Source organism: Macrosteles quadrilineatus, unplaced genomic scaffold (genome assembly GCF_028750875.1).
Source record: "Macrosteles quadrilineatus isolate MER2022 unplaced genomic scaffold, UCM_ALF_1.0 Scaffold_1__1_contigs__length_201487025, whole genome shotgun sequence".
NCBI classification, from domain to species: Eukaryota; Metazoa; Arthropoda; class Insecta; order Hemiptera; family Cicadellidae; genus Macrosteles; species Macrosteles quadrilineatus.
Window position 1 is genome coordinate 15,425,990 of NW_026542594.1, and position 234,012 is coordinate 15,660,001.

Genomic DNA, 234,012 nt, shown 5'->3' on the forward strand with positions numbered 1-234,012 from the left:
ATATAGATGCACTTTATATCGACTTATTCAGCAACCATCCATATCAAAAAAGTGAGGCAACAAGACCACTGGTGAATATAAATGTACTTTATATCGACTTATTCAGCAACCATCCATATCAAAAAAGTGAGGCAGGAAGACCACTGGTGAATATAAATGCACTTTATATCGACTTATTCAGCAACCATACATATCAAAAAAGTGAGGCGGGAAGACCACTGGTGAATATAGATGCACTTTATATCGACTTATTCAGCAACCATACATATCAAAAAAGTGAGGCAGGAAGACCACTGGTGAATATAAATGCACTTTATATCGACTTATTCAGCAACCATACATATCAAAAAAGTGAGGCAGGAAGACCACTGGTGAATATAAATACACTTTATATCGACTTATTCAGCAACCATACATATCAAATAAGCTAGGCAGGTACACCATAGGTGAATATAGATGCACTTTATATCGACTTATTCAGCAACCATACATATCAAAAATGTGAGGCGAGAAGACCACTGGTGAATATAAATGCACTTTATATTGCCTTGGATTCAGCAACCATACATATCAAAAAAGTGAGCCGGGAAGACCACTGGTGAATATAGATGCACTTTATATCGACTTATTCAGCAACCATACATATCAAAAAAGTGAGGCGGAAAGACCACTGGTGAATATAAATGCACTTTATATCGACTTATTCAGTAACCATACATATCAAATAAGCTAGGCAGGTACACCACTGGTGAATATAGATGCACTTTATATCGACTTATTCAGCAACCATACATATCAAAAAAGTGAGGCGGAAAGACCACTGGTGAATATAAATGCACTTTATATTGCCTTGGATTCAGCAACCATACATATCAAAAAAGTGAGGCGGGAAGACCACTGGTGAATATAGATGCACTTTATATCGCCTTGGATTCGGTAACCATCCAATCCATATCAATTAAACGAGACGGGAAGACCACTGGCGAATATAGATGCACTTTATATCGCCTTGGTTTCCGTAACCATCCATATCAAATAAGCGAGGTGGGTACACCCCAAGTGAATGAATATAGATACACATTATTTTGCCTTGGATTCAGCAACCATCTATATCAAATAAGCGAGGCGGGTACATATAGGCTACAGGTGGATTTTCAAACACAACCCAAAATAAAAGTACCAAAAGAAACTGTTTTAGGACAAAATAAGCTCACAAGGTGGAAGCCCTGTATCTTTTACCACAATTTGCATCGATTCATAGACAGTTTAGGAATTAAACTCAGCGTGTTTTCGCAGGCTTCTTGGGTTTGGATTGTAGGCTTACGGGTTTTTGTTTTTTTTTTACAGATTCGGTTTCCTTAAATGTTTAACAAGTCTATATAATTTATATATAGACTTCCAGTATATTATACTGGAATACAAATGGAAGCTTTATTTCAAACCTTTCTTGTTATAAAACGAATGATTTTTTTTTCAATGTGTCACTCAACAATACATACTCTTTGGGCTTGCGAAAACACCATGTTGAGTCTTATTCATAATAAATTCCCAATAACACTAATCCTTGTAGACATCAATGCATATTGCAGCTGCTCAGCAATTAAGTAAAGAAAACACAGGCATTAAATATGGGCTACTTTTACCCTTATAAAAAGTGTCTCTCGGTACATGTAATTTGGTTTGCGTTAAAAATATTCTCACAATCGACAATGTTTAAATATTGTAAATTGGTAATTTTATTATTCTAATAGTATAGTTCTAGGTAGTCTATAGTATTTCATATGATTATGTTTTTTATTTCATTTTTTCTGCTAAGGTAATCTTTGAGAGGTGAAAGAGTACACCGTTATGCTTTGGAGACGAAAATGCGCAGTTTGCGCATTGGGTCTCTTCGTTTTCTTCAAAATGCTAGATAGTTACTGTTAATTGCTGTAAGTTCCGACTGGGTTTCAACTATATACAAAGGGTCCTTATGAACAAGACTAGCAGGCCCTGTATTTTCCATAAAGTCCACTGGGACTGCACTCCGTGGAAGTAAAAAGTCACCATTTGGAACTTGGTATTCTCAAACACGCGTCAACGCCACTAAAAAGTGCATTATGCAGTCTACAGATTTTCACCCCTATAAATATATTTAAATGCCCCTCCTGTTAAGTTTTCTTTCGAAACCCAAAAACGGGTTGTAACTATTTTCAACAGTATATTTAAAGTACTACTCACAAAGTATTATTCACATTTATTAACAAACCTTATCTATAATATTAAAACGAAACAGTGTTTTTTTATTTCACGATTCTGAATCAACCACTCGACGGATTTTCATGATTTTTGTGTTGAAAGAAAGATAATTTTGAGAACTAGGGAATGTCGAAGCCATAATTTTAGTTTAGGGTCCCGGTTTTTTAGAAATTAAGTTTGAATTTTTAAAAAGTCTAGCAGCCGACGCTAAGATTCTAAACTAGCTTTTGGCATAAAATAATTTGCTTAACATAACAGCTGTAAACATTCAGCTTTTGTGTCACAAATTCAGCATTTGGATAAAAATGTAAAGCCATACTTAGGGTTGACTTATTTATACTATGTGTAATGCTAATCATTGATACGTTCAATTCTTCTGTAAGAGGATGACAGATTAATTAAATAAACATAGTAAAATACTAGGATGTTCAAATTATTTTTTAAAGCAATCTTTGTAATCTTCGATTTGTTTTAGAGAAATATAATTTGTTTTCACTAACAGCTGGTTAAATATAAACTATGGAACTATGAGGTTATTTTATTTACTCTTATTTTGTCATTGATTATAGGAAATAAGTAAGATTAGTAGAGATAATTAGACCACAGTTTAAACCACAGTTTTAACCAAAATTAATTAAACCACAGTACAAATCGAGGCTCTGTACACGAGTCTTAATAAAAAAGGATAAATGCAAATTATTTTACTGCTCCACTTTTCAAGGAAAGATTAGAAAAATAACAATGTTTACATTTAATGGTAGCTTTTTGTTTACAATTAATGTTTGTCTGCTTTAACTTTGTTTGGATTAGGCCCGAAAATATTGATGTCATAAAAAGAAGATCAAGAATAATCAGGAATCACGATTTTAAATTACCATCACAACCTCAGCCGGGTTTTATACAAAGATAAACAGATGGATGACATAGATTGAACACAACGTCAACATTGACCTATGATAGGCCTACTGCAATTAGACAAACCATCCTTTTATGAAATCGTGTTCAGTTGTGGTTACGTTTGGGGGTGCCTATATCAGCGCCCCCAAATGTGAAAATATCACTTTTATTTCAAGTATGAATATATTGTAGTTTAAATTAACTAATATGGGAAATTACGATGTACATTTATTCAATGAGTGCGGGTAATTATCAAGGATAGAACTGATAACGGTATGGATAATAAACATTGACAATTACGTCATTAGCTTTACTAACGTGTTTACTTTTTATATTCCTGCTATATGTGACCAGTTATTTTTTTCAAATGAATGTTATTTGAACCAAACAGCTGTTTCAAAACAATCTGTTATTGTTTTAACTTTTCTTTGCTTACACCTACTTATTTAGCAATTAATGCAGTGAAATTGATATAAAGGACAATTAGTTTTGATGTTAGGACACCAAAGTTAAATTATGTGTACTATGTGTACTGTGAATTCTATTGGATATTATCGTTTTATTTTAGGTCGTTTCTATCCAGACCTACTGGAAATTGTGTATAGTAGTTGTATTTTGGTGATAATAACTATGGAAGAGGCAGGTATGCTATCGAAGGTGGTATCGTTGACTAGGTCTATACACTTCTCAATTGACTATAACGCTCACTACTGTAGGCTACTTCAGTGTGCGTCTGTGCGAATCGGCTGCAAATCTCACTTCAACGCTTTTCACATCGTAAAAATTGCAGAATTGCTGTTTTATTGTAAAATTGTCGGATTTAAAATGCATATCGTATAGGCCTATGATGGAATAAAAACATATTTGGTCACACAACATTTGTTTACAAGAGGATTTTTCACATGAAAACTGCAAGAAACTTTGTCTTTATATGTGTAAACTAGCTGATCTGAATTGTACACGGTTTTAACTGACCACTCAATTCCCGTACGTAGGACGGGCTAACACCTCGTATTATAAGAACTATAATAAATTATACAATATAATATTTTTATATGTGTTATACTATAAAACTAACTACTATATTAATAACATAATGCATTTGTTTACATTAATTTACGCTTCTTTTGATAAAATAACACCCTAGGTAAAAAAGAATTAGAATTAGGGCCTACTATTAGATTTTCCTAAGGCTACTTGAATTAGACGTCGAAAACTTTTGCTTTTTGTACTCACACCAACCTCTTTGTAGTAGTTTCATTATAATCTGGTTGGCTTTTTTTATTTATTTCTGCTGTGTACTGGCTGGGTAGCTGAGTGGTTAAAATACGTGCCTAGGTGGCGTTCCCATCCCAGCCAAAGCTTATTATCATTACTATGATTATTTGACTGTGGTGTCGTCCTGTAATCCAGCTACTAGGAGAGGAGGTCACGAATTGTGGATATTTATAGGCATGCACTGTGGATGCGATACTCCCCGGTGTAGATTAACGTCCACAGTGAGTACTACGACTATCCACAGTACTATCCTGATAATTAGGCCACTATTCCTACACTCATCTCGATTCATACTTGGCTTAAAATACCTACTTTGTATGGTTGCCATTTTAATGAAAATTAAAGTAAAAGATTTGATTTTCATTTCATTTTTTATTTCCACGGCAATGCCATTTACACAATACAATCAGTTAAGATTATAATAAGATTATATAAATACAAAACATTAAATTATAACAAAACAACATTTCATCAGCAATAACATCAATACAGTCGATCAACAATAACAGCTATAAACTATGACATAACAATAACAATGCAGAATGACCATGAATAACAAAAACAAGGCATAAGAATAATAATAACAATAACAATGAAAATAGAATGTATGTCTGAATCGTATGGTAGGATGTCTGAGTTACTACAACCAAAGATTAAAATTAAGACTATTAAGATTGAGATGGTGAGTATTAAAGTATTACTACAATGTTTCTTGTTAAACGCACTTCTTATAACACATCAATTAATTTCGATTTGTAACTCGGGTACATGGTACACAAGGGTGTGTGTGGTGTGCCCATATGTCAGACAGTTAGATCCATATTCATAGCTTGTTAGCACACAGGGCCTGGGCATATGATTGAGGAGTATTGCTTGTTCATTGTTCATTCGTAGTAGAACAATTGGGATTGTTGTCAGTTATGCTATAAGGTTAATTAAACAGCAATACAATGACTATGTGTTGAGACAATTGCAGTTAAACGCATCATATAGTAGTTGTACAAAAGGTATTTAATACCTTTAGATGATTATATTTAACCACACAAATTTAACAACGTCTATTTGTTCTGATTCAACTGGAAATAATCTCACGTTTAAACAACATTCAATGTCTCAATGAGCTGTGGCAATTAAAAATTGAAGTTTACCTGTTTCACCATTTAAGAACACAAGCTAAAATAGTAAGAGCTATTTCAATTTGAATAATAAAAACTTCACCAATATTTTTTTGGATTTTTAATTTCATGAGGCCTTTCGCCACATCATATCACAGTTTTTGTGATGTGTCTGATGATGCCATAGCTGGCGAAAGGCCTCGTGAAATTAAAAATTCTAAAAATTATTGTGAAGTTTTTATTTCAAATTTATATTAATTAAAATATTACAAGTTCTTCTTGAAGAATAAGAGCTATAGTTCAACACGAAATCCAAAAATGATCTTTAACATATTTATTTATCTGACAATTAGTAAATTGAAAATAAGGTGGTATGTAACCAATTAGACTAATGTGTAATACCAACCTTTGACTATTAATACAATTTCAATATCAAATAGTCAATGGTAATACTATTAAATTAATTTGTTTATTACAATCTGTACTGCTTTACCGACACGACGAGGTCTGGAGATAGTGTAGGCTAGCGGACTAAGATTGAACTATCTGGACGCTAACCTTTGTACGAGTACAGTATTATCTTCTTTGAGAAATGAGTTATTGACAGAAACTTGGTTAGAAGTCTATCAGGCGCCTGTAGATAAGAAATGATGTTTTTTCCCTAAGACTTTAACAGCGATAAATTGTTTCAAAAAAAGTAATTGGATTACTGAAGAAATAATATGCAAAAAAGGCAGATTAAAGAATTAGAAATGTTATTTAGATTAAGTAAGAATGAAAGTCTTAAGGTAACCATTCAAAAGTTGAAACCAGAACTAAAGCAATGCATTGACAAGGAAAAAACATTTTTGATAGAAAAGTAAATAATGAAAAGAATAAAGCAAAACAAACTTGGGAATTAATTAACTCAGAGGTAAACAACAAAAAGGTTTCAAAATGTAACAACATTGATATTTTGAGAGTAAGGTCAGTAATAGTTTCAATAATTTCTTTGTGTCTGTGGTTGATAATTCTGTTCTTCCTAAAATTCTTCAAGGAAAAGATAGTGTGGTGCATTCTCAGCATTTAATTTCCATTAATAAATTCAAATTCAAGCAAATTGATGAGAAAGATCTTGAAAAATTAATCTTATCTTTTGAAAACAAATAATCTACCGGCTATGATGATGTTTCAATTATTACTGTTAAAAAAGTTCTTCCTGCTATTTTAAAACCTCTTCTACATATAGTAAATTCTTCTCTCATTTCAGGCATTTTTCCTAATAGACTCGAAATAGCCAAAATTATTCCAGTTTACAAAAAAGTCGGTAACAGGAAACATCGTTTGGTTCCCAACGATGTTTCCTGTTACCGACCAATTTCACTTCTCCCAGTGTTTTTCAAAAATCTTAAAAAAGTTGTTTTTATACAATTGATGGATTTTTTAAATGAAAATAACTTACCTAATGGATTCAGAACAACATGGATTTCAAGCAGGCAAATCGACAGTCACTGCAGTTTTTGAATTTATTGAAAGTGTAATAAATGCAGTGGATAAAGGAGAAAAATTAATTGGCATTTTTGTTGATTTAACAAGGGCATTTGATAGTGTATCGCATGAAAATCTTATCGACACTTTATCAAAATTAGGTATTCATGACAAAGAATTAAATTGGTTTAGATCCTACCTCTTTCTTAGGCAACAATATGTTGAGATAAATCAGATTTCTCAAGTAAATATAATTACATCCAAAAGTTTAATTCACAGATGCAGACTAATTAAATCCGCCAATGGAGTTCCGCAGGGGTCGGTGTTGGGGCCCCTCTTGTTCCTAATATACTTGAGGGGTCTGCCGGACTTGATGCCTGTGGGCGGGGCGGCCTGTTTGTATGCTGATGATACTAATATTACCATTCGTGGAAATTCGAAAGAGAATATTGAAGCATCATCATTGGTCAGTCTCTACATCATAAAAAAAAATTCTTACATAGCAAAGACCTTCTTTTAAATCCTGAAAAATCTAATTTTGTATCATTTTCTACAAAACAAAACAAAAACTAATTAAATCCAGGCATAATCTTAGAAGATTATAAATTACAGCAGGAAGAACATACAAAATTTCTTGGTTTAATAATTGATAAAAATCTAACCTGGGACAAACATGTTGATCATGTTATCAAAAAAATGTCTTCAGGAGTATCTGCTTTAAGACAAATGTATAAAGTTTGCAGCTTAAAAACATTAATATCAATATTATGCCTTAGTTCATTCTAATTTAGCTTATGGAATCAGTATATATGGAGCAACTACGTCAAAAAACTTAAAACGGATTTTATCGTACCAGAAAAGGGCAATTAGGGCAATGTTTAATTTGAAAAGGAAAGTTTCGGTAAAACATATTTTTACCGATCTTGGAATACTAACTGTTCATGGACTATATATCTTGGAAACTATTATTTATGCGAAAAATATTACAAAAACTCAGGTATCAAACAAAATTAGTCATAATTATAACACTCGTTCTCAATCTCAAATTGATAGACACAATCTAGAATTTTATAAAAAGAAAACGAAATTCACAGGAAATAAATTTATGTCCCATCTTCCAAAGGCACTTCTAACTGAAAATGATACAAAAAAGTATAAAAATTGTCTGAAACAGTATTTTATTAAAATTTCCCCTTATTCTCTTAAAGAGTTTTGGGAGAACAAATAAAATAAATATTCTGTCTAATTTTTAGTTCAATGTAAAACATTTTATTTTGTAAGATCTGACTCTATTCCTGTACAATTGTACTTAAATGAATAAATGATATTTTGATTTGATTTGATTGATCTTTAAAAAATACTATGTCAGCTTAATCTGCAGCTAAAATGACATTTGCTGCTAGCTTACTCCCCTAACTAAAGCCTTAATTTTCCAACTATAGCCAAAATAGCCATGGAGTAATATTATCATTACATGACGTTGTACCCGCCGACACCACGTGTATATCCCGAATTGATTTTCTAAACATCAATACGTAATTTACTTTAGTCAAATAGATTTATATTTACTCCTTGGCTATCCGTGTCTTCTTACGTTCGTAATGATGCTTATTGATGTATACCTATTTGTAATTTTTTTTATAGGCCAGGGTCTTCACTTAATAATCTGACATTTTGAAAACTTGTACCCTTTTCTGATTTTATTTCATTTGCCGGGGCTGCTGACTATATGAACGCGAAGTAGACATGATACTCACAAACTGTTATCAATATTACGAATATCAATACTTAACTAGAAAACCCTTGGTCAACTGAGAGTGATGGTAAGATATAAGTGGTCAATTCCGTGACTTGAAATAAGGCTTCCAAAAATAAAACCGTTGCTAGCTACTAATATTTTTGCTATGTTGTTTTCCAAATGAAAACACATGTTATAAATAATATTGTGCATCCAACCAACCTATATCATTTATTGACAAGTTTCATACTGTAGTTAACTATAGTGTCGAAGGATAATACTATGAGTTAAATATTTTAATTCACTCGTAATAGTATGGTAATCCTAGAGTTATCACACGATAGTAGATGTCATGTAATAAATAGTAAATAATAAATCATATCAGTAAGACTAAAACTTGTTTACTGCCCTGTGAATTGAGCCATGAACTATATACCATATATAGTTACCATTTATAGTCAATGATTGAGCTAAAATGTGAGGTTTTGTTTTTGGATAACTGTCAAACTATTAGCTGTTCCACCATTAGCTCTACAATAATTGTATGTTGTTAATACTTGGGACAGTAGTTATTACAATCCTACTGCTTTTCACGATGTAAATCAAACATATTTTGTAAAAACGTAAAAGTTATTTTAATTTGTTAAAGATAAAGACTTTACAGAGCCTTGAATGTTACATCAGTAAAGCATGTTTCATAACAGTATTCGCCTATTTAGGAGGCCGCATATTGTACCTCCAATAACATTCAATGACTTTGCTAAAAATCTTTGGTAAACTCATTTACATAGTTAAAGGAAAATATAACTTAAGTTTAGTATACAGTGTGTAAATTAAGTATGGAAACAAATCTGTATTTTTTAAACCAAAATATATAGAAATATTTGGTTTGTGGCATTGACTGTTAACCAAGGTTCCGCAATTTTTTGCATCAGAAAACATTTTTCACCCCCTCAGGGGGGGTAGGGGTAGGGGGTAACTTAATTTTTTTAAATAGCAACCCCTATTGAGTGACCTCTCATTTTGAAGGGTTTGTCAAAAGAAATACAATGCCGTAAACCCGAGGTCGATATCTTACCCCTAACCAGAATGGCGGCCATTTTAAATTTCGAGATGGGCAAACGAAATCCAGTGTGGATACCCATAATTTACCTTTTAAATGGGTTACATTGGGTAAGCCGAACTCCAGATACCATTATTAGATTGAAAAGTGGATGTTTTTATCGTATTCAAAATTTTGCCCCAGCCCCCAAAATAGGGGATTTTGGGGGCAGATGCTCTAGATTATTTATTTCCTGTCTTATCTGTACTTCAAACAATTCGTTTGTGACAGGTTTAGCGGTACAAAAGCTATAAAATGACTGATCACTCAATAGGGGCTACTATAACAGGCATTCAACATTTTTAATTGGTGAAATGGGCGCTTTTTTACCCAATCAAGTTTTTGAATGCCTGCCATTTCGTCTAGGGATGACATATCGACCTAAGATTTGTGCCACTGCTTTTGTCTTAACAAACCCTTCAAAACGAGGGGTCACTCAATAGGGGTTTGCGTTTAAAAATTTGGGGCTGCCTCCAAAATCCCCTATTTTGGGGGCTGGGGCAAAATTTTGAATACGATAAAAACATCCACTTTTCAATCTAATAATGGTATCTGGAGTTCGGCTTACCCAATGTAACCCATTTAAAAGGTAAATTATGGGTATCCACACTGGATTTCGTTTGCCCATCTCGAAATTTAAAATGGCCGCCATTCTGGTTAGGGGTAAGATATCGACCTCGGGTTTACGGCATTGTATTTCTTTTGACAAACCCTTCAAAATGAGAGGTCACTCAATAGGGGTTGCTATTTAAAAAAATTAAGTTACCCCCTACCCCTACCCCCCCTGAGGGGGTGAAACATTTTTTCTGATGCAAAAAATTGCGGAACCTTGGTTAACAGTCAATGCCACAAACCCAATATTTCTATCTATTTTGGTTTAAAAAATACAGATTTGTTTCCATACTTAATTTACACACTGTATAAGTTATTATTTATATGTGTACCTCGGTACAGATCCGATAATAGGGTCCATCAAGACTTTGATTTTACTTAACTTAACTGATGTTTCAATACAATTATTTTCATCCTAAAGTTCATCCAATTTAAGAACAATTCTTTAAAGCCTTTTGTGAAAATCGACAAACCCACAGACCGTTTCACTACCAAGGACTTCAGCGGACAAACAAAAGAATGGGCTAGCATTCAATCTGTTATATTGTTGAGGTATCCAATTTCGTGTGGCAATTTCAATTTACCACGAAACACCACCTGCTATTTCGTTCCCGGATGGATCTTTCAATAATTCCCCAAATTGAAACCATACGTGTTTTGCAATGGTAAGTTTTCAATGTTTTCACATCGTAATTTCAACGTACTCTTTTCATTCTACGTGATTCACTCGAATGTTGCAGATAACCGATTCCTTTGACATTAACATTTAAAAAAAAGTATTTCTTATAATTTGTAAAAACTAAGCTAACATGTAAACTGTTACTGTTGATCTCTTTCCAGCTGCATTTCGGTTGTTAGGTTGCAGTTTGGCGAATGTCATTAACGAATTCTACAATGTTAGAAAACTTGTGGGCACTCAAAACTTATAGGAAGTCTTCAGGCTTGAGAAAACACGTTTGAATTTAGTTTACTAAGGAGAACGCAGGTTTACTTTGGTTTGGCCTCTTACTAGGCCTATAATCTCGCTGATTAAGATAAATATAAATAAAATGACCTTGACGCACCAAACCTGCAGGCTAAGTGAATTTTATATTTGCCAGATTGGATTACCGTATCACAAAAAATCTCCTTAAAATGTCATATTTATTCCCTATTTAAATTAAATAACATTTGTTTAACGATTACTTTTGCTTGCTGCTACTGGGAAGGTAATAAAGTATTTTTATAGTTACAGGTTAAAAGTAAAGTATAAAATAAATACATTTCACAAATTAGATCAAAATATGTTTAAAAACAAGCAAACTACAAAAGTTTACTGATTATCCTTAAGATAAACAGGGGATTCTCAAATTTAAATATTTTCCCCTTAACCATTAAGCGCATGACAATGCTTCAATGTAATAAATATTTGTTTTTTAAGCTATAAAAAATGGTCTGGTAAGAAATTGCAAAATGTTTTGTTTTTAGGATTAAAAATGAGAAACCCCCATTTTTTACCCCATAAAACTCCCCTTACACCCTCGTCTCCATAGTATGTTCCAATTATTCTCATTTGCGAACACGTTCGAATAAATGTAGGTTTATACGTTTATACAGAATTTCATAAAATTCAAGTCATCTTCGCTCAAGTTATCGTGCTAACGGACATGATATGTATATGAATTTGAACGGGTGGTGTTTTTGGCTTCTGGGGACCATAAAGCATTAAAGTAAATCGGTGCCGGGTCCAGGGTTTACCATGAGACCTACGGTAATAGCTATGATGTGGGGATTTCGCAAAACTGCTAAACACCTTGCCATTTTTCCCAAAACAAGGTTAGACTCTCACTATTATTTTTTTATGAAAAATATAACAACAAATTGTTTCTTGTAAAATATTTTAGGATCAATATGTCTTAATATTACCAATTATGAAATGTTGGATTTATGCATTGATGCGTATGAATGATTGTATTGACTAATTGTGTTACCCGTTTGTTAGGGGGTTATAGATTGCTAAGCTAGGTTTATGATAAGAGCTTTAAAAACTTAATTGTTTCCAAATTAAAGCTCAATACCTTAAACATTCTAGCATTTTTTGGGTACGTCCGTTAATCTCTTTAAAGTGTTATCCAACAAATCAATCCAATATGGATCCAATGCATGAAAAAGTCAAATTATGATGTGCCAAAATGCATCGAAACATTTCCTGATGTCATTCAATAAATCATATTACACACGATATAACTCTTTAACCACATCATTGTGGCCTGGATCACTGATTGCAATAACATGCTAAGTGCTGATTTGACTTTAAGATTACTTGCAATCAGATCTATTGTAGGCTTAACTCAACGATTTATTCAAAAGGAATTACGACTTCGGCCAAGGGAAAGTCTTTGATTCAGCTTAGTATTGTATCATAACGCCTCTTGCTCGACATTGGACGTAATAAGACTGCGTTTGACGATAGCACCTCCACAGAACATTATATAGACGTGTGAAGCGTTGTTAATGTATAAACAGAGTGGTTTTATAATACTTTTTATTTGTATTAATATAAACGGTTTTATTAATACAGTTTTATTTATTCAGGCGATGGAAACCTCTCCCACGATCTAAACCGATCTTATACCCGATGAGTAATTTTAGTTAAGAAATGGTTCATTAAAAGTTACTATACACTGCCATTCATAATCTTGATTCAATTTATGTTAGTTAAATCCTAGAGATATCTCAAGCATATTTTTGAAGTGGGTCCAAACTAGGTTTAGCTTTTTTTGTTTTAATTATTCAATATAAATAGTAAAGTCTTACCTTAGCAATCCTTATTATGGTGGTCCGATATTAATTTCAAACCCGTAGGTTCATCATCAGTCGGAAGTTTAGGTAGACCAAATTTTTGTTATAAAATCCACCCGATGGGTTTCGTAGAAATGTTGACAAACCCATCTACCATGTCTACGAAACCCATCGGGTGGATTTTATAACAAAAATTTGGTCTACCTAAACTTCCGACTGATGATGAACCTACGGGTTTGAAATTAATATCGGACCACCATAATAAGGATTGCTAAGGTAAGACTTTACTATTTATTTATTTGATTATAAGCAATCCAGAGGCTGAAATGATAGAATATAAATAGTTTCAAAAAAGATTTTTTAACGGATTTTAACTCATCAAATTACTTCAAAAAGCTTTAATCATTGCTGTTTAAAGAAATATTGCTCATAAGTAAAACACAAATGTTGCCACGTTTCAAAGTTAGGACTCTGATCAGAAGGACGTGGTGGAAGAGCTCAGAATGAAGACAGAGACACTCTTCAATTCTTGTTAAAATATCAATCAAACCGCTGTCAGGAAATTAGAATAGCTTGAGTCGACAAAATATTTAAAGTAGCAACAAGAAATATTTTGGAAATCGTAAAAATATCATTCCACAGTCCACCCCTAGAAGTCGAGCTACAGGCTAGTATTAACGATTTATTATCTTAAGATTTCAGATTTTGTAAATAGCGAGAATTGAAGAAGATGTTATAGTGGACTACTGACAAAATGACTTTCAGATAATCGAAGACTCAGTTTTGCAACCAATACATTCAACCAATACTAGTCAAGCAATGCAATACATTTCACCAATATTCATAGAGTGTTAAAACTACAGTACAGTAGTATTAACTGGTTGAACTAATTACAAATCTGTATTAGTAACAGTATAGACTGATGTTTACAGCCACATTTATTCAGCATGAAATTTTCATTTACACATACATCGCCACATATTAACTATTCCAAATATGTAGCATTCATAAATTACTCAACAAGGAAGACATTTCACAAATTAATTTCATAACGATTACCATATCACAGGAGATACGTGTGTAATGTAGTGTGCACTGTGCAGTCACATCCGGGAGTCGGTCATTAGCTGTGAACAACTCCGAGAGTCGTTCATGCGTGAACAACAGATACTAGCTGAACAACATTGGAAATGCAGTTGGAAAGTAGGCAATAACTTTATCTTATTCACGAAATTGACCCTTCGAAGCACGTGTTATTCTCTTGTAGGTTGGTACTTGCAATATAAACGGCTATGATTGCACCAATTTTGCAAACTCTAGTAGGAATCCAAGATCCATATTAGAAAAGGAAATTAAACAATAGAAACCAAACAAACACGACATTTAAAGTAAAAAATAAAAGTACTGATGCAAATATTATAGAATTAACAAAAATAAGTTGTAATGTCAGGTGGAAGTAATAAAAAGCGTAGTGTAGCCATGAGTTTAGCCAAACACGCAACACTTTAGAACTTTATGGTTTTATATACGGTAACATCTTAACCTAGAATATTATTGATCTTGATAAAAAAAAAAGCAAACATTTTAAAACAGGATGTTATAAATAAAAAATGTTCTAAAAACTGAATGCCTATTAGAATAACATTGGAACTTTGAGAGCTTGTGGGGCGCTTCCCTTTAGTAAAATATTAATGAAAACTATTTAAATTTTCCTATTTTTGACCTGAATGATGAGTATACCAAATTTAAGCCTTCTAGCTAGTCTGGAAGTTGGAGAATTAGTGATGAATCAGTCAGCCAGTAAGGGGTTTTAATTTGATATGTTCAGATACTGTAAGTCTAAACTCCAGAAGCACATACGTACAATAGTCAATATGTCCACTATGCTACATCTGCAGAGCTGTTGCTTTAGAACTAAAAAAATAGCTATATTGGGATATTTTTAATGTTCTGTAAGAAAATACCACTGTATTTTAATTCTTTTTCACAAAACGTTGTTCTGTAAAACTTAAAGGGCAACTTATAACAACTATTGCATCTTTCATTATCAACAATCGTAGGGTGTTTGATAGTATTGACAATATTGAGAAATGCGTAGTATTACTTTAATTATAGTAGTAAAATTAAATTGTGACAGGCTCGTTTAACCTCTATGAGTTTAGCTATTATGAAGACTGATTACAGTTGGAATGGAACTGCCCACAGTTGGTCAATAAAGATTGGATGTTAACTTTAGTGTACAAAAGAAATACTTCAGTAAATTCAATGCTAAAAGCATGCATTTTCTAATGTTTTTATAATGAATCATATAATTACAATCCTAGAATGAGTTGATAAATTTGTGGGTGCCTACCATTTGATCGTGAAATTACTTTGTCGGCGCCTCGGCGGGCAACATGACGTCTTTACCTGGTGGCCAATAGCATTGTGGTGATGAATTAATCGTGCAACGGTGAAACAGAAGAAAAGTATTCATATTGACACCCAGACACAATGTTTTTTTCTTACAACTGTTAAAGCATCTACATCAGTTAAACACGACAGTTTCTCCTCCACCAGATGATTTGTTAATGCTAAATGTAGGGACTGACTACATAAATAACCCTTACTTATCTTCGTTGTGCCAAGGGAGTTGTTAAGCAAAGGCAGGAGCAAGATTATCTTATCACAATGCTAACTTCATCATTTTGTTTTGGTGATGTTCACATATAAATAGAAGGACCGACCAAAAAAAATGTTTCACTGTTCATTAGTTAACTTTAAACTTTAATTTGTGGTCTATTAACACTATTTACTCATTTAACTCATTTTCTTGTTCCGTACATCTTACATAACATAAAAGTTATCTGCTAGAAACTAATTGTTATCTACACTTGTCTTCATTTGTGTTCTAAGTCTATATTGATATCGGTCGAGTTTAACGGGTTTGAGGAGATTTAGATTTTCAAATATCTCTAACCAAATATTTAGCCAAAATACTCAAATAACCACAGCAAATCAAATACTTAAATAGTCACAGCAAACCTGCAGACTAAGTTAATTTCCATTTGTCAGATAGGATTTTCACTCAAATATTTCCATAATCAAGTCATATTTATTCTTTTAAAAAGTATTTAAGTTTGCTGCTATGAGGAAGGGAAAAGTGTTTAAAATAAAATGTTAATAGTATAATAATTTATTACAACACATACTAATTTGCCAAATTTGATGAAAATATATCCATGAACAAGTAAACTAGGTACAATAGTTGAATTTGTTCTTCTTGTTCTAATTGTATACATTAGAACTTTAAATGTACAGTTTTTCTGGAATTTTCTCCGTAACCTTTAATTGTTCACATTTTAACAAAATCGGCCAAAAATTGCCCAAGTTGTAGTGATCATCATGGACGCCACAACAAAAGTTAGAACAAATTGTGTTTTTGATCTCTGGGCACATCAGAATTTTAAAAAATCGGTCACGGGTCCATGGTTTTTGCCCATGGTTATAAAACTATTTCGTCACAAGAGATTTTTATTTCTGCACATAAAATGTGCAAGTTTGAGATTTGAATTGGCATTTTTGTGTCTTCCTGAACTTTGTTTGAGCTTTGCTTCTACCTTAAAATTATTTGAAGTGCCTGATATGCTTTTACGTTCAGTAAAATTACAAAGGACGCGGGTGTATACATATTACTACTAATTAACTAATATAACTACAATTAGTTAAGTTTGATTTTTACGAACGTTCGCCAGTCTTTATGAAAAGTAAGGTGAGTAGGGTATTTTATTCCACCAAAACCGTTGTAGTATCTCCATGTTATAGCATATCAATATAAGGTGATCGTATAGACCAAGAATACCGTCTTTGGTGCTTTCATCTGAATTTTTCGTAGATTACAAATACTTTATATCAAGTAGTTTATGTGAAGTAAATGAGAAATAGCAAATGTTGTGGAACAATGAGGCGCTCGTATGACGGACTGGGCCACGTTTTGTTTGTTTCCAGCATTAGATTTCCTAAAACACGAGTTGATGAAATAATAATCTATATAATGACTGACTAAACGGTGACACAGAATACAGATATTTAGCGTAAAGATAAAGACCGTATTAAAAAATAATGATAAATAAAGGAATGTACATATATTAAGGACAATTCTTTGTCTCTATTCTGTAGTGATAACTAAACAAACTAAGTCTGACTAAATTACAAATATACTCAACAAACATACTGTTTCATTACAATAGTTGTCATAATATTTTATATATATATGCATATTTTTGAACATTTTTAAATTGCAAAAAAGAATCATTAGAAGCATGTATTATATCAAAGCTAGGGATTCTTGTAAAAATACATTTAAAAGCAACAATATTCTTACCTTTCCTAGTCTGTACATCTGTAATTTGTTAATATTTATAAAACAAAATATTTTCTGTTAATTCGGACAATCATAATTATAACACCCGAAACAAAAGCTGCCTTTTATACCCTAATCACAAATCTTCAACTTTAGAATCTTCTCCCCATTATTCAGGTGTTAAGTTTTTATAATAACCTGCCTGGTTCTATTAAATCTGCAGCTTCCCTCAAATCCTTAAAAACAATTATTTAAGTATTTTTGCAATAAATGCTGAACTACAGTATTATTGTTTTGTCACGATTATTGTATTGACACTATTCATGTATATTGTATACAAAATGAATAAAGTATACTTTGATTTGATTTGCTATTCCAAGAAAACATCGAGATTATCTTTAATTATTTTTAAGCTCGTTATAATATATATATTCACTTATTATAGGTGTAGCAATAATATGGCTAAGCACGTACATAACCCTTTCATTAGGATAGTTATATCAGTCACATGTTTACATGGTAAGCCCACCATGCTGCGTCTTTTACCAGTTTATTGCTAATTAAATGTTTTTTTATTGTAAAGAATAATTTTTAAATAACTTTAAATCATAGAAAACATAGGCTTAATTATAATTTTCACTGATAATGCTCACCAAAACTAACTCATTATAACTACCTGGATGTTAAAACCTCGTGTACATGACGTAGCCAATCTAAAACCACAGTGATAAAGTGTGATGTATTAGATGAGAATTACTGGACAAATAATTACGATGACAGTACAATTACCGATGCTGATCCTGGATGCTCCCAAGGTTAATGACACAGGTGACTGGTGAGGCGATGAACAGCTGATCGTACAGCCACTGTCAGCTAACAGCTGTTCCTCAGTTCTCAGTTGTGTGGTGGCTGTCGTGCGCGCGCGTGCTCTGTCGACATGGCGCCAAATGGAAAACTTAACCTCAACGATGATCAGCTGTTTGCTCTTATGAAGGTAATTTATTTAACTTGTACTGTACAAAATTTAGTATTTTTACTTTAGGTTTTGTGATTTTTGTATTGATTTATGGTTATTTTAATTAGGTTACACTCATTATGTATTACGAATGTTGTCATAGTTTTTATATATCATCATAAAAAGACAAGTGTTTTAGTATATTTTTAAATAACAGATAATTATTATTTATTGACTTGTTATGCATAATCTAATGAATAATGCTCGAGTAAAAATAGCAATTTCAGTTTTATAATTAAATGTATAATACCATTTGTAAACCGTTACGATTTCTAACACTTAAATTAACTTAATTAACTATTACTTTATATTTAATGTTAGCTCTGATAAAGCTGAAAATGATAATCATGAAATTAAAACCATCAACAATTTTCATAAGGCTAATATTGTTAATTCATTTCAGCTAATCCAAATCTATTCGTTTACATCTAGTCATTTAATTATTCCAAAGAAAACTAGAAACAGTTTATTTTATAAAAATAATTCGTTTTGTACATTACGCAAGTAATTTTATCTCGGAATTGCATATTGAACGAATAAATTAATCAGCTTTAAAACTAGATTGTGATTCATGAATGAAATATGTTATCTACGCGTTAAGTTCAGTTACTACAATCACCGATGGAACTGTTGATTATTGATCTAATTTTATCTTGATTAGCATTCCTGTTGATACTGTTAAACGTATAAATGAAATGTTGTAACAAATAAATATAAATAACTTCTTGATCAGCATTATACGTGTTATTAAATTTACGCAAAGTAAATAAAGATACGTCTTATAACACTTAAAATAACGTTTAAATAAATATAGTAATTTTCTCAAGGGGGCTTGTAAAATGTGTAGACACTCCAATGACATAATATGATGTCGATATTTCGTCTTTCTATCCCTCCCGTCGAACTCTAGTGAATCGTCACATAAAGTAAATGTTATAAGATATTAAATCTCATACATACGTCATCTTCCTGTATTTTTGTCCTTAAGTAATTAAATGCCATTCAATCACGGTGATTTTTTTATTGATTTATATTTTAAATCTGTATTAGTTTTTTGTATCACTCACAAATTTAATAGGCAGCCCTTTTGATTGTTTTTTCTCCCGAGCTATTACCATGTTAGGCTAATAAGAAAAATATTTTGATCGATGAATATGAAAAGGGTTAGAAAATAAAATTTCACGTCCCTTTGTTTTGAACGCTTATTAGTTTGCACCACTAACTAGCTTAAATAAACAAAAAACTGCCTATAGTTTTGTTGAAATGTGAGCTGAGTTAATTTTTTCTACGGATATTCAATTACATAAAAAAACAGACAAGTTCTATGATAGGTATCCGTGACATTACTATCTGAATTCAAGCAGATTCAATTACTTCTTTCTACGACCATGCCCCAACGCAAACCACAAGTATAAAGCTACGAGTTTAAAATACAAATAATCTTTAAATATTTTAACAGTATTCACAATGGTTTGTGTCATTTCTACTTAATTGTGTAACCATATACGTAGTTTCATACTACTTTTTCAGATAATTGCCTCAAGTGGGATATAGCCTACAACTCAAAGACACGATATTAGTTCAGAGTCCACTATTCCAGTATTTGCTTACCTTGCTACATTTGACCTACACATCCTGTTGTAGTAGAATAGATGTTGATGCCAACAGAAACCACATCTCCAACTCCTCAACCTCAGGAGTTACTGTCTATATTTTAACGGAGGATATTCGCTTGTACCATTATGGATACTATCCATAGGAACCAGCTGCAGCTAATCCTTTAATCTAATCAAATATGGTTGCATGATCCAATCACGGTGTGCTCTACTGTAAAAATCATACTCTGTCCTTTAGTGTGATAACTTGACAGTTTTTGTGAGTTTATAATAAGTCATCCTTTCTGTTTGTCTTGGTTGCGAGTTTACTTATCGTCAGAAATCGGGAATTGCTTTATTTTTGCCATATAATAGGTTTTTTAATCAACATCAGCAAACTCTGACAGCGGTTCAAATCACGTTCATTTTTAATTAACGCTAATATTACCTATGAAAAAGATTATACCCTCAATAAATAGACGAGGTAAAATAAATAATAGGATATAAATAATAAAGTAAATAACTGCGCATTGTGAAGGAAAACGTGTTGTCAGATACTACAAACTATATACAGCTATACAGCTTGTATACATACTTCGTTGGACATGAAACAGATAGTGGGGAGACAAACTACGGGGGGAGTTTAGTAACACAACATACCATTTTACAGAGAAATGTTGAACTGGATGATTCTTAGAAAATGAAAGCCGAAAATGGCAACGCTAAAGGAATTCCTAGTTTCGACATCTCTGACGGCAGTTGGGGAACTCTCCAGACACACAGACGACAGACATACTAACCATGGGCCGGCATTTGCGTGCGGGAAAGAGCGGCTCTAACAAGAATATCGACATATATACTTCTAATTATGACTATTAATGAGCAGGTGCCTTGTTCTAATATAATGGAAACTTATTAAACTTATTAAAGCTTATTAAAACAACAACCCACACAATCTTCATGTTGGCTGTTTTTAAAGGTTAAACAATAAGTAAAAATGATTATTACCGTATCTATACAAATCCAAATCACTTCGACACAGAATATGACCTGCTTATACAGGATGATTAAACTCAAGCGAGTCAACGTTTGAAACTCAAAATGTGTCAATTGTATTAAAACTTGAAGTGGAACATTTAATCCTAGTTTTCTACTTTTGCAGTTTAGTTTTTAAAAATTTCAAATATTTGAATTAACCATTGAAGTTTCTTATTGAGCCTCGAATTTCTTAATGACGGATTTATATTCTACATGCACGTTTAATACTCCAATCTTCGTTATTTTGTTAAAATTTAAATCATATTCGGATAGACTAGCTGTGAAAAATTAATCTTTTGTCTATGAGAAATATTCGAGCGAAAATTGTGCGCCTGTATTTCGCTATATCAAAATCTATATAAAAATGGTTTAAGCTATTTTGAATTTAATTTTAAATTCGTTCAGCCATTAAATAAATAATATTTTGCAGAATGCTATACAGTATATACGTAATTAATAATATTTTCATCACACTATTCTGTTTTAATGAGCTTTCCACGCATGGATTTAGTACGCACAAAACTGTTTGCTGCCTGCTTAATCAAATTTGATATAATACATACTACTAATTCACATTACAATATGTACGGTAATGAATTTTGCCAGACACCAGCTGTTTATGATTAGCTTATCCATCTACACTCAGTCCCGTATGATGATTTATGATTATTTATAATGTGACTCAAAAGAAAAAATCAGAAGTGCTTGCTAAGTTCAATCACTTCCATCCCTAGGCTAATAAAAATGGCACAATGAATCATGCAATTTCAGATGTGTATGTCGCTTTACAATCCCAGTTCACGTTTTTGGTGGATTAAGTAAAAGTTATTTTAGCTTTTTTAGTTTTTTTTTTGTCGTTTTTCTTTTTTAGAGAAATGTATGCATAATATTAAGTGTTAATAATTCATTTTACTGGATAGGGGAAAAATCCACTTTTAAGTGAGTACATTCCGCTTGGTGAAAACATCATAGACACTGTAAACATGCACAGCTATGTCACAATCATGTAAACCCAAGTGAAAGGATATACAGTGGGAATTGTTTTCTGGCCAAAAATATTATGTAGGTGGTTTCACAGTGAGCAGTCCGAAGCTCCTGGTAGAGGGTTCCACCCGCCGGATGACCGCGTAAACATGGTCCTACAAAAATAACCTCCTGGCATCATTAAATTCTTTATCAAGTTGAAATGAACTGTAACATATTCACAAAGATCCAAACTATGCACTGGCTGAACTGAAATTTCGTATTCGTTTCTTGTATTTACACAATCATTTTGAAAATCTGTAAATTAGTCTTTTTTATATGCAATTTTAACTTCTAAATAATAATTAAAAATTATTTTTGCTCCACCCACTGCAAGCTCTGAAATGTTAATAGCACAAATAATACACAATTATTGGAAACAAATTAGTTTTAGAACGTTGAGAGCTTGTACCGCAGATGCATGTTTAGGAACGTTAGCGTGTTTAGACGCCATCTTGAATTGACCTGTTAGAACCCTCTTAATGTTCTAAAAGAATAAGTTCTCTCTTAGTTTAATTTAAGTAGTCACATATGTTTAACTTCAATCTTCGTGAGCATAACCACGATGGGGTAAGCTAGTGTAGTTATAAAACACATAATTATCAACGTAACAGAATTTGACGAATCAATTCAAATAAACTCAACTTTATTTTTGAACAGAAATAATTTTATAATAGCATCAAAATTTCCAAACCTAAAAAACCCTCTTCTGTACAATATACTTACTTGCTTACTTAAATGCCTATGCATTTTTTCTCAGTCATCTTTATCTTTCAACAACTAGTTAATCTTTAACTTGTTTCTAAGGCCAAAATTACAAACAAAGTTTGGTACTCAGTATTTAATATTCTAATGTCAGTGATTGGCTACAAACTTATATCATTACCTCTCAGAGATGAGTATGGTGATTAAGGTAGTAATGGAGAAAAATATATTACGTCACTCGTCCAAAATGTGTATACCATACTCGTATGGCAATCCCCTATTTTACCGAACTGGTAACTTAATATAATATTTGCGCGTTCTGATACATAGTTCAATGCAGCTTATATATATGCAGCTTATACATAGCTCTGAGCTATAACTATAGATACGCTGATACGATATGTGTTTTACAAGTAGCAAGAAGACGAGCAAGTTTGAAGATAAGATATGCCTCGGGTAAGTCTGCAATCTAGTTTCAAAATAGTAGTTTAACGGCTGATCTAGTACTTATAATAGGAATCAGGTTGATAACTACAACCTACAAAACCTACAAACCTACAGCAAGTTAAATATTATGTTAAATTTGTACAACGGAATGTATTTACATCATTATTTTAAATTTATAATCCTTATTTGTAAATTATTTATTTTAGATCGTCACTCTGATATAGGAGCCTTTGGAAATTTTAGTTAAATTGCTTCAATCAACTACATGTTTCTCATGTACACACTATATGCTGTTTTATTATTATTGCTAGTGGTCGTCCAGCGGCTGAAAACCATCTTGAAAACTTGACCAAAAATATGTAATGTACAGACTTCTTTATTTTCACTCCTAGCTGTAAATAATACAAGTGATTAAAATCTCTTCCGTTTTTATTTTCTGTTTATATTTTGTTGTTATTTTGTCACCCAGCATAGCAACCCATAAGGCCTATGTTAATTTAAAAAAAAAATTAAATTCATTTTTTGTGCTTATTTTTTAGCCTGGTTTAATTTATAAAGGTTGTCTGCACATCTACAGGAAAATATATTTCTAACAGTATGCGTAGATTTTTCTTGCAATGCACACGAGCTGAGAAAAAAGTCTTTAAAGAAATATGCTTGCCTATTAATAGATTTTGCTATTAGTAAAAGAAACTTAAATTCTTATTTTATATTGGACAAAAGTATTAAAACAAATCCCTTAGTCGATTTTAAATTATTGATCCTGGTGTCACGCATTTTACTTGTATCCAATGATGTCTGGAAGTGAAATTAATAAATGGAGTACGATAATCAACATTTTCTTACATTTATTTAGTTTTATTATAAACCTGCAATGTGTATTTGTGTATTGCAATGTGTGTATTTGGGAACGGTTTTATTTTTTGTATCTAGCATGGTTCAAGTAGCTAATAGTGGATCACGATAAAAACTGTGTCCAGAGTACGAACACGAACGATTGTCTTTAAAATTACTGCTCAGCTTCCGTATGTACTTTCCTACTTTATTAAAACTCTATTTCGTACAGACAATAAGTGAACAAGGAGCGAGTACCCTTTGCAAGCTTCCTAGGAACCCCTCACCAGTATCAGCCCCTATGTCATTATTTATTAATAATCATATAGTTACTTATTAACAGTAATTAACTACCCACACAATTACTACGCCTCGGAGACCAGGATAATAACTGCAATCTTTGCTTTCAAGTGCAGTTTAATAATTGTATACTTAGTGATTATTATACAGATAGAAAGTAGCAGGGATATTATTATGTAACTGAAAACAAGTTAACTTTAAATAAAGCTGATTGTTTTTTTTTTATTTCTTACAAGACATATATTTTTTATATAATTTAACCTGTATTTTATATCTAACCCACAGACCTTAGGGAAAGTTAAAAGTTGTTTATCTAAAGGTCCAACATTTTTTTCTCCACTTCCAATGTTTTCTTTACTCTTGTGTATGGTAGATCTAAACATTTTTGCAATTTGCAATAATTTGCATAATTTGTTCTCATTTCACTCCAAGAGGGATAGCATGAGTATTAAGTTGGTTGGCTAAACTACTTGTTCTTGTACATTTATTTTCACAAACATATCGGTTTTAACTTACCTTTTTTATTGTTTGTCAAGAAGATAATCAATATTTATATTTCAAGCTGAATAAGTGATGGAAAACATTCAGGGCTTAGATTAAGTAGATAACGTGACGTGCAAACGACCCGAATTCGAGTGGTTATTATCTACTTGGAAGAAAGGAATAATGAAAAGTGTAAATGAGAGTTGTTAAAAAAACAATAAGATAGCAGGAAAAGTTTACGACAACTTTCGGACAACACTGCTTAAACATTATTTAGCTCAAGAATCAGGAACAGGGCCTACTCTTTACAGTTATCAATTGGTTAAAATTAACACGAATGGGGAGAATGACATTTGTTTTAAATTTGCAAGCTGGTAAAAATACATTTGCCATCATGCATTCCACATTAATATGTCATCATTCATTTATTATACGGCTAAGATGCTTCGCCATTTATTATCTTGTAAAATACAGGCGATTTTGCTGAAACATAATATTCAAGAAATGTTGATCACAACACTATCTGACGTCACAGGGACCACGTCCTATCTACTTGCTCATGTCAGATATAAGCGTTGATCACAACACTATCTGTCGTCACAGGGAACACGTCCTATCTACTTGTTCATGTCAGATTTAAGCGTTTATCACAACACCCTCTGACGTCACAGGAACCACGTCCTATTTAGTTGTTCATGTCAGATATAAGCGTTGATCAGAACACCCTCTGACGTCACAGGAACCACGTCCTATTTACTTGTCCATGTCAGATATAAGCGTTGATCAGAACACCCTCTGACGTCACAGGAACCACGTCCTATTTAGTTGTTCATGTCAGATTTAAGCGTTGATCACAACACCCTCTGACGTCACAGGGACAACGTCCTATTCACTTGTTCATGTCAGATAAAAGCGTTGATCAGAACACCCTCTGACGTCACAGGAACCACGCCCTATTTACTTGTTCATGTCAGATTTAAGCATTGATCACAACACCCTCTGACGTCACAGGGACAACGTCCTATCTACTTGTTCATGTCAGATTTAAGCGTTGATCACAACACCCTCTGACGTCACAGGGACAACGTCCTATTTACTTGTTCATGTCAGATTTAAGCGTTGATCACAACACCCTCTGACGTCACAGGAACCACGCCCTATTTACTTGTTCATGTCAGATTTAAGCATTGATCACAACACCCTCTGACGTCACAGGGACAACGTCCTATTTACTTGTTCATGTCAGATTTAAGCGTTGATCACAACACCCTCTGACGTCACAGGGACCACGTCCTATCTACTTGTTCATGTCAGACAAAAGCGTTGATCACAACACCCTCTGACGTCACAGGGGCCACGTCCTATCTCCTTGCTCATTTCACCCTGACGTCACTGGGGTCTCGTCCCAGGTTTGCTCACGTGTTACGCCACAGCGTGATTTATCGTGTACTGTGGCTGTGCAGATGTAACAAAGGTTATTGCAACATGTGCAAATGTCAAACTAATCACTTTTTGACTGTCTGCAGTTGCGACACGGTCTTTTGTCGCTCCCTAATCTGTCAGTTTACAGCCTCAGGCTCCCTACTGCGCTAACGTGCTTAAAGCGCGATGAACTTTTCGTTATGAGTCAATAAAACAAAATACCAACGAGTCTGGAAGTGTTAGATCACGAGATAAAGAGTAGTTTGCTTATGTAAATTTTGGTTGTTAGTATTTCGTTTTCACCAGGTAGCACTTAATCAAAATAAGCATATCATCATTGTAATCGAACGATTATTTCATAGAATGTGTGTCAATATATTACTGTATAAATATTATTAAGTGCTATACATCATGTGTATACATCATGTAAGGTTTTATCGGATTATTTTATTTGAGTTTTGAACCCGACTACATACCAATCGGTTCAAGTGCAAATAGTAAATTGATAGTTGACCCCTGGTGATACAGTATTTTTTAGTAGGTAGATCTTAGGCCCATAGCCGTTCTAAAACTGGGATGGGTATTTTTTGTGCTGTTAATGTGTTTGTGTTTTTTTCACGAAATTGCTTTCTCTGGTTGGTTCTTAAAAACATAAAGACGTTGTTGTATTATTGGATTGTCATAAAATTGTATAATGACTACCACGTTTCAAACAAAAATGTTTTATGCGCTCTTTCACCAAATCAGTTTTTAACATTCCTTAATTTATGAATTTCCTCAGTGATTACTATTTTCATGAAGGTAAATAAAACTGTTCAAAATGCCTTCCTCCTTTATTATTCCGAACAGCGATGACGATTATTGTTATTAACCTTTTTATGTCTGTTTCATAAGGGAGTTAAAACTTTAAGGTGAAATGAAGTACTATTTGACTATATTAAACTTTGTCGAGTAGCCTACTTGATATTTTTTACTGGCCGTACGTTGTCCAGCGGGAATGTTGGCCAGCCTGTTATGTCATGTGGCAACTCCGGAGGAACTGGTCAGCTGTTTCAAGGTCGTCGTCTGACCTTGACCCACAGCTGACTACAGCTCTCCCTTTCTGTCCACTCGTCTCTCTTCCAATTAACGATATATTGGTAATTCTACTGTGAGGTCTAATGTCTATATTTGTTTGGTTGACTTGAAAAGTGATGCATTGAAAGGTTCCACGGTCAACCACGGTTTTTTTCTACAGTATCGTAGTTCCTTACGTTGAGTTAATTAGCAAAATGTTCCTAAATAAGTAATAGGACTTACAATAACTAATCAAATATTCACCGTTATGGAGTTTCAATGTAGGATATTTTTACCTTTATATATTTTATTTTCAGTAAATAGATTACCAATGTTTGATTGATACACACGTATAGACTACATAAACTACTATAAACTACAGCATGTAAAGTTTTATCGGATGATATGAAACTTAAGTTTTAAACCCGAGTAAATACCAATTGGTTGTGTATTAGAGTGCATATAGGAAATTAATAGTTTTTTTTAACCCCCGGGCAAAAAAAATGTGTAAACAAAGATCAATACAATATAACGGTCCTAAATCGTTTGCACTGCTCGAAATGTGCCAAACAAAATTGTCATGACGTAAAACATTGTATACATAAATACTACGAAGAGCAGTAGCAGTAGTAGTTTACACAAACTTTTAATTGCTCAATAAGACAGGCATATTGATAGATTTCGCATTTATATTAGTTACCTACAAAAATTCTGCTTCCTTCACTATAAAATCCAGTTAACTATATAAAAAGTCTTTTCTCCGGATCGGACCGAAGTCCTTCTAACCAATCACCAACCAGCTAGAACGAAAAATACCATAGTTGCATTTGACGATAAGACAGTGAAGCTGACAGGTTAATAGGAGATAAATTTCTTCATAGCTACAACTTTTGTAATAGTGAAGTGATGTAAAACTGGGTAAATCCTGCAATGACAGTCCGTTGGGTCGTTAAAGTAATCGCTTGTAACCGTTCAAATTAAAATGAAATGCCAACCGCGCGATCATTTCCCTCGTTACTGTTGCACTTTTGCCGCAGAATGTTGCAGTCGCAGCACAGTGGTGGACACAGGCCTCAGTTGAGCGACAGTTGCACAAGAGCGGGTCGCCTGTGGCACTCTTGGAGTTTTTTTTGCAGCTTTCACGTCTCAAGACCTCTGGGCATCCCGGGATATGTCAACATCCTTCATTTCCAGTTTCACGATAACTGTCGTTCCCGCAGTTCTTGTACATGGAAGTGGGTAATGGAGTCCTTACCAATACCATGAGGGTTTACAATTCAGATGGGAGTTTAAATTTGGATAAGAAATCTGGATTTGACTTTTTAATATAAGGATTTAATATTTTCTATAATTCTCACAGACCGCTTGGCAAACACTTTTTACGTTGGGTATGGTTGATAAGTAGTGCAACAAATATACTTGGTTATCAACAGTTCGACATTTCTACCTTGCTTCGATTTCTACCGTGCTTTAAAAGTTCAAGGGATAATTAGGAAGGAAGACTGTTTTAATTTTAATCTCTGGAAACTCCCCCCGTTTTCAAGTGACTACTTAATCTACATTAATTACACTATGCAGTGTGTTTCCAAATTGTCTGGACATATTTTTTGGACTTGTTTCTTGGGCTAAGACAAACATAAAATGACATATAAGTAGGCTATGGGTCTAAAATTCTTAGATTTCTGTTTGTCGGTCTGTTTGTGATTTTTAATAATTATTTTATATCTTGGGCATTTTTCAAGATAGATGTTTAAAAATTAGTATAAATGTGTAGTTAAGGAGGTAAAAAGATCTTAAAAATATTCGTTCTAATATCTCAAGCTGTTTCAATATGGCGGCAATTTAAAATCTTTAATGCACAATTTCATTAAAACCATAAATATTAAAAACATTTTTTATAGGTTAAAAAGGATAGAAAATTTAAATCCAAATCAAATGAGGAATTGTTTGTTAAAATCGGATGACAAACATCCTAGTTATCAATTTTTTCCTACATCTCTTTGATCGTAAAAACAATTTTCTCAATAACTACGGTTTTCATGAAATTTTGCATTAAAGATTTTAATTGGCCGCCACATTGAAACGGCTTGAGATATTAGAACGAGCATTTTTAAGCTCTTTTTACCTCCAAAACTACACATTTATACCAATTTTAAATATATATCTTGAAAAATGCCCAAGATATAAAATAATTATTAAAAAACACAAGCAGACCGACAAACAGAAATCTAGGCACTTTAGACTCATAGCCTACTTATATGGCATTTTATGTTTGTCTTAGCCCAAGAAACAAGTCCACTAAATATGCCCAGACAATTTGGAAACACCCTGTATAACCTAACCTACATAGTTTTTTTTCACATATTTACTTTATTACTTAAGTGAATTACCCATATAGGAACCAGACCCGGGGCCACTTTCCTCATTCGCTTAGGTATCCTCAAAGACCAAAAACACCTTCCGTTCAAAATCATATAAATCTCCGTTATCACGATGAAAGACTCAATCAAAGATCGTTCAATTTTGATGAAATTCGATTATGGCGAAAACAGCACAATTGGACAATGGAAACGGGAAACCGCTTTTTCGCTGTCAAATTACAAATTTTCGCAGCGTCTTTACAAACAATTTTGTAAAGATCAAACAACAACATTTATAACTATACATTAGACGCCAATTGTTAAACGTTTAATGGTTACGGAGAAAATTCCAAAAAGTTATACATTTAAAAAATCCTATGTTGATGTTATGGAGAATAAGTAAACTGATGTAGTTTGCTTGTTTACGGACATAATTATTTTGATAATCTTTTTTTAATTTATTCATTTCATACCAAGGTACAGTATTAACATTTATAGTACACTTGTGTCATTTCTTGTAGCAGCAAATCTAAGTACTTACTAAACCTAATATTTTACCTAAATTGCGAATAAATATAAATATAACATGTTTAAGGGAATATTTCAGTCAGGCAAATGGAAATTCGCTAAGTTAGTAGGTTGGATGCGGCATATTTTTTAAGCAAGTGTAATGTGTATGTTGAATGTTCGTGTCATTAATAGATTGCAGATCCCATAATGTCATGAAACTGTTTTTTTACTAATTATAATAGAAAAAGTCCGCAACGATCCAGGTATGTAAAAATAAGTATGTAACTATATAAATTTAGGCCTATATTTCGGGTTTGTTTTGAAGGCTGATTGGCCCAATTCCACGCGTTTCGTTGGTTTCATAAATCCAGTGTTCCGATCCACCAGTCCACCTTCCAAGGTTCCAAAGTCAAGGACGCCGCACTGCAGCACGTGTGAGATGACGAGGCCAGTGTCCTGGCTCAGTGTGTAATCATCGAAAGTACGCTATAAATATGGATATGGAAATAGTGTAGGCGTACACTTTGGTTCCATAAACATCGGAGTTTTGTCATATGTCTGGACTGTCTAAAGACAGCGACGCAACGTGTAGCAAATAGTTGATGTAGCTAATGTTGCTGCCACACTGTGCGGATACTATTAAACAGTTTGAGTTTTATTTTGTGAAGTTTTATTTCTACACTTGTAAAGTACTATTGCAAATAAGTATATGCCAAGTAATTACAAGTAAGTAGTAGTATGTTGATGTTCAAGTAATTTGTGGGCTACGTGTATATTCCCACACCCTCTACAACGTCACAGGCCTTATGACTCATGATGTTAAAACATTAAACAAGTACGTTATCGTATACAATCATAACACAAGTAGTGGAAGAATATTATGAAAATCGACCTAACAAATTCGGACTAAGTGGAAACTTTGCACAGTTGTTTAGTAAGCCTTAATAAATAAAATTTCAAAAGTCCCCATAAATCTCTGCTGTGCTTCAGCCGCCATCTTGGAAAATGGCGGCCAATTTTCACTTTTTTGACAATATTTCACAAACTATTGGTATTAGAGAATTTTCGTTAATACAAAAGTTAAAGAACGTCTAAAAATACATCTTTTTTATATTACAAGGTTTGCTCTATCTCTAATGGTTATTGAGATAAATAATAAAAGTTAGTATTAAATAAACAATTCCCATGTTATTCTTATGGAGGGAAATAAAATTGTTGCAGTTTGCTTATTTATGGATACATTTTTATCAAACTTGGCAAATTTATTTATTTTATACTAAGCTATTAATATTTAACATAAATATACACTTTAGTACCCTCCCTATAGCAGTAAACCTAGTACTCGTTAAATTTAAAGTTATTTAAATAGGGAATCCATCTTAAATTTTTAGGATGTATTTTTAGTAAAAATCCAGTCAGGCAAATGGATATTCATTTTTCAATCATATTAACAATAATTTTTCTTATTAGTATTATGATTTAAAGCCCACTTACTATTTTGTCACTGCCATGTAACTACTAAAAACTTAAGTGGTACCTACGTTATTACTCCCGGTATAATTTTTTGTCGGTAAATATTAGGAAATTGAACCTTAAAATCCGGACTAAATTGAAATTTTGCACAGTTAAGCACAGTGAGACTAGTTGATGAAAATGGCAAAAGTTCGCAAAAATAATGGCTGTGCCTCAGCCGCATTAAGTCCGGATTTTAAGGTTGAATTTGCCGGACTGGATCATTACTAAAATATATCCTAAAAATGTAAGATGGATTCCCTATTTAAATAACTTTAAATTTAACGAGTACTAGGTTTACTGCTATAGGGAGGGTACTAAAGTGTATATTTATGTTAAATATTAATAGCTTAGTATGAAATAAATAAATTTGCCAAGTTTGATAAAAATGTATCCATAAATAAGCAAACTGCAACAATGTTATTTTCCTCCATAAGAATAACATGGGAATTTTTTATTTAATACTAACGTTTATTATTTATCTCAATAACCATTAGAGATAGAGCAAACATTGTAGTATAAAAAAGATGTATTTTTAGACGTTCTTTAATTTTTGTATTAACAAAAATTCTCTAATACCAATAGTTTGTGAAATATTGTCAAAAAAGTGAAAATTGGCCGCCATTTTCCAAGATGGCGGCTGAAGCACAGCAGAGATTTATGGGGACTTTTGAAATTTTATTTATTAAGGCTTACTAAACAACTGTGCAAAGTTTCCACTTAGTCCGAATTTGTTAGGTCGAATGGCTTTATTATTCCTAAAATTCTTGGACTAAAGGTACCGTAGCCTACTTTATGTAATGCAGGAAAGCAGTAACTGAACGTACATCACAGTTAAGAATTGTATTACAAATCTTTTATCTTTATCAGCTAAATTAGGTACAAGTTAAACGTTCCATTATATAGATTCACAGATTTAAATCCAGCTCTATGAGTGCTGACTGTAGCTTTTTGTTGTTGTTTTTTTAAATATTGCTCGTTATCATGTATCTCTCTTTAAATATATTTCTTTTATGTTTTACTACGTACTTTAGAGCATTTTGTTTTAATACTTTTTTTTATTTTCCTGGTTCAGATGAAAGGCTAGACTGAAAAAGCACTGTCAGTACTGTAGCAGAGGATTTAGATAAGGTACCATATCTATGGTATTTTGTACAGTACTCGATCAAGATTGTGTAAACTCCGCATTATAACAAATATTCATCCATGCAGTGTGGTAAATGTTCTCAATTATTTATCATTATGTTAAATCATTGGTTCCAAGTGCTACACCATTTATTGAAAGCCTAATTATAAAGGTCAGTTGAATTTATAAATCGAACAATCAAAGAGCTTATTTACATTTCTCAGAATTAAACCTTCAACCCTCTGATTTCAACGTAAGGACTAATATATAACTTAACCATAACTCAGCTACATTAGGGCCATTAGGCCTACTTAGCCATATAACAGAGACCAACCTGAGTTTCTCAACAATATCCTCCCATAGTCGTCAAAATTGGGACAGATCTGATCAAATGCTTGAGAAACTCGAGAATAAGTAGTGATTTCCTACTATGTAATTAACCGTCGTAAAGGAGGGCTATTATTTGGGACGCTGTGCCAAAACTGAATTTAATTACTTCCTGGGCCAGTTGCTGAATGTTTGATGTAGATGTGGCCGATCACATTAAAGCACATTACGACACTAAAGGGAAATTATATGTTTCAAGCTGTCCAACCAACGATTAGCAATGCCCGATCTGCTTGCCAACGCTAAATGTTTCAGCTAAATTAAATCTATAATTATTGAAATGGAAAGGGAAATGCGGAGTGTCTAGTGCAATTTATTGCTCGTTTTGCAATAGACTTCTTGCGCATAACCGAGGTATATATAGGGCATTTACTAACTGCAAATTGGTTCGTTCAATTGCCTTACTTGAACACAGATCACACTTTTACAGAGTTTTATTTGCATTCTATTTTATATGTTAAAACGTAGCTTGCATACTAAATCAAATATTCCCATTTTTAGGTTAAATTAATTTAATTGTTTTGTTTTTTCCCTAAATAATACCATTAAATATATTTGATATTATTTACCAACTACTGCGAATGATGTGAAAATTTGATTTTAAAGTTGGCAAGTTTTAGAACAAAAACATACTTCAATTTGACCACCGACGGAGTGTGCTGTTCCAAAATACTTCCTCTTTCCGGATCATGCCAAACTCAAAGTGTATCGGATTTATAGTAAATTATTATATGTTCATTCGTGCCTGCATCTGCTAAAAGAGAAAATATGGCTCCAATAGTAACACACTGTGTGTTTAGACATGTTTAACCACGTTTAAACCGTAGTATATATGGCATGTATACTTATCCATACATATTTATATCCATATCCGTACACATATCCAAAGAGCTTTTTATCACGGACACGAGTCATGGATGGATCACTCTCAAGCAATCGGGTGGCAAGGTGGGAGGCCACGATGATTAACCCTCCCATACCAGCCAGGGAGGAACTGGCTCCTGGTGGAGGCCTGCATTACACGATGTGGAAGACCCTAAATCGAATCACGGTCGAGGTACCAAAATGCAAGTCAAACATGCAGAAATGGGGTCTCTTACCAGACGAAGAAAACACCTTGTGTGCTTGTGCTGCTGTTCAGGATCCTGGTCATCTGCTGATCTGTCCACGTCTCGACCGGTCTTGCACATTAGATGATCTTTTACAAGCGAATGACAATGCCATATCGGTAGCTAATTTTTTGAAAAGCGAAGTCTGATTTCAGGACACGGAAAGTAAGTACATATCCATGAACACGGGTTTAAACGTTTTTTTTTCAGAGATTATATGAGTTTAAAGAAACATAATGCCACAATTCTATAATGGGACTGGTTTAACATGATTAAAGTACGATGTTATCAACCACGATTGGGGGTTTGGATCTATGTGCCATCATAATAAGATACTCCTATCTTCATCTTACATCAGTACAAGATCTAGGATATTATGTACTATTAGCTGAGAATTGTACAAGCAAGAACAAAGTCTAACGATTTAGTAGCCTTTCCCAACCAACAGATGAGGGTGTCAAATTGAATTATATATATTTAAACTGTATTTAATTGTATTGGTCAGAATAAAATGCACTATACTCGCAGTTTTACTCCCTCTCTCTCTCTCTCCGGTAATACTTCTCACATGTAATAGTGGCCTCAATTGCTCAGTTATGAGTGCTCGGATGTGCTCTAGATACCTTGGACTTCGTTAGATCTTCATCATGAAGTCTTCACGACATGCGATGGCTCATTATTGCGACTGACTTCCTGTCAGATCAAGATCTACTGAAGAAACCCTGATGTGTTGCTTAACGCAGACACCCAGGTGATGGATAAGAGGGTCAAATAATTTACGGTTCTCGAATAGTGATGAGATTGTGGAAATCATTATATACAAATTTTATAATTTTTAATAATTACCTCAGGCTGTATGGAATTGTATTTAAATACCAGATTCGCCTTATTGAATTAAGATAAAATAAAAAAATCCCTACATTTCCCAGAAACTCGCTTTTTTGCTTTTTTAACCTTAGAGCGGGCCAAATACGGGTTAGGAACGTCGGCCGATTTTCAAATGATTGTATCTACTTCCCATGCTTTAGCTAATGGGTAGTTAATTAAAAAATCATCATCGACATTTTAACCTACAATAGATACGGAGCTGTTTTATACCATCAAAATATCAGTTGTTTATTATCTTTATATTTTCATATTGTTATTTAATTTTTGGTTTTATGGACAACGCAACATCCCGTTGTTTAGTTTTCAATCTTGACAATAAAAGTTAGTAAAACAGAACTCATACTAAAACAAACGAAAGTATTGAAGTTACATTTAAATCATAATGTTTTCTACTTGACCATCAACTCATTTCCTCCATGATGAAAAATTCCAAGAAAATGTTAGACAATTTACCTTTAGGAATATTCCATGTTATAACACAACCGCAAACCCATGTGTAATGCAAAGTGCATCTTACCTAATCAATTACATTACTTTACTACGCAATTGCCTCTTGACGTATTGTACTTAAGAGCGTATTATGTTATTATGAAATAGAAGTAATCGCAACAATTACGTTTGATTGTGGTAGTTGTGTAGTAGCAAGCTCATGGTGTTACGCTTGGACGGTGATGACAGGGTTTTCCGCAGCCTGAGTGTTTATTTTGGGTTTAGCTGTTAAGGACTGTAATTTTGATGAGATCACGCTATGGCATAATTTTATGCTTAGGCAGGGTTTTTTAGCTCAAAATCACCCTCAGGGTCGCTACCAAGCGAGTATTTTCATTCCAAAATCAATCAAAGGACGAATTAACATACACACCTCTTCGGCTATAGAGTGCATGGGTCTAAGATACTTAGGAAACACTGAGGCATAATCTAACAAAATTCTAGGAAACACCATTTAAATGGCGGCCCTCGTACCTTCTAGAACTGACTATCGCAGTATGCAGAGTGGACATCGTCTTCTCTATATTCTGTGACTAACGTCTTCATCTACTTTACGTTATGAGTGGTCAATTCTTTAAGCCTGAGTTAAGATCTGAATCTTATCTGAATTAGTATATTTTGGTTATTTATACAGTTTAGACTTTGGTTCGGATTAAACTTAGTCATACATAAAGAATTTATGTTGGAGTTTCCATTAAGACGGTTTAAAGTTTAGTACAATATAACAACTATCTTCTTTTGCATTTTAACATCCATGTCTACTCTTTGTTCTGTGTTCCTACCATTAGACCTCAAAGAGACCTTTTCCTTTATTTGGAAATTCGCTAACAGACAAATCGTTATGCCCCCCCCCCCCGCGTCATGTTAATTGGTTCAGAAAAGAGTACATTTTTTAAATGTCACCTTGTTAGACATTATCATAAACTAATCTCATTTAACCTCACCACCTCAGTGGGCTATAAAAGAGCGGCGGTCCTCTTCTTGAAATGCCCCAAATTATATCAACGGTGCACAACACCGAATAACCTTCATCCACGTAATGCGTTGATACTCCCTACTACAGTACCACTACTTCACACTCACCGTGAGTAGTGTTAGCGCGGCAATAGTGGCCTCTGATGATAACGACCCTAGCGTGCTACGATGACACGCTGATGATCCCTTGGTCATCAGATTCGCAACATAACGCCAGCAGTGTTGCCACATCACCAACAATTAATTAATGAACATTCAACGTTGCGTGATGGCTCTTGCTAATTGAGATTATTTTTACCTTGTCCTGTTTGCATTAGCAGTCCCATAATCTTTGATATTACCATTGTGTTTGTAACGGTTTGGGTTAGTTTTTAATCATGCATTTTTATATTTTAAATTTATAAGTAGGCTAGTAACTTTTTTTAATAAAAGGATTTTGAGGGATTTTGTTCTGATCTTATTCTATGTAAAATTAATATTATGTGTACTTTTGAATGTTTGCATTTAATAGGTAGAATTATTTAGATTAGGCCTTTAACAAGAATAGTTTTGCAACAAACTTCACGCTTGTGAGTTGATTATAATCTTCTTAAAAGCTACTTAGTCACTTTTGTCGTATTTGCCTTTCGTGAAGCGTCTTCATGAAGGGTTTAGCTTAGACTGTAAATTAAAAAAAAACTCGACCACAATATAGCATATTTGATGACTAAAAACTTTGGTTACTATATACATGTTTTAACTTTGGCATACATGTTTACTGCCATACATAATTCATAACATATTCGTAATATACTTTTAACTTTTTTACTTTCCTCTTTCATCTCACAAATTACTCCGATTTCAGTTCAAAGTTTTACAGCAATCAGCTTTAAATAAATTTACATGCTTAACACTCACTTTCATTTACTAATTTTATTTTATCTAATATTTCCTTTAAGCGCAGCTAACAAGTTGTAGTTTAGTTATAGTCTTCAGCGTTTGTTTAGTTTCCGTCAAATTCTCCTCAAATCCGCTTGATAATTGAAGAACTGCTAAAAGTAGGAATTACATCCTGGAAACACAACGTGAAAATATTTCAGCTGAAAAAATACATTAGTCTGTTCACACAATTAGTATCGTGCTTTTCGTGCTAAGCGTGGGATTCATGTGTGGAAATAGTGACAAATTATTCTAGAGAGATAGTGTTTGTTTCGTGTTTTAGATGCCTTAAACAACTTGTTTAGATTAATGTGTTCCAGTCGTTGTAAATCAAATCTGATAATCGATAACTATTGCAACAGGAAAACTGGCTAATGGTAGCTTGTATGAGATATGTAAACCAGCGCATACGGAATCAGTTTTCGTATGATCTTGTTGCGTACTCATGTATTCAATCATGGAATGGCTGTAAAAACCTAGTTTAAAAAGATTGCTCAATAACAAAAGATTCAAGGCATAACAATAAGAGCAAGTCATTGCATTATTTCTTGTATTCAACATTAGTGCTATTGACAAATATTTATTTTATTTTATTTATTTGTAATGTTAACATGCTCATCATTACATTTATTAATTTCAAACCATGCACGTCATTGTAGTTTAGGTTAACGGAATTATACTTTGGATTTTATTATTTTCGTTGTTTTATGTCTATTGGTTGATTAAAAGATGAATACAATGTGATATTAGCCAACCAGAATATCATATTCTTCTGAAGAATATGAAGAAGAGTATGGTTTTAGCCAGAGGAAGTAAAATACGCGATACGTTTCCAAAGTTATATTTAAAAAAATAATACATTCAATCTGCGGACGTGCATTTATAATTGAACTCTTATTTATTTCGAGATCAAGTGTTTTGTGTTTTTTTTTTCTAACAGCCTGCAATGTTTGGAAATTCGAAAAGTTTGCAATTCATTCATCACAATGTACAGTGTTTATTCATTGTTTTGACGAGCAATATATTTTTATTCATATTTTTCTGTTAATAGTAGTTCAATAACCTAACGCAGAACCTAGTAGCTAATAAGTATAGAAGAACCGACACATAATAACTGATTACCAATCCTTATGTAATAAAAAACTGATGGAGTTAAACATCAAAGACGTTAAACTCTTACAACACAGCTTGTTAGGGGTATTTTGTTCTAGAAGATGGCCAAGCATTACTAGCGGTTCAGTTTGAATTATAGATAGCCTAACTTAGACCTCGTGTCAATCATTATCCTACTTCATGTAGCCTTGTTACCAACTGACGCGAGAACATGTGTTTCCCTGGTCATTAATCAACGAGGAGAGATCATTAATCAGCTACCCAATATGATTCATCACTGTTGATGTGGACTTGGGTTTAATGTCAAATCCCGCAAATTCCAACTAACTATTAACCGTTGCCAGTGCCTGGACTATAAATCTCGAACGTTACAAAGGAGACAATAAAACAATTTTGTTAGAATATACTTAATTTTGAATGGCTAATAGAGTATCCATTCGTCCTTCAACATTTGAAGTGCTCGCGAGATTGCTAATTCTGATATTGACATTTTTTTAAATTAACTTTTCAAATTAAGGAGAATAAAACTCAACTGTTGATTATTAGATGGTTTTCAAAATGATAATTTTATAGGTCTTTTATTAATCATATAATATAGATAGCGAATTAGTATACAACTTATTAACAAAGAACCACTGTTTATATGTTGGCAACCTATTTTCACCCTGTGTCTAGCTATCTTTCGGTCTGCACTTTTTAGGTTCAACCATTGAATTCTGCTCGTGCAAATAGGATTCTTTTGTAATTTAAAAAATACCCCCGCCACAGCAAACCTGCAGACTAAGCAAATTTCCGTTTGCCTGATTAGATTTTCACTCAAATATCCCCTTACAAATGTCATACGAATACCCTATTTCAATAACATTAGTTTAACGAGTACTTAGGCTTTCTTCTACAGGGAAGGTAATAAGGTGTTTTCTTTTTTATTAAAATGTTGACAGCTAAGTATAAAATTACAAATTTGCCAAATTTGATCAAAATTCGTACATAAACAAGCAAACCAGAGGTTTACACTTCTGTACAGTACCAAATTGGATCAATATCGTATCATTATTGCTCGATTTTTCGTGCTAACGGACACACAAATGTATATGAATCCAAACGGATTGTGTTTTTGACCTCTTGGGACCTCAAAACGAAAAAGTAAATCGGTCGCGTGTCTAGGTCTTGCCATAAGACCTACGGTAATAGCTTATGGGAAATTCGCTAAAAGACTACTGATATCATAGCTTGAACGCTAAGTATGACAATTTTGTTAAACACAGAACTTCGCATGGACAGTTTTGTCGTGAATACGCTCGCTAAAAGAGTTGTCATAAACGTAAACCTAGATTGCTCACTTAGACCATTTTTTAGCAAATGTCAAATCACTAAGGACATATCAATATCTTCATATTGATGGGACGTCTCCAATATTGAGAGGTAGGAGGCGCCGAAGTGGTTCACACCTCGGTGAAAGCGCTAGTCACAATGCGTCACGCTGATGATTGTTGCGTCACTCGGGTGTAACTCAGAGATTCGGCGCGTCACTGCCACACTGTCATACTATCACATTGGCCGTCCGTCACACACTTCGATCATACTCTATGCAGAACATGCGGATAGGGAAGTAACGTTGAAAATGTATTGTTAAGTTGAACTGTACTGTGTAATAGAAGTAAAAGTTTTCTGCTAATGACATCGTAAGTTTACAGCCGATGATGTACAATTGTTGTATTTGTGCTAATGTCTTAATTGCAGCCTCTATTAGCTAGTTACAGTTAGTCGAGCAATATCATTTTAATTTTACAACTGCCAACCATTCAACGATTTTTACGTTTATTCTTAAGTTTATTCAACGTTTTTCTTTAGCTGTTTCTAAACAGCGTCGTTGTTTTACTAACAATATTTCAACTACGCTAGCGATTTATTTTACATTTCTTAAAATTGTCCTAAATCTGTTAGCCATTTCATGTTATAAACATGCATTTGACCTTAGAAAAAGTATATTTGACTCGCTATATTTTGAACTTAGACCTGATCGTCTGAAGTAGTTAGATAAAATAATAAAACTCAAATTAAAAATCATAATTAATTCATAATTAATAAAAAAATCATTATGATACTTTCTCGTCAGCAGATCCATCCCAAATATGTAATAAACTACTTTGAAAGCTTTATTTTTATCTCGATATATTTTGGGTATCGTCCTCTTCATGTCTACAATCCCGTTATGAACAAGACATTACTTGCACAGATTTCTAAGACTTGGTGGCCTACCAACATCGATGTCCCCTTTGCTACACGGTTTCACAGGTAGTATTGCGTCACAGCCACCGGAAGTCAACCAATCCCAAAATTAACACCATTTTTGGCTTCGATCTCATCATGCGCAATTGACCATTTCTGTTCCTCATAGTTTTCCCCGTAGCTCTATTCCCTCTCACTGTGTCATAATCCCCACGTGTAATAGTTTTCCCCATTTCCCCCATTACGAGTGACGGCATACGGTATCGTTGCACAAATGTATGTCGCATAGTCCAACCGTTGGAGTCTGTCATTATATGACATTATCGTAAAACTGAACGCTTTAGAAATTGGCTTTTAATTGGCACAGCGGAAAACTATCTCTCTCACTCCATATATCTTTCTCCATGTGTGAATAACCCGCATGTCTCGCTATTTCTTGCTAGCAAGTCCCTGTACTGTAGCGACAAGGCATTATTCATTTCCCAGAACTCAATACTGTACTAGTGTAGCCTAACTAAATAGTTGTGTGGTTTAAACAGGTTTTAGTTCAATGTTTCAACCAATGTCTGGACCATTTTCTTGATGTTACATTACACTGGATATTCAGAGTAAGACTGAAATATGTAGCTCAAATGCTCAATATTCATAAATTATGAGTACCGGTAAATGAAACCTGTGAAACTACTAAGCTTTCCCCTGACGAAGTAAGCAATATTATAGCGCAGGTTAATGAATAAAGTTTTAAACTGTAACATAACAAATGGCTATTTCAAGTGGGCACGTTGTAAACTTGAACCCACTTCCAAGCAACAATATAATCACATCCTCGTGTTGCAAACAACCTGTGCTGTTGCGTCACATTCCGTGAGTGGGAGCGGGGCTTGAACCCGTGACCTCCTGGTCAGACTACCAATGTTGACCGGTGTCTGGGACCTGGGACCGGTTACCAAGCTCAAGGTTGACGAGGGCTGAGCGCCCCTGGGTCTAGACCGGGTCTGGTGTCGTCTAGGCTGTAGACAAGAATTGGAGGTGTATTTTTTAGTATTATCATAAATGTTGCTGGTTATGATGACAAATTATAATATGACTAGTGGCTTGTAGGGACATAAGTCCCTAAAAAGCTCAAATGTAAAACAACTTTTTGCAATACCGGTATTTAAACAAACTCAGAATAACATTATCTATGTGTCCGAATAGGCATCCCTACACCATATCTTTTGTGTAAAAACCAGTTTGTTGTTCTTCTTTGTTTGCTTTTGTTGATGTCATTTTCAATAAATAATTTGAATCACTCCAGTGGTTTAACATGAAAAGACAGCAAACATATCATTGTTTGTGAATAAATACTGGTTTACTAAGGTAGCTTTGGTCTTGTGGTTAATGAGGATAAATAAAAGCTTCCCTGTTTGGAATTTTAAAAATTCATTGGAGGTTCGCCTTCAGATGAATTGAAGACGCCTGCAATTTCATCTGCAGTAGGCTTATTATACCTACGACGATCCATATTTATCCTGTCTACAAACCTAAGTTCTAATTCACTGTCACCTTGTACAACCATTTCTTCCAAAGCTCTTTTGTAAATTTGTGCAAATGGATTTTCTAATAGAATTTCAGCTAACGGAGGAATGCAAATACACCATTTTATAACCAATAACATTTATAGGTTATTTTAGTTGTATATATTTACACAACCTTAACCTTAAAATGTGTAGAAATATAAAGAAAACAACATCATTTAAAATAAACTTGAACATATGATTTAAAAATAAAAACAAAACAGAAGTTAGATTTAATTTCGACTCTTTGATTATTTATACAGAATATTTATTCTATGTCGTTTATTCCTTTAACACGACAATAACATAAAAGCATGAAAAAATGAAACTTGGGTATATGATTTAAATATAAACAAATAATGCAGACGTTTTTCCGACTAATCTTCAATATTTCAGTTTTATTATAGTATACATTTCATAGTTGACTGGCTAAAAGTAAACCAAATGCGTGTATTGATCACTGTTTTCAAATCTGTGGCACAGCTGTTTTAATTTCAAAAGATGTAAACAAATTAAACCCCATGTTGTTTTAATGGGAAAAGTTTTATTCTGTTGCGAATTTATAGTAAAAAAATAAGAAAAATGAATAGTTTTCCCTCAAAATTCACGTCAAGACCTTTAAAATAAGACCCCTCCCATCCTTCTACGACCATCCAGTCACTCACAATTTCTTTACAAAAATTTGACTTACTGAATTATATATATAGATTACATAAAGTTCATCTAACCATATGTTATCGTTGAAAAATAACAAAATCTGTTTAGGGAATGGCGATCACGTGGAAATGAACAATAAACAAATATATATGTGCTCCGTTCCATATATTTTGGTCAAATATATTAATAACATCGATGTATTATACTACTGAAACTCTGTGTTAGAGTATGATTCTGCCTAAGTTCGTATTAGAGTAAGCGTTGATTACTGTTTATTTACTGTTTTCACTTAAATATTATGCGAACGAAAAATTCGTGATTGTTTAATAGTACTTGGCTCCTTGCACTATAGCCAAAGAGATAACGCACATTGTAAATATTTGCCTTGTGAAATTGTGATATGTTTACTCTTTTTATGTGTAGAAGACTTGACTTGTGATAGAATTAATTATATCGCCAGTTTTATTGTTTTTTTTTTTCTATTAAAATGGACTTACAGTAGTTGAATTGATCTACAGAGCGCGCTAAAGTAAACTGCTGATGTCCTGTCGAATACTCAAACATCTGTTTGAACGGTACTTTTATTACAAGCTATAGAATAGTATATGCCACATCAACGTTTTGGTAGCAAAAACTAAGGTAGGAAATTTTAATTTTAGTATACAGTATAAGTTAAGATTTACGTTCTGATTTTTATGAAACTCTTTGATCGGATCTTATTTAACAAACTACACTATTCCTTTATAAATGTTTATACAACCACCAAGTGAAAATATAATTCTAAAAGTTTTATAGAACATATATGAAAAAAATGTTTTGGTAGAACGTCTGCTACCTAGAGTATGAAAAAAGTGCATTTCGTTAGTTATTTTACCATTTATATATATTTTGTGTATCATAGAATATTCGTTTTAAATATAACTTGCTTGGTACTTCGAAATGAACACTGATTTTACTGCGTTGAATTTCCATTTCTTTTCTTCATTAGCAGAACTACAATTTGAGTCCAGTTTTACTATAAAACTATAATATCATAGACTTGAGAATTATAGATTGGGCAGCAAAACGCAATTGAAACCTTCGGGATCCAGTGTAGGAAGCAAGTAGGCTAACTATGACCGCAGCAAACATCCTGAAGGCTATGTAAGAGCACCGAGCCTTTATTTGAACACAGCTTTCTCCCGAAGATGAAGGAAAACAAAGGCACATTGTTCGATATCATCTTAATGTTATATTGCTGAAGGAGCTACTAGCGTGATGAAATTATTGCGTACAACGCCATTCATAGAATTACACGAGTTGTTAAACAAACCGATAGCGAGACCTATTGGGTGTGAATGACGACATCGGCTGAGGTTCGTCTGTTTTATTCATTCGTGCCTAAACAGCTCTAAGCTTCTTTTCGCACCTAGAGTACAAAGAATAATTTTATGGGTTCAATGGTTGGTTTGCTGTATATTCATTGTATTTGCAGTATAATATGACACAAACTACGCAGTGCATAGTCAATGAGTTCCGTATTACTGATTTGCCTGGAGAATCGTTGGATCTGCAGATTACGAGGTAGTTCTGAGCCTCAATCGAGTAGCGCCTTGTATTTGGATGTGGAATGGTTAATATTTTTTACATCTACAATAATGACATATATGTTATCTATTTATCGTACTATCATTTATGTTTTTTCTAGACTTTTTCACACTTAGTTTTCCGGGTTTTTGTATACTTTACCATTGCTACTTACTATGAAACCCTTGACATTGGTCGTGAATAAAAACTTAAATCAAAATGGAACTGGTTTTGCATGCTAAATTTATTTGCTTTGACTGTAACAGGCTGCAATACTTATTTACCTCTGATAGATCAGCTGATAACAACACTATACGACATGATGTGATCATCGATCTGTATTATTACTTGGGATTGATGTGTTACAGCAACACCCCGACAGAGTGTGATGCTTTTAAAAATGTAACGTAAATATTCTCTTTTGAAATGCAAAGAAACTCTTTTGAAACGTGAGTTTACATGAAGGTGGGTGTGCCTAAAGGTGTGACCAGTCAACACTTGGGTTTTCTCAAATTCTGTCACTAGCTGTATAGAAGAAACCACATTATGCCAACGTTCTTCCTTGAATTCCCGTTTGATCCCTCTCCATACAGATGTCGAGTGAACACAAAAGTATAGTAGGTATTGCATTAGTACTGGTATTGTACTAAAATCAACCGCCATAGCAAGTCTGGAAAACTGCCATAATAACAATGTAACAGCATCCATTTATAGAAATGTTAACTTATTTAAAGATATAAGAAAAAATATACCTCTCTAAGCAATTGTAAATGCGTGTAAATGTGAGGTTAAATTTTTGCTTCACCGGTGATTCGCTACAGAGTATGAATCCAGATTGTTTTGAAGCTACTGGGAACGCGTGGTATCACAGTTGGTTGTAGAAAACCTCTTTGGAACTACAGTAAAAACACTTAATAATAGTATCGCCACTCAAAACCACCTCTAAAACTGTATTAGGCTTATGGCTTTCCCCGATATATGTGTTTGTGTTAAATTTCCTCTTACATGTTTTTTTTTAGTGGTTTTTGCATCGTAGACTGCTTTTGTTTTGGTCTGACTTATGTTCTGACAGGTTCCTCATTTATATAAGTATATTTTATAAAATCTCACAAGCCTATTTAAATAGTATTCCAATTGTAATTCAAATCACGTCTGTGCCCCCCGAACAGCTATGATATCCCATTTAGTCAACACAATCCCCAACGTGTCTCACAATTTACGAAGACTATCCTCAGTGACGGCGTTACACAAGGTGGTTGTTCAGTTACTCTGCTATTATTCTGCTTTCTAAAGACTTCAGCGCATAAAATGTTTATGAACCGTGCAAAACATCGACACTGCAGTCAGATTTTGCAACTACTTTTGTCCCACTGCCTTTCTGAAGGATACGTCATATACCTGCAGTGTACCATAAACTTACGTAATGGATCGTGAACTGATTTGGTGTTCTGATCTCCGAACGTTTGGGAATACATGTTTCGTCAATCTGAATGACGTTTGGATACGTTTTTATTTTACTTGTCATACACCCCAGTATTAATAAATTTCGCCTCCTTCGTTTGATACATTCTTAATAAACATATTTGAAGGTATGTTTGTATTTGATTTATATTTGTTAATCAGTGTCCATGACAAAAAGGCCCAAAACAAACTTAACTCATATGAAAACAATGTTAAGAGCGCAGTCTAACTTTGCAGTATAAAATATTTAACTCGTACTGAGGCAAGCTATTGCTCTAAATTTAGTATAACATTCTTTTAGCTTACTATTTATCTTCCAACGTGTGTTGACCCTGAATGATTACACAACGCTGTCAGACGTCGTATATTCCTTACATCGCGTCACTCTTCCTTGCATTTTATTCCTCTCCTTTGTCCATGCAATAAATAACGTTTACACAATGGTGTCCTATACCATGATAGCGCTACTGTAAGTACCCCCTCCTTTCACCTTATATTTTTGCCCTTGCTATTGTAATGCTATCCATATGTTCCGGGTAGCTTCATATTCAATCCTCGTACATTGTAACACAAGAAGGGAAGTATAAGCCAAACAGTGGCGCCCATATTGTCTTTCTTTGAATTTTACTCTCCATTGTTTTTATATATTTATTTTATGTAGAAACTTTAATAAAACCAGCCATAATAATTTCGTTGTTGGCTATTCTAAGCAGCTTAAATAGGCATGTAAGAGCTAAATTAAAATCTTTGTGTATGGATATTCCATTAAAGGATTTTGTTTAATATAATGGAAAATAATGTTTTATTTTATTTACTAAGCAATTAGACCAGATTGACAGTGCTCCCCATCAACTTTCATAATATGAAAACCTAGAAGAACCATAAAATGTTATAACAGGATTCTCCCTATTCTTACTACATAATATATATTAATTGTGCATGAAATGTATTTTACTGTATAATAAACTGACATAAATATGAAATGTAGGAACTGGGTGACTGTGGCTTTGACGGCCCCTGGTTTTAGCCCCCGGAGCTACAAAAGCCCGACCCATAATCTTGTGAGTTTGTGTGTGTGTTGCTCAATCACGCATAAACTACTGGACGGATTGGGCTGAAATTTGGCATGATGATAGCTCACATTCCCGATTCACATTAAGGCATATTTTTATCAAAGAAATCCTTTTGGGCTCCGCCCCAGTGGCTATGTAGTTCCCATGTTAACCTTATGAGTATTCATATTTAAAGGGAATTAAAAAATTTAGTCAGCTGTTTCAGCTTTACAAGTTGGTTCTATAATATTCAATAGCATTTAAAAGTTATAAGGTTTCCCAACAGTGTGCAGCACTATTATTATTTTGTTTTTGCATATATGACAAAAGCTAATTTTCAGCAACAAAAAGCTGTGATACACAATGAGAACTGTCAAAGTAAGATTGTTTACAGTTAGGTTTGAGTTTTTAATTTAATGAATAATTTGTGATATTGTGCGAATGTTTGATAATTTGTTTATTTATTCTATTGTTTAGGTGCAGTGGTAGAACATTATGGCAATGGTAGATGTGTTATACTATATCAAACCGTAAATTTATGTACCAAATTTTATCAAACTGTGTACTCCCCCCCATTGCAAACGCAAAGCTTGAGTATAACTGCAATAAGCATTTTATACTTATATGCCAACCCCATACGAAGGACGGGTGCTCTGCTAGTAACTATATACATCCATAATAATACACTAATATTACCATCAATATTACTTACATTAATAAAACAATATTAACATAACAAGTATTTAAAAAAAATATCTCTGATCAAATATTATTGTTTAGGAATATATTATTCCTACATTATTTGAAAACCACCAACAAAATGTATTAAAATTATGTAATTGTAAATGATATTGTATTCTTGTAATTGAATTAAGTTTTCCTCCCAAATAGCTTGAAGCTAGAGAGGTAAATAAGGCACTGCAGTGTACAACAAAAATTTTGCATGCAAGAAATAAATAAATTGAAAAATTGAGGATGAAAAGTAGTGCAATTGCAATACCTAATATCAATGTTTTAAATATTGGTGGATGGATAAGAATTTACTAAGCATCACAAAGAAAGATGGATCAAACCCGTTGTCAGATCAGAAAAATAATAATACGTTTAAGGTTCCAATTCAGAAAGCTAAAATAATACGTGAAGGTCTGTATGAATGCAATGGAAGTAATCATTGAAGGCTGAGCTGAATTAAAAGTAAACTTGTATCATCCAAAGCCAATGCTGTAGTTGTAAAGCCCCCCATACACTATCCAACATGTTGGACGGACATGTCGGGATCCGACGTCTTGTCGAACATATTGGACAGTGTGTGGGTTCCGACCCGACATGCTCGACGGATATGTCAGGTCGGATGCTCGGTCCGGTAGCACCACCCGACTCGAGCCGTCCGCCTGACATGTTGGCCACAGTTTCCAGTTAACTTGTACTTAGCGAGTTGTGCGTGATAACCGTCCCATTTTTCCATAATGTCATTTAATAATAATAAACAGTTCTGGTCAGAATTTTTTAACTCTACAGAGACCAGAAGGCGTTGTGGGCTGTCAAAAGTAAACTCTATTGCAACAAACATGCACATAGGGGCAGGATATCCTGATGGAAAAGTGCAAGGAACTGTATCAAGAGTGTGATTTAAAGTTCGTTAAAAATAAAATTGAAAATTTAAGAGCCTAGTTCCATAGGCTCTAAAAATCCCTAAAATCATCGCTGAAAATCCCCCTGAAACAGCTAACAGTCGTCTCAAAATCCATCTCAGAACTAATATTTCACCTGACTTGTTGGGTAACATGCTCGATAGTGTGTGGGAAACACCCGACATAAGTCAGGTTGGATGATGGGTCCGTCGTCAGGTCAGGTTGTCAGGTCGGGTGGCATGTTCGATAGTGTATGGGGGGCTTTAACTCTGTGCCCACTGAGGTACAACGTTGTATGTGCCCTACGTTATGGATGTTGGCTGATTGGCATTTCTCTGTTCACAGCTGCGTCGTAACGTTGCAGACGTTTGCACGCAGTCTTACCATGACGACCAGTTTCTTCTGCGATGGCTTAGAGGTAATATACAAACTTAGTAAAAACTGTCTTCTTTAAATACGACCTATATGCAAACTATACAGAAAAATCTCAATCAATCTTAAGGCTTATTTTAATGAAAATCTCTTGTGAATTTGTAAAACTGTGACAGAATCGAAACTTTATCGTAATGTAAACATCTATGATGAGAATCAAAAGATTAACAAAGTAAAACAAACAAACTATAAATTTAAAAAAAATCTTATAGCTGCATCTTCAATATTTTAAATGTGAATATATATAGCCCTTAAATTATTGAGGTGTGTGCCCTTAGGAGATAGTTTATCGCAAAACTGATATTTTTCGGGAAGTTTCACGCGAAGAGCTTTTAGCTTTACCCCTTAGTTGACCTTTTGAAACTTAATGATTGTCTACGTTTACATTATGATAAATGTAATAGTTTTTATTCTGCCACACATAAAAGCTTGATAATATGCCAACATAAGAGACCTTCATTTAAGTAATAAGTAAGATTGAGCTTTTCGTCTAGGATTTCTGGTAAGTGGGTTGTAATTGTTTATGTATACAGTAGTAGAATCTAAAGAAAAAACGCATTATTCTCTTCTGAATTCTCAACCCGTAGCGAAGCACGGCAGAGCAACTAGTATTATAATATAAAGCTAATAAGTATCTCGAACTTTTGAGAGATCTGTACTCTACTGTCAAGAGAGATGAGTAGCGATACAAAATCAAAATGTTTTGTAAAGATCGGAACACATACAGGGTGATTGATATAAGTGTGCCAGACGTTTTATTCGAAAACCATAAGAGATATCAAAAAAAGTTAAATGGTAAGTGCCTTGGACTTTTTATTAAAAAAAATTGTAGTAAAGTCGAAAAAATTATTTTAGCCGCCATTTTTCCAATATGGCCGCCAACTTTGATTTTTCTTATGGAACACCCTGTATTTTATGATGTATTCTGGTAGAAAATGTAATTTTAAGACGATTTTATTCTTGTGATTTTTTTCATAAACCTTACCGTTTTAAAGATAATAATGGTTTAAGTTGTGAAATTTTGAATGGGTTTTCGGTGGTTTTCGAATAAAACAGCTGGCATGCTTGCTTAGGCCTTTATCGAAGCTCTTTCTCATGCAGAAATTTCAAAACTTTAACCATTATTATCTTTGAAACGGTTAGGTTTATGAAAAAAATCACAAGAATAAAATCGTCTTAAAATTACATTTTCTACCAGAATACATCATAAAATACAGGGTGTTTTATAAGAAAAATCAAAGTTGGCGGCCATATTGGAAAAATGGCTGCTAAAATAATTTTTTTGACCTGACTACAATTTTTTAAATACAAAATCCAAGGCACTTACCATTGAACTTTTTTTGATATCTCTTATGGTTTTCGAATAAAACGGCTGGCACACTTATATCAATCACCCTGTATAATTTATTTCACTGTGTTTTTATTTCCTACGGCAAAAGAAAGAGTAATTAAATATCCTATATTATGAATATTAATTAAAATTTACATAAATTTTAAATGAACAGACTGATTTACTAAATTTCCTAAAAGTTCCTAAATTTTACGATTACTCATTACATTTTCTGTAATAAAAAATCATCAACTCTCATCAGTAGTTTTGAGATTTTTGGATAAACACTGATTTCTTTTGATTTTCTACGACGTTTTGCAAATAATGCAACATTATACAACAATTATCATTCTGGGAAACTAGCTGTTACCCACGGGCTTCTTGGCTTCACCCCATTGGACTTCACAAGTATTAATAAAACTATTGATATGGTTAAAAGCTTAAATAAACAACACAGAATACAGTAATACAAACAAAAATTAAAAGAATAAACAAATAAGTACAGCTGAGGCATTTTTTTTTACATAAGTATGGAAAGTTCCCTTCAGAATGTAGTTACGACCTTAAAGCAATTCATGAAATAATGGATACTTTTGTGCAACGTGTCTCGTCATGACGAACATTTTAAGTATATTGTTTATAGAGGTGTGACTCATAGTTTTCTCAAAAGTTCATGGGTACTTTGGGATTTATATATGGATTGTACTACCTTTCATTTTATAGAATCCTTGTATTGAAATTTGAAGGTACACAATTAGTCTACTATATTTTAAGAAGAAATTTGGACCACTCCAATTTTGGAAGCCAACTTTAAGACATGGGCTTTCACCATTTGAACGTGTAAGTGAAGGCATTTGTTCTTATACTCTAAATTTATTGGAAGTTGATGTGTAAACTGTATAACTCTAAACAGATATTATTTGTTACTTATGTCATTTTGACTGATGATATGCCTAGAACTTTAGCAATCCTTAAACAAAAACCTAATTATTTATAAATTATTTTTATACAATTTTCCATTTTATATTCAGCAAACTTTTTTAGTTGTTCAAACTGACTTTCAAATGACTATTTTCTACGGTTGTTTAATATCCATGGGTAACCTTTGCCTTGGTCAGGTAGATTAAGTAAAAATGTTATTGCAGTTCAGGATATTGTGCGTCAAATACGACAGTAGACAAATACGACAAGAGACTAGGCGACGAGGCGAAGAAAGACTGTGGTGTCAAACAGTAATTTTAGTCATATTTTCAGTTGAAATTGAATATTAAAAGTACATTTTATGTAGGTAGCCATCAATCCCACCAGCCTGGTAAGCGTCTCGGACTCTAGCGTGATAGTGACGAGTTCACACACCGACAAAACTACTAAAGCGTCTGCGGTTTGAACATTTCCTTAAACACTTTCAATGCCCTTTATCGTAAGTGACAATAGCATTATTCAAACTCGTATCCTATTGAATAAGTTGATGTACAGATTGTTACCGTAATTCGTGATGACATTGTTCAAAGCGGCGTGGCACGACTTCATAGTGGGTTTCCTCGAGCGTCATCAGGTCACTTTATAGTCCATGCTGGTCACGTGACTCAAGGACTACTGACAGCCTTGGCTCCTTCCACAGCGTTCTTTAGTTAAACGCATATGTTAATTAGGACACGTGATGTTTACAGCTACACCTGGCAAATCTTGCGTAAACATTTACAAGCAATGATTTTTTTTTACCCCTTTAAAAGTCAAAGTAGGACATCCACCTCTTGTGAATTCTCATCAAGAAAGAGCTTTGTCGGGAAAGATCTAGTGAAGTTTTGATAACTGATGAGAAACAATCAGCGAAGGATTCACACTTGTCTCTGTCATTCTCAAGCATGAGCCCATTGTTGGTCATAGTCGAGGTAATGCTAGATCTACTCCCTCGGTAAAAAGATTTAAAAAAAACTCCACAAAATGTTTGGATTGTGAGGAAGGACTTCTTGGATGTGATCGGCTTTGATTGTGTTGATCATAGCCTAGTCTCTTGCTTTGTAAATTGGAGCACTGCGGTATTCGTTGTTGTCCCCTCCAATTTTTTAAGTCTTATTTAAGCGGTCATGCACAGTTTGTTGATGCAAAGGGTGTGCATTCCAGGTGCATTGAAGTTAAAACTGGGGTTTTTGTTACTTCAGAAAAAGGCACTTAGAATAGTAACCAGATCAGCTCTCAAAGCCCATTGTAGACGCTTGTTTATCAGAACTAGGATTTTGATTGTCATTCATTTAACTGTACGTATATGTGTACTTGATGTTAAATTATAATTAGGAGACTTGGCTGTTATAAAATATTTCCATTCTCATTGCACTATATCCAACTCTCTACTTGAAATTACGTCCCATAGACTAAGTAAATGTGCCAGTAACCATTCCATCATGACAAGATTAAAAGTTGTTCAATGTATTGTACTATGAGTCAAGAGTGTTGCCCGAGTCTGTTTTTAAAGATAGGCTATATTTGGCTAGTTGAACATCCTTTTATGTGATTATAAAGAGTTTTTTGTATGTAAAACATGTTGAGTTCTCATGTTTTAATTGTTTTATCTAGTATATTCAACCCTTCTATTTAGCCAACTTTTTACTTTTATATTTTTACCTGTTATTGTCTGTGATAACGTTATTAATCTAGTCTGATTGGGTTACTGTGTAACTCTATGTTACCGTATTATGTCACCATATCTATTGCATGAAAATTATTGTTTTCTGATTACCCACCCTCCCTGTAGCAACAAACTCATTAAACTTAAATTTACTGAAATAGATTTCATTGAAAATCAAATCAGGCAAATGAAAATTCGCTTAGTCTGCAGGTTTAAGCCAAGTATGAATGGAGATGAGTGTAGGATGAGTGGCGTGATCTTGTAGTCTTGTTAGTGACTAAGGATGACTTATTCCTTAGACACAGCTGTTTATTAATTAATCAATGGACGACTACTGTCTGTGAAGTTTATGGCGCTAGTAACCGGAATGGAGTAAAAACCGATGAACATTGAACACCTCAAAGAGGATAGAGGTTAGGAAAACTTTTGAACATTCTGTATAATTTAAGTAAAAGTGTTTAAACTCACACACACCAGCTGGGTTGAAGGAAAGGAGTTTTCATCACTCCTCACCGAAAGTAACTATTTTTGATAACAGCTGACATCAATGAAAGTAGCCGTTTCCCAAGCTCTAATTTAGGGCGAGGGAAAATCGATCAGCTGATTTTCCCTCGCACTAAATTTACTTTCCCTCGCTCTCAATTAGTTTTCCATTTATTCACTACGCGCGCTAGTGTTTTGTTAAGGTTTAACTAAATGATTTAAATCAGCTGTATGTATTGTTCAAAATCGTTTTATTCTTTTATTTTGATGTTTGAAGTATTGAGAAATGTACGAAGGTTTCCTTTAGAATATTTTATTTTATTTTTATGTTTTAAAAATCAAACAAAAACGAACATAGGTTTACTTTTAGAAGATTTTATTTTATTTTTATGTTTAAACTAATTGTTTGATAGATAATTATTGTAATCCTAGCCACAGTGCCCGTTGTGGTTAAATACAACGGTCTCTAGTAAAATAATGGTTATGAAATCCATACACCACTTTACTCACTAATATTAATGGTACAGTTTAAGCACATTACATTAGAATCACACATTTAACATAAGGAACACACTTGAAACATAAATGCAAATTGTTAACAACAACATTTAATCAAAGAAAAATTAATTAGATAACAATATAACAATAAGCTGTTGAATTATTAACACATGTTTCGTATGATTATATTGTGCATACTGGTAAACCAATTAGTGCCATCTATAAAAATAATTGGTTTTTCTTTTCCGAGTCGAGTTAGCTCTTCTACCCGACTGATTTTCATAATGTTTGCCTTAAACTAAAGGTATGGACGTACCGCAGATTTGCCATCAAGCATCGGCATTTATTTTGACGTATATTTCGAGTTATGCACAAACTGCCTCCCTGTACATTTCTTATGGGAGTTAAACTTAGTTTTTTTCGAGTTCAATGTTTCGCAGGCCTGCGATGGTTAGGAGGGCTCTTCTACCTAACCGAATTTCATAATTTTGGTCTTAAAATAAAGCTATGCAAGCACATATTTGTTATCAAGCATCATCATTAATTTATCTAATGTATTATTCGACAAAAGATTTTTTTTCTCTTCAATTAAAGATGTATTCCAGCAGTTCTAATTACACTATACATTTTGGTCTAAAAACCTTAAGTGAAATACCAGCTTTCATTTGAGCTATTGATTATTAAGATCGGACTACCTAAAGCACACTGCTGAATCACGAATCAACAATAAATACAATCGTTTTAGTACCTATCTGCAATCAATGATACGTAACTCTATTTTTATTTAAGTTATTTTATATGTCTTGGTCTTAAAATACTCCAAAGGCTTTCACTTGAGATATTGATAGTTTTAATCAGTTAAGTTCAAGATACTGTATCGCTCAATCAGAAAATATAAATTTGATTATATCTTGGATGTGGAATTTAGTTTTAGATACATTTACTTAATTCTAATTACGTTATTTTATTTGTTTTGACCTAAGAACCTTCATTGAAATATCGGCTTCCATTTCATTAAAGCACGCAGCTAAATCACGACCAACACAAATTGTTTAAAAAAATGGAGTTATTGATCATCGATTTATAGCCAAACAACCTTGCTTGCAAACTCAACAGTACTTTCATAATTATTTGCAAATCTTCACAAATTAGGCTATCCAATGACCTATTAATTAATAAAATCGGTTCAGTAGAGCTGTAGATTTAATTGTACAAAGTTTAACAACAACATATTTAATTCAGTATTTTCTCACTACCATAAACCTGGAGGTTGCTTAACGTTTTTGCAAATAACTTTGAAACGGTGAGGAAATTGACCAAAGTGGATGGTGATATTCTGAAAGAGAAATAAAAAGGAAATAAAATTTCCTACAAATTACTATTAAAAATTTCTTGAATATACTCAATAAAGGCAGCCTAAAGTTGGCTACAAATATAAAATTGAAAATATAAACCTAGAAAAAAGGAGTTTTAAATGTATTATTTTTATTTATTATTTTTTTACCTTAAATATCTAATAAAATCAAACTTTCATAATTATTTGCAAAACTACACAAATTAGGCTTTCCAACGACCCATTAAGTAACAAAATCGGTCCGGTAGAAGTCCAGATTTAGTTGTACAAAGTTTAACAAAAATATATCTAATTCAGTATTTTCTCACCACTATAAATTTGGAGATCACTTAGGTTATTGCCAATATCTTTTAAATGGAGGGGAAATCAACCAAAGTGAATGAGATATTCTAAAAGAGAATAAAATTTACTACAAATAACTACGATGCAATTCTTGAAAATACTTAATAAAGACAGCCAAAAGCTGGCTACAAATAGAATCTTGAAAACAGAAACTTGAAAACCCCAGTTTTTTTATGTATTTTTGTTAATTTTAATTTTTCACCACAAATATTTAATAAAATCACAATTTTATAACTATTTGCAAATCTACATGGGTTAGGCTTTCTAATGACCCATTAATTAACAAAATCGGTCCAGTAGAAGTCTAGATTTAGTTGTACAAAGTTTAACAAAAATATCCCAAACTCAATATTTTCTCATTACTATAAATTCGGAGGCTGCTTAGCTTTTTTGCAAACAACTTTTAAATGGTGAGAAAATCGACCAAAGTGGAAGGTGATATTCTGAAAGAGAATAAAATTTCCTACAAATTGATCCCATGCACTTCTTGGAAATATTCAAAAATGGCAGCTAAAAGTCGCACACGAATAAAAAGTGTGAAAAACATTGTTTTCAATGTATTTCTTATGGAAAACACGTTTTTTTGAATTTTTCACTATAAATCATGTCAAAAGCAAACTTTCATAATTATTTGCAAATCTACTCAACTTAAGCTTTCCAACGACCCATTAATTAATAAAATCGGTCCAGTAGAACTCTAGATTTAGTTGTACAAAGATTTTTAAAACTGAATTATATATAGAACTAGCTGTAACCCGCGGGCTTTGCCCCGTTTAACTTCTTAATTTTCAAGATTATCTCGTTCGCATGGCTCAATCACGTCCTGGTTGAAGTTTGTTCGCTACGCTCACTCACCTTTAGGTTGGAGCTCGTTCGCTACGCTCACTCACCTTTGGGTTGGAGCTCGTTCGCTGCGCTCACTTGCCTTCAGGTTAGCTCGTTCCCTACGCTAACTCGCCTCCAGGTTGAAGTTCGTTCGCTACGCTCACTCACCTTTTGGTTGCAAATTAGCTGTTGTCATAAATGTAAAAGAAATAATAGTGCTGCACCCTGTTGGTAATCCTTGTAACTTTAATGATATTGAACATCATAGAACAGAACCATCTTGTTTAATTGAAACAGCTGTTAAGATTCAATAATTCCATTTCTCATAAGGTTAACATGGGAAACTCCAGAGCCACTGGGGCGGAGCCCGAAAGGATTTTTGAAATAAGAATATGCCTATATGTTAATCGGGAATGTGAGCTATCATCATGCCAAATTTCAGCCCAATCCGACCAGCATTTTTCGCGTTCACTTGTCACAAACATACATCCAAACTTTCTCATCTGTACTATTACAAAAAAGAGGTGGTTGCTGTATGTGTGTATGTGTGTATGGGAAAAGTAAACTCGAAAAATACTGGTCGGATTGGGCTGAAATTTGGGATGATGATAGCTCACATTCCCGATTAACATATAGGCATATTCTTATTTCAAAAATCCTTTCGGGCTCCGCCCCAGTGGCTCTGGAGTTTCCCATGTTAACCTTATGAGAAATGGAATTATTGAATCTTAACAGCTGTTTCAATTAAACAAGTTGGTTCTGTTCTATGATGTTCAATAGCATTAAAGTTACAAGGATTACCAACAGGGTGCAGCACTATTATTTCTTTTACATTTATGACAACAGCTAATTTGCAACCAAAAGGTGAGTGAGCGTAGCGAACGAACTTCAACCTGGAGGCGAGTTAGCGTAGCGAACGAGCTAACCTGAAGGCAAGTGAGCGCAGCGAACGAGCTCCAACCTAAAGGTGAGTGAGCGTAGCGAACGAGCTCCAACCTAAAGGTGAGTGAGCGTAGCGAACAAACTTCAACCAGGACGTGATTGAGCCATGCGAACGAGATAATCTTGAAAATTAAGAAGTTAAACGGGGCAAAGCCCGCGGGTTACAGCTAGTTTATAATATTAGTAGGATAGATGTGAAAATTTGTGTTTTTTTGTTTGTTTGAAGTTCAATCACACATTAACTACTGGACGGACTGGGCTGAAATTTGGCATGATGATAGCTCACATTCCCGATTAACATATAGGCATATTCATTCTTATCTCAAAAATCCTTTGGGGCTCTGCCCCAGTGGCTCTGTAGTTCCCCATGTTAACCTTACGGAGTATTCATATATTTAAATGGAATTAAATAATTTAGTCAGCTGTTTCAACTAAAAAGTTAGTTCTATGATATGCAAAAGCATTAAAATGCCATAAGATTTACCAACAGGGTGCAGCACTATTATTTTTTTGCATTTACGAAAACAGGTAATTTGAACTAAGCAGCAACAAAAACTGTGATACAAAATGAGAACTGTTAAAGTATGATTGTTTACAGTTATGTTTAATGTTTTTAATTTAATGAATAATTTATGATATTTTGGACATTTTTAATATATTTTTTTATTGTTTAGGTGAAGTGGTAGAACATTATGGCTCTATGGTAGATGTGTAATACTATAGTATACCGTACATAAATAAAGAAGCAAATGTTATCAAACTGTGTCCTCCCCCATTACAAACACAAAGCTTGAGTACAACTGCAATAAGCATTTTGTACTTATATGCCAACCCCGTGGGTACACTGCTAGTCCTCCATAAGGAATAACATGGGGGTTTAAAATTCACATTTTTTTTAATTCCTCTCCTAACTATTAGGTGCATAATCATGCTTCAATATACTAAATAATTTAATTGGTTTTTTATGCTCTACAAAATGGTTTGGAAAGAAATTGTAAACTTTTATGTTATTAGGGTCAAAAATGGGAAAACGCAATTTTTACCATGCTGGTTAGCAAATTCGTTCTAATAAATGTACGTTGACATTTTTATACCAAATTTTATCAAAATTGGACCATTTTTGCTTGAGTTATCTCGAGTGATATATATAACAGTATATATACAGTATATGAATTCAAACGGATGATGGTGTTTTTGGCCTCCAGGGATTTCAAAACGAATAAGTAATTCAGTCCCGGGGGAAAGGTTTTATCTTGAGTACTATGGTAATAACTTATTCCCTATTTGGAAAATTCGTTAAAAGGGGCTCAAACAACAAGCTCATGAGAAATAGCATAGCCTATATTTTCTTACAGAACTAACAAAAAGTATTCTTGTTTCAGCAAGAAATTTCGATCCGGCTGCAGCGGAAAAAATGTTGCGAGATGTAAGTATGTAAAAATTCAAGTATGCAACCAGTACATTTAAGTAAAATAATCTTATTGTATCAACCACATAATTTTAAACATAGTTACATGACGGTTACAATTATACAAAAATAGAATACATTTCACATATCTTTAATAAAAATGTATCTTAGCAGTAATAATTACTATCTATATGGTGGAAAGGTATTTTGATAAGATTTTCCTAAATGCATATCACAGAGATACTACTGAACAAATAGCAATACAATTTGGAACTCAGCTTCTGTTTGGGTCCCAGATACATACAGTACGATGCTAAGCATGCAAAAATGTTGTGAAGTTATCTAAACAAAATAACTACTGTACCTCACAGTCTTAGTCTTAAACAGCACCAAGCAAATATTTAGAAATAAAAAGAGGAATAACTTACAACAAAATTGAGTAATTATTTATTTATTTATGGACTTGACCTTTATTATTTACTTGGAAACTGTTTGTAGTTGTGATCATAAAAATGTTCATTCATGGCTGATTCCTCACAGGTTATACAATTGCATAGATCTAATTATAGGACCATCTTTAGAAAAACAGAAATATTTATATTAACTTATTTTATATAATTATTACAATTATTTCACCAATATAACTTTGTGGTTGGAGGATAATTTTGTGAAGAGAACTGATTTTTCTCACTTTCTCCTAATTGAAAGGTGCCTCATATGGGGTCAAATACCCCATCTAGCTTTATTGACTAATTTATGCTGGGAAGACATAAAGCTGGATGGGCTTCACCTGATTGCCATGATGAAACTGTGGCTTCGGGTAGTTTATGTCATATCCCTTGGTTTGTTGTGTCATGTTGGTCCATAGTGATTGCCTATTACTGAACACAAAAGCCAATAGTTTTGATTACTTTTGAGTTAATGCAATGTTATTGCTTCAGGAAGACCAAATAGAATGACTATTTCACCATAGCAATAAGATTTCCTGATATTATGCATCTAACTTTCCATCCTACAGTAAATGTTGTTCTAAACTTTGTAAAATGTTATTGGAGTTTAAACGTCTAATTATGATGTATGTAACGTTTGAATTTTATGATATTAAAAACCTATTAAACAAGCTCTTCTTTTACTGTATCCACACTTTAAACACCGATATTTAAGCATAGATAAAGCATACTCCCTTAGTAGAATTCTCATCCTTATGGAACAGTTGAAGCCAATTTTATTGTTAGTTCTATAGCTGCACTGTATAGGTCGTGTTTTGTTTACAATTTGTTTCTTGGTATTTCAGTCATTTAAAACCAAGTAATACAATCTAATAATAAACAATAACTCGTCCCCTTAGTTATTCAACCAAACAGTAATGTACAAATCATGAAATTAACCCTAAAATAATAGAAACAAAATTTCGTTGACACTAGCGATCATTGTCGACTACAACTAGACACGAAAAACGAGATTCAAAATTTACAATTGGATGAGAAGTCTACTTGTGTTTTGGTTTGTCTAATGATTTAACCGACAACTACTGTTGAATACTGAAACTTCTCATCTATGTGGGCCAGCTGTAACCAACAGTTGTTTTCTTTAAGAATTTTTACTTTATTCCTCTATATGGAGAAAGTATATTGCTTTCATAAAAATTTTCGAGTTTGAGTGAATATATTGGATTTTGAAAGCCCCTGACCACAAAAAAATGGGTTTTGAAGTGATGTCTGTCTGTCTGTGTGTGTTGTTACTAATGTTGTGTTTACATCAGTCTCTATTTATGGATGTGTACAGAGCTATAGACTATAGCCTACCTGTGGTCCAATTTTGATGACATTTGGTGGTATGTGTTTAATACTAATCCGGTAATTTTTGTTTTTTTATTTTTAATGGTAAATTTTCTTATAAAAACCCCTATCAAATAACAGAAATAATGAATTTTTTCAAAAACGACCCGAACGATTTGGATAAAAATTTTAGTATGTTACATTTCTTTTAACTCTAAACAAAATTATATATCCCTATTGCTTATGGTTGTGGTGATGTGAATATTTGATAATATTTATTATTTGATTTGTTTGTAAATATTGTATTCGTTCTTAACTAAAACATGGTTGTAATTTTGAATGAATAAAAGCCATACTTTTGGTTTACTAATTCTTTCTTACAACAATTTTATTCATTTATTGATAAACTCAGTTAGTGCTACATTTCAATGGAGAAACTTCTTTGACCAGACAAATTGGAAATTGACCCGGAATCTCCAACTGCCTCAGAGGAATGGACACAACGGATAGTTACAAACATTCGAAAATTTTCTAACCATATGACAGAATTCATTGAAGACAAGGACAAACTGAAACTACTAACTATAATCGATTATCTTTTACGACTTATAGATTTATCAAGGAATCTGAATCTTACAAAGACGCTTTGAGAGTTCTTAACTCAATTTACATCAAACAAAAGAATGAAATATTCTCAAGATATTTAGTAATGACTAGAAAACAGCAACAAGGTGAGACTATTGACAAATATGTGTCGGAACTGAAACTTTTGAGCCAAGATTGCGTTTTTGAAGCTGTAAATGCGATTCAATACAGGGATCACTACATTCGTGATGCTTTTATCAATGGCTTAGCCTCGTCATACATACGTCAGAGACTATTTGAAAATAAAACTTTAGACCTAGCTGAAGCAGTGAAACAGTCTAGAGCTCTTGAAATGGCTCAAGCTCAAGTCGAGAGCTATTCAAAATCTATGTACGGAATGCAAACTTGTGCATCAAATGAATTGGCAAAGCAAGCTTGTCAGTACGAATTCCAACTACAACAAAAGGAAGAAGCGACTGTGTCCGCTATTAAAAATGTTAATGCCAAGTTTTATTTTTGTGGGCATGACAGGCACTCTAGAGATCGCTGTCCAGTCAGAGAAGCAACTTGTGGGAAATGTAACAAGACAGGACATTATGCAAGAGTCTGTAAAAGTAATCCTACTCAACATTTTAAAGTAAAACAGAAGACATTCTAGCGCAGAGACTCGGTATAAGAAACTCTGCGCTAGAATGGTTCAAAAGCTACCTAACGGGACGTTCACAAGTCGTGGAACTGGAAAACTCATCAAATGAAGTCACAGAAAGTTTCAAATCTTCAAAAAGCAAGCTGACGAGAGGAGTTCCACAAGGTTCTGTATTAGGCCCGATTCTATTCATCTTATTGACTAATGACTTCCCCAAACAAATTGAGAGTGAAAATGCTGTTGCAATTATGTATGCAGATGACACAACCATTTTGATCAAGGACAACACAGCCCAAAGCCTTTACCTTAATTCAAAATCGATCTTAAATAAAGCTATCCTCTACTCAAAGAACAATGACTTAACAATAAACCCCACAAAAACTACAACTCTGAATTTCAGTAAGAAAAAAGATATAGTCCCTCAATTTGACAAGAGGATGTAACAATAGAAAACCACACAAAATTTCTCGGTGTTATCGTTGATAACAAACTAACATGGAAAGAGCACATCAACCACCTAAGCAAAAAAATCAGTATTGAATATATGTCGTCAGAAGAATAAACTACATAGGCGGACTCTCTGTGGCCAAAACAGCTTACTTCGCACTGGTAGAGTCGCATCTTAGATATGGCTTGACAGTGTGCGGAGGAACTTCAACAAAAAATATGAATCGAATTCTTGTCCTTCAAAAGAAAGCCATAAGAGCCCTCGCCAACCTTGTCCCACCACAGACTTGCAGACTAGCATTCGCAAACCTAGGAATCCTCACAGTGGTGTCTCTCTACATACTTGAAACCATAAAGTATGTGAATGAAATAAACCCCCCAAGAAACCAAGACGTGCACCACTACAACACCCGTCATGGCTCCAAATTTGCACTACCAGTTCACCGAACAACTCTTTGGGAGAAAAAAACCTTTTTACACTGGCTGCAAGCTGAGGAACCATCTACCTGACTACCTGAGAGACCTGACTGGCAACAAGCTACACCAGGAGTTGAAGAAGTGGCTAGTCGCAAGACCCTTCTACTCAATAAAGGATTTTACGAAAACTATGGAAATTAACATGTACTATTGTAGTGACACTATTGTAATTCTTAACGAATTAACAATAAAGAATATTGTATTGTATTGTAAGACGTCTAGTACATCAGCTGCACTAATAGCAACAACACATAATACTTCTGTATTGAAGGACTCTACAGTTGAAGCTAGAGTGAATGGCCTGAAAGCAAATTGCTTAATAGACACCGGGAGTACATCAAGCTTTGTAAACTTGAATTTTGTTCAGTTAAACAAAATTAAAATGCATGATGAAAGTGGACAAGTATCGCTAGCTGCTTCCAATATGAAATCAAACGTCCACGGGTTTGTTAAAATCAACCTAAATCTGTTGAATCACAATTACAACAATTTTAAGTTGACTGTTCTTGAAGATCTTTGTACCGACGTGCTTATCGGACATGATATCATGAAACTCCACTCTAATATACAGGTTTGGTTTGGAGGTGAGAAACCTCCTCTGTTGGTGTGCTCCTGTGCCAAAGTTGAACCACCCAAACTATTCTGCAATTTAACTCCAGATTGTAAGCCGATAGCCACAAAATCACGACGTTACTCAGATGAAGACATGCAATTTATAAAACAAGAAATGGAAAGACTACAGACTGAGGAGATCATTGAATCTAGTTCGTCACCTTGGTGTGCACAAGTGTTGGTTGTTACAAATGACAAAGGGAAGAAGCGACTGTGTGCGGACTATTCGCAAACCATAAACAAATTTACTCTTTTAGACGCCTATACCTTACCAAACATAGATGATCTAGCATCCACTGTAGCGACGAATAAGGTTTTTAGTGCCATTGATCTAAAGCAAGCATACTATCAAATACCAATTTCTGACGAAGAGAAGAAGTACACTGCTTTTGAGGCTGCTGGTCGTCTTTTTCAATTCATCAGAAGAATCACTTTTGGTGTAACCAACGGGTGGCTTGTTTCAAAAAGACCATGGACCATATCATTAGAAAAGAAAAACTGAATGGAGTGTATGCCTATCTGGATGATTTGACCGTATGTGGAAAGTATCAAAAGGATCATGATGAGAATCTAAGAACATTTTTAGATGCTATATATAAGTATGGACTTGTAATCAACAATGAAAAGAGCAAGTTCAACCAGTCTTCAATAACTTTGTTGGGACATTTAGTATCCCATAACTCTACTCGCCCTGATCCAGATCGGCTAGAATCTCTACTGTCACTTCCTGTGCCCAAAGACCAAGTTTCACTAAAGCGAGTCCTAGGATTTTTCACTCACTATTCAAAATGGATACATCGGTTTTCTGACAAAATAAAAAACCTGACACAAGTCAATTCTTTTCCATTGTCACAGGAAGCGGTTGTAGATTTTGAAGCCCTCAAACTTGACATTGCAAAATTCAGTGATTACTCATAGGAATGGGCAAGAGCCACTGGTAGTGGAGACGGACGCATCTGACATAGCCGTGACAGCAGAAGAACTACCAATGGAGACTCATCCTTACCATCTTGGCTATCTGCTCCTGGTCCTGTCCTGCTTAGAAAGTTTGTAAAATCTAATAAATATGATGACCTTTTGGAACCAGTTCAACTTTTGGAATCAAATCCACAGTAGCCTACGCTCTCATCAGAAGAAGAGATGGGTCAGAATCACAAGTATCCCTGAGACATCCTGCACCCGCTGGCCTACCTCCTGGTGGTCAACCTCCTGAAGACAACACTACTGAGAGAGAGAATGTTGAAAATATAAATTCAGACATTGACCACAATGAAGTTCAAAATTAAACTCAACAAACGGCATCTCAGACCCCAACTTCGGAGACAGCTTTGGGGGAACTACGTCCAAAGAGGAATGTCAAGCCTCCGTCATATCTAAAGGATTACATATGCTATACCTACCTTGAAAAAAAATGGGGGAGAATGTGGTGATGTGAATATTATCACCTGATAATATTTATTATTTGATTTGTTTGTAAATATTGTATTTGTTCTTAACTAAAACCATAAAACATGGTTGTAATTTTGAATGAATAAAAGCCATACTTTTGGTTTACTAAGTCTTTCTTACAACAATGGTTCAAAAGTGATTGTCAACTAGCCTACTTGTGATTTTTGTTATTAAAAAACCCATAAAAATACAGAAGAATTGGGTTTTAAAACAAAGCTCGAGTGATTTTGGTTAATTTTAGTACTTACTTTATGGCACTTATCATTCTAAATAAAATGGTACAACCCCCCCCCCTGCTGCAAAAAGTAATGGTTCAAGAGTTATTGCAAATTTTGTGAAAATACCATACTTTCTCCGCCCATGCCCATGATAAGGGTTGTTGACAAGCTAATGGGAGAAAGTACGTGTCATATGATATTTTCAGTGCACCTTGGTTGTGAATAAATTTAACTATTCTGAAGCTGTTCAGACTTCATTCTAGTGGTTCTTTATTCACTCTACTCAATTGTAGTGTATCTGTTGTCAAAGGCCAAAGGTAATTAACACTCTTATCTTCTTGTGCTTGTTTCAGTCATTCAAGTGGAGGGAGGAGTGGGGGGTGGATGCTCTGGAGGAGTGGCAGGCTCCAGCAGTGTTTGACCGCTACTTCCCCAGCGGCCTCAGCGGGTATGACAAGGAGGGCTCTCCTGTCGTGGTCCTCCCCTTTGCAGGTGGGTGGAGGAGAATAACATAAGCAACTGATAGGGAGGAATTTTGAACGATTTCTATAGGTACAGATCTAATAATCTTGAAAAACACATGTTACCAACCAAATCTTCAGAGAGGTAGTGAATTTCATCTGTGATGTTTGGTCAGTGATTGACCAACAGAGAACTGTTTGATATATTAATGTACATCAAAGTTTTTTCTCGCGTTTCTGAGTGCCCTTTAAGTAAATTACCCAGACAAGCCATAATCATATTTGTCAATGTCTTAGACTGGGACGGGGGAGTCGTCCTGTAATCCAGCTACTAGGAGGTCACTAATTATGGATATTTATAGGCATGCACTGTGGATGCGATACTCCCTGGTTTGGACTAACGTCCGCACTAGTGAGTACTATGACTATCCGCACTACTACCTGATAATTAGACCAATTCGTTAATACCAAGGCAACAATGTGGTTCGGATTCCACTATAAACTGTAGGTCCCTTAGTTGCCATTAGCTGTATGGGCTATTAATTAAAAGCTGTGTCTAAGGAATATGTCGGCCTTAGTCACCAACAAAGACTACAAGATCTCATACTACACTCATCTCCATTCATACTTGGCTTAAAATACCTTCATTGTATAGTCGCCATTTCAATAAAAAGTATTAAAGTATTAAAAAAGAATAATCCATCTTGTGATGTCATCAAGCGAATCTGGAGGACATAAAAACAGGAATAAAATCAGTGGCGTAACAGAAGGGCCCGCAGGGCCCGCGATGCGGGGGGGCCCGGGAGCTGAGGGGGCCCGCGAACCGGTGAGCGGGAAACGGTGAGCAGAGAGGCCCGTGAGGCGAGTGGGGCCGAAAAGTTGGAGTCCATTCTTATTTAAATGTATTATCAATCATTCAGTAATTGTATTGAACAAGTAATAACATTGATGTTATTAATAATATGTTGTTATCAGTTATCGTTTAATTTTGTTAGGCCTCTTCAGTGATAACGAACTAGGGTGACAAATTTAACGTGTTATAACGTGGGTCTTTGATTATTATGCAATCTTACTTTTGTCACCGAGAAATATTTTACTTCTCGGTGATTTCGTACACTGCTTATGTCGTCTGCAAACATTTTGTTATTTTGGAGCCTGGAGTCATGAACGTTGGCTGGGGCTTTTAATATTGTATTATTTTACATTTTAGTTTTGTCCTAATATTGATTGTATTTTGTTAAATACAATATACTGCTACTCTACTGACTTTGTTTGTTAACCCATATCTTATTTTACCTCACAATTAACCAATACCACAGAAAACATACTACTAAAGACATTTGTTGTAAGAAAAACGCTTACAACGTAATAAGACGCTTGAAATCCATACAAAGATAAAATAAAAATGCAATGGGCTATTTTAGCCTGTGATAAAAGTACGTCAATATATTAAATTAACCAGCTTTTAGTGTATGAGTTAATTATAACCAAAGATTAAACTAACCTAATAAATTAATACTTTCCCATCCTTCAGTCATATTTGAATACGCACATAGTGGCGCCCCATCTTAAATAATTGATTGTTTTACTTTAATACTTTACTTTGAAATGGCGACCATACCAATGTAGGTATTGTATTTTAAGCCAAGAATTAATGGAGATGAGTGTAGGATGAGTAGCCCAACCTTTTAGTTTTGAAAGGGACTAAGTCCGACATTTATAGACACAGATGTTAATTAATAGCCTAGACAATACAGCAAAAGGCACCTAAGGGGGTTAATAGGGGAATTCGAACCACATTTTTGCCTTGTAATTAACGAATTAGTCCAATTATCAGGGTAATAAAAATTGATAACATGTGTGATAAATTAAATGTAAAATTTTTAACCTCCTTGATTTAAACATTCTGATAGACGGATGGAAAATAAGGTTTTTTATTTGATTTCAAAACTATATACAAACACTAGTATTGATATAGTTAATGATGTAGTGATGTAACACTTTCATCAAACCAAGACTGAAATACTTAACACATTCCTTTATGGACATGACATAACCCATAATTTAATATTTTAATTTTTAATTTAATATTTTTTCATAATTTATTTACCACTCTTTTTATGATTAATCTGTTTGATCATTGTATCGGTGGTCCAAAAATAACCCTGGGGGGAGGGGGACTGCATTTAATTATGTTGTATCGGTGGTCTAAAAATAACTCATGAGAGGGGGCCCAAAAAATAAGTTTGCAGGGGGGCCCGTAACAGTTTGTTACGCCACTGCCGTTTTCAAATGTGAGACAAACTGTCATTGAGCTGAGGGCTGCGGTTTGCATGTGATGCGCTGTGAGCCCAGGAGTTAATCACACCCCTTTCCACCTACCTTGAGGGTAAATTTGTCTTCTCCTTGCTTCCACAACAAACCCAAAACCCTGGACCGGGGTCCACACAGAGCCGGTTTATAAAAACGTATTCCATAGACCTTGGCATAAGTAACTTAAAAGTATTTGCAGCTTAGCATAGTTTTTTATATAGGCCTAGAGGTTGAATTGCCCATCCACATAGGCTTTGGACCTGATCGTGGAACGTATCCAGTAAAGCAAGGGGTGATTCAGGACAGTACAATGGTGAACTGTACTGATAAAAATTAGTGGCCAGGTACCAGATCCAAACCCATGACATATAGCTGCCTAGGCCCGTTCCTACCGAATGAGACACCAACTATCACTCCAAAGAATAAATTAGGGGGAGGGGTAGTTTAAATAGAGGTTGGGTCATTGCATGTTTTTTTGGTGAATTTAACAACAAACCACAGCAAACCTGTAGACCAAGAAAATTTCCATTCGCTGGATTGGATTTTCTATATTCTATTATCTCTATTTATAACATTGGGGTTAACAAGAACCTAGGTTTCTATACAGGTATCTATACAGGTAGGGTAATAATAAAGTTTATTCTTAAGTAAAATAATAATATCTTAGTACAAAAAAATAAATTTGCAAAGTTTGAACAAAAATATATTTAAACAAGCAAACTACAACAGATTTATTTATTCTCCATAAGAATAACCGTAAAAATACACTTCAATATAAAAAATAATTTGTTTAAAAACTCTTTAAAATGGTTTAAAGAGATATTGGGAAATTATGTGTTTCGAGGGTCAAAAATGAGAAATCCTAAATTTCACTCCATAAAACCTCCCACGAAACCCCATTCCCATGGTCTGATCATTCTGGTTCGCAAACTCATTCAAGTTTATTCCACTCCACGTCTTCAAGCGATTATATCAAGATCGTGAAAAAATACTGAAGTTTATCACGTTTGTACCTGTATATCTACAAAAATTTTAACGAATAGTGTTTTTGGGCTTTAGGAACAACAAAATGAAAAAGTATAATATATCATTCCCGGGTGTATTGGTAATAGCTACTTCTCCTATAAAGAAATTTGCTAATACTTCCCTATAGGGAAATCCGCTACAGTTAATTAATTCTCTTCTTAGAAAAGTAAACTGATGTAATAATCAGTGGTGGATTTAGGGGGGGGGGGGCTTAAAGGGCTGCATCCCAGGACGGCAAATTTTCTAAGTAGGTTTTTTTTTAATTTGAAATCTCAAAAGTATGTTGAGTTTAATTTAAAAATAAACTACATAACTAGAAAGAGTAGAGGGTTGAAAATGAAACAGAAAAGTAACTACTTAGTCAGACGTATTGTTAATGATCAAATCTTTGCACATTCAGTTGTATCGTTTACTTATCGTTCAGTTGTGTATTTAAATTGTGTATGTTTTGAATTTATTTGCTCCCAGTATTGTCAAATAGTAGGGCGGTGAGGCTATCAAACTTTTTATTTTAAATCAATAAAATTGCATTTGCATAACAAATAATTAATAACCTCAAATCAAACTACGTTTGGTATTCCTGATCTTTCTGGACTTTTCTTTTAAACCTTCCTAAACCATTCCTGTAATCATGTTAATAAATAACAATAAACTACCTTACAAAAGTTTTTCTTTAAGGCACGGGAACCCCGACCACTTTCGGAAGTATGCGGAACTACTTTCTTAAGACGCGGAGCACATCGCACACCAAGAAACAAGACTTGATACGGATCTGGATCCTGGATCTTTTGAAACAATAATGTTATTGAGGCATGTGAGGAAGATATATCGTGGTTTTTGCGGTTTTCAGGCTGCATTAAGTGTTTTGAAGTTAGGGTAGATTAGGAAAGATAAAGTGTAGGTTATAGGTAATCGGACGTTTACACCCATATTATTTTTATCTTTTGGAATAAACTGTTACTTACCGGTAACAAGACAATTTCTGAAATTCTTGCATTTTTGAAATTGTCTTGTCACACGGTTGGGGGGGGGGGGGCAATTGTGGATAGCCCAAATCCTCAAATCCGCCTCTGGTGATAATTATTAGTAAGTATACTTCACTCTGACAAAATTTGTTCCTTTATTTCCCATTCTCTTTATCGTTGTTTTCGGCTTTGAAGTTTGAACTATACTTTTTTAATCCAAATTATAAAGTAACTGTGTTCTATAGGTATGGATATCTGGGGTATGCTGCACACTGTCACTAAGACAGACATAATCAAGGCCACAGCCAGACAGTTGGAGAGATTCCTGGCTGAGGGACGTAAGCAAGCCAAGATCCACGGACCTCAGGCGGCTCAGCTGGTGGGGGTCATAGACATGACAGACTTCAACCTGAGGCAGTATGCTTGGCGACCAGGTCAGTAGTCAGTACCAATGATAGAATTTGTCTGAAATGCACTGCATAGTAGAACCTCCATCAACCGTCACCCCGCAACAGACCTAGAATTTGTTTAAATGTGAATTTATTTCACTCTACGAACATTGAACAAGTACAACATTTAAAATAACAGTTCTGTATTATACTTATGTAAGTAATATAAATAAACATATGTATTATATTCACTTGTACAGGGTTCAATTTCTTCAAAATCCTTTTAAATAAACTTTCTGTGCAAGTTTATATAACAGGATTTCAGTTATCCGTCTATTCGCTTAACCCTTCGTTAGTGTTTTTTATTATAAAACATGATCGGTGACACACAGAGTTTTTTCACAGGTGTTGACACATTAGACAAACAATGTTTGTCATACAAAAATTAATTTTAAAACCTATTAAAACCATGTATAATCAATAAAACTGTACATGAAATTAATAACAACTCCTACTTAACACATTTACACATAGAAAAAAAACAACAACACCATCGGTGACTCACGGAGCCGAGGCGACTCTTCGGGCTTCGACCAATTGATAGGGGTTTTGCAGCGGAGGTGTGAGATCAAAATAATGTTCTAAATCGGTTTCTAGAAAGGTACACGTGAGGTGTACTGTTACTCCTAAAGCTGCCCGGTGATGATATCACATATTTTTCTATAAAAACAAATTCGCCCTGAGTGAAATTCCGTGGTGTCACGGATGAGGGTTCACTGTCACGCTCCCAGTCGCAAGGGTGAAGAAGTTAATAGAGGTTCTACTGTACACGTATATACCGTATGTACAAAACATTTTTAGAAGGTTGTTTTTAAGACTCCATTAATCCCCAGTCAAAGCTGTCACTTAACAAGCTTGATTTAGTGAAACACTAGTGCTGTGATGTTGTGTTCTTTATTACTTCCCAGACTAATATTCTAGCCGCTTACCAGGTTGGGCGTCCTGGTAATCCGAATCAAAATGGGCAACCCCAATATAAGACCTTTATCAACCAATTGTTTACAAATTTTTAAAATTACACAAAAAAACCATAAATTTACATTACGTAAAGTAAATGTATTAACCAAAATTTGTTAAATCAACGATTTCGTATAAACATTTTTCACATTTTCCGGAGAAAGACCCCTGAACTCTCTTTTTTACTAGGTTATGCCGTACCCTCAAGTTCCCCATCCCCCTTTATGGAACAGTTAGATGGGTACCATGCTTACCAGCCCTACGTGACAAACAGTTTGTTTGAGTAGTTGATAACAATGTGAGGGAAAGTCAACAATCATGATAAGTATAAAGCCACAGGGAAGAGAGTAAGCCTACTTAAAGCTTATGATGTAGAAAATGGTCCATATTCCAGGCTTAAGTGGCAAAACCCTTACAAAAATTCATAATACAACAGTGTTTAGTGGTAAGAAGGTAGTTAGATCTTTTTTATTGGTAATGTTAAATACCAAAACGGAATTGGAATGTAAGAAACAATAAAAATAAATGTAATAAATAAATTTACAGAAACATTGACTATGAATATCCTCTCACACCATTCTACACCTATCATTCACTCATATTTGGGTTAAAATACGCACCTAGGTGGCGTCCCCATCTTAATGTATGTGCCATTAGCTGTATGGGCTATTGATTAACAGCTGTGTTTAAGGAATATGTCGGCCTTAGTCACTAACAAGACTACAAGATCGCGCCACTCATCCTATACACTCATCTCCATTCATATTTGGCTTAAAATACCTACTTTGTATGGTCACCCATTTCAATAAAAAGTATTAATTAATCGATAATTGAAACGATAGTTTTTTTTTTACTATAATCAATCATAATCAATATCTAAATATATAAAAGGCAAAGCCCTCACTGACTCACTGACTGACTGACTGATTCACTCACTCACTCATCACTAATTCTCCCACATCCCATTTACCTAGGAGGCTGAAATTCGGTACACTGATTCTTTGGGCATTAAATAGGAAAACTAAGTAGTTTTTATTCTGATCGGACTCTCGGGCTCCGCCCCAGAGGCTCTGGAGTTTCCCATGTTAACCTTATGATTTTTCATATTTGAAAGGAATTAATGAATCCAGGACGTGATTGTGGCATGCAAATACGAATATGAAGTTAAACAGGGCAAAGCCCGGGGGTACAGCTAGTTATAGATAAATGAAATGCATCCAGTACCAGTATTGATGTTGAATGGAGAATTGTTTGGCTTAAGTGATGATTTGTGATTGTTGTTTTTGTTACAACTATGTATTTTTCTCTATAATAAAAATAGTCAACCATAAGTTGTTGAAAAAACAACAGAAAATAGAACATCTTGGCTTCGTTTCTACAGCCAAAGTTCAGGGCATCTGTCAATAGTAAAACAGTAATGTAAAACATTTGTTTAAGATAAATAATGTTATTTTGTTTCTATTAAAACGTGTCTTTGGCAGCTGGAGAGCTAGTAGTCAGCATGCTCCAAATGTATGAAGCCAACTACCCTGAAATCCTCAAGGCCTGTTTCATTGTCAATGGTAAGTTGATATTATTATCCACCTTCCTGTCCATTATGTTGGGAGGGAACCTGAAAGCCGTGTTTACACAAAGCCAGTTGGCGGGCAGGTTGCTTGCCTCAGGTATAACTGTTAGACGACACCTGCCCCATAACCTGCCCGGCCTCATGTAAACGCGGCGTAGAGATTTTTGTAACCAAACATTGAAAAAACAAAGATATGTAAAGGGTGATCCAGTTAGAGGTTACAATTTAAAAATTAAATAATACGTATTGTAGTTTACTTACAAGGTATTTTTTTATTTATACACATTTATTGAAGATTGACATTACACATGGAAAATAATATCCGTCAAATGACCGCCCTGCAGTGTGAATCCCTGCAGACTACAGCCCTTTTGATGAAATTTTCCATCACTTTCTCGATAATTTGTTGTGGAATTTGATGGATTACTCTGCGAATCTCGTCCTTCAGCTCCAGAATCGAGTTGGGATTGTTTGCGAAAACCTTCTACTTCAAATATCCCCAAAGGAAATAGTCCATTGGTGTGAGGTCACATGGTCTTGCTGGCCAATGCTGATCACCGAAACGAGAGATTAAACGGCCGGGAAACTTTGTGTGCAACAACTGCACTGTTTCTCGTGCTGAATGACAAGTGGCCCCATCTTGTTGAAACCACAAGTCGTTCAACTCGTTATTGACAACCAATTATTCCAACTGCTGCCAAAAATAATCGCTTATCATCTCCCGATAACGTTCTCCATTGACTGTAACTGCATCGCCATGGTCATTTTCAAAAAAGTATGGGCCAATCACGCCGCCAACCCACAATCCACACCAAACAGTTACCTTTTTTGGATGCATTTCTTTCGGGTGAATAGCATAAGGATTTTCAGTTCCCCAAATGCGGCAGTTTTGTTTGTTAACATAGCCGTTGATATACAAATGAGCTTCATCAGAACAGATAATTTTGTTCACAAAATTTTCATCACGTTGATTATTCTCCAACACCCAGTTAACAAATTCAAGCCTCTGTTGGTGATCTCCCGGTTTCAATTCTTGTGTCAATTGGATCTTGTACGCATGCAAATGTAGATCTTTAGTCAAAATGCGCTGAGTTGTACCGTAGGAAAGGCCTAATTGCTGGGAACGATGACGAATTGAGGTTGACGGATTTTCTCGAACACTGGCACTTGTTGCAGCGATATTTTCCACTGATCGGCCACTCCGAGGGTGTACTGGTCTTTTAACATCTAATCTAACACTGAACCCGTCACATTAAATTTATCAATCAGTTTTCTAATCGCCGCACGTGATGGACGGTTATGGTTACCAAAATCATTTCGCAGTGCTCGAATCGTGTTAGTAAAGTTTTTCCCATTTTTAAAAAAGGTTTTTACAATTAAAACACGTTCTTCATTCCAATAACGCTCCATAACAACAAATGTATCTTGCATACGGAACCAGTGCTACCAACTTAAAATTGTAACCTCTAACTGGATCACCCAGTAGTTGACATTTTCTTGGGAACGTAAGTATAGTTTTAATTAAACTCAAAGAGAACATGTTTTTATATTTTTGTTTACTTAGCTATCTAAACTTATTCTGATAGTGCATGGGTTTTTTTTGTTTTACTTACATTGTTGTATATTATACCTCCATTAGTGGCTATGTCTATAGAAATGTAGTAAGAGGGGTGGTAAACATGGAGATTAGGAAAACTAATTCTTGTTAGATAGCTGATATCTTGCTTAAATTCTAGTAATCAACCACCACTATGATTACTAATAACACCATTAATTAACCTGTGATTGGTTTGAAAACTATTTGTATAATTTATTTTTGTAAAAAAATACAACCGACTTCAAACGCTCTAAAAAGAATGAAATAATTTCAATAAAGTAAACTTTTGTATTAGGCAAGCTCATGTATTTTAAGTAGGTGCGGCTCTATGATGATTTTTGATACAAAATTGAAAGAGGGTGTCCATATTGCAGGTGACTATCTATAACTAAAGTTGTTAATCTGCATGTCTTTTTCATAGTTATGCGTTAAGTGTTATTTTATTACCGTAATCAGAGATCGTCATTATAGTGGTATTAACGAGCATCTTTAAAAAGATTATAACGCATTTAAATGTTTCTAACATGGAAAAGTAACGTTTTAATACCAAACTAGCTTCTTTTCCCTATCATAATATCAAACTAAATTATTTTCCTATTCATATAGAACATTTGTGTGTATGCATTTATTCTGAAGTAAACATAAAATACAAGAAAATATTTCCTTTAATATATAAACAAAACAGTTCAGTATGTTTTATATATATTTATGTTATCCAGCTGCAATTTATTGATTTTCAAAATACACACACAATATTTAATTTCAATCATATTTGCAGTTTGAGCCGCGCCGACTTGAAATACGTGATCTTGCCTAATACATAAGTTTACTTTATTGAAATTATTTCATTCTTTTTAGAGCGTTTGAAGTCGGTTGTATTTTTTTACAAAAATAAATTATTTCATGATTTTTAGTGACTGTATAATTTTTTATATATTAATTACTTGAGGTTTTTGACAAGCAAAACTATTTGAAACAATCAAAAGTTCCACAGAACAATCATTATTTTAAAACTGCTTGAGTCACCTGTTCAGGTTACAATCAATGGGTATGAAAATGAACATTTTTAGATATTCCTTAAGAAATAAAGTGTTGTCCATTACATTAGGCCTAATGAAAAACTAATTGTCTTTTCTTGATACATTGAAATGTCAGACATCATCAATTCCTGAAATCGGTGTGCTTCTACATTATAAAAAGAAATACAGTAACGTCTCAAGCGTTTTGGAACAATATGAAAGTTATTCCTCAGCTACCAGCACTAAAAAATCACTCAAAAGTGGAAAATTGGTTGATAACACGTATAGTACCTTTGGAAAATATTATATGAAAGATTGGTTCAGCTAAAAGTGGTGTAAGTCATGTAGGGGGTTTTGTTTGCTCAAGATATAGCCTAGTCGAAATTGCAAATCATCTTCCTCTAGGACTTTCCGAAGCAGGCATAATATTATTGATATGTTATAGTAACTGGGTAGAGAATATATTACTAATATTATCAGAAAAACATAAATATATAAATATAAATATATAAATAAATAAATAAATAAAAATATAAATAATATTATCAGATCAAACGTTAAAATACATTTTTTATAGTAACCAAAACAAAATGCATGGCAAGAAATAGTTTATTGATCAATATGAAGCAACTGTTTCATGAGGAATTGTCTCTAGCTTCATTTAAATGGTTTCAACTAACAGCTGTAGGAATGTTATCATTATTTATTGCCTTCTCTGCACAAATGTAAAAAATCTGCACAAATGTAAACAAAATAAATGTTGAATATTTAAGGTTTTCAGAATTTTTCACCGAAACAAATATTATACTTAAACATAATATATAAAAAAGGTACCAAATAGAAACTCTCCTGGTTATTTTGGTGGTGAAACCACACTGATCGGTAAAAGAATCACAGAGAAATTGGTGAACATACATAGAAAAAAAAACATCGCCACAAACAAATTGAGAACCTCCTCTTTTTGTTGGTAGTGGGGAAGTCGGTTAAAAATATAAGCACTCTCATTCTATAAGTTCATTTTAATTTATTATTAATACGCTTTTTACTATTATATACATTTTACCAGTGCTTGATTTGCAGGGAACGCGGTGAATTGGAGTCTGATATTATCTTTTGAAAAGATAAAAATATTTACATAATTAAATAGGTTTTTATCTAATTAGGCCTAATAGGCCTGGTATTTATCTAATTAAATAGGTTACAGTTCTGGTACCTCATATTTTACAAATCGAGCACTGTTTACTTTGTGCGATAATCACTTTTTATCTATGTTTCCTGGCACATATATCTATTGACTTTAGTTTCACTTTCCTTTGACAAAAAAACTATAAAATAACAACTTACCTTTTGCAGTCCCAAAGGTGTTTGCATTGGCATTCTCAATTGTCAAGAACTTCCTCAACGACATCACTCTCAGCAAAATCCAGATTTACAAGACAGACCCCAACAAGTGGAAGCCTGTATTGCTCAATCAGATCCCTGCTGAACACTTGCCTCGTCACTTTGGTGGTGATCTAGTGGACCCAGACGGTGACCCCAAGTGTCCTTCTAAGGTACAGTCATTCAGAAAACTTGTTTGATTACAAATAACATAACATTTGTATATACAGTACCACCACCAAATATAAAGTTGACATAAAAAGTTAGTCCTGGAAATCACCATTGCAAAAAATGCTTCTAACTTAAAAAAAAATGTTTAACTCTCAGCAGTCTCAAAGTGATCGATCTTCCTCCTAGGAGACTTCCCAGGGTATACATAGCTTATGTGTGACCTGACAACATGGGTAGGACTAAAATTTGGCGCAGTGAGTGACGCAGAGTGCCAAACCATGAATCAATTCAATGATTGCTTTCTGTGAATGCCCGGTCTGCATAGTAAGAGTACAAACTAGAGTAGCTGTGTAAAAATTCAGCAGGACTATGCTTGCCTAGTGACTTAGACTTAGGTGCTTTGTGAAGGGGAAATGTGAAGTTATTATATCAACAGCATTTTTGGACCAGCTTTGTTTGTTTTAGCCAGAATATGATATCAACGGTGAGACCCCCAATGAGATCATTAAGTTGAAGGCTATTAGAGTACCTGAGGTTTGCAACAAGGCATTTTCGAATGCAGATGTTTGTAAAGACTATTCTGAAACCTTGTTAAAACTAGGTTTAAGAGAACATTAAGTAGATATGGTTTCTAAAGGTGTATGAACAATTTTACTGTGTTGTTATATTAATTGAAGATTGGTTTTTGTTGTAATCTGTACAGAGGAAAAAATGAAAAATAGAGCTACAGAATCATTTGCTATATTTTTTCAAAAATTGCAAGGCATAAACACATTTTTGTTTTAGATCAACCAGGGAGGAAAGATACCCAAGTCTATGTATGTACGCAAGAGTGATCGTCTAGCTTCAGAAGGTAAAGAGAGTTACTGCATCGTCACTGTCAAGAAAGGCGAGAAGCTGCGACTCAACTATCTAGCGGCAGAAGAGGGTTCTCAACTCAAGTGAGTCATAAGCTTACAGATTTCTAGACATTTAAATTTTTACCACTGTCAATGCGAATGAAAATGTTCCTTGTTGGTCTCTTTTGATTGTTGAATATCTAATTTGGTCAATTATTCACTCAACTGTTCATGCCAGATGGGGTTTCTACAGCGACGGCCATGACATAAAGTTTGGAGTGTCCAGCAGAGATGAGGAAGGTAAAGAGACGATGCTGGTTCCAATACATCGCGTGGCATGCCATCAGACTGAGGAGACTGGCACTCTGACCTGTCCGGCACCTGCCACCTTGTGTGAGTACCCCTTGTAGTTATGACTTCTCAAAGGAAAAACTAAATTAAATTCAAACACCCCCCAAAACTCTACGACAGTCCATCTTTGGAACAAAGTACAGAACAATTTGAATATAGAAAAATCCTTAAAAAACAGTCCAATAAAATGTTGCTAAGATTGGAATATGGAGAATAATACAAACATTTTACTGCAGCCTACTTTTGGCCAACGATGTGATTTGTATATTTTAATGATCCAAACCATTGTTTGTTCTTATATCTACTGTAATTGTTTTCCGTATGTTGTAACAGATATATGTTGTTCTTATATTGAGCAGAGATAAAAATGGTTCACTGTTACCGGTACCCAATTTGACAGAACTAAACTGGTTAAATAGATACTTCACTATATTTGAGCCAATTGATTAGCTTTCTTGATAAGAGGTAGTCGATTAGAGCAGCGCTCGGCTTGATGAGAGGAAGTATAATATTGGATCATTCCAAAACCAATATGTGATTTCCCCAAAACATATACCGGGTGTCCCACAATAGTCCCCTGCTTAACTTTTGAACGGCGCTGCATATATTCAAACGAGCTTCGATACACGTGACTAGGGTAATGTAAAGTACTTTTTGGTGGTATTTTGAAATTCACCCCCCACCACCTAAATAGGGTTTGCTGAGGGTAAGTTAAAACTTTTAAATGACAACCCCTATTTCAAAGAATCTTGAGTACACGTGACCAGGGTGATGTCTCACACTTTTTACATGATTTTGAATTCACCCACCCCCTACTCTCAAATAGGTGTTGGTATTAAAAACTAAAAACCCCATCAGCAACCCCTTAGTTTGACCCAGGTGATGACATTCAAAATCATGTTAAAAAAGGGTTTTAAGTGGGCCAATGTCAGACTTTTTGATCTACAATGTTTACAAATAAATATAACTAGTGTACCTGTTGCTCAAATTCGAGCAATTGCGAAGCATTACAGACGTGTTTTAAAACGAATTACGGTCATAATTTCCGATGACTTTATAAAAGTCGACTCTAAGATTGTGGAAATACTCACGATGTACACAACAGTTAGATATAATCAAAATTGTTCGTAAATATCTTATCTTTTTTCAAAAGCTAATCTTGTTTTTTAGAGTTTTCTACAAATGTTTCCCACTCATAGCCGCATTAGGTTCTCTATAATAACGATTACAAAATGAAGAAAAAACATTATTTCTATATTTATTCTACTTGGTTGTGTTCTATGACTTTCTTATGTTTCCATTGTTTACAAATCGTCTCTTTCAATGATTGCTCAAGAAATGTAGCACAGTGTTAATTCAGTTTTATTTTTAGTAGGCCTATATCAAATTGTCCAGGATTTCTCGCTTTTTTCCATTGTAATAATTACACCAACCCAAGTATCGTCTACAGATGCAATATGCCAAAGAATATCATCTACGTGCAACACGCCTACGTACAATCTCCAAGAAGTGGTAAAAAAAAGGCAAAAACCAACCCATACAATAGACATAAGTTAACTCCATAAGAAATAATTTTAAGAGTTATTGTGATACAGTACAGTATTAGGATTTTTCCACTGATTTGGCAATAGAACATTATAGTGTAAAACATGACACGACGCAGAAGAAAATTGATTTTAAAATCAGAAAAAACCATTGCAAATACTTCATTTTGACGAATTCAGTAAATCACAATTTAAATATTAACAGCTATTTTATTAAAAAGTAGTGTAAAATTATACACATGGTCATAATGTAAACAAATCTGCTGAGGGGACTTTAAAGGCCTCTGGGGCAGAGCCCCAAGGGAATTTACTTCATTTCTCTTTTGATGGCTCATCTACAGACCAAGACCTTTCTTTAGAGACCCCTACCAAGTTTCTACGCTCAGCCGTTCTCTCAAATTAGCTGTGACAAAAACCCGTTCCCCCCCCTTAAAGAATAATATGGGATGGGAATTTAAAGGCATGGTGTCTACTCTCTGGGAAATTCGGGAAAACCGGGAAAACTCCGGGAATTTTTCCTTACCTTGAACCCAGACCTCCGGGAATCTGGAGCCCGGTCATCGGAATCGTCTGCTAACAGAAACACTACCGCTTTTGTTGCCAAAATTGAAACGAGCATTGGAAGCATCGGAAACGATTATCGGTGTCACCGAAACCGCAAGATATGCTGACGGGTAATGCCGCGATCGCGGGAGACTATTATCGGTGTCTCCCAAATCGCGAAATATGCACACGGGTGTTGCCGCGATCGCGGGAGACGATTATCGGTGTCGCCGAAACCACAGGATATGCTTACGGGTATTGCCGCGATCGCGGGAGACGATTATCGGTGTCGCCGAAACCGCGAGATATGCTTACGGGTGTTGCTGCGATCGCGGGAGACGATTACAGCTCGTGACACCTAAGCTGGCACTTGGCCTAGCGCGGGCAGTGTAGGCGGGAGGAGGGTGGAGGTAGGGAAAAGACCGGACTGCAAACATTTCCGCTGCCTCACGGGGTTGACTCCCCTTGTATTATGTACTTGAGCGCCTTCATATGGGTCGCGAGGACAGTTTATGCAACCCGCATGACGAGACATAATGTTTTTGAAAAAGGTACTATTAGCGATCGGCCAAGTGCCAGCTTAGATGTCACGAGCTGTACCGGTGTCGCCCAAACCGCAAAATATGCACACGGGTGTTGCCGCGATCGCGGGAGACGATTATCGGTGTCGCCGAAACCGCGAGATATGCCTACGAGTGTTGCTGCGATCGCGGGAGACGATTACCGGTGTCGCCCAAACCGCAAAATATGCACACGGGTGTTGCCGCGATCGCGGGAGACGATTATCGGTGTCGCCGAAACCGCGAGATATGCCTACGAGTGTTGCTGCGATCGCGGGAGACGATTACCGGTGTCGCCCAAACCGCAAAATATGCACACGGGTGTTGCCACGATCGGGGGAAACGATTCTTCGTGTCGCTGAAATCATAAAATATGCGAACCTGTTTTGCCGCGATCGGTTGCAGGTTTTGACGAGACTGTAAGATGTGCTCACTGGTATTCCCACGATCGCGGGAGATGATAACTGGTGTCGCCTTACCTACCAGTTATACTGTTTTACTATGTTGTATAAAATATTATTCTTTGGAAAAGTTTTTCTTCAAATAAAAATAATTAATAATTATTACCGGGCTGCGATTAGTTGAGCGGGTTCCGATAATAGTTAAGAGCTATTATCGGAACCCGCTCAACTAATCGGTCGAATTTGTCTTGAATTCTCCTGGAAAACTCCTTGAATTTTTCAAAACCAGGTTTAGTAGACACCATGAAAGGCCATTGGGCAGAGCCCCAAGGGAATTGACCACGTTTCTCTTTTGATGGCTCATCTACAGACCAAGCCCTTTCTTTAGACACCTCTACCGAGTTTCTACGCCCAGCCGTTCTCTCAAATTAGCTGTCACAAAGTAGTCCAGTCAATGAATGCTCAAAAGGGGCGTGTAGAGGACATGGAGAGGGGGAAATTTTTTTTCTGCGGGAATGTGTTCGGGGTAGTTAGAAGATAAAAATACCAAAAGTCCCCGCCCCTGGCCCTGCTGCTTCAGCGGGGGGAGGGGGGGAAAGACCCCATTTTTTTGTTTTTTACTTCTACACTGAAAACCGTGCATTGTACGGAAAAAATGTAAATTATAAAAAGAAAGATGATGAAATTCTCTACAAGAATGGTCGTATTCATTTTTCCGTATATGCATTGGTTTAAAAGATATTCTCAAAATAATATAAAAATTCTTAAATTAATTGATTTTTCAAGCATTTTTTGTCAAATAAGTTTATATAATCCATTAGCCTGTTGTTGTTTCACATCAATCAGGATAGAAAACAGGTTTTTGAACACTAACCTATATAATATAATATATCAATCGTATAAATTGTGTTAAAAATAGTTTATATAAATTTAAATAAGTTATATATATTTGTCATGGAAACAAGTAATTTTGGCATAATTATTACATTAAAAATTAAAAAGATTATGTTTGTAGCTATATTTGTCCAGGTTTATTTATAACAATTACCAAAACCAAGACTTAATATTATTGTTCATGGTCTGGCTCACTTGGGACGAGAGGGTCCGACTTCTGTCCCAAAAACTGGTGCCATCTGGAACTGAAAACCACCATCTAGGACATCTCCATCATTCAATTCTTGTTGATTAGACTCAATATTGGCTATCAAAGTGAGAATTCGGTGTAGGCCTGTATATTCTTCATCTTCCTCATTCATCAGAATGGGAATTTCATGTAAAAAGATCCCTTAGCAGTTCTGGCATAACGGAGAACACTTATTGGACATTTTCTCGCATGCACAAATTGCACATCAGGCACTGTTATAATCTTAAGTACATTTGCAAAAAACTTGGTTAAGGGATTAACTGTTCCTGGTTACTATAATTTTGGTGTCTCTGTTCAAGTGAATATCTACTGACTAGTGGCGGTCCCTTGGGGGGGGGGGAGTTCCGATTAGAAACTATCTTTGTATATGATATAGTATAGTTTAAATTTATTAGTCCAGTGCAATTAGGTTATGACCCGGACAAAATTGATAACAGGCTGAAAATTGGTGGAAATGTTCAAAACAATGTCCTGAGTGGCCCACACAAAGTCCCAAGAAATCCCAGTTGGGGAACGGCCGCCATTTTGAAAAAACTGCCGCCATCTTGGAAATTTAGATTTCTTGCTGTATCTTTTGAAGTAATTGTCCGAAAGACCTTATTTATGTCTCAAATTAAACGTTTTGGGCTCATGTATGAGGGTATATATATGTCCCCCCCTTTTATACGAATTGTGGATATTTATAGGCATGCAAGGTGGATGCGATACTCCCTGGTGTGGATTAACGTCCACACGGGTGAGTACTACGACTATCCGCAGTCAGTACTATCCTGATAATTAGACCAATTCGTATATACCAAGGCAAAAATGTGGTTCGGATTCCACTATAAACTGTAGGTCCCTTAGTTGCCATTAGCTGTATGGGCTATTAATTAACAGCTGTGTCTACGGAATAAGTCGGCCTTAGTCACTAACAAGACTACAAGATCGCGCCACTCATCCTACACTCATCTCCATTCACACTTGGTTTAAAATACCTACTTTGTATTGTTGCCATTTCATAGAACAGCTAACAGTATAGATATTTGAGTCTAATGAACAAGAATTGGATTATGGAGAGATCATGAACAATAGTATTAAGTCTTGGTTTCGGTGATTGATATAAATAAACCTGGACAAATATAGCTACAAACATAAACTTTTTAATTTTTTGTGTAATAATTATGCCAAAATTACTTGTTTCCATGACAAATATACATAATTTATTTAAATATATATAAACTATTTTTAACACAATATATGCGATTGATATATTATATTATATAGGTTAGTGTTCAAAAACCTGTTTTCTATCCTGATTGATGTGAAACAACAACAGGCTAATGGATTATATAAACTTATTTGACAAAAAATGCGTGAAAAATCAATTTATTTAAGAATTTTTATATTATTTTGAGAATATCTTTTAAACCAATGCATATACGGAAAAATGAATATGACCATTCTTGTAGAGAATTTCATCATCTTTCTTTTTATAATTTACAATATATTTGTCATGGAAACAAGTAATTTTGGTAAAAACGATGCACGGTTTTTAGTGTAGAAGTAAAAAACTAAAAAATGGGGTCTTTCCCCCTCTCCCCCCGCTGAAGCAGCAGGGCCAGGGGCGGGGACTTTTGGTATTTTTATCTTCTAACTACCCCGAACACATTCCCGCAGAAAAAAAATTTCCCCCTCTCCATATCCTCTACAATCCCTTTGTTGACTAGACTAAAGAAAAACAGTTTCAAATTAATATACAGGGTGATTGATATAAGTGTGCCAGCCGTTTTATTCGAAAACCATAAGAGGTATCAAAAAAAGTTAAATGGTAAGTGCCTTGGACTTTTCAATAAAAAATTTGTAGTAAAGTCGAAAAAATTATTTTAGCCGCCATTTTTTCAATATGACCACCAACTTTGATTTTTCTTATGGAACACCCTGTATTTTGTGAAGTATTCTGGTAGAAAATGTAATTTTAAGACGATTTTATTCTTGTGATTTTTTTCATAAACCTAACCGTTTCAAAGATAATAATGGTTTAAAGTTGTGAAATTTTGAATGGTTTTCGAATAAAACAGGGCATGCTTGCTTAGGCTTTTATCGAAACTCTTTCTCATGCAGAAATTTCAAAACTTTAACCATTATTATCTTTGAAACGGTTAGGTTTATGAAAAAAATCACAAGAATAAAATCGTCTTAAAATTACATTTTCTACCAGAATACTTCATAAAATACAGGGTGTTTCATAAGAAAAAACAAAGTTGGCGGCCATATTGGAAAAATGGCGGCAAAAATTTTTTTTTTTACTTGACTACAATTTTTTAAATAAAAAATCCAAGGCACTTACCATTTAACTTTTTTTGATATCTCTTATAGTTTTCGAATAAAACGGCTGGCACACTTATATCAATCACCTATAGACTTAAAAACATGTTTACTTTCACCAACTGTTTAGTAGCATTTAGTCATGATTTGAAATAGTGCCACAGTGTTTCTACAGAGTGCAGCACAGAAAACTATTTTACTTTTAAATAAGTCCAAATGTATTAAACCCCAATCGCAGCACACCTGTGCACTCAACAACGTTTAAATACTCCAATATTAAAAATTTAAAACATAAAAACCTTTATCAAAGTATTATAAACAATAAACGGGATGACAATGCCTTAATATTTTTATCTTTCGTTCTATACCCACACAATCTAACATAAATTATTAAGTGAATATCAATCAATCAAATATTCTTTATTCAAGTTTAGACAATATTTTATACTTATAGATGTCTTAAATAGCGTCATTAAACTAACATAAAAAAATTATAAACTAAATAATTAAAGTCATTCATTACAAAGGATCTATATAATAGTAAAACTAAAAATGAGTGTTATTACTTAAACAAATCACAAAATCAATTACATCAGGGTAAAACTAGGTAGTATCTGGAATTCAAATGAACGTTTCGAAATTACAATTTAAAAATTCTTTGATAGAATAAAATGGGTTTCTTATCAATAAGTCTTTTAGTTTGGCTTTTGAATATGTTTATATTTTCTTTTTTAAGTGAAATAGGTAATTTCTGAAGAAATTTTAATCCTGTATATGAAGGTTTTTTGGTGTAGAATTCTAAATTATGTCTAGGAAGGTTAATTTGAAAGTGTGTGTTATATTTACTTAAAGCGGATAATAAATGAAATTGTTTTGCGAAAATAATTGTCTCATAAATATACAAACTGTAAACTGTTAACACACCCAATTCAGGAAAGATATTTTTAACTGAATCTGTTCTTTTTAATTTCATGATCACTCTAATAGCTTTTTCTTGTTTTATAAGTATTCTATCCAAATTTTCCTTAGTTGTTGCTCCATAAATGGCGATTCCATAAAGATATGTGGGAATGAAATAAAGAATACCTAATAGATTATCATAAGAGTTTCCAAGTTGCAAAACTTAGACATCAGCCGCAAGGCATGAACGCCAGAAGATAATTTATTTACTATATAGTTTATGTGATTATCCCAAGATAGATTTTCATCAATGACCAGTCCCAGAAACTTTGTTTGGCTTACCTGATCAATTTTGTCTGTTTTTATAAAAATATTACGTTCAAATGCTGTTTTTGACTGTTTAGTTGAAAAGGATATTAGATTTGATTTTGTTGTGCTGATAAGCAGATTTCTTTAATTCCAAAATTTTTTTATAGAGAGAAGACTCCTGTTTGAGGATTTTTCAATAGTTGAATTGGATTTTCCTGAAATCAAAACATTAGAGTCATCGGAATACAGAAACATAGATCCATCACTGACAGGGATCATCTCTTGCAACCCCTTAATGTAACAGAGGCCCCAAGATCGATCCCTGGGGTACTCCATATCGCAGTGTCTGCCGCTGAGATCTAAACTTTTAAATATATTTAGTATTTTTTTGCTCTATAATGTTGTTTACTTCAACAAACTGTTCTCTGTTTTCTAAATATGAAAGTGAACCACCGTAATTCTTTTCCAACTATTCCTAATTCATTTAAGATATTTAATAGTTTACAATGTGAAACACTGTCAAAAGCCCTACTAAGGTCTATAAATATTCCAACTACTTTATCACCATTATATACTGAATTTATTATTGATTCAATAAAATCTATTCCAGCTGTTATTGTAGATTTTCCTGGTCTAAAACCGTGTTGCTCCTTATCAAACACTCGTTTCAAGGTAATTAAAGAGCTGAATATAAACAACTTGTTCAAAAATTTTTGAAAAAACCTGTAAAACCTTGGCTAATTTTAATTTGGAGGGAAAAATTCCTGAAATCAGAGAAGAATTTATTACATGTGTTAATGGTTTTAAGATATATGGTAAGGATCTTTTAATTATTGAGATAGGTATTTCATCATACCCCGTTGAATATTTATTTTCAAAACAAAGAATTAATTTTCTAAGATTGTCTTCAGTTATGGATTCAAACTTAAAATTTTTAATAGTGCAAGATTTTGAGGGTTTCTGTGTTACTGTATCTATTGCTGTTATTAATGGTTGTGAAACATATGGCAAGACAAGCATTTCAACTGCAGTTGTAAAAAAGTTATTAAATGTATTAATCACTGTCAATGGGTGTGTTACTGTTTGACCATTTTGAACAATGGTTTAATTTGAAGTTAGATTTACTGCTTTCGACTTAAGTTTTATTTCATTTTTTATAATTTTCCATGTTATTACTTTAGTTTTATTGACGGCATTTTTTATCTTTTTACAGTAAAATGTTTGTTTGGCTTTGTTAATTGATTCTTTAAATTCCTTTTTCTTTACTTTAATCATTTTGCTCATTGCATTATCTTTCCTTCTCTTAGATAAATTCTCAAGTTCTGTTATTTCAAACTTTTTCTCAACTATTTCACCTGAATTCCATTTACAGTACCATCATTGTACTTTTTTTCCATACTAATTACTTTTGGAAAATTTACATCAAAATAATAACTAAAAATAGAAATAAAAACATCATATTTTACATCTACAGAAGATTGAAAAACATCAAACCACGATTCATTACTTAAATAACTTAAAAACATCATAACGTCATTTTCCTTAAATTTTCTACATTTTTTCTTAACTGACTTTTTTTCTTGCTTTTTAAACTTACTAGCTCCAAAAGCTGACCATCATGATCAGATACAAGTGTTATTATTCCTGTTACATTTGTCTGAATTGTGTGTATATTAGTAATGAAATTATCTATTGCTGTTTCGGAGTTATTGGTAACCCTTGTAGGAAAATTAACTTTATAAAACATATTGTACATAGTTATAGTATTTAAAAATCTATAATACAATGCATCATGTTTCAGTACATTTATGTTTATGTCACCTGCTAAAATTATATTTTCATACTTCTTAGTTAAAACATCCAATGTAGCTTCAAGTTTAGTTAAAAAACAATCATTATACTTATACTCAGGAGTTCTGTATACACCTACACTACTAAAAAGGAAAAATCATCAATATTTATCTCAGCTAAGCAACACTCAAATTCCTTCTCTGCAATAATTTCTTGAATCTCTTTCTTGAAAACCTTTTTACATTTTACAAATCTATTGGTTAAGATTAATACACCACCACCGGTGGTGGTTTTCCTTGCCAAAGTAAAGATATTTTATAATTTTTAATATTTACATTTATTAATTCCTCCTCATAAATGTTTATTTCAGTTAAAACAACAACATCTGGGTTAATTTCATCCAAATCTATTATTCTAATTCCGTAAGGAATTTCTTGTGCACACCAAAACTCTTTTATTTATGAACTGATTTTGATGATTAAGGTGTCAAATTAAAGGGGATTCTCTGTAGAAGTCATGGAATAACTTTTGCCACGCTCAGTTCAATGTGCTTTGCTCCATTGGACTTTAAAGTGTTCATGTATTTTTAATATACAAGTCAAAATTTGTTAAGATTACATATGATTCATTTCTTAAAATAATACATCTGTCTTCATAAAAATATCCTGTTTCCCTTCTGTCATTTTAATATTTACTTTTTCTGTTTACCTATCAGTTTACTTTCAAATACAATGATAACTTATGAGATGGGATAGTTTATTTATGCAGTTTCATTCATAGGGAGTAAAAACCAGTCTATTTCATTATGTGATTGTATTTTATTTTCAGATAATGGTGTGTTTAACGTTTTCATAGATATTTTTATGTGTTGTGTTTTCCAATTTTTTATTTTGATTATCATAAAATTCTACCTAGAAGAAACAATCCAGTGTTTGTGATTCGGCGACGTATTAACAACAGAGATGGTATGATAATAAATTGTGAAAAGTTATCTATGCTGGTTTTTGAAGTTCAAAGAAATGTTATGAGACTGCTTGACTTTTTTTATGTTGCACGGGCAGATGCTGTCACAAAACAGACTATTTTGACTTGGAGATCTTAGCGTACTGTACAAAACAGATTTAAATTGGCAATAAAATTAAATGAGTCAGTCTCAGTCTCCGGAATAAAATCCAATAGCAACGAAGCTAAATATATGTAAAATAATATTATAGGATGAAGCTTCTATGTCCAATAAGTATGCTTTATCGTCTGTAGAATGATTACTGCGAGATATCGCCAGAAGAGAAGGCCAAGCAAAGCCTTTTGGTGGAAAGGTTTTGGAGGTAATTCCTGGCAATGAGCTACCATAGTCTCTGGTGTGAGTCGCTGTGAAATGGTAGAAAATTCAATAATTATATCACCTTTATGGTCAATGTTTAAAAATGTTTCACTTGCTAAAAACATGAGAGCAAATCCAAGGTAATCAATATTTCTGAATATCTTTTACGAATAAGGAATGGCCAAGAGAGCTACCTTAATGGTCTTTGTGAGACATTGATAAGTCTTCCACCACAATGTATTGCGAATAAAAATATCATTGACGAAATCTTCAGTGAAGGATTCTCCCAAAATGCTTAAAAAAAAGACAAAAATCATGCACTAATTTAACCAAAGAATGAACATGGTGACCAAATTAATTATAAAATAGCTAAGCAACTAAATAAATAATGACAGTAGAGTTTACTACTCAGTGGACACTTTGATTCAAGAAGAGGAAGACCGGTTACATGTCCCTGATGAATTTCTCCACACTTAAGCACCAAGTGGTTATGTCTCACAAGTTATGTTTGTAAAAAGGTGGAATTGTAATTTTACTAAGAAATTTAAATCCATAAAAAGGACTGGTTAATGGAACCAGAATAATGGTGAAAGAGATTAATGACAAAGTCTTAAATATGAAAATGATTACTGCAAGTTTGGCTGGAAAACGAGTATTATTATTCCAATAAGCTTAGAATCGTCAGAAGGAAATTTTTTTCCTGAAATTCAAACATCTGCAGTTCCAATGCCAAATTGCTTTTGCCATGACCATCACAAAAATTCAAGGACAGACACTTGAACAAGTTGGTCTTATCTGCCATGACGCTTTTGATTAACTAAAAATAATGGTGAAAAAACAACGAAACCAAGGTCTTCTGGTTAAAGATGTTATTAGAGTATTTGCGAAAAAAATTGTATGGAAAGAGTTTCACCTTTAACATGTCAAAAGTAAGATGTAAATGTTAACTGTTCTGTCAGGCAGTATTGTGTACTCTGTTAAAACCTTTATTAAAACAGTAGCCTATTGAGTATTGACTTTTGATTTATTATGTAATCACAAGATAAAATTGTATTTAAATTATTAAAATGACATTGAAATGTAGTTAATATTATTAACTGGAAACATTGAAATGTAGTTAATATTATTAACTGGAAACAACTAGTTTATCTCTAAAATGCCTAATCTTGTTGATAAATTTTGAACATTTTGGTGAAATGTTGAAAAATGTTGAGTGCTGCCATTACTAATTACTTTATGTGTATGACAATTTGTCCGTTTCAATTTGTTATGATCTTTACTGTTATTAAAGCATATTGGAGTAGAAGTAGTATGGTTGCCAATAGAATCAGTATTTGTTTACATCAGGATTTTACAAACTTGCAGAAGTTTTAATTGTCATAACAATTTAGTTTAAATGTAGGGTTAAAGAAGAAGAAGAGCATGGTAAATCACTGACACTATATTGCCCATTTGTATCACTCACACACACACTTTACGATATTTCTTCTTGAGGTTGCTCAGCTACCTCCTGGTCTCCAGGTACGATATCTTGCTTGTCAAGTTCCTGAGCTGCTGAGCTGCAGGCAGTGATAGCGAGAAGATCTTCTGTTGCATAGCGGGAACAGGGCCGGTTTAACCCATACGCGAAGTACGCGGCCGCATATGGCGCCACGAAAAAGTGGCGCTGTGGCGCCAACGGAACATTTTTTTTACGTGAACAACGTAATTTTGTTTATTTTTGCTCAGAGTTCAAGTATTCAAAGCACCACAATAAAGGCAATTCTGTTTGTTCTCTGTTTGTTTTTTCTGTTTGTTCTGTTTATTCTGTTTGTACCAACAGCACTTGAAAATTTTGTATATTTGTAGAGCACTACAACTCAAGGACTCAATGCCATTTGCAGTTCGATTTGAACTGAGCTGACGCTCGGCAGTCGGCAGCGTCAGCGCCAGCGCGGCACCTATGGGTTTCATTTCACGAATCACTCATGCTCGAGATAAGCAAGCGCGCAGCGCCACTTGTCACAACAAGAAACTTCCCCTTTCTTTCACTCCTTTCTGTTTCTGCCTGCTTCTGGTCCTAGAGCAGAGCACTACGTTGTATTGCACTCTTTTAGTTGTATACGTATAGGCCCACGTTTACTAGAAAAATACCTGTATGGATCATAAACATAAACAAATGATGTTGTTGGCCCGAATCCTATACTAATAGCATTGAACATATGTTTTGGCAGTTCCATTTAAACAATGTTAAATAATGTCTATTTTCGGGCCAAAAACGTCATTTGTTTATGTTTATGATCCATACCGGTATTTTTCTAGTAATCGTGCGTAGGCCTATACCGTATCGGTACCGTATTGGCATTGTTTTGATGATTCATGATTGTTGATAAGCGAATTATTACGAGTGTTTTAAGTTTAATTTATAATTAGCGCATTAAATAAAAAGAAAGTATAAACTGAATGAATGAGTAAAACATATTGCGAGCCGAAACTATGAAAACAATGGCAGAAAAAAAGAAACCGTCTGGCACTTATCATAGAAAGCGTAAGGCGAATTTGGAAGAGAAAAAAAGCCAAATCAATGAGTAGACTTTTGTAGAAATCATCTGGGGCCCATTTCATAATTTTTTTTTTTTTAAGGGTGAGGAGGGAAAATGTTTTTACGCACACAGGTAGCCAGCCTGTAGTGTGAGACTCCTGAGTTTATCACAGACTACTCACTAAAAAACCCCCTCTACTCTGTTGGACACAGACCTGGAATTGTTTGTCACATTACTTCAAGTCAGGCCAACATGTGACCTAAGCCCACAGGGCTCGCACCCTTTCTGGCATTATTTATTTTTTGACCTACACCGCATCCCGGTCGAGGTCAAGCTTCTTGGCGCGGAGAACACCCTGGATGTAAAGTGACACACAGGTCCAATTGTCCTCACCCTCCATCATCATCGGTATGACCGTGTCCACCTGTTGAGCCTCTAGGCGGGGCCTTTCCCAATGCTGGCAGTGGAAGAAAGTGTGTTCCACGTCATCGGGAATGCCTGGGCAGTATATGCAATCGGGTGACACGGCTTTGCCCATCCTGAACAAGTACGACCGGAAAAAGCCGTGACCCGTCAGAAATTGGGTGAGGTAGAAGTTCACCTCTCCGCACCGCCGATTAACCCAAGGTTGGACCTGTTTTATCAGTCGCCTGGTCCAGAGCCCCCTTGTCTCCTGTTCCCAGCACTCCTGCCACAGCTGGAAGGTCCGGGTGCGTTCCTCAATTCTTGCCTGGTCCTCCCCATGGCGCTGATAAATTGCCTTCCTCTCCGCCACCAAAAGTTTGACGGGGATGACTCCAGCAACCACCAGGATGGCGGGTTCGGACACTGTGCGATAGGCAGATGCTACCCTTAGTGCTGCCTGACGCTGCACTCGGGCGAGCCGCATCCTATATATCTCCTTATTGAGAGCATCTGCCCAGACTTCCGCACCGTACAGGAGCACGGACTGGACCGCAGACATCAACAGCCTTCTGCAGCTGGACCGCGGACCTCCGACATTGGCCATTAACCGACTAAGGGAAGAAACCATTTTAGTGGCCTTGTCCGCCGTACGGGTGATCTGGTCTCGCCAGCTGAGCTTGCTGTCCACCATGACCCCAAGGTACTTTGCGGCACGAGTGGTTTGGACTTCCACGTTCCCCACCATCAAAGGCACGATGGTGTCAATCCTCTTTTTAGTCAGAATCACAATCTCAGTTTTGCTCAGAGCGAGCGAGAGACCATGTTCTGCCATCCATGCGTTAATGGTTCGCATGACTCGATTTAGTTTCAGCTGGGCAAGCTCAATGCTACGTGCAGCTATTAAAGCCGCAACGTCATCTGCATACCCAACTAGGACAGTTTCCTCATGCATCTCGGATCTCAAGAGGCTGTCGTAGGCGACGTTCCAGAGGTCCGGGCCCAGTATGGATCCTTGAGCAGCACCAGAAGTTACATCCATCGTCCTGGAGCCTTCTGTAGTGTCGTAAATGATGAGGCGGTACCGGAGGTAGTCTTCCCCATTTCATAATAAAGTACAAACTAATATTATTAGTAAATCAGATGATCGCCCAATGCAAATCTATGTAACTTGTAGTTTATTATGAAGGTGGCGAGTCCAGTCAGCCCAAAGAAGTCACGATAGAAGACAGCAATGACGTAGGTATTTATTTATTTATTTTCCAAGGAAAGATTAAAACAAGCAGCTGATCACAAACGGCAAACATTACGTCATTGCCGTCTTCTATCGTGACGTCATGCTTGACGAGCATTACATAACGGCCTGTTTTTTTAGTGTGTCCTTGGTTTTGCTATAGTTTATATGATGAGTAAAAGTGTATAAATGTCACATTTCTGCGAATAATAAACAGCCTTTTATTGCAAGTTAGTATTCTTCTACCTAAACTTATAAAAAAAATTCTTCCCAAAATTATTGGGAAAAAATTCACAAATACGGTTAAGTTATGTTCATGGGTTTGGGGGGGGGGGATTCTAAGTGGCGCTGATTCGGGTGTTCGCTTAACTCTGAAAAATTCCTAGAACCGGCCCTGAGCGGGAAGGTCCTGTGTTGATGACTTCACTTGCAGATGTTGCAGCAGAATATGATGTCTTAAGCTGGTATTAAAATCTTCATATGTAAGACCATTCCACAATGATCTTGAAGACCACCATTGGTTGTAGGATATATAGCTTCTACAGGGGTTCCGGTGAGTTGCTGAAACTTAAATATATTTCTTGCAAATAGCTCTACAGGTATCTCATCACGGACACATCCCATGGCAGAACAAATCAGCTTAATAAATCTTGCTTTATTGAAATTTTTATCAGGTCATCGAAAGCTTTGTTGTAGTCCGCTTCTATTGGTTTGCCATTGTATTTATGTTTTGTCAATAGGGCATAAAAACCAGCACCGTTAGGGATTTCTTGGTAGGTTAGGTGGTCTGTTAAACAGTCAGATTCTTGTGGTTTTCCAATAACTTTTTTGAAACTCACTGCTACCCCAGCGGACATTTGTCTGTCAGCCCTAAAATCATTAGAAATACAATGTGCGAAAGCAGTGTTTTCACTATGTTTGTATTCCATAATTTTGTCTTCCATGTTGGTTTCTATTAAGCTTACTAGAGGCTGATGGAGCTGTAACTTGTAATGTAGCTCATGAGATTTCCACCAACATAGGGCTTTTATAAAAATACGGGCCAGTTTTGTTGTGCCTGCAGTATTTAGATGTAGACCTACAGTGTAATGCTGTCTCTTCATGTGGTTGAGATTAATTAGAATGACTTTTGTCTTGTCGTATCGCCACTTCCTTTATATAACTGTTTACTCTTCTTATTTCATAGTTTTCTTTGCTATTTTGAGGCCTGTCATATCTGTTAGGTACTGTGCACAGGAAAACAGGTCTAGTCTGGGTTAATGTTTTTAGCTCACTTTTAAGGTTGTTATATTTCTAAAATCTTCATCCAGGCTATTGTTTGTTACTCCAAGAATAAGTAGAGGATTATTTTTGTTGTCAATCTTGGCTGTAGAAATTACTTGAAGAAGGGTTGTGTTTGGTCTCACTTAGCCAAAAGTGTTAACTTTTCTTTCACTAAGCTCTTCAATTTTTTTAGCTTAATTTTTCCCTTGACTGTCAGAGCATACAGTATTATTCAAGTCTTTTATAGATATAGATATTTTGGGGTTGTCATGACACCCTTGACCCCCCCCCCCCCTAGGACCACCCTTGATTTATTTGAAGAAACTCAGATTCTTTACACATGGATTACTTCAGTAACTACATTTTTTGTCAAGTTTAATATTTTTATGGGGCCTCTGGGTTGTAGACATTTGACTTAAGAAAATCGTTTTTGTTTTTATTTTTATGACATTTTTTATTGTAAACTTGTTTTCTGTCATCCATTTTTATTCAGTCCTTGAGCCAAGAGGTTTGGTTTTGATTGATGCTGCCAGATGTATTGTTCAAGTTTTCATGAAACCTGTTTATGCACTCAAATCTATTGGTTAGTTGTAGGTCATATTTTTTTGAATAAAATACTTTAGTTTTATAGCTTTGATTACTTCTACTATTAGTTGATTTCTGCTTCCATCCATCCATGACAAATTTTTGGCTAGCAGTATGTTTTTTATGTTCCACGGTCTGGTCATCTGATGTAGAGTCATCTGGTGATCTGATGAGAGAGGGGGAAGACCCTGTAGCTGCAAACACTGTGTCATTTGTGCTCTTCGATTTTTATAAGTTTTTAAGTAGTAAATTAAACTTTTACATGAAGAAATTTATACCTAAATATTCAGTAAGTTTTTATCTGTGAAAGTGTATAATCGGTTTTCTCATTCATGTAACCAGTTTATATAAATTATAGTTTTTCTGATAAACTGCAGGATTATTTCAATGGTAATAGATAAGATGGGACCATAGATAAGCTGGGCAAGGAAAACTGAGTGAGTGATCTGACCTTTGTACTGGCAACTGATAGAGATAACTCCAAACATGAATATCTGAAACCTGAATATATCTTTACTTCAGATACTGATTACTTTAGAGACTTTTAACTTTTTGATTTTATTTACTTAAAAACATATTTTTAATTTTGATTACTATCCTTTAATTTTCCCCTGGTGGAATATACATATAGCATAAAGACTGTCAATTTATTTAAAGTACTTATTATTAATTTTATTTCCTTAATCTATTGCTGTAAATAATTAAATTGATGATCATTATCTAAACATGGGAAAAGGCAGTAAATTTCCATGTGCAGAATGTGGAAAAAATGCTAATTTCGGAGCAATATTGTGTAATGGGGGGTGCAAACAATGGCATCATTTTAAGTGTGTCAACCTGTCTTACAAGGATGTTAAAAATACACCAATCTCAGAACAAAAATTATGGCAATGTCCTAAATGTTCTATAAAAGAAAACGATAAGAGTGAAGTCATTGATTTGTGTCAAGACATAGCCACAACTGATGATCCTAACGACTTTGAGGATTCTCTTTCTCTAGCTACAGAACTAGGCAGTGCTATTCTTCGAGAGAACGAGGAACTAAAACAAGCTCTACACGAATCAAGAATTGCAAAATCATGTTACGAATCGGAACTAGAAGATAAATTAATGATAAAAGAAGAACAGATTAGAATGATGATAGCTACACAAAATCAAAAAGAAATTAAGTTAAATTCAATAATAAAATCATTGGAAAATAAACTGCATAGAGAAAAACAATTAAACTCAGAACTAACAACAAATGGGACAAGAGAAGAAGTAAGTCTACAAGAAAAACAGCAAAGTTTACAGTGTCATAACTGTGAAATCTATAAACAGGAAACAAAACATATGATAGATTCGATGAGATCTCTTGAAGCAGTGATTAGTAAGGAATGAAAATGAAATGTTTAGTAAAAAAACACAAGCTAATATACAAAAACAATATGATTTAAAATGTTCAAACTGTTTCCCTGGTATAGGTAAACCCTCACTTGCTTCTCAGTCAACCATATGGCAGCAACCTAAACATAAATCTAAATTTTGTAGAGAGAAGGTCATGTCTACAGTTGAATGTAAAAACAAATTCATGGTTCTTTCAACAGACGAAGATACACAGACCAATTTCAACACAATTAGTGCTTCAACTCCTATTATTCCTCTGCAACGACCGCAACACATTAGGAATACAACAAAGAATCACAAACATGCAAAAAAAGCCAACAACGGCAACCATCAAAATCATACAAAGTCTAGACTACTAATCTTGTCTGATAGTCATGGACGAAACTTAAGTAATATGGTCCAGCAAAAAACTGATATCAATGTAACAGCTGTCGTGCGTCCTGGAGCATTGTTAAGTGGGGTGATTGGAGAAGTAAACCAATTAACACTTGGCTATGATCAAAACGACTTTGTCTTTGTCATTGGCGGGACAAATAATGTTGAGAACACCTGCATTGAAGATGTTTTGAGCGACTTTGACAACTTGCTTGAGGCTACAAAAGACACCAACCTTATCATTTCCACAGTACCTATGCGACATGATAAACCAGAGTTGGATAATAGAATTAGTAACTTTAATGAGCAAATAATTGAAAAAATTAAAAGAGCAAATACTAATGTGAAACTTCTGGAGCTTCATTTATTGCCTCGGGACTTTTACACTAATCACGGCATGCATTTCAATCGGAAAGGCACAAGGAAAATTGTGGAAGATTTATTGAGGATACTTAGAGACTGCTGTTTTAACCATTCTTCAGTAACCAAGAATAGGATCAACCAACCAACTCAGGAAGAGCCTGTAATCCTTGTTGAAGCAGATATGAATGTAATTATACACAAGTTCAAAGACCAACCAACCACTGGGTTTGCCCATTGTATCTCTGCGGACTTTCATAGTGATAGACATATGAGTGCAGGAGTGGCAACCTCATTTAAAAAGCATTTCAATAAACCCCTTGCTACAGATTTTGCTGATGAAAAACTAACACACCAAACAATAAACGGCACAATAGTCTACGGACTAGTCACCAAACCTAATTACTTTTCAAAACCAGCACATAAAGACTACGACACTGCTTTTGAGAACCTAACACGGCACATTGAAAGTAGAAAAGAGTTGAAACTACTGATCTGTCCACCTATGGGATGTGTTAGGGATAACATTCCCCTGGATAAGTTCATCTTCAACCTTCACCAACTCCATCGTAGAACTGGGACCAAAATCATGGTGGTTGTAAATGATGAATGCTCGTCAAGAGTTCTCCGTAACGGTGTGACCTACTTGGACTTTGTCAAAAGGTTGAAATCACAGCTTAAAATACAGAACAACTCCTCCGAATCAACAACACATATTCGCAGGAAAGAAGACTCCAACGTAGCTGAGCTTCAGAGCACTTCAACGACAACCTTCGAGGCAGAGCAGACAATCACAGAGCAGACAATCACAGATCAGTCCCCAACAACTCCAAGAGAAGCTAACAACCAGATTGGAAAAGAAAACACCTTGTGTTGTGGGGAGGGTGAAAGGCAATATGGTGTAAATCAAAGTTTGGGTGTAGAAGAAAGTGAAAGTGTAGAGGGGGGTGAAGAAGATGTGCTAAAGGGTTAAATTTCATCTGTAAATATTGGTAGAAAAATAGATAGGCCTAATGTAAATAGTTGTATAAATAATGTTTTTTTAGGGAAACAGAAATACTAAGTGAAGTTTGTACCAAACAGTTAAAAAGTCAGGCTAGCAGTAAATCTAATAGGCCTAATACCATCAATATCTTGCATTTTAATATTCAGGGGTTTTTAAATAATTATGTGGATTTTATTTTATTTCTTGAAAATCAAAAAGAGAAAGTTAATATTATTTCTTTAAATGAACACTGGCTTGATGTCAATAACATAAGTTGTCTTAATCAATTTAACGATTTTAAAATTGCTGATTTTTATGCGAGAGAGGATCAATTAAGGGTGGATCTTGTATTTTTATTGAAAAAAATGTATACATACTTTTTTATTTTTAGCTTTACTATTTTTAGCTTATAAGCTTTAAAATAAGGGAAGATTTAAAATTTTTAAATGAACCTTTAAGTTTTGAAGGGTCTTTTATAGAAGTTAAGGAGTGGAACTCTGTATATGCCTCCATTTACAGAATACCAGGGGATAACACTGACAAATTATTTTTACATAAATTTGAAATTTTATTAGATAAACTATCTAAAGAAGCAAGGACAAAAAATGTATTCATTTCCTCGGATACAAATATAGATATTCTTAAGGAAAAATCTAATTCTCAGAATCTTTTAGAAATTTGCACCTGCTTTGGGTTTACTCCTAACGTTTTTATTTCCACTCGAGTTAACAACTTTTCAAGCACATGAATTGATAATATTTTTTCTAATGTTCGAGCTAAAAATGTTAGTAGCATAGTCTTAGACATAGGAGTTTCTGACCATAGTCTCTTGCTTCTATCTTTTAATAAACCTTGTACGTCTTCTCCAGTAAGACAGATAAAACATAAAAAGCTCACCCGAAAGTTTAGCAAGGAAAACCTTAACAAATTTGAAATGGCACTTAAGTCTGCAAATTGGTATTTCAATGAGATTGCTAACCCAGATAAAAATTATGATGATTTTCTCTTGAATTTCTTAAACTCATTTAATGAGGCTTTTCCAAAAACATCTCAATTGGGAGGGACTAAAGAAAAAATAAATAAGAATTGGATTACAAAAGGGATAAAAACTTCAGCAGAAAGAAAAAAAACATCTTCACCAGGTAAATTTAACAGAAATCCTCAGTTTTTGAACTATTACAAAACTTATAAGACAGTGTTCAAAAAAGTTGTTGCATTAGCAAAACTAAAATCAAATGATGATTTCATTAAAAAATCTAAAAATAAATCTAAAGCATCATGGGCTGTTGTAAAAAAAGAACTAGGATTAAAAAAGCAATCGTCAGAAACACCTATTGAAGTTACAAACAGTGAAAATGCCAAAATGAGTAATATTGTATCAATTGCAAACAATTTTAATAATTTTTTTTGTAAATGCCTCATATCCCTCAAATCAATATTCAAATAAAACCAAAGCCATTAACTTTTTTGAGAAGAATAGTAAACACATTTCTCAACTTAATAATGCAAGATTTAACTTTAGGACAGTCTGTGTTGCAGAAGTTAAGAAAGTTTTGAATAGGTACCATAAGTAAAACAAGATCATCAGGGTGGGATGAAATCCCTCTTTTTGTGATAAAACGTGTTTTTTATGTCTTTGAGGACTTATTCTGCAGAATAGTAAACCAGTCCCTGGAGAAGGGTGTATTTCCAGACAAACTCAAATATGCAGAAGTAAAACCTTTATTTAAGAAAGGTGATGTTAATAATTCCTCTAATTATCGTCCCGTTGCGTTGCTACCTTGCTTTTCAAAAATTTTTGAAAAAATTGTCAAAAACCAACTAGTACAATATTTGGAAAACAATAATCTAATCAACCCCTCTCAATTTGGATTCCGGCCTAACCTTAACACTCAAAAAGCAGTAACCGACATGATCAACAATATTGCTGGGGCCTTGGATGGAGCACAGCAGACTGTGGGAGTGTTGTGTGACTTGTTTAAGGCCTTTGACTGTGTGGACATGGAATACTTCTTGAAAAATTAAGTAGACATGGAATAAAAAATATAGCATTACAATGGTTTGCATCTTATCTCAATAACCGTAAACAAAGGATAATAATAAACAAATTTCAAAATAATTACATGTCAGATTGGGAGGATGTTCCATTTGGAGTGCCTCAAGGATCAATTCTTGGACCATGTCTATTCATTTTCTAGGAAGTGTATCAAAAATGCCAATATTTCAGTATGCAGATGATACAGCAATCATTTGCAAAGAGCAAAAAGGTGTCGACATTATTCACACAATCACCAGAGAGCTCCATTCTCTTGAGGACTGGTTTGCTGTCAACGGCCTCTCCATGAATGTATCCAAAACACAGCTGATACAATTCTCTGCCTCCAATATAAAAGATGAGATCACCCTAAATTCAAACTCAAATTTGATAGTTTCTCAAGATTCAGTTGATTATTTAGGAATAAAAATAGACTCACATTTAAATTGGCAAACTCACATTAAAAATTTATCAAAAAGACTTAATTCAGCTGTATTTGTATTACAAGTAATTAGAGATACAACAAATTTTGACACACAAATTGCAGTATATCATGCTTATTTTGCTTCAATTATGAATTACGGACTTATTTTATGGGGATCGTATTGTGAAAGCAAAAAAGTCTTTATTCTTCAAAAAAGGGCGATTAGACATATATCCAAGGTTCCTCCAGATACACATTGCCAAGAATATTTCAGTCGATTCAAAATTCTCACTTTATACAGCTCTTATATTTATTATATTTCTATGATGGTCAAGAGTAACTTGGATACACTTATGGAGAGTCAGCCCTCTCACAAACATGATACAAGATACAAAAAAATAATAAAACCAATGCAACATAGACTAAAATTATTTCATTTATCCCCACAATATATGGGACCCAAAATTTATAATAAGCTGCCTTCAACAATAAAAGAAATTGATTGCATATTGAAATTTAAAAAAACACTTAAGATATGGCTTCTGGAGAAGGCATTTTTTTCACTGGAAGATTTCCTAACAAATGTATAATTATTTTTAATATTATGATTGTTGTTTTGTTACAATAGATTTTAGTTTGATGACAAATCACCTGTCAATCATTGATGTAATGTGATGATAATAAATAAATAAATAAATAAATAAATAGGCTTCATCTGAGATTGACGAGGTGTGAAATCAACTTGCACTGCTTCATCTTTCCCGGTGGGTTTATTTTGTTCAGCTGCGCCATTTTGAACTGAGTCTAACATTTGTTGTATTAACCTCACTCTTGAAGTTATGTATCTGTGAGGGGTTATACATAATTGAAGCTAGTTGTGCTCGTTTTGTCCACACACTACTGTAAACTCACTGAAAGTAGCAGGATTTATTATGAGATCCTGAGGTAATGCTAATGATTTTTCATTCATTATGTGTGCAATTAAAATGTCAACCATTATAATCATAAATATTCCACAGTCAGAGCCATTGTTTTGCTGCGGTATTTAGCAAGAGTTAATTTTGACTGGCTCCTTTGAGTAGTAGTCAAAGTAAGCATTCAATTTTTCTGCAATTGTTACAGCTGACTTGTAATTTTGTTTGAATTGTTTATGGAGTCAAAATACATGAATGACTTCATTGTTCTGGAGTAGAGAAGTAGGCTCCAGTGTGATCCGCTAACTTCTTCCTGAATAGATTTTGAGTCATTAACCAGAATTATTATGTAATGATTATATTGTATATTAAACACTAACTTTAAGAACAGTTATTTATTAACAAGCTTAACAAGGTTCATAATGTAAAGATGTAGTAACTCTAACTGAAGTCTTATTTTGTTTTTTTTTTGCATTCATAATAAACAAAGAACATTTAATTTAATATTATCAGCTGATTGTATGTATGTACAGGATATAATAATCTTCCCTGGAAAAGAATCAGCTTATTGCCTCTTCAGTATTCAAATCAAATCAAAACAAATCAAATCAAATCAAATCATCTTTATTCAAACTGTACATACATACATGAATAGAGTCACAGAAATAAGAACTAACAAGTACATTATGTTTCTTATTTTAACATTATTTTATTTACATACATTGCTAAATCTATGCAATACAATCCTTTATTAATGCTGTGTATATATGAATGAAGTTAAAACATTTTTTACTCTTTTGGTTAGTTAGTCCTACATAACAAAAGGCTAAAGACAAATTTATTAAATTCGCTCACCAGTCACTAGATCTTGCAATTTGTATTTTTTTCTTCTTTATCATTGAAATCGTTTTTGTAAATATATACCTACAATAAAGTTATATTCTCTGAGATCTTCTTATTACAGATGATGGATAAAAATTCTTTGTCCTGTGTGATGCTTGAGGAGAGTCATTTGGTTTGTTTACCACTTGTGCATGTTTCTGTGACTCAGACTCTGAGGCTTCATCGGACTGTTCATTTAAAGATACTAGTGTAGAGCGCATTTGATCAACATGGCATTTAACCATTAAACCTTCAACTTCAACTTCATAATGGCAGTTTCCTAATATTTTTACCACCTTACCAAATTTCCATTTAGGATGATTACTTCTGTAGTCTCGAACTTGAACGTTATCGCCGGTGCTAAAACATCTTAAGGTACCAACGCCTTCTGTGTCAGAGATCCTTTTTGCCTTTAGCAGATCAATTCTCGTACGTATACTCCGTTTGAACATCATCTCCGCAGGGCTTCTTCCTGTACTTATGTTCATAACTTTACGGGTTTGTAGAAGGAATCTACATAGGTTTGTATGGATGTCTCCAGATTCTTCAGCCATTGCACTTAGTTTCCTTTTTAGAGTTTGTACATAACGTTCCCCTTGTCCATTTGAAGCTGGGTGATATGGTGCCATCAGTTTATGTTGAATACCATTGGATTCCATAAAATGTTTAAATTCATGTGAAATGAAAGCAGGACCATTATCACTAACAATTGTACTTGGAATGCCGAATCTTGCAAACATTTTTCTTAAGATTCTTATAGAAGAGAAACTAGATATGCTTTTTGTTTCCTTTACCTCCAACCACTTTGTATATGAATCTACTGCTATGAAAAAGTATGTACCTCTGAATGGTCCTGCATGATCTATGTGCACCCTTTCCCAAGGAATATTGGAGTTTGGCCATGGTTCATGGTACTTTGGAGGATCGTTTTTATTGAATGCACATGGTTTACATGAATTTTCATAGTTTTCTATGTCAGAATTCACTGTAGGCCACCAACAATACTGCCTGGCTAGTTCTTTCATTTTTGTTATGCCTGTGTGAGCTTCATGTAGTTCTTTCAGAATAGTTTTTCGTAAAGCACATGGAATTACAACTCGAACTCCTCTAAATAAACATCCGTTTTCAATTGACAGTTCTCCCTCTAAACCTTTGTATTGTTCAGGCTTCGTAATGTAAGAGGATGTCATTAGTGCATTGTATACCAACTTTATATAATGGATGTATCTTAGTTGCGAGGTTGGGTAGAAACCTGTGATAATAGTTTACAAGCCCAAGAAACTGCTTCAATTCAGTAACGTTAGTGGGTATGGGACATTTCAAAACAGCTTCTATCTTATCATGGCTCTTATGCAATCCTTTTCCATCAATTTTGTATCCTAAGTAGTTCACAGACTCTTGAAAAAATTTACTTTTATTCTTGTTTATGTGCAAGTTGTTTTCCTTCAAACATTCCAAAACCTTGATCGTGCGTAGTTTTGTTTCTTCAATACTCCTTCCTTGAACTATTATATCATCAAAGAAAACAGCAGTACCTTCCAGTCCAGTTAAAACTGAGTCCATGTAGCGTTGCCATATGTTTGGAGCTGTTTTTATTCCAAACATAAGTCTATTTACCTTAAAAACTCCCATATGGGTACTTATGGCTTGAAGGTTGGCACTATCATCCATTTGGTGTAAATACGCCTTATGTAAGTCCAAGGTTGTAAAGTATTGTCCTCCATTTAACTTGTCAAATATCTCTTCAATCCTGGGAATAGGATAGTGATCATTTTGCAGTTGGGAATTTACAGTTACTTTATAATCAGCACATATTCTTACTGTTCCATCTTCTTTCAATATAATGGGTGTTCCCCATTCTGAATTGGTTACCTTTGAAATGATGCCCTTTTCTTCCAGTAAGCACAATTCGTCTTCTATTTTAGTTTTTAATGCAACAGGAGGGACACGGTATTTAATAAAAATGGGTCTTGAATCAGGCTTTAATGGAAGATTGACTTGTTTATCTGGTGCAATTCCTACTTCTTTTGAAAATAGGGATTCATATGTGTCAAAAATGTCTTGTTTTATATTATTTTCCTTTATGGTGTTTTGCTTGTAAGAACTAGGACTCGCCATGTGATTTACGTCATGAATAGATATGTCAAAGTTACGAATCCATTCGCGCCCAAATATATTATCAACATTATTTTGTACAACAAAAATTCTACCTTTCATTGTTTTTGAACCTAACTTCACTTTAACTTCACTTGTTCCAGTTAGCCTAACTTAATCGATTCCCCTGAGTAGGTTTTTAGCTTAACATTTGGGACTTCTGTAATTTTCTTGTGTGGGAATAATCGTTTGAAGGTATTTAATGACATAGATGATACAGCAGCTCCCGTATCATACTCCATTGAGCATTGTACTCCATCTAGAAGCGGTGTTACTAAGTATTTGTCATTGAATTTGGATGACAAAGAATTGAGTTGTAGGTAGCTCTTCAGTGATAGTGAAAGAATTACTTGTACCATATGTTTCTTCATTTTCACTGGAATAATCTTTATCCGTAGAGTCAATTTGTTTTTGAAATGCCTTACCTTTGTTCATTTTACTCGCCTTCAAACAAACAGCAGCAGTATGACCCTTACCATTGCATGTAAAACAAGTGGCATTGCGTAGCTTGCATTCATTTGCTTTATGGTTAGATTTACCACACCTAAAACACTTGCCTTTCAAATCATCTATTGATACAAAGCTGTTGGATTTTGATGGTTTTTTTATGGTTTTACTGATTTTATTTACAATAGCTGGTGATGTCATATCATTGTTACCTTGTTTCGATATCTCGAAAGATAGCTAACTCATACGCTCTTTGTAAAGTCAAGGAATCTTCTTGTAGAAGCCTTTCTCCTATCTCTTTGCTGTACAAACCTCTAATGAACTGGGTGCGTAAGTGGGTGTCAATCGTACTGGATTTGCACTTTGAACAGGAAAAATTACAGTGTAGAGTCATGCTACGAAGTTCTTTCATGTATGTGGAAATAGATTCACCCGATTGTTGTGAACGCATGTAAAACTTATGTTGTTCAGCAACTTCATTTGGTGTTGGACAAAGGTAATCTTTGAGTAGCTTGACCAGTTCATTATACGATTTAGTATTTGGTAAGTCTGGGGCGCATAAATCATTTAAGAGTTGAAAATTCTTTGGACTAAGGCAGCTAATTAACACCTGCACGCGTGTTTTGTCATCATCCTCCCCCCCTAATCCATTCAATTCAAGATAGTTAGTGAGCCTAAGTAAGTAGGTTGTAAATGTTTCATTACATTCATCATAAGGCTCCAACTTTTGAAGTGGGGGACGAATCTTTTGTTCCTTTTCTTCACTAAACTTCTCTTGTAGAAATAACAGTAATGCTTGATTTATTTCTCTTTGAGTCGTCGCCATTATTGTATATTAAACACCAACTTTAAGAACAGTTATTTATTAACAAGCTTAACAAGGTTCATAATGTAAAGATGTAGGAACTCTAACTGAAGTCTTATTTTGTTTGTTTTGCATTCATAATAAACAAAGAACATTTAATTTAATATTATCAGCTGATTGTATGTACAGGATATAATAGATTATTCTTTGGATCTAATGGTGTTAAAAGTGTTTTATAGTCAGCTAAACATTTGATTGCCTGACTAATTACAGGGTTCATCAACAATACTGTCTGATGTTTACTGCTAACTATGGTATCCATCATCTCAAAATAGTATCGAATTGAGTCATCTGTTACCCAATTTCCTCCTAACAACGAGCAAGCTAACCTAATATTATGTTCTTTGGAAGTGTCTGGTATTTTGACATTTTGAATATTTTGAATTGTTTCATTTGTCTTTTCTGTTGGTAAATCAAAGTTACTAATCAATGAATCAGGGAAAATTGACAAACTTGACTCAGGACCTAAGCTGTGTGGAGAATCATGATATTCTATGCTGCAAACCTCTGTATTTCCTGCTTGACTGCTTTTTGATGTAGGAAAGTTAAAATTGTCAATAGTCAGGGATAACTTGTTCTCAGAAATGTATTTCTGTAGCTCCATTTTAGATCTAAAAACTTTTCCCTTTGGCGATGTAATGTACACATCAATTTTTCCTGCACTTAAACCTTTTTTTTTCTAATGACTTCTTTCCTTCCCCATACGGGAAGGTACTAAATTATTTACATCTATGATTTGATTTAAACACAATAGAAAACAGACAATTTTATCTACATTATATATACAAATACAAATAAATATTGCGAAACAGTCAACCCTACAACTATTTGATTAAAATAAGGGCATCAATAATAATATCCTAGTGACTGTAGTATAGAGATAACAATGTTATGGCATTAACAATGCTGCTTAATCAGTTTGTTTGTAAACAGAAGGTTGACAGGTGGTTTGACAAGCAGCCAATGTGGGTACATAGTTCACTGATGGAGCTTGAGTTTTCAGCGATGGGTGGGGGTGGGGTGGGAGCTCTACATGATAATTTGTTGAAACATGAAGTAGTCACATCCAGAGTCAAACCAGTTCTATTTCCTGTCTCTCAGTTAACAAAAAGTAAAATTTGTATTTCAGTGAGTGTGATTAAACTTTGTAGTAATATAATTATTGAAGAGAGACCTAACGTTTTAAATTAGTTTTTATTACTGTAGTGTATCAAATAAAGTGTTATGGTTATAAACTTTCAGCACTGAAACATGTGGTTTCCAGCAATAAAAAGTGTGAGTTTTAGTTTTCCACTTTTGATAAATATTTTTGATAATAGGGCCATATTTAGTCTTTTATAGATATATTCAAATACATTACCAAACATCTTTTACATAGATTTTAAACACTTTCAAAAGGTCTAAACCACCAAAATGAAACTTTAAAAACTTCACAAATCCTGACTGCAATACAAAGTAGCAGACGACTTACTCAGTTACTATAATAATCGTGCTTGCTATCTCGGGTATTCAAATGCCTCTCAATTTGTCATTAACCCACCACATTACTGTCTTTAAAAGAAAGAACTCCAATGATAATGCGAAACTTAAATCCACTGAATCTGTGCAACGTTACCAGACTAACGATAAAAAAAATGACGTCAAAATTGATTAAAGCAAAAATTATCAGTTGTAGGTTTAAAGGAGAAATAGTCTTAATCCCAAGAATACTGATTTCATCCGAATTGCCCTCTGAATTTAAGCAAATACAATTTCCTTAGTGTCTTGCTTTTGCAATCACCATTATAAGGCTCTAGGGCAATCCCTGACTATCGTCGGTTTAAATGTAGAAAAAACAAGCTTTTCACACAGACAGATGTATTTTGTTAGCACAGCAACGCGCGCTGGGTAACTGCTAGTTATATTTATTTGTAAACATTGTAGCTCAAAAAGTCTGACATTGGCCCACTTAAAACCCTCTGGGGCGGAGCCCTTTTGACGGATCAGTTGAAGAGTCAGTTAGTTAATCTCAGTCAGTAACAAAGCTGTCATCTCATTAATTCAACGCTCATAATTCTTATTCACTGATTTTGCATGGTACTGTAGTTAACCTAACCTTTATAATAGCATAGGGTCTAATCTTGTTTTTATTGTTTCAGACACAGTCATCTTTGACAACTCGTACAGTTACCTCCGCAACAAGAAAGTCCATTACTCTATTTCTGTGATACCTCCGGGGGATCCAGAAGATGATACGGCAGAAGAATAGCATTTACCTACAGTTAGATTCTACGTTTTCACCCATTCCTCATCGTACAACAGCACAAATCCGTCTGTGTCTTCTTACCACCAGCATTTAGAGGCAGTCTTAGAATTGTGGTGAAGCCTATAAGAGGTTCATACACTCAAGTGTCCATTTTTTTCCAAAAAAAGACTACAATATTATGACCTATTTGCCAAGGCAGAATTAAATGTGTTACCCCTTATTTTAGCAACCCATTGCTATAATTACATTTCAATTTAAAAAGCAATTATTTATTTTAAATGTGTTTTCCTCAAAATTGTGTAGGCTGTCCTATTTGAAACAAGTCTGAAATACTTATAAAATCAAATAGTGTGTGTTTTTTATAATGCAACCCAAATTACGAGTACTGTGAGATACTATTTAACGACAAAACCAGCTCATATATTGGTATCCTTGTCTCCTTTACTTCATTTCTAATCAAATAATGTGCATTTCATACTTATTTATACATTTTGTAAATAAGTATACTTCATTCACAATATTTAGGCGGTTTAAGGGGAAGAAATCTATTCCCTCCACTTGACCCTTACCTTCAAAATAATAGCTCAACATACATTGAATACAAAACACCTCCGCCGCAGCAAACTTGCTGACTAAGCGAATTTCCATTTGTCTGAATTGATTTTCAATTAAATTTATTTAAATTACATTAGGTTTAACGAGTACCTAGGATTGCTGCATACATGTTTATCCGCCTTACACCTTTAAACCAAATTTCATCAAAATCGGACAAAAATTACTCAAGTTTATCACGTTCAAGGAAACATATACATATAAATTTGAACGAATGGTGTTTTTGGCCTCTGGGGACATCAAAACTATAAAGTAAATCAGTCCCGGGCCTAGGTCTTACCGTGCCACCTACGGTAATAGCTACTTCCCTATAGGGAAATTCGCTAAAAAGGTGGTGGAGGAACTTCCTCTCAAACCGCCTAAATATTGTGAAGGGAGTGTAAGAGGGAAGGAGTATAAGAAAGGAGGTTTAGTGTTATTGTAAGTAAGACAAAACTTTGTGTTTTCTCAAGCTCAAATAAAATATGTGTTGTAGGTAATTTTTTTGTTTTTTCCTACCGATCCGGTTTCCTTATATGTTTGACAAGTCTATTAACAGTTTATTTATATAGTACTAAAATTACACCTGGATACTTTCAACCAATTTCAAACCTTTCTTGGGAAAAAACCAATGATTTACTTTTAACCTAATCTTCTACAACACATAACTCATTTACAATAAATTCGTAATACAGTTAAGTCTTGATTATCCGACCTAAACCGGCCGTGGCAAGGTCGGATAAGCAAAAATGTCGGAAAACACGAACATTTATAAAAATGACGATTACACTAACGTTGTGACTGCGGAAAGACTTGACATGGTGATGATCCCAAAGATCGCAGATGTTGAAAATTGTGTTGTGATCGCAGGAGATGTTGAAGATGGCGCCGTGAGTACAAGGAGTGTTGAAGATAGTGCGTAAATGGGAAATATGTTGACGATCACACCCCGAGTGTGGAATATGATGACAATAGTGCCATGATCGGGGGATTCATTCAAGATGGCACCGTGACTGCGAAACATGTTGACGATGGTGTCACGACAATGAGACATGATGACTATGGCGCCGCGATCATGGGAGATCTTCACGCTGGCGTTGTAACCGCGAGATGTGTTGACGATCGCGCCACGGAGGAAGGTCGAATAACCGAAACTCTACAGTAACACTAAACCTCATATAACTAAACAACAATGCAAATCAGCTGGAGCTTATTGGCAATGAAGTAAAGAAAACAGATACCAATATATGAGCTTGTTTTGTTGACAGTACTTGTAATTTTGGTTGCGTTAAAAAAAACCCTATATTTTATAATAAAATGAATTAACTAGGTATTCAAATGTAGGTATGTTGGGTATGTCACAATAGATATGTTACAAAATGACAATTTTATCTAAAAAAAAGTCGCTAAATTTGTCATACAAAAAATTTATTAAGTACCTGTAATCATTGACTATTGGAATAGTCAAAGCTATAATTAAATGGTCTCAGTTAATAATAGGAAATTTATAAAAGGCAGCCAAGATAATGAAATCTGAGATAGTAAATTATCACTGTAATGCTGCCTCCTAACCATCCACACTTTTTAACAGATTTCTCTTGTAAATTTAATTCAAGGACTAAAGTTGTTTGTTTTCTACAAAACGTTAAAGTTTTACGATGATACATACCATCAACTTTGGACAGTAAAATTTCAATCATTTGGCTGGGCCAAATTTAATACACAGAAACATCTTAAGCTGGGTTTTCCTAGGCGCGGAAGTGGAGAGCGGAGAGAGGAACGCGGAGAGCGGACTCCACTTGTCTTAGGTAATTTAATGTTACCGTTTTCCTAGAAGCGGAGCGGAACACCAAATTAATCTCTTTTCCGCTCTCTGCGTTCCTCTCTCCGCGCCTAGGAAAACCCAGCTTAAGATATAATATGACAAGATTCTAAGAGGCAATAAATAATCAATAAACCATAGGCATAGGCTGATTTTCATCAATATAATGCCTACATTAGATTTAGCTCTCGAAATACCTCATAACCATGCTTAATGATACAATAAAAAAACAATCACATGAAATTGAAAACATTCTCTATAGAAATACAAAAGTAGAATATTTTGCAAATAAATGTTATACTGTATTATGTAAGGTTTCCGTTGTGCTCAAGTAGAGTAGTTATAAAGTAAGAACATAGCACCAAATATATTAATTATTTAATTATGTATAATATATATTAAGTTTAACATGTACTGTACAGTTATTACAAAGAAATACACAATTCAGATTGATTTTTGTTAAGATTAATTTCCTACCTCCATATTCAATATATTAATCGTAATGTAATCTACACTTAAAGACGAGTGAAGTTTGCTAGAAGGCCTCCTCCAAAACAAGGCTGTAGCGAGACAAAAGTGGCAAACACAACTATCCCTGCCTTGCCTACCAAAACAGCTTTTGCACTAGTTCATAAGGCCGCACACTATGCAGCATTTCACCAAGCAAGTGTTGAAAGGCAAAATGTTTCGCTGGGTACGAGCTCCCCATGTATTTCAATGGGACGCCGCACACTGATCAAGCAAATGTTGCGAGGCGCCTTGAAACATTTGAGCAGTTGCTCAACGAATGGATCCCATACAGCACGATCTTGGATGTTTCAAGGAGCAAAACATTCTGCGCATGCGCCAAATCCCTTCTAGCTAGAAAAGCTTAGTGGCTTTCAAAATTCAATTGACCGTTTGTTGTTAAAAAATAACTCTTCTTTGAAAAATGACTTTTTAAGTTTTTGTTAAAAATTAACAATCATATTTTGAATTGAAAAATATTGTTGTTTAATTTTTCTTTGTTAGTACAGTCCATGCAAATTAGTAAAATAATTAAGAAATTTGCAAGGTTACTAAATTAATAAATAGTTGTAAAATCTCAGAATACAAACTCAGTTAAATCTGTATTGATGCCTACTCTATCCCTATGTAAATATTACATTATCAACTACTAAAGATAACATTCAAGGGCAACAGTAATACCTTATCTCAGACATAACATTATGTTAAATGTTTGGTTTATTTTGGAACGAATCAAAGAAGCTATACAGATCATCTCACACCATTCTACACTTATTCTTCACTCATATTTCAATTAAAATACGCACCTAGGTCCCCATCTCAATTAATTGATATTTGAATGAAAATAAACAGATTTTAGGATATTCATTTAATTATGCAATATCACTAATGAGCTAATAGCTTAGTTTAAATAATACCTTTATACCCAAAATAACACTTTTGTCAACCAGAAAGGCCTTCTCTTCGTAAGTTGTAATCCCAATTTAATGAAAACAATATTATTGAAAAGGCCCCGACAAAATGTTCTATTATCAATCACTGTTCTGTCTTACACCTCAACCTTTAAATCCTACCAAACTATAAAGACTATCTACCTGGCTGTTATGAGTAAGCTTTAGAGAGCATCACATGAAATAACTAACAGAGAAAATAGGTTCTTGATAGTAATGCAATTGACTTACGAGAAATTGTTAAACTTTGGTTATCTTCAATAGAAACTATAGTAGATACTGGTGGGTAATCCAGGTATTCAAACCTATCTGATACTCGTTGAAAGATTATTGCTACGGTACCTATTTGAGCGAAAACTACTGTAGTACTACTGAGTACTGCAGCAGGTTTATCATATTGTTATATCATCTCTTTGATTTTTAAACATGACTACTGTTAAGGTTCAAACAAATAAATCGATGACAAATAACTTCATTTTTGGAGGATTTGGGTTTTTGTGATTCAGCAGCGTGCTTTAAGTACGTCTGATCTTAAATACCATAATCAATAACTCAAATTAAAGCTGGTATTTCACGGAAGGTTCTTAGATCAAAACATATAGGATAACGGTAGATAGAATTCAGTAATAAATATATCTAAAATAATATTCCATATCCAAGAAATAATCAAATTTATGTTTTTCAATTGAGTAATACAGTATCTTGAACTTATCTGGTTCATACTATCAGACCAAAATTATGACAATCGGTCGGGTAGAAGAGCCAAGCCGACTTGGAAAAGAAAATCCAATAATCTTCAATATATAGATTTGCTTAAACCTGTTGCTTTAACAATGCCTTGATTTTCTACACACTGATTGGTTAACTTTACTGTGAATATTTTACATTGAATTTGGAAATCCTGTAATGAAATATGAAAAAATACTTTTAACAGCTAAAAATATATATTTATTTGGAATGATCACATGGCAAAAGTCTTGTCGTTAGTCGTCTTCAAACGCCATACTGATAACATCGGGGTTTTCTAAATCTGCCCCTTCCAGACGTTGCGGCCCTCCCCATCTGATGACAGTTGGTATTGAGCTCACATGGGCCTTCTTGTCCTTACGAAAGGGGCAGTTTTGGTCCTTCCAGCTGAAATATAACACAAAAATGTTTAAATGTCAAATATAAATGGAGTAACACTCAACTTGACACAATATCTTACAAAAATCACTCATAAAAATTGGACTTAGGATTTATAGCTAGATGTCTGCCACTCAGGCAAAATCCAAGTATTACAGTAGACCCTCTCTAATCCGGCACTGCACCACTCTCGCACTTCAGTAATCCGACGTCTTTTGACGGGTGAGGTCTTCTGCGATCACGGCAAAATTCTTATTATGTCCCGCGGCCGTGTAGACATTATCATCCACTCCCGCGGTCATGGAAACGTCATCATGCGCGATCGTGGCAAAATCATTAACATCTCCCGCGGACGTTTAGACGTTATCAACAACTCCCAAGATTACGGAAACATCATTGTCGTCGTGCCCGATCGCGGCATTAGCGGTTTCCGATCTCGCGATCTTCGGAGAAGTGTTTTAAGAGTTTTGATTGATAACATTCCAGTAATCAGGCGGTCCTATAACTGCCGGATTATTGAGAGTCTACTGTATACTTAATACAATAAGTGTTTTCCCTGTAACAACCCTTTTTCAGCCATCCTACTTTTAACCAATTCTTACAATTATTGAGGTACTATCATTTTAAAGTTTACTAGAGGTCGTCCAGTGGTTGAAAACTCAACCAAAAATATCTACAGTAATGTGACTTCTTTATTTTCCCCCCACGCTGTAAATAAAACATGTAATTGGAATTTCTTCCATTTGTTTTGATTTTATATTTATATTTTGTTGTTATATTGTCACCAGCATGGCAACCCATAAGACCAATGTACATTTTTTTTATTTCAAATTTATTTTTTGTGCTTATTTCTGAGCCTATTTTAGTTTATAAAGGGATTCTGCACACCTACAGGAAAATATCTTTTTAGCAGTATGTGCAGATTTTCCCTAAGATGCACACGAGCTGAGAAAAATGGTTTTAAAGAAACATGCTAGCATATTAATATATAGATGATCTAGCAAAGGGACGAATGGTGACAAAAACTGTTAATTCCTTTAGAGCCTCACTCCTCTTATGTTTCATTCATTTCAATTAGAGAGTTAATTTTCAAAGATCCAGTGATACTGATCAACTTCTTTAATGACAATTAAAGTAATAGCTGATCCTTGAGTTGTGAATGTTTAACCACAGTTAGAATGTGAACAAGCAACCTATCTATTACTAATTGTATGTTATCTATTTTATTTATTTTGCATGTTAACAATGACACTGTCTATTGCATGTATGTAATGCTGAAGGACAATAAATGATTATGATTCTGATTCAAGGGCGGTCCCGGGGTGGGGGGGGGTTAAGAGGGTCGTGACCCCCCAAAATCTTTTTTTTACAGATAAACTATTATATATTAAAGGGGAACTCGAGTAATTTTAATTGTAAAAGGTTCAACCAAATTCATTGTAATCTATACACTTGTGGCAAACAATATTAATTAATTTAATTAAAATTTAATTTATTTATTAATTTTACAAACTCTAACATAAATAAATAAAGCAAAGTCGGGTTTTGCTGCTAGTATAATTTACTGTCCAATTTTTGTTCATTGATCGAGGTTTTTTTTTATCATCCAAATCAAAAATTCACACATTATTTCTCATCTGTGTCAACGCCAAAGCCACTATGCAGACGTCGCCCTGTGGCCACCGCGTCGTCTGCCACAAGTGCTTCGTCAAGACCATCCAGATGTCTTAAAATCTCGGGATTGTTCAGACTATTTTTTTGGTACGTTGTGAACTAAGTAGGGAAGATTGGCAGACGACGCATGCTTTCAGGCATATACGACAGTGTCCTATGCTGGCGTTCAGCCGCATTCTTCTTATTTAATTCTTCCGCATTTAATATTATCATTCATTTTAACCTAGATGATTGAAAACTTGAAAGTATTGACAATTGGATAAAGAGGAGTACAAAGATAATAGGGTAGAAGGGGGGAATTGGGTACTAGGTTTTGTAAAATGTACTTTGTATGCTAAAACAAATTGCATCACTTTACAACTTTTACGCCTTCATTTAAAGGCTTCCAATAGACATCTTTTCACTTATTTTCAGACCTGCAAGTTGTTTTGTTCTATTAAAAATATATATATATATATTTCATACCCAATTACCCCAAAGGGGGGAATTGGGTACTACACCTATTATACATTAAAATGACCTATTAAAAATTCTGGGAAAATGGGTGTTATTAAGAAAACACAAATAAGCATTTTAAGACAAGTTTTAGTCTCTTATCATTATTTTTGACAATTTTATAAAGCGTTAAAGTTATTTTTTGAAAACTTTACAGTTTTTCAAAGATATTTCTTTGTAATAAATCCTTATAACCTAGGGTTATAAAAATTGTATTAATTGTAGCTTCTTAGACATACTTAAACATAAAACAAGTTGGATTATTCTAACTTATTACAAAAAAAAGTTATAAGAAGACAAAACTTTGAAAAACTCTTATGGTCTTCTGCCTCTAAGCCGATGTGACGGGGGAATTGGGTACTAAGCCATAATTTCTTTAATATTCAATGCACAGAAGTCATACCAACCTAAAGCAATTCTTAACTACCCCCTAAAAGCATATTTTAACTAAAAAAACACAGATGTATTGTTATCAGGCAAAAAAAAATATAGTACCCATTTTCCCATGAGGGGGCAATTGGGTACTAACATTTTCAACCCCTAAAAAATACACTTAAAAGTCAATTTAAAAATTCCTAAACTTCAGAAAATTACTATTAGTATGTATACTTTGCTCTTATGAGATAAAAGTAAATATTTTGCAGTAACTGAAATTTTTATATTGTTTCCAAGGTTACTCGGACCAAGTTTGATAGGCACTTTAAAAATTGAAAAACGTAAGGGGTGAACAAATTATTTTTTAACTCGTTTCAATTTCAATATAACAACCTAAAATAAATTTGAGGTTTATAAAACATAACTAGCTATCACTACAGATTTTTTAATTCTTTCTAATAAAAGACATGTATTTTTTAAAAAATTTCAAAAAAGTTCATACCCAATTACCCCTAATACCCAATTCCCCCCTTCTACCCTAATATAAAGAATAAATAAGTTGTATCAATAGTCAACAATTTTAAGGTGGTAGAATATTAATTTATACGAGTTAAACATTATGAATTTGTAATTATAGAATGTAATTCAATGATTACCGTGGTCAATTTTAAAACATTCAATATTTAAATAGTATTCATATTTTCTTAATTAAATGACCTGATATCATATTTAAGAATAGCGCAAACCAATATGAGAACACTGATTCCTAACCAATTAAATCTGCAGGCCAAACCTACATGGTCACGGTGGCAGTGACGGTGACGGGCAACGCTAGTTGGGTAGTTAGTGTACTTTGTGTATGTTAACTCCTGCTTCTTCGATAAAAAAAGTTGTGGTTTGAAATCTTGGTTTGATTTTGGAATACATTTTCTGTTTGCCATGCATATCGGCACCAGTTGAAAGGGTATTTTCGCACTTCAATAATGCTTGGGGGAAAGGTAGAACCTTGATGCAAGAGTCCATTACAAAAACATAAATTTTATTATTTTTTTATTTTTTTACTGAATGTGTTGTATTTTTGCGGTACCGGTATTGCTTCGTTGTTAAAACCACATGTTAATAAAATTCCACAAGTCTCAATAATGCCAAAACTTCACGTTGCATGTTTACTTTTTTATAATTTTTTGCACTTTGAAATAAGACGGGAAAGCTTGTACACATTAAGTTATAATTTACTTTTTTATGTATCAATGGCTTAAAAATCACTCAGTTACGAACATCTTCTGGATTTTAACCCAAATAGGAATTCAGTCTTGTAAGGTAAGGTATTATACTATAATATATTTAAAGACAGCTTATTTCATGTAGTTTAAGAAAATATACAATGTTTAAGTATAACTTCAGTTAAAGTTTGTATCTGGATGTTTAGATAAAACTCGGCAAAAGTGCCTAAATAATCGTGACTTTGGGAGGTTGTCAATGCGACACCTTAGAGGGTTAAAGAATAAAGACAGCTTTCTCAAATAGAAGGCTCATTGATGATTTGATAATAAGACTCTCATAACATTCTAACATCACAGACTAATGTGCTCATTTGCCATTGAGTAATAAATTAAATTTGGAATTTTTATAAATCTGTCCATGTTTCATTGCCCTAGATTATTTAGGAATGGTAGCTTTTGTATGAAAGTTCATTTGATAAACTCCATTTTACTTTTACAGAATCAAACATTAGCTTCAAATAAAACTCACTATTCTGGCTGACCCACATGAACCACCACAAAATGGATGGAATCTGGTAACTTGTTGATAACTTCATCAATCAAAGGTTCAGCTGAAAAAAAAATCATCTTTAAAACTTGATAAAAATAGAATATTTTGGATAGTGCTCTATTTCTATAAAATTGGTGCCGGAACTGTAGGTAATCTATTTAATGTGATTAGTAACTATATATGCCAATATTTTAATCTTTCCGAAAAAGAGATACCAGCACTCCATTCCGTCATGTTCCCTCACAAATCTAGTACTGATTATGGATATTTTTAGTTATTGACATGTTGCTAATAAATTTCATTCAGCGATATTTATTACCGCATACCCATATTAGTTATATGGGGCTTAAAAATTTTCTAAAACAAAAAAGTATAGAGAGTAAGACTGATTCAACCCCCAACAATTTTCAACCAAAGTTTTATTTACAATACATATTCAATACAATATCAAATATTTTTTGTATATGTTAATCATAACTTTTTCTTTTCAATATTGACCTATATGTACTTTGAAGGTCTTGTATTCTTATTCTTTTCCCCAATATGCCTAATTTAAGAATAATTCATATCACACTTAAGTGTAAGCTTGAGGACATGTTGCAAAGTAGGATGATGTAGACCTATTTCCTATGAATTATATGAAAGAAGTTCAGAAAATTTTGTCTGAAATTAACAGACTACTGGCATAGGCCATGGCAGACAGATGGTGTCAGAAAGGCCATATTTACCGACATACAGACCAGCCTGTGGAGAGCCATCTTCAAACTTTATTGCCGAGATCCATTCAAGAACGATCCCTTTCCCAGTAATACTCTCGCACAGACAGGTGAACTCCTCATGTGTTGCACACTTGACCTAACCGAAGCACCCTCAATTTATTGCACTACCTGCTCCCAAGACACAGTCGCTCCTGCCATGGTCTGCTTGCATGTAATATCACTCAAGTAGTCTACTGATTGATTTAGATACGTCTCTCAAATTTTATTAGGGGGGTTAGTTTTAATAATTATTTTTAGGCCGTGAAGGTTTGAGCGCGCTCGACAACAATGTCAAACATGTCCACGGCAAGTCAAGTCTCCTAGTTCGTGACTTGGCCGCTGCGACCTCGGGGCGCTGACGTAGACGTGGTTGGGAGAAGCCGAGACCAGCGGACAGTGGACATTTCTTGAGACAGTCGATGGCGAGCGCTTGTTCGCCAAACAACCTCCCTCAAGAGCGGGCAGTCGACGGCGAGCGCATGTTCGCTACACACCCTCTCCTGAGATATATAGCGGACCTGCTGCGAGAATAAGTTGTGGATGCGATACGCAACGAGCGCAAAAATAAAGGCGATAATATTAAGCGAAATAAGTATTGACATGCGTAAGTACTGCATTGTATCCTTACATTATTAGTATTATTTTCCCGTTTTACTTTGGCGAGTAGAAGTTAATATTCTTTACGATCACCTTAGTTGTAAGAGATTAGCGTATTGTATTTCTCAGGCTGGCACTGAAGTGCCACAGTAGCCTACACTTTTTAGTTTATTTATCTAAAGTGGTTTTATTTTATTTTATCCAAAAGTATTTCATTTCATTATTTTGTTATTGCGCAAAGACGACATTTTATTTCACTACGAGAGTTTTATTTTTAGTTTTCATTTGAGAAGCGATACCTTTTTGTTAGTACTAGAAGCTGGTCACGTATTTTAGTTCACATAGAAGTATCGTATTTAGTGCCGATATATTCCTAGTCAGTGCGTCGTTGTGCATACAACCATAGTATACTCGTGCGTGTAGGACGACGAAGGTACCATCTACGAAGATCGAGAAGCGGTTAGCGAGCGACGGAGACTGTTAGCGAGAACCCTGGACTACTCGAGTTGTCCGAGCAAATCGGAGGTAAGATTAGGATAGGTTGAACCTACCCGAAATAAACACCTCACAAAGTGGCGCCCGAACAAGGACCTTGAATTTCCGTTATTATCGTAATATTCGAACGTACTTCACGTATTGGCGCCCGAACGGTAGAATCGATTATTGTAGTGATTTTTCTTTGGAAAATAAGAAAAAGCGAAAATGGTAGGTTCGAGTGTTAGCGCGAACACTACGCCTAAAATGGTCAGAGCGGTGACTGAAACGACCGCGAAAACTACGACTACGACTGCCGGGTCTTCACAAGCTCAAGTAGCACAAACTATTTCACAACCAACTGTGCGAACACAAGTGGGAACATCGACTTTAAATTTTCCCACTACGACAGCAGAGGCTACTCAGCCTCAAGTAGCTACAACTACGTCACAGTTAATGGTACCAACGACTTTAAATTTATTTACTACGACTGATCGTACATTGACGTCTAAGAGTCCCTCAGAGGATGACCCGCGAATTGGGTGGATTCACACGTTAACCAAGGATGAACTTCGTTACGAAATGAGTCGATACGGTTTGGCTAATATGGGGACAGTTGACGAACTTCGAAAGTCATTTTGTAAATTTTGGAAACATGGCATTCCCCGAGCAGTGTACGGTAATGACGTGAATGTTAGCGTGGACGGTGCATCTGCACTTCCACTCGGCTACGACACGGGATATGTCGACTCGCAAACGGGTGACAGTGACATACGAAGTACGGAACTTGACAGAGTACGGGAGATAGTTGGTTTGCCTCCAGGAACCAACTTTGAGGACATTTGTCGTTCGTTATCAAGCCTAACAATGCGCGCTGATAACAATCAGGCCAACAAACAGGCTAGTAGTTATCCAGTTGATATAACACAATCAGATCGTTTTAAAAATTCCGAGGGGTTAGTGTATAGTACACTAACCAGACCATGTGTTAACTATGCTTTCGACACTTCCCACTCTACCGATTCGATTCATCGACCTACGGTGTCCGGTACTGGTCAGCGACCGTACGGTGGGTTCGCGAGCGAACAACTAGGTATTCCTACACAGGCAAGCGTGAATCACGGATTCAGTAGTGGTTTGCCTTTGTGTCACGAAAATCCTAACGTAGTTCGTAAGGTTGGTGTTGACGTCTCTGCGTTGTGTAATCTAGTTTGAAAGTGGAACGTTCGTTTTTACGGCTCTAAAGACCCCATTCCTTTCTTGGAACGCCTTCATCTGAACCAGCAAGAAATCCATCATCAACAAATATAGCAAGATGAATACTGCCATTTGTAAAAACACAACGGTCAGACTGAGTTTGTTTTAAGCCATATTTTAGTAAGCAGTTTGTAAACAACTGGTTCCATTTAAGTGGAGCTTGTTTAAGTCCATATAAAGTCTTTCTTAATTTCAAAACTTTATCTTTATGATCAAACCCTTCAGGTACACACATATAAATTTCTTCATCTAAATTTCCATAGAGAAAAGCAGTTTTAACATCAAATTGCATTAGTTTGAGATTTTGTTTGGCAGCTAATGAAAATAACAAACGTAAAGTTGAATTACTTACAACTGGGCTGTAGGTTTCTTCATAGTCTATACCTTTTTCTTGGGCAAAACCTCTTACATCTAGTCTCGCTTTGTATTTTCCGTTATCCTTTCTTGTTAATACCCACTTGTTACTTAGGATCTTCTTGTTTAATGTTTGCTTTATGTCAACCACTTCCCACGTTTCATTCTCAATAAGGGAGCTTTTCTCATCCTCAATTGCTTGTAGCCAATTTTTTTTATCTGGTCCTTTGATTGCTTCTTCATATGTCAACAACACAAACTCTTTATATCTTTCAGGTAGTTTAGTTTTTCTTCTTAGTTTGATGCTTTGTGTAGTATCAGTATTACTTAAACTTGGCTGTTCTTCATTGATTTCATTTTTGTCTGAAACCAACTCAAACTCTACTTCATTATTACTTATCTCACTTAGATTATCTGCACTCTCAATATCTTCATTTTCATTTTCGTCTTCTTTCTGGTCATTTTCATTTTTGTCTTCTTTCTTATCATTTTCATTTTTGTCTCCTTTCTGGTCATTCTCTGTTGTATTTTCAGAGAAAGTAACCTCACCACCATTATTAGTTATTGCAGAAACAGACAACAAGTTTTCACTGAGTTCAGGAACATATAGCACATTATTCAGGATACATTCTTTGGATTTTACAGTTCCACTCGTTGAAGCTAACATGGTTTGATTTTTCTTAGCAACATATATTTCAGAAGAAATATTTTGTTTATTACTTAACAAATCTGCACAATTTTTTATAATGTGAAGATGTGCCTGAATCAACAACCCATTCAGATACAAAGTTTACAGTCCCACTATTACCCCGAACATTTTGTCCATCATCATACGACAAAAATGACACAGTTTTACTAGCGACATTTAGGTTCTGGCTTTTTCTAAAGTAACAATTTTTTTCATTATGATTTGACTTTTTACATATATTACAAAATAAATTTGGCTTTACATTTCTTTTTTCAAACTTGTTAACAAAATTTTTTACATTTCCACAGGTGTTTGCTAGATGACCAACAGCATTGCATTTAAAACATCGCCTTTCATTATCAGAGTTAGCCCAATTGTGTGTAGGTTTCTTGCAGTATTTTGCTTTATGGCCTGGAATTTTACAGTTGTGACAAACAACTTGGAATGCAAGATTTTTCTCTAGGCTTACCTCATTTAACTCACTTCTTGACTCTTCTGCTAACAGTCTCGCGTTGGATTTGCCAATGTCTTTTCTTCATTGGGCATTGATTCCCAGGCAGTTACAAAATACTTAAATCTATCTGGCAGACTGACAAGAATTTTTGATATTATCATTTTTTCATCAATATCTTGTTTTAAAGTTTTTAGTCTGTGTGCTATGTTTTCAATTCTACTTATGTGAGAACTTATATCAGAATTAGGCTCATACCTGAGGTTAAAGAATTCTTGGAATAACGAGTACTTCTGCTGCTCTGAGTCTCTTTCATAAATATTACACAGCTTCAAAAACATTTCTCTTGAGTTTTCACAGTTAATGATATGTAACATCGGTCCCTTCTCAATAGAACTAACTATACACTTCTGAGCCTTGGCATCTCTTTTAATCCAATCAGCCTTCTTCTTTCCATCGCCCATATCTTCAAGTTTCTCAGAACCATCAACAATACTCATCAAATCACTGGATTGAAATATTATTTTAATCTGAAATTTCCACAATGGAAAAGTTTCAACTCCTTTGAGTTTTTCTACGAAATCATCTTCTTTTACTGATGCCATTGTTAGTCTTACTTTTACTTTTTCACTCACCTTCACTACACTTTAACTCTTAGGGTTTTACTAGAAGATTACTTCTTGTTTTTACAGTTATGGTTGAATTAATGGATTTTTCTGGGCCCGTAACCTGTTGACTTAAGAGAAAGTAAATTACTAACACCTAAGGTTTTACTGTTACAATAATTATCTTTCATTTTACTGAAGTACACACACACAACATTTTTACTCAAACATAACTTATTCAAGAATTCTCATGTTACAATAAAAACAATCCTAACTATTTACACATGATCAGCTGTTACCAACATAAATTAAATTAAATACAGGACAAGTAACAGCAAACATATTATATACAAATAAAATTACATTCAACACTGACAAATACAGATTGTAGGAGTAGAACACACTTGCATGGCATGTTCCATGCATATACTCAATTCATTATAAAAAATATAAACTAAACAGCACCATTGCAATAAAACACCAGTTCAAACCACACACCTGTGCTGACGACGTACAGATATACGCCATCAGCGCCAGTGGTTGACTGGACTATGGTGTCTGGGCGTCCGCGTTTTGGCTCACGTAGATCCATTGTGTTACATATCGATGGGAGTGACATGCTGTCACTTTAGCAGCCTCTCACACACTGCCATTGCCATAGCGGTCGACACGACGTAGACTTACTACGGAAAGAATCTATTTCAGCGCTCCAAGCGCCCGGTGTCTGGAACTATCCGAGGCAAGATACACCAATGAGGAAAGAGGAGGTAAACTGAGGCAAGATACACCATCGAGGAAAGAGAGAGGCATCTGAGGCAAGATACACCAATGGATCATGGTGGATATCCACCAATGTGATATCCACATATCACATTGGATATCTACATATCACATTGGATATCTACATATCACATTGGATATCTACATATCACACATATCAGTGACAGCTAGAAAAAATAATCCATCCGAACAGATGTTCGTTATTTCATAGATGTCGTATTCTCCAAACAGATGATTAGTATTTGATAAAGACGTATGTGGTAGACATAAGGAGAAAACTTGACAAAAATCCACAAAATTGGGTTTTGAACGTCATCAGTCAGGTTATTTCAAAAGTAGCGATGCATGTTTTAATGGCTAAATACACTCTCGCCAATTCAGTGAACACAAAAAACTATTTGAATCCCTATCGTAAAGCTCGACGTAATGCATACATTAGCAGAGTACCCATCCTTTGTACAGGGTTGGCATCCTATTTCGTATTCGTATTTCAGAAGACGACTTGTTCATTTTTACATGCAAAGACTACTTAAAATGCCTTCTGGGCCATGACAGAGAGAAAGTGAGATAACACATTAAAAGCTTTTTAAAGTATAAACGCAAACATAACCGAAAAATACATTATTTTGAACAATGCACAGACAAAACTCTAATTTTATTTATAGATATTTTATTTACACAACCTTCCGATTAAGAGTATTTTTTCACTTCTATAAAAGATTTTCTTTCTCATAACGCTTGATGAACGACTTATGCACCTAATAAAAACTTTCTTAAATAGACTTACCTACAATCCTAACAAACTACTGTTGCAGTAAACTAAACAACCATGGGCGAATATTTCTTACTTTACTGTTACACATGTTTGAAATTTACATATTGCATAAACACTACTTTGTGCCTGTTGGCTACTATGAATCGTTCGGATTAATTTCAGATATTAAACTTTGTTGATATACACGAGGTAAATTGACCTCCATGATACCCATTAATTATACACAGGTACCATATTACCACACTACAAATTAAATTCTACAATACACAGTACGATACACAGTTTTATCCAAACTAACGATCAAAAACCCCAAATAAAATTGTTATTTGACTCAACAGATCAATGCATATAAGCGAATCTCAACTTCCGATGCAGTTAAATAATACAATGGCAGAGGAATGCGCGAGACCGAGGACAAGGTCACGGCACGGTTGCTATAGAAACTTACAATCGCGTGCAAATATCAACTACAGTACAACTAACTGTCTTCGGATGGCAGATTGCATAACAAACACCCCGCGTGTGTACTGCTCGACGGAGATAGTACTTTCGGTTGGCAACACTGGCTTTTAGCCTCGAGCGACGTGGTTCGACCATGGGACGCGCCTCAAACTCCTTCCTTCCCATAGCCTTTTAGTATTGCAGATGCATTATTCTAACTGCCACCAATGGTTCCCACACTCCACACCTTGACTACTTCCTTCACCACTTCCTTCATCGTGGACCTGTTTCCCTTCCTTCCCATAGCATTTTTAGAATTGCAGATACATTATTCTAACTGCAAAGGCTTCCCACACTCCAGACTGCTTGCCTTGACTACTTCCTTCACCACTTCTTACGTCGTGGACCTATTTCCCTCCCTTCCCAAAGCATTTAAGAATTGCAGATAGATTAATCTAACTGTCACAAAGGGTTCCCACAATCCGGACTGCTCGCCTTGACTACTTTCTTTACTACGTCCTATGTCATGGACCTGTTTACCTTCCTTCTCATAGCATTTTATTATTGCCGATACATTAATCTAACTGTCACAAAGGGTTCCCACACTCCGGACTGCTCGCCTTGACTACTTCCTCCACCACTTCTTACGTCGTAGTCCTGTTTCCCTGACTTTCCATCGCATTTTAGTATTGCAAATACATTAATCTAACTGTTACCAACGGTTCCCACACTCTGAAATGCTCACATTTAACACTTCCTTCACCACTTCCTATGTCCTGGACCGGTTTCCCTCCCTTCTCATAGCATTTTTTTATTGCAGATTTATTAATCTAACTGTCACAAAGGGTTTCCACACTCCGCACTGCTCACCTTTACCACTTCCTTCACCACTCCCTACGTCGTGGACCTGTTTCCCCCCCCTTTGCATAGCGTTTTAGTATGAAAAAAGACTAACATCTTTGACTATTTAATAGTCAATGCCAACATTAAATTGAATAATGTAAAAAGCTGCTTGGTTCTAAATATATATATATATATATATTATATATTTGTAATGTAAAGGTGAATTTTAATACTGAACATAAACAGGGCCGGTTCTAGGAATTTTTCAGAGTTAAGCGAACACCCGAATTAGCGCCACTTAGGATTCTCCCCACCACAAACCATTAAAATAACTTTACCGTATTTGTGAATTTTCTCCCAATAATTTTGAGAAGAACTTTTCTATAAGTTTAGGTTAGAAGAATACTTGCAATATAAGACTGTTTATTATTCGCAGAAATTTAACATTTTTACACTTTTACTCATCATATAAACTTTAGCAAAACCAAAGGCCGTAATGCTAGTCAAGCATGACGTCACGATAGAAGACGGCAATGATGTAATGTTTGCCGTTTGTGATCAGCTGTTTGTTTTAATCTTTCCTTGGAAAATAAATAAATAAATACCTACGTCATTGCCGTCTTCTATCGTGACTTCTTTGGGCTGACTGGACTCGCCACCAGATGATTTCAACAAAAATCTACTCATTGTTTTGGCTTGTTTTTTATCTTCCTCTTCCAAATTCGCCGTACGCTTTCGATAAAAAGTGCCACACGTTTTCTTTTTTTCTGCCATTGTTTTCTTAGTATCGGCTCGCAAGATGTTTGACTCATTTTCAGTTTTTACTTTCTTCTTATTTAATGTGCTAATTATAAATTAAACTTAAAACACTCGTAATCATTCGCTTATCAACAATCATGAATCATCAAAACAACGCCAATACGATACCGATACGGTATACGTATAAAACCAAAAGAGTGCTAATACAACGTAATGCTCTGCTCTATGGATAAAACACAGAAGGGAGGGAAGGGAGGGGGACGTTTCTTGTTGTGATAAGTGGCGCTGCGCGCTTGCTTATCTCGAGCACGAGCATGAGCGAGTCGTGAAATGAAACCCACAGGCGCCGCACCGTACGCTGCCGAGCGTCAGCTCATCGAAAGATGAGCTATATTATATTATATGATTATATTATATAATCATTATATACAAATCGAAACTGCAAATGGCATTGAGTCCTTGAGTTGTAGTGATGTAAAAATATACACATTTTTCAAATGCTGTTGGTACAAACAGAATAAATGCCTCTATTGTGGTATATTTGAACTCTGAGCGAAAATAAACAAAATTACGTTGTTCACGCAAAAAAAATTGTTCCGTTGGCGCCACGGCGCCACTTTTTCGTGGCGCCATATGCGGCCGCGTAGTTTGCGTATGGGTTAAACCGGCCCTGAACATAAACTGTATATAACTGCCGACTAATATTGTAAAGTGTACAGTACGTCGACATCGTACTGTACGTCTAGGGTCAGGGATGGGGTGTTGTAAGTAAATACACTGGTTACATTTTGAAAGGCTCAGAGGGCCGCAAAGGGTATATGATGTTGAAGGGTCTAAGACATGGTGTGGACTGATGTGAGGAGAGGGGATTTAGGCTGTGTTCGGAAAGGTGGTGTGATAGTGGCGTGATATGACGTCATGGGAAATAGCCATGAGCTGCTTTATTAGGAATATCACCTGATTTTACAAATTGCCAACCTAAACAGAGATTGTGGTAACATGATGGTACGAGTGTCAAACTATTGTAACATTATGGTACGAATTATCAGAATATGGTACATAAAGTTCAATTTATTATTCTGAAAGTTGTGAAATTATAATGATATATATTCATACACGCCAAACTGTTTACTCCATGCATGAAAGAGCTTAGAGTAAAAGTCGTTCTCTCTGTCTTAAGTAGACAACAAAATTGTTGGTCGCAAAACGTAAACAAATAAAAAGAAGAAGAAGGTAGCTCCTAATGTTATTCTTATGGGACAAATTTAAAAACGTATTTTTAGGTTTTTATAATTACTACTGAATGGAATCGTCTAGAATTTTAATGGTGCCTTCCCACTGGTGTCATAATTGTGCAAAATTTGAACTCTATAAGTGCAATGTTTCTTGAGTTTTGATGCGAACACACTCACTCACAGACAAGCGGATAACTTTTCTCCGACTCCGCTATACATGATACATAGATTCGTTCACTTCGTTCGATCATCTGTGTTTTTGTTATTTGTTTTTTTTTAGACTCTTTAAAATGTCCAAGAGATAAAATAGTAAATTTTGTGTTTTCAGGGTAAAAAAAGAGAAAACCCATTTTTTACCCCATAAACCCCCACCCCCCCCCCCCCCCCCCCGTCACCATGGTCCGATCATGCTGGTTCGCGAACTCATTCAAGTTTATCTACAGTGGTGGCAATAGCGGGCCCGCAAGCTAGGGGGGCCCGTGAGCCTTGACCGGGATTTTCGGTAAATTTTACCGGCACACGATTAGTCGAGGCGCTGAGGGGGTTTGAGCATGCATAAAAGTGTAACGAAATTTGACTTTTGATTGTTGCTATGGGTACCTAGTAGATAAAGAAAATCGATGTTGTCGCATTTCTAGGTGGATAATAACATGGGTGGGAGGGGGTGAAGTTGGGGGGCCGCCCGGGGGGCCGCCGCGCACAAAATAGCTTATATCTCGAGAACCAAAAGTCATATGAATACGTTAGACATGTCAAACTGTGCAGAGAAATGCATTCTACAAATAGATTATGTAGTAGTTTCACGGAAATTGACAAGAAGTTACTAAAAATTATATTTTTTAAATTTACGATAAGTATAATCAGGAGTATAATGGTTTTTGTTGTTGTTTAGAACCATTAATTTTTTAATTGACAACTTTTGAGAGTAGTACACTATAGGTAAATAGTACTTCTGTATAATGAAACTATTGCGGTACATAACTTAACAGCTATACAATCCTCAGATCCAATAAACATAACACAAACAAAGGCGCAAAACGCGTCGCGGTCATTGTTCCTGCTGCCGTAACTATTAATGGCGAGTACAGTTCAAGCTGAGACTTATATTATACTTTTAGAAAGATGGAGATTCTTAGGATTCATTTTCATATATATAAAATAGTATTGAGGGACTATTATGTAGCGAGAAATATAGTTTGTAAAAGAAGAGAGTTTAAAAAAATGTTGGTAGTTGAACGTTTCCATTACCTGACCAGGCTGCACAATTGGTGTAACAGCTGTTTCGGCGATCGCGTAAAGGTAGTGTAAACGATACGAGTAGAAAATGTTAAATGCAAGCCTAAGCGAGTGCCTTAAAAACTTCTACGAGTGTCGTTAACACTATTTACGTGAGTTGTGTGCATTAATTAACCTGCGACAGTATTTTAATTACCAAAAACCACTACTCAAAACTTAAAAAGAGAGGTAATTTTTTCTTTACCCCTCATTGTCTCTGAAAGTAATGCAACGAATCATCGCACCGATCGTTAACAATTAAATTGACCTGATCAGCTGAAGTTATAGTTGAATCTCGAAGCATTATAATTTTACTTCTTCTCTCTGAATCCTTGACCCTATCTGGGTACCAGTGGTGGTTATATTTTGGCCCTTTTGTAGTGGTACCATATGATTCACCAGAGAACAGTTACATGCCCATATAAGTAGATATCTATTATTTATTATGTTTCAGTGATAAATGTAGAATATAATAATATAAAAATATATATTTTTCAGCAATGCTTTTAGGCGTAGTAGCAAGAGGTTTGCAAATTTTTGGATTATTCAAATTAGAAATGTCTAAATCAACCCGCAAAAATCATAAAAATAATGTTTTTATCCATATTATCCAAACGTTAAGGTTGTGTAAAATATGATTCCTTACGTAGAAATATCAATGTTTTTTTTTATACGCATAAAAATAAAATTATAAAAAAACTAACAAACTATTTTAATTACCAAATCTATATAATTAATACGCTACATGAAACTTTGTCGGTTGAACTCCTCCGCCATTTCTTAACAGATTTTATCCATTGACGTCTCATTGGAAAGAGCGTGTCGCGTAGATTTGCAAACTGGCCTTACATTTTTGAAAAAGTCCCTTGGGCTCTGCCCCAGTGGCTTTGAAAGTTCCCATGTAATCCTTATGGAGAACATATAATTGTTTACATTTTGATCAGCTGTATAATTTAATTGCTGTTATTTTTCAATTCAATGAAACGCATTGAGTACATTTATTTACTATTTGAGTTTGTGTAAACATAACCCCCAAGACGGATCGTGTTAGTATGGTTGTATCTTAAAGTTGTGTATTTATCGTTGTTTTGCGTCGCTATGAAGGATCGTGTTAGTATGATTGTAACTTAAATTTGTGCATTTATCGTTGTTTTGTGTAGCTATAATTTGTTTATTTGTTGTTTTTTTTCTTTTAAATGCCTCCGACGTGACGACAACGAAACATAGACAGGAGGCGTAATCGTGATAACAACCGCAGCTACAGAACAGTGGCGCGTAATAGGCTTAACTCATCACAGTCAGCACCTGACCCTGGACAATCTCAACTATTAGGTTACAAATGCGCCCTAACACTACCCCAAAACGACTTTTCGTTCTCAATTGGCCCTCTATCAATGACCTGTGTTGCCTGTACAGCGAGGCATTTTGAGAAGGAGAAAACCGGCAGGAATGCTTTAGGTTTATCAATAATGAAGACAAAAATGGTCTGAGCTACACACCGGTAATCTTGAGTTGACTCTTTTAAATTAATGGTAAGTATGACTGTTATTCGTTTTAAAATAACTCCTGTAATACTTTGAAATTGCTCGAATTCGAGCAACATGTACACTAGTTGTATTTAATTGTTGTATGAGAAAAAAAAATTATTGCATCAACAGTAAACTTAATATTATACTGCTGTAACAATTTAGTATTTTCACAAAAATTTTCAATAGAATAATTTAATTTTTACCATATGTTTTTATTTTTATCAATATGTCAATCCATCCCTCTTTATCAAACCTTGTATAATATATGGCCAAACAGACCAATAGGTAATTGATTCAATACATTATAATATAGAACATTCTAAAATAACCTTATTTCATGTAAATATATAATAACCTATAACTTTTTGTAACAAAGTTGCTTCAAATTCAATATAATTTTACTTAAATAACTTGTCAAAATTCAAATTTAGCTCTATGGCAAATGAAAATTGTTATTAGGCTATATATGTGTGTGAACAGTGGCCTACAATTTTCCGTGATTAAGTCAGCATTGACATATGTGAATGCAACAATGCATCAAACCTTCCTCACTTCTAAGAGTGCTGAGCTAGTATGAAGATATAACTGTATATTTTAATATAAAAATTTATAAAAAAAGTGCATATATTTGGAATAAATTAGTGAAATTTGATTAAAGAAGATCCGTCCTTGTTACAAACATTAATAACTACACAACATCAAGAAATTTAACTGTGAAGAAGACATCAATTTTGGTGAGATCACTCCAGTAGACATTTTCTTTCCTTGGATCGAAGCCATTACAACATTTTTAAGCCTAACTTTTGAACTTTTGTACCAGAATTTAAAAGTCAAGAAACTAGTAGAAGCTTATTCAGAACATAAATTAATTCAACCTTTCAGAAAATAATTCGAACATAATTTATATTTCAAAACAAAATTTAATTAGGCTATATATAATCACAAGATTAAATTCAAACGCCGCTCGATCACCCCACCTGGGATAAAGATCCATGCAATATAACCCCTCAACCTAAATTAGAACTATTGTAATAGGCCTAGCCTAAAGCTTAAATTATTAAATTCATTTGCCACCCTTTGTAAACTTTTATTGTGAACCCTTAGTTTCTTTTCTTTTAACATCAATTTTGTATTGTAATGAAATAAATTTAAGTTTAGAAACTGTACATGGAGTTTCCATTGTATTCCTAGCTTGTATTTGTAGCCTTGTTACACTGCATAATTAAAGAGTAAAAGCTCTTTCTAAAAATGTATAGTTAAATGTAGTTGAAATCGAAATTTCCTGAGTAATTTACGTCAGAATGTGAAATGTTAACATTTTTTTACGAAAACATAATTTTTATGACCTTTTCATAACTACATAAAATTGTTATAACCAACCTCAGTTTTGGAGATATATAAATTGTAGGGAATTAATTGCAATTTCAGATGGCGATGGAAACGATCCACCACCAAAATATATTTTGAACTCTCTTCTTTTACAAACTATATTTCCCGCTACATAATAGTCGCTCAATACTATTTTATACATATGAAAATGAATCCTCAGAATCTCCATCTTTCTAAAAGTATAATATAAGTCTCAGCTTGAACTGTACTCGCCATTAACCTTTACCTTTACCTTTACCGGTTCTTCATCGTTGCCCAGCCATAGCTGGATAGATTGCGTTAAATGAAAAAATTAAAACTTTAAAACTCTGTCTATATACACTATATACACTATACAAGGCGGTGGATCATGATGTCCAAACTGAGTCAGGGGTTTCAAAAAATTCCCTGATGGAGTAAAGGGGCCTAGTCTTCAACTCCTTAGACATGTGCGCTACGAACGCTTTCACTGGCAGGCCTCTGATCTCAACACTGAGGCTATTATACAGCTTTATGGCCATAGTGGGGAAACTGTTTGCAGTCTTACTGAGCCGATGGGATGGAAGGTCAAGTTGGCCACGGTTGCGAGTATTGCAACTATGAAGGTCACCCCTTGAGCTAAAATCATTCAAGTTTTTCTTTATGTGTACAACACTGTTTAAGACGTACTGGCTGAACAATGTCATAACTCCCAGACGCATGAAAAGAGGTCTACAGTGGGCGTCAGCTTTGCTAGAAGTTAGAATTCTGATTGCCTTCTTCTGGAGTAGAATAGTTAATAGGACTGGAGTTAATAGTTACGGCAGCGGCAGCAGGAACAATGACCGCGACGCGTTTTGTGCCTTTGTTTGTGTTATGTTTATTGGATCTGAGGATTGTATAGCTGTTAAGTTATGTACAATAGTTTCATTATACAGAAGTACTATTTACCTATAGTGTACTACTCTCAAAAGTTTTCAATTAAAAAATTAGTGGTTCTAAACAACAACAAAAACCATTATACTCCTGATTATACTTATCGTAAATTTAAAAAATATAATTTTTAGTAACTTCTTGTCAATTTCCGTGAAACTACTACATAATCTATTTGTAGAATGCATTTTTCTGCACAGTTTGACATGTCTAACGTATTCATATGACTTTTGGTTCTCGAGATATACGCTATTTTGTGCGCGGCGGCCCCCCGGGCGGCCCCCCAACTTCACCCCCTCCCCCCCATGTTATTAACCACCTAGAAATGCGACAACATCGATTTTCTTTATCTACTAGGTACCCATAGCAACAATCAAAAGTCAAATTTCGTTACACTTTTATGCATGCTCAAACCCCCTCAGCGCCTGGACTAGATAGTGTGACAGGCTCAGCCACACTGGTCCCCTATCATAACAATATTCATATGAGAATTAAAATATGTTTTTTATGATAAAAGTTTGTTCAAACCTATAGTTCAAGTAGTTTACAACAGCTAAACTAAACACTATTACTTGACCGATCGATATAAATTATCTACCAACCTAAGTAAAAGAATTGTCATCAGTCATGCGGGTTGCATTAACTGTCCTCGTGGATTGTGTGAAAGCGCAGTCAAAATTGGTTGCATAATAATAGGGCCGTATTTATAACCAATGTGGCCTCTGGCCTAGGAAGATAAAATATTAATGTCAATCAATCAATCAAAATAACTTATTCATATTGCACATTTTGTACAGAATGGAGTCAGTTATAAAAACACAATATTAAACTTAAGACTACTTACAAAGAATATTGTTATTATAAAAAAAATCAAATTTCAGGAAGTTGGAAAAAATCTTCTAATTTATACAAGGGTCTGTCGGTTAGAAATAATTTCAAACGTTTTTTAAATGAATTAAAATTACTTATATTTTTTATATTGTCAGGTAAGCTATTGAAATATTTAGGGTAACACCACTATAAAGTGGAATTTTTTCATAAACCGATAAATTATGACTGTTGAACGCCAATTCATTACCTTTTCTGGTTGAATATGTATGAAAAGAGTTCAAATTTGGCAATCTTTGATGTCAAAATTCATGTTTTCGGCCCCTGGACTATATTGTTAAGACAATAATAGGTTTTTTACATACCTCAGTCAAATAGTCCAAAAATGTTATTGCTCAACAGCTTACATGTTTTGTTGCGAAGACAACATTATCAAAGCTTGCAACTCGTCAAAAACACATTTAAAACACGAACACGAACACAGAAGACATTAATACGGTACGAATACACAATTGACATTTAGATAGCGCTATCATAATACTGATTTGGTCCGGCGCGGCGCGGGGCTGGTAGCAGACTGGAGTGTCTCCTCTACTGTTATCACTGATGTTATCAGATCTTCGATCAGCTGTTCCTGAGTTTAATATTGTATTAAAAATCGAGTGAGACTGGAACTGTAATTTTTCGTTAAGGATGTGGTCCTTACACTGTTCGTCATAATAAATTTTATAAATCTCGAACTCCTCCAAGGTGTCAAGTTTGCTACCTTTCCCACAGACATGTAGAATTTTTAAACCATCGTCAATGCTACTCATTGAGTGATTTGAATCAACCAGGTGTTGTGCGAAGGCTGATTTTTGTTTGACCATTTTTGGAGTTGGCCTATGTTCTCTGTAGCGGGTTTCAAATGCCCGACCCGTCTGGCCTATATATTTGCATGGGCAATCTGGGCAACTGATCTGGTAAACACCGGTGTTATTTAATTTGTTGCTAGACCCTTTATTATGCAAGATGTTCCTAGTGCGGTTGGTGGTTCGGAACGTTAAGTCGATGCCTTGCCTATTTAGTTCTTTTTTAAGGCTGTTTTCTACAGAGTGGCTGTACTCCACGCAAACATATTTTCTCTCACTCTTATCTGGTTTAATATCTTGTTTTCTTTTGTTCTTTATACAGTTTTGTACAGTTTTAGCAAATTTCCCTATAGGGAAGTAGCTATTACCGTAGGTGGCACGGTAAGACCTAGACCCGGGACCGATTTACTTTTTTATTTTGATGTCCCCAGAGGCCAAAAACACCATTCTTTCAAATTTTTATATATGTATATATATATAGACTTATATATATATATATATATATATATATATACGTCCGTGAACGCGATAACTTGAGTAATTTTTGTCCGATTTTGATTAAATTTGGTTTAAAGGTGTAAAGCGGGATAAACTTGAATGAGTTCGCGAACCAGCACGATCGGACCATGGGAACGGGGCTTTACGGGGGGTTTTATGGGGTAAAAATTGGTTTTTCTCACTTTTGACCCTCAAAACACAAAATTTCCCGATTTCTCTTTAGACCTTTTTAAAGAGCTTAAAAAACAAATTTTTTAGTATATAAAAGTATTTTTGTTCGATTATTAGTAACGGAGAAAATTAAAAAAATTATAAATTTAAAATTCCCATGTTATTCTTATGGAGAATATAGTCAAATGTTGTAGTTTGTTTGTTTATGGATATATTTTGATCAAACTTGGCAAATTTATTTATTTTGTACTAAGCTATCAATATTTTACTCAAAAACACACTTTATTAGTTTCCTTGTAGCAGCAAACCTAGGTACTCGTTAAACCTAATGTTATTAAAATATATTTAACTGAAAATCAATTCAGACAAATGGAAATTCGCTTAGTCGGCAGGTTTGCTGCGGCGGGGGTATTTTATGATAAGCAGACCGCTGTCGCATTCGACTTTGAATTCTTTCCTAATACGGTAAACCAAACAGAGATCACATTTGACAGTGATGAAATGGCGCTGCTTGACAAAGGCCTAAAACATAACTTTCCCTCACAGGGTAAGAAAAAAATGTTTTCTGAATTAATAAATGCTGAAATTGCCATAAAATCTATTGGAAACGAAGAATGTAGGAATGAAGCTAGGATGATAATCTCACGTAGACTAAACAATAAATATAAGAACAAAAATTGCACTACTTTACTCCCGTCTCAGAAACAGTACAGGAGTACAGCCACTCTGTAGAAAACAGCCTTAAAAAAGAACTAAATAGGCAAGGCATCGACTTAACGTTCCGAACCACCAACCGCACTAGGAACATCTTGCATAATAAAGGGTCTAGCAACAAATTAAATAACACCGGTGTTTACCAGATCAGTTGCCCAGATTGCCCATGCAAATATATAGGCCAGACGGGTCGGACATTTGAAACCCGCTACAGAGAACATAGGCCAACTCCAAAAATGGTCAAACAAAAATCAGCCTTCGCACAACACCTGGTTGATTCAAATCACTCAATGAGTAGCATTGACGATGGTTTAAAAATTCTACATGTCTGTGGGAAAGGTAGCAAACTTGACACCTTGGAGGAGTTCGAGATTTATAAAATTTATAATGACGAACAGTGTAAGGACCACATCCTTAACGAAAAATTACAGTTCCAGTCTCACTCGATTTTTAATACAATATTAAACTCAGGAACAGCTGATCGAAGATCTGATAACATCAGTGATAACAGTAGAGGAGACACTCCAGTCTGCTACCAGCCCCGCGCCGCGCCGGACCAAATCAGTATTATGATAGCGCTATCTAAATGTCAATTGTGTATTCGTACCGTATTAATGTCTTCTGTGTTCGTGTTCGTATTTTAAATGTGTTTTTGACGAGTTGCAAGCTTTGATAATGTTGTCTTCGCAACAAAACATGTAAGCTGTTGAGCAATAACATTTTTGGACTATTTGACTGAGGTATGTAAAAAACCTATTATTGTCTTAACAATATATTCCAGGGGCCGAAAACATGAATTTTGACATGAAAGATTGCCAAATTTGAACTCTTTTCATACATATTCAACCAGAAAAGGTAATGAATTGGCGTTCAACAGTCATAATTTATCGGTTTATGAAAAAATTCCACTTTATAGTGGTGTTACCCTAAATATTTCAATAGCTTACCTGACAATATAAAAAATATAAGTAATTTTAATTCATTTAAAAAACGTTTGAAATTATTTCTAACCGACAGACCCTTGTATAAATTGGAAGATTTTTTCCAACTTCCTGAAATTTGATTTTTTTTATAATAACAATATTCTTTGTAAGTAGTCTTAAGTTTAATATTGTGTTTTTATAACTGACTCCATTCTGTACAAAATGTGCAATATGAATAAGTTATTTTGATTGATTGATTGACATTAATATTTTATCTTCCTAGGCCAGAGGCCACATTGGTTATAAATACGGCCCTATTATTATGCAACCAATTTTGACTGCGCTTTCACACAATCCACGAGGACAGTTAATGCAACCCGCATGACTGATGACAATTCTTTTACTTAGGTTGGTAGATAATTTATATCGATCGGTCAAGTAATAGTGTTTAGTTTAGCTGTTGTAAACTACTTGAACTATAGGTTTGAACAAACTTTTATCATAAAAAACATATTTTAATTCTCATATGAATATTGTTATGATAGGGGACCAGTGTGGCTGAGCCTGTCACACTATCGTGTGCCGGTAAAATTTACCGAAAATCCCGGTCAAGGCTCCCGGGCCCCCCTGTATTATTGCCACCACTGTAGATAAACTTGAATGAGTTCGCGAACCAAACCAGCATGATCGGACCATGGGAACGGGGGGGGGGGGGGGGGGGGGGTTTATGGGGTAAAAAATGGGTTTTCTCTTTTTTTACCCTGAAAACACAAAATTTCCTATTTTATCTCTTGGACATTTTAAAGAGTCTAAAAAAAAACAAATAACAAAAAAACAGATGATCGAACGAAGTGAACGAATCTATGTATCATGTATAGCGGAGTCGGAGAAAAGTTATCCGCTTGTCTGTGAGTGAGTGTGTTCGCATCAAAACTCAAGAAACATTGCACTTATAGAGTTCAAATTTTGCACAATTATGACACCAGTGGGAAGGCACCATTAAAATTCTAGACGATTCCATTCAGTAGTAATCATAAAAACCTAAAAATACGTTTTTAAATTTGTCCCATAAGAATAACATTAGGAGCTACCTTCTTCTTCTTTTTATTTGTTTACGTTTTGCGACCAACAATTTTGTTGTCTACTTAAGACAGAGAGAACGACCTCCAGTCTGCTACCAGCCCCGCGCCGCGCCGGACCAAATCAGTATTATGATAGCGCTATCTAAATGTCAATTGTGTATTCGTACCGTATTAATGTCTTCTGTGTTCGTGTTCGTGTTTTAAATGTGTTTTTGACTAGTTGCAAGCTTTGATAATGTTGTCTTCGCAACGAAACATGTAAGCTGTTGAGCAATACCATTTTTGGACTATTTGACTGAGGTATGTAAAAAACCTATTATTGTCTTAATCTTTCATGGTTTGATTTAATATAAAGGGCTATTTGATAAATGTATGAGCTAAAAACAGTCATAATTCCTATTTCTTTAAACTGCTCTTTTGCGGATGTTTTTGACATTAGTTTTAACATAATGCGAATTACTTTTTTTTTAAGTTCCAGAATGCTATTTAGGTTAAAATTTGATGTGCCCCCATAAAGACACAACCAAAAAGACATATGTGATTCAATTAAGGAATGATATACTAGGAATGTTAATGAATATGGAACATGGCCCCCACAAGGGTGGGGCTGGTGCAACTCTGGTAACAGGGCCCGGGCCCTCAGGGGGCCCGGGCCTACCCGTGTTTTTTTTTTTTTTTTTTTTTTTTCATTGCAGAACACTTTACAGCAGATCATAAATTGAAGATAAAAAATAATATATATATATTTTACAAAAAAAAACAAAGTTAAATAATTTGAAATGTATTAATTCTAGATTCTAGGCTAGTTTATATTTAAATACTATAGGTTCGTAGGTGCGTATGTACTATACAACGTATACAACAGCAGAACAAACTCCCTCTACCCCTTCCTCCCGCCAGCCGCCTATATCACTCCCCCCAGCCAGTCCAGCTTATCTCTCCGCATTGTTTCAAAGATAAACACGTCGCATCAGGATCAGTTCGTCTGTTGACTCCGTTTGACACAGGCCTATGGTTGGAATTGTTTTGTTTTGCTCTACTGTTAGTACTGTTACTATTGACAGGTAAGTTATTGGTTCTTAGTTTCATTAGGACCAACTGTGTCTGTGTTCAATGTTCTTAAAACAGTAAAAAGGTGTTTATTTGGAATTAAAGCTGTGTGCTTTAGTTTGTTTTTCGTTACGGTATCCATTAGGTTTTCAGGTTAGTGATTAGACATGTAGACTACTATATCCTGTGGTACGGCTTCCTTGCCGGGCCGTCTCAACAAATCATATGAACTCTTTTTTTTTAGAAAGATGATAGTTAAAATAGGTGTGAAAAGTAAATTTAAAGAAACATAACTTATATTTAGATAATTTCGTTACAGATGGGCTTTACCAATGACATTCAAACTACTAACGGATTGCACACAAACTCCGCTTACGGCCTTAAGATTATTGAGTCTTCCCATTAATACATATAACTAATCCATAACCTAATCCTAAACCTAAACTAACCCAACCTAACTTATTCTAGGAAATCCGGTTCAATATCACTTTGCTGATTTAATAACTTTACTGCTTTATTATTTTGTTTGTATGTATAAAAAAAGAAAGCAGATGTCTAAAACCTTACTATGGTAGTGTATCACAGAAAAGATCCAAATAAATGCTTATGCTCAGATTTTTTTTAAATCGACCTACTATGGGTTTTGGTTTTATCTTTTAAGTTTAATTTCAGGTTTACATGACGGTAGAAACCATAACAATTTAATATGTCGTCAAGCTATAAGCATAAGTCTGGGGCTATGAAAAGAAAGCTCCAAAAAGAAAAATTAGAACAATCTGCTAAAGGTCGTCAGGATATTAAGAAATTTTTTAAGAGTAATGAAAAAGAAGAATTGCAAGAACTTCAACAGGGTTTTAAACCAGAACTTACATCAGCCTCACAGAACCAACCTTCGTCAATCCAAGATGCTTCTACTTCTACAGCATGTCAAGAAAGTAATGACAATTGTGCTGGTGCTGATCCAAATCTTAGTGGTAAGGTCGGTAAGGATACTGTCAATGACAGTAATACCTGCAATTTTGACGATCCTAATACGTGGCCTGTGGTGATGAGTGATCAATTAAGGCAGGAAATAGTATCGCGCTACGGTGGTTTTCCAGCTTTTCAAGCTAGATCAAAATTATTTCCTACTGACCCCTCAGGAAAACATTTCCATGAAAACTTATTGTACATGAAAACAGACAACAGAACTTGTAAACCTATTCCACGTGAATGGTTAATGTGGAGTGAATCAAAAAACAGTATTCATTGTTTGCCATGTAGCATTTTCTATTCAAACCAAAACAAAAGTAAACTTGCAAAAGAAGGGTTTTTCCCTGAAAAACAACCATACAAACGACTATACAGGATATTGTCGATGCATGAAAGAAGTTCAGAGCACAGAAAACACTACCTGGAATGGAAAAGTCTTCAGATATCATTAAAAGGACAAGGAATCGACAGTAACCTACAACAGATTATTAACTGCGAAGCAACAAGATGGAAAGCGATACTTCAACGAATTTTGGACACAACAATATTCTTGACTAGTAGAGGTTTGGCTTTCCAAGGGGAAAATACCCAGATTGGTGATGTTCACAATGGAAACTTTTTAGGGGTGTTGGAATTGATAGGAAAATATGACGAAGTAACTCGAGAACATTTAGCCAAGGTAAAAGAAAACCAATTGAATAAAAAAAGCATGATAGGTCAAGCTCACTATCTCTCGTGGTACTCACAAAATGAATTTATTTCTCTGTGTGGTAAAAAACTCCTGAAAACTATTTTGAACCAACGAGAAGAGTCTGTCTTCTATGGGATTATTGTTGATGCCACCCCTGACATTTCCCACCAGGAGCAGAATGTACTAATCCTGCGGTACGTTTTCCAAAATGAAGAAAAGAAGACATTCGAAGTATGTGAAAGATTTATTGAATTCATGAATTTTAGCGGGAAAACAGGTGAAGTTATAACAGACGAAATTCTGTCCACTTTAGACAATATTGGAGTACCACTTTCCGACTGTCGAGCTCAGGGGTATGACAACGGCTCTAACATGCGAGGGCACACAAAAGGTGTTCAATCAAGAATACTTGAAAAGAACCAATCTGCTATTTTCTCTCCCTGTGGAGCACACTCTCTCAACAGAGTTGGTGTAAATGCTGCAAAACTGAACCACGACGTAGTAACATTTTTTGGAAACATTGATAGTTTCTATTCTTTGTTCTCTAGCAGCCCAGGCCGTTGGGAATTATTGAAGCAACACGTCCCTCTGTCTTTACAAAGCCTTTCCGAGACTCGTTGGAGTGAAAGAATTCAAGCGGTACGACCAATTGTCAAACATTATCCTTCAATCCTTAAGGTTTTGGACCTGCTCCTGGAAGAAAATCATTTGCCTACATTGACCCCAGCTGCAAGAAACACTGTTTTCGCACTGAAGAGGTACTTTGGATCTTTTAAAGGCCTCTTAACATCGTCATTTTGGCACAAGATTTTGGCCTCCATTGATCAAAAAAATGAGATCATACAAAGGAAAGGAATTTCCTTAAACACAGAAACCCAACTTATTAAAGATTTGTTAACTGAATTGCAGGCACTAAGAGATTCATGGGAAACAATTCTCAACGAAGCAAAACACGTTGCCGATGCAGCTGGCATTACACCAGAATTCTCTCTCAAAAGAAAATCCAGTATTGAAAATACACCCGAGCAACTTCAGCAACAAGCTTCACAGGAATTCAAGTCTTCTATAGTCTTTCCTGTTTTGGACTTCATCATGGCTGATTTGAAAACCAGATTTGCAAGCTCTGAAGAGATTTGTAGCCTGTTTGCTCCAGTTTTAGTATTTATGGATCTAGACGATGAGGAACTGAAACTCAAAACTGCTAATCTCGTTACATATTACCCTTCAGACTTTGCTGATCCAGAAGCCCTATTTGAAGAAACTCTTCATATGAAGAAGGTGTTTGAAACAGTGTTCCAGTCAGAAAAGGACCCATTGAAGCTCCTGAACTCAATATACGAGAAAAACCTCCAACCCATTTTCTTAAATATATGCACAGCTATAAGGCTTTTCTGTACAATCCCAGTGACTGTTTCTACGGCTGAAAGATCTTTTAGTCGGTTGGCGAATTCCCTTAAAACTTGGCAAAGAAGCACAACTGGTCAAACTCGTCTGAACCATTTAGCAATTTTGGCAATTGAGAATGAATTGGCCAAAACTGTTGACTTTTCAGAAGTCATAAATGATTTTAGTCAAAAGAAAGCTAGAAAAACTATGATTAAATAGACTATCACACATCAAAGTAAGGTTTTGTAATTAGAGTAGCCTACAAAACAAAGTAAAAATATGTATTTGTTCAGCTCCTAACATTGTATATTGCCATATTCTTATTATTTTGTAAATGTTAATTGTATAGTTGGTCAGTAAGGGAAATCAGTCTCGAAATGGAAATGTAATTTCAGCAAAATAAATCCAATGAGTTAATTTAGTTTGTTTTCAATAATTTGTTAAATAAAGTTTGGTTTTATAATTGAACTGATAGTTTCAAGAATCAATCCTTATAGTTATAAGTTAAAATAAAATTTGTAAAGCATTGAAAAATTTATATGTACTATGTACCATCTAAGGTGACCAGACGTCCCGTTTTGGGGGACTGGTCCGTCCCGACAAATCCTCTCGAGACGCTTATTAGTCCCGTTTTATCAACATTTGGTCCCGGTTGCAGTGGTTGCACTTTTATGTATGGAATATTTCTATTGATATAATAGTTTGAATTGATGAATTCCTGTAATTTTAAATTTAATCAAACTCATTGAAGAACTCTTTTCTTCCTTAAAAAAGGCTGCAAAAGTGCCATTTACCACTCACAAATTTAATACCTAGATTGCCTTAAAAACTCACTAAAATACATGACATTTTCAAAAATTTTCCCCGGACCCCCCTCCTGTGCTGGGGGGTATTCCATACCCCCCAGACCCCCCGGTAGATGGGGGGGCCCGAGCAAAATCCTGGTAACAGGGCCCAAAATTGAATGTGGGGGCCATGATATGGAATGATATATTAAGGAATGTTAATCCTCCTAGCCCCCAGTGGGTGACACCATAGAGGATCCTCTATGCTGATTCGACTAAATAAACTTGACAATTTTGTTACAACCAAATCGGCAAATTAACCTAGGTGGCTAGGGCACTACCTAATACAGTAAATAATTCCATTCTTTCATTGATGCTAAAGAAGGATTTTCATTTCATTTCATGTCTTACTATTAGGAGGCTGCCCTTTAGATTTGTTCACTTCGCACTTTAGATGTGTTTACATCGAGTCAGGTAAAAAATGTTACTTACCTAAGGGCCTCAGGCCAAATCCGATCGGTTCAAAATCGGGTTTCTTTTGAAACGGTTGATTTTTATAATAGGCCTATAATGTCGATTTTCAAGCCCAACAGAGGCTGGACTACAAGCTTGAGAGATCAAGCACAGAGTCAGAAAATCAAGCTCGAGCCGATTTTATCAGTAGGCTATTCAAAACAATAATGCACAATTAAAAGTAAAAGCTTTTATATCCGTGAGGATCACGCTCACGAAATTGAAAGATTAGGCCTACGCTTTTGCCGCGATCGCGGATATCGACGAGAACATTTACCCATGGGTGACGATGACGATGTCTTTGCGGCTGCAGATGTTCATTTTGCCGCGATTGCGGAAGACGATAATGACGTTTCTTTTTTAGCGAGAGATATATCTAGAATTTAGCCGCGATTACGGAAAAATGATTTACCCGTCACCACCGACGGATCGCGGGGAGATATTAGGCCGTGATATTCGATTGGGCCGTGAACGCGGGAGACGATGATACTGCTATCTTATGATGGCATAAGTTTGGTTGCATTTGCAATCACGGTAAACTATGATAATGTTTCTTCCATGACTTATGACTACGGGAAGTATTTACGATTTTGCCGCGATCATGGAAGACGATAATGACGCCTCGGCAGATGCCTTGTCAATTTTATTGCAAAATTGCAAGTTTAGGCGGTAATACATAGGAAATTTTTTTTAAAGATCATTGAGAGAGGGGGCCCGGTGAAAAAACTTGCGGGAGGGCCCGAGGGTTCTTATCGCCGCCACTGTTTATCTAGCCTTACACTTTCAAACCAAGTGTCATCAATCGGAAAAAAATTACTCAAGTTATCGCGTTCACGGACGTATATACAGTATATATGGTATTATATAAATACTAGAGAACCTGTGCGGCTCAATGAGCCGCATAGTATGAAACATAATGACGAGGAAAACATTATGCTTAAATTTGAGTAACTTTAGTTACATCTTAGAGTTGCTTGAAAACTTGTTAGAAACTAATTTTAAATACCTCTATTGGCGTCGTCAAGGTTCATCTACATCGTTTCTGCTCTCAGTTTTACCGGTAACTGATAACTTCTAATGAATGCTAAACGATGGATCTGCCTCAACTCGAGTTAACATGTTACAAGAAAGTTTTTCCAGCATTGAGAATTGAAGAACACTGTTACCTTACTGATAACCTGTCTTAAGTAATTTAAGTTGGGTCATTTTATTTCTTTGATTTGAGGCATCCCCCTGATCAAATGAATTTTCTCCGTAGAGTAACCTGAAAAGTTGGGTGATATCAACCATTTCATGTGCTCCATTTTTTACCCACAAACTCTGGGTTACCAACTGGACAGCTATAATCTGCTTTGAATAGGCTAAGGCAGCAACACCATTGAAAGTTAGAGAACGTATTTTAACGTGTTGTCTGTCAGTCACGGTATATGCCCTGCATCAGAACGTTCTCACGTTGTTCAGTGCAGTTTCTCTTAATACCTGTCCCAAAGTTTTGAAAGTAACTTATGTATACATTTGTCGAAATATGTTGGATAACTCTTGTAGCTATAATATTTGGATAGCAATTTTAATTTTGTCTTTTTGAACAGCGTATATTATTTTCCTGGTAATTATTTGGACGTAGTGACTACTCGCAAAAGTGAAATTTTTTTTTTCAAAATGACCTAAATTTCACGCTGAATCCGAAAATGAGGTTTTTATTTTTCGGAAAATACCGGAAATTCCCGAAAAAAGGGAAAAACGGGAAAAATATTTTTTTACTCAAAATATGCGGAATATTGTGTAGATTAAGAATATGCAAGAATTGTTTTGATCCGATGAAAAACACCGGAGATATGACGAAAAAACTGAATAATCTGTTAGGTTAGGCTTGGTTAGGCTAGGTTAGGTTAGGTTAGGTTAGGTTTGGTTGGGTTTGGTTAGGTTAGGTTAGGTTTGGTTAGGTTTGGTTAGGTTAGGTTAGGTTTGGTTAGGTTAGGTTAGGTTTGGTTAGGTTAGGTTAGTTTAGGTTAGTTTAGGTTAAGTTTGGTTAGGTTAGTTTATCAATAACATGAGTATTGTAAGTAAACTAAACTAACCTAACCAAACCAAACTTAACCTAACCTAAACTAACCTAACCAAACCTATCCTTACCTCATCATTAGGTTAGGTTAGGTTTGGTTTGGTTAGGGTAGGTTAGGTTTGGTTGGGTTTGGTTAGGTTTGGTTAGGTTGGGGTTAGGTTTGGTTAGGTTAGGTTAGTTTAAGTTAAGTTTGGTTAGGTTAGTTTATCAATAACATGAGTATTGTAAGTAAACTAACCTAACCTAACCTAACCAAACCAAACCTAACCTAATGATGAGGTTAGTTTAGGTTTGGTTAGGTTAGGTTTGGTTAGGTTAGTTTAGGTTAAGCTTGGTTAGGTTAGTTTATCAATAACATACTACCAAACTTTGGTTTGGTTAGGTTAGTTTAGTTTACTTACAATACTAATACTAATACAATACCAAACTTTGGTTTGGTTAGGTTAGGTTAGTTTACTTACAATACTCATGTTATTGATAAACTAACCTAACCAAACTTAACCTAAACTAACCTAACCTAACCTAACCTAACCTAACTAACCAAACCTAATCAAATCCAACCTAACCTAACCTAACCAAACCTAACCAAACCCAACCCAACCAAACCTAACCTAACCTAGCCTAACCAAGCCTAACCTAACAGATTATTCAGTTTTTTCGTTATATCTCCGGTGTTTTTAATCGGATCAAAACAATTCTTGTATATTCTTAATCTACACAATATTCCGCATATTTTGAGTACCCACATGACATATTTTGAGTAAAAAAATATTTTTCCCGTTTTTCCCTTTTTTCGGGAATTTCCGGTATTTTCCGAAAAATAAAAACCTCATTTTCGGATTCAGCGTGAAATTTAGGTCATTATGAAAAAAAAAATTTCACTTTTGCGAGTAGTCACTACGTCCAAATAATTACCATTTTCCTCTCCTGAATCATAAAAATAAACTTCACCGTAACTACTTGATCGTTCAATACATAGGCTAAACACTAATTCCTTCACTTAAGTAACTTATGGTCTAATATTTCCACTAAAATTTTCAAAAGCAAATGAGTTTTTGAAACTTCTTATTTTTTACTTGAAATGTCTGGATTGTGTTGGTGAATTCAGTCAAAAAACGTTGTATAAGTTTGTCCAAAGAACTGGTAACATAACATAACTTAGTTGTAAACAATCCATAATTTACGTTTTTTCTCAATTAAAGAAGAGCGTGTAATACAAATTTTACGATAAATCATAAGGTCCGCCAAGATTTGGTATAATCTTACTACTTGAACTTATATAAGTCAAGGCATTATTATAGTTTCTACTAAATGTTTTGAAATATCTCAATCTGTCAGTGTCTGAAGTAAACATTTCTTGCATACAGTCATTTGATCTTACATTAGGCAAGTTTACTTTACCGGTACCACCGTGACAACACTATAATGAGCTTTGTATATTTTTCCACTTCCAAAGTTGCATAGCAGAACTGGCAATTTTTATTCATCTTACCAAGTGAATGTGTATCTGGATGGGTATCTGTTAGATCAGGCCTCTCTTTTTCTACTCTCCTCATACGCACAAGATATCTTATTATTTAATTAATGGGTACAGTTTCTTAACTGGGCTATGCTAATATCGATTGAAACTATCGAATTGAAAATATTGATTAATAATCAATATTTTTAAACATATCTATTATAAAATAAAACTATCATAACCTAACCTAACCAACCAAACTTGCTGATGGTGAAAAAAATCGCATGAAGGTTTACTAATCGAATCGATAGTTTCAATCAATATTAGCATAGCCCAGTTAAGAAACTGTACCCTAATTAATTGTGTCCTCCTCCCGTGTTCAATATTTCTTCTTTGAACTTGAGGCATTTCCTGTTCTTCCAACAAAGTTTTTTGTTTTTAAATTTGTTCTATGTATTTCTTATGGGGACAACCTGACCTTTGAGAGGGTCTAACGCCCTTAAGAGCAGGAATTTTAAAGTTCTAAAACCTTAATGCAAAACTACATATTGAGACGAATCTTTTGACACCTCAAACGTTGAAATCGTTCCACAAATAAGGGACGAGTTGCGTTAACAAAAAACGGCTTCACGTATTATATATATAGAAGATAGATAGATAGATAGATAGAGATATAAAAGTTACATATGTATAACTAATTAATTTGAACGAATAGTGTTTTTGGCTTCTCTAGGGACGTTAAGTTAAAAAGGAAAAAGTATACCGGTTCCGGCTCCAGGTCTTACCCATTAGATCTACGGTAATAGCTTAAGTTATTCCCTATATGAGAAATTCGCTAAAAGGCAAGCATATGAGTTACAATAAAAATACAATACTTGCCTGCAACACAGTCTTTACACCAGCTTTTGCCAGAAGCGTCAAGAGAACCTGTAAATAATACGTAAAATACAACTTTCTTGTCGTCTAACTCTTTAGTTATTCTCAAATACTCATCGTAACCTTCCACCGAATGTTTTATGACCATTCTCAAGAATCCTTCTATATAACTTCTAACTAGCTTGCTTCTAACTACTTTATTACCAGCTAGGATTATTTACTATTATAACTAATTAACGTTGGGCAATTACAGCAGATATGGAACAGGAACAAACAGAAATTCACCGACAGGGACAGCACTGACAGCAGCAGGGCAGTTAGTAGCAGTTGTAGCAGTCAGTCCAGTACTGGTATTGCAGTAGCAGTAGTGTAGTGGTAGTGTTTGGTTTAGTGTTTAGCTAGCAGACGCAAGTTTCAAACCCAAACCAAAACAAGATAACAGACATTCAATCCAGAAGTTCCATGGACGAGACCGTTCGTGGAGGACACAACCCCCCACCACCGTGCTGTGGGACAGCGGAATTGGAATCGGAACGGTACATAAAAAATAATTCTGTTTATTAAATAAAACTAGAAATTGCTCAATTAAAATTTTATAATGACTTAATAATAAAATTAAACTGTCATAACCGAACCAAACTTGCTGATAATGAAAACAATCTTGGACAAAAAGTTAATGTTATCAGCGGGATTCGATCCCGGGACCTTCAGCATATTAGCCCGACACCCTATCCACTACACCACCGAGGCCGATGTCTATAGAGCGTATTGTTACGGTAATGGCGTTCCCTCAGCTAATAAGAAGCCCACAGCTGTCATCGTAGCCTCTTCTATACCTCCCCTGAGTAAATACCACATCGGTGCAGCTTCTTCTTCTTCAAATCCCAAGCCTCCTCTGTCGGTCCTAAGACACGTTATCTATCTTAAGGGACGTCTGGAGCTTAACAACACTACTTGCGACGTTGTCAAATTAATGTCAATTCTACTAGGCCGCGGACTGGAGTTAAAGGCGACCGTGAAGAAAACAGTATATTTTATAGATATATTTTGTTATAGTACGTACTGCAAAAGAAAGTACTATTGTTTTAATTCTGTCACAGAATTTCTGTGTAAGTTGGTTGGCACTTCTTACAAAATGGTATTGTTTTTGTACAGCTGCTTTAGTATTTAATCTGCTTATGCCTGGCCTTTTACATCACAGCCTTTTAAGAACAGTGTGGAGTAAGATTTGGTTTAAATGCTCCGTTCGCCAATGGGAAGAGAGTATGTGAAGTTCCAATGGGAAGTTCTGCGGTGGGGCACACGGGAGGGACTAAGGCTAACATATCTTGTAGTGTCTGCGTTCGCCGCTAGGAGTGCTAAGTTGAAAAAATTTAAATTAATTTTTTATTTTTTATTTTTTGTTATAAAATTAACTTTTTAATTATAAAATATTGTTTTAAAATTATAAAATTAATTTTTAATTTTTAAAATTAAACTGTCATAACATAACCTAACCAACCAGACTTGCTAATAATATAAAAACTATATAAGATAAAAATCTAATTAATGATTACTTATAATTTTTAATTAATTATAAAATTAATTTTAAAATTTAGTATTATAAAATTAAACTGTCATAACCTAACCTAACCAACCAAACTTGCTGATATGAAAAATTTGTTGACATAAAGATAGTGCTGCCAGTGGGTTTCGAACCCCGGACCTCCTGAACACCAATCCCAAACGCTATCAACTATGCCACGAACGCCGCTGAAATCACCTCGTTTCGTTACGGTAATCGTGTCGCCTCAAGAGAAGACATTAACCACTAGAGATATGACGTCACTACACCTTTAGCCTTAGTCCCTTCCGTGTGCCCATTCCGGAAGTTCTGACAAGTGAAAGTATGGAGACATTGTTTTTTTGACTCGATTCGGCTCCGGCCCGGCTGTCATGGACAATTGGACAGCCTGCGCAATGCGCAGTCGCTACGACGGCGCTGAAGGGCCACCAACTGAATAAAAAAATATTTGTATTCATCTCTGAGAAAAAACTTAGAATTCTGAGATTAAAGTCAGAATTATAACTAGAACTAGTGGGCGTTCCCCTCTGAGATTTAAGTCAAATTTTAACTCTTTGCTGGCTTGCTCTCTCTCTACCCTTTAGCTTTTTATGTTATCATAAGCATCTAAATGCCAAAGATCGTTTGAACCTTTGTTCTTGTATATTCGTCGACGTAAACGTTTGCGGTAACGTTTGCGTTGCGTAAACGTGAATCTAAAATAATCACCAATAATGGCTTCTCTTTCATTAGTGTCCATTTCGGTGCTCAATTCGCGTCGTTAGGCAGTAGAAGAACGTTCAATTCAAAGGAACGCCCACAAGTTCAATTCTGACTTAATCTCAGAATTCTAACTTTTTTCACAGAGAGGAACGCCCACTTGTTAAATTCTGACTTTAATCTCAGAGGGGATTTACGCTAGCGGGGGGAACGCCCACTAGTTAAATTCTGACTTTAAACTCAGAAATCTGACTTTTTTCTCAGAGAGGAAGCCTAATTCCCGCACTCTGACTTTAATCTCAGAATTCTAACTTTTTTCTCAGAAATGAAGACAAATATTTTTTTATAGTTGGTGGCCCTTCAGCGCCGTCGTGGTCGTACTCGTACAGTACAGTCGCAGTCCAGTCACTAGTCAGTGAGTGAGTGAGTGCAGCACTGCAGCTGAAAGCAAAGCAGAAGCTTTTACCTTGCCAACCATTGACTAGGCCTATTGACTATATTGGAAATTAGATACTGAAGTAGCCGACTGTATTTCAAAAAGTTTACTATAAAGGAGGTTTGGATACAGTTTGCTTCCCAATATTCCTACCAGCTTCAATCATGCACTCAGATGAAAGGTAAGCTAGGCGTTGTCCTTATTAAGGTAAGCAAGCCTAGGCTAGGCCTACTTGAACCAGTACAATAGCACGCCTATTTAATTAGGTATAGCCTAAGTTATTGATAACTAAGTCAGGCTCAGAAACTGTACCCCTTCATTCAATCTAGTACCTAGGCTTAGTTTAAATCAAATTATTGGAGTACATTTTAATAGGTAGGGTAGCCTTGTAAAAGAAATTTAAAAATATTTTAGGCTAGGCCTAGTGCTAAGTTATGGGTTTTATTAAGAAAGGCCAGAGTATTATTAGTAGGCATATCCTATGCCTAGCTTGTCTCTAGGCATAAACACTCTAGGCTTGTCTCCTCTGGTAAAAAAAAAACTAGAATTCTAGTTTAGAATTCTAGTTAATTCTAACAACAAACCTGCTAAAAATCCTGAAAATAAAAACCCCAGCCTTAAAATTTATCACTTAAATATTCAAAGAGGACTCCACAAGAAAATTGAAAAATTACTATTTGAAGTCCATGAAATAAATCCAGATATACTAATAATTTCAGAACATGGCCTAACAAATGAAGAACTTAAATCAGTAAATATACCTAATTATATTCTATCCTCTGATTTCTCCAGACATATTTATAAATGGGGTGGGGTAGCAATTTATATTAAGGAAGCGATGAAATACAAGCAAATTCATGAAATAAACATTCAGGATTTCAACGAAGAACTGACAATTGAATTAGCAGCAATCGAATTGATAAAACAACAAACTATAATCATAGGAGGATACAGATCACCTAGTGGCAATTTAAATACATTTTTCAATAAATTTTCCGAATTTTTATCAAACTTCACGCATAAGAAAAAAAACATTATATTTATGGGAGATGTAAACATTGACTACCTCAAAAAAACAACCCCTGATACAATTGAATTTTTAAATATACTAACAGAACATAACCTGAAACCGATTGAGGTGGAACCTACCAGAATAACTTCTACATCTGAGACATGTATTGATTGGTGCTGTACTAATATTAGCCTATCAAAACTACAAGTGTCATCTATTTGGAACTCAATCTCTGACCATCAGGCTTTGAAATGTATAGTAGAAGCAATAAAAATGAAAACTAACCCCCCCATCAAAAGGCTAACCAGAAAAATAACGACAGCTAAATTAGATGAACTAAAAGAATCACTTAGTAATCAAGACTGGTCATACATAGGCCTATTTACAACTCCTGATGTTAACAAAAAATATAACTCGAAGTGGCAAATCTACCAATACAGCATTAGCAACCCTTTGTGATAAAATAACTAATATATGGGAAACTAAATCCCAAGCAACCGGCATCTTCTTAGACATCGAAAAAGCATTTGACAGCTTAGATAGAAAAATTCTTATAAAAAAGCTTAAGCAACTTAACATAACTCACAAAGCATTAGATTGGATCCAGAACTATCTAACGAACAGGAAGCAGCTAGTCGAAATAGAATATACGAAGAACTATTATGAAATTAAATGCAGGTCTAAACTACAGACAACTTACAAAGGAATTCCGCAGGGCTCCATACTAGGGCCCCTGCTTTTCTTAACATATATAAATTCATTCCCCACCAATTTTACAGAAGACAGCGCCTGTATAATGTTTGCAGACGACACAACAATCATCACACCAACAGATGGCAAAACTCCAGAACTTCAAAAATTAAAAACTAATGAAACTCTACAAATCCCTACAGATGCTTGCAACGAAATAAACTTGACAATAAATAAACAGAAAACAATAGTAATAAACTTCAAACCTACAAACCATAACAATGAAATTTCAACTACAGATGAAAACTCACAAACCAATACTAAGTTCCTTGGAATAATTTTGGACAAAAACCTAACATGGCATGATCACCTTTTAAAGCTAGGTGGAAAATTGTCACAAGTTGTGTATGCTTTACGAAGAATTAGAAGTCTAACAAACAAAGAAATTACTATAACTGCATATCATGCAATTTTTTCATCGCATATCAGATATGGCATCATAGCCAGGGGCTCTGCAAATGAAATTCACATTGAGAAAATAATAACCTTACAGAAGAAAGCAATTCGAATAATAGAACAAATTGAACAAGAAAACCCACAAGCCCACTGTAAACCTTTCTTTATCGAAAACCAAATCCTAACTGTAATCTCCCTTTACCTTTTTGAAACAATTACCTCAATCAAATCAAATCCCCCCCAACTCAGAACCCAATGTCACAACTATAACATCAGAAACAAATCAAACCTTGACATAGGCTATCACAGGCTAAACAAAACCAGTAAAACACCAAACAACATGGGGATCAAAATGTTTAATCTTTTGCCAAAAGAACTCAAAGAAATAAGTGAAAATAAAACTTTTAAAAAACAACTCAAACAATACTTGATTAAACGACCATATTATAAATTAATTGACTTTATAAATGAACACATATATAACCTAAACAATAAATAGGAGAGCAATGCTCAAACTCACACACACGCATACACATATTAACAAGAATTTGACGATTCCCCTGTCTACAAGGACGGCGGAGAAGACATCGATGGTAAATGGTAAATGGTAAAATCTTTGTCTGATTTTGGACAATTTCGGTTTAGAATGCACATTGGCACCAGTTGAAAGGGTGTTTCGTTAATCAAACATGCTTGAATGTGGGGTAGGCCTACAGTTTCTTCTGGGCTAGAGGCTATGCTAATATCGATTGAAACCTTCGATTCGATTAGTAGGCCTAGGCTAAACCTTCATGCGATTTTTTCACCATCAGCAAGTTTGGTTGGTTAGGTTAGGTTATGATAGTTTAATTTTATAATAGATATATTTTAAAATACCGTATTGATTATTAATCAATATTTTCAATTCGATAGTTTCAATCGATGTAAGCATAGCCCAATTAAGAAACTGTACCCTGAATGTGTTGTAATGTTGCGGTATTTCTTTGATATTAAAACCACAAGTCTGAATGATACAAAACATGACATTATGAAAGTTTAAAATTTTTTTACTTTTAAAAATAAGTAAACTGGTAAGCTTGAATACATTAAACTAGGTCCTCAAATCTAGCTTAAAAACCACTACATAATTTTAGCACGTTATTTCCAAATTTGGTAATTATTTACCCTATTTACACTGGGATTTTATGTAATTTTTATATGTCTACTTACAGTATTTTTAACGCTGAATCCAAAAATGCAATCAGTTTTGGTCGGAGAGATTCCTAAGTGGCCGTACAGTTATATAATTAATATTAAGCTTCAGTTTTGTTGATTTATTAACATATTTGTGGTATGGACGAGTCCAAAATCTAGTGGCGACTAAACTAAAAGGGGTGGAAGGTTTGTGGAGTGGAAACAGCTGTCAGTTGTTTATATTCTATACTAAACAGACAAAACCACAGACGACGCCATGAGAGCAAAATCAGAGTTACAATATATGCAATAACTAGATAAAAAGGAAAATGCACTTTGGTGCTGTTTATAAAATACAATAAATCAACTACCATGCATTTAAACTATTAATCACATGAACATAAATTATAAAACAAAATAGAATTTATTCACGTAAAATATCAGTAATAGAAGCTAGGCCACTGCCGACATGATCATCGTCCTCATTCCCAATCCTCAACCATTGACTAATGCCTCAACGTCTGGTAATGAACGTGCCATAGTGCATAATCCCATAGTACATAATCCCATTGTGTCTAAAAGTGAAAACGTGCCACAGTGCATAATTTAATGTATCAGCAACTAATAAATGATGTTACATAATCTAATCTAATCCAACCTAACCCAACCCAACCTTACTATTAAAGTTTAAATCACATTTTATGTCAGAAAAGGCATGTGAGGAAGATAGGTCGGACTTTATGCGGATTCGTGACTATATTAAGTCCTTTGAAGTGAGGTTAGATTAGGTAAGTTAAAGGTTAGGTTATAATGAACCGACTCATTAATTTATGCAACTTCCAGACTGTTTTTGCACAATTGAAATAGTGGGTAAAACACAATATTTAATTGTGCAAAAACAGTCTGGAAGTTGCATAAATTAATGAGTCGGTTCATTATAACCTAACCTTTACCTTCCTAATCTAACCTCACTTCAAAACACTTAATACAGTCACGAATCCGCATAAAACCCGACCTACCTTCCTCACATGCCTAAAAAAGAACTGATCATTTGGTTTCAAAACAAATTGATTTGATTTCATTCCGCATTAGATCAAGTATAAACAGTTGTTTGCTCTTCTCACTCAGTCCTCACTCTTCACTCAGTACGGACCCGTCCAGACCACGCCATATTACCATTACCTTCAGTACCGCTCAATTATCCTTGTTAGATTCGTAATCCTAACCTTCGTTTTACGGCCGCTACCGCCACTTGGGAATCTCTCCGACCAAAACTGATTGCATTTTTGGATTCAGCGTTAAAAATACTGTAAGTAGACATATAAAAATTACATCATATCCCAGTGTAAATACGGTAAATATTTGCCCCAAATTTTTTCCGGGTTCCCCTCCTTTGCTGGGGGCCCCCCGGTGACCCCCCCCCCAAAAACATATGTCTAGGACCGCCCTTGCCGGACTCTAACTTATATCGAAGTCATCTACCGTACTTATTTTTTTAGTAAACATTTGTCATTGAAATGGTTAGGCTATCGATTGGTGTTTTATTTAGACCAGGGATCGTTACTTAAATGCCAAACGAATCCTCTTTGGCACTTTAAGACGTTTTTCCATCAGCCAACCATGCCTGCCTATGTTTTCCCTACATGTAAAATATGTTATATACTTCTGATAATGTTTTTATCCTAGCATTAGACTTTTTCTTGTAAACTTTTTTAACATTTTTAAACAACATAAATGCCTCTTTTTTTGTATATTAGGCCTACTGATTTTATAAGTAATTTACTAAACCTTCCAAAGTCGGTCATTTACTGGACTCATGACTTTGGTGAATAAAAAAAACAATTTTCCATGCGTAATTGAACTTTTATGGACAATTTATGAGGTAAAACTATCGACCTCCAGTCAACGTTCTAAAAAAAAATTTTTTTTTCCAAAATGTTTGTTTTTTAGTGCTGATTCCAAAAATGATATTCATTTTTTGCGGAAACGTCCCGTTTTCCCGGAAAATGGGGAAAAACGGGAAAAATCTTTTGTTGCCCAAAACCCATGTTGTGGGTACTCAAATTGTGCGGAATTTCCTCCTGAAAAAGAATTTGTAATTTTTATTACGATCGGACCACTATTAAGTAAAATATCACCAGAAAAGCGGCCGCTGGCTACTTATATATCTGCCGCATAGCGCTAGCATTGCGGGTGACTCTAAGCCAATGTAGAATGCGGGCTTTATTTTGGGTTAGGATTGGTTAGGTTAGGTTAAGTTTGGTTAGGTTAAGTTAAGTTAGGTTAGGTTAGGTTGGGTTGAGTTTGGTTAAGTAAGGTTAGGTTAGTTATGGTTTAGTTAGGTTAGTTATAGTTATATTAGGTTAGTTTGGTTAGGTTAGGTTAGTTTATCAATAACATGAGTATTGTAAGTAAACGAACCTAACCAAACTTAACCTAACCTAACCTAACCAAACTTAACCTAACCTAAACTAACTTAACCTAACCTAAACTAACTTAACCTAACCTAACCAAACTTAACCTAACCTAAACTAACCTAACATAACTATAACCTAACTAAACCATAACTAACCTAACATAACCTAACCAAACTCAACCTAACCTAAACTAACCTAACCAAACTTAACCTAACCTATCCTAACCCAAAATAAAGCCCGCATTTCTACATTTCTACGCTTTTCCGGTGATATTTTACTTAATAGTGGTCCGATCGTAATAAAGATTACATATTCTTGTTCAGGAGGAAATTCCGCACAATTTGAATACCCACAACATGGGTTTTGGGCAAAAAAAGATTTTTCCCATTTTCCGGGAAAACGGGATGTTTCCGCAAAAAATGAATATCATTTTTGGAATCAGCATTAAAAAACGAACATTTTGGAAAAAAAATATTTTTTTTTCAGAACGTTGACTGGAGGTCGATAGTTTTACCATTTATGATATGGGGGCAAACCCTTCAATAGCAACCAAGAAGTAGGTAGGCCTATAATAATATGTAGAATTAATACTCTAATTTAAGAGCATTGTTAAGTTAACAAAGAATTTTACCCTTAACTGGTCATTCACTGGGCAAGTCACCATACAACATCAATTTAATTTGTAATGTAACATGGATCACTTGGCGATCAAGGTAATGTAACCTTATAGGGTAGAGTGGGGGAATTGGGACCCATGCTTTTATTTTTTTCAATTATATGTTTATTGAAAAAACATATAACCTTGATAACATATGACATATTAAACCTTGAGCATGCACAAGGTTTCCAACTGTAATTTGTCTTCTTATCACATGTTTTTCATTTGTTTAAATAAATTTTACTATGAAAAAAAAAAATTTGGACCTATGCTTATAAGCCCATAAGCACCTAATAGTAATTTGTGGGGGTAATAGGGTTCTAAAAATGGAAACATAATAAACAAAATGCAACATACTTTTATTGAAAAAAAAAATTTTTAGGACATTACAACAATTCAAACTATTTTTTCCAAAACATTACACTTTTTTCTTAATAAAATAGGAAAAATTAACCGAGCAGATAACAACCATAAGATATACCTAGATTTAAACTGTTAAAGACATGTATACAGGTAGTTAAATAAAAAAAAACTACAAGTATATTTTATGTCGAACTTTTTTTCTGGTCATATTTTCTGGCAAACTTTCCGTAATTTCGCTTTTTCAGCCGAAAGAATTTCTAATAAATGGTAGTTATCAGTCCAAATATAAGTTAAAATAGGCCAATTATGGGCTTAGCTCACTCTTTTAGGCCCTAGTTTCTTATCAAGTGGTTGTAAAATAATTTTTTTACTTTTCTGTACATCTGTGATTCCAACCCGATGTAACCACGCGATGAGACTGGTTCCCAATTACTCCATGCTTGGGTAATTGGGACCTACTTAAAAATTCTGTTTTTACACATAATACATGATAATCACCACTGTAGCCACATAAAAAAAAATTGATCTAAATTGATTAATTAAATACTGTATGTGGGAATTATTATAATATTAATATTAATTATATGTGGGATAAAAAAATATGGGTCCCATTTCCCCACACCGGGGTAATTGGGACCCATTTTAAAAAAATTTATAAAATTAGTTTTTTATTTTTTAAACATTTTAAAGCCCTAACAAACTATTGCTTAAACCTTTAATGTGTCAAAAAATACATTTTGGTATGATTATTAATTCATATAATATATAAAAAATAACTCAAAATACTACCTAAGCTAAAGATTTGCCACATGTTTAACATTCGGCAAAAAACACGGCTTAATTTTTTTTTATATACATCAAACACAAGATTACAATTATCGAATAATTTGTGATGAAACCACTTTAGAATGCCTAAACTTTAACATATTTACAATTTTGTTTAAAAAATAAATAATACAAAATTTAAAAAAAATAGCTCCCAATTACCCCCGGGTCCCAATTCCCCCACTCTACCCTATGCATTTATCATCAGTGATTCAGAAAACAACATACAACATGGAGTAAACCAGTTGTCATTCTCCCAACCTTGGCCAGATTTTTCAATTCAGAGAGAAAAATATCCTGCATGGATCCATACGATTAGCAGATGAAACGTTTTAAAGACATGCCTGCTTTTAAGAAAATTGCAAAAATAGTTGTCACCATACCATATCTATAGGTTTGTTTTCTTAATTTTTTTACATTTATCTTTATTATGAAAAGCATTGTTTTCAAGCAAGTGTTCTACATTCAACCATAGATAAAACATACTCCCTTAGTAGATTACTCATCCTTATGGAACAGCTGAAGAAAATTTTATTGTTAGTTCATGTACGGTTTATGTAGAGGTCGTGTTTTGTTTACAATTTGTTTCCCGTTATTACAGCCATTTAAAACCTCGTTTAACCAAATAATACGATCTAATCATAAACAATAACTTATCCCCTAGTTATATAACCAAACAGTAAAGCACAAATCAAGAAATTAACCCTAAAATAATAGAAACAAAGTTTAATCGACACTAGCGCCTTTGTGTCACGTACATGAACTAGACACGAAAAACGTGCTTCAAAATTTACAATGGGATGAGAAGTCTACTTGTGTTGGTTAGTCTATGATTCAACTACGGTACTGTATGTCAAAACATTGCCTAAAGTAGTTGTACGTGCAATTGGGGGCGTTGATTGCTCGTCTTTATTTTCTAAAAATATCAGGCAGTTTTTGAGAATGCATTCTGAAATTTTTCTTAATATGACACTCTTAAGCGAATTAGGTATTTTCTCGTTACAAAATGAATACCTAAGTGGTTTGCCAACACGATGATATCATCAAAAGTATTTCAAATTTTAAAATAGGTTGGAAAGTATAGAACGGGTTGTTTATACTCAGTGGTGGACCGTGTGATTTGTCGTAATAGCCAAAATAAACATTAACATTTTTGTTTTTACATAGGCCTAAACATTAGCTTAATCCAACAATTTAACAATATTATTTATTAGTTAAATTAGCTTATGTTTCCACATGAAACAACAAGCATTAAATTGGTTTAAATTTCACATTATCATAAGAAGTTTACTTGCACTTTTTAAAGTAAATAATACGAAAGCATGTTTATAATAACCTATATAGATCAAAATATTGATTTGAGAATACCTAGTTAATTAAAACTGCAGATTCATGTAGTTGTTGTCATTTCCAATAACATAAGATAGATGTTATTTGTTATAACCTTATTTAGCTACATGAATCAAATCTGTAAAACACTGTACCTATTCGATCAGTGGTTGTTAGCAAATTGTGACGTGAATGTAAACTTAAGACTTTCTCTGTATTATTTGATCAGTGGTGATCATCCAAATTGTTTACCTTTGAACATTGTTTAGGTCGTGGCTTGATTTTAACATATGCTATGATTCTTTGTTTTGTTTACATTTATGTCGTTAATAAGTTACCATCATGGCTACCTGTAAGGCCAATTTTAAAATTTTAAAACTTTGATTTACTTTTAAATTATATAGGCACTAGAGGACACATGCTGCTCTGCAGCGTTCTAGTATATATAATTCTGAGAAATAATTAAATTTATGATTTTTGATTGAGTAATACAGTGTCTTGAGCTTAACTGATTCAAACGATCAATAGCTCAAATTAAAGCCTATAATTTACTGATTATTTTGAGTCTATAAGACCCGTGCTACTCTTCAGCGTTAAAACAAATATATCCGAGAAATAATCAAATTTATGAGAAAAACATCATATAGAAAAACATTACCAATACAGGAGCTATTAATTTTTCATCATACCTTATGAAAAATAATTTTTATGTTGGTTTTTAACCTTGCGTTTGCTTGAAACTGAACGATTTTAATCAATAATAACTTAGATGAAAGTCAGTATTTCACTGAAGGTTCTTAGACTAAAATATATAGGATTATAAAATTATAACTGGTGAAGATACATCTTAAATTAAAGTAAGAATTAGAAAATAAATCAAATTAGGGGCCTATGTGTTTTGGTCAAGTAATACTGTAGGTAAATATTTGCCGATGATTTATGAGAAAACTTGTCGTGCATGCCTTCAATTTGAGACCTCAATCATAAAAATCGGTCGGGTAGAAAGCCAAACCAACTCGGCAAAGAAAAACCAAATTTAACTCCCATAAGAAATACATGGGGAGCAAATTTCGTTTACGTATATGCCGAGTGGGATTATAGATAATTATATGTCAATGCTTAATGGCTAATCTGTGCGTGCATACCTTCAATTTGAGACCTCAATCATGAAAATCGGTCGGTTAGAAGAGCCAAACGTAGTCGGAATAGAAAAACCAATTTTTTTTTATATATAAGATTATTAAAAATTGAAGTTGGTTTTGTCTAATCCTTCCAAACATTTGTCAAAACAACCTTGGTAAGTTTGGCTATTAATATGTTCAGCCGTTATTAAGTTAAAGTGTTATACAATTTGCATTGAAGTCGATCCCAAAGTACTTTGCTTCGCTCCGCTTAATAAAACTTCTTGGGATTTTATGACTTCTAACCACAATATCTTGTTTTAGGATACCTATATATTGTTGCTTTTTATGATAGTTTTGTCTTGTTTCAGAGTTGAGGAAGAGCTGGAGGCGCTTCAAGCAATATTAATGGATGAAATACTCATAAAAACAGATGATAGGTAGTGTAATTTACGTTTATATTACAGTAGTCCCTTGAATTCTGTATTATAAGTATAAATTTTGCAAAACATTTGCATTAGTGTTCCAGTTTAGTAATCAAACGCTAACATTTTATGGATGGTGGGACATGCTTTTAAAACAACATACAACCCAAGCAAAAAATCAATATATAGATATATCAATATATATAAGTTGGCGCACAGGTTACTTGCCTCAGGTATGTGACTTAAAATACATTAGAGGCATGTAACCTGCCTACTCTACTGGCCTCGTTTAAACGGGAGTATTTCAAAAGTTCCAAAATCGGAAGATCCAAAGAAAATATTGCCGATCGGATGTTCCAAAATCGGAAGTTCCAAAGGTTATTTAGCGGGTTCGAAGATCCAAAATCGAAAGATCCAAAGAAAATATTGCCGATCGGAAGTTCCAAAATCGCAAGATCCAAAAGTACAGTCATAACTAGAAGTACAAATTTATTTCTTAGAGTAAACTTATGAAATGGACTGTCCGTTTCATTTTGGATCTTGCGATCGTATGTCGGGTCGGAAGATCCAAAACTCTAGTAATCAGATCGGAAGTTTCAAAACGCTAGAACTGTTGCGTCTCTCAGATTGAAGGTGTTTAAACACACGTCGTCACCAGCAACGTTAATGGTTATTTGTTTTGTTAATTGATGGTTTTAATTAATATTTTTGTATTCATATTTCCAAGTACACACACTTAAATACACACGCATTAAGATGTATAAATATATTTAAATATAGTGTTGGTATTGTTCGAGATGTTTCATTCACTCCAAAATCGTTCACTCCAAAAATTAATTTGATAAATTATTTGCCTGTTCGTTTGCTCCAATGTTCATTCAATCCAACGGGTACAGTCAACTCTAGAAGTAGACTAACCAGTAGAAAATATTAATTTTGAATTTTACTGTACATTGGATCGAATGCACATTGGAGAGAACGATCAGTATAATTTAAATATGTAATAATCTTGAACTGTTGCATTCACTCCAAGATCGTTCGCTCCAAAAGTGGTGGGTGTTGCGTTCCCCAATCTGCAGGTTCGCGGCGCTTGTATGTTGTCGTGATAGTTTAGTATGAATCTTTTTGACCACTTGTTCACCTTATCTTTTATGTCTTTAAAAAAATAATACCTTGATATATAGTTATTAAAGTCCCTACTGGTATAAAACCTTATTAGACATACCGTAGGCCTACTATATTTTATGCAAAATTAACATTAATTGGCGATAACTTAAGACGTACTCTACGGGCATATTGGAAAACGTCTGCAATACAATTTACATACACATAAATTATTAATACCATTGACTATACACAGAATAATAATAACTAGTTCAATAAAGTTAAAGTTTTGGCAACGCAATAATTTATATTGGCATTTACCTTTTCAACAAAAATTCGTAATCACTAACAGTAGAGACTTTGACTTTCGTATAAAATATTAAGGTTTGGAGGTGTTGTGTTTGTAACCATTATTACATATGCTAATAGGAAATAGTGTTCAATGTTAATAATTCAATACGTTTTTAGATACATTTTTAGAGTTTTATTTTTTTAGTTTGTCCAATAATCGTATTCATGACCACTTCTAGGTCTGGCTAGTTTACGTGCGAAGCTTTCCAGCAATCGCCATTTTCCAACTACGATATGACGGAAATATTATTTAACGTTTTAAAATCACTAAATGATGAAAAATATTTTGTACCACCTGAGTACCCGTCTTCGTACGGAGTTGGCGTATAATTATAAAATGGTAATTGCAGTTATACTCAGGCTTTGCGTTAGCAATGGGAGAGGACACGGCTTAAGTAAATTGGTTCTTTTAATATAGTATAGCACATTTACCATAATATATTCTACCACTGCACCCAAACATAGAAAAAGTAAAGTTAACACAGCTTTGTGTTGGTGCTTGGTTCAAATAAGCTGTTGTTATTAGTGCAAAAAGAATTACTAGACAACACTACTAGTCTGTTGGTAAACCTTATAACTTGTTAATGCTTTTGAATATAGTAGAAATAACTTCTTGATCAGCATTGTTCGTGTTATTAAATTTACGAAAAGTAAATAAAAGAAATGTCTTATAACACTTAAAACATATATTTACGCTTAAATACTGTTACTCACAAGAAGGCTAATACAAAAAGGATGGTAAGTGGTGATAGATTTCGATTGGACACTCCAATCATCATCAGACTCATCAGGCGAAAGTAATTCTTCTATAGTATGCAATAACATTTAATAACATGCAATAACATTCTTTGCAATCATCACAAAATTAAGTCCATGTTTCCTACAAAAATAGTCCCACTTCGGCTCATATCATTGTTCATTTTTTGTGGGAATCTTCAAATTATTGGACGTTTTCTTCATCATATAGGTTGTTAAATAAAAATATTAAATTAAATCTATACTTATTTAATACGCAAGCAGGATTTTTGTGACAATTACTCCTCCAAAACTACTGAACCGATTGACATGTTTTTGGTGTCATTGGAAAGAGCGTAACGTGAAGTTGTGCAGGAAACTTTCTTTTTAGGTAAATAATTAATTAGAGAGTGAGGCCCTGGGACCCTTTAAAGTTTCATATTTCTCCATAAGATTAACATGTGAAACAAACATTGTTTTGAAACTCCAGCTGTTGTTAGAAATTAAATATTAATAATTGGTCTCCATGGAAGCATGAGAAAATTCACAATGTTTACATTTACTTTGACATTTAAATGTAAACAACCAGAAATGTCAAATGCCTATTTCACAATTTCAGACAGCTGATACAACAACAACAAAATAAAATAAAACAACTATGTGGTAGGGCTTAATTAATCTTAAACTGTATGATAGATTATTTATTATAAATCTATTTCAGTGATTATGAAACAGACCGTTGCGAAGCAAAAATAAAAAGTGAGAAGAAGAACATATGTTAATTGTAAACAGTCAAAGTGTAAATTATCTATGTTGTATTAAAAATGTGTATAGTTTTGGATGTTGGTTATTTTAATGATATGAGTTATTAAATATTGAATTTTTATTTTGAGGATTTGCCACATGAGTATGCCTATGATAAATAACACAATTTCAGAGTTCTGCCAGTTTTTTCTTAACTCTGTTCTGTAGAGTTTAAAGTAGCCTACACCTTATTGTCTACAAATTGGCTAAATAACTTAGGTACGGTACATTATAAAAGCTGACACTGACAGCCTTTTTACGTTGAATTGAATTGTAAGCTTTCCTTTTCCCGTCCATGGGAAGTTTGATAGTTAAAAATTAACCCTTTAAACTGGAATAGGACTGTTATGTAAATTGTGAGTATTTCCATTAGTTAACAATCTTTTGGTCGACTCTTTTAAAATCATCGGAAATTATGGCTGTTATTAGTTTTTAAACAAGTCATTTGTTTATAAATAACTCCAGTACTTCTTTGTAATTGCTTGATTTCGAGCAACATGTACACTAGTTTAAATGAAATCATCATCATCTGGTCTTTACGTGTAAACTAGCTGTTCTGAATTATACACAGTTTTAACTGACTACTCGATTACCGTAAGTAAGACGGGCTGACACCTCGTCATATATTAAAACTTAAATAGGCCTATCTTTATTTTTGACAGTCCCGTGACAGGGGTTTTTTTATTTCACGATTTTGAATTAATTACTTGACGGAATTTCATGATTATTGTGTTGAAATAAGTATAATTTTGAGAAGTAGGGAATGTCATTGTGGTTTTGTCATTGATTATAGGAAATAAGTAAGATTCTATAACCATTGCTATACGAATCGATGCTCACGAGCTTTAAAAAAAAACTTATGAAAATTTCTTTTGCTACTCAAATTTTTTAGGAAAGGTTGGGAAAATACAATGATCAGATGTTTTAATTTATCTTATCAGCTTTTTCTTTACAATACATTTTGACCTCCTGCTTAATCTATGCTTGAATTAGGAATAGAAATATTGATATAACTATATACATTTTTAATGGACTACTCGATTCCCGTACGTAGGACGGGCCGACACTACGTAGGGCTCTGTTGCCACTGGTTAGGGTTCCACTATCATGTTAACGAAACCAAGCATGAAAAAACTTTTCATCAGCATTGATATACAGTAGCTACATATTTTTAGTAAGTGAGACTTAAAGAAACGGAAGGGTTTAATTATTACTAGTTGCTCTACCCGTGCTTCGCTACGGGGTGAGAATACAGAAAAGAATAATTCGGTTTTACTTTGAGATACAATAATATACTATAAGAAACAGTTACAACACACTTAATAGGAAACATATAGGCAAAGGCTCAATCGTGCTTATTGATTATTCAAATGAAGATCTCTCAATGTATTACAATACTATCATTTTATATAGTGTATAGCATTTAAAATATATAATATATATTTTAAATGCTATACACACAACACAATGCTAAAGTATAATTCATTAACCACATGGCACCAAGAAACAATTATCCTTGTAAACAAATTAAATTAAATAGCAGAACAGCATTTCTGACAACAGCTGGAGTTTCATAACAATGTTTGTTCCCCATGTTAATCTTATGAAGAAATATGAATCTTTAAAGGGCCCCAGGGCCTCATTCTTTAATTATTTAGCTAAAAAGAAAGTTTCCTGCACAACTTCACGTTACGCTCTTTCCAGTGACACCAAAATCATGTAAATCGGTTCAGTAGTTTCGGAGGAGTAATTGTCACAAAAAACTTGCTTGCGTATTAAATAAGTATAGATTACTGGAAATTTTAAATTTTACGTGTATTTGTACTAGTTGTAATTTTGCCGTAGTTGAAAGATATCAAGCGTATTTGAACAGAAACGGTATGGATCATACACCATACACAATACACATAAACAAATGACGTCACTAGCTCAAACCAATGGTAACATTAACATATTGGTTTGGTCATTTTATTGACGGTTAAATTAAAAAAATAACAGTACAAACACGTGTGCTTTTACGCTAGTAACGTCATTTTGTTATAATTAATAATAACTGGATTAATGTAATTTTTTTTACATACATATTTCATAATTTTTTTTTATACCCCATTTACAAGCCCAAATGTCAAATTCACAACTTTCTTATAAGCATGACAATAGATCCATAATTTAATTTCAAGTACAATAGTTTTCATCACTTGGAGGGAAAGAGGCTCTTTTTGGTACAGAAATACGATTACGTACCAAAAAGACACTATGGCTTTGTGTTATGAACACCTATTTTTATCATACTCTGTAAATAAATATTTAGTTGCAAAATTTGACTAAAAAATAATTTGTATTTACATTTCAATTGTTTACAAACATAACTATAAATATCGTGTGATTAGCAACTTTTTTATAATGCACTGATCCATACATTTGTCATTTTACAAAGCAAGCTTAGTTGTTCAACTAGATTCTTTTAAAACCCCATGATAAGGTAAATAATAGTGTTGCGGAGTTAATGACAATACATCTATGAGAGACATATGATCAAGAGAAAGGTATTCATGCATAAAATCTTTATACAGTATAGTAAAATGTTCGTTACGTGAAAACTTACGTTCCATGACAATTAAACGTTGCTTCTGCATCAATGGACGAACCTAACATTTTGGATGAGCCTTTAAACCATAATCGCCCAATTAATTTTCAGAGTTTGTCTCTGCAAATAACTTTTCACAATGAATAACTATAAATAGGAACTTGGAAATACAGTAGAATCTAAAAAAACCGCAATTATGTATTGTCGTTATTTTGTCACCACTAATATTATTTTATCGAATCAAACTGTCATAAATATTTGCAAACCTAATCGAATTAGGCTTTCCAGCGACCCAATAATTACCAAAATCGGTCCAGTAGAAGTCTATATTTAGTTGTACAAAGTTTAACAACAAACATCTCTAATAACAACTATAAATTTGGAGATCGCTTAGTAGGCAACAATTTTTAAATGGGGAATAATTTGACCAAAGTGGAAGGTGATATTCTGAAATAATATAAGATTTCCTACAAATTACTAAAATGCAATTCTTCAAAATACTCAATAAACGCATCATATAGTTGGCTACTGGTGCAAATGGAAACTTGAAAACAACCTATTTTTTTTACCACAAATATTTAATAAAATCAAACTTTCATCATAATTTGAAATTCTACACAAATCAGGCTTTCCAACGACCCAAAAATTAACAATCGGTCCCCATAAAAGTCTAGATTTCATTGTACAAAGTAAAAAAAAAATACATCTTGCTCAGTATTTTCACACTTTAATACCATTTGTAAGTTGCTTAGCTTTTTTGAAAATACCTTTTCAAAAACGGTAAGGAAATCAACCAAAGTGAAGGTGAACTGATACTAATACTCAAGAAAAGGCAGCCAAAAGTTGCCTCCAAAAAAGAAAATGTGAAACCCCCGTTTTCAAAGTATTTCTTATGGGAAATATGTTTTTTTATTTTCAACATAAATCTTAGATTTTCAGAACTGATCTAAATATAAGAAGATTGTATTAAATATATAGATAGGTCGATATTTTACAAGTTCTCTACCTACAGATTATGACACAGTTATTTACCTATACCCGCGTGATGCGGACATATACTAGTTTGACTAGAGATGGGACCATCTGTATTTCTTTCTAACAAAATTTACAGCTTCTACTCAGTTCGTGGCATAAGGACGTGAATCCTCTAATCTGTTAACGCGTTCTGTCTGTTTCTTATCTGCACCTCTGATAATTTCCTCCAAACAATAACACTAGATTCAACGTCAACTATGTCCAAGGCTATGGTGTATAAAATAAGAGCATGATGGGTGTGATTTCAAATTTTAAAAATGTCAAGACTTTTTATAATCGAACTAAATTCAAAGAGAAAATAATTGAATAAAAAATATGGGTTAAGATCTTATTACATCTATGTTCAAAATGTTGACTTCTGAGCTCTAGAACAAAAACCAAGTTCAAGTTTACACCCAGGCCACGTCTTTAATCTAACACTAAACTGTGTCAAATTTGGCCTAAAGTCGGCGTTAAAACACCATCGTCAGCTTTAGGTACTTGTAAAGTTGACCAGTTGTAAACATCGTAAAAAGATAAAGACAGTACAACACGAAAAAAACTACTGCACGCTGCACGATCAAGTACAAAAAGAAACATACAACAACTAGACATTCCATCCCCATGTTAAAGTTGTAGCCAGGTTTTTAATCAAATTTGTCTTGTTGACATGAACCACCTACAGATTGCGTTGATCTAAATTACTGATTTCTGCCGATTACACGATGTTTTTTACCAAGTCAAACTAATGGAATGACTTATTATGAGCTATAGCAACTGTTGTGACCCAGCAACTATGTCAGTAATGAAAAATAAGGTACAGAATAGAGTTTTATACACTAGCGCAATCTGTGACTGGCTCACACAACTACATTCTTTCGTATATTCAGACAATGTTTAAAAACAACATTTTAATTCGCTCTATCTTAGATAAATACTGTCACATAAATTAGCCATTACGTATAACGGATTTTTTAATTCATTTTAGTTTTGTTCTAATTTATATCACGTAAAGGCAATTACTAACATACCGTTTGTATTTTATCAATGGAGTTTCAAAATGCCCTTTAAAGCACACAGTACCTGTTTAAATCTCCAAAAAATATTGTTTTCCTCCAATTGAAACTTGTTATAGTAGGGGAGACCGGGACTGGTTGTCACAATTTTTAAATTTTTATTTTTTATTTTTTTTCTACTTGAACTTTATCCCATTTACATTTTTACCTTTTTGTGCACATTTGCTTCAATTTTCATAACGTTATTGTGATTTAAAGTATATTAAAAAATATATTTTATATATTTTTGCAAGTGTGACAACAAGCCCCTGGGTCGGGGTTGGTTGTCTCACAGCTTGGGGTTGGTTGTCACGTACATTTTATATGAGAAAATTGTTGTCAAAGTCAAAATAACAAAATATTTTTTTGTTATGATATTTGTTAAGTACAAATAGATTTTATGAACACTGTAAGTAGCTAGAAGGATTCAAAGAAGAATTATTGAAAAACTAACATATTCTGTCCATTTTATTAAGGTTGGGTCGTCATTCACTATCTGCATCAACAAAGTTGCTTTCACATTTTCGACAGACAAAATTTTTGATCCATCTGTGCAAGCACTATGAACCCAAAGTTTACATTCCATGCACTGAACCCATTCGCCCGGACAGCTATTTTTGAAGGAGTCCAAACATATTATACAAAAACATGAGTCGTCTTCTTACTTTCAGAACCTTCGTCTGCCTTGATTTTTTGTGTTTTTTTGGGCACCTCTTTTTTAATCTATCCCTTTCCTTTGAGAATGTTTTTAGGAATGGATTTGGAGTGTTTTGTATTTGTAGCATAGATTTAAATATGCCTTTGCATACTTTTTCTCCAAAAATAACAATAGTCTATGAATATGGGGTTGCTTGTCACATGTGACAACTAGCCCCCGTCAATTTGTGACAACCAGCCCCGACGCCATATTTTTTTAAAAGCCGGCTCCACAGACCTAACCTTTCTGCTAAGCCTAGTTTCTAACACACATAAATACACCCCTAAATGTGAGCTTTCATAAACACCTTAGCAATAAACAAATTACTTAAGTACTGCAGTTCAGTATTGTAATATGTCAATGAAGAAAAACTTACTCAGCCAGTCGAAAAAAAGATTTTTGGACACAACACAACCACCTGTTTACTTAAGGGTCTGATACTACTTTGAACAAACAACTGAAGGATGCTGCATCGGCTGAAGCACAAATCGGCACATTCTAGTGGAAACTAGAGGAACTACAACCCTTGTGACAACCAGCCCATGTGACAACCAGTCCCGGTCTCCCCTACTTACTTCATTAACAAATATATATTTCCTGTACGAACCTATTTCATGTTTATTCCCAGGTTAGGTATGTCTTAAGAGTAGCCATCGAGGTTATTCCACCTCATAAAAAATATTAATGAAACACTACAATAAATCTCAAATTTAAAATAAAGAAATGTAGAATAAATCTAGAACATATGTTTTGAAATAAAAACAAAGTAGAAGTTTTCCATTTAATCTTCAATCGTTAATTAGGCCTTTAGTCACTGTGGTTATTTCATGTTTAACGTTAAAAATACACAAATTTGAAAAGTTTCACAGTAAAATAATCCACATTCTATAACGTAACAAAAGTCTTAATTATTATAGGTAGCGTTATCCCTGGTTTTATACAGTGTGAGTTTTAAATGAGTTCCCCCCAACTTTTTCTACATTTCTAAAGATATCAACTCCGGACCACGTCAGATCATTGTAGAGTAGTAAGTACTTCATTTTGACTGGGTTAAAACTTTTGGCCGCCATCTTGGATCCGCCATATTGGATACAAAGTTATTTAAACAAACGGAAAGGTAGGGTTGTGACCCACCGTTCCAAACAACATTCTTACCCTTAATACGATGTTGCAATCCGTTTTTGAAAATATTGATCAATTCTAAAGTTATGAGAACTTTTTATAACTTTATTTTGAGCCTATTTTAACATTGTGCATTTACAGACTATACGTCTTAAATATGACGTTGAAATGGTTTTTGGACAAAAAATACACGGATTGTTTTAATTGGGATTTTTGAAATTACTGATTGATTACAAACAATATTTTACTAAATATCTTTATGTAACATTAACAAAAATTAAAAGTAAAATAAAATGGTTTAAAAACTATTTTTCAACTTAACAGCAAAATGTTGAGTTAATGTTTATCGCAGCAAGAGGTAATAAGAACACGTGGTTTTTTTTAACATCGACTAAATATAGCTATTAAATATTATTGAGGTTGGAAAGGTTTTTGATTGCTGCAGATTACTTAATGTTTTCCATTTTTTTAAATTACTTGAATAAATTGCCCGTTTCATTTAATTATTTATAACATATGCTAGTCCAAAGTTAATCAGAAATGACATTTTATACGTACATATTATATTCATGTACGTTGCAATGGAAAGAGATTTTATTTTTAAAAATAATTCATATCACCTAAGATATTACAATGGGAACCCTATTGACGTAGCTACTATAAAACCAACCAGCATAAAAATACTGTTAAACATTAATAATATTACAATTACTAAATAATTAACCTTTACAACAAAGGCTATAAATCTTTTTCTATAATAAAAAATACTTGCAGTTATTTTTCAACTTACTTTACGTTTTACAACAAATTTTTTGGGGTGAGGTAAGCATAAAAAAAACAAGCTAACAATTATTTGTTTTTACAATATTACTTAGAATAAAACAATGAAAAATTTTATATAACCCGTGTTTTTCTAAGTAGTTTGGTTACTTTTCTATACAGATCTAAACTGGAGTGTGTAAACTTTTTCCCCGACATTAGCAATGCGGCTGGTTACGGCGTACATCGCCTACAATCTGAGAGACGCAACAGTTCTAGCATTTTGGAACTTCCGATCTGACATACGATCGCAAGATCCAAAGTGAAACGGACAGTCTATTTCATAAGTTTACTTTAAGAAATAAATTTGTACTTCTAGTTATGACTGTATTTTTGGAACTTCCGATCGGTAATATTTTCTTTGGATCTTCCGATTTTGGATCTTCCGACCCGCTAAATAACTTTTGGAACATCCGACCAGCAATATAAACGTTGGATCTTACGATTTTGGAACTTCCGATCGGCAATATTTTCTTTGGATCTTCCGACTTTGGAACTTTTGAAGACCATCCGTGTAAACACGGCTTATTTGACCACATCAGTGGTTTAAAAGAAATAGGAATATCTATCTCAGATACAGTCGTTGAGCAGGTTTCATTTACTGTGGAGGCCCTGGATAGATCACAGAAGCAGCACATATAGTGTGCTTATTCAATTATTAGTGATTGTTCTATACATTTGGGCTTATCTCATTGGACTTATGTTTATTTTTGAGTTAACAATGTTTTGTATCATTACTCTTACAATTTGCTAATTTGGTTTCATTTTTTTATACTGTACAATTTTCTTAGCAGGTAATATTTTTATTTGTCTGTCTTGTTCGCTGATGTGAGCCTGTCTTTATAAATAAGGAAAATTATTATAATTTTTCTGAATCTTTAGTGTTCTAGACTAATAAACTTGCACTAACCATTTTTCTATTAAACAATTTGAAGTTAATATTACAAGCCACGAACTGATGACATTTTCTTATTTTGCTTTCTTTAATTCGTATCTACAGTTTGGTGTTATTTAATGGGGAAACTCAACCGGATCAATAACTTTTTTCAAATGGCAAAGAAAGGCAATTAGGCTAGATGCATTTTATGACTAGACCGTAGGGCCTCTGTTATAAATAAAGTTTTTAACCCTCTAAGTGTCTTTAGTATAGGTCTTAATGTTTACCCATTGTACAATCGCAGGGTTTTATTAAAAATTATCTGAGAAATTAAAAAAAACAATCTAAAGTACTAGTGGCTTGTAGGGACATAAGTCCCTAAAAAGCTCAAATGTAAAACAACTTTTTGCAATACCGGTATTTAAACAAACTCAGAATAACATTATCTATGTGTCAGAATAGGCATCCCTACACCATATCTTTTGTGTAAAAACCAGTTTGTTGTTCTTCTTTGTTTGCTTTTGTTGATGTCATTTTCAATAAATAATTTGAATCACTCCAGTGGTTTAACGAAAAAGAAAAAAAAAATGAAAAAAAAGAAAGTTGAAAAGGCAGCAAACATATCATTGTTTGTGAATAAATACTGGTTTACTAAGGTAGCTTTGGTCTTGTGGTTAATGAGGATAAATAAAAGCTTCCCTGTTTGTAATTTTAAAAATTCATTGGAGGTTCGCCTTCAGATGAATTGAAGACGCCTGCAATTTCATCTGCAGTAGGCTTATTATACCTATGACGATCCATATTTATCCTGTCTACAAACCTAAGTTCTAATTCACTGTCACCTTGTACAACCATTTCTTCCGAAGCTCTTTTGTAAATTTGTGCAAATGGATTTCCTAATAGAATTTCAGCTAGTTTTGACAATATTTCAGGTTTTAAGTCACTATTTTCTCGACGCCTTTGACGAATTTCTGTTGCTGTTGATGTGTCAATAATGTACAATTGGCCATACACGGGGTCTTCATCATGTTGAGGCAGCAAATCTGAGATTGAACGATAAATCTGTCCTTGAATTTTGAAACAGTATGGTCCTTTTCCTGGAATATCTTTCTTACTGGCTGAAAAATAAGCAAAAGCCATCGCACTGTTGCATTGTCGAATGAATTTATACAGTTGTGGGCTCTCTTCAAACAAACTTTTAAGTTCTACATTAGTTTTGTACTGAGGAAGGTTAATAAGTCCGTTATGGCAACATGTCATAAAATGATTATTCGTTAGTTCTTCTCTAAAATGAAGAGCACTACATTGAATGCACTCTTGGTCCAGTAATCCTGCATCATGGATCTTTACATTTCTCTCGTCTACCATGGGTCTCCTAAAAAGGGGTTGTAACATATCTCTCCTACGCGCACTGTCATTCCTATGAACAGTTCCCCGCCTTTGTGGTATTCCCCTGGCGTTCATATTAATTACAGTACTTATAATGAAAAGAATATATAACCAGCAGCCTACATACCAAAACATCTTGAATCCCTGGTGATTTTATAAAAGTATGATCGAATATGATTACTCTACGTTGTATATTCACTGCACTAAAAAAAATTTACTTACGAAGGAATGCAAATACACCATTTTAGAACCAATAACATTTATAGGTTATTTTAGTTGTATATATTTACACAACCTTAACCTTAAAATGTATAGAAATATAAAGAAAACAACATCATTTAAAATAAACTTGAACATATGATTTAAAAATAAAAACAAAACAGAAGTTAGATTTAATTTCAACTCTTTGATTATTTATACAGAATATTTATTCTATGTCGTTTATTCCTTTAACACAAAATAACGTAAAAGCATGAAAAAATGAAACTTGAGTATATGATTTAAATATAAACAAAGAATGCAGACGTTTTTCCGACCGACTAATCTTCAATATTTCAGTTTTATTATAGTATACATTTCATAGTTGACTGGCTAAAAGTAAACCAAATGTGTGTATTGATCACTGTTTTCAAATCTGTGGCACAGCTGTTTTAATTTCAAAAGGTGTAAACAAATTAAACCCCATGTTGTTTTAATGGGAAAAGTTTTATTCTGTTGCGAATTTATGGTAAAAAAATAAGAAAAATGAATAGTTTTCTCTCAAAATTCACGTCAAGACCTTTAAAATAAAACCCCCCTCCCATCCTTCTACGGCCATCCAGTCACTCACAATTTCTTTACAAAAATTTGACTTACGGAATTATATATATAGATACTTTTAGCGAATTTCCCCTATAGGGAATAAGCTATTACCGTAGTACGGTATGACGTGGACCCGGGACCGATTTACTTTTTCGTTTTGAGGTCCCTAGAGACCAAAAACACCATCCGTTCAAATTCATATATATATATATATATATTTATATATATATATATATATATAGGCTATATATGAAAAATAGAAAAATAGGGCTACTATATATAAATAAAGATTAAACATTAATAAACTTAGTACCCAAGTAAAATTATATATTAATATATTAAATATTTAAGTTAATACTTATTTACTTAAATATTTAATATATCAGCAGCCCTATTACGTGAACACCTAAATTAAAATATATATATATATATATGTATATTTATATATTATGTGTCCGTTAGCGCTCGAGCAAAAATCATCCGATTTTGATGAAATTTGGTACAAACGTGTAAACCTACGTTTATTCGAACGAGTTCGCGAACCAGCACGATCGGACTATGGGAACAGGGGTTTATGGGGGGTTTTATGGGGTAAAAAATTGGGTTTTCCCATTTTTTATCCCAAAAACTTAAAATTTAGCAATTTCTTTCAAAACCATTTTGTAGAGCTTAAAAAAAAATAATTTAGTATATTGAAGCGTTAATATGCGCCTAATGGTTACGGAAAAAATTCAAAAAAATCTGTAAATTTAAAATTCCCATGTTATTCTTATGGAGAATAAGTAAACTGTTGTAGTTTGCTTGTTTATGAACATATATTGATCAAATTTGGAAAATGCATTAATTTCATACTAAAACATTACATTTGACAAAAAAACACCATTTTACCCTCCCTGTTGCAACAAACCTAAGTTCTCGTTAAACTAATGTTATTTAAATAGGGAATAAAAGTGATATTTTTAAGGAGACATTTTAGTGTAAATCCAATCATCAAATGGAAATTCGCTTAGTCTGCAGGTTTTCTGCGGTGGGGGTATTTTATAAATAATTTTGTTTGGAAAATCATTGCTTCAATATAATAGGTATATAAAACATCATAAACCAATTTTTAAACATCTTTGTGGGGTTAACATTTCTCACAAATGATTAAATACCCCCGCCGCAGCAAACCTGCAGACTAAGTGAGTTTCCATTTGCCTGATTGGATTTACACTAAAATGCCTCCTTACAAATATCACATTTAATCCCTATTTAAATATAAATAATAGTTAAACGAGTACTTAAGTTTGCTGCAACAGGGAGGGTAAAAAAGTGTTTTTTGTTATGAAATGTTAATAGTTTAGTAAGAAATGAATGTATTTTCCAAATTTGATCAAAATATTCATAACCATGTGTTACATCCTAAATGTCTACCTTTACTTATCTATAATACTAAAACGTAACAGGGTTTTTTTATTTCATGATTCTGAATCAACCACTTGACGGATTTTCATGATTTTTGTGTAAAAAAAAATAATTTTGAGAACTAGGGAATGTCGAAGCCATAATTTTAGTTTAGGGTTTCAGTTTTTTAGAAAATAAGTTTAAAATTTTAAAAAGTCTAGCAGCCGACGCTATAATTCTACACTAGCTTTTGGTATAAAATCATTTGCTTAACGTAACAGCTGTAAACATGTGACACAAATTCAGCATTTGGATAAAATTAAAAGACATACTAAGGGTTGACTTATTTATACTATGTGTAATGCTAATCAAATTTAAGTAGATATAAGAGGATGACAGATTATTTAAATATACATGGTAAAATACTAGAATGTTCAAAGGATTTTTTAAATAAATCTTTGTAATCTTCGGTTTGTTTTAATGCAATATAATTTTCTTTTAACTAACAGCTGGTTAAATAAAAATGCTCTCTAGAATTATGAGGTTATTTTATTTACTCTGATTTTGTCATTGATTATAGGAAACTAGGTGAAACCCGTCGAAATCGACGGTTACTTTCAAGGCTTGAAACGCTAATTCATCTACAGACAGTTACGTATAGTGCAATATACTTGAAGTGGAGTTGGCTTTTATTCTTGGTCTGTTAGGGACCTCCTCGTTTATACGGTTGTGCGCCTTCGTTGGCAACAAATAATACAAATGACATAGCAATGTGGAATTTCTAAAAAGCAAAAAATACTGCAAAATGGCAGTTACATAAATATTGACGTTCACATGCATTGTTAAACAACGTATCTTATAAAGGATGAGGTGATCTAGTTTAAAAGGCTTATGACCTTTCTGTCATGACAGTAGCTGCTTGAATAGTATTTACTCTTTGTGCCTTTTTTACAGCCAAAATGTTGTGTTATTTTCAATCCTGTTAACAGCCCAGTGGGCAATGGTCCGTAATATAGGCCACTGCAAATAATTTGTCAAGATAGGTACCATTTTAGGCAAGGTTTCTGGCTTTGGATGTTATTAGACACAATAAGAGCGCAATAAACACTTCTTCTGCAGATAATAATCCGCTGGAGAAATATAAGCCGAATTATAAATGTTACAATGCGAGTTTGAGCATTTTGTAACTATATGGGTAAGTTACATAGTATTTTTTAGGCTGCTGCTCAGTGCACTTTAAGAATATATTTTTTTAGAGATAAATTAAATATATTTTGTTGTTGAGTAGCGCTAGTAAACACGCACAACCCATTTTGTTATTTTAATAACATTCAAAGGCTCTCTAAGAGTTCAAATTCTTATTTGTTTACATATCTGTACCATATTCTGATAATTTGTACCATAATGTTACCATAGTTTGACACTCATACCATCATGTAACCACAATTTCTGTTTAGGTTGGCAATATGCAAAATCAGGCGATATTTCTAATAAAACAGCTCATGGCTATTTCCCGTGACGTCATATCACGCCACCATCACACCACCTTTCCGAACAAGCCTAAATCCCCTCTCCTCATGTCAGTCCACACCATGTAATAGACCCGTCAACATCATATACCCTTTGCGGCCCTCTGAGCCCTTTTAAAATGTAACAAGTGTATTTATTACAACGCCCCATCCCTGACCCCAAAACGTACAGTACGATGCCGACGTATCGTACAACTGGCGACGAGGAACACGGAATATTATCGCGTTTTAAAACTTAAATTCGCGAACAAAGTGACAGTGCAAGTGAACAAAGTTACAGTGCAAGTGAACAAAGTGACAGTGCAAGTGAACAAAGTGACAAGTGAACGTGAAGAAACGGTCGACGAACGTCAAACAACCGCGAATATTGACTCAGACTCATATTCTTGGCGGAAACGTTTTCGTGAGTGTAGAAAGGTACACCTAACATAACGTTATTCTTTGTTTTTTGGACGTAATATTAGACTACGGACAGTTAAATAAGTGTAAAAAAGGCACTTATGCCGTTGACTGAAAGTTATTTCGAACAATTCGGACAGTTAGCGGAAACGTATTTTCCAACAAACATGGCAACAATTGGTAATATCGGTCCTTTTGACAGCGCCGAAGAAACTTGGCAATCGTATACAGAGCGATTTGAACTTTTTGTAGACTGCAACGGGATTAATGCCACTAAGAAAGCGAGCACACTACTAACGGTAATGGGAGTCAGGACGTATAAATTGTTAAAGGACTTAATCACACCTGATAAACCTTCGTCCAAGACGTACGAGGAAATTGTAGACACGGTCGGTAAACATTTACACCCGAAACCGTCGTTTATTACAGAACGTTTTAAATTCAGCCGCAGACATCAGTTAGAACACGAAACAGTGAGTGATTATATCGTACAACTTAAGCAGCTATCGCAACATTGTGAGTTTGGGGACAAGCTTCCAGACCATCTACGAGACAGACTGGTATCAGGCCTCAAGAACCACCACATCCAGAGACGACTGCTGGGGGAGGATAACCTGACCTACGACAAGGCAGTACAGCTGGCAACGTCAATGGAGTTCGCCGAGAAAGGAGCAGCCCAGATGACGCTTAATCCAGGAGGACGACTTCAGCGCCTCAGCCAGACGACAAGGACAGCACCAAGCGGAAGCGGGGGAAAATTCGCAGCCAACAGAGGTTCGGCAACGTCACAGCCACGGGAGTGCAACTGCTGTGGAAAGAACAATCACAATACTCTGCAATGTCGGTATCGTGAGTACAATTGCAATTTCTGTAAGAAGAAAGGACATCTTGAAAAAGCTTGTAGATCTAAGAGTAGGAGTGTTAATAAGCCCCATTTTAGTAAACAGTATAATGATGTATCTAAGACTAATGGACAGTCTAGGGGAGGAAATAAGTCGTATTTTAATTCAAAGTACAGTAATGCTAATGCTAGGCAACATTATGTAACAGAAAATGTCCCTGAACAAAGTGTAGACGAAGACACGGTATATGACATATCTAACTTATTTCAGGTACAGGGAGTAGAAGTTAGGAAAAAAGTAGAACCAATTAGAGTGCAATTAGAGGTAGAGAGCAAAAAGATCCCATTTGAAATTGATACCGGAGCTTGTGTGTCAGTTATATCTGAAAAAGATTACAAAGTAAAGTTAAGTCACGTAAAGTTACTACCAACAAGCTTAGTTCTTAGTTCGTACACACACGAAAAGATCGTACCTATCGGTAAACTATGTGTAAATGTAAAACATGAAGGTATTTGTAAACAATTAGAGCTGTATGTTGTCCCTAACGGTGCAAACCCATTGTTAGGTAGGGATTGGATGAAAGCACTGCAGCTAGTTGTTAGTATCAAAAATAGTAGTAAAGTAAACAATGTTCAATCAGCTGTGGATGACAGCTCAGTTGGTACACCTGTCAGCTGTTCTGCTAGCAGAATGGTCGACACTAGCGCGCCGACTGAGGTGGCCGACACCGCAGTTACCAATGTAAACAAACAAACAAATGTCACAGTACATCAGCAGGGCAAGCAGCTAGTTAAACAGTTGTATGAGGAATTCCCTGATGTTTTCACAGACAAGCTAGGTTGTTTTAAGGGAGAACCAGTCAAACTTAAACTAAAACCTAATGCAACCCCTAAATATCATAAGCCAAGGACCTTACCTTTCACACTTAAAAATAAAGTAGAAGCAGAACTAGCACGTTTAGAAGCTGAGAGTATTATTTCACCAGTAAATTCAAGCCAATGGGCTACCCCTGTAGTACCAGTTTTGAAAACAAATGGTCAGTTAAGATTGTGTGGAGACTATAAAGTAACGCTAAATCCTTTCTTAGAGATAGACAGACACCCTTTACCTAAGATTGAAGAATTGTTCTCCAGTTTGCAAAATGGAGACAGGTTTTCTAAAATAGATTTGTCACAAGCATATCAACAACTAAGACTAGATGATGAAAGTAAAAAGTTATGTACAATTAGTACCCATAAGGGCTTGTTTGAGTACAATAGATTATGTTATGGCATATCATCTGCTCCTGGTATTTTTCAGCGCACAATGGAGCAAACCTTACAAGGAATACCAGGTGTAGCGGTATTTCTAGATGACATTCTTGTAACAGGACAAAATGACTCTGAACATATTAGTAAATTAAAGTTAGTTTGTAAACGACTACAAGACAATGGTTTCACAGTCAGTAAAAGTAAATGTAAATTTTTCTGTGAAAGTTTAGAGTATCTAGGGTTTGTCATAAGCAAACGAGGGTTGGAAACTTCACAAGACAAGGTCAAAGCCATTGTAAACGCCCCAGAACCAAAAGATGTCACCCAATTAAAAGCATTTTTAGGCTTAGTTAACTACTACGCTCGTTTCATACCTAGAATCTCAACCATACTTACCCCTATGTATATGTTATTGAGGAAAGACACTGAATTTGTATGGAATTTAGCGTGTAAGAAAGCTTTTGAAGAAGTTAAGCAAAAACTAGTATCAGCCCAAGTACTAGCTCATTTTGACCCTAAGTTAAAGTTAACGTTAGCATGTGACGCTAGTGCCTATGGTATAGGTGCAGTTCTAAGTCAAATTCAAACAGATGGTACTGAAAGACCTATTGCATTTACAAGTAGAGTGTTAAATGATACTGAAAAGCAGTATTCACAGATTGACAAAGAAGCTCTTAGTATAGTGTATGGAGTAAAAAAATTCAACCAGTACTTGTATGGTAACCATTTTTTGTTAAAAACAGACCACAAACCGCTTGTAGCTATTTTTGGACCTAAACAAGGTTTACCTGCATTTGCAGCTAGTAGGCTCCAACGCTACGCATTGTTTTTATCAGGTTATCACTACGACATTTCTTATGTTAAATCCGAATGTAACGGAAATGCTGATGGTCTATCACGTTTACCAGTAAGTAATCCTGTGAACGATGAAATCAATGACAATGACTTAAATGTAAATATTGTAGGTACCTATTTACAGTGTTTAATTGAGAGTGAACTTCCTCTAAGTTATGTAGAAGTAAAACGAGAGTCAGCACTAGATCCTATACTAAGTAGAGTGATAGGTTATGTTAGATTTGGATGGCCAAATGACGTAAATGAGAGGGATCCTATGTTAAATCCATTTTTTGTGCGACAGTCACAATTAACTTTTGAACAAGGACTCCTAATGTGGGGTTACAGGATCGTCATCCCAAGCAAGTTTAGAACACATATTTTACAAGAATTACACAATGGCCATGTAGGGATAGTAAGAATGAAGGCGTTGGCAAGATCCTATGTTTGGTGGCCAAATATCGATTTAGATATTGAACAAATTGCTGGTAATTGTACATCATGCTTGAAGGAACGTGTAACTCCGCCCAAGTCGATTTTGCACACTTGGAATGTACCAGATAAGGCGTGGTCCCGGATTCATATTGATTTTTTCGGACCTTTTCAATCAAAGTTATTTTTAGTAATTAAAGATGCTTATTCAAAGTGGCCGGAAGTGTTACCCGTTCCATCAACGCAAGCAAAACACACAATATCTCATCTTAGAGAATTGTTTGCTAGATTTGGCTTAGTAGATCACATTGTCAGTGACAATGGACCACCTTTCACAAGTACAGAATTCCAAACATTTTTGCAAAAAAATGGAATCAAACACACATTTTCTCCACCATACAACCCAAAGACTAATGGCTTAGCCGAGAATGCTGTAAGAACAGTAAAACACAAACTTAGAATAGCACTACAAGACACTTCTGATTTGAACTTAGCATTATCAAATTTTTTGTTTACATACAGAAATACAGTACATTCCACAACCAATCAAACACCAGCAGAGTTAATGTTAGGCAGATCTCTGAAATCAAGGTTAGACTTAATTAGACCTAATGTGAAGGATGTCATTAGTAGTAATCAAAACAGACAAGTTTCAGCTTATGGTGGTGTCACAACTCGTAGATTATTTGTTAATCAACCTGTATTAGCTAAAGATTACAGGGGAAGGGAGAGATGGATAGAGGCTACAGTTATTGAAAAACTGGGTCCTGTAACTTATTTAGTTGAACTAGAATCAGGCGTTCAGTGGAAGCGTCACATAGACCAGTTGATAGCTTTACAGTCTAAGCTAGGGCAGCAGTCAGATTTAGTAGTAGAATTTCCCAAAAACGATCTGACAACGTCGCTTCCAGACAGAAAACCGGCAACATTGCAAAATTCGCCAGACCACACACTGACAGGGAACAGTAGCGAAGGTATGCGAGCTCTTCCGGGCACAGTCGGGCAGAAAACTCCGATATTGACTAGGTCACCTGGAGCAAACCAAAACATTGAAAGAGCGGGGTCATTGGCTTCGCCTCCAAATGTAAACAAATCGCCAAATGTAAACAGACAGACGCCTACTAGACGCTTTCCTGTACGGGAGCGCAAACCTGTAATAAGATTAGACCTTTAATTGAATACCCGGACATGACTTGTATATAGATTTATTTATTTTATATTCTTATAAATGATTTTCAAATGTTTATTAATTGAGTTGTGTGTACCATTATGTGTGTTATCATTATTTAATATCACCAAGGTTCAATGTTTAATGCTATTAATGTTTATGATTTTAAGTGTGTATTTAATTTACTTGTGTTTTTAATGTGTGATATTATCTCAATATTTTGACCATATATATATATATATATATTTAGAACTGATGATTGATTGATTCTCATTCTCATTTAAATCATTGGCAAACAAAAACAATAATAAATTAATAAGATATTCTGATATTGTTATTTGTGATTGTAAGTTTTCAAGATTATAGTAACCGATAGCATCACAAAACTTAAGAGGGGAGGATTGTACCATATTCTGATAATTTGTACCATAATGTTACCATAGTTTGACACTCATACCATCATGTAACCACAATTTCTGTTTAGGTTGGCAATATGCAAAATCAGGCGATATTTCTAATAAAACAGCTCATGGCTATTTCCCGTGACGTCATATCACGCCACCATCACACCACCTTTCCGAACAAGCCTAAATCCCCTCTCCTCATGTCAGTCCACACCATGTAATAGACCCGTCAACATCATATACCCTTTGCGGCCCTTTGAGCCCTTTTAAAATGTAACAAGTGTATTTATTACAACGCCCCATCCCTGACCCCAAAACGTACAGTACGATGCCGACGTATCGTACAATATCTATATTATGTGTTCACTATGCTGAATGAATACATTGAAGTCACCTCTCTGAAAAGTCTGCAGTAAATTGCAGTTTTACAGCATAATGACTTTCTAATTGCACATATTTCTATATAAATATTGTAAAATGTTTTATCCAGTTGCTGTAAACTACTATTAATTTAACAAAATATGGACACGGCTCAAATGGGCAACGTGCCCTTCTGCACTACTTTTATTATTTTGTATTGTATTACACAATCGAAGATTTTTCCAATGATTGAAAACATGTATGACAACAATCTCATGAACCTATGATGATCTGTAGAATAATATGATAAAATATAGGCAAAAGTGGTGAAAAAGGCAGACAACAACCTGTACAACAGATACTAGATAGTTAACCATAAGAAATGATCGTGAATTCTGTGATAAAAGGAATTTCCACTGATTTCGTAATGGAACGTTATATTGCAAATTATGACATGATACAGAAGAAAATGAATTTTAAAATCAGAAAATAACATTAAAAATAATAATGACCTATTACACCGATTGATCTCGGGGTATAGTACAATGACGTCATATTTACTTCCTAGGCTGGCTGAAGATTGTCAACATTGTACTGGTTCAGATAAACAAACACTCAGCGCTCTCTCGCCTTTCTTTGCGAGGTTATGATGCGCAAAAGATTACTGCACAACATAATCTCGGGGTCTCGTATCGCACCTGGGTAATCATACTTACTTACTTACTTGAATACTTGATACAAATCTACAAAAAAAAGTACAAATTTATTTATTTATCGTAAAAAGTACAAATCTTAAACAATGTTACCGTTGTGGAGAGTTACATGAGTACATATCTGAATGCAAACACAAAAATACAACATGTAACTTCCGTAAAAAAATAGGTCATCTAGCAAAGATTTGTTTTAGGAATCCTAATGCACCTATCAAATTGCAAAGACAAAATAAGACTACATTTAACACTACTTCAAGAAATGTAAAACAAATAACAGACTCGTTCGAAGATCAAAGTGAAATATTTCTACAACAAAATATGAACAATTCTGTTGGATCCCTCTATAAGGAAACTAATGTTATTGACATTTGTTCTATGAATACATCAGAAGATAAATTTAGGAAAATTATGTTAAACATAAAAATAAATGGGAAACCTATTCCATTTGGACTAGATACAGGAGGAGGGGTATCTTTGATGTCAAAAAGTAACTTTTCCAAGTTTTTTCCAAAACACAGACCTTTAATGAATCCAGACATAATCTTAAGAGATTTCAACAAAAATGAATTTGTTCCATTGGGTAAAACCATTGTTCAGGTTGGTTACGGTAACCAAACAAAATATCTTCCATTGTATATAGTCGATGGTAATAGAGATACGATATTTGGTAGGGAATGGCTGAGATCGATTAAAATAAATTGGTCAGACATAAATAATGTTCACGGAGCTGACTTGAATAGAGTTAAACACTCAAATCCCAAAGTACACGATATTTTAATGTAATTTAAATCCATATTTGAACCAAGAGTTGGAGGTTTCAAAGGGAGAGAAGCACTTCTTAACTTAAAGCCTGACACTACACCAGTTTTTAAAAAAGCTAGACCACTACCTTATGCTTTGTTACCAAAAGTTAATGCAGAAATCGACAGACTAGAAAAAGAGGGTATAATTACAAAAGTGAATCAGAGTTCTTGGGCTACTCCAGTTGTACCGATTATGAAGGCAAATGGGAATATCAGACTATGTGGAGACTACAAAGTAACCCTCAATCCCCATTTGGTAATACCAGAACACAACATGCCCCGCATTAATGATATTTTGGCCAGAATGGGTAATTCGACTAAATTTACAAAAATTGATATATCCGAAGCTTACCTACACTCTACACATGCCAGTGAAAGAAGAGTACAGAGAATTGCTCACAATCAATACACATAAAGGTTTACATCGAGCAAATCGTCTACCATTCGGAATTGCAAGTGCACCTGCTATTTGGCAATCAGCAATGGAAAATATTCTACAAGGTATTGATGGTGTTGATGTTTTCTTTGACGATGTCAAAATAACAGCCCACAGTGATGAAGAACATTTGAAAGACTCTGTGATGTATTAAATCGGTTCAAAGACAATGATTTACACATTAATGTTTCTAAATCTCAATTCCTTGTACCAGAGATTGACTTTCTTGGTTACCATGTCTCGTCAAAGGGAATAAGTAAAAGTACAGTAGAACTCCGATTATCCGAATCAATAGGGACCAGACCCCATTCGGATATTCAAATATTCGGATAATCGGAGTTTTAACGAGACTTCCGGGAATTTTTAAGAAAAATCCTCATTTTTGGTACCGTACTAAATGAACTTAATTAATAATAAATTAAATCAGGACATGTTTACAGTTTACAATGCTCATAGTACAAGTGTTTTATTCATGTTATTAAGTTAATAGTGTTCCATCAAAGTCCAAAATTACACACTGGCTAAATGTGTTTAACAACAATTCTTTGATATTTTGCAAAACTTATTACTGTAGCTTTACGTTTTTAAAATTGTTGAAGTAAGCGATTCGGATAACCGGAGTTTCGGTTAATTGGAGTTCTACTGTAAACATATTACTGAAGCAATAAGAAACCTGAAGAGGACAAGTAATGTGAAAGAAATTAGACAAATCCTTGGGTTGATAAGTTACTATCGAAAGTTTATTCCAAACTTAAGTGAAAAGATGCAAGCCATTATTAATCTCACAAGAGCTAATATAATACGAGTAAAGTTTGAATAATTGTCAACTCGATCTGGGAATCGGCCCTAACAAAAACGTTTATATGTACGGAATAACTAAGTTCTGTGTCAAAAATAAGTTCTAGACCAGTGGTATAGCCAGGAAAAATCTATTTTTGCCATAATATGAGTACAAACTTTTGAAAATTTAACATGGGCCTTATGAGAAAACATTCCGCCATTATTGTCATTTTGTTTACATTCTAAGACATAGCGTGACGTTCTGTACCCACGGGCACCTCAGCTTGCGCTCTTGAAGCACTTTCCGAGGTCCAGGACCCAGGTGACTGTTACTTCTGAATCTGATGTGTAATGATTTATTGATTGGCTTCTGACATACAATTTTGACAACTTGTGACAGAGAGAAAGAGAACGACTCGACTTTGCTCCAGTTCATTAACACGTTCAGTGCGGCATACCTTCAAACAGGCGCTCGCCAATGGCGGCGAGGCCCGGGCGAAGCCCCGCAGCGCAACTGAATCGGTGAACGCAATTGGCATTCAAATATTTCAGTCTGACGAATAAAAAAGAGCAGCGGTGATTGTGCTGTGTTAGCCCGAGAGTGGACGTAGTTCACTGAAACACCCAAAGGTAGCAGCACTGCCTGGATTCATAGCCAGTGTCTTTGTAAAGTGGCTCGAAAAGAGAAAATTGCCGGAACCGGGACAAAAGTATTGCTAGACGGGATTTTACGGGAAATTTTAGTACCAACCTACACCAGACTAAAGCTAAATAATCTAAGCTACGATTAGGCAACGATTATAACGTTCCCCGGCAATGGCTGAGCTCACACTAAACTAATGTGGAGAGAGTGGCATGACGTCAGCTTTAGCTGATGTCCGCCACCAGTGCTAGTGTCGGACATCATCTATTGATGATGCCCGCACTGAACGTGTTAAATCGTTTGATGTATAAGAATTTGTATTATATTATCAAACTTTAGAGAGTAATGAGTTTCTAACGCATGAAAAAACTATTCTTATATTAGCCTCAGCCTCAGCTTTATTACTGTTTATTTAATGCTTTTGCCAATATAAACGAGCGATATATCTTATTTTTTATATTTTTAATGGTTTTAATAATAATTGTCATCACCAAATTACTCTTTTCGTTGGTTTTCGTGTCGTTTCGTTGTCAATAATGTCGTCTGATTTTGACTGATGTTACACTGAATCAGTCATAGGGAAAATAATTTATTGTAACCTAGGCTAACTTACTACTAGCACTAACTAAGAGTGTTGCAATTAGCAGTGTGGGATGATTGCACTGGATAATTTAGCTATCTATTTCAGAAAAATAAAATTTAAAATAGATCAAACACTAGGATTTGTTCTAAAGTTTAAGCCTTGTTGAGATGGATCCTTTCAGGTTATCCTAGCCTGAACAGTGAACAACTGGGTTAGTAACTTAGCTTGACTTGGTTGTTCATCCATGTTTTGTTTATTCACACTAATCAATGCCTACTAGATTAAAAATGCCTTATTCTGCTATGTTTTGAAACTAATATCCACAGGCCTTAAGCCTTAAATTTTGTTTTAAGTACTGGCACTGGGTACATCATTAGGTGACTCAACTTGGTAAGGTTTCTTTTTATAAATGGATAATTTCATGAATCACTAATACCCTATATCTAGGTGTGTTCAGTAGGCCTACATAATGAAACTCTAAAAAAATTACTAATCCTAACCCAAATAAAATATAGGTAGCTTCATTAGGGCTACAGAGGATGAGTGTTTATATCACTTCTCTGTGGTGTAAGTTATGTATGCCTTAAGATGGCTATAAGTTTAAGACTAGATATTAAATAAACTCCCAATTAACTTATGGACCTAGGGCAGCCTAGCCTATTATTTGTCAGTGTCAATAAAATAGTGCAATTAGGCCTATATCGAGGACAGCCAAACTTGGATATACAACCATGTTTATACCTAAGTTTCCTTTTTGGTACTCACCAACATGGATCAACCCGGGAAACGTTTACCCCTTAGTCGAGCTAGACCTAGCCTATGTGGCTTGGCTACAAAACTTTACTTAGATAGGTTATACGTTTTCAAACTGAGCTAAGTTTGGCAAATTGATACGATATAACATATCCCAAGTTAAAGCATGCGTCGCATGCCATAAAATGTTGCAAACCGACAAATGTCACCAGCTCGAAATTTCTCTGGAGAGTGGAGGCTATCTATTGTATTTTAAGCATTATATCCTATGTTATCTGTAGGCATACACAGGAGTTTTTCTCCTAAACTAGGCTAGGCTACCTACATTTTTGTGTGAATAGGCCTAAGTCAGGGCCGGTTTAACCCATACGCGAAGTACGCGGCCGCATATGGCGCCACGAAAAAGTGGCGCTGTGGCGCCAATGGAACATTTTTTTTACGTGAACAACGTAATTTTGTTTATTTTTGCTCAGAGTTCAAGTATTCAAAGCACCACAATAAAGGCAATTCTGTTTGTTCTCTGTTTGTTTTTTCTGTTTGTTCTGTTTATTCTGTTTGTACCAACAGCACTTGAAAATTTTGTATATTTGTAGAGCACTACAACTCAAGGACTCAATGCCATTTGCAGTTCGATTTGAACTGAGCTGACGCTCGGCAGTCGGCAGCGTCAGCGCCAGCGCGGCACCTATGGGTTTCATTTCACGAATCACTCATGCTCGAGATAAGCAAGCGCGCAGCGCCACTTGTCACAACAAGAAACTTCCCCTTTCTTTCACTCCTTTCTGTTTCTGCCTGCTTCTGGTCCTAGAGCAGAGCACTACGTTGTATTGCACTCTTTTAGTTGTATACGTATAGGCCCACGTTTACTAGAAAAATACCTGTATGGATCATAAACATAAACAAATGACGTTGTTGGCCCGAATCCTATACTAATAGCATTGAACATATGTTTTGGCAGTTCCATTTAAACAATGTTAAATAATGTCTATTTTCGGGCCAAAAACGTCATTTGTTTATGTTTATGATCCATACCGGTATTTTTCTAGTAATCGTGCGTAGGCCTATACCGTATCGGTACCGTATTGGCATTGTTTTGATGATTCATGATTGTTGATAAGCGAATTATTACGAGTGTTTTAAGTTTAATTTATAATTAGCGCATTAAATAAAAAGAAAGTATAAACTGAATGAATGAGTAAAACATATTGCGAGCCGAAACTATGAAAACAATGGCAGAAAAAAAGAAACCGTCTGGCACTTATCATAGAAAGCGTAAGGCGAATTTGGAAGAGAAAAAAAGCCAAATCAATGAGTAGACTTTTGTAGAAATCATCTGGGGCCCATTTCATAATTTTTTTTTTAAGGGTGAGGAGGGAAAATGTTTTTACGCACACAGGTAGCCAGCCTGTAGTGTGAGACTCCTGAGTTTATCACAGACTACTCACTAAAAAACCCCCTCTACTCTGTTGGACACAGACCTGGAATTGTTTGTCACATTACTTCAAGTCAGGCCAACATGTGACCTAAGCCCACAGGGCTCGCACCCTTTCTGGCATTATTTATTTTTTGACCTACACCGCATCCCGGTCGAGGTCAAGCTTCTTGGCGCGGAGAACACCCTGGATGTAAAGTGACACACAGGTCCAATTGTCCTCACCCTCCATCATCATCGGTATGACCGTGTCCACCTGTTGAGCCTCTAGGCGGGGCCTTTCCCAATGCTGGCAGTGGAAGAAAGTGTGTTCCACGTCATCGGGAATGCCTGGGCAGTATATGCAATCGGGTGACACGGCTTTGCCCATCCTGAACAAGTACGACCGGAAAAAGCCGTGACCCGTCAGAAATTGGGTGAGGTAGAAGTTCACCTCTCCGCACCGCCGATTAACCCAAGGTTGGACCTGTTTTATCAGTCGCCTGGTCCAGAGCCCCCTTGTCTCCTGTTCCCAGCTCTCCTGCCACAGCTGGAAGGTCCGGGTGCGTTCCTCAATTCTTGCCTGGTCCTCCCCATGGCGCTGATAAATTGCCTTCCTCTCCGCCACCAAAAGTTTGACGGGGATGACTCCAGCAACCACCAGGATGGCGGGTTCGGACACTGTGCGATAGGCAGATGCTACCCTTAGTGCTGCCTGACGCTGCACTCGGGCGAGCCGCATCCTATAAATCTCCTTATTGAGAGCATCTGCCCAGACTTCCGCACCGTACAGGAGCACGGACTGGACCGCAGACATCAACAGCCTTCTGCGGCTGGACCGCGGACCTCCGACATTGGCCATTAACCGACTAAGGGAAGAAACCATTTTAGTGGCCTTGTCCGCCGTACGGGTGATCTGGTCTCGCCAGCTGAGCTTGCTGTCCACCATGACCCCAAGGTACTTTGCGGCACGAGTGGTTTGGACTTCCACGTTCCCCACCATCAAAGGCACGATGGTGTCAATCCTCTTTTTAGTCAGAATCACAATCTCAGTTTTGCTCAGAGCGAGCGAGAGACCATGTTCTGCCATCCATGCGTTAATGGTTCGCATGACTCGATTTAGTTTCAGCTGGGCAAGCTCAATGCTACGTGCAGCTATTAAAGCCGCAACGTCATCTGCATACCCAACTAGGACAGTTTCCTCATGCATCTCGGATCTCAAGAGGCTGTCGTAGGCGACGTTCCAGAGGTCCGGGCCCAGTATGGATCCTTGAGCAGCACCAGAAGTTACATCCATCGTCCTGGAGCCTTCTGTAGTGTCGTAAATGATGAGGCGGTACCGGAGGTAGTCTTCCCCATTTCATAATAAAGTACAAACTAATATTATTAGTAAATCAGATGATCGCCCAATGCAAATCTATGTAACTTGTAGTTTATTATGAAGGTGGCGAGTCCAGTCAGCCCAAAGAAGTCACGATAGAAGACAGCAATGACGTAGGTATTTATTTATTTATTTTCCAAGGAAAGATTAAAACAAGCAGCTGATCACAAACGGCAAACATTACGTCATTGCCGTCTTCTATCGTGACGTCATGCTTGACGAGCATTACATAACGGCCTGTTTTTTTAGTGTGTCCTTGGTTTTGCTATAGTTTATATGATGAGTAAAAGTGTATAAATGTCACATTTCTGCGAATAATAAACAGCCTTTTATTGCAAGTTAGTATTCTTCTACCTAAACTTATAAAAAAAATTCTTCCCAAAATTATTGGGAAAAAATTCACAAATACGGTTAAGTTATGTTCATGGGTTTGGGGGGGGGGATTCTAAGTGGCGCTGATTCGGGTGTTCGCTTAACTCTGAAAAATTCCTAGAACCGGCCCTGGCCTAAGTAATACAACTAAACCAAGCAAAACAAAAACTAAATATCCAGGAAATATTTGTCAATGGAAACCCCAATCAAGGGCTGCAAAAGATTCTTCAAGGTTAAAACTACTCATTATCCAATCCTAAAGTGTCTTTTGTATAGATAAAATAAATACTTAACTCTTGATTTGATGTCAATCAATATTTTCATTAATTATGCCATATACACCATAACGGTGTTGTTATTAGGACAATTTGTTCCATGAAAGCGTGTAACATAAGGTATTTTAAAGTTTAAATTCATTATTATTTATTCTTTAATGTTTAGTTTCTCGAGCAAAGCTCGGTCCCCAGGTACTGTACTTTTTAATTGGACTGAAGAATGTGAACATGATTTTCAATTGGTGAAAGAGGAAATGATGTCAGAGAATATACTATGCCATTTTGACCCACACTTACCACTCATTCTAGCAACAGATGCTAGCCAATCTGGAATTTCGGCAATTCTTTCTCATGTGCTTCCGGATGGAAACGAAAGACCTGTTGCATTTGCTTCCAAAACACTATCACAAACACAAAAACAGTACAGTGTCATACAAAAAGAAGTCCTGGCAATTTATTTTGGAATCAAACACTTCTACCCATACCTTTATGGACGTCATTTCACCCTAGTTACAGACCACAAACCCCTGGTATTATTGACTCAGCCGATGTTCATGAAATAGAACAAATCTATACTTTACCTGTCACAGCTGAAGAAATAGCAAAAAATACACAATCTGATCCAGATCTTAGAGATATTTATCAATCACTAATCAGAGGGGAGCCAATCCATCACCTGATGTCTTCTAACGAGCAAGAATGGTCAATTCAGCTTGGATCCTTATTAAAAAAGGGAATCGTGTGGTGATTCCCAAACAACTTTGTGCAAGAATTTTGAAAGAACTTCATGAAGCTCATGTGGGTATAGTTCGCATGAAGGGACTAGCTCGTTTGTATGTTAGGTGGCCTAAAATTGATACAGACATTGAGAATATGACCTTAAATTATTTGGGATGTCAACGAGTACAGCATGAATCACCCAAAGCACCAGTTCACCATTGGGAATATCCTTCAAGGCCTATGCAAAGAATTCATGTTGATTTTGCTGGACCATTTTATGGTCATTATTTTCTCCTAATTGTGGATGCCTACAGTAAATGGCCAGAAATTGAAACACTTACAACTATAAATTCACATAAAACCATTGAGGCTTTGCGTAAATTATTCGGCTCCTTTGGAATCCCTAACATATTAGTGTCAGACAACGGAAGGCAATTTGTTTCATTAGAGTTTGAAAAATTTCTTAAATCAAACGGAATTAGACACAAGAGATCAGCACCTTACCATCCTGCTACTAATGGTCAAGTAGAACGCTATGTACAAGACTTGAAAGATACCATCAGAGCTATGCACTTTGAGGAAGGCTCTATCGAATTAAAATTGCAGGGATATTTAATGGACTATCGAAGAGCTCCACATAGTACTACAGGACAATCTCCTTCACATCTCTTCATTGGACATCAAATTTGATCAAGACTTGACTTATTGTATCCTGATTTGTCACAAAAATGAACCGAAAGTTTGACTCAGACTGTGACAGGCAAAAGTCCTTTAAAGCTGAAGACCGTGACAGACAAAAGTCCTTTAAAGCTCAAGACCGTGACAGGCAAAGGTCCTTTAAAGCTCAAGACCCTGTCGCCTACCGCCTCTATGGAACCTGCAACAAATGGGGGTTTGGAAAGATCAACAAAAAAGAAGGACCAAGAAATTATGAAATAACCACAAGCAGTGGCTCAATCAGACGACATCAAGACCAAATTAGACGCTCAGGGCAGGACTTGTGTGAGTTTTCATTAAGGAATGAGCAGAATCAAGTATTCATACCAACAAATTTTGGAGAAGTCGTAGAGGAACCAACCGAAAACCACGTAACAAATTATCACAACATTGATCCAGAGGCCAATGATCACAACATACCAGATGATCCAGAGACCAGTAACAACATATCAGATGTTCCAGTGGCACCAGCTTCCGCTATGACAGTGAGACGATCAAAACGGACACACAAACCCGTCGATAGACTTAACTTATGAAACTCACTAAGAAGGGGAGGTGTTACATCCTAAATGTCTATCTTTACTTATTGCTTATTTATTTTATAACTATTATCAGCTGGTTATAATGTTTACTTGTTCACTTTGTTTTTAATTTGTGTTGAATAAAGTTGGTTAAAATTGTACTTTGATAAATACATTTATTATTTGTTCTAATTACATACAGAACACCATGAAAACTACAATAGTTGACTTATTGTCCATAAAAATAACATGGGAATGTTAAATTTAAAATTTTTTTGGAATTTTTGTTGTAACCGTTAGGCACATAATAACGCTTCATCATACTAAATTATTTGTTTTCTTTTAAGCTCTACGAAATGGTTTGGAAAGAAGTTGTAAAATGTTGTGTTTTTAGTGTAAAAAATGAGAAAAACCTATTTTTACCCCATAAAACTCCCCATAAGTCCCCGTTCCCATAGTCCGATCATTGCTGGTTCGCTAACTCGTTTGAATAAATGCAGATTTCATCAGAATCGGATCATTTTTGCTTGAGTTTATCGTGCTAACGGACACACACACACACACATATATATATATATATGAAAAATAGGGCTACTATATATAAATAAAGATTAAACATTAATAAACTTAGTACCCAAAAATTGAACGGATGGTGTTTTTGGCCTCTGGGGACCTTAAAACCAAAAAGTAAATCGTTCCCGGGTCCAGGTCTTACCATGAGTACTACGGTAATAGTTTATTCCCTATATGGGAAATTCGCTAAAAACTCAGAAAAGTTTAGTTTTGATAAAATGATATAATAAAATGATAAAATTTTTAGGCCTATAAATATTTTAAATTTTATGCGGATTTCAAAAATATTAATCTAAGGGTGCGTTCACAAAGAAAGCTGGTTACAAGCGCTTGTTGGCAAGCGCTTGAAAGCTCGAACCGGCATGATTAAAGTCAACATAGTATCAAGCGTGTGCGACGTGCGTTCACAGACAAAGCTTGTGCCGGCTAGCAAGCGCTTGTTACAAGTTCTGACAAGCACCCAAGAACGTTTACTTGTTTTCCGGCGCTTGTTGACCAAACCAGTCAGTTACAAACTACTAGCAGTGCAATATGGATGTCGATGAGTTGATAGCTCAAGTATTTAGATCTTCCTGGTTGGATTTTTTATAGATGAAACCATAGACTAAGCAACACAAGTAGACTCCTCATCCCATTGTACATTTTGAAGCTAGTTTTTTTTGTCTAGTTCATGTACGTTCACACCGATCGCTGGGGCAGACAAAATTTTGTTTCTATTATTTTAAGGTTATTTTCATGATTTGTGGTTTACTCTTTGGTTATATAACTAGGAGACCAGTTATTGTTTATGATTATACCGTTTTATTTGGTTAAATGAGGTTTTAAATTACTGAAATTAAAAGAAACAAATTGTAAACAAAACACAACCTCTACAGTTGGACGTACAGAACTAACAATAAAATTGGCTTCAGCTGTTACATAAGGATGACAAATCTACTTAGGGAGTATGTTTTAACTATGATGAAACTTATACTTTTACTTTATTTACCCAGAAAATTAAAACATTTGCATATATCTCACAATATTATTTGCATCATAATTAATCAGCTACATAGGGTGTTTAAAACTCCCTTTGAGTATATTTTAGGTTTTATTATTGGTCCAAAATTTGTTCTGGTGCATGGATGGTTGCTTATGCTATTCCCCCAAAACTTCTCTAAAACACTTCAATTTTCTTGAGGATGTAATTAAACGTGGTTAACTCCATTCTCATATAAGAAAAAAACTTCACTTTGTCCAATTTCAATTCAGGGAATAGATAGTGGTATTTTCCCCGAATCTACCTCTTCCGGGCTAATTACTTCCTCAATTAAATTTTGTGTGACAAATAATAAAAATATCTTTTTTATTTCATTATCTAATGATTTTTAGTAGCCAAAGTTATAGCTGGGAAACTATAGCTAGTATTGACCGAACACGCAACAACTTAATGTTAAATTTTACTTTGCCAACAGAACAATTTTTACCTATTTTTTTCAGAGTTTTGTACAGAATTTTATTATTATTATATTATACTTACAATATTTTATCATTAGTTCATTCTTTTTGTTATTTAAGTGAGCCTCCACACAACTACAGGGCTTTATGTGCTTTATTGCCCTTCAATGGCCTAGGATTTAATGACAAGTCAATTTCCTCACTAGCTTTGTTCTCTTCCAGAGGTACAGCTGTAGCAGTAGAGACTACAGTTTACCCTTGGACAGCGTTGGACACACAACAACAGTATGTTCGGGTAGATCTCTCTGTAACATTGCCATCACGCTACCCTGATGTCAGTCCGACTGTCACATTGCGCAACCCACGGGGTCTTGACGACTCCGTACTCACTGCAATTGAGGCCCAGATAAGGGAAAAATGTGAGGACTTCATCAGTCAACCTGTCATTTACGAGATTATAAATGTGAGTTTCGAGTGTGTTTAAGATTTTTAGTTTTTTGTACGTAGAATTTGCCAACAGATATCTTGACCTTAAACCACTGGACCCCCTTTCCCCTTACTCAAACCATCCTTGGTTGAAAATGCATTAAAATGTTTTAATCACCAATCTTGTGTGTAAAGTACCTAGTTCAATATTTTTCTTGAGCCATGGTGGATTCTTTCCCATTCAGGTAAAGCCGATTTGTGAACTAAACTATTTTTGGTTTTTATTTTTAATAATTTTTGTCTAAATATTAAATGTTGATTGTCAGCTGGTAAAGGAGCAGCTAACAACCAGTAACGTGCCATGCTGCCAGTGCTGCATCTGTTTGTACGGATTCCGTCAGGGAGATCACTTCACCAAGACCCCTTGTTATCACTACTTCCACTCACACTGCCTAGCTAAACACCTCAGGATATCTCGGAGGATCTTCAATGAGGAGCAGGACATGCTTCCAGCATGGCAGCGAACAGACAGCTTCCAGGTGGGGATGGTATATCATGATTTACTCTGTATGTGAGAAGGATCAGGAGAAATAACTAAGTTTGCAATTTATTATACATGAAAGGGCTATTCAGAAATCAAGGAAAGTTTCCGTCTGACTCCATTAGGCATTTTTAAGCTGGTTGCACACATTTTGATGTACAGACAAGTTAGCCTGGCTCAATGACTGTCTAGCCGTCATCGCCAGCAGAAATGTTGCTACCAATTGTTGCTATACAGTAGATTACCTATTATTTGGACTTCTCAGGACCGAGGCCAGCCCGTATAGTGGGCTTTATGGTTAAAATGATGTCCCCTAAAACTCATTATCTAATAGAAAAGCAAACGCACACAACTGGACAATATGTGGTAACGGACTATACTGTAACATGTGGTATAAACGTTTACAAAAATTACAATTTAGAGCACAATTAACCTCTTGGTGTCCACGTTCGCATATATGCGAGCAGACGACTGTCGCACCAGCGGTCCACGCCCGCACATATGCGAGCTGACGTCAACTTGTTATTTTTGTCCTCTTTTTTGCTGTCAGCTGCTACACTAATACGTTGTGTTTAGTATTGATCTGTTCAGGGGAATCATGGGATATTTTGTTTTGTTCTATTGCATCACTGCTAGTTCTGAATCGTTTTCGTTCCGCTCCCAGCTGTCACTTTACTCAAGTACTGTAATACGTACGCGAGTTGTTAGTTTTTTTTGTGTTTTGGTAAACATTGTGTAATGGATTCGCAATCTAACAAACTTCGGGACAACGAAACATCAGAATATTTGTCTCAAGATGATTTTAGTGATTTATCGGACGGTGAAAGTGACAGTGAAGAGGGATTTATTTACTCTCATCAACAATCTACGGCAACAAGTGTTCCTGGACCTGCAGGAGATGCATCGAGTTCAACTAACCTCTACGACGATCCCATTCCTGGCCCGAGTTGTTTTGACCCAAATTATGTAAATAGTGTATTTAATGTAAGTAACAATGATTACGATTTAGGCCTACATGATGACAACTACATGCTTAGGAACTGATAACTCATATTTTATAGACTGGGACGGGTGGCGTCGTCCTGTAATCCAGCTACTAGGAGGTCACGAATTGTGGATATTTATAGGCATGCACTGTGGATGCGATACTCCCTGGTGTGGATTAACATCCGCACGGGTGAGTACTACGACTATCCGCAGTACTGTCCTGATAATTAGACCAATTCGTAATTACCAAAGCAAAAATGTGGTTCAGATTCCACTATAAACTGTAGGTCCCTTAGTTGCTATTAGCTGTAGGGGCTATTAATTAACAGTTGTGTCTAAGGAATGTCGGCCTTAGATACACTAACAAGACTACAAGATCGTGCCACTCATCCTACACTCATCTCCATTCATACTTGGCTTAAAATACCTACTTTGTATGGTCGCCATTTCATAGAACAGTATTAACAGTATCAGAAACAAATTCTTATTTTACAGATGTAATTACCAAACTCCCTAATTATGCTTCTGTTGACGAGCTAAGTACATGGAAACCTGTTGACAAGGATGAGATTCTCTGCTTCCTCGCAGGATCAGAATCGGAACTTGAGTTTGCAGAATTAAAAGAAAAAGTAGGCATGACTGGGCAAGTGGTGCTAACACTAACAGAACCCTACTTCGATAAGGGGCATAAATTGTTTTTAGATAATTGGTACGTTTCACCGTCACTAGCTCAGGAACTGATGAAGCGCAACACAAACATGTGTGGTACAGTCAATCCCAATCAACAGGGTTTACCAAAAAAACTATCCCCCTTAGATGTAGGTAAAACAGATGTACATTGTACAGAAAATATGATGTACCTACGTTAACAAGATAAAAGAGAGGTTAGGATGCTATGTACGATGCATACCAGCGGCATGATTAGCATAGGGAAAAACAACTGGGAAACTGGGGAGGAAATCAAAAAGCCCTTGTCAGTGGTGGACTACAACAAAAACATGGGGGCTATCGATATTGGCGATATCATTGACTATACACCTCTACTAGATTGAACATGTAATGCATTTAGTAGATAACCAGATAGCGGTGCGGTAGCAACGCAACCTATCGTTGTATAACGGAAACATGTGTTCTGTCTGGTACTGCCCCCGCGCGGAGAATGTGAAAGCTACTAGCACACTACAATGAGAGACGAGCTCGGCCGGCAGTCGCCCGGGCCCGATGATGGGGGAAGTGATGTAAATAAAACTGAACTCATCACTTCCAATATCTCATCCACACTGGGCTCAACGTCGAGTAACATAGATCTGGCTATGTAAATATTTTAGCTAAGGTGCATCAGCAAAATCATAAAAATATACATTTTTTTGTTTTATATGACCGTAAAATATTAATATTACCTTGAAATATATGATTTATGTATAAATGAATCTTCATCAAAGATGGGTTTCAAGTGTTTCAAATATTTGTTTGGACGCCATTTCTAATTAATTGCAACAGAGTAAAATTATGATACTTATTTTTATGTGAGGAACTTGAGAAATAGCTATAATAAGTCAAAACCACAGATTTGCACTAGGGGACTAAATAGGCAGATGTTTAATTAGTCTGTCACCTGACGGTGTTGGGCACCTGTGAGTGACGTGTCATAAAGTTTTTGTGCCATCTCCTTCATCCCTTAGTTTGACGCCAAAATGTTAAAAGCTGTATTGTTGCCAAACTTCAGTTCGCAAATGTTTGAGCACGGCGACGGTCGTAACGGTTGTGCACGTCTTTGTTGGTTTTGACCGGTGTGTCGTGTTGATTTCGAGTGTGTACGTATGTTGGTGACAACGTACAGACTTTCATTTTCAGAATTGGTGACGAATACTTCTAGGTATTGTTCCATGGGTCAAAATAAAACTTCCAAGTTAATGAGAATGTAAGTTATAAAAGCCTACCAACGTAGGCATCCACCATTTTTCATTTTTATATACTAATTTATGTTTAGTAACTTAGTCAAACTATCCACATATTTAATTTCGTAAGGTGAATCTTTACGTTAAAATTTTGGGCGACTGTGAAGTCGTAGAACGACGGGGACTGGAGAGAGATCAAATTAAAGGTCCCTATCTTGTGACGGCGTTAAAAAAATTGTGAAATTTCCAAAGTTTTAACACACATTTAGATCTATTGTAAAATGCTCTCCATAACAATATCATTAAAAGTCATTTACCGCTGATCCGCAATAACCTACAGTATTAAATTTTGGATTACCTTTTTGCCAATTAATTCTGCAATCTATGTATACAACTGTATAAAATATATGGAACTGGGAATAACGTGACCTATAAAATTGATACTATTTTGTTATGACTTTGAATGTTAAAATCAATTATTTTTCCTGTGAGATTTGCAAATTTGTGTATTTTTATGTAAGTTTTGTAAGCGTATGATAATTTGTAAAATCTTGTAAAAATTGTGAAAGCATATTTTAGTGAAATTATAATCAGGCAAATGGAAATTCGCTTAATCTATAGATTTTCTGCGGCAGGGGGATTAAAAGGTGTAAAGTCAATGATATTACTGTTTACCCAAAAATTAATAAAAAAATAAACCTCATAAAACTCAGGATAAGGGCCTAGGTTGATACGGCAATGGTTATAGAATCTTAATTATTCCCTATATCCATGAATGATTTCTTGTACAACGAATTATTCCCTGTAAAATATTATTACATCATTTCATAAATTCATTTTTATAAATCTGTAATATTGGTGTTATTTCTTGTGTCACTACAAACACGATGGTATTTTGAACGAAAATTTTAGCATCTTATTAATGATTTTAGCATACGATTTAAAAATAACAGCAGTATAAAAACTATTATGAGTAAAAATTTTTAAATGCATGGAAAGGTTAACAATAAACCTACCAATAAGCCATACAAATTTCAGAAAGATTCGTTCAGTGGTTTGTTTACAATTAAATTTTAAACTTCAGTGTTGGTGCAGAGTTTCTTAAAAATCGGTACTTTTTAGGATTTTTCAACTATATAAATGTTGCTGGTAAACGGTAATATTTTCATTGTTTTGTTACCACGTAAAATGTGTTTAAACCAGCTTATATTTAATTTTTGTTTCAACAAAATCGGATAATTCACAACTTGGTGACTCAGCGAATTTCAATTTTACAGATTAGCCTACCAAGTTCAAAAAGATCGAATGTGAAATAGCTTAAATATTTAGATTTTCTGTTGTAAAATGGGTCAAACCTGTCAAGCTTCTGCCTTATTCTACCACATTTTACAACTACAATTCGTCATATTTCAGCTATTTATTATGTGATCTTTTTGAATATGATATTGTTTGATAGATAATTAAAAATGCTAAATAAAAGTGTTTTGAAATTTTTTCATAAACCAGCCAATTTCGAGTAATTATAGTTTAAACATTTTAAATGGCCGCCATTTTGAAATTTTAGGTTGAATTGAGATGAACTTTTTTTAACATGGGTCTCTTCTACCTTAACATACATACCAAGTTTCATAAAGATCGGTTGAATATATTAAATGATAAAAATGTTTATGTAAAAAATACAAAATGGTGGATATCTGGTTCACGAAGCGGTTTTGGAAAAAAATTTATTCTTGATTTTCTCGTTATTTTGACCCAAAGGAATCAGTAGGTAAAATATGTCTCACCTTTTTTGAACACTGTATAAAATGCCACATCGTTTGCATTTATTCAATATTACATTTTAATATATCTCATAACGTTTTCTGACCCATTAGAATGAACATTTGATTTGTCAAGTTGATTCTATATTTAGTTTTATGTTATATGCTTCCATTTAAAAATCACACCGTTTAAAAATTACTAAAATATTATGTAATATTTTCTCACCTGCGATCCCCGAAGGCTGATTAGTAATGTTTGAGTGCATTGGTTTTTTTATGTATGTATGTTCATTTATTCTTATTATTAAATAATGTTCTTCTAATAAAAATGTTCTTTATTGATAATTCTTTGTTGTTTTTTAACCGTGTTTCAATTTTCTTGTGGTTCATTTTTCTTAATCCATTATATACTAATAGAGTAGAGGAGTTATTTCAGTCAAAAAACAATAATAGTTAATATTAAATTTTAAAGCACCAAAAATATTATCCTTATATATAATACGTATAATATTATACGTTATAATATTATTATATAATATGTGAAGGCGATTTCTAGAAAACACTACTCCTCCGTTAATAATGGACGGATTTTTACAAACGACGTGTCAAAATAAAGTATTTTTTGTGTAGACGCCCCCTTTCACCAATTCATGTAGTAAAAATCCTCAGGCTTTGCCCCACAAGCCATCAAAGTTGGCGTTTCTCCCATAAGATTAACATGGGGGAATCTAAATATTTGATTGGAAACTTTGTCCCCACTAATTTGAGAGAACGGTTGGGCGTAGAAACTTGGTAGAGGTGTCCAAAGAAAGGTCTTGGTCTGTAGATGAGTTATCAAAAGAAAAACTAAGCAAAATCCCTTAGGACTCTGCCCCAGAAGCCTTAAAAGATCCCTCAACAGAGTTGTTTACATTTTGGCCATGAGAATAATACTTTTTAATGAAACAGCTGTTCATTTTTAAATTGTATTTCAAACAACACATATTTATTGGGAGTTGAATTCTACCAAATAAGTATTTGCAATGTTATTTTCTGATTTTAAAATTGATTTTCTTCTTTATCATGCCATGTTTGGCAATATAACGTTCCATTACGAAATCAGTGGAAAATCCTTTTATCACAGCAATTCTTAAATTATTTCTTATTGAACTATCTTACATCTATTGTACGGGTTGGTGTGTGCCTTTTTCGCCACTTTTGCCTACATTTTAACATATTATTCTACAAAATATCAAATATTTATGTAGAAATATCTGTTCTTATTGTGTCTAATAAAATCCAAACTTAGAAACATTGCCTAAAATGGTACCTATCTTGACAAATTATTTGCACCTGCCTATATTACGGACTTTGGCGCACCAAATTTGTAACATTATTGAAAATAACACAAAATTTTGGCTGTAAAATATGGTACAAAGAGAAAATACAATTTAAGCAGCTACTGTCATGACAGAAAGGTCATATTCCTTTTAAACTAGATCACATAATCCTTTGACTGGGACGGGTGGCGTCGTCCTGTAATCCAGCTACTAGGTCACGAATTGTGGATATTTATAGGAATGCACTGTGGATGCGATACTCCCTGGTGTGGATTAACGTCCGCACAAGTGAGTACTACAACTACCCGCAGTGCTATCCTGATAATTACACCAATTCATAAATACCAATGCAAAAAAAATTTGGTTCCAATTCAACTATAAACTGTAGGTCCCTTGGTTGCCATTCGCTGTATGGGCTATTAGTTAACAGCTGTATCCAAGGAATGTCGGCCTTAGTCACTAACAAGACTTCAAGATCGTGCCACTCATCCTACACTCATCTCCATTCATACTTGGCTCACCTACTATGAATGGTCGCCATAAAAAACGTATTAAAGGATTAAAGTATTTATCATATACGTTGATTAACAATATGTAAACGTCAATATATACGTAACAGCCATTTTACAGTATTTTTGCTTTTTGGAAATGTTCCATTGCTATGTCATTTGCATTATTTATTGCCAATGAAGCCGCCAAGATCATATGAACTAGGAGGCCCCTAACAGTTCAAGAATAAAAGCCAACTTTACTTCATGTATTCCACTACACCTAACATTCCGTAGAGAGATTGTATTGACAACTTTATGTTATTGATAAGGCCGAGACAACTAACTGACATCCCCCATGTCAAGGAATTCCAGCTTTATCAGTAACCCCATAGTCAATTTCTCAAAACTATGCTAGAGGGTTCATTCATTGGCACAGAAGTACGATATGAACTGACGCGACGTGACGAAGGAAAATCAAACTTACACTGTAACGTATATAACTCCCTTTGAAGTTAGAACGTGTCTTCTCAACAAACATATATTTTTTCTCAAACACTGATGAAGTCGCGGAAGTGTTTAACTACAAGATCCACCAATACGATTTAAATACTATTTAAAGGTTCTACCAAAGGAAGAGATACCATATAACATACTTATAATAACTCCGATGACGTACAGGATAGGAAATATTTTAATCATTGAATGAACAACCAAATTTGGCAACTAACGCAATATTGTAATTTTTTACACTTATTACTCTTTGAACAATGTTAAATGCTCAAAATATGTATATTTCACCCAATTCATCGCAGTTAGATGAATTAACGTAAGCCTTGAAAGTAACCGTCAATTTCGACGGGTTTCCCCTAGTAATTTATAAAAGGTGATGATTATAATTTCTTGTTGACTAATGTGCATATTTAATTCCACTTAGAAACTACTTCTGCGAAAAATCAATTCCTCAGTCACACAGACAGTACACTTTTGTTCTATGATTTACAACTTCACAATTTGCCATGTTTTGGAAAATTTTGCTAGAAATTATAATCTAATTTGGTTTAATGAAAATCAGCTTACATTTGCCAATGGATATGAAGACACACAATCAAAGTGGGCAAGCTATATATCACACAATATCTCATGGGGGACCCAGCAATTTGTACTTTTTACTGCGCGCTAATCAACAAGGTAATCGTCACTGTTTGGCACTTGCGGCTCGCAGTCGCAATACGCATCGTAGCCGAGGTTGTCTGCAGTGACAGACGACGGGCGCTCACAGCGCGATCCAACGTTATTTAAGGGAACTGAAGGCGCTTGAAGAGCGCCTAGCGTCATCTAACATAACTACGTGGACCATACACTAACGCAGAACCAGTGTATTGTTAACAAAGCTACCGTATAGTGTTCAATCTAGTAGAGGTGTATAGTCAATGGCGATATGCAACTGTCCTTCAACTGTTCTGCAAGAAAGAGTACAAAGTGGTACAAGAAACTTTTTTTCCACTTCTTGGATGTAGCCATCAGTAATTCATATATTCTGCACAATGAATTCCAAAAAAGAAACAAGAATATGCAGCTATCAGATTATCGCAGGGAGCTCGTCAGGCAGATTTTGGAACATCACTGAGTGATGAGAACAAATGTTCAAGGTGGGCGACCATCAAAAGACGAGATTCCACTCAATCTCACCCAACGACACTTCCTCACACCGATCCCACCAACTGAAAAAAAGCTGAAACCTTGTCGCTACTGCTATGTCAGCTTAGGCCCCAGAAAAGGAAGGACACACCGTACATGTGTGCTGAATGTGGCGTTCCTCATTGCGGGTACCCTTGAATGAAGGACTACCACACACTCCAACAGTTTTAGAAAGTAAGTTGAATGTCTCTTTCTTGGATTTTATTTATTTAACACTAGCTGTACCCGCGGGCTTTGCCCCGTTTAACTTCATAAGTATTCGCATGGCTCATTCACGTCCTGGTTGCAGTTTGTTCGCTACGCTCACTCATCTTTTGGTTGGAAATTAGCTGTTGTCATAACCCCTGTTGGTAATCCTTGTAACTTTGATGCTATTGAACATCATAGAACAGAACCAACTTGTTTAATTGAAACAGCTGTTTAGATTCATTAATTCCTTTTAAATATGAAAAATCATAAGGTTAACATGGGGAACTACTGAGCCACTGGGGGGGAGCCCGAAAGGATTTTTGAGATAAGAATATGCTTTAATGTTAATCGGGAATGTGAGCTACCATCATGCCAAATTTCAGCCCAATCCGTCCAGTAGTTTATGCGTGATTGAGCAACACACACACACACAAACACACACACAAACTCACAAACTTTTAGATTTATAATATTAGTAAGATTAGGCTTCAGCCTAACATGATTTTATATCAAAGCTGCTGTTGCCACCTTGACATTGTAAACATATAGCCCACTGTATGTATATATTTATATATTTTATGTGTGTTTATGTGCTTTACATGATTTATAAGTTGAATTATAAAATTAGATTACAAAAAAATGTAACTTTCTAACAGCTTTTATAAATTTTCAAAATTATTTTTCTAAATTACAATAAATGGCGTGCAAAGTCACATTTTTGCGATTTACGCTTTTCCGTTTTTTTTAACATAGCTCATGTAAAATATAGTATTCTTTAGTTTGTATATATTTCTATGTAAGGAATTAAATTGTCTAATAGATGTATATAATAGATTTTTAAATAATTTGTACTTTTACAGAACCATTACTTTTGAAATTTATGTTTGATTTTTTTTTTACAAGAAAAAAAAACAAAAAACTTTAACTTTTTTGAAAAATGAAAAAGACTAACCATACATGTGCACGCCAAGGGAATATCTCAAACACTAATCCAAGTATTTTACTTAAATTTAGGACAGCATTGTATTTGGACACATTGGTTATCACTTGTTCCAAATCTGTCACACGAAGAAATTTGTTTCAGTAGCACCCACTTCCTGCCAACTCAGTTCAGTTAAACTGATGGGCTGATGAAAATTGTCTGGTTATAAAGATGTCACTTCACTTCTGCCAAGTGTAGTCCGGTTAAAAGTGTCTGTATAAGAGGGAGTCTACCGTATTCAAGTTGAAAATTCCATTAGTTTTGTGATGTGTGGTCTGTAATATGGTTTTGTGATGGTAGGACGAATTTAATTTTTGGGGAAGAATTTAATTTAATAATAAATTTAAAAATTCATATTGTAAATGATTTTCAATCAATCAAACAATTGTAGAAGTATCAGTTTCAGCAGTTGGTTGCTGAGTGTAAGCAGTTTTGTGCTGCTTCTCGCATTCAGAAAGTTCAATATCCAACAAATTGCTGATCATGGCCTTACCCTCTCTCTTTGTAGCTAAATTGTAAAATACCATCGTTGGTAGAGTTTGACCAAAAACACACACTCCCCCTGGAACCAGCGCCAGCTGGCCAAGGTAAGGCCGTTCTCCTCTCTTACTTTTAACTTGATATTTTTTTACTTAGAGAGCACAGACAATTTTGCAATACTATTAAAGACCTAAATACTTTTTCATATTTATAAATTCATAAATTTTATTACATAGAATTATTTGATACAATAATATATATTTACAATGCAGACCGATTTCTATTGCCTCTTTGGATTAATTGTTATTTTGAGAATATTAACATAAACATTTATACTTGATTAAAAATCATATTTTGTACTTTAGTACTTGCCCCTCTTTGTTCTTGTTATAATATCTCTATTCTATTATCTATATAAAATATAATTTTGTATAATTGAATCTCCAGTACCTTTCTTCGTGCTCACTGCCAAGCGACCACACCCCCCACAATATACACTATAACTATAAATAACATATAAAGGAGTAACACTTAAAAATATAACCGTTACAGTTTTGTTAGCCAAATACTTAAACTTAAACTCAATAAGTGAATGAAGTGTACAAAAACAACGTTATAATTAAAGTTCCACAAAATAATGGTGCATTATGTTCTGAAAACGTTCCTTACTTTCTGAATAACCTTGTATTTTGTTTGTTTCATTCCTCATTCCAAATTAAACCAAGTTTCTACAAGTTTGAATAATGCAATCTCAGCTACTAAAAACCAAACACATTTGCAGCTGTTAGTTTTAAACCTGCAAGAATTGTCTTCAAAACGCCCTCTTCTTTGACACAGATCCACTTTTAATATTACTCACTTCTAACCATATTACATATAATATAAGATTATAGATTGTGGGTATTTACTCAGGGGAGGTATAGATGAGCCTACGATGACAGCTGTGGGCTTCTTATTAGCTGAGGGAACACCATTACCGTAACAATACGGAGTTTAGCCATTGGCCTCGGTGGTATAGTGGTTAGCGTGCCGGGCTGTCATGCTGAAGGTCCCAGGTTCGAATCCCGCAAGTAGCATAAACTTTTTGTCTAAGATTTTTTCATTATCAGCAAGTTTGGTTGGTTTGGTTCGGTTATGACAGTTTAATTTTATTAACTGACTTCCCAACTACCAACAAAAGGAGGAGGTTCTCAATTTGTTTGTGGCGATTTTTTTTTTCTATGTATGTTCACCAATTTCTCTGTGATTCTTTTACCGATCAGTGTGGTTCCACCACCAAAATAACCAGGAGAGTTTCTATTTGGTACCTTATATATTATGTTTAAGTATTTGTTTCGGTGAAAAATTCTGAAAACCTTAAATATTCAACATTTATTTTGTTTACATTTGTGCAGATTGTTTACATTTGTGCAGAGAAGGCAATAAATAATGATGACATTCCTACAGCTGTTAGTTGAAACCATTTAAATGAAGCTAGAGACAATTCTTCATGAAACAGTTGCTTCATATTGATCAATAAACTATTTCTTGCCATGCATTTTGTTTTGGTTACTATAAAAAATGTATTTTAACGTTTGATCTGATTTGTGTATACAGTAATTCTGTTTTTAGTATTGAATATTCTGACTTAAAAAAAAAAACATATATGTTTCAGTAAATAGCTGTTTGATATATACAAATAAAGGTGTATTGTGATAACCAAAGCATTCGTAAAACAGGTCTAAATATAAATTAAATGCAATTATTCCTTACACGACCTAAGAAGTGTGACATTGCATAATCGTCAATTGTCTTAAAAGTGTTAAATATTTTAATTACTAAACATGCATTTGCAGATGTGGAATGTTTATTGATATTCTCTACCCAGTTACTATATTATCATATCAATACTATTATGCCTGCTTCGGAAAGTCCTAGAGGAAGATGATTTGCAATTTCGACTAGGCTATATCTTGATCAAACAAAACCACCTACATGGCTTGCACCACTTTTAGCTGAAACAATCGTTCATACACATATTTCATTTGCAGATGTGGAATGTTTATTAATATTCTCTACCCAGTTACTATAACATATCAATACTATTATGCCTGCTTCGGAAAGTCCTAGAAGAAGATGATTTGCAATTTCGACTAGGCTATATCTTGAGTAAACAAAACCCCCTACATGACTTACACCACTTTTAGCTGAACCAATCTTTCATAAAATATTTTCCAAAGGTACTATACGTGTTATCGACCAATTTTCCACTTTTGAGAGATTTTTTACTGCTGGTAGCTGAGGAATAACTTTCATATTGTTCCAAAAGGCTTGAGACGTTACTGTATTTCTTTTTATAATGTAGTACAGCGATTGCAGGAAACGATGATGTCTGACATTTCAATGTATCAAGAAAAGACAATTAGTTTTTCATTAGGCCTAATGTAATGGACAACTCTCTCTTTCTTAGGGAATATCTTAAAATGTTTATTTTCATACCCATTGATTATGTAACCTGAACAGGTGACTCAAGCAGTTTTAAAATAATGATTGTTCTGTGGAGCTTTTGATTGTTACAAACAGTTTTGCTTATCAAAAACCTCAAGTAATTAATATATAAAAAATTATACAGTCACTAAAAATTATAAAATTATTTATTTTTGTAAAAAAAATACAACCGACTTCAAACGCTCTAAAAAGAATGAAATAATTTCAATAAAGTAAACTTTTGTATTAGGCAAGCTCACGTATCTCAAGTCGGCGCGGCTCAAACTGCAAATATGATTGAAATTAAATATTGTGCGTGTGTGTATTTTGAAAATCAATAAATTGTAGCTGCATAACATAAATATATAAAAAACATACTGAACTGTTTTATTTATATATTAAAGGAAATATTTTATTGTATTTTGTGTTTACTTCAGAATAAATGCATTATGAAAATAACACACACAAATGTTCTATATGAATAGGAAAATAATTTAGTTTGATATTATGATAGGGAAAAGAAGCTAGTTTGGTATTAAAACGTTACTTATCCATGTTAGAAACATTTAGATGCGTTATAATCTTTTTAAAGATGCTCGTTAATACCACTATAATGCCGATCTCTGATTACGGTAATAAAATAACACTTAACGCATAACTATGAAAAAGACATGCAGATTAACAACTTTAGTTATAGATAGTCACCTGCAATATGGACACCATCCTTCAATTTTGTTTCAAAAATCATCATAGAGCCGCGCCGACTTGAAGTACGTGAGCTTGCCTAATACAAAAGTTTACTTTATTGAAATTATTTCATTCTTTTTAGAGCGTTTGAAGTCGGTTGTATTTTTTTACAAAAATAAATAATTATTAAGTCAAGTCATTTTAAAATTTTGATTGAGCAATTTCTAGTTTTAATTAATGAACAGAATTATGTTTTCTATTAGTAAACTTTTTTATATTATTTCATTATCAGCAAGTTTGGTTAGTTCGGTTGGGTTATGATAGTTTAATTTTATAATTATAAAATTGAATTTGAGGCATTTATAATTTTATTTTATGAACAGAAGTATTTTTAAACCTTTATTGCCAAAGTGCTCTCTACTACAGCGCTGTTCACGGAGGAATTTTGAACTAATGCCTCATTCGTACCTCCCCTAAGTCAGACCCTAGATTGTGTACCATGACACAACTTGACAGTGTATAAAAATTCAAGGTTAATGTTTCAATAATTTATCTGCAGCTGTTATGAAATAAAGCATGTTGAATAATGAATATATTTAAAAAAAATAAGAGCATTTACTAAGGGCAAATAAAGCCAACGTTAGGGAACCCAAATGAACCTGTGTTTTTGACTAGGCTACGTGCCCTGTGTGTCGAGCCCCAGTGTCTTACGATGTAGAGACACTAGACTCCGCTCCTCCCCCACTAGACGTGTTGCAGGCAGACAACTTCAAGCCTTCCCCTGAACTGCGTCGACTGCAACAACAGATGGCAGCCTTGTATGTGCGGCAGCAACAACGTGGTGGCATCATCCAACCAGACAACTCTGTCATACTGCTAACTGTAAGTCTCTACTCTACAGAGTAGAAACTCTTTTAAAATATGGGAATAGACACATTTCAATTCATTTTTACCACAGCATGAACAACAATAGAGCCAGCATAGCTTATTTGTGCTCACAACAAAGGATCACAACAGAATTAAAATAAATCACCTGTATGTTTTCTGTCTGAATTCACAAGCATGTACTCTTGTAAATGGACCAGTTTAATTATGTCATTGAGTATACACATATAAGAGGAGACACATAATGCTTATACATTTTACTGGTTTTGGCGGCGTAGTTTGGGTCACTGACGATTGGGTTGCGGTAGTCGGTCGGTAGTGCAGTGCACCTCTGAGCACTTCAAAATCATTTGTATTAAAAATGCATAAGAAAACAACTAAACGACCAAACAAAAAAATGTCATCAAGAAAAATGACATTTTAGAACCTTCAACAAACACAATATTAAAACTAAACTAACTTACCGGCATGCCCAAGGTTGCGTAGTTCGGGCCGCTGACACTTCTCTGTAACATCGCTGTTCAGGTAACGGTAGACTCCACTGAGTGTCTTCTATAGTAAGTGTATACAATGATTATGCTAATAAATTGTTGATCAGACCATTCAAACTTACCTCTCGACCTGAATTTGTTTCTTTATGGTCAGATCGTTTGCTTACTTGGAACTTTTCAGCTTCCCACATAATAATCCCTACTTTCACATTTTGTATATATCTTTTGTGACTCTGTGTTATCTTACGATAAAATGTGCTTCCAAATTAGAACTCCTAACAATGAGTACTGCTAGCAATAAGTATTTTAAATTATATTTTTAATAAATCCTAAGTGGCCATGCAAAAACATTTCTCAGATGTATTTTGTTATTTAAAATGTTATATCATTGTATGTGATATGTAGATCTTAGTGATTTTCAAGATTCAAATATTCTTTTCTAACTTTCAAAACTTCATAACCGTGAAGTGTGATACTAATCTTCTAATTTATAATCCACTATCTCCAGACAAAGTTTATATCACAAGTTTTAAAATATGTATTATAATATTTTACTGTCACTGACAGGTTGGCACTACTGGTGCGATTCAAAGCAGACGTGCGTGATTGCAAGTTCCCAAATATTCTTCAATTTTCACAATTTAACGACATTTTATCAGTAAATCTGAGTGAAATCCGGTTATGTTGACTGATTTACACGGAGTGATAAGCTAAATTTACCGCAAACCTGCAGTAGACAGCAGTTATAAGCGATAAACGGTGCGGCAACGTGGTCTCGGCTAAACCAGTGTGGACTCGATAGTGAACGATTAGTGATATTAATTTCGAGTCAGCAGATGTTTTTGAGGGATTAGTGAAGATAGTTGAGGCGGAAAGAGATAGCTGGAGAATTGATATGGTTGGCAGAGCGCGTACATCGCAATATCACCAACAACTGCTTGCCGTTAACCTTGACCTAGGGCCCAGGAGTTTTCTCACTGATAGCATCAATAGTCTTATCTCATGGGTCATTAAGGCCCGAGCAGAGCTGGTTGATTTGAATCACAAACCATGGATAACGAATAAAAATCATTTTTGTAGTCTGTGCAATTTGCGCGAATTTGAAACAGTTTTTCAATTTGTTTCTATTTGCCCAATTTTAGGTGATATCAGGGAGTATTGGTTTGGAAAACGAAGCATGCATTGGGAAGAACACATAGAATACATAAATGGTAGGCATTGGCGTAAATTAGCAAACTTTATGAGAGAGGCGTGGAGAAGGAGGTGGGAGTTAATTAGAGAATTTAATTACGAATAAATCAAGTGAAGTTTTTTTTTTCCAAATTCAAAATTGTTTTATTCTCTTTCTAATTTATAAATTATAGCAAAACAATAAATATTTCAAATAAATTGTCAGCCTGTCTTCTTGAATATTCATAGTAATTTTATAGATTTTATTATGCGTAAACCTTTTAAAACCTAATAATTTTAAAAGTAAAATAATACAAGTTATGTAAACAATATTATGAAAAAGGTTTTTTTTAAGTTTAGTTTAAAAATGGATGTATAATTGTATGTAAATTTGTGTATGTTATTAAGTGTATTTTGTTTCAACTTCATTTTCATAAATGTGTTTTCCAGGTGTGTCAACCAAACAGACGGTCGTAGACCATTGTTTATTAAGTGTTTGATTATGTTTATGAGGGGAATGTTTATTTTAAAATAAAGCACTTTATTCATTCATTCATTCATTTATTCTGTCACTGACAGCATATTCAACCAAGAAATGTTTGGGTAAAGGGGGCTTTTTGAGTTCTTTTCGAGTTGGGAAGACGTGTTTCTTCTCATTCTTCCCAACCCAACCTTCATTAATTAAAAAGAAATGATATATTCTAATTTATTTCTACAATGTGAAGTGATTGTGTTTCTTGTACCAGGATGGATTTGTAAGTTGACACCACTGTTCCAGGAGGACTCTGGTAACGCAGGGGACAACAGATGACGCTTGTCACCGCTATCCAAGAAATACATCGTCCTGATAGATCAGACCTGATCAGACGCCTCAGGTGCAGTGGCCGTATTCTATTATAATATCCAGCCCAGTACATTACTATTGTATATAATTTCTTTTACAATACTTTATATGTAGGCTTCATGCTGACTCTTTGTGATAGTTTTGTTATACATCTCATTAGTTTGTTAAACTAAGTTTTTGGTATTTTTAAGTTCTCCTGGGTTCCAAGAACCATAACTGTTTAAACAGTAAAATAATATTTCCTATGGAAAATTATAACCAAGCAATATTTTATTGTGCTTTAAAAGGGTTTTATCTTTTAAAATGTATTCAATCTTTTATTTTTTGTAAACTTTCTCTTCTACTATGTTGCACAAATATTATATATTTTTATACTTTGAGTCTTCTGTCAATTTCTGCTTTTATACAGTCATGATTTAATTTTATTTCTTGCTTCAATAGGGTTGTTTATTTTGTTTGATGCCTAAATTCTTCAAGTTCATGAATTTTCTATTGTATTAGGTCATGTCATATTAAAATGTGATGTTATATTTACTAACAAACTCTTACTTGTAGATATTATGGTTTAGTAATTGCTTCTTTTTCATATATATTCTTACAGTAAAATAAAACCAGGTTTATCAATCATGGTTTGTGGGTTGTACTCCAAAGAATAGCCTAGAGCTTAATTTTAGTTCTCTCTTTACACCATGGATAAAATTGGTTCAGGTAAAATTTAGAGTATTCTTTTCTTGTATGTTAAAAAAAAAAAACATCAGCTGAAATTAAAATACAAGTTTGTCAAACGTACTAAACTTGTCTTCCAATCATAGGTGTTGCTTTTAGGTTTGTAAAAAAACTACAATAGGAAGATTAAAAGAAGCTACTAACTACAATGAACCACATTTTTTAATTTGCTAGTGAAACTGTGATCGGCCACTAAATTAACCGTATGCGCTCGGCGTTATAGGCCCAGACAGGGAACAGGTAGTCAGTTAGACACTAGGTCGGATATCCCGAGGAGTCGGTTATGCAGAGGTTGGATATGAGGGGTTCTTCTGTACTTAGATTTGCTGTCTAAGTATACTGTCTAAGTCTTTAATATCTTAGGGAAGATATTAAAGTGTGTTTTTAGAGAAGTGTTAACAATTTAGTACCTACTAAATAAATAAATTTCAAAAAAATCTTTTAAACAAGGTTTCTACTACAGTTGACCTATTTCCGTAATAAAAATGACATATGATATTTCAATACTTAATTTTAGTTATTTTACCATTTACAATAATTTCTCTGTAACCATTCAGCGTACAACCACATTTCGTTATACTAAATAATTTTTTAAGCTTTGCAAAATGGTTAAGAAAGAAATTGCAAAATTGTATGTTTTAAGGACAGACATTAAAACATATTAGGGCATGTATTATTAGCTGGAAAACTAAATTTGTACCCCCATAAACCCCGTTTCCATAGTCCGATCATGCTAAATATATTGAAGTCAGAGGATTTTTATTTTCGTTATCTCACCAAAGGACACTAACATTAATCTATGAAGATGTGGTTTTTCACAATTCCTTCAAATTATTATTATTATATATATATATATATATATATATATGTGTGTGTGTGTGTGTGTGTGTGTGTGTGTGGGTGTGTGTCTGTATTCACCGAATAGTGGCATCCTTCACAGGCACACGGCCGTACTGTGGCACCTTCAAAAATTGTGGAACCTTTTTCAGGGTGCCACAGCTAATTCGATCATTTTTTAGGTTTTCCAGCATTATTACGTCGTTTAAACATCACATGCCACAATTGAGTATTTTGTGAACTCGTTGATGTGAGTTTAAGTAGCGCAGGTACACGCCGAATTGTGGAACACGAAACCATACAGGTAGCTAGCGCGCCTCGCGCCGTCCGCCGGAACTATAACTTTCCTAATGCTATGTTGCCAATTCTCGCGCCAGCCTACACTCTAAATAGTGGCACCATGCCGCAATTCAGTATATATCAACAGTGTGTGGACAGGATGCCACTTGATGAGTTGTAGCGCTTGAGCAGTGTGTAGAACAGTGCAACAGGCAACTAATAAACTAATAATACTGTACTGCCACGTAAGAAATACTAAATTTAAGTACCATAAATAATATACTTTTGCTCCGAGTGGTGAACAATGTGTTACATTAAAAATAATTTGTGTAGTAAATAATTATTAAAATTGTTTTTATGCCACCATTAAAAAATGTATTTTTGTTTACAAACATAAATTGGTAACGTAGTTACTTTGTATTAATTGAATTTTTACATTGAAACAATAACAATGTTTTAGGTTAGAACACTATATAAGTTGTCCTATGCTGCAATTTTTTATCTTACAAACTATTTCGTGCTGACATCTATTTCACTAACATTCTAGTCATGTTGACAAAAAATTTTACAATTACATTTCTGAATCACTCAGTAGAGGTAAATTTCGATGCAACATTGCTGAAAGTTATGTTTTGCTTCTCACTGTCAGAGTATCTTAAAGACATCTAATGTTTCAATCCATGTTCAAATGTTATATGAGGTAAACATATAACCGCATCAATTAAAGACAGTACTTAAATTAAAATACATATTATTACTAGACATGCCTTAAATATACAATATAGATAATATGATTAGAAATTCGTAGCCTACTTCTGGACAGGCCTAGACAATTATCCATACCGTGTACTTCTATTAGCCCAGGTAATTAATTATTTACTTATTACGGTTGTAACTGGACGTATGTATAGTCCGTGGCTTGGCAATCAAATAACAGTATTTAAATAGGACAGGCTACTGTTATCAATTTTTGAAATTACTGAATTGTTACCAAATTACTGTTTCACAAAATACATATTCCATTTTCAGCCGAGCCATTAAAATGAGGATTTGCCGAACAATTATTAATATTACAGAATAGTATTTAATGTTATACAACTTTTCACATTTCATAAATTATATGTTAGTTTTGGTATGGTCAAAGGTCCAAATCCAAATGTTCTTTTCATTTGGTTTGTATGTAGTAATTTGCTAGAATCATTGAGTTTATATAAAAAACAATGCTAGAATACTGTAGATGGCTTGTTAAGGCCATAACACAAGCATTTTTCAAATCGGTTCCCCGTTTAACCAACTATTCCAAAAGATAAAAATTATATGGTGCAACACAAATAAACAACCCGATCACCTATCTATAACCTACACTTTACCTCCCTAATCTAACCTTACTTTAAAACACTTAATGTAGTCACGAATACTCATAAACCCCGACCTACCTTCCCCACATGCCTAAATTAGATCAGTGTTCAATCTGCGTTTTATTAATAAGTGTAATAACTTACTGCACCGTCGATGTAATTCAACATAATATAACCTGTGAGGTATTATCGGATTAAATATCGATTTCGATGCGGTTCGATATATCGCTTATTTATTTATTTTTTATCAGAATTTATTTTACAATCTGTTCAAATATGAGAACAATAAGTAAAACATATATCAAAACAATGTCAGGAAACATTAAACAAGCACCTGTTCATCAACAAGTCTTGCCAAAAATTGGAACAATCATTTAAATATTTACAGAAATCTGTAGCTTAGGTCCAGCACATGCACAACACTTTTTAATCTGGTAATGCACTGACTATTGTCATAGATTAAACATACTCCCTTTATTGTCCAGCAGATTAACAGCAAGACTGCTCGAAATCCTGATTTATTTCTAACATTGGCTGTTTCTAATCAGCCGGCAACACAAATAGGTTCCCAAGAAAGTAGTCACAGGTCCGTATCCCTCCGCTCCTTGTTTATGCTCCGTGAATTGAGAAAGTAGTTCCATATATTTTCTCAATTTTCAGTGAATTCCGCGCCTTAAAAAAATGTTTTAACGCCATTTTCATGTTCATTAAAATCATAGGAATGGTTTAAAAACATTTAAAAGAAAAGTCTAGAAAGTTCAGAAATACCTTATGGGTATCTTGTTTATATTTCTATTGTAAACAAAAAAAACTGTTATGGATACTTTAGTCCCATAAGCCTAATGTTAAATATTGGAAATTTTAAGTTCGATTTAAATTGCATTAGCATTATCTAATTGAAATTTGTTTGTTTAAAAGCCATCTCACTATTAGTCTAAGTAATTTTGTTAAGTTTGGCTGAAATGCGTTCAGTCGTTATTGAGTGATGTGTCTCTATTTGTTGCATTAAAGTTGATCCCAAAGAGCTTCGCTCGCTCCGCATTGATAGTAGCTGCTTAAATAGTATTTTCTCTTTGTACCATTTTTTACAGCCAAAATGTCGTGTTATTTTCAATAATGTTACCAAACCAGTGCGCCAAAGTCCGTAATATAGGCAGGTACAAATAATTTGTCAAGATGGGTACCATTTTAGACAAAGTTTCTATGTTTGGATTTTATTAGACACGATAAGATCAGATATTTCTACATAAATATTTGATATGTGTAGTATAATATGATAAAATATAGGCAAAAGTGGTGAAAAAGGCAGACACCAACCCGTGCAAGTGATATAAGATAGTTCAATAAGAAATAATTTAAGAATTGCTGTGATAAAAGGACTTTCCACTGATTTCGTAATGGGACGTTATGTTGCAAAACATGACATGATAAAGAAGAAAATCAATTTTAAAATCAGAAAATAACATTGCAAATACTTATTTGGTAGAATTCAGTAACTACCAATAAATGTGTGTTGTTTGAAATACAATTTAAAAATGAACAGCTGTTTCATTAAAAAGTATTATTCACATGGCCAAAATGTAAACAGCTCTGTGGAGGGATCTTTAAAGGCTTCTGGGGCAGAGTCCTAAGGGATTTCGATTAGTCTTTCTTTTGATACCTAACTCATCTACAGACAAAGACGTTTCTTTGGACATCTCTACCAAGTTTGGGTCTCTAAATCCACCGTACAAAAATAGTATATTTCGTACCTAGGGCCGAAAGTGAGGTTTTGCCGACTCGAGATTGGGTTTTAAGTTCGAGACGAATTCGAGAACGTGAATCGATCGAGAGCTGCAAACCCATTTTGGCTCGTGGTACAAACGTTATTTTTCACCCAAGTATGTTTTGCAATATAACGTATCTCTTATTTATCTTAAATATTTTGAGGAATCAGCTTAGTAAAAAATAACAATAAATAGTTGTCTAGGCAGCTGTGACAAAAAACAAGTCCATTGCAATGCCATGGATACAGCTTGTGCATTTAATATACACTAGATGTTGTACCCGTGCTTTGCAATGGGAAGAGGACACAAAGTGCAAAAAAGTTAATAGTACTGCACCCTGTTGGTAAACCTTATAACCTTTTAATGCTATTTAATATCATAGAACCAACTTGTGTAGTTGAAACAGCTGAAAAAATTCTTTTATTCCTTTTAAATATGATTACTCATAAGGTTAACATGGGAAACTCCAGAGCCACTGGGGTGGAGCCCGAAAGGACTTTTGAGATAAGAATGCGTCTATATGTTAATCAGGAATGTGAACTATCATCACACCAAATTTCAGCCCGATCCGACTAGTATTTTTCGCGTTTACTTGTCACAAACATACATCCATACATCCAAACTTTCTCTCATTTATAATATTAGTATGATTAATGTTTTAAGTAAATAAGCGAACAAGTGATTTTGCGGCCCTAGGGATGTAAACCCCTGCTCAGCCCCTATATGATGGTGACAGCTGGCATGGCCAGCAAAACGTAACTTTACGCCCCCCAATTAACGTATGTAAAACAGCTAAAAACATCATAGTGTGGTGAAAAATTAGTTACGCATACTTTTACATTACCATGAATTAATTCTATACATACAGAAAAAACTTATTACAGAGTCATACTTATTGCGTATATTCATGCAAATTTCTTGTATATTCCCATGAAACTGATAATTTACCCAGCACATTAAGGCCTTTAATCCAAGTATCTAAGTTCGTAAACCATACATACAATGTGATAAAATATCAACGACATAGCATGTAGTTTTATGTAATCCTCACAACATTTCATTTGTTCCATTGACTTTAAATCCAATAATTGTCAAAATTATTGGAGCTTGGAAAAAACTGCATGTAAAAAAAATCGTAACACTAATATACCCCCGTCGCAGCAAACCTGCATACTAAGCGAATTTCCATTTACCCGGCTTGATTTCTACTAAAATATTCCCTATAAATTTTCAGATTTATTTCCTATTTAAATAACATTAATTTTAGTGAGTAGTTAGGTTTGCTGCTACGGGGAAGATGTTGAGATGTGTTTTTTCAATTGAAATATTGATAGCTTAGTATGAAATAAGCCAAATTGCCAAATTTGATTAAAATATATCCATAAACAAGCAAACTAGAACAGTTTGTTTATTCTCCATAAGAATAACATGGGCATTTTAAATTTAAAATTTTTTTAATTTTCTCCGTAGTCAATGAACATTCAAAAAAACTTAAATATACTAAATTATTTGTTTTTTTTAAGCTCTTCAAAATGGTCTAGAGAGAAATTTAGAAATTTAAAGTTTTTAGGGTCAAAAATGAGAAAAACCCATTTTTACCCCATAAAACCCCCCATAAACCCCTGATCCCATGGTCCGATTATGCTGGTTCGCGAACTCGTTCGAATAAATGTAGGTTTACACGTTTGTACCAAATTTCATCAAAATCGGATCAATTTTGCTCGAGTTATCGCGCTAACGGACACATATATAAATATATATATATATAAACTAGCTGACCCGGCGAACTTCGTATCGCCTAAGTTATAGGTTTCCCCTAAGACAGACCGATGGAAAGAAAGTACCGTTACGTTTAATTTTCAAGATGATCTCGTTCGCATCGCTCAATCACGTCCTGGTTGAAGTTCGTTCGCTACGCTCACTCACCTTTGGGTTGGAGCTCGTTCGCTACGCTCACTCACCTTTAGGTTGGAGCTCGTTCGCTACGCTAACTCGCCTCCAGGTTGAAGTTCGTTCGCTACGCTCACTCACCTTTTGGTTGCAAATTAGCTGTTGTCATAAATGTAAAATAAATAATAATGCTGCACCCTGTTGGTAATCCTTGTAACTTTAATGCTATTGAACATCATAGAACAGAACCAACTTGTTTAATTGAAACAGCTGTTAAGATTCATTAATTCCATTTCTCATAAGGTTAACATGGGAAACTCCAGAGCCACTGGGGCAGAGCCCTTTTAGGAATTTCGAAACGGGAAATAGTTTACGTCCGATTCGCATACCTACAGAATTTACACACCAAATTTCATAACGATCGGTGAAGTCGTTCCGGAGGAGTTTGCAGACAAACACTGTGACACGAGAATTTTATATATTAGATATATATATATATGAATTTGAACGGATGGTGTTTTTGGCCTCTGGGGACCTCAAAAGGAAAAAGTAAATCGGTCCCGGGTCTAGGTCTTACCATGAGACCTACGGTAATAGCTTATTCCCTATATGGGAAATTCGCTAAAAAGACGACGTGATGAGCGCGGGCAATGAGCTACGGCGGCTAAGGCATAGCCACATGAATACAGAACGGAATGAAGGAACTAGAACGGAGAACTGGCAACAGCGTACGCGAGAAGTAGGGCGGGGCGAACACACCGTTCAAGCGCTACAACGCATTAGTGGCATCCTGTCCACACACTGTTGATATATACCGATTTGTGGCAAGGTGCCACAATTAAAAACTGGAATGTTAGATGTTAAAATGGAGTGTTCATTAAAAATATCGATGCACACATGGTTCTACCACCTTCCTTCATCCACTGGTGGCCGCAGTTTGAAAGATGCCACAATTAGGTGTTTGCGAGTATTCGGTAAAACCCCGTAGGTGTGTGTATGTATGTGTGTCCGATAACTCAGGTAATTTTGGTCCGATTTTGATTAAATTCAACATGAACATGAAGTTTGGGAACCAGAAAGATCGGGTCATAAAATTGGGTTGTCATAGAGCTTTACGCTTTTTCAAAATGTTATCCTTAAAACATGAAAATGCCCATTTTAAAACGTTTTTATTAGCTCGCTTTCTTGTCCGGTACAAATTTAATTTTACAATCAATTTTTTACTAAGTTCCCGATGAGCTAGAGACTTGAAACTTGAAACATAGCTCACAAATGGATGACAATGCAAAATTATATAATTTAATTTTCATATTTCCCTTGGGCTACGCCCCATGGGCTTGTTTTTATTAACTCGCTTTCTTGCAAATTTTGATACTTCCCGATGAGCTAGAGACTTGATACTTGAAACATAGCTCACAAATGGATGACAATGCAATATTATATCATTTAATTTTTATATTTCCCTTGGGCTACGCCCCATGGGCTTCCAAATTTTCCATGTTTACATTTTGAAAGAATGTAAATATATCAATTAATTTAAGTCAGCTGTAAATACTTAAATTTGACAGTTCGAAGAGCAGAGGTTAAGAGGTACAGGTTATGCTCCCAAGAGATTCTTTAAACAAACAAACATTTCAAAATAAAGATGGACAATTTGATTGCAGATACAAAGGTGTTTGTTAATAATGTCATTTGTTATTTATTTAGTATTCTATAAAGTAAACAATAAATTAAATAGATTGATATATCTATAGTTAGTAGGTAGGCCATACATTCAATCTGATACAGTACATAATTATATGAAAAGAAACTGAAATAAACCTTAGATTTCCCACATGCCTCTGTCTTAATCTGTTATAGATGCTTGAAATAGATTTAACATCCACACACATTCAAAACTAAAAAGTAGAAAATAATTTATAAACAAAAAAATTTTTTTAAACAAAGCGTTTTCATACGCACTAAAAAGTAGAAAATAATTTATAAATATGTGGAGAGTATAAATACTTGTAAGATTTTAAAACGAAAAACATTGGGTGTATGCAATTGATAATATACATTGGTTCAATAGATGAAGGTAATTGTAAACTATCTATTGCATGCACCCCACGTTTTTTGTTTTAAATCTTACAAGTATTTATACTCTCCACATATTTCTAAATTATTTTCTACTTTTTAGTGTGTTAAAAAAGTTTTGTTTTAAAAAAGTTTTTTTGTTTATAAATTATTTTCAACCAGAGAGCTTAAATAGCAAATAGTTTTGTGTATTGAAACAAAAATCCAATAAGACGAATAGACGATTTAAAATTAGCTTAATCAGCAAGATTGCTGCGGCAGGTGTATTTTATATGTATCAAACCGTCAGTTCAGACAATCAAATTCGAAGTCTACTACTTGTGTTTAATGGTTGTATTTCAACAATAAGAAACACAAACAGCTTCATCTCTAAAGGAAAAGGAGCTAATTAATTATGTGTAGACATTATCTAAGCAGTATAAAATATGTGAAAAAGTTGCAATTAGTAGTATCTAGAAGATATTTACCTACATAGAATGAATCAATGTTTACAATTTATACTCAATACAGTAGACATAATGCCACTGCACCCTAGGTTTTTTATGTACGTTCTTATTTCTAATTGAACATGTTTTAGGCCTATTAACACTTAAATTTGTTTTGTACACATTCCAATACCTTTATGTTTAAGTGGGGTGTTTAAGTGCAGTAATTATTGTGCAAAAAAATAATTGAAATACTAGCTCTAAAAATGTCTTCTTGTTAGCTCAGAGATTTTTTTTTAATATCATTTACATTTAGTGTAGATTATGTTTACAAACTAAACAAAGGACAAATAACTTGAGTGGACAATAGTCTATTCAGTTTTGCAACATTAATTAATTTACAAAACTAGACCATAGTCCCCCTTTAAATAAAGTTGTAAAACGTGTTATTGTCATTGAGGGACGGAAATTTAACTGGAAACAAAGTATAATTTAATTTGTTTATAACAGAATTAAGAACTGTGACTGTGGCAGAAAGTTGTTCTTTAGTTTGAACTCCTCTGCAGGACATAATTCAGATCTACATTAATATACAAGTAATGTGATCATGGCTGTATTTCCCTATCGGCGTACACGGCAGTTGCCGGGGGTTCTCGGCCTAGGAGGGGGCCTCACTTGGGACCTGAAATTTTTTTTCTTGATTGCGACCGCAGGAGACAAGACGATGATGATGATATCTACACGGCCGCAGTAGATGTTTATGATTTTGCCATTATCGCGTAAAACAACATTCACGTTTTTGTGACAGCGAGAGACAATGATGATCTCTACTTCTCAGTGGTCACATGAGTCGTTCATGATTCCGCCGCGATCGGAGGAGACTAAGATGACGTCCCAGCACCGGCGCAAGATGCAAACTATTTCTCCGCGGCCATCACATTAATGTTTTCACCATGATCGGAGAAGACAAAGATGTCTCAGCGATCGCGCAAGATGTTCACCATTTCTCCGCCGCCGCATGAGTCGTTCATGTTCCACCATGATCGGAGGAGACTAAGGCGACGTCTCAGCGCTCGGGCAAGAAATTAATAGACTTATTTATTAGCTAGTCTCCTAGGCCTCTATGTGTATCCGCTTGTTGGAAACAAAAGGTTAATTCATCAAGCTAAATTAATACCACGCGTATTTCTAAACCCTTAAGTTCTAACCTTCGAAGAATCAGAATATAGAGAGGGGCTTCTCTGGTAACAGCCACCGGGGCCTCATGAATTCTTAATACGGCCGTAAATGTGACCAGCCACTTGTGTTGTCAGTAACGTGTTTTGCTACATTACCGACTAGTTCATTGTATTTTAATATTGGATAGTTTTATACTTTACAATCTTGAGCAGACTTAAGCCTTAATAACACAAAATACAAATTAGATGGATAAAGCTGGGTTAAACTCTTATTATGATGCTTAACTACAAGTATTTTCATTTAATGGTATACCTTAAAATTAAGTGTTGGCATACAAGATTTTGAAATGTAACTCAATGATGTTGGATAGCATTACTAAACTAAAATAAAAATAAAAATTACAATCAGTGGAATTTTCTCTGCCAACAACACAGCACAACAAGGTTTGTTTTGTTAACTGAAATGTAAAGTTTGTGTTCTAGTCATATTGTATTTAATCTTGTTTTATATGTGTAAATTTAGTTTAATAAATGTGGTTTATTTTGGGTCAGTACACAATTATTTATTCTCCATATTTTACTTCCTGCTCTATTGTCTGAAGTCTTGTGAATTCGTTCTTGCATTTGATATAGCCCATAAACAACCATTCCCTTACACAAACACAAAGCTACTTTTTTTTTAAGTAAACTTGACTATCAATTTGTAAACTCTTGTTGTTTCTTTGCTGTATAACCAAAGAATAGACTTTATCTTACTTGTACCAAATTACAAAATTTTCCCTCAAATAAGAGATAAACATTAGGTTAACATCCACGTTATCTCTAAACAATGATCGTATCTAGCAAACATTCGGAGGAAATGTGACGAAAAACGCACAAATCTGAGGCTTTGGACGTTTGTAGTTTTATTTCCTAAATAGGAAGGCTAACTTATGTATTCTAGGGAAAAGTACCGATATTGTCGAAATGTGGTTGTGAATGAGGCCTACCCAAGAGATGGGCTATGGGTCAAGATTTGCGGTATGGTCCAGCGATTGCAGCACAAAGAGGTAAGTAGAAACCAAAACACATTATTGGAAAAGCGAGTTTAGCTACATCTGTAAGTTAAACCTCTGTTACAATCACAGCTAAATCAGAAAGATCTTCCAAGATCGCAGCAACATCCACGATCAACCACTGCAGTTGTGATTTTTTACTTTGCACTGTACACAACTGTCCTTGAAGCGCCGTCAATGGGTGGAAACCTTTTTTGTAAGCTATTGGTGAGTGCTGACGATGATAAAAAAAAATGTAAGTTTCCCAGCACAGTACAACACTGATTCGCGGTCTTTTTCCCGGTTATCAAAACTCATAAGAACAATCGTTGCACTTGCCATTAATTAAACCGGTTAAGTAAGGCACAACGTTTTTAATCTAACTTGTGGTTTGGATGTGCTTACAAAACTTGATCGGAAATGGTTGTGGTATTTGTAAACAGTACCTATTTAATGTAAACGTATCAGTGACAGCTAGAAGTGAGAACTAATCCAAACAGTTGATCGTTATTTCATATAATGCAATTGTAAACAATGGGAGAAAATTTGACAAAAATCGAACAAAATTGTGTTTTTGATTGTTCGTTATTTTGTTTTCAAAGAAGCGAGGCCGTGTTTTTATAGCCAAAGACACTCTCACCAATCCAGTAAATACAGAAAAATTTGTTGAGGATTTTATAGTATTGCTTTGGTTTGTGCTATATAATCAAATATCTTTTTAATGTATCTTTTAACACCAGCTGCTTGATTATGTTGTTCTAATATGTTCACAGTTTGAAGTGTTAATCTATCTTCTATATACAATACGCTAAGCCAATTTTTGTAAACAGAACTCCTCCCTCATTTTTGGACCGATTTTGATGATTAAAGTGTCAAAAAAATTGCCTTGATCTGTAGTTTTGCAAAGTATTTTTCGTGTTTTGAAATCTATTAGTTTGGGCAGGATCTTCCATCAAAGTTGGATTTTCTCCTATAAGATTAACATGGGGGAATCTAAATATTTAATTGGAAACTTTGTCTCCACTAATTTGAGAGAACGGCTGGGCGTAGAAACATGGTAGAGGTGTCCAAAGAAAGGTCTTGGTTTGTAGACGATTTATCAAAAGAAAAACGAAGTAAACTCCCTTAGGGCTCTGTCCCAGAAGCCTTTAACTCTTTCCAGCACGGAAAATATACAGGTGTCAGGTGACCCCAACCTGCACTTTTTTTTGTTGAAATGTTAAAAAAATACTTCATAATTTGTGTTTAGAACCATATAAGGTTTTATAAAAATGCATTAACAATTTTTTGTTGTTATCAGTTAGTGATAAAAGGTTGATAAATTGAGCGATTTATACAAGCTTAAAAATGCATGTAAACGTCAATATTTACGCAACAGCCAATTTACAGTATTTTTTGCTTTTTGGAAATGTCACATTGCTATGTTATTTAGCCTACATTTTGTTGCCAATGAAGCCGCACGACCATATAAACGAGGAGGCCCAGTTCAAGAATAAAAGCCAACTTCACTTCAAGTACTACACCTAACATTCCGTAGCGAGATTAAACTGACAACTTTATGTAATTGATAAGGCTGAGACAACTAAACTGACATTCCCCATGTCAATGAATTCTAGCTTTGACAGTAACCCCACAACCAATTTCTCAAAACTGTGCTAGAAGGTTATTCATTGGCACAGAAGTATGATATGAACTGACACAACATGACTCAGGAAAAATCACACTTACACTGTAACGGATAAACCTCCCTTTGAAGTTAGAACGTATCTTCCCAACAAACAGATATATATATTTTTTTTCAAATAAAATCGTAGATTAATCTGCATTACACTGATGAAATCACGGAAGTGTTTAACTTCAAAATATATACCAATACGATTTTAATACTATTTAAAGGTTCTTCCAAAGGAAGAGATACCAGATAACATACTAATAATAACTCCGATGACGTACGGTATGGGAAATATTTCATTCATTGAATGATCAACCATATTTGGTAACTATCGTAATTAATATCATTATTGTTTTTACAATTATTACTCTTTAAACAAAAAACAATGCTAAATGCTCAAAATAAGTATAATTTCACTCAATTTATCGCAGTTAGATGAATTAACGTAAGCCTTGAGTCGATTTTGACGGGTTTCACCTAGTGTTTTAATATTTTTCCTTTTTTACATCAATTATTAAAAAAGTATTTCACGTATTTTATTCCCTCGTTTCATCAGGTTACGGGCCCAGAAGACGTTTTTGATATAATTCATTTTGAATATGTATAAAACTACATTAAAATGAAGAATTCAGGACTGATTGTGTTTGGTAAGATTTCTAGGCTTATGAACAATATTTTGTTACTGTACGTAATTTCTTGAACTGAATTCCTACTATTACACCTCTACCTCAAGTAGGATTGTCTAGAATGACAAATATTATAATGGGAGGAAATAGTGATTTTGAACGTCTAGAGGGTGTTTCAAATTATAATAATTGGAAGTTTTCAATGAAAATAATTTATGGACTTTGGGATTATGTATCTAATGATACTGAAATTAAAGATAAAAACAAGGATAAAAAGGCTCTTGCAAAAATTTGTTTAAATGTTTTGCCTCCTTGTTATCCTTATGTTAGGAATTCTAACACTGCTAAAGAAGCTTGGAATAATCTCCAGAATGATAAGTCTTTTAAGACGTTTACTTAGAACTAAATTGGAAGATTTTAGCACAATGGCAGACTATGTAAATGGAACTTTGTCCTTAGTTCAACAGTTAGCAGACATAAATCACATTGTTGGTGATGAAGAAGTTGCAATGCTACTTCTGGGTGGTTTACCTTCAGAATATGATGAACCGCTTATTATGGGTATTGAAGTTACTCAAACAACTGTCTCAAGTGAGTTTGTTAAAACTCGTCTCTTACAAGACGATTTTAGGAGGTCTGAAAATACTTCAACTGGAAGTAAATCAGCTTTAGCAACTAAACATTCTTATGCCAAGAAAATTGAGAAGTTGAAAGATTCAAAAGGTAAGTTTAGACCGCAGAAGAAAATTATTTGTCATCATTGTAACCAACCTGGACGCATTAAGCCTAACTGTCCTAATCTTGGCAATAATTCTCAGCACAGATCTAAGGCCAATTATGTTGGAAAACACAAAGAAAATGACAATGTGTTGCTTACAACTGTTTCCCATACTGAAAATATAAAATCTTGTGAATCCAAAGTTGATCATAATGATTGGGTAATTGATTCAGGTTGTACAACTCATATGAGTAATCAAATGGTGAAGCTATGGTGAAATGGGGAGAAGCTATAAACACAGCTATATATTTTAAAAATCGTAGTCCTACAGCAGCTTTAAAGGATGCAACACCAGCGGAAGTTTGGACTGGTTCAAAGGTTGGATATAAGTCACTTACGGGTTTTTGGCTGTAAAGCTTATATGTTCATATTCCCAAATGTGACAGAAAGAAACTTGACACAAAAGCAAAGCCTTGTATCATGGTTGAATATTGTGAACATTCCAAAGGCTACAGACTAATTGATCCTAAGAAACCTTATTCTATTATTAAAGCACGTGATGTTTTTTTTTTTTTTAGAAGGACCAATGTCATACCTCTGATGTGAATGATGACCTGAAAAATGAAAGTCAACAAGTTGAATATCGCCTACTGTTATAAACACTAAACAGTAGCTCAACTCAACTGAACTTGTGGCAGAACCAAACGATGATATCCCATGTAGCACAGATGGTTGGGCCAACGTTGGCCAACTGTGGAACAGTTGGTCGATGGTTGGTTGGAGCTTCCACAACCAACCAACCGTTGTCCAACTGTATATCTCATAGTTGGGCCAACCAATATTTACAACTGTGGACCAACATTGGTTCATTGTTAATGAAATACATAATATGCATTGCTGGGTTTCATACATCAAGCCAACCGTTGTCCAACCGTTTTTCACTCCGTTGGACCAACAAAAGATACTTTTGTTGGACCAACGATGGTCCATAGTTGAGTTTTACACGACTTTCATTCTCTGGATAAACTAATATTCTTTTACCTAACCCGCCATGTTAAACTTCCCTATCCTAAGCGTGATGTATACAACTTCCTTACTTCTCGAGTGATGTAAAGTATCAAAAAACTCACTCGGTGATGTAATGAAACCCATTTAAATAACATTGAGTGGATAACTTAAAAAATATAACTCTATGGAGCCAACGACGTTTAACGCTAGAAATCAGCTGTGTTTGAATTTTATTGTTATGTTTTGAAGAATTTTCATAGCCTAGCTTTTGTTTGTAAATGAACCTTACTGTTATAAGATGAGTGAAATGGGTAATGAAAAATATTGTTCGTAACCTCCTGTATATTGTCGGGTCAGGTAAAATCTTGTACGTCACACATTACGCAAGAGCGTGTTTACATCACTTAGGTAAATTATGCAACTCGCTTCGCTCGTTGCACAACTTTCACCTGCGTGATGTAAAAACGCTCTTACTACACTTGTAATGTAAATAGCTATTACCTAACCCGCCATGTTAAACTTCCCTATCCCAAGCGTGATGTATATAACTTTGTTACTTCTCGAGTGATGTAAAGTTGAAAAAAACTCACTCGGTGATGTAATGAAACCCATTTAAATAACATTGAGTGCTTAACTTAAAAAATATACCTCTATGGAGCCAACGACGTTCAACGCTAGAAATCAGCTGTGCGCTTGAATTTTATTGTTATGTTTTGACGAATTTTCCTAACCTAGCTTTTGTTTGTAAATGAACGTTACTGTTAGAAAATGAGTGAAATGGATAATGAAAAATATTGTTCATAACCTCCTGCATACTGTCGGGTCAGGTAAAATCTTGTACGTTACACGTTACGCAAGAGCGTGTTTACATCACTTCGGTAAGTAAATTATGCAACTCGCTTCCGCTCGTTGCACAACATTCACCTGCGTGGTGTAAAAACGCTCTTACTACACTTGTAAAGTAAATAGCTATAACTTATTTGCAACAATTTAAGAGGAAAGAGTAATTAATCATATAACAGTCAATTATAATAGCATTAATAATCTAACGGTAATTAAATAATCTATATTCAAATACCAGTATCCTCTCTAACTCCCCCCCCCCCCCCAAAAAAAATAATAACTACTTATGATGCCTTAACAGATTAACAGAATCATACTGTGTAGTATCAAAATTGTTTCAAGTATTGCGACCATTGCAACTGTCGGCTACTCTTACACCACTTGAAAACTCTCTGTATCAACAATCGCAGATAGCTCAGTGGTAAGGTAAGAGGCTCATAAGTCGAAGGACCCGGGTTCAAGACCCGTCTGGGCCAAAAAAATTTTGTTCTAGCTTTTTTTAAAAATTTGTTTTTATGAACTATTTAATCAATTTACTCAACTAATAATTATGCTTTTCATACTAAATCTTTAATATTTTGTGTTAAATAAAACGGTTGGTTGGATATCTGTTGTGTTATGGTTAGTTGGCCATCAGTATTTTTGGATAGTTGGGCCATTGTTGGACAATGGTTGGTTGGAAAACAGAGGTGACATTTCTACCGTTGGCCAACTGTGTGGCTCCACAATTTACCAACGTTGGCCCAACCATCTGTGCTACATGGGATAACATCTGTTGACAACGAAGAACATCTTGTTCATTCTAACAGTAAAAGTGAACAGAGGAAGTTTCAGAAAATTAAAATTCTTATCTAGACAATTACATGATGAAAATGAACAGCAAGTTTTGGAAGAAGGAAAATCTTTGATAGAAGATAAAATAAAAGTATGCCAGTGTACCGGTCCGTACAACCACAACTCTAGTCACTTTTGTTTACAATGGAGCTGTTAGCCCCGAAACTATAGTAATCATAAAAAGACTACTTTGGATTGAAGACGTAAATAAGGTATTTAACCTATATTTATTATTATTATTATTATTAGAAGATAAAAGACCTGAACGTGATCGCAGAAAACCATTATGGATGATGAATGATTTCGTTTCATATCAAGCTGTGGATGTTTTTAAAGAACCACAAACATTCAATGAGGCAATTAAAAGTAATTTCAAAGAAGAATGGATGAATGCCATGAATGAAGAGTATATTTCTGATTAAAAACAATGTTTGGGAGTTGGTTGATCGTCCTAAGACTGAAAATGTGGTTAAACGCAAGTGGGTTTATAAAACTAAGAAAAATGTAGATATATTATGGTGATCGTCAAAGTTCAAATAAGCATGTCTTGTTGCTAAATGTCAAGAATATGGTTAAGAAGTTCATTGAAATCAAGTATGCCATAACTGAGTAATATGACGGCTGATATTTTAACCAAATCTTTCACGTGAAAAATGTAATCACTTTGTGACGGACTTGGGACTTAAAGACTCAGATTAAATAAAAAAAGATGTTTGATTAAGGGGGAATGTTGAGGATTTTATATAGTATTGCTTTGTTTTGAGCTATATAATCAAATATCTTTTTAAAGTATCTTTTAATATCAGCTTCTTGATTATGTTGTTGTTCTAATATGTTCACAGTTTGAAGAGTTAATGTATTAATATTTTTCCTTTTTTACATCAATTATTAATAAAGTATTTCATGTATTTTATTCCCTCATTTCATCAAAATGATTTAAACCTTGATCAGTACTCTAGTTTTCTAGGAGTAGGCCTAGGCCGCGTAAAATTACATTTCGTCTTCACAGACGGAATGACAGAATGGACAGAGTACAGACAAAACAGGACAGACAGAAATTTAGATAAGTTTTGGCTTTTTTAGGCTGAAACGTAAAAATAACAAAAAACTGCATGGTTCTAAGCAATGTGCAGACAAAACTGTAATTTTATTTATGATGCATAAACTATACAAATTGGACAAACATAGTTAATTTTATTTATAGTGGGGAGGTTGGCATGTAAATATTAAATGGTTATTGCCGTTCCTGTAATAACCATACTTTAAAATGTACAGTACTTTAACATTAGATTTAACGAGTGCTTAGGTTTGCTGCTACGGGGAAGGTAAAAAGTATTTTTTTGACTATACGTCAATCAATAGTATAGGTTGAAATAAATATAAATTTACCAAATTTTATCAACATAAAATATTCCTAAAACAAGTAATTTTATCCATAAGAATAACATGAAAATTTTAAATTACACTATTTTTGAATTTTCTCCGTGACCGTTAGGCATACAACAGCGCTTCAATATTTATATTATTATTATGGGGGAGAAAGTAAAAATAAATTTGAAGAGGTTGTAAATTTATAGTACTGTATTAATGATCAGTACATTAGTGACAGCCAACTCAATAATGTGTGAGAAAGAGAAACCAATTACTGGTACTTAGGCTACTATTTGTGCATTTCGGCTAAACAAATATAACATTTCTTCTTACTGTTGAAACTTAATAAGTAGTTGAGAAATCTGCTTAATATAGTTGGGAAATTCAAAGTGTCTCTATTGTTTGTGACACCCCTGAACACAGTATGTTTGAGAGGAATGAAAATTTCATACTTTGAATATGGATGGCGATATGGATATAAACATATTGACAATATACAGCAAGTAGACTTCTCTAACCAGAATCATATTTTTTTAGTAGTGTTTAATGTCCAATTAGCCTTGAGCCTATGAGAAGAATCTATGAGGCCCCCGGCGGCTCTTACCTGAGAAGCCCTTCTTATATTCTGATTCGTCGAAGGTTTAGAACTTGAGGGTTTCGAAATACACGTGGTATTGGTTGAGGTTAATATGGCAATAACCATAGTATTTTTTAAATATTTAGCTCTTTAAACTTTAGACGTAATATCTATATTCATTTTCTCTTAGTGTTATGTCAATTTGATGATAATACCATATATTTTAATCGATTTGAAACTAAATAGTTTGAACCCTTAGTTTTTTAATCATTAAATGTAATAATGGTGTTGAAGAGGGAAAAATTGTAGCTAAACAAGTTTTATAGCAAACAAATTTAATTTTTAATTTTACAAAAGTATGATATTTGTATTAAACAATGGAAACATTTAATATTTCATGAATTAATACATCATCTCTGGTTTGTAGAAAATACTGTACAAAAAATTGAAAAAAATAAAGAAGTTCTTTGATAATGTATGTTTATTTCAAACATCCTCGTTCAGTGGTTGGTTTAGAAGTACTTTTAAACACACTTCACAAATATTTTAAATTCCCCCCCAGAATATTGTTTTTTTAGGTTTTACACTTAAATTTGGTCTCGGCGTCTTTTTGTTCAAGGCAGATGTGCCTTGCACTGGGAGGCTAGATCAGTGGACTCTATGGTTGGACATTTCCATACAATTGGTTTACAGATAATAAGTTTTTTTGCAAATTTTCAATATTATCGAAATTATAATGATCAAGTTATAAGTTACTACTAATTATGATAATAAGTCTGAGACGCTACTACGCGCGTGGGGGTACACACTGGATCCCCTAATGAACACTGTACTAGCAACACAAGCACTCGCGTGGGGGTATGCCAGACCCAGGGGGTGATAACAGAACAATGACTTGGTCAAGACTAACAACCCTGAGGCCAGATGAAAAAATATGCTATTTTAGGAAGCTACTGTTATGCTCATCGGGGTTACCACCATGGTGGAATCCTTCCACCACCACCATGGGCTACCACCATACTTATAAAATTATTGCAAAATTAACGTATGTGGGGGTATGTCATACCCCCGCGCGCGCGTTTAAGGGGTAATGAAAACTTCAACCCGAAAAAGTGTGCAGTAGTGAGGTTAAGGTAGTATATTTTAACTTCTTTTAACCAGTGTGAAAAGTAACTTTCAATTACAGGATTACAAGCCTACCTTAAGGCTATGCCTCAAAGATCTATAAAGCAAATCCTTTTATCATTAGATATAAAATATGGAGTCACGATCGGGTGACATTTAATTGCGAAGCATTCGTTTTGGCTTGAAACTGTCAGATATTGTATTTGCGAAGGTTTATATATGCATTCCTATACAGTAATAGTTTTGCCAGCATATCTGGAAAAATGCACACTAAATATGCAAACCAATTTCTGTTCTGAATATAAGAAGGTTTCAACGTTTCAACTTACTACAAGATTCCCGTACGTAGAACGGGCACACAGCTAGCTAGCTGTAAAATAAAATAAAACGGTATATCATCAATCTCTGACACAAACTTTCTCCCATTAGCTTGTCAACGATGTTCTGTTATTTTATGGGTTTTAAGGAAAATAATATACGACAACCTTTAAACCGTATTTTTTACGGAAATGGGATTTGTATAGTTTTGTTCAGAAATACCCCCGCCGCAGCAAACCTGCCGACTAAGCGAATTTCCATTTGTCTGAATTGATTTTCAGTTTATTTAAATAACATTAGGGGGTTTAACGAGTACCTAGGTTTGCTGCTACAAGGAAACTAATAAAGTGTGTTTTTGAGTAAAATATTGATAGCTCAGTACAAAATAAATAAATTTGCCAAGTTTGATCAAAATATATCCATAAACAAGCAAACTACAACATTTGACAATATTCTCCATAAGAATAACATGGGAATTTTAAATTTACAATTTTTTTAATTTTCTCCGTTACTAATTAATAATCGAACAAAAATACTTTTATATACTAAATTATTTGTTTTTTTTAAGCTCTTTAAAAAGGTTTAAAGAGAAATCGGGAAATTTTGTGTTTTGAGGGTCAAAAGTGAGAAAAACCAATTTTTACCCCATAAAACCCCCCGTAAAGCCCCGTTCCCATGGTCCGATCGTGCTGGTTCGCGAACTCATTCAAGTTTATCCCGCTTTACACCTTTAAACCAAATTTCATCAAAATCGGACTAAAATTACTCAAGTGATCACGTTCACGGACGTATATATATATATATATAAGTATATATATATATAAGTATATATATATATATATATATATATATATACATATATAAAAATTTGAACGAATGGTGTTTTTGGCCTCTGGGGACATCAAAATGAAAAAGTAAATCGGTCCCGGGTCTAGGTCTTACCGTGCCACCTACGGTAATAGCTACTTCCCTATAGGGAAATTCGCTAATAAAGGCATACATGTTACAGTTTTATTTCTGCACGATTCAATTCCAACTAAATACAAAAT

At 34.6% G+C, this 234,012-nt stretch overlaps 3 protein-coding genes across 4 annotated transcripts; 2 read left to right on the forward strand and 1 right to left on the reverse strand.

Moving 5' to 3' along the window:
- Window positions 1-18,462: 18,462 nt before the first annotated feature.
- On the forward strand, window positions 18,463-111,329 carry LOC129004275 (SEC14-like protein 3). Its single transcript, XM_054432794.1, has 10 exons — window positions 18,463-18,564; window positions 49,373-49,445; window positions 59,242-59,285; window positions 65,833-65,971; window positions 70,490-70,678; window positions 73,132-73,212; window positions 77,187-77,386; window positions 78,171-78,325; window positions 78,462-78,616; window positions 108,366-111,329. Exons 1-10 carry the CDS (start codon window positions 18,508-18,510, stop codon window positions 108,473-108,475), a joined length of 1,203 nt encoding a protein of 400 aa, XP_054288769.1. The 5' UTR covers window positions 18,463-18,507; the 3' UTR covers window positions 108,476-111,329.
- Window positions 111,330-113,267: 1,938 nt separating this feature from the next.
- Window positions 113,268-148,077, reverse strand: LOC129004281 (thioredoxin domain-containing protein 17-like). The gene is made up of 3 exons (XM_054432809.1): window positions 147,750-148,077; window positions 117,764-117,845; window positions 113,268-113,476 (listed from the first exon to the last, which is right to left on the reverse strand). The coding sequence occupies exons 1-3, from the start codon at window positions 147,892-147,894 to the stop codon at window positions 113,326-113,328; spliced, it is 378 nt and encodes a 125-aa protein (XP_054288784.1). The 5' UTR covers window positions 147,895-148,077; the 3' UTR covers window positions 113,268-113,325.
- A 2,348-nt stretch (window positions 148,078-150,425) lies between these two features.
- Window positions 150,426-212,682, forward strand: LOC129004289 (E3 ubiquitin-protein ligase RNF25). 2 transcript variants are annotated; one of them, XM_054432819.1, is made up of 7 exons: window positions 150,426-150,626; window positions 160,861-160,929; window positions 195,211-195,451; window positions 195,741-195,953; window positions 209,588-209,794; window positions 211,431-211,499; window positions 212,237-212,682. In XM_054432819.1, the coding sequence occupies exons 1-6, from the start codon at window positions 150,610-150,612 to the stop codon at window positions 211,485-211,487; spliced, it is 804 nt and encodes a 267-aa protein (XP_054288794.1). In that variant the 5' UTR covers window positions 150,426-150,609; the 3' UTR covers window positions 211,488-211,499; window positions 212,237-212,682. The 2 variants fall into 2 exon arrangements, with proteins under 2 accessions (XP_054288794.1, XP_054288802.1); XM_054432827.1 differs by lacking the exon at window positions 211,431-211,499.
- The last annotated feature ends 21,330 nt before the right edge of the window (window positions 212,683-234,012 follow it).

Excerpts from the sequence above, each read along its gene's own strand:
- LOC129004275 (XM_054432794.1), top strand. The coding sequence starts at position 18,508 with ATGGCGCCAAATGGAAAACTTAACCTCAACGATGATCAGCTGTTTGCT. Across the intron at positions 49,446-59,241 it reads TCTTCTGCGATGGCTTAGAG|CAAGAAATTTCGATCCGGCT; the intron begins GTAATATACAAA and ends TTCTTGTTTCAG. Across the intron at positions 78,617-108,365 it reads TCCGGCACCTGCCACCTTGT|ACACAGTCATCTTTGACAAC; the intron begins GTGAGTACCCCT and ends TTATTGTTTCAG.
- LOC129004281 (XM_054432809.1), bottom strand. The coding sequence starts at position 147,894 with ATGGTCATAAAACATTCGGTGGAAGGTTACGATGAGTATTTGAGAATA. Across the intron at positions 117,846-147,749 it reads GTGTAAAGACTGTGTTGCAG|CTGAACCTTTGATTGATGAA; the intron begins GCAAGTATTGTA and ends TTTTTTTTTCAG. Across the intron at positions 113,477-117,763 it reads CATGTGGGTCAGCCAGAATA|CTGGAAGGACCAAAACTGCC; the intron begins GTGAGTTTTATT and ends GTTATATTTCAG.
- LOC129004289 (XM_054432819.1), top strand. Across the intron at positions 195,452-195,740 it reads TCATTTACGAGATTATAAAT|CTGGTAAAGGAGCAGCTAAC; the intron begins GTGAGTTTCGAG and ends GTTGATTGTCAG. Across the intron at positions 209,795-211,430 it reads ACTCTGTCATACTGCTAACT|GTGATATCAGGGAGTATTGG; the intron begins GTAAGTCTCTAC and ends GCCCAATTTTAG.